Source organism: Ornithodoros turicata, chromosome 4 (genome assembly GCF_037126465.1).
Source record: "Ornithodoros turicata isolate Travis chromosome 4, ASM3712646v1, whole genome shotgun sequence".
Taxonomy (NCBI): Eukaryota; Metazoa; Arthropoda; class Arachnida; order Ixodida; family Argasidae; genus Ornithodoros; species Ornithodoros turicata.
In genome coordinates, this window is record NC_088204.1 from 60,676,198 (window position 1) to 60,911,705 (window position 235,508).

General features: G+C 46.5%; 5 protein-coding genes and 1 long non-coding RNA gene across 10 annotated transcripts in view; 3 read left to right on the top strand and 3 right to left on the bottom strand.

The window, feature by feature from the left end:
* The window catches only part of LOC135392489 (uncharacterized protein K02A2.6-like), a 2,208-nt gene extending 1,188 nt beyond the window's left edge, over positions 1–1,020 (bottom strand). Inside the window, exon 1 of the mRNA XM_064623197.1 lies at positions 1–1,020. This exon is cut by the window's left edge and continues 1,188 nt beyond it. Coding sequence (XP_064479267.1) covers positions 1–1,020 — 1,020 coding nt within the window.
* A 12,094-nt stretch (positions 1,021–13,114) lies between these two features.
* Positions 13,115–49,162, top strand: LOC135393258 (uncharacterized). Of its 3 annotated transcripts, none has more exons than XM_064623739.1 (3): positions 13,115–13,339; positions 45,842–46,171; positions 46,514–49,162. In XM_064623739.1, exons 2-3 carry the CDS (start codon positions 45,955–45,957, stop codon positions 48,499–48,501), a joined length of 2,205 nt encoding a protein of 734 aa, XP_064479809.1. In that variant the 5' UTR covers positions 13,115–13,339; positions 45,842–45,954; the 3' UTR covers positions 48,502–49,162. The 3 variants fall into 3 exon arrangements, with proteins under 3 accessions (XP_064479809.1, XP_064479808.1, XP_064479807.1); XM_064623738.1 differs by lacking the exon at positions 13,115–13,339 and adding an exon at positions 29,065–29,426; XM_064623737.1 differs by lacking the exon at positions 13,115–13,339 and adding an exon at positions 43,281–43,752.
* Positions 49,163–55,249: 6,087 nt separating this feature from the next.
* LOC135391644 (venom metalloproteinase antarease-like TtrivMP_A) lies at positions 55,250–129,669 on the top strand. 2 transcript variants are annotated; one of them, XM_064621970.1, is made up of 14 exons: positions 55,250–55,357; positions 62,265–62,443; positions 64,642–64,731; positions 70,547–70,670; positions 76,271–76,330; positions 76,863–76,978; positions 86,966–87,037; positions 101,460–101,596; positions 113,500–113,546; positions 113,605–113,713; positions 113,781–113,948; positions 114,108–114,255; positions 126,796–126,918; positions 129,589–129,669. In XM_064621970.1, exons 1-14 carry the CDS (start codon positions 55,303–55,305, stop codon positions 129,649–129,651), a joined length of 1,491 nt encoding a protein of 496 aa, XP_064478040.1. In that variant the 5' UTR covers positions 55,250–55,302; the 3' UTR covers positions 129,652–129,669. The 2 variants fall into 2 exon arrangements, with proteins under 2 accessions (XP_064478040.1, XP_064478041.1); XM_064621971.1 differs by having other exon boundaries at positions 55,269–55,357; positions 62,268–62,443.
* On the top strand, positions 84,372–85,551 carry LOC135393259 (uncharacterized). Of its 2 annotated transcripts, XR_010422559.1 has the most exons (6): positions 84,372–84,535; positions 84,668–84,703; positions 84,761–84,851; positions 84,912–84,985; positions 85,067–85,296; positions 85,373–85,549. It is a non-coding gene; the product is annotated as an uncharacterized LOC135393259 (long non-coding RNA). The 2 variants fall into 2 exon arrangements; XR_010422558.1 differs by having other exon boundaries at positions 84,912–85,296; positions 85,373–85,551.
* A 17,850-nt stretch (positions 129,670–147,519) lies between the features above and the next one.
* LOC135393260 (uncharacterized) lies at positions 147,520–154,787 on the bottom strand. Its single transcript, XM_064623740.1, has 3 exons — positions 154,376–154,787; positions 149,934–150,260; positions 147,520–149,599 (listed from the first exon to the last, which is right to left on the bottom strand). The coding sequence occupies exons 1-3, from the start codon at positions 154,785–154,787 to the stop codon at positions 147,609–147,611; spliced, it is 2,730 nt and encodes a 909-aa protein (XP_064479810.1). The 3' UTR covers positions 147,520–147,608.
* Positions 154,788–162,561: 7,774 nt separating this feature from the next.
* LOC135391645 (nidogen-1-like) lies at positions 162,562–224,102 on the bottom strand. The gene is made up of 17 exons (XM_064621972.1): positions 223,836–224,102; positions 196,672–196,950; positions 195,901–196,121; positions 192,439–192,653; positions 185,573–185,815; positions 182,852–183,052; positions 179,522–179,746; positions 175,563–175,712; positions 175,130–175,252; positions 173,944–174,321; positions 170,857–171,237; positions 168,552–168,806; positions 167,402–167,728; positions 166,409–166,736; positions 164,361–164,645; positions 163,792–163,907; positions 162,562–163,219 (listed from the first exon to the last, which is right to left on the bottom strand). Exons 1-17 carry the CDS (start codon positions 224,046–224,048, stop codon positions 163,098–163,100), a joined length of 4,062 nt encoding a protein of 1,353 aa, XP_064478042.1. The 5' UTR covers positions 224,049–224,102; the 3' UTR covers positions 162,562–163,097.
* Between the last annotated feature and the right edge of the window lie 11,406 nt (positions 224,103–235,508).

Genomic DNA, 235,508 nt, shown 5'->3' on the forward strand with positions numbered 1-235,508 from the left:
ATCCACGCGCAGAGTTACAGCGTACCTGGGAACAGTAGAATGCACAGAATGTACTTGGTGCAAGTTGTACAAATCACTGTCTTTCTGCTCTTCCTGTGCCACATGAGTCTTTCCGCCCTTTTGTTTGCGCTTTTGACAGGCTTTCCGCAAGTGTCCAGGCTTGCCACATGAAAAGCAAATTGCTGTTCTGAATGGACAATCCGTGTGCTTGTGAGACCCCAGGCAGCGGTAACAATCGTGCCTCTGAAAGCTGTCCTTAGGCTTCCCGTCGTTCCCTCTGGGTTTCCGAGCCAGTCCAAGGCCAGTATTTGTCTTCGCGTTAGCGTGTACCTCTCCGTTGTGCTCTCGTGCTCTCAACTGAGCTTGGTGGGTTGCAGCTGCATCGGCTGCCTTGGCCATGTCGTACGCAATTCGAAACGTTAGGTGACGTTCACTGAGCAGACGCTGTTGAAGGTGAGTATCCCTTAGTCCACACACGAATCTGTCACGCAACATCACGTTAAGAGGCAAACTGGTGGACTGAGGCTGCAGCACAGTCACGGATGTCCGAGTTGCTGCGGTTGCCGGTGCTGCTGTCGTCACGCTGTCTTCACTTGCGGAAGCCGCCTGGGTCGCCGCGTTGGAACTGGCTGCGTCAGAACGCTGACCCGACACCGCGACTTCACCGAAGTTGCATTCTTTAGCCAAAACCTTCAGCGCCGATACGAAGTCATCAATCGACTCCCCCTCATGTTGATCTCTTCTGTAGAACTGGGAACGTCCCACCAGCTCGGACGGTTTCGCTTCAAAACGATCGTTGAGAAGCTTCAGCAACTCTTGATACGGTACCTGGCGAACCGATTGCGGCAGAACCATGCCACAAACAATACCGTATATTTCTTCATCGCAGAATGACAGGAGAAGGGCTTTCTTCTTCTCCTCGGTGGTCACGTCGTTGGCCTCACAATAAAACTCAAACCGGTCACGCCATGCGGACCAGTTCCCACCATGCCGAAAAGGCGTGATAGTGCCGTGAGCCATGATTTCTTCGACCAGTTGGATTTACCTCGTCGCCAGTGTGGTGTTCCGAGTGATCAGGGATGCGGATGCCAGGTACACGATGAGATTGCAAAGGATTTTACTGAGCATTCAGCCATCGCTACATACACGCCTCACATGTCGCCATAACTCACACCACGACAACGATCCCCCTGGCGGCGATAGTGTAGACCATACAATAGAAGAATGAAACGAAACTGAAACTTAACACATGATAATACATGACAGTGACATTACTTGGTGTGGGAGCTTCCCGGATGGCTTTCAGCTTATCTGAAGTGGGACGAAGGACATCCTTATCTATTTCATGACCCAAGTATGTGACTTTGGACCGAAAAAACTGACACTTGTCACTGTTAACCTTGACTCCGTGATTTCTGAGCCTTTCCAAGACTTTTTCTGTCCGTTCTACGCACTCATGACGATCTCGACCTGCAATCAAAACGTCGTCCAAGTAGCAGGCGACACCCTGTAAGCCTGTTGTGATTTGGTCCATTACAGACTGGAAAATGGACGGCGCGCTTGCAATACCGAATGGTAGTCGGTTCATGCGAAAAAGTCCCAGACTAGTGTTTACCGTTAACAGCTCACGACTGGATTCATCAACTTCCAACTGTAAGTACGCCTTAGATAAATCGAGAACAGTAAAATGTGTTCCACCACTCAACGATGCAAAAACATCCTCAGGTAACGGTAATGGGTAATGTGCAACAGTGATAGCTGGATTAACAGTCACACGATAATCCCCGCAAAAATCCCACACCATTGCCTCCGTTCTTTGGCACTACAACCAACGGTGTAGCCCACTGACTTTGCTGCACAGGACTTATGACACCCTGTTTTTCAAGTTCGCGCAGCTCTTTTTCGACTTTATCACGCAGAGCATACGGCACAGGACGCGCTTTACAGAATACTGGGCGTGCTCCTTCCTTCAATACAATAGATGCGCTGAAATCCTTTATCACACCCATGTTTTTAGTGAACACATCCCTGTAGGATTCAACCATCCCCTTTTCATTGACGGTGTTAACATTCGCTATCTGGGGCCAGTTTAACCCTAGATGCCTCAACCAATCACGTCCAAGAAGCGTTGGCATGCGACTGTTGCCCCTATTCTTAGCAATCAGCAATGGCAATTCATAGGCATTTCCATTGTGCATGACTTTTACATCCACACAGTCTTTAACAGGTACGGTACTACCATTGTAGGTTCGCAACGTTGTTTGCACTTGCCTGTATTGCACGTAACCAAAATGCCTCTTCGCTTCTTTTTCAGACATCAAAGACACGGCTGACCCAGTGTCTACTTGCATTAGAATATTGTTTCCGTTTATCTCTAACTCGACCATAAATGGCTCATTTCGTTGGCCAGTTACATTGTGCAATTCGAGCTCGTGCAAACTGGTCGATTCGACATACTTCATGTCACACTTAGTTCTACACATTGACGCCAAATGTCCTATCTTAGAACAGGAGAAGCATTTTGCCTTACGATGAGGGCACTTGGCTGGCGAATGTTGAAATCCACATCTGTAGCACGACGATGGGTCTTTTTTCCGACCAGAGAGTCTATTTCCACCCTTCATTCCTTTCCGTGGACGATTTCCTCCCTTCGTGTCCTCTTGACCTTGCCACATTGTGTCCACTTCCTGCGGTGTCTTGCCGGATGGCCGTAGAATCATCTCTTTCGACTGCCCTTCGGCAGCTTCCATTGCAGACGCCATGGTGCAGGCTTTTTCCCATGTCAATTCCTTGCCGTTCTCAACAGCTAGCAGCCGACAGCGTACGGCCTCTTTCCGTATTCCACTAACGAGCTGATCTCGCAAAGCGTCGTTCAGGAATGTTCCGAAGTTGCATGTTAGGGCTAACCTCTTCAATTCGACAATGAAGTCTTCCACCGGCTCTTCACTCTGCTGAACACGCTTATGGAAAGCATATCTCTCTGCTACCACAGACCGGCGTGGCTTATAGTGTTTAGTCAACACTTCTTTCATTTCATCGTAGCTCTTGGTTTCCGGCGTCGCAGGAAATAGCAAATTCCTTAACGTGACGTATGCGTCATCACCTAAAACCGTTACGAACATGTCCTTCTTTGTGGATGCCGTCAGACCATTAACTCGCGCAAACGCCTCAAAACGCTCGACGTATATTTCAAAATTTCCCGTCTTCGGGCAGAATTCGGACATTCGTCCGATGAGTGGCTGACCGCTTACTTGGTTGACGTGTTCCATTGCTCTATCCTCGTGACCTTCCATTTCGATACCTCATTCCACGAGCATCTTCATGTCTGGAAAGCCATCTCTCGGCGCTGTAGATCCCATCTTCCGTCGCCAGTGTAATAACTTGAGGCCGTGGTCTTAACCATTTATTCCAATTCCCAGGAACACAGATACAGTCATCCAAGCATTCCAAAAGCCCAACAGACGCTCACGCGCCAGATCACATTGTCGTTGTCTTTCTCGTAACTTCTATAGCATAGACTATCACACATACGAGTACATATTGCCCACGCGCCACTGCGCGCTGCCTTCCCAAGCACCAAGCACGCAGCGGGTTGTCGGCAGAGAAACACAGATCATCAAATCTCTCCTAAAGTCTATGACTGATGACATCCGCAGGACATAATGGCACCAAGCCGACAGTGGTCCGTCACTGCTGCGCGCGCTAGACCCGGAGCTCAATTTTACCATACCTTCAAAAACGCCCAGACACATAGAAACTCTCCTGCATTGTCTACGCCTTAATGTGCCCTATATGGTCGCCCGATTTTTCATAAAGTGGGCTAGGTGGACTCGTCCAACTGTTTACTGTGCGGGACAGTGGAAAACACTGAGCATATCATCATGCATTGTCCAAAACATGCTGCACAAAGAGGCATCTTGAGGCAGACCCTTTGCCATCTCGACAGCAGAGACTTCAGCATAGAGAAAGTCCTATGCGTATGGGACGCTAAGCACAGGGACGCGGCCTTCAATGCTCTTATTAATTTTATTGTGAAATCTGGACTAGAAGCCGTATACTAGACGGTGCGTGGACATTACTATGATCCTTGATGTGAACGGTGCGCTCGGTCCTACGTGGTCGCGGTCGAGACGCTCGCCCCGGTGAACTTTTGCGATGCGCTCGCACCTTCTGTGGTGCGATCGTACCGTTTCTATTTTTTGGGGTAGCAGAATTCGCTTGCGCAAATTCAAACTCCCCTAGTTATTTAACCAGCCAACAACAACAACAACAACAGCCTGTAAAACACCTCCTTACTCCCCACCAATTAGCTGCGTCCTTTTCCTCGCTGCGCTGTGCTCTTTGAATACGCGGATTTGAAGGGAGACCAGAGCAAAGACCAGAACATAGCGCACATCAAAAGTACCCCAGGTGGTTCAAATGACTATCCTTGACTTTGGTGACCAAGAGCGAGAGAGGATCCGCCTCCAAATGGCGCGCCAATAGGAGGGCTCGGGAGGCGGAGCGACCTCTGCTCTTGCCTAATAAATGGCGCATCGGTAGCGCTCGGCTCGGGATATGTGAGCCGCTGTCGTCTGCTTCTTCCAGTAGAGCTACGACCTTGAAGCCTCTGCTGTCACGTAAGAGATGGCGCCACATTGGCGCTCGGGCATGTGTTGTCGCCATAACTTTGAGCCTCGACCTTGAGACTGGCCGGTAACCTAAATTTCGATGACGCGGCGATAGCAAACCATAGTGCGTAGTTTTGACGATTATGCTTTATGGTTGTGTCGTTACATTACCAAATTTGTGGCCAGTTCGACATTTCGCTCCGCTCTTATGCGTGAACATTGTCTCAGTTCATGAAAAAGGAAAGAAATGTTGCTGCTTTTGTTCTACTCCTCGCACTGAAATCAAGCATTTAACGATGCGATGAAACTCCCCACTCTCCAAGGCCGAAAATAAAGTTGTTGTTGTTCCAGTATGCACCCGCCAATGAAAACTTAGGACCTTATTGCGATTTGTTGGCCCGCAACAGCATGGTAAAAAACGGGAAACGAATGTGTGTCGATGGGACGGACAATCATATCAGGCCCCTTTTCTCATTTTGGGATTTTTCGACTTATCCTCTTATTGCATACAGAGGTTCAATTATTTTAAATGATTTATTTCAGTGCGAGGAGTAGAACAAAAGCAGCAACATTTATTTCCTTTTTCATGAGCTGAGACAATGTTCACGCATAAGAGCGGAGCGAAACTTCGAACTGGCCAGAAATTTGTTAATGTAATGGTTTGCTATCGCCGCGTCGTCGGAATTTAGGTTACTGGCCAGTCTCAAGGTCGAGGCTCAAAGTTATGGCGACCACACGTGCCCTTACCGAGCGCCAATGTTGCGCCATCTCTTACGCGAGAGCAGAGGCTTCAAGGTCGTAGCTCTACCGGAAGAAGCAGACGACAACGGCTCACATATCCCGAGCCGAGCGCTACCGATGCGCCATCTATTAGGCAAGAGCAGAGGCCCCATCGCTCCGCCTCCCGAATCCTCCTATTGGCGCGCCATTTGGAGGCGGAGCCTCCATTGCTCTTGGTCAGCAAAGTCAAGGATAGTTGTTCAGACTATCTACATTCCTACCCTGCGGCATGTGCAACATGTCACCACATTGCGCTGACAAACCTTACGTGTAACATCACAGTACGATTTATGCTCTTTAGTAAATTTAAATACGCCTCCAAGCCTCGAGAACACATAGACCAGAGGCGGGCTCGGACCAGGCCTGAGCATGGAAACAGTCGGGTACGGGCTGGGCCCGGGCTGAAAATCTATAGAAGACGTCGGGCCCGGGCCGGGTGCGGGCCGTAGCAGCCGGGCCTGGGCTGGGCACGGGCCTGAAAATTAGGCCCGTGCAGTGCCCTAGTCCAGACCCCCTGTGTGTTTCCAGAAACTTGTGGTCTGCTTACTACTCAAGGCTTGATTAGAGCTGATTTTATGGCGTTTGTTGCAATCCCTATTTTGATTGTCTTAGAGTCATGCACCGAAATGTCCTAGACCTTAGTACGTCCTGGAAGACTGATCCCCATACTTGCTGTTCAGTTACGGATATCGAATTCTAGATAACCGAGACAAAATTCAACGGTAGCAGGTTCGTTCCTAGGAATGTAGTCCGGATGACAAATTTTCCCGATATCTTTCGTCCTTTCCCGATGGACCTTATCCCGATCGACCATTCGCCCGAAAAGTGCGTCGAGCTCCCTTTCACTCACAAGGCTATGAGAAATTTCCCTCTTTGGGTTGGTGCAAAGAAGCTCGAGCCTGTACGTTCCCATCGCTTCCTTGGTGTGGTCCTGGACTCGAACCTGCGCTGTGCTCGCTACATTAAGCACCTTGAAACCAAAGTGCAGTGATGGCTTTCTGCAATTAAACATCTTTCTAGCTTAGGATGGGGCTGTGATCAACGCTCCCTTCCAGCCATTCACGCGACTTTGGTGAAGGCGACACCCTTCCAATCTCACACAGGGTTTCTACAACGTCGTTAAATACGCTTCGAACTCTGTTTGCCCAAAGCCTTAGTCGCTGCATTGGAGTTCCAAGAATGGCTGAAACATGGCAAGTCTAGCTGAAGCTGGAGAACACCCAGTGGAGGTCCTTCGTGTGCATGAAACGGCTCGACACTTCCTGCGTTTGCGTGCACACATTCCCCGTCACCCACTCCTCAGGAAAATTCGATACCGTCCTGAAAGTGATTTCCACTGCGTAGCACAGAGGACACGCCAGGCTCTCACTGGCTTCATACCTAAGGATGTCACACCGCCGAACACCCCCTGGTCTCTGCCTGTGCCACCCACCTTCGCACGTCTTCTGGACCTCCAGGACTGCAGAGATCAGGTTCCCCCTCAAGTCCATCGTGCCAATTTTTACGCTCTGGAAGACGCGAAGTTTTCTACCTCTGCCACAGCATACACCGATGGCGCATCTCGAAATATCAGGTTCGCGTCGGCATTCGTCATTCTATCTGAAGGCGTAGTGGAAGGACGTCACCTTTCGTATCAAACCTCGTCCAAGGCTGCAGAACTCTATGCCATACTTTTCTTTCTGCAGCACATCGTTCACTTTACCCCACGACATTGGGTCGTATTCACTGACTCAACATTGGCGCTGCAAGTAATTGAAAATTCTGCCGTCCGAGGCTCATCCGCATCGTTGGTTATGGATGTGTTAATGGCTGACAAACTTGTCTACGAAACAAGGTACAGGCTGGTTCTCCAATGGGTTCCAGCCCATTGCGGTCTCAAAGGCAATGAGCAGGCCGACAGCGCCACAAAAGCAGCTCTCTCGTCTCTGAGACAGACGCGTATTGCGCTGCTGAGAGGAGATCGTCGGTCCGTACTTCGACGCCTCGTGACTCCTCTGGCTACCCGCCAATGAACCGCTGACATTCTCCTCCAGCCATGCTGAGCAGAGTTGATCCAGCGCTCGGTTTCTGCATGCCTCGCCATACCTTTCGTCAAGATGCCGCATAAGTTCATCGGATGCGCCTCGATGGGACTTTCACAGCACAGTCGTTACCACTGAGGCAAGTTGACTCTCCCCACTGCAGTCACTGTAGTGCTCTAGAAGATCTAGAGCACATTTGCCCACACTAACAACCTTCCCGAACCGTACTCTCCGCATCCCTCAACGCCTCCTCTCTCTCACAAAATTGCTTGGTCCCTAGTCGCATCCAGCACACCAACGCTCTGCCCTCAAAGCTCTCTTCGACTTTCTGGATACCATAGGACTTCGATCCTTAATGTGAAGGGGATCATTATTTCATCCCTCGCATCACCACGAGCAATGGGTAGAGTATAGCCCTGGCGATGAAACTCCCCAGTCATCATTCATACTAAACACGTTGTTGCTGTTCCCGATATCAGAACTCTGGAGAAGCGAGACATGACTGTATACATTTATTTTGGAACGCGGGGGGGGGGGGGGTTAATATGTTTGTTACAATTAAAAAAAGGAGGGAAAGGTTAGCCAACACTACGGCGGCTTGGGAGAAGACACCTCTTAGGGCCAAATTTCATCCACAAAGAAATATCCAAATTTTCGTGCCGAAGCAACTTGGACGCCCGTATTCACCTCTTCTGAAACAGTTACCAATACGTAACAAGTGGTTGATTAGGTTTGGTATAAAAAAATAAAATGAAGGTTGTGACACTCATAAACAGAGCATATTACAGGCCTCTGGTAAATGGTGTAGTGCTCGCTGCATTAATTTCATTAATCGCTACTGCACCGCATCTCATACCCTCACAGTGAAACTGAAGGACTCATAACCGGAGTTGCCCAACTGTACCCACCCAGACTTTATTCATTCAGGGTTTGCTCAGAGCTAACAGTTCTACTGCACCGGTGAGACATCTTACACGAGCCTGTTCACCAATATCTTGTTATGCGGCAATAAAGTGCCGTCGTAGTTGGTTTCCTTTCCTCGAACTTAGGATAGGGGAAGAAATATTCGTTTTTTTTTTAACGCTACAGAGCTTGATCATCCTGACACAGAGCATGCCGTGTGCATGAGAAGGGAACGCGTTACTTATGAGAACACCAGAAGTGACCTTAACGGCGGCAGAGCCGTATCAAGGTATATTTAAACAGGTAGCGCAACTCCCATAGGCCCCTGTGTCTTCAGAATGACGCCATGATTGAGACGGTCAGCGCCATCCATCCGTTGCGCGGACTACTACGATTGTAAATAAATGACGTCAGAGATGACGTCACTAGTATGAATAATAATTAGTGCATAATTAGCCATGCACGTTTACATTGGCCCACTTCACTTGCTCTGTATTCCTTTTTCCGCGCCCAGTCAACAATACCAGACGAGAACACAGAAAAATAAAGCATATCAGGTTTAATGAATCATATCAATTCGAAATACATACGGTTATCACAGACTCCAAACAGAAAGGCATCGTGATGATCATACAGAAATTAGGAAGGCTCACATAAGGCCCATTTCTCACCCAGAGCTATACGTACACCTAGTGATTAGACATTTGCATTTATTCAATGAGTGGCCGTTATAGGTCCATTGCAACAAAACACGACATCGTTGGTGCACAGTTGGTTCCTGCTAACACACTATCATGGCCGCTCGTCCCATGACGAAATCTTTTTTTTCGTGGGCCCAGCAACAGGGGATGCATTGTATTCACCTGTTCACACGTGTTAATCTTGGTCCACAGCACGGAGGTGCGAACGTCGCTTCCTGTTTGACCCAAAGAGTGTACGAACTCCGTATTACAATGCACGGACACACGGTACGGACACAGAGACGCACGGATAAACACCCCCAACTGTGACACATGCGCAAAGGAGCAGGATACGGAAATGTACTGAGTGGTAGATGATCTCGTATATGTGCACGAGCGGGGCAACAGAAAGTTTTTTCTACATTGAAATTATGAATAACCTATTAGTACACACACAAGCGACGCCCATGTTGCAAAGTTTTTCTGTTTACAACCGTACCTCTGTCAACACCCAGGATCGCTCGCGCCTCTTGCTGGTGGCCTTGCCGATGGGTCTGATTTGGTATTTTCGCTAGTTTTCGCTACCAGTTTAGATATACCTTGGCCGTATATTAAAAAGGAGTCTGGCCATTAATGGGTCATGCCTATACCGTCGTTGTACTGCTGCCGGCAGAACCACCTGCTGGGACACATTCTGTTGTCGGTATGATTTTTAAACAAATCTACATTAATAGTTGGAATATAGGAGGCAAGAATGTTTATATCCATGAAATCCAGCAATTAAATATAATATTGTGCAGCACAGGGATGATTTTTATGATTTCGTAGTGATCGCCATGTTCACTAGGCCTAACACTAGCGACAAAAAGTATTATTTTCAGTTAGGTATCGATGGATGACCATTAGTTGAAACTGATTTCCGAGAAACTTATATTAGAATGCACATTTGAAGCGTAAGATCACGTTAGTCTGTGAAATTTGTTTGTCACGAAATCCCCGCTTCACTGTGTTTGTTTTCGTCGCCATTTTGGGTGGGAGTATGGTGTCATGGCGACCCCCTTGGTAAAAAGCAAACCAATCAGAGGAGCGGAACTGTGATTTACAGGTCGAGCCTCTTTTTGTGACTCCTCCCAATGGCTAGACTCCCTTTTCATGTACGGCTCTGAACGGCGGTACACAGAAGCGCCCTCTGGCTGAGCCGAACGGGCCTATTAGTACATCGGAAAGTGTATCATCACATTGGTAAGCTTGGATTTCATAACTTCCTTCATTGTATCGTTGTCGTAGAATTATCCCGATGTGACGTCACTCGCTCCAAAGAAAGAGGATGATTGGCTTATCACGTTTTCGGAACTGTTATCGTGAACACCTTCTGATGTACTAAAACTCCTTAATATCGCATACACAATATTGGCAACCCCGGTAAATAAGGTACTCTTTACATTGAACATTAAATGAATAATGGTGAAAACTAAAGACAGCAAAAGTAATGAAGAGCACGATTATTTCCTTTTCTTTTTTGTATGCCCAGAGTGTTGGCTGAATCAATTACGAACAGGTGAAGTGTAATTCCTTCGCAAAACAACCTACCTTATTTCTATCTTACGTGTGAGTGATCCACACTATTGAGGCGCATGAATCTGTATTTTCGTTTCTTCTTCTTCTTTTCTGTAGGAAAAAGAAAAGTCACATTTTTCGTGGCAAGCATTACAATGGGCACTCCACTTGACGACGACTTCAAATGCAGAAAGCCACAAGCCCAAGGAGACGTTTTATTGGGCTTCAATGCAGAAATGATAACCTATGCAGCACAAAGCAGTTGTGTAAAGGCCGTAGGAACAGATAGTGTACTTTCGATTCAGGTACTGCACGCCATGGTCTGTCCACGTTGAGTTACGCAGCCAGTGCAGTTGCGGTCATTAACGCAGAGAAGTACAAAAAGTTGAAACAAGGAATTCAGGGGTCAAAGTCTGTCACTGAACGTACACCGCAACATCTACCTCAGCTTCTCTATGTCCGTCCAAGATGTCATTACACCGCTTGCCTCGTGTGCTGCGCGAGGTTCACCGCGCGTCCTGGAGTCCACAACCGCTGCACTACCTTCATACTCGCGTGACAGTTTGAATGTGGACTCATGAACCAGCTGTACACCAACGCAAATATACCAAGGTGTGAAAGCACGCAGACGCTCACACCTCCTTCATGTACAGCTCGGAGCAGAGTTAACTGGAACGCCTCTTCGACCGGCGAAGTGGGAAGAGAGCCACCCTAGAGCCGCTTATAGGAGAAATAAAGAGAAAGGGTGTCTCGACTGTCCCACATGTGCTGTGGGGGTGACCGTCTTGCCATGAGCTGTTGACGCAGCGTTAGCCTTAAATGTGGTTATCACCATGACGTTTGGTTGGGTTTGTGGCGATTATGTAAAGGTGTATGCTGGCCGACATCGCGCGGATGCGATGCTGTTCTCTCGTCGATGCACGCGAAGGTAGACAACAAATCCAATAAGTTTGCCACTATAGACATCGTAATCCCTCATTTGTTTTCTCACAATGCTGAAAAAGCCCACTCAGCTAACCCGACCACCTTCGCGTGTATCAATGAGATAACGCCGTACCGTCCGTACGATATCGGCCGACATTCACTTTCACATAATCGCCACAAACCCAAACAAACGTCAGGATGATAACCACAGTAAAGGATAATGCCGCGCCAACAGCTCGTGACAAGGCACAACGCCCCTGTAGCACAAGTGGGACAGTCGAAACACTATATCCCTTTATTTAAACTAAACGCCGCTAGGGTGTGGCTCACTTCCCGCTCCCCGGGTCGAAGCGGCGGTCCAGTTAACTCTGCTGCGAGCTGTACCAATTCACTTAGAAAGCCCCCGAAGAAGAGCAAATAAAGTTTGATAATGAAAAGAGGAGGAGAAGGGGCATACGCAGTGGATGTGCTAGGATACTAGCCCCACGCGCATGTTCGCCAGCAACGCGAAATCTGATTGCACGGCAAAGGATAACTGTTCGTATATCAAGGCGAGCACGCACGCACACCACACACAAAGACAAAAGGACGAAAGGAAAATGATTGAAAGGACGGTGCTTAGCTGGTGTACGTTCATAACGTAGAATAAACCTGAAGCTTAAGGAACACCTATTTCGGCATGAATTCATTGTTGTTCTGGGGGGCATCTATTTATTTCCACAGGAAAGGTTGTTGTTCTGGGGCAGAGGTCACAGCTACTAACAAAACAGAAGGGCAAAAGCCAGTGGGTTGCACTGATATAAGATTTGGGGAGCAAAGAAGAACAGAACAAAACAGGTTCAGGTTCACCTACTGCGAAGGGATATCAAGAACGTGACAACGCATATTCCACTACAATATAAGCAAGTGGGTCGATTGCTTTCCACTGTGTAAACGAGCGCATATGAGCCAGAACTTCTGGTCGTATCCAAGCAGTGCAAAGGCATATAAGTAAGCAGATATATAGTGCATAGTGTTAAAGGGAACAAGCAAGAATAAGGGCCAGGTATACACAAAGTGGTTACAACACCGCAACAAAGTTTTGTAGTAGGCCTTGTGAAGTCCTGGTTGTTATTAAAGATAAGGTTCAAAAAATGTCCAAGGTCTGAGGTCCATGAGATATCACACTATGGGACATCTTTCCTGTGACACCTGAAAGATGCCCTAATGTTATTTAAATCGGATGAGGATCTCTGGACCGCATCTGGACGTCCATGAGATATTCACACGTTTATTGGGCTGGTGACTTTCAATATCGCCGAAGTTGGTAAAATTGTTTTGCGATTATGTCTAAAAGCGTTCCATGTCGTAAGTTACGACTCAGTCTAAAGTGCGCCCTGTCCTGTCAGCAATATTTCAAGCCTTAACTTCGGAGTCCTTTCAGCAGCGCGATTTATTGGATAGCGATGACTTACTTCTGCTTCGTACGGAAGGATAGAATTTGGAGCATTCCGTTCTTTTCGACGGCGCGAATGGATTTGATAATGGCAGCTCCACATAATTCATAATAATTTCATGGTTGAATGCGCTGTAGCAGGTTTATTATTTCAACCAACGTTCGAGAAACTGCGCAGTTTAACCGTCACAGAATGGAAAAAGGCTGACGTATCGTTGCCATTGTTCTCGCAGCCGAAAGTTCTGGAACACCAGAGAGCAGCTTATATAGCCTGCGAGGCGTCTACGAAGCGCAAATTCATAGCAAGAGACGTTGCTTAGCTAGCGAATCATGTCGTACCCCATATCGAACACAGACCAGCTCACCCTCGCACAAAAGCAAACGCTGGCCAAGGCTCGCTCTGATCCCGGAATTCATATTATTCTGACGGTAAGTGTTGGAAGCTTTCTTCAGGCAGTGTACATTATACCGATAAGTAGGGCTTCTCGTTGTCAGCGACGATACGTTTATATGTATGTGAGAATAATTTATCTTACGACCGAATGAACACGAAGCAGTTTAACAGGACCGGATGCACTCATGCAGCGCGTGTACGATATGAAACATGTATACGCGATATATTCGTATACCAAGCAGAATACATAGTTTTAGTACATCGTACGCTATCGCCTTTGCGTACGTAAGGGATAGCGTTGGTGTTTCTGGCGCACTGCGCAAAGCTCTCTTTCTATTATGTCCGTGCGCCGGAACCATCAACGCTGCATGTCCCTTATGATACGGAAAGGCGATAGCGTACGATGTTCTAAAACTCGGTAATGACTCTAAAACTCGGTCGTGACGCTCACTGCGTTTTGTGTCCACTTTTGGGCCGTCTTCGGCTTTACGTGCGCAGCTGACTGACGCGACCATTCGGAACGATTCAAATATATAGTCGGTTTGGAAGAAGCATGGATTCGATCCGAAATTCAAACACAGAATTCAGTATCCGATTCGAAAATCGAATCGAACATGGAATTATTGGCTTCGGTATTCGAAAAGTTCGAGTATTCGCGCGTGCTTAATATTTCCCGACATATTACGAGGCAGGTCGAAGATAGGTGACAAGGTCAAATTATCCTGCTCTATCGTGGTGCTACAAGCCAATGCTATCTTGTATAACCACAATATGGTTTTCTCTGTGTGTGTGTGTGTGTATTTGCCGCGTTCCAAGAGGTTCAAAATAATAGCCGGTCTATGTTAGCCGAAAACGAGGCGCCCTAATTATAATTCGTCCCGTGCCTGGAAAGATTTTTCTTAGGCTGGTGTTAGCGCCACGAAGCAACTGTGGCTATGAGCAGCGTACAGATCTACACATATGGAGACAGGACAACAAGGGTTGAGGAAGGAGTGGGGAACGGGGGATCTGGCATTTTTCATGCCCTGAAAACAGGAGAAAATCCGGGAGGCACAATGACCGTTCTACTACAGGGTTTCTCTACCAAACGCTATACATTTCATTCGCATCGTAAAAATATAAGACGGGGTTCAGCGCATCCAAAACCTTGCAGACTGATAGCCACTTGCCTTAAGTTTTATTGGGACTTTTACGAACGTTATGGTCACGAAGAGGAAAAATTTAAAATCGAGCAATATCGCGCCCATTCATTTTCCATGACCCATACCACGCAAGCATCGCCATTTTTGCTTGTGTCTGCTTAACGCTCACATCACCACAAACAGGTGGCACTGCCCACAGCAACGCGACATGTTGACGTCATGCAGTGATTCTCTTATTTTGTACTCTGGCGCCATCCGTGTATGGTGAGATGCAAATGAAGGCACAAGAAAAAAATGGCGGTGTTTGTGTGACAATAATAATGATAATAATACTCTACAATACTTTATTGAATAAGGTGCCTGCAAACAGCAGTGCCAATGCAGCAGTGCACCAAGTCACGTCTTGAGGCAACAGGAGACCACCTGTCCGAAATGGCTGCAAAATGAATGAAATGTGTCAACATGAGCAGACACACAATTGAAAGACGTGTGGATACATCGCGTGGGAGATTGACGAGATATCCACATAAAACAGGAACATATTTCGGACGATGCGAGTCGGTGCGTGAAAATTTGGCAAGCTGATTACAGATGTCGTATCCAAAATGTTATGGACACATTTGTACAAGCATGTGTAATCGCGGCTGGTTCTGTGATCAGTCAAAAATGATGAAGACAGGCATAATAAACTTTCAGAAGGAAATTGCCATGAAACAATGGCGTGATGAGAGATGATGTGATAGAAAAAAAAGGGGGGATTTAAGTCGCGACAAAGTCAGACTGGCAACCCCAGACCAATTAGCCGTAGTTAGTCCAAATAAATAAAAAGAAAGAAAGAAACAGAAAGACGGAGAAAACCCAGTAGAGGAGTAGTTGGGGGCTGGGAGGCAAACATCGCGAACTAGTGGGAACACTTGACACAGACGAGGGACCAGAGAGTCTCACAGAGTGTCAATCAGATGAGTTTCTTCGAGGAAACGTACGAGCGCTTTCAATGCAGCTGCTTGGTGATTGAATAGCTGAGGACCCAGGAGCTTTACAACGTCAAATGGCCTGGCGTCCATGCGGGCCGGACTTATTTCTAGTGTCCTGCGACTGTCTGCATACTTGGAGCACCTGAGGAGGATGTGCTTTGTCTCCTCGACAACATCGCACTCACTGCAGTTTGTAGATGGTGACTTGGCCAGTTTCTAGAGCAACCGACCGCTGTACGGGACACTCCGCCGGAGCCTGTGCAGGAGACACGCTGCTTGCCGAGGAAACGACGGGGGTACCTGGAAGCGTAGCTCGGGGTCGATCCTGTACAACAGCGAAGATCGAGCAGGTCCTGTCAGCCAAGGAGAGTTGCACATTTGTTGTCTCAGTTCACGTATCATTCTCTTTGCGTCCCCTATGGTGAAATAAATGACCTTTGCTTGTACGTGGCCGTGTTGAAGTGCTCGGCGCGCAGCATCATCCGCAGTATCGCTACCTGCAATGCCGCAGTGACCAGGAATCCACTGGAATATGATATCATGTCCCTGTGATGGCATCATATAGGTGCAGCACATCATGAACAATTAGGGCCAGAGACCCTGTGATAAGCACAGAGGCCAATGATTCTAGGCCACATCTTGAGTCACTGTACACAGACCACTGCGAGCATGTTGATTGAGCAATGATGAAGCTTAGTGCCAGGTGGATCCCATGGAGCTCAGCTGCCGAAGCCGAAGTGGTGTGTGACAGCCGTGCTGATCTTTCGACACCCATTTCAGAAATGACAAACGCACATGACGAGCCAGATGTCGTTGTAGATTCATCGGTGAAAAGTTGAACTCTACCCGACAACCTCTCCATTAGATCTAGACTAAGTTGCCGGAGGATTTGAGTCGATACATCTTTCCGGCATAGTAGAGCCCACGTTGGAACAGCTGAGTACATGTGCTGCTTGTGCTTAGGGAGAAACAACCTTTGTGCCTGGACAGCCTGAGTGAAGGCAGAGCTGGAGTGCCGCAACAAGGCTCGCAGCAGAGGATGGCGATGATGACGTGTTGCCAGTCGAGAGTAGTGGCGAAACGACTCTTGCCTCCTGAGGACAGGTTAAAGGTGGTCATCGTGCCTCTGTCATGGCTGCCTGTTGGAAGTTGCTCGAGGAACGCCAAGACATAGCTTACTACTCTTTGCGAGGACGGTTTGTAGGGCTTGCTCTGTCGTGAAAGGAAGGTTGTGAAGCACCGGTATGTGGTACGCTAATAACTAGTGTATGCATGAGGGAGCACTGAGCACCAAGCATTGCTTTCGTCGAGCCACCCCATAGGGAGCCGCATTGAGTACGGTGACTCTGCTCTCCGCTCTTGTCTTCAGACAATGTACTTCTGCCGCCCACGACAAACTCCGATCCAGAATAGTCCCCAGAAATCTGTGATGCGGCACTCGGCGTATCTGGAAGCTGCCAATATGCAGTTGAAATTTCTTTAGATGCTGCGCGTGAAGGGAAGCATTACAGTCTTCTATGACGAGACGTCCATGCCCCTCTGCAGAAGTAAGGTTCCAACACAGTCTAAGGCACTCTGAAGGCGACGCTACCGGACGACCATATGCAGATGTCGTCCGCATAAAGACTGATGTACATGCCGCGCGACGTAACAGGGAGGGCAGCGCAGCCAAAACGACATTAAAAAGGAGTGGACTAAGGACGCCTCCCTAGGGGGCACACCAGCAGTTAGGTTGTGAGGGTTTGTGTCCCCTTCAGAGGTCCTCAAGAAAACACATCTTCCTTTGAGATAATCACCGATCCAGCGGAAGGCCCGCCCCTCGACGCCCAGAAACAACAGGTCATGAACGACATGGCTGTGGCCCTTTTTATATCTAGCAAGACTGCAACGGTGAGTTCACCATTTGCCCGGGTTTCTTCGACGCTTAAATGTGAGTGACAACGGTTAGAATGCAGTCCATTGAACAGCGCGCCTTTTTGAAATCTACCATTTCCCACAGAAGCAGACGACGAGATTCCAAGAACCAGTCCACACAATTCAGAATAAGTCTCCATGATCTTGCACAGGCAACTCGTGAGGCTGATGGCTGAAATGATGAAAGCTCTCGAGGCGGTTTCCCCGGTTTCAGTACTGGTACAACCTGTGACATCTTCCATGAGTCAGGGACAACGCCGTTTCTCCAAGAATCGTTGATAAGGACAAGGAGTACAGAGCACGACGAGGAATCCAAAGACGCTATAGCCTTTTATGAGACCCCGTCAGGTCCAGGAGCTGATTGTTTCGCGGAAAGGCGGATGGCAGCTTCTAGCTCATGAGCAGTGAAATCGGCGTCTATGTGTGGGTCTTGAGCTCCACTATCAAAGACTATTGCTCCATACAAGTCCTCTGCTGAGTACCTGTGGGTGGCAGTGGAAAACGCCTCCGAGGGCTTGGATAGAAGCCTGCCAAAGTCTTCCCCAATCAATATCTTCGATGTGGCCTGACGAACTGTGAGAGCTCGGAAGGGCTTCAGTTGTTCCACTGGGGAACTTAAACTTTTAAGAACATGCCATATATATCCAGCGTTGGCGTGTACGGCGATAATGATGAACAGAACGACCTCCATTTCTTCAGACCCAGTTGCTGGAGATGTCTCCGGATCAGCGATCGTTTCCTGCAGACTTGGTCATGGTCACTAAAACATCCAGACCTCCGAAACCTTATCTCTGCCCGACGCCGTATAGCCCGTAACCTCTCCAGCTCTCGAGACCCTTTTCCTCGCTACAGTCACGTGCACTGACAGCGCGTTGTTAAAATCTTGTAATGTTGCGGCGTTACGCACGAGTTGCGCTGTCCGTTTTTGGAACTCGGCCCAATCCGTGACTTTTACAGTGCGAGAACATGCCCGCGCACCAGTGAAAGAAATCAGCAAAGCTAGCGGGCACAACACTGTTCAATACTGACACACTGACCTGCAGCCCACGACAGTTTTTTCGAATGTTTCACTGACAACATCCGTCCTTCATGTCCTTCGGGCAGCCACGCCCGTCCGATTCGCAAAGCGAACTACATTTTACACCGGGACTGCTCCATGGCGTGACACGCGCAGCATGGACTAAACCGGGCCTACTAGATCATAGCGACCCTGTCATAATCGGCAAACCCAATGAGGAGTCCGTCCGCACGACCCGCTAGGGGCGCTACTCATCGGCCCGCGATATCTGCATCGTGATTGGACGATGGAAATTTGAATTTTGGACGCGCAGAAGCGGATGCACGATTACCGTAGCACACGACAGCAACAGTTCCTATGAAGACGCGTAGAATTATGATGATGATCAACTTTATAAGGAAGCAGCTGTCAGAACCAGTAGCAGCAAGTACAGAGCCCTGTAGAAATTGCGGAAGCAATAACCGGGCGGATGTGTAGTGCCACCGCCAGCCTCTCAATGCGGCGCTTGGAAGTGGTCTGTATAACATGGTCGCTATAATATGGCAGGTCGTGGACTAAATACACCGATGAGAGCGACGCGAGCTGAAACGACGTTCACTGCTTAGCGCCGAAGCAGGAAAGAGTTCGGTATAATTTTGACTAATAACGTTCTCCTCACCCTTCCTTCTCACCCACTTGAACCTCTTACATGTTTGTGCTGTTAAGTAAACTTTCAGCTGTGTTTGAGACCTTGTCTGTGTTTGTAGTTTTTTGTTCCCTAGTCTCAGGTTTTTAAGTTATGAATTTTTACAGTTTCTTTTCTCGACGCGTTAATTTTGCAAAGTTTATTATTGGTGGTACTTACACGATTCATTCTCAAAAATTTATTTTGGAAGTTGGAAGCGATTTTTTAGTGATTTATTTTTAAATGGTTTATATCGGCGTCACCCCGCGATGGGGTGCAGTTTCGGACCGACGTGCATTCGCGTAACAGCGCGGACTGTTACACGTGGCTGTGACGTGTTGCAGCGTGTGCGCCGCGCAGCTGAGTAATTTGGGTTCCCGGACATTTGATCGAACGTCGTTTGGTCGAAAGCCGTTTGATCGAACGCGGGACATTTGGTCGAAAGCCATTTGATCGAACGCCGCTTGATCGAAACGGTAGCGGTCGTTTGATCGATTTTTTTTATTGGTTCGCTTGTAGCGTTGATGTAACAAAAAACATAAAGAAAAACAAAAGAAAGCGTCAGTCCTAGATGCTGTTATCCTAAGGAATATTTAATTCTGTGTAATACGCTTGCCCATAAACACATTCCTCATCCTAACACACTTCTTCGCATCCAGAAAGCGGTCCAAGGGCCTGGGTTGTTCACCCTCTCCCGTTCGACAACTTGATAGGTTTTTCCTCTCTGACAGATAGCGACTAAAAATGGCCATACATGCCTTCCACCCCTAGTCCCCCAACACTTTGTCAAATAATAAACAACTCTGACAAATAAATAAATAAATGACATTCTTTAATGGTTTATTCGCGTCGAACGTGGACAAATTTTAACAATGTATTATTAATGTTTGTAGTCAATAACTGACATTGTATAGGAGAAAGAAGTTTTAGTTTATTTACTTTGCGCCTATGTGCAAGTGAATCTAAATTTGGTTCTTGCAACATACATGGAACCGAAGAAGTCCCTCGAAACCCAGACAATATAAGCCGGGGAGCTGATCTTTGTACTTTGTCTACCGTTTCCTTCTTCTTCTTTTTCTTTTTTTTTTATTGCGTGCATGTGTAGGGATCCCAGACTGCAGATGCATACTCTAACCAAGGTTGAACTAAGGTTTTATATGGCTGTTAATTTAATATAATTATTTTGTACCATGACGAAACTTCCTTCTTAGCATCCACAGACTTCGAGTGGCTTTCGCGCTCATATGGCTATCCCATTCCAGATGGTTCCCTTTAAATTTGTCGCCAGCATTCCAAAGGGTGCCCAGAAGAGGCACAGACTATCGGCTGCTCGAAACCTGAGGTCATTTGCTTCAGTATGGGTCCTACGGTTCGCCGGATTCTTCCGCATTGTTCTATTCAGCTGTGCTGTTCGTGAATGCAAAATGTCTGCAAATAACCAGAGGTCTTCCCTGTTTAGTTAAAAAAAAAGCAAGAAAAAAAAAAAGAAGCAGAGGACACTGATTGCCTGCTTCCGTATGCTCCAGTCACAAGTTACAGAAAAGAGGTGCTATAAGGACACGCTGCATGCGAGCTTTGAACTCCCTTCGAACAAATGCCTTTCGACCAAACGGCTTTCGACCAAGCGGCGTTCGACCAAACGGCGTTCGAACAAATGGGCGTTAACCTGTAATTTGTGCTCGCTGCCGAGCCGCTTCAATAGGCGCACCGCTGCCAGGGAACGAACTTTTAACATTTCCGTTCGTATTTTTCGTAAAATATTGCGAGAAAACATCAATACACCATCATGATCGGCTTTTAAAAAATATTTCTGTGGCAATATTCCAATCGTTCATTGTTTGTAGTCAACTGTGGCTTTGGAGGGGTGATATACTTATTATACCAGGGAAAAAAGGAGGAAAGGTCAGCCAAACAGCGTGTCAGCCTGCTATTCTGCAAAAATATACGAAATAAAAAATAGACGACAAGAATTACAAAATAAAGGATAAACTAACAAAAGTGAAAGAAGTATGAGGTAGCTCTCATACGTAATTTGTGGCAATGCTGTGATCAGTGCTGAAGACGCAGGCATTACGCTCAAAAGTGGAAGATCAGCGACCACAAGCTGCCTTCGCAAACACTGTGGGAAATGTGGGGGGCTAAAATCGTTGTAACATCTCCTGTCCATATCCCATCGTTGTCAGAAAAACACATTCTGGAATGTTCTACTAGGATACCAATACATGCGAGATTACGTAAACTAAATAATTCAGCTTGGCGTCATTTTCTTCGGTTTACCAATACAGAGGTGGCGTCTTCCAAAAATAACTTATTTTAATTGAGATCAACGATGAAATACATTTCTCAGTAGAAATGTAACTAACCTTGTAGCTCGGTTTCCTTTAATTATGTCTGAGCGCTCCGTAGCTAGGGCAGCTGTAAGATCATTAAATAGCTCTGAAGTCACTGAAAAGTGAAGTTATTTGCTGGGTCTTTTCGAAATGACTCGAAAAGTTTCCACATATCTGACAGAGGCGGACACTGTTTCGGTTTCGCAGCGCCAATTCATTTGCTCTCCAATATGGTACTGCTCGCACTGAAAATACCTTGGTGGTTGAGCATACCCCTTCTTACTAACCCATGCTCCAGTAGATTTGGCAAAATCCTTATAAAAACCGGGAAATCGGGGGAGAAATCGGGTGGTTTTGCTTCACTCAGGTGCCTTGGCAAGAAAGAAAGTCTCTGCGTAAAACGTACGAGGCTTCTTGTGACAATGAGTGCCGAAAAGCACGATAAGTAACCTACCGTCACATAAAAGAAAAAAAAAAAAAATGAATAATGTGACAAAGCCCTATCCCGCGTGTCGCGTCGGGTCGGTCCCAATTGATGGATGAACAACTTTATTACGCGACAACATCTCCATCGGTATTCTTGGGATAGCGGTGCAAGACTAAAGAGAAAAAAAAAAAACAATAGGAAAAACATGTGTCCCCTAAAGGAAAAATAGTTGTTGAACTCTAATACTTATTTCACTTATATGATTTTACGTTACCTCGGGTATTGGCGAGTGGCATACCAAGTTTCTGTCACGTGTTCTAGATACCCTACAGTTCATAGACCCCTGCCACTGAAAATTCGAAAGATTCTCTCCTGTCTGAAAACGATTGTTTGGTGAACGTACTCCATTCAGCTGAGGCAGCTGTTTAGCAAGAATGGGCTATTTTCCGTCAGAGGTATAACAACTGCACAAAATAGACATTGTTGAACGTGATTGAAGAACCTGTCTTGGAAGCTGGATAATGTTCTCTATCAGTTAATACCTGTTGTAAGAATGTACCTTGCATATATTTCTGGGTGTGAAAGTAAAAGAAAGGCTCGGATGGGTACGAATGGACTTACAAATTCATATTTGGTACCGCCGCAACGTGAAAATCATCTGTTATTTCTATCATTGTTCTGTGTTCCGAAGAAACGGTTGTGGAAGTAACGAAATCAAACAAAGAAACAGCCCGCGGATAAAACATCGGTGCAAAAGCACGCCAAACCTTGACCGCGCGAGCCAGACTCTGGCGAGAGCTAGCGGCGCGCGCGTCTTACGAGAGAGGTGGGGGGAAAATGGCGGGTGTTTGCGATTCGTTCGTGACTGTTTCAGAGGAGGGTATTGGTTTTAGGGTAAGGTGGGGCAAGATGGAGACACGGGGCAAGACGGGACACCGGGCCAGACGCGACATTTTTTGCTCGACGCCGCCTGTTTCAGAGACGCGTTGCACTATGCGCTTGATACTTTACTCATAGGTGGCTCTGCATGACCACTTTATTTAGGGAGCCTCCATGTGCGTCCCCTTTTCAGCAGGTGGGTCGGACTCGCTCAAAAGAGCTTGACCATACGGGAGCTGCCATCCGTTGGTCATGGAAGGTGTTGCCTTCCGTTGGCTGCTTCATTCCGCTAAATTTGACGTGCTCTTTTTCCAAAATTCATCACTTGCTATCTAAAATTCCGCGTGCTATGGGCGTATCTCATATGTATTCGTTAAGCAAATAAGCAGTGGATATTTTCCAACTACATCACTTGCTTGTGTGCTGCCGTTCGTTCACCACTTTATTATCACGAAATTCGACAGACCAGAGCGTGGAATGGCGGGTGGTTTCGGTTTTGCCATTTCCGGTTCCCGTTGGTTTGCAGAGCAGCATGAAAATGGCGGTTTACTGTGTGTATTCATCTTTGGAATTCTGTTGCCTTCGGAAATACATGCCTACATTTGTTACGATGGGTAATGATTTATTGGTTTCCCTCGCAAAGCATACAAACGCCACTTCAAAACGTCATAGGCGGTAAACATCTTCATCCGTGTCGGTGGAAAGCAAAGGGTTGGCGGTGTCGCAGGTAATCTCATAGATATGATTCACGTTTGATATGGCAACGTTTACCTTGTGATTCCGATAGCACTACTCAATTCTGTACGTATCCCGAAGATTCGTGCGTTCTCAACGCAATTAAGGTGCTGTCACACTGGACCGACACGACACCGACACTGACACGGCGCCGACGCCCACGGAAGACAGACATTGTCACCATACATTGTATTGCCAAGCACACCTGTCACACTGCGCCGACGGACAGCGGCTGACGCAAGTCGACAAAATGTCGCTTCAGTGTGACAGATTTCGATAACAAAATCGGCAGGCAGACAGTGTCTGACGACATGTCAACAGCAGTTTGATCGTTGCTCAAAAATACGATGACCGACATACGACATCCACTGCGCGAAAAGATATTTTTTTTTAAAAAATCCATGTTGTGGGTGTTGCGATTATTATTTAAACAATCAGCGCCTCTGACGGAGGTGTGTTTGCGAAAAACCGTTGTCTTTTGGAAAGCTTTCGCTGCGCGCGTCGTGTTGCCGCAGCTATGGAGTTCACAACGGAAGATGAGAAAACGTTGATATCTAAAATGGAGACAAAGCATGAGATTCTCGTAGCATCCCATGCTTTTTCGTCGCACGAGCCACTTCCTACTCCACAATGATCGTGGCTTTTTACTAGTTTCATCGTCGTCTTCCGAGTCGAGCGCAAGATAAAACGCCACGTACGGCGCACATTCCCATACGCTTCTGCTGTACAGGACGCCATCTTCGAACAAAGTGGTGGCGGTAGTAGCGATGTTGCTGTCGTTCAGTGTGACAGGCATGTTTGTCAGCGGCGGGTGCCGACAGCGTCCAGATGTGACTGCCGGCAGACAGACAGACGCGTCGCCCGTCTTTGGTCTGTGCAGTGTGACAGGTGCAAGGACACCGTGTCTTTCGATGTCGGCATACAAATTTTGTCGGCATTCGGTCCAGTGTGACAGCACCTTTAGGGTCAGTTCTCACTTGGCGACGTCCGACGCGGCGTCGTAAGCGGGCGGCGGAAATAGACGCGCATTTCCGGAGTCGGGAGAGGAGAGACGTCGAGTTAAAAAAACTGCCATGCCGAACTTCCTTCACGACGTCGGCGAGAGCTGCCGAGAATGACAGCTGGCGACCAATAAGGTGACACAGAAAGGCCACGCCTCCTGATTTGTCGTCTGTTTCGGACGACGGAATGCCACTGTGGTGGGAACATGAAAATCGTGCGCGCGGACAGGGCGGCGGAAAAGCGCCTCTACTTCCGCCGTCCGCTCACGACGCCGCGTCGGGCGTCGCCAAGTGAGAACTGGCCCTTACACGGCGGGCCTCGCCGCCTCGCTTCCTACGGTGGACGCCGTTGCCTCCATCGGCTCGTTCCACAGTTTGTCATCCCACGTGACGGCACAGTGTTGGCAACAAACGGGGCAGCTCCGCTGTAGTTAGGGGGCTAAAATTCGTCCGCTAACACTGTCCATGACCAACGGATGGCTGCGCCCGGGCGGTCACGCTCGGGGATAGGAGAATCCCATTGACGGCGCGCCAAGTACGTTCTCTAGAGTCTTCCTATATTAACTCTATGCTTTTCAGGGAGGCGACAACTCCGTCGTCTGCTACGAGCGCCGGCATCTTGACTCCCACATCGCATTGGGCGTCAGCGGCGGGGTTGCGTTTTTCTCGATTTTTCGCGACAGGAAGGGGATAAAAGCAGAATGAAGGATACTAGCGTAGCAAAACTGTCATATATGCTAGTAGAGCTGGTCATGGGTTGTAAAATATGTTGTTAGTGCTTTGTAACGTTTGTCTAAACTCGTCACTGCACCTGGACACGCGGTCGCGTCTCGACCAGCGAATTACAACAGTAAACATGGGAATGTGTATAGACAACAGAAATATGTTAATTGCAAGCAGATTTTATTATAACATCTCATTCAAGTGCAACACCAGCTGCCGTTGTGCTTGAAAACGACGTTGTTTTACCGACATATGCTCGTGTCGCAACTGCACCCATAATCGCAGTTGTACAAATTTGCCCACGGTTACATGACATAGTTCTTCTTTGTCTTGGTTACAAGTCGGAAGATTATTGCCCACATTATTATCAATAAAAGACGAATGCCTCCTCACATTTGTACGAAGAAACGTGTAGCACATTTCTCACGCTGCCCGAAATATACCGAAGATTCATTGCACCACGTACGTGTTCACGAAGCTCAATGAGCTTGTTGTGGCTTTGGGGGAGATTTAACGCAATTGGCACGCTTGGGCACACAGCACCCTGGCATTTCGCTGCACTACGTATCATGCGAGTAACGCACTCTGCAGATCTCCACGCACGCTTGTCTTCGTCCAGCAACGAATGTATTTGCTCAATCAAGTAGGAACTACTGAAACAAGAGAGAACGCGGGTTCGCGACCTAGCTCTTTAGGCGACAGATCAACGACCCCATGCCAATCATACGGAGATGAACTGAGCCCTAGCAGTGGTTCATAGAAATAGAGAAAAGAAAAAAGGAGCTCTTTCATGTGTAAATTCCGATGCAAAAGAACTGTGACCCGAACGTGGTACACGCAGAAAAAAAACTCTGGAACTCTGGTATTACCCGAGAAAATGACTCGTGGAACGACCGATTTCAGCGGTCATAGAGGAAGTCCTGACACGCTTGTTGCACGCTGGATATAAAATTCCGGAGGGATGAGTTGCGATATTTGTTCCCAAAACGTACAATTACGCTAAGACACCGAAGAAATGCAATCACTTGCGTGTATATGTGCTGGATGGCGCTCGAACGCGCAAAATGCAAAGCCGGCAATGGGCAGCGCGTAGGAAGTTGGGAGTCAAAATGCGCGCTCCGCGTAAGGGCAAGGAGGAAAGGCGGCTCCCTGAAAAGCGGAGAAGCCGCAGCAACCCATGGAGGCTCCCTAACTTCATTGCACGCGAGAATTGTCCGGATTGGTGTTTGCGTTGAAGAGAAAAAAAAAAATTGTTTTGTTCTTCCTGGAACGAAACGACCCGCAAAAAAGGCGCTATTCTCTGTACTCCTTTCCCTTGCCATCTGTGCAGCAGCGTTTCGCAGGCTCATTCGGTCAATGTAAGTCCACATCCTATTTCTTCGTCCATTCACCTGCACCTGGGAGCACCTGCTCCCAGAAATTGGGCAAAATTGCTCTTGGGTAGACGCGATAAGAACGACCGAGGGCGAACTCGCGCACTCCATTCATGGACCAGGTCTTCTTGTTTCGCTTGCTAGTTCTAGCTTTTCCACGACTTGATATTTTCACGCTAGACTGGTTAACGAGAAACTGCCAGGAGAGAACGGCCAGCCCGAGGTGGCGATGGGGGATGATCCTCGTCTCATTATAGGCAGCGGCGTTGTCCTCCTATGACAGGAGCACGTCAGAATGCAGGAATTTGAGCACGGCTACGACGTAAACCTGAGCACCTGCTCCCAGAAATTGGGCAAAATTGCTCTTGGGTAGACGCGATAAGAACGACCGAGGGCGAACTCGCGCACTCCATTCATGGACCAGGTCTTCTTGTTTCGCTTGCTAGTTCTAGCTTTTCCACGACTTGATATTTTCACGCTAGACTGGTTAACGAGAAACTGCCAGGAGAGAACGGCCAGCCCGAGGCGGCGATGGGGGATGATCCTCGTCTCATTATAGGCAGCGGCGTTGCCCTATGACAGGAGCACGTCAGAAGCCAGGAATTTGAGCACGGCTACGACGTAAACCTGAGCACCTGCTCCCAGAAATTGGGCAAAATTGCTCTTGGGTAGACGCGATAAGAACGACCGAGGGCGAACTCGCGCACTCCATTCATGGACCAGGTCTTCTTGTTTCGCTTGCTAGTTCTAGCTTTTCCACGACTTGATATTTTCACGCTAGACTGGTTAACGAGAAACTGCCAGGAGAGAACGGCCAGCCCGAGGCGGCGATGGGGGATGATCCTCGTCTCATTATAGGCAGCGGCGTTGCCCTATGACAGGAGCACGTCAGAAGCCAGGAATTTGAGCACGGCTACGACGTAAACCTGAGCACCTGCTCCCAGAAATTGGGCAAAATTGCTCTTGGGTAGACGCGATAAGAACGACCGAGGGCGAACTCGCGCACTCCATTCATGGACCAGGTCTTCTTGTTTCGCTTGCTAGTTCTAGCTTTTCCACGACTTGATATTTTCACGCTAGACTGGTTAACGAGAAACTGCCAGGAGAGAACGGCCAGCCCGAGGTGGCGATGGGGGATGATCCTCGTCTCATTATAGGCAGCGGCGTTGCCCTATGACAGGAGCACGTCAGAAGCCAGGAATTTGAGCACGGCTACGACGTAAACCTGAGCACCTGCTCCCAGAAATTGGGCAAAATTGCTCTTGGGTAGACGCGATAAGAACGACCGAGGGCGAACTCGCGCACTCCATTCATGGACCAGGTCTTCTTGTTTCGCTTGCTAGTTCTAGCTTTTCCACGACTTGATATTTTCACGCTAGACTGGTTAACGAGAAACTGCCAGGAGAGAACGGCCAGCCCGAGGTGGCGATGGGGGATGATCCTCGTCTCATTATAGGCAGCGGCGTTGCCCCTATGACAGGAGCACGTCAGAAGCCAGGAATTTGAGCACGGCTACGACGTAAACCTGAGCACCTGCTCCCAGAAATTGGGCAAAATTGCTCTTGGGTAGACGCGATAAGAACGACCGAGGGCGAACTCGCGCACTCCATTCATGGACCAGGTCTTCTTGTTTCGCTTGCTAGTTCTAGCTTTTCCACGACTTGATATTTTCACGCTAGACTGGTTAACGAGAAACTGCCAGGAGAGAACGGCCAGCCCGAGGTGGCGATGGGGGATGATCCTCGTCTCATTATAGGCAGCGGCGTTGCCCTATGACAGGAGCACGTCAGAAGCCAGGAATTTGAGCACGGCTACGACGTAAACCTGAGCACCTGCTCCCAGAAATTGGGCAAAATTGCTCTTGGGTAGACGCGATAAGAACGACCGAGGGCGAACTCGCGCACTCCATTCATGGACCAGGTCTTCTTGTTTCGCTTGCTAGTTCTAGCTTTTCCACGACTTGATATTTTCACGCTAGACTGGTTAACGAGAAACTGCCAGGAGAGAACGGCCAGCCCGAGGTGGCGATGGGGGATGATCCTCGTCTCATTATAGGCAGCGGCGTTGCCCTATGACAGGAGCACGTCAGAAGCCAGGAATTTGAGCACGGCTACGACGTAAACCTGAGCACCTGCTCCCAGAAATTGGGCAAAATTGCTCTTGGGTAGACGCGATAAGAACGACCGAGGGCGAACTCGCGCACTCCATTCATGGACCAGGTCTTCTTGTTTCGCTTGCTAGTTCTAGCTTTTCCACGACTTGATATTTTCACGCTAGACTGGTTAACGAGAAACTGCCAGGAGAGAACGGCCAGCCCGAGGTGGCGATGGGGGATGATCCTCGTCTCATTATAGGCAGCGGCGTTGCCCTATGACAGGAGCACGTCAGAAGCCAGGAATTTGAGCACGGCTACGACGTAAACCTGAGCACCTGCTCCCAGAAATTGGGCAAAATTGCTCTTAGTCACCCACGCTGTGGAGCAATAATGAAGTGTTGTACTCAACGCACCTCCGAAGATTTTTAGCGAGCGACCTTCACTGCCGAAGACGAAGAAGACGACACCGTCCGTTCATTCGATTGCGAGATGCCAGGAAAGAAGAACCTTGGAGAAGATGACGCAGAAAAGAAGCGCAAGAGAAAATCTGTCAAATCTCCGTCGAGAGTTCCCAAAGGGTCTGGCAGCAAGAAACACAAGGGCTCCAGAAAACCCGACAGCCAGCAACAACAGGCGGTGGAGACGTCCAGTCAACTCAAGCAAGGGGCTGGTGCTACCACAATGTTAGTACACAAGGTGGTACCGTATGTGTTGCCCAGTACTCAGGAGGAATCTGCACTCGATGTCACACCGCACGAGTCCACAAAATGGGGTCCCGCAAGCACTAACAAAGACAAAGTCGCTTTCAGTCCAGCCGAAGACAAGGTTGCTTTTAGTCCTGTCGAAGGTAAGTTTGGAATTGGTTAGAAGGACATTACCCATATCTCCGATTTAGAAACAGGGTATAGCTCCGTAAACGGAATGGTTGCGAATTAGGCTAGTTGGTAGTGAAACGTGAGTTTGTAGCGGAGTGCGGACAGGGGCAAACAATGAGAACGACGAAGACAGGCGCTAGACTTGGCGACGAAGACTTGCGTGTGTCTGGTCGTTCTGTTTGTCCTTGTCCTCGCTGCGCTACAAATACTGATGTACGTAATCGGGCTTATGGCTTTCAAAAGTATTAAACGTGGTTAAACGCGATTAAACGTGGAACAGTGCGCACCACGTCCCGCGTTGAAGGGTATAATAATAGTAAAAAAAAAAAAGTGGTCTGCAACATTTTTATATGCATGTGTATAACACCCTATTAAGTGTGTCTGCTACAACAGAGCGACGACCGTGCGGTGTCATAGCAGATTCCGCGACGTGTGGTGTAAGAGCAGACCGCGACTTTCCGTCGCGAAGCGCGAGAGTGCCTTTTTAGTAAAACCCAGTTGTACCGATACGTAAAAAGAAAAGATTGCAAAAAAGGTTTTAAACCTGCATGAAAGTTTGCAAGAATGAAGGATTTGCAACAATGAAGGATATGATTACTTAGGACTCTGACATGCCTGGCTGTTTTTGCCTAAGCCACTGCCCGAACCGTCGACGGAGCCTTTTTAATCTAGCAGAAGTAGCACCTTTTGCAGATGAAATCTTTTGACCAGAACAAAAATTAAAAAATGGCTTTCTTCTATAAATCTGTCTTGCCACATTTAATGCAACCATTAAGTTTGTGCTGCTGTAATGCCTATTTCTTTTTCACCTCAGTGTAATCAAGAACGCGAGATGGTCTTTCCTATATGCATTACAAGTTCCACCGTTGGCTTTCTTGACGAGTCATATGTAATAAGCGCATCAGTGGCGCCCATTTTTTCTATTTGCCGCACTAATCAATCTAGAACCATCCACCGTAGCGCTGTCCTCTAGGATTGGTCAGGGCTCCCCCGCGCCGTGAAGCACTTCGGATGCCTCCGCCAGGTTACCTCCCAATCTCTGCGTGGAATGAAAATCGCATCCATTAGGGCACGATATATGGCGAACTCACACCTTCAGACTCAGTCTTCAGACCTTCATTGAGGACAATTTCAGGCCAGAGTGGTGACACCTCAGGGACGAAATCTAGTTTCACTTCATTGTACCGTATTTTTTCTTCCACGTGCTCAGACAGGATAAATGATACGAAACCACAGGCACTCCTGATAACGTCTGTTTTTCCACACATCTTGGTAAAACTTCGGCAACAAAGTCCGGCTGTTCGTTTCTAGTACAATCCATAACGGACAGTGAGCGCAGCGGTTTAAAAAGAAAGCAGAGAGAAATATAAAAGACGCAGAAAATATCTTGTCTGGGGCACTAAGTTCGAAAAACACACTCCGAAAGGTACTAGAATTCTCTTCGGAAGCCAAAACAGATACTATTTATTGCTTATAACACGAACCTCCCTAAATTCGAGAGTCCTGCTCGCCTGCGACACAAAACGAAGGGTGAGCTGTTCATGTCAAAGAAAAAAAAAACTCAAAGCGAGGAATTGATTGAAGTATTAGCTCTGCATCAATGCAATGTCTGTGTTTCTTATTCCTTTTGGTTTGACATTCAGGGAGGACCTTTGAAAGTCAAAAGAAGTGCGACAGAATCGCGCGTTTCTCCATTTGTCGTAGACAGTCATCCTTTTTGGAGGCAGCGAATGTTACGCTGGACCACCCTTATTTCAGAAAATGTCAATGATGTCCCAGGGTCGGCATTAAAAAAACAAAACGAATGTGTTGACGGAGTCTCAGCAGGTAAACTAAACAAAGTAATATTTCTCGTCGCTAGCTACCCACAGGGACGGGCACAGGACGTACCTGAATGACTGTTCACGGACAGTCCGCGAGTGTTATCCTCAGGACGCTTTCGCTTACCTCTACCGCAAGGGAACGGCCCCAACAACACGCTGTCATCCGAGGGATATCCTAAGAGCATCATACCTGGACGGGGATGACATCCCCAGGAGGGTGAATCTGATCCTCAAATCATCCTCAACGTGTCATTTTGGCGCTTTTGACACTATATAGCGTCCCCACGGTATCCTCAGTACATCCACAGACGCTACGTGAGGACAGTTTTAGAACAGTGCTAGAGCACTTCTAGGATGAACCATTCTTTTATATTTATATCCCTTTCTCAGTGTGCACACTTATAAAATAGCCCCCAACTAGTCAGAGTTGACGCATTGAACCCATATCAATGTTTTTTATTGTACAGAAAGCATTTGCATACATCTTGGTGAATTGCCGCAATAAGGTCTGGCTGTTCATTTCTAGTACATTCTATAACGGACAATAAGCGCAGCGGTTTAAAAAGAAAGCAAAGAGAAATATAAAAGACAAAGGCAAAGTCTGAGACATCCACTCCGAAAGGTACTAGAATTCTCTTCCGAAGCGAAGACAGATACTATTTATTGCTTATTACACGGCTCACCGTAAATTCGGTAGTCCTGCTCGCCTGCGACACAAAGCGAAGGGTGAGTTGTTCAGGTTTCTTTCGGTTATGCAAAGAAAAAATACTCAAAGCGAGGGATTGATTGAAGTATTAGCTCTCCATCACTGCAAAGTCTGTTTCTTAGTCCTTTTGGTTTGAGACATTCAGGTAGGACTTTTGAAAGTCAAAAGCAGTGGGACAGGATTGCGCGTTTCTGTCCTTTCCACGAGAAATGCTCCATGTATCAGAGACAGTAATCCTTTTCGGAGGCAGAGAATTTTACGCTGGACCACTTAAGTTTCTACAGGGCTAAACGCACGGAGCGTTTTTCCTACGTTTTCAGGACGCGCGCGCGCTCGGCGTGCGTGTGACCTAGTAAAAACCAGTTTTTCAACGCGCGCGGAGGGCGTACGCCGGAATCTGTCGACTACAGATATTCGCGCGCGTCTCGGCGCGTTTTCCGAGAAGTAGACAGAACCATGGCCGTTGTGCGGCAGACAAGGTGGCTTATGAGCAGCTGGCATAAATTTTTGGGACATTATCCATCACAGTAAATTTACGTGAACATTTTAATGGTACCTGGAATGAAGGAACGCAGGAACAACTGGAAAGAAGAGCATCTGCACGTTCGAACAGATATTTGTGGTCGACGAATATAGCAACAGTGGCGCGCGTCACTCGCTCCGTACGCGTCCCATGCGTTTCGGGGGGTCGCCTCGCTGGCGTTTCTTCGCCGCGTGGGCAAGGCCATGGCGTACGCGCGACGTTTTGGCGCTGAGAAAACGTCCAATGCGTTTCGCCCTTGAGAGCACCCCTCTGCTGTTTGCATTTTACTTTGTTTACAAGAACCCGGTTTACTCGGTCGCCTCTTTCTGGCCAGAGGGTTTTGTGTACCGTGAACGGATGCGGATTATCTCCAAACGTCCGTGTATGAATGGGCATTGTGACGTGCGGAACACTGGCGTTTGTCTTGCCTTGGGGACTCAGACACATGAATTGAGGCCAAACTTGCTAATGTGGGGAACTCGTTTCCTGTGAGCCCTTTCATGTATTTGTATACATTTCGCTTTGAGCCACTAATGGGATTTGGATTTGTAACATTGTTTATTTGTGACAATTATCGAATTCTGGGAACTATTTTTGTAATTTGCTCGCTTCAGGATTGGAGCATTTTGGGGAGCTTTCGTAACGGACCAATCCTGGGGCTGAGAAATTTGCATCTTTGATTTTGTTTGTGAAATTTGTGGACGGCGCGTGATTTTAAACAAAAAGGCCCGTCGCCCATGTGGAGGGGTCTTTGATCCGATCTTTTTCGGACTTTCTTGTCGGAAGTCTTCTTGCTGTATATAGGTGTAAATAAACTTCTTCCGCTGCGACCTGGACTGGCCTGGCTCTCTCCGCGGACCGGACTCGCGTCGTCCCACCACTAGCCTTCACGACAACTCTCGTCCCCGGGACCCGAGGAAGAAGTTGACTACCACGCTTTATTTACGAAAAACGTCATTTGAGTCCAAGGATCAGCCAAAAAAAAAAATGTGTTTAGGGAGTCTGAGCAGGTAAACTAAACAAAGTAATATTTCTCCTCCCGCTAGCTAACCACAGGGACGGGCGCAGGGCGTACCTAAATGACTCTTCACGGACAGTGCGCGAGTGTCATCCTCACGACGTTCTGTGATACACCTCGAAGGACGAGGATACGATGACACTGTGGGGACATCCTGAGGACCGTGTGTGTTCTTGGGGGGCGTTCCAAATATGCACCTTCTCTTCTTCAACACAAGGTGGCGCTGGAGTCGTTCGACTGTACCCGCTTTAAAGACAGATCATTTGTAAACTCCATTATCGCTTTTTCGGCATTTCCGCTTTTCCTCTAAGCGCTTCTTCACTAATTTACTGCAAAGAGGGTGCCGTTGGCCTTCCGGAATTTGACTAACGTTCCACTTGTGCCACGCATCTCATCAGCAAACCACAGGGGTGACACAAACGCGCCATTGTTGTAACTACCCTCAAGCGGGTGCATTTGGCAGAGTTGCAATCTTGTCCTGGTCGCACGTCATAGAAAAGGTCATTTTGAGGTCATGTGACTTTGTTATGTCGTTTTGCCGCTTACCGACGCATCGTCACACGCGACACGTCGTCACAAAAGCAAGAGATGAACGCATTTTGCCAGCATAAACTATGCGGTGTTTCTTCCGCAACATTGTAGCCCATTTCTCCTTAATTTAAGTACGTCGCATCGGCTCAGTGGATCTTGCCTATCGGTCGTCACCAAATCTTTGGAAGTCGTCAACAGTACTTATGTGCAAAACTGCGCGAGATTATCGGATAAAAATAATTACCGTTATCGAAAGACGTCCAAATCGTCGCGCAGAAACTACAACTGTGTTGTTTACAAACTGTTTGGCCGCCGATCACGAGCGCATTTAAGACGGACTCACTACTTAAAGGGACGGTCTCGTACTCCCTGCCCCTTTCATAAAGTGTACCATTCGATTGCCCTTTGTTGAAAATGGAATACTGCTAATCTACCCGACAAAACACGCCACAGTTATTAAATAACCGAATTAAATTGATAAAGATTGCAGAGCACGCCGCGATCTGTGTTGGCAACAATAAGAACGGCCACGTCGCCCTGCGGGTAAGTCCGTGATAGGATACAGAAATCGTCTGCTTTTGCGCCTGCTAGTGCATCGGTGTGAGCAGACGACTTTCAGAAGTTACTGGGCACCGCGGCAACTCTCGTACATTTTCTTTCAGTTCTCAGGTGAAAAACGCGCATTCACTTTAGTGGCAAGCATGGTGGTTCAGAACAACTATGTTACAAGGATGTTACAACAAGGATATTACAAGGATGTTACAAGGATATTACATGGATGTTACAACAAGGATGTTAATCCTCAGAAACAAGTTAAAAGTCGCAGAACAACCCCATCCACAATCACAAATCTGAAGTCGCTGGCCATCGGCGCGCGCGGTCGCATTACAGCTCCGACCAAAAATATATTACGCGCGCTTCCATTACACTCCCCGTTGTACACTGATCATGCTTCGAAATGAAGTGTCGCTGACGACGTACATGGAGAAGGAGAACGTGTTTATTTAAAAACTGCATTAAATACTCGCGGAAAGAAAACACGTGACTTAGCTTCCACGTATCCGATTGTGCGCCACATTATGGGAGACCCCACAGTCAATGCTCGGACTACATTCTTCGCTCGCGGAGGTATATGCCTGAGTGTCCCCATTTCGAGAGCAAAGGGGATTACTCAAACCAAGGTGCTTCTGCAAGTTACAATTACCATGACAACGACGACGCACCCGCGGGCCGACGTCATAGGTGACGTATGCATGAGAGAGGCGCAGCTTTCGTCGTCTGCTCTTACGGCACGTTTCGACAAAGTCCTCGAAAACGACTTGGTTATTCCGAATGAAACTTTGATGGTTGTATGTGTACAGTACTCGTGAAACTAGTTTTGGCTAAGTTTCGGAATCGCCCCGGCTGTACGAGACCGTCCCTTTAAGAAAGTCTATGGGTAACTTTTGTTCGAAGGGATCTCGTAAACCACGCTAACGTTCCACACGAAACAGGTACGGGCGTGTTCCTCTCGAGTTTATCTAGGGAATGACACATATTTGGAGGCCTGAAGCGAACCACTGAATTTTGGCGAATTAAAATTTGTCAAATTTCCTATACATGGCAGTCTATGGGAGAAGCAACTAAATCGCTTCTCACGACACCCACGACAGGGATACCTGGCCCAAAATGTGTCATTCCCTAGAGTAACAGTCTAGGAACCGATTTCAATCAACAAATTCGACAAACTCACAGTAGTTTTCCAGATCCCTCGCATAAAAATAGTGGTTTTGCCGCCTACTAGCATTCTCTGCACTTTGGCGCCATCCCGTGGTTTCTCCAAGATATACCTTGGTTTCTCTCCAAACGAAAGCGCGCTCTTCCGATTACCTCTTTCTTCGTGTTCTGTATCTCGTTTCTCCGTCGCGGATGCGGGGACCGCTGGGGCTCGTAGTACGTGCGGTTTGGGCTGTGCGCATGCGCCTGAGAGCCATTGCTTAGCGTGTTAGCGTGCTTGCTAGCCTCGTAGGCCGCTTGTTGCGCATCGTTTCCCGAACATTTGGTAGGAAGCTCGTTCTCACGCGTCGGCGATTTGCGTCTCATTTTAGGTGTGGTTGAGAAACTGGTTGAGCCCGAATGTTCTGTTAGAATGTCTCAAGTCAGAAGCAAACGGGCTCTACTTCGGGTGTACAAAGGGGAAAATAAATACGCAAGTACTGTGCAGTTCACGGCAAACTTGCATATTCAGTACGTCCACATCCAGGGGCGTCGGCAGTTGGGTACAAGCCCAAGCCTAACCAAACCTTATCTACAGGAGAGCAATACGGTGCATGGTTCTGTTGAAATAAGGCAGCCGTTGGAAAAGCCAGACAGCGGCGGGCTTTATCGACGACTGCCATATTTCAATTGTTCATGTTCCTAGGCGCTTGAGGCTCCTGATTCGTCTGTTTGTTCGATTCTGCCTCAGAACCAGAGCCGTGCCGAGGCGATTTTGTGCTCGGGGCAGGGTAAACTTGAAGCCCCCCCCCCCCCCCCCCCCTCCGTCACTGTCGTCACAAGTTCTGCAAACAAAGGAGAGAAAACGCTCATTTTTTTTATTAATACTTATTCATATTGCATGCGCTGCCAATCGGCGTAGCAGGAAGGGCAGATACAACACACAAATTTCAAATGTGACAAAAAAACGAGATCAAATTCTGTTCATTCCTGCGAGATCGTAAATTCAAATTCTCTTCATTCCTGCTTTATATTGTCCAACAAACAACGTAAGGGCTGCCATTCGGCGCCCACTCTGGCGAGGGCGCCCAGGGCGGCAAACAGTTACTTTTCATCATGGTCATGTGTTGAGAAGTGCGGCGAATACAAATATGGGAGACATCGATGTTTTTATTAGAAAATGGCTCGTCCAAGCAATCCGGTGGAGGTTACACCTCAGATGAGGGAGGGGACCCTGCGTTCTTCATTACCGTGAGGCGAAAAAAAATTGCGTCTGAACAGCACAAACTGAAATATTTGTTGATAGTGTCATTACGTGCGGTAAAACAAATTTATAGAATAGCGAGTATTAGTACATCGGAAGGTGTTTACGATTTCATCTCAATTCAGGCAAGGCTGGCACCTAGGGCTCTCCGATATGCGTCATTGTTTTGTTTTTTTTGTTTTTTTTTTATATATATCAAACCACACCGTGTGTGATGAACAAGTTCAACGGTCCTTGATCCCGATGAGCAGTGGTCGTGAAAGAAAATAATGAAACGTCCTCGCGTGAACAGCAGCGCGTGCCCAAACTGCGCTCTCCTTGCAATTTGAGGGCATCTGACTCGCCCCGCAAAGAAGCCACACGCGGACACACAGCCACAGCCTACGCACAGTGGACTGTTACCGCTTGCAAAAACTTAAAAAAGCTTTTGCGTACTTTGTTTTACAAATCATATCGCCAAAAAGCCACCTAGTGTGATTTGTCTCAATATTTGTAGTCGGTTTACAAATAAAGTATACATCTCGAACATAAAAATTTTGATAGGATAGCATTATTTTTTGCTCTTTCAGGCGATGTATTTTATTTACTTATTAACCCTACTGCAAAGGTGGAATAGGCGTTAGTATAGACCATGATTTGGCAAGATACACTGTATTCGTAAACCTGTTCTTCAAAAACACCACATCCGACCTTGACTAAAAAATATCAGGCATGCAATAACATGTCACCTTTGTAGTGGTATACTACTTTTATGCAGGAAACGACTGTAGAACCGCACATACAAAATGAAAAAAAGAAAAAAACGACTGCCAGAACAGCGGGTAATTGCGTTCCCACTGCTGGGTCGCTCCGGTGCAAAAACACGCAGTGTGCGTTTCGCAACAAAGCATTCCGAGGTATGTCCGAGTGAATACTGTCCCGTGAAATGGGGGGAAACTGTCGAACTACCGCAACGAACAGAAAATGGGAGGCTGTTGCTTCGCGCAAATGCAATGGCGGAAATACAGAAGGCTATAGACACATTTGCCGAGAGATCAGATATGCTGCTTCTGGATGCAACAAGTAATGCTGCAGAAACGTACATGAGCCTTGTTGCCCGCGCATTTGGAGGGAAGCCAGTAGACTCTGCTAAAGGCAGGGGATACGAACATCGATGTGAAACAGCAGCCCTGTGGTACAACATGCGCGGCCCCAAGTGGCACTCCGTTTTTGTGAAGAGGACGGTGGGAAGGAGCCTCGGGTCTGCGATCAAGACGCTCATTCGATGCAAAGAGAAGGAAAACCAGCGACGACGTAGGAGGGCACTCGACTTCGGCAGCTCTACAACGTCCCGAATGATCCCAAGTTCCGAAGCATCGCGGGGGACAAAGAGGCGCATGGTCGGCGAAGCGAGATCTCGACAGAACGATATATATTGCAAACGCAAATGAGTTTCTCTCTGGTATAAGGATAACTACACAGGAAGCTGAGGACCTTGAAGAGTCTACTGTAGAGCAAAGCGAAACAAAACTATGACACGAACAAAGAAGGATTAGGATTCCTTCAATATCTGTGTACAGTATTTGCAGGCCGCATCAAGCATCTTTCAAGTACAGTCGCATAGTGAATGAAATACTGTATCCAGGAAGCTTGAAAAACAATCTTCGCGTGCAATATGAACTAGACCACGAAAATGATGCGGCTGAAGCATTTCGGCTGAAGCATTTCAGCTGAAATACCTGCATCTCAAAGTGAAGAAATGTGGACTGGTTGTCAATCCTGAACTGCCATTTTTATGCACAAGCCCCGACAGGCTGATAAACGATTATGGTATTTTAGAAATTAGTGTCCTTCGTCAGCTGAGAAATATGACACCATAGAGGAAGCTTCGAGACATAATGCAATCGGAGTTAAACTCCACAAAGGAAGCCTGCAACTATACCGAGGTCTCATAAATATTTATCAGGTACAGACGCAGCTGAACATAACTAAGCGACAGTTCTGCAAGCTTGCCGTGTGGTCACCATCAGACCTCAGTCCTCGACATTCATCGGGATGAAGAATTCTGGGCGAAGACTCTTCTGGAGAGAGGGAACACGAAAGGGCAGACACAACACGAAGTCTCAAACACAGCTGAAAAAGCCATTTCTTCATTGTCAATTTTCAATTTTATTCTCCCCCTCCTACAATGCAAGTCTACAGAACTACATAGAAATTCCGCCACCGACCCCATTTTCGCGCTCGGGGATGCGGGGTTCCTGTCAAACTATGCGGGATCCCGGGACGGGATTTCGGGATTGTGACAAGTTTCAGATGGTGCTTTGAAGTAAGTCCTGCGCGGGTCAAAATTATTTGACCCGCATCCAAGCCGTACCCGCGTGTGCAAATCCGCACCCGACACAGAACACGCGTCCCATTACAAATTACACCCGCATCCGCACGCAGTCCGCACTTTTTTTTTTTTTTTCGAAAAGCTCACCCGCACCCAACTGAGAGTACTCCCTGGTCTATGTCTGATGATTAGATATGTCTGTGTGCATGGTTTCTTGTACAACATCAGCGTAGAGCGCAAAAAGGTGCAAATGTGTGTTGGTTTATGATTTGAGGAATGATGATATGAAACGAGACATAAATCGAGAAGAGCACAAAGGAGCTGTTGCACCTTAACGGTTTGAGCGTTTGTTCCGCCCTTGTCAGCGACGTTTTACGTCATATTTCGAGTCACTACAGTACAGACGCGTAAGAAATTGGGCAACCCGGTGTACTTCCTAATAGTTAAAATGGTTAAAGGAGCATTAAAGTGGTATCTAACATGGCCCAAAACTGCTGTCATCTTGTAAAGCAGTATGTGAAAAGCATTCCCACAAAATATTTCTGTCCAAAGTTGTATCACCACGGTGCAATTAATTTGGAAAATTGTTGCCGCGGTGACAGGCCGGAGCGCTCCAACTGCAGACCACACCCACTCTAGTGTGACGTTCGTGGTAGAGAGCCCCTCATTCGTTCGTAGGAAAAACCGTCTGCTACGAACATTGCTAGCTGCTTCTTGTTGACTTCTATTATTTATATGATTTATATCACGTTTTCTTTAAAAGAAGAAGCATATACGCAGCCTGAGAAAATAAGATTACGATCACAAGAGTAATATATCCGTGGCTTGTGCAATCTGAGAATTCACAGCAGCAGAAAGCTATTGCGAAGCGGTATTGTGGAAGCGGTATTGTGGCGCCACCTGTTAGCCACTGAACCAACTGCGCGGTGAAAACTGTCGGACAGGCTGCACACTGTCGAGAAGCACGGGGTTTTTGCTGTACAAACGCAGTTAATTTCGGGCTGCACGACTCGTTCTTCCCGTGGTGCCTGCGGTCCCAAAAAATCGTGGTTGTGTCGTGGACAGCCTTCAAACCCTCCGTTTCGGACATTACGAAGCCGGAAAACGCATGGCGTCTCCGAAGCGGTAGCAGACGCTCCGGCCTGGGCGATGTTGCTCCCCTCGATCATGTGATCCCAAGTCCAATGAGGAGCGTCCTCACCACTTGCGTCACATAGTGACGTGTGTGGTGGCGCTCATCACGTGCCTATAGTGAAGGCGAAGGAGGGTGTTTCGCGCGCGAGAGGTTCGGGGAGCTATTGCAGGCGTCCCAATTTAGCTACGGTTGCACTAATTGTGGGAAAACTGTTTTCGGCCGCCTAACATTCCATACTGACCAAAAACAGAAAAAAAGTTGTGGGCGGTGGCTAAGATCCATGACGAAAACCCGAGACTGGGAAAAAGACGAAAAACAGACGACACAAGACTTGTGTTGAGAATTGTGTTGAGACTTTGTGTTGTGTCGTCTGTTTTTCGTCTTTTTCCCAGTCTCGGGTTTTCGTCATGGTTCCTAATAGTGTTTTGGTAAAATGCGCCGACCGCACCCGACCCGCTGCCCGCTTCGCCGTCAACAATGCCGCCCGCACCCAGCCCGCCACCCGCACGACACCGAAGACCTAGACCCGCCACCCGCAAAAAAAATGCGGGTCACCCACGGACACCGCGGGCCGTGCAGGACTCTACTTCCAAGTCCATCTACCTCAAGTGTCTATATCGGCGTGTTCTGCGCAGTTCATGCACGCTTTGTCAATTCTACCTTTTCCTGAAGGAAAACGCTCAAAAATTCGCAGTGTAATCACATTGGTAAAATAGTGACGACGAAATCGTTACATTTTATTTATTTATTTTGCTATGATATGCCACTTCTTTTTTATTTATCTGCATTTCATTGTTGCGGGTGAAAAGAAGGCAAGTCCCGCTACAATTGAAGTATAACAGGAAACATTACTTTATAATTTCCTCAAACGGTATAATATTCCACTTGAATGAAGAACAGGAACACACTCAAAATAGAAAGAAAGAAACGAAACACTAAACGGTTTGCAACACCGCCGCTGCGTGCGTATCTCCTGTCCAATGATTAACACACGACATGAGTAAGCACGGAGAGTCGAATGTGGTGTCCCCAAGTTGGTAGCGAACTTTTGTGCAAATACTTGCTTCCGAACCGAATGTCCGTTCAGCTTCTACGCAAGAAGAAATGACAGTCAACAAAAATCTGTACGCTTGTGGAGGCAGCGGTTGTCTGCCACCTCTGGTCATAAAAAGTGCCATTTCCTCACGAATGAGTGAGTCTGTGCATGATGACATACAGGTGTTTGATTTTTCTGTCATATTTGTTCTCACGAAATCCCGGGACTTCGGGACTTCAAAAATTGGCCGGGATTCCGGTATTTCGGATATCTCGATTGACGACCCTAGTTATGTGTACACATGAAAGGAAGCATGCAAATGAGTCCGAGAAGCAGATAACGCGGCAGATCCAGGTTTCTCCCTTGCCGTATTCGTCTCCAGGGCTCACAAATTCTAAAATGTGCGTCGTCTCTTGTTTGAAGCGTTTTGCCGCCACTCCGTACATTCGGCCACAGTAGAGATGGTTACAGAATAGTAAGCGCGCTCCGATTCAGACTCCGTTTCGCCGTCAGCCAATCAGACCGCGTGCTCGCTATGTCGGAGGCGGATACGTTTCACGTGCCATCGGTTCCTCATGCGTCAAAGGCAGACCCTTTCAATCCCGTGCAGTCCCGGAGAGATTTTGCCTGTCATTTGTGCCTGAATCAAACTACCGATCCTGCCGATTCGAAAAGCTTATGGGAAGTGAACTATAGAGACTTTTATCAAATCGAATGAATCGTTCATCCTCAAATAGATGGCTCTGGGCAGCAACTGGCTCCTGGTGGATCACTCGCATGTTTTCTTGTTGTAAATGGCACATCGCGCAGCGTACTTTGAGACGTTCACTTTGCAGATGGCTGCAGTTGGGGTGAACTACGTCGGCCACCCTGTTGTCAACGTGCTGTCAAGCAGACGCCGGCACAGTTGGGAGACTCGATCTCACGTTGAGGGATCAGGAGGATATAGGAGGCAGGTTCGCTTTGTTAGAGGGTTAATCACCCGTCTGTGAGCCTGGCCCAAACAGGGAACGACACAAATTTTCTCACACGGAGCCCATGTTCTGGCACCACAACTGGTCGCTGATGCGTGTGAGATGGTCTACGTCGTTACATCCAACGACTTACCGCAGAGGATATACATCGTCGGCAATAGTAAACGTCCGCTACTCTGCTACTGAAAACACCCGCTATCTTGCTTCGCTAATCTCTCTCTCTCTCTATCTTGCTTCGCGATGTGAATTGGTTCCGTCGTGGTCGCCGAAACGACTCAGCGCGAGTGGGTCTTCGTACGAAACCGCGCTACCAACAACTCGCTCACCTATTCGTAATGCGCATGCGCTACACTCGAATCGGTCGTATCGTTCAAGCGAAAAGGACTCGCTAAAAGTGAGTTTTAGAAAATCGTAAGCGACCTCCGATTCCGACTCCGTATCGCTGTCAGCCAATTAGATATCAGCAACGTGATGTGAGCCACTCAGGTTGTCACGTTTTCGGAGACGCTATCATAGAACTTCTATGTTCTCCTAATACTCCGGCTCGACCAAGCGCTTATCGGTGGACGATGATTTCCTCGGCATTCGAGAGCTACTTGATAGACTGAAAGAAAGAGATGGCCGGGTACTCCTAACGAACCCTGAGGGCTCCTTATGTGTGTGCTAGCCCTGAGGGAGGCAAATTTCGTTTCCCAAATCGCCCGTATTTGCAAGGGCCTCGCCAAGGGCGCGCGCCAGCCAAGTGAGCTCGCGCGTTTCCTGTCGTACGCTCAGTTACAGTGGCTAGAAGGAGAACTGTGCCGAGCGCTGTATACACGTCATGCGATAGTTTGGAGGAAGGAAAACTAAGGAGGGAGCACGACCGTTTCTTTCCGAATCACAAAAGTGTAGTGGAAGTGACGACATATAGTACGCATCATGAGGACGTCATATCGATCAGGTGACTGGAGGCAGCCAATCTGCGGTGAGACTTCGCCACAACTGGGACAAACAAACTGGGGCAGCTGTCGGCGTGGATGGCGTTTTGTGGCGCTCGGCGAGATGCTAGAGAGCTGGGAGAGGAGAATTGTTTGTCCCAGTTGCTTCTCCTCACCCAAACTTCCGGAATCGTGCAAAATGACGTCACACTCCCTCCTTATTTTCCTTCCTCCATGTGCGATAGGGAAGGGAAGCGCAAACCGCGATGAGATGACACGTACTGGCCGTACTGGCGCCGCAGAGGGCGCTGCAACCACTAGGCGAGTCGGGTCGCGGGAAGCAGAAGCTTACTTGTCAACTCAACGTGAGTTGTTTCGAGCATTTGTTTGTTCAGTTTGCGTCTCTTTGGGTGCTTTTACGTGTGGTGTGACCTAACGAAGTCTGGGTATCCACTCTTCACGGCAGGGTCCATGCCATCGAGAGGACGAATATTTTTTGTGCCTTGCTCCAAAGGTGGGTACGCATCACGCAAAGAAAACGCTGTTCACGCTGTTCCGACAACCGAACCGAAGGACACTGTCCGCAGAGAAGAGTGGACGCGTAACATAAAGCGCGCAGAAAAAGAACTGACAATTGACTGCGTTGTGTGTGAACGGCACTTCGAGGGAGTGTATATCGTGAGGACTTTTCGGCATGTCATTGGCGATGAAAACGTTGAAATTCCGAGGGACAGGACACTGCTAACGAACGATGCCGTCCCAGCGTTGTTTCCGGACGCGCCGAAGTACTTCACGAAGAAAGTGACGATCAAAAGAAAAGAAAGAAACCTGTATTCTGGTGCGCAAGTGCACGACCTCAACCCGTGATGCATCAACAGTGATGGAAACGATTTTGAAATCTGTCAACGTACGGTGCACCATGAAGGTATGGTGAATATGGCACATTTAAAAAAAAAAATGAAATGAAATTCCTTGTCCAAAATTCCTTTTCTGCTGAATACAGACTTAATCCGGACTGGTTACAAAACGGACAAATTGCCGTATAAAAGCAGCATACAGTGGGCTTGATACAGAATTTGATAAGGCCTGGTTACAAAGTGGTTAAGAATTCCTGTTTAGAAAATGTATACAGTTCGCTCAATAAATCATGTGTCCACCTCTAACCAACTTTCTGTCTGCGAGATTGGGCGCGAATAGGCTGGATAGGTCATGGCTGTAAGAGCTGTATACAACCTAGAAAATCATTTTCATAAGCCGCACAAATCCCCGAAAGTGAGCTCACCTGCTACTTTGACAAGGCAGGCTTACTATATATCCTGGCCATGGTCTGGCCAGGTTCATTTCAGTGCTGGACTGGCAGGACCCCCCTTGAGCGATACGGAGAACGTAAAGGATGCCGTTTATCGAAGTCGTGTGTTTATCCACTCTAACGACTACCGCACGTCAGAAGGAGCATGGAAAATCGTAACTGCCCATCCCCCCCCCCCCCTATCGCCAGCAGTTGTTGCGATCCTTTTTAGTACAAATCATATCCGCAGTACGCAACAGTTGTGCAAATTTTGCTGACCTATTTAGTAGACGGAGGTTCAGATGGGGCATCATCTGCTATGGTGTCTCCGGTATTGGGTCGCATAGGGTCGCAGGAGAAGCTTGCCGCTCCGCCGCCGGTGCCAGGATTGCACATCTGCCACTTTGTACTTCTATGCGTTGGCTTTTATGTTTGCTATGCTTGTTTGTTATGCTTGTTATGTTATGTTTGTTTGCTATGCTTGTTATGTTTATGTTTGCTTACATATGCCCTACAGTCCTCTCAGGGGCTACTCCCTGGGCGTTACACTCCCTACCTAACTGCGCAAAGGCTTTCGCGTTGAGTGATGCGCTGTCATTCTTTGTTTTCAAACAGAACATCTATGCAGACGGTATGTTACAGTGACCCATTCAATTCCTACCACCACTCATACTTGCCGCCACGTCGGCGTAGTCGAAATCGTATCATGGGGAGGCGTAAAATACGTCGAAGAGCACCGCGTCAGCGGCGGCACGATGGGGGTGCGAGGGGTGCGGTCCACACCTTGCGACGCCATAGAAAGGGGTAACGCGCAGCGCCAAGTCTTTCTCTGCAGCGCGATGAACAACATCAGAAGACCTCTTGCTAGCTCGATATTATTTAGGCGTGTGGTCTGATTTTGTCATTAATCTTGTACCGCCTAGTATGGAAAGGGATCCATTAATCGGGGGAGGGGGGGGGCTCAAAGTTTCCTCACGGGGTGTCTCCACTGCGCTCCGAATCCCATTAGCAACACGTATATACGGAGTCGGAGTTAGGGCGCGCTTACGTTTCTCTACACCTCTCTAATAATTAACCGCCATTTCCCGACAAAACTATACATAGTATTGGATAAAGTGTTGAGCGTAAGCATTGACGAGAATCTCAGTCCTTGGGTGTTACTTCAGGTGAGAAGGAAAACGAACAGCCCAAGAAACTGTTCCGCGACGTGTCTTATGTTCCGCCCGAAGAAACCCTGGAAGCTATACGGGAGGGACGTCGTCAATCAGTATGGCAACTCATGAAGAAAGAGGATACAGTACCTTCGCAAGAGGCTCTTCTGGAGTCGGTTCTTAACCGCATAACGCCGAATGTGGAACCGGACGTCAAGGAAAAAGTTCAGCAAAAGAAGACGGTTGTCCAAGGCAGGAGTTCATCATCAGGAGGGTCCCCCGCAATGGCGGCTAGGACAAAAAGTCTCTCGCCTTTCTCCAAGTTCTACGACAGATATCTCTCGAGTAAGGCAGGTTCTTTCACAGGGGTTTTATAGTTACCGCAGCATATAAGGCCTCATGCCAGAAGGCCTCAGAACATATTTCGTCTCTCGTGTCCTTCCGAATTAACAGCAACAATTGTCAAACTTTACGTAAGGCTTATACTGCGCTTTGTCTAGTTTGTCTCATGATTAATGGGCGCTATCGATTTTAAAATATGAAAGTACGATAATTCGCAGGATATTGTGCAGCAATGTGGCTTCTTAAAATTTTACAGAAAGAGAAATATTTTCCGGAATTTCTTCAGGAACAAAACGCAACAAGCTTCAGTGTACTTACCAGAAAACTTTCACTTTTTTCACGCAGGGAAACGTGGTGATGTTTCTGAGTTATCCTCCCGGGAATGGATCACAGTCTGTGGAGGAAGCATCATGCTACTTCCTTTCATGTTTGCTATAGCGATAATAATTCTTAAGATGGGCAGGACTCCCGTAACTCTGGTCGACTGTAACAGCGCAGAGTGCAAGAATCTATTCCAGGAGCTCGTCATGAACGTCAACGACAATGTGGACCCCTGCGATGACTTCTATGCCTTCGTGTGCGGTGCAGACACGAATGACCTTGTAGCGACCGCGCCTACCTCTTTTATCCGACGCCTCAACGCGACACTGATGGCTGCCCCTGAACTGACGTCTTCTGACCAATACGGTTCCCATATAATGATCAAGTTCTACAAGGTGTGCTACGCCTTTATGAGCAACAAAGCAAGCGTTTCCCTCGGTGATATGGCGGTGACTGCGAGTGTTTTCCTCGACGTCCAATTTATGCTAGACAGCAACAACATATCGGACGTCATGATGCACTTGGCGAGCGTTTCTCTTTCCAAAGGGATATCCACAACGTTCAAACTGGAAGTCCTAAGAAATGATACTTACATATACGGTCATTTTCGGACTGAAACTTCTATACGAGTTAAGATGGCGAGAACGTTGGTGGACTTGGATGCGGGTCAGGCGATGCCCCTTATGTCCGACGGTGAGCTTGAGACGTACATGAACCACGTCCTGCATAGCTTGGGATTCAATGACAACGCGTCGGAACTCGTCAAAATGGACAAGGATGTCGAGAAAACGCTGAGTACGCCTATCGCTTCCAGGTACATCGAGTTCCAAGAGCTTGCTCAACTGGTAGCTCCATACTCGCCCGAAACACTCCTCATACTAGCCAATGGGCTTCTTCCGCGTACGCGTCAATTGCGTTCTGTCCATGAAAAGATCTACGCTGAAGGAATTGAGCAAGCACTCGCTTTACGGAACCTTACCGATGATCAGAGTGTGCGAGGATGGTCTTTGTACTATACTCTTCACTTACTCACTGGCGTGCTTCGTTTCTATAGAGTCCCGAGCACTGAGCCGACCACGATAGCCATGGCCTGCCTGGGGATGACCCGAAAGGTCCTGACGCACACATGGCCCTACTTGGTGAGCAGGACTCTACATAGCCCAGCATCCAAAGTCGTTGAGATGGGCAGAAGCATACTGAGCACTATCACTGCCGCCAACTTGAACCAATGGATGGACGGTACAATGCGTTTCCGGGTCGACTCCAAGCTGAAGAAACTATCTCTCATTTCCTACGAAGAATCCAAGCTAAAAATCATGGAAGATGTCAGCTACTTAAGATTTAAAGTAGAAGACGACGGTTTTGTGAAGGTGTTTCTGGCTTTGACCAAGTTTGCAACGGGTCTTCTCCAACAAGTCCCTCCTACAGTGAATACATACACGCTAAGTTTGCATCAGCTCACTTCCAACTTGACGTACGACGACGGCATCAACTCGATCGTGGTGCCTTCGGCTTACCAGGAGCCACCCTTTATGTACGCGAGCGACGACATCGCCTTTTACTTCAACTACGCGACGCTAGGAGCGCTCATTACACGGGAGGTGATACACGCAACGAGTTCGTCGTGGTCCGGTGCCGAAAAGTTTGCTGTCTTCATGGACTGCATCAAGGAGGTGCATCGAAGCCTAGGAATGCACGATGCCGAAGACGAGGCTGCGTGGAACAGGAGCGCTTTCGCCTTAACTTTCGGAGCTCGCCTGACGTATGACGTCGTTCGTCATCTTGTTAAGCAGAGAGGGGAGGACGTATTTACTAATAGCTGGCCTAATGTTGAGAGGGTACTGTTTCTTCGGCTGTGCATGATGTCCTGTGGACAAGAAGGGAAGCCCATCGTGCCCAGAGAACAATGTCTTCTGCCACTTCACGCAAACCCGGAGTTCATGCGACATTACGAGTGCGAGGACAAACCCACTTTCAAAATGACTCCCTGTATATCGTCCATATTTACTTAGAATCCAGACACTGCAATAAGTTGCCCAATCCCACTGACATTGGTCAACGAATTGTCAACATGGAACGAAAAAATCTGAGAGGTCAACCGGACCACCCTGCCTGATTCTGCCTGAAATCACACAGTAGCAGGGGCGCTTTTTGTAATAGTTTGTGTAATTTTTCGTATAAGAATGAAAATAAGTAATAATGCAGTAAAGAAAATAATATAGTGATAATTCAGTCAATACCAGGGAACATGAAGGACTCCTGTCTTGCGCGCACTCCTCAGTGCTGATAGCAAAACCGAACGTTGAAACGTCGACCGTTATGGCGGTCGTTGGAAGCGCACAGCAACAGCCTTAGACAATGGAAGGAAGTAATGACGTCAGGCAGCGCGGTCTTTGGTGGACAAGTGCTTCATTCTTGCAGGGAAAGCTAGGGCAACGGTTGTGGTGTAGGTGCGATCCCCTCTGGATTTCGCTTTAATACAGGATTTTCGTAAACAGTGACGTCATTATTGGTTAATGTATTTAATGAATAGCAGAATGGGATCTTGGGAAGACCTCCTGTCTGGACGACCTTTGGAATGGCTGACGTCACGACGAATGACAGCGCAGAGCTCCTGACGGCGAAATCAACGGGCTGCTACGGAGGACGGGGGCTCCGTGGCTGCAAGATCAAAATTAGTCGAGAGTACAATCACATCGCGAAAGTTGCAATGTGAACAAAAAGAATAAAGGTGGTATTGAATGCGAAAAATAAGAACGATTATGGTAGGGTTGTGAGAGGCTCCCACCTAAGAGGTCTGATGAGTGACCTCAGTGTAAAAAATATCCTTTATTGCGCTACTTCAGAATGATATATTCAGGCCGAATATCCAGAAAGACTTTGCTTTGGAGCTACTTAGAGAACAGCTACTAAGTCAACGTAGGATGAAGCTTGTCGAACGAAATCACCGAGAACCACAGACTTACAGTAGTGTCATACGTCTAGACAGTACTACGTAAGCGTGTACTTAATCACAACATGAAAATGATATTGTTGGACTGAAAGAAATATAATCTGCCATCGCAACTGCAAAGCTACGCAGTCGGCCACAGCTATTCCGGCCCGAATTTACAGTGACTATTGAGGTATACTTATCTTTAATAGTTTGAAACGCGACGGCTTTCAACAAACATAACAAAATACAGTTAACGTTTCGGGTCCCATCCGAGTCCCATCATCAGAATGACGCTGTTCTTCTGGAGATGTAGAGACGTCTGGAGAGAAGAGGAGCCTAGCATTTTCGGAAGGGGCCTGGTTGTCGATTGGTAGCTGCTTTTGTTTTCTCTATGTGCCATGACTCCAGCTGTCTCCTCACCCCCATTTGTCCTCTTTCGCCAGAATGCATGGGTTGTCCAGGTCTAACACGTGCCCTGTTTTGCGCACGTGTTCACACAGTTCTGTTGGGTTTGTTGCTGATTTCTCGATATCTTTCTTGTGTTCCTTCATTCTTGTTCGTGTCTTCCTTCCTGTTCCTCTGATGTACACGGCAGGGCAATCTTGACAAGATACCTTGTATACAACGCCTCGTTCTTCTTCCGGTGGCGTTCTGTCCTTGGGGTGGCTTAGTACGTTCCTCAGTGTCGTCGTGGGCTTATGGGGTACGGTATCGCCCCTGGCGATGAAACTCCCCATTCATCATCTGACAATAAAGTTGTTGTTGTTGTTGTTGAAAGGAGGATTGTAAAAACAATCAGCATCGAAACTATTAACGCAGCGGCGGCTCTCTATGGTCCACCAGGAAGGATATTCAACATGTGGAACAATGGCAAACTCCTTTGAATTTGAGTACCGCACGCCGAGGCAATCGAGCGCAAAGTTTGGTTGATTGTGCGGGTGGCCGACGTACTTATTACTCAACTAGTCTTTAAATAAGCCCGAGCTGAATGTTCATCCATGTACTTCAGTCGTTACCTTCAAGATACCTCGACGTCAGTGTTGGTGACACTGAATAGGGTGGTTCAGTCTGAGTAGAGTGCTACTATTGTAAAGTGTAAAGTGTGAGTATTACTAAATACTTACCTTCAAGACTGCGCTTCCACCATTATGCATTATGGTACTTTCGATTCGCACAAATATAACGTGGCGTTACACAGCCGCCCTATGCACTCGTGGTTTCAATACACTGTCCAGCTTGCTTTTCGATAATTAGAAACGAAATATCCTCCACGCGAGCCCACGACGACACTGAGGAACGTACTAAGTCACCCCAAGGACAGAACGCCACCGGAAGAAGAACGAGGCGTTGTATACAAGGTACCTTGTCAAGATTGCCCTGCCGTGTACATAGGGAGAAACAGGAAGGAAGACACGAGCAAGAATGAAGGAACACAGGAAAGATATCGAGAAATCAGCAACAAACCCAACAGAACTGTGTGAACACGAGCGCAAAACAGGGCACGTGTTAGACCTGGACAACCCATGCATTCTGGCGAAAGAGAACAAATGGGGTGTGAGGAGACAGCTTGAGTCATGGCACATAAAGAAAACAAAAGAAGCTATCAATCGACAACCAGGCCCCCTCCCAGAATGCTTCGCTCCTCTTCTACGTAAATACCGGGTGACGACCAGGACAGCGTCATTCTGATGATGGGACTCGGATGGGACCTGAAACGTTAACTGTTTTTTTTTATGTTTGTTGAAAGCCGGTGCGTTTCAAACTATTAAAGATGTCTACTCCCGGCAATTGGACTATATTCAGAGCTACTTATCCACAAAACACGAAGTGAATGTGGTGTTGTAAGGCACCAAGCAATAACAAATGACTTACCTGCCGACAGTCGTTGACCGGGTATCGGAAGCACGAGGCGTTTGGACTCCAGGGGCGGTCCCACAAAAGTACTTTGGGAGGGGGGAGGGTGGCGACATCTGCGAGCCTTTAGCCAGTCGCTATCCATTTGGGTGCGAGGTGGGGGGGAGGTGTTCTGGACACGGGCTCAACCTTTTCTCGCACGAAATCCTATCACTGGTAATCCATTTTAGGTATAGTGCCCAGCATAAAGCCTGTTGTACTCTACCTGGACCGCATTCATGTCGACCTAGCTAGCATCGAGCCGCATTGGTAGCAGGGTCGCGTCTGTTGTATGTTGCGGTCAGCGGGAATGATTGGTATATATGCTAGACGATGGGAAGTCTTATGAGTAACAAGTTTGGGGGTGCGCCCTCTTCGCTCTCTTTGAGAGTGTCAGAGGGAAAGAGACGGAAACTGGACCCGGCTATGGTTTTTTTTGGGGGGGGGGGGGCGAGCGCCCCCTACGCCCCCCCATCCTCCTCGGGACCGCCACTGTGGGACTCTTGAATCGTTCCTACACCAAGAAGCACAGCAGAAATGTTGCATAGACATCTTCCCTGGCAGCTGTGACTGTTCGAGGACACTGACGTGGTCCAGCCAGCGTTTTTAATAAGAGAAAATCGGAACTCATAGAGCAACCCAACCATGATACACAACATGATCCACCCGAGACGGACGCCGGAGACTCCGTGGACGCCGGTTCAAGTCGGCACAGCCGCCGCGTTGTCGCCTGTTTGAGCGCTCGCGAACAAATTTGAAAATGGCCAATCATCGCTCAGAAAACTAATTCATCCTCATGGGAACCAATCAGTAAGCACTAGCCACCAGATGTCGCCGTGACGTTAAATTTATGATGTTTTTTGACGTCCCATGACGTGAACCTCATGAAGTGCCTCACTTTATCCCGAAAATGAGCTCACGAGTTTTGGGCCCCTGTAGCAGCCATGTGAGTGGAAAAAAAGCACTCTGCGCTTGTTTTTTTTTTTTCGTCTCGTGCGACAGAATCTGTTAGATCAGTGCCATTCTTCTCCTGACCTGCCCAGACCTGTCATCACCCACTTAGACTAACCCTTAGCAATTTGTTGAGACTTCTCTCTGCATGCTTTACTTTGTTGACTCGTCCAGGTCTTGTCGCTATGAGCCCTATGAGAAGCATTAATGCCCGCGATTTGAAGAGGTTAGGCCTTTTACGATGGCAGTGTTCATATCCATGATTAGCAGTAGATGTTTAGAAGTGTACGTTCGCGATTAGCAGTGTGTGAAAATGTTGAAATTCTTGTGCGAGCATGTTTTTCGTTCGCTAGCGCATTTTTTTCTGTATTCCCCCGGAAGCCACCATGATGACAACGATGCTGCCACTTGACGTAATACTTTGCAGCCTGCCCGGTGTGACGCTTTGCTAACGTGATGATGGCGCCCATGGCCTGATGCTGTTACCGAACCTGGACTGACTCATTAATGAATTAAATGTGTATAGTAATGACTTTAATTATTAAATGAGTTTATAAAGTTTATTTCTGTGTTTATGCACTTCTCTTCATGTTCCTTGTTATAGAAAATGGCGAATCTTCATGATAGTTTGATATTTGTCTCCTCTTTTTCTTTGGAATGAATGTTCATTGAATTTTTTTATTGAAAATTGCATTCCACGCTTGATTATTGCATTTTTATTCGTGAATGAGCGATATTAAACGTAAAGTTGAAAATTAAAAATTGGGTGGAGGTGGGGGTTGAAAAATTGGGGGTGAGAGAGGGGGAAAGAATGCAGGAAGTTTCAAATTACTCGTTCAGTCGTATTATTTGCTTACTACATTCATGTAGGTTGTACATCGCCTGATGCAGGTTGTATGATACCCCAGTCTCTTAGAAATGGGTTTTACCGCATAGCACGCTCCTAGCCAACCATCACCCCGAATGACAACGTTCTTTCCCGTGATTTGATGAAAACGGGAGGCGGAGCGTGCTATGTGGTGAACCTCGTTTTTAAGAGTGTACGCATGGCACCATATTGGCTCCATAAATCAAGGCACGGAAGTTCAAAATATTATGCGTGTGCTCCTATACAGGTCATTTTCAATGAGTCAGCTGTTAGACATAAAAAATGAGACGTCTACTGTACGTTCAAAAATTACACATGTATTGTACGTCAAAAATTAGATGCCTACTGTGCAACGTCTGAGTGATGTCTTTGTGTGTGTGTGTGTGTGTGTGTGTGTGTGTGTGTGTGTGTGTTATCGCCGCGAAGCATCTGTGGCTATGAGCGGCGTAGAGACGTGGACAGACGGAGAGAGGACAGCAGAATTAAAGGAGTGGGGGACAGGGGGTTATGCGTCATGGGCCGACTTCAGGGGGAACTGTGCCGACATTCGTCTGGAAAGCTGAGGAACGTCTAGTAGATTACTTTTGTAGACACCTAAATAACTTACAGGGTGCAAGATGTCTATAAGATGTATCTATACGAAGCCTTAGTCCCAATGTTTCATCCTAGACATGTTTAGACGTCTATGATCCCACCATGCGCTGCCTGGGTCATCAAACTATGCAGTGTATCTAAACACGAACAACGGTCCGCGTATATGAGACCGAGTATTTTTATGCGCAGCTCTGAACTCGCAACGACTTCTCTCGATGCAGGTCGCTGGAGTCGATGACGTACGATGACTCTCATACGTTACAAGTCCCAGTCACGGGTCGCGCGAGTTGAACAAACGAACACAATATTCAGTTGTAAGTTGGCCATGTTGGACATGCAGAATAGGCTCAGTAGGGGCACTCCTGATTACTGAGCGGATGGATGGGGTATTGGAGGACTCTCCTTCGAAAAAAAACGCTGTACAAACTCAAGCGTTTTTATTGAGAGAACCTGCGTTCGCTCCCATGCAGATATATTCCTCAACTGTGATTGCAGTATATGCCATACATTCTGAGGTATTCCAAGGTGAAAGGGCTTTCTGTTTTCGGCTAAGGAAGTCTTGTATCACTAAAATGTGACTGTGACTGTTAAGCCTGACTCGCACTGTTGCGTTTACGGTTGCGCTTGCGTGTCACTGATAGCAAACCATTTCAACGGAACATTCTTCTGAATGAAACGAACGTGCACGTAAGACGCTGGTCGCAGCCGTCAACACAGTAATGGGAATCAGCCTTTATTGTGACGTATTTCAACTGGCCTAGCTTATCTATGCTGACAGCGCGTATTTCATGGGTGGTGTCGCGCAAAAAAAAAAAAAAAAGTACCGTTTTGTGTCGAGTCAGGTTTTACCCTACTTTCCTCCATCGCCCTGCTAACTGCTCTTGGGAAATTACGAAGCAAAACAATGGCCGGCTTCATGCCAGCTGTACATAGACTTCAGTTGTGACCTCCTCTCTCTCTCACTCTCAACCTGCAAATCGGAAGCGCCCTTTAGTATGGGTTTTGTAGCTGCTAGCATCAATAAGTAAGCTTCTAAAGCATTAGTTCTGCTGTCTTAGACTTTTTATGGTATTTCTATAATAGATTTCATACAGATATCGCCTCTCTGTGAAGTTGGCCCCTGTAATCACTACGAGCTACGTACAGTCGCCAGAAAAACTGCCCAACTGCTCAGAGCTGAAACACCCGGGCCTGGTTTTCAAAAGGAAACGCAGAGAGCTATTGGAAAAGAAGGTTGTAAAAATTTATACAAACGACCGGGAATTGCTTTAATCGTGGAATGCGTAGCTGGATGAAAGACTGTGATAGCGGAAAACTACGGACAAAACTGATGAACTCCTCTCCTGCACGAAATAATTTGATTTTGTCTATTGTGTTCCACTGAAAGGATATGTTGCTCAGAGAAGCACTTGAAGCACTCATCTTGTCAAGAACTTCCGCTGAAATCGAAAGCATTGTTTCACAACATCCGTTTCACGATTTCTAGCTTCTGATTTATTGAAGTCTGGTTTATATGATAGCAGCGTGTCGTAATAATTGATTTTATATGCTGCTCTATGCTGACAGCAAAAGATGTTCACTTTGTACGGATTGTTTTTGTCGTTTGTCTTATGTCGTGGTTCAACAGGTAAGACTTCTTTTGTGATATGTGTGAAGCTTATGGAAATGTCATTAGTACCTGCTATCTCTGTTTGAACGTTTCGGTGATATCCTTCGTTTTTGTGGAAATTGTGCGCATAATAAATCATCCAATAATTCATTACCAAACTGTATAAGCGGTCACTATTTTGTGCAGGGGTTGATTTCCATCAGCCTGGGAGTTGTTCGCGCTGCAAAACAGGGGGAAGGATGTTTATTCCAAAAAGCACTACGAAACGCTTTTGAATGCTGGTAACGCTATGAACCCCATAGGAGCTATGAACTCTACCAAGCGAGCCCGCCGACTGTGTCGGCCCCAAACGGCGATTTCAACGTGTTGTCTGTGACACCTCTTGTATAGGTGAATTTGATAGGTGCGTATCTTCAGCACATAGCATGTTCCTGGCCGAATGACGACGTTCTCGCACATGATTTGTTGATAACGAGAGGCGAAGTTTATTATGTATCTATTATGCGCGGCTACAAAATGGGCTACGCCTCCCGTTTTCAACAAATCAGAGACAAAAACGTTGTCATTCGGGATGATGGTGTGCTGGGAGCGTGCCATGTAGTGAAGTTCATCGTGAAGAGGGTAAAGTAGAATGCTATGTGTACCTCCGCGTTGGCGTCTGATTGGGTGCTACAATACTTCAGATGACGTAACGATGGATAGAGGTATCTGGACGGCGGTCGTGTACTCGCCCGAATACGACACAGAGTCCGTTTTTGCATTAACGCTGCACAAGTTATGAAGGAGAAGAATTGAACAATAGATTGGTTAATAGAATTACGAAGCGTAGGAGAACAATATTACATCTATTAAACCCGTAGCTAAATACATGCAGATAGGAGTTCTTACCTCCTTAAGTATTATTTGTTTCTTCAGCTGGACCATTGATCGGTCTCTGGTGTTACCAACCCCACCATTTGCATATGTTAGTTGTGCTGACTTATTTCCCAAAACGCATTCCAGTGTAACTAGTTATCGCCTGGTGCTTAAGTAACTGTAAAATGTAACCGTAATGAAGTTACTTGGGTATCGCAATATTTTAAGCGCGTCAGTTCTCTAGGGTCATTTTGTCGAGGCTTCCAATGGCCTACCGCTTTTCCCAATCAGTAATTACACGACTTTCGTCATCTCAGAACGCCCTTAGGCTTGTAGCGGTCTCTCGACGATGAAGATGTTAGGAGCATCTTCCCGGCGCGCGTTACGAGCACGAGCTAATAATAATGTTGCCGTGGTGTTACACGTAAGGTTTACGTGCACACGCAGTATGGCGACATGTTGCACGTGCCGCAGTGTGGGACTGCGGATAATTTCGACCACCTGGGGTTCTCCTGACTTGCGCCGGAAATCTCCGACACACGGTGCTGCACTCTTAAAAATGAGTTTCACCGCATAGCACGCTCCTAGCCAACCATCATCCAAAATGACAGCTTTCCCACCCCTCATTGGTTGAAAACGGGAGGCGGAGCCTATTTTGTGACACTTATGCCGTTCATAATTGTCACAAAAATGGCGTACGCCTCCCGTTTCCAGCAAATCAGAGGAGAGAACGATGTCATTCGAGATGATGGTTGGCTAGGAGCGTGCTATGTGGTGAAGTTCTGTTTTAAGAGTGTGGAAGCAGTGTTTACCTCCCACGCAATGCCGCCGTCCTCGAGCTTGAGATAATTTGCCTCGATTAAATCAGTGTTCCCTGGACAATGTCCAGTGAACAATGCGCCACTTTTGACGAAGAAGAAGAAGCTTGAGCTACGAAGCGTGCCGATTACCATTGCGATTTCAGTTGGCTCATCGGCTCTCGCCGAATAACGACGATTTCTTTTGAGCTCTCTCTCTCTCTCTCTCTCTCTTCGTTCGTTGAGCGACGAACGTCGCGGCGCGTCAAGAAATCAGCCTTCCCCAAGCAACAAACAAAGGTTGGGCTAAGCTTGGCAGTAGTTAGGCTGGCCTACCTGGCCTTGGTTGGTACATAATCCGAGACAGCAAGCTTGTTTCTTGATATGAATCTGTCCCGCTGCCAAGGACTCGCCAAGCACTGGCCAGCCTATATTGTGTCAAGATACAGACCACAGCATTCCTGCGGTATCGCTCATATTCATACTCAATTGTCTCGCGGCGTGTGGTAGCGATTTATGATTCTTTGTTTGTTGCTCGTATTTCCCACAATGGAAAGTGAGCACGGCGTTCTAAAGAACAAAAAACACAACGGACAATGTGCACGTAGTTTCAAAGTGCACAAAAAAAAAAGCATGGGAGAATCATAAAAGCTTGCAAGATGCCCGAGACCACAAGGACCAAATAGCTCACGAAGGAAAGCAATTGTATTTGTGTATTGTCATCAAGCAAGAGGACTACCTATGGAGGTAGCCCCTTTTACACGAATTCTATTTTACGTACCAGATAACAACGCTCCAAAGGGAGATTGCTTTTTGTACATGCCATACCCTGCGAACAGTCCTGAAACTTCGGAAGAGTCGCTACGGGGGGGGGGGGGGGGGCAGTACAGTCCTGGTGGGCTTACTAGAACTTGATATGCCACTCACCTTGATCATGATCAAAGAGCCGAGTCGCTGTAAGCCAGCGGCAACAGCACTCCACTCGGACCCAAATAATGACTGCTCACGGATGAAATGTGCACGCAGCCCTGCTCTCACTGCCTGAAAAATAGCCATGCTCCCACCATCTGAGCCACCAAAGGCAGGCGGCACCGGCGAATCCAAATTTGGAAGTTAATTTCCGAAATCAGCAATGCCAGTTGCTTCCGCTCTGCGCGTACGACCGGCAACGGCTCCAGGCACCTTACGGCGGCCCAATCAACTGCTGGGAGCCCAAATATTTGCGCCACCCTACTCCACAGTAAAAGCGGAATACGGCACCGCAAAAAACAATGTTCCGCTGTCTCCTGAGGAAGAACAGATACTATACGAAGTGTGTTCAAAAAATACACGGACTGTTTGAATTGCACGGCTCCAGTTAGTTCCAGGGGAATACGCTTGGTGTCGCTAGATTTCTATGCATCAGCTGATGAAACGCCATTCTCTGATTGGGGAAATCTTCATTTGTTGGTTAGCTACGCTAGTTAGTGTTTCGTGAAGTCTGTTCTTTCCGTTTGTCGGATTTCAGAATGAATGACCTGAGGGAGCAACGACTTGCTGTGAAATTTTGTGTTAAACTTGGAAAATCTGCGACTGAAACATTTGCTATGCTCAACACGGCTTACGGTGATGTTGCTATGAAGCGTACGGCATGTTTCAAGTGGTATGAACGTTTTAAGGGTGGTCGACAGTCGATTGAAGACGACGAGCGTCCTGGACGTCCTTCCACGTCAACTGACGACCCACACGTCGACGAAATCAACACCCTGGTGCAGGCAAATCGACGTCGAGCCATCAGGGAGCTTGCTGAAGACTGTGGGATATCAGTAGGACCTTGTTAGGAGATTTTGACCGAAAAATTGAGGATGCACCGCGTTGCTGCAAAATTTGTGCCACGACTGATGACAGACGACGAAAAAGCCAATCGCATCCAGGTTTGTCAGGAACTGCTTGATCGTTCAGAAGAAGATGAACACTTTTTGTCAAGGATCATAACAGGTGATGAATCATGGGTCTACGGTTATGACATTGAAACGAAGGTCCAATCGTCCCAATGGGTGGGTGAAATGTCCCCCAGACCCAAAAAAGCTCGCAAAGTTCGATCCAATGCCTAGGTTATGCTGACGGTTTTCTTTGATGCCAAGGGTGTTGTTCACCATGAGTATCTCCCCCAAGGCTCCACAGTGAATCAGACTTACTACATTGAAGTTCTGAAACGTCTGAGGGACGCCATCCATCGCAAAAGGCCATAAATGTGGAGGAGTGGCGATTGGTTTTTCCATCACGACAACGCTCCAGCCCATTCAGCCCTCAGAACTCGGGAGTTCTTGGCAAAACATTCGATCACTGTTCTTCCCCCCCCCCCCTATTCACCTGACTTTGCTCCTTGTGACTTTTTCCTGTTCCCAAAACTCAAAAGACCCTTGAAAGGAAGAAGGTTTGAGACAGTTCCCGAGATTAAAGCAAATGCGACGAAGGAGCTGAAGGACATTACAAAAGAAGCGTACCAGGACCGTTTCAACAAGTGGAAACATCGTTGGGATAAGTGTGCCCGTTCGGGAGGGGAGTACTTTGAAGGGGACCCGGACATGTAACTTGTAAATAAAGTACATTTTGTTTTATGACGTCGGTCCACGTACTTTTTGTACACACCTCGTACATAGGTTGCCTCGCGAGCTTTCACAAATTCGAGGGTCCTGTTTGCCTGTTAGTCAAAATGAAGGGTGAGGGGTCTAAGTTTAATTCGATGTGTGCACACACAACACTGAAATGATGAATTGCTTGCAGTATTGACTCATCATGAAGACATGTAAAGAACGTCTGTGTTTCTTACCGCTTTTGGTTTGAGACATTCACCTGGTTCATCGAAATTCAAACTCATGAACAGCTACACCATTCAGCGTTACCCTCTACCCAAGGCGACACACCAAGATTGAACCAAGCTTGGCAAGTGACATTGTAGATATTATGCAGCAAAAAGACAGGGACACACATAGAGGAAGACACGCACGATGACTGCAACCGTGTTGCAGTCATCGTGTTGTGTCTTCCTCTATGTGTGTCCCTGTCTTTTTGCTGGCTAATATCTACAATTTCACGTTACCAACTACCCCAACTATCAACAGTGCTTGGCCAACGAGCTTGTTTCTTGGTACGGACCTGTCCCCTGACCGACGGCTTGCCAAACATCGCTCTGCCTATCACTATACAACATTGCGCGAACATCGGCTGGCCGAAGGAGTCGTTGGCCAGCTGTCATCCGACTTGTTGCCAACCGTCGGCCATCGGACATGGCTTGCTTGGGTCGTCACCCCCTGACCCCGCCAGATCCTGTTGCCCGGCTGAGAAGACAAGCGATTGTCGTTCTTGTGGGAAGTGCAGAACCTTGAGCTAGTTATATAATACATAACTGAAAATTGCAACGAGGCACCGATCACACGGGGCACCTTAAATAAGTATGCATAATGTAAAAACCCCGAGAAGAGGGAACACGAAGGGACAGACACAACACGAAGTCTCGCTTGCTTCCTAGCCATTTTTTCATCATCATAAGTATGTTGTCCCGTTTCGCCCGTTGTTCGTACACTTCATTGTGAACTTCGCATTTTTGTAGTCGGTCTGGTGCAAAGATGCCTTTATTAAAGTAATTCCCTCCACACTCTTACAAAGCCTCCCTTGACATCCATCGTAGAGGATTGAATGGACCTTTTCTTTCCCCGGGCTGTCGACCCGCAATTCGCATGAACCTTTAACACGTGATCCCTACCCTTTAAATACGGTGTCAATGATGAGGACGGTGCAAAGAAGAAGAATAGTTTCTGTTCGAAATATCGGTGGCTCTCGTCCTGAGGCACTTCCGTTCATACTTTCTTCCCGGTTCGCTGGATTTTCTGCACTGCTATGTATAGATCGGGGCTTTCTTACTTTCTGCAACAACTTTCAAGTATATGAAAACGGCTAAGAAGATTCCATTGGTCTTGGTTGTGAGTAAGCAGGCTGTATAAAATGCTAGAACAGCGTTTGCCATTGCTGGCAGTCATAACCGAGCTAGGATAAGACGACGTTTGAAGCTTGATGAGGATACGACACCAGGTAGCATAGGCAATATGCAATCTGCAGGATGTGAGGCAATGTTACAATAGAGTCACTAAAAAGCGGTACAGAGTATCGAATTCTTTTTCCGCGCCGGTGCCGCCGTTCCGTGTCCGCCATTGGGCCGATCGTGTCACGTGGTTTCTCCTTCCAAGAACGCATCGTCATTTTGAGTCCCCTCCATCCATGGAGGTAAGAAACTAAGGAGAGGGCTAAAAGATCGGAAGGCCGTGGGACCCCTCTAGCGGTCGCTCCTGGCAATACCACGCCCATCTAGTTGCCCGGTCACGTGATCCCCACATGTTTCGGCGTTATGGCGGTCTGCGCGGAGGCTTTCAAGTTTAGCAAACTTCATCTTCAGCAAACGCCTTACCTTCAAGGAGCCCATTCGCACAATACTTTGAAGGTTATGGGTTGTTTCAACATTTGCCGCGTGATAAATCGCAGCAAAATAGCAAAACAGAAGACAAGCCAGGCAATGTCACGATGACGTACGTATATCTTCTAGGGATTTAGTGATCCATTGCTTCCACACTGAGATGATCTATCTTGTGTTTCAACGGGTGTGATAACTTCGAACTCCAAATATGTTATGAAAGCGGAAACAAGTTATTCGGCCGCAGCTCGTCTCTGTATTCAGGTAAGATACGCCGCGGACATGGAGGACGCCATGTTTTATGACGTCTTGCCGTGACGTTTATGGGTCACGTGTGCGGGCAACTAACCACAATGCCATGCGCGGGTCACAGCACGCTCGCTTGCATTGGGAGAGGCGCTTAGGGCATCTCCTTAGTTTCTTACCTCCATGCCTCCATCCAAAACCGGTTTCCTCGGTTGCGAGTTGGCTCGACAGCGCGCAGTTCTCCGGCGGAGAAGGCGGAGATTGGCGTCCCATTGCTGTACGACGCAGCCGCGCCGGACACAAGATGGCGGCCACGCTCGCCGGCGTGGCTCAGTGTCGCTACTCTGCTCCTTATTAAGTGACTCTATCAAACACATGGACTCTATATGGTACGAATGACAACGTGCCCTGAAAAGACGGACGCTCGTCTTTCGGCGAGTAATCTTATGGGTATACATAGTGCTCTGAGGAGTACAAGGCGTGTCATAATTTGCTCGTCAAATAGCCATGCTAGCCTTGTAATGTATCGGGACAGAATACGCCCAATGGATTTTCCTCACGGTATGTTCATTGTCTGCAGCAGTGGAAGAAGGAAGGATAGTGTTCCCTCGCATGTTGGAAGCCCGTGCTGACCGTGGACAAGACAGAGTGCTCAAAATCACGGACGATTTAGTACTGAACCTCCAGAGTGCTAATGCATACTCGGAAAATTTCCTCGTTCGAAGTCACATCGACGAAAATACGGTGCAGGAGGACTACGTAAGTTACTCTTGATTCTTCCGTTGATTAGGGAAGGAAAATGTGTTTGGCTCATGTCGTAACCGTTCCAACGGGAGTTACTTGATGAGAAAGAACGAACTGATAAAAATATTATTGGTTTGCATCCGCGAGCTGCTTTTCGATTCAAACAGCATTCTTCATGTTAGTTGAACGCTCGATATTATTCTGTGTACATATATTGTACATGGTGTCAGGGTGATTTGTCCAAATGGAAAATAAATCACCTCACAATTTGGAATTTTTTGGACGTTTTGCATGTCGTAGTTATCTGAGGTACTGAAATTCCTTGTGTTTCACAACGAGACAGTCAGATGTTGAGATTCGTGAAGGAGATAATGTTTGGAACAACTCTATAAATTCATTAAGGCAAATATGCTTGACGGATACCATATGAGTTCAAACAAATGGGACACGAGAAAGCGAGGTTGGAGCGCTCACCAAGCCGCTCGTGCAACTAAAGCAAAGAAATGCCTCGCCGGCTGTATACGAGCTATTGGTAAAGCATTGTTGTTTATTAATTGCGTTAACAGGTTCAGATGTTGTTCTCTTTCAAAGAATTACGAACCTCGCGTGTGGCAGCACACCGGCACGTTGTTTCAAATATGTGCTGATCTTGTGGCGCAGAAATCTACCGCTGCGAATTTCCTGCAGCGAGAGCAAGCTGTTCACTTCGATCGAATTGATCAGCGCTATCTGATAATATTCGGAAAGGCCATGCCCTATAGAGGATTGTACGCCTTTGAGAACCTGCTAAAAATGCAAGCACCTTAAATAAAACGTCATTGGAGAATGACTGTCTCGATAAGTAATGCAGAAATTGTATATATTTCTTCTTTTCCTTTCTTTCTTCCTAAATTACGTATCAATGTACTAGTGTTACTCGTGTAATACACAGTAGAATTAGTATTATGTATTATAATACATCAGGATCAACGTATTACGTATTAGTATTATAATACCGATTTCTTTAGAGCATTATGTATTGGTATTATAACACAAAATATGAGTATTACTGCCCACCCCTGATTTTTATCATATGCTTTTTGCTTTTATCATTTGCTTTTATCATATGCATCATATGATTTTTATCATCCAACGCTCGCTTTCCGCATGTCACGAAACACCTCTCGTCATGCTGCATTATGCAGATGCTGCATTAATCTACTGAATGCGCCTCGATGTGGCCTTTACAGCTCAGTGGCGTTACCGCTTGAGGCGAGGTGACTCTCCCACCTGCTGCCACTGTAGTGTTATTGAGGATCTGAAGCATATACTTCTTCATTGCTCCCACTACCAACCTTCCCGAACCACACTCTCCGAGTCTCTTCGCCAGCTGGACTCTCGCCCCTTCTCCCTATCGAAATTGCTTGGTCCCTGGCCTAATCCAGCCCAGCAACGCTCTGCGCTTAAAGCTCTTCTGACATTTCTGGACACCATCGGACTTCGATCGTTATTGTGAAGGGGCTCGTTATTTTATTCCCCCCATTCCCACCAGCAATGGGGTAGAGTATCGCCTGTGGTGATGAACCTCCCCACTCTCCAAAGCCAAAAATAAAGTTGTTGTTGTTATCATATGCTATGGCCCTTGTCCACGTTGACGTGTACATAGATGCGAGCCCGTAAGCGAGGAGGATACACGTGCCGAAGAACTCTTGTTGCGGAAATAATAAATTATCCGCTCTGTGGAAAAGACAGAACTGAACTGAAGCTGCAGTACTGTCGCCACTGTGGATTTTCTTTGAGCGGAGGGGGAAAAAGAGACACTCATCAGCTCTCGCATCTGGACCGCACACAGAACAAAGGACGTAAGATGCATAGATACAAAACACTAACAGCTGTGCAGGCCGCCTAATGCCATATTCCCACGCAGCGATCCGGCGCGGCATACAGCCGCTCCGTTTTTGTACATCTCCTTTCTTCCGCACAAACAGCAGCGCTCTTCCCCGCTGGGTTCTGTACTGGCTTGCAGTTTAAGTACGCGTCCCGGGGTCCTGAGATTTGGTGGGAAAAATCATGAAATCTCTGGATTGAGAAAAAAAATCGCCCTGGGTTTATCACACTATTCCTAGCCCATTGTATTTGCTGTAAAAACAGATCGTTCGAGAAATTCTAAAATTATTCTAAAATGTTATTTCCTTACTCATTAGTTACACTCTTGCTTGTTTGTTTGTTTTCAGTTTAGGGCAAAGGATTACGAGCAATACCTGTTTCACGATCCAGGCAACAAGGCGTCGGTGGCGGTGACCGAGCGCGACGGACTTCAAGTGGTGAGTATATTCAAATGGCATTTTTCAAGAAGAAAAAAAACAACCTACCAAAACGCAGTAACGAATATTGTCCCCTGATAAGCTTTAGTCTGAATGCGCCGCTCCATGAGATCGGCTGTTGATTTATAGATAAACAACATAAATATTGATGATGATGAATGGGGAATTTCGCCACATGCGGCGCGGTGGTTTATAGAAAGAGTCTAATTCCAAATAACTTATTTACTGTGTTAGCTCAGGGGTCCAGAGAGTATTACGTGAGGGAGGTATATGGGAACACAAAGAAGAAAAAGTAAACGCGATAGATGTATAGAAAATTGTCCGGGGCAATTCCTGAATACAGTGACCGCGGCCAACGCCTGTGGAAAATAATTCCCATGTATCACAAAGGAGGTAATGCTGGGTTATGATAGGGAGGCGCTTGCAAAGGATAGTAGAACCCGGGAGAAATATGTTTGGCGCAAATCGTCAGCGCGATTGTTAGAATAATGGTAGAGCTTAAAATATAAACAGAGCCCAACCTGCTTTCTATACGTAGCCAAAATATAATCAAACTCAAACTCAAATGTAGAAAATTCAGCGAGGACAAACAAGGGGACGAGAGCCACCGATATTTTGAAAAGAGAGCGTCCTCCTTCTGGGCACCGTCCTTATCATTCGCATAACATTTAAAGGGTGAATGATGACGTGAAAAAACGTGTATGGGCATTATAGGTCAGCAGCACGCGTGGATGGGAAAATCACTTCTACAATTAAGGTGAACAGCCCGCGTACAGCCAACAAAAAGTTTAACATATGAAATGCTACGTAGATCGGTACGAGTAAGTGTTACAATCAACCGGGTAGGTCTATTTTGTGGCGCTTCAAGCATGGAATTTAGGCATTTAATGTGGATCACGGGTACCAGCCGCTAAATCAATTTTTAAATTTCTCTCGAAGCATGCAAGTGAGCGGCTCGCTTCATTAGTAATGGCGTTAAGAAAGACCTGAGGTAAGATGCATATACATATAGTACATATAAGTGCTAGGATGTGCAACAAAAGAGGAACTTAATCGCTGCCTATGACTCAAGTGCTGTTTTGACATTGTGAACGCAACATGCGAGCGTTTGAAGACGTTGAGCGAGGAAGGTACAGCTCGCATCGGAGTTAATTTGAACGGCCTGCGGACCCTGGTGGTGCTTAGTAGAAATAACAGCGGAAGGAATTTTTGGTAATCTATTTACATTTAGAGGGGTGACCCTCGTTATGAAGGCGTTGTCTTCTGCTAGGCGTTGTTGGGGGCGCTAGGGGTTGTTAGGGCCAGTGAAGGCGTTGTCTTCTGCTAGGCGTTACCATGGTGGTTCTCTTGCCGCTTCCCAGGCTGGAGCGGTGTTCAATTTAACTTTGACGCGATCCATACAACGCCGAGTTGATGCTGTCTAGACCACGGTGGAGGGCAAGTGAACAAGTGTTAGAGACGATGAAGTTGTAAATAACACCGTCGTCCAGGTACTGAAACCGAAAAGAATATCCGTTCGGTTACGGTTACGATTCAATGTCAGAACTCTAAAAGCGGTTTCGGTTACGATATTCGCCGTTTAAATATTCGCAGTTACAAGTAACCAAACAGTTCAACCGGTATTTTTTCGGTTTTCTCCCGGATGTATCTGCAGGCTGCGTGGATGTCGCAAAGTGACCTACACAGTGCAAACGGGTAAAAATGAACATATTTTTCTGTTGCTCTCCGAAAGGGTGGTGCTGTGCACCTGCCAGGTCCAAGAAAGGGTGAGCGCTTTCTACGACGCAGTTTGGCCATTTGCGACATTTCGGGTAAAATAATTTGTTCAGGTCTCTATTATCTATTACGTCTATGAGGTCTCTATTAGAAGACCCTAGTGTTTTTTGTTGTTGTTGTTTTTTTTGCTTTTTTCGTTTTTTTTGTGCCCAAACGAAAATAAAGTTGTTATTATTAGTATTATTATTATCTCGTGCACATTCATTTCGCCCGTGTTATAACAAGCTACAAGGCAAGAAAAACTGCGTGTGTTCAGAGGTTAAGCAAACAGACGTAGAAACAAACAACGTACAATGCTTGGTGTGATCACAATTAGTTCATAACTCATAAGGGACGTACACAATACATGTCATCCGATGCGTATGTTATCCGATAATGGTTGCAAGCAGATAAGATGGTATGTTGTCCACACAACTTATCTATTTATTGTGGTACTCCAAGGGCCTTGCGGGATTACATGGAGAACGCATAACAGAAATGAAAATAATTACAGAACAGTAGAAAAAAAGACACACACACACACACACACACACACACACATAAATGGGATGATGATGAGTTGGGTCATTCTCCGCCGTTATGGCGGTACACTGCCCCATTGCGCTTGTGGAAGGGATGAGAAAGTGATGATGATGGAAAGCTGGCCGGTTAGAGTTCGTCCATTAGTCCTGTGCTGGAGAGGAACTCAGCAACAGCTCGTAGGCCTTGCATCAGATGTGAGGGGTCCGACCATGGCCCGAGAATTTTGGCTAAGTCGAACTGGCGTTGATCGACGCGTTGGAGAGCAGTTTCCATGAGGGCGCGCTCGCGATCGTACTCTCCGCAGACCAGGAGGACGTGATGGAGGTCACCACGCGTGGAACACAGGTGTTTGAAGGCCGGTGTAAACGCTACATTAAGTCTCATGCGGTGGATGAGTGTGGCAAAGGAACGCGGCATTCGGCGGGGGAGAGTAAGGGACAAGCTGGGGTCAACGAAGTAAAGTAGAGAGTGGGTGGTGATGTCACGTTGCCATTGAGACTGCATCATGGGGTCAGTGAGGCTTGAGACGAGGTAACGGCGATCCCCCGGAGACAAGATGATGGGGACACGCCGGGTGTACTGGTGCGCGCCTGCGGCTGTTCGATCTGCGTCCTCGTTTCCGCTGATGCCCACATGACCCGGGATCTACTGCAAGACGATAGAGTGGCCCTGTGCGCTTGCTTTGTTGTGTACTTGTAGAATTTCAATGACCACAGCACTGAGGAAGCCGCGAAGTCCCATAGTTGCCACACATTGCAGTGCATATGTGGGATCTGTCAAAACGACTCAGGAGCGAACGGGCTGTCAGTAATTTTCCGCAAGGCGAAAAGAATAGCATAAAGCTCACCGAATGTTGACGATGTTTTATGTGAGAGATGATGGCCATCTGATTTTTTTTAAATTCCGTGTTAGCGCCCGGAAGCAACTGTGGCTATGAGCGGCGTAGAGACATGGATAGATGGAGAGAGGACAGCAGGAAGGAGTGTGGGGTTAGTATGCGTCCTGGGCCGACTTCAATGGGAACTGTGCCGACATTCGTCTGGAAAGTCTTCGGAAAACCCAGAAAAGACCTCAGACAGCACAGCCGGTGATAGGATTCGACCCCGTGTCACCTCCCAGTCTCGGCGTGGAAAGCGATCACTCTAACCACTATGCCACGGGAGCTGGTCATCTGAAATTGATTCGGAGGGAATGACAAAGGCAGACGACGAACTTCCCCTCGTGGTTGAGCCGTCCGTGAAAACTGCGGTGGAAGTATCATAACACGAGCTCATCATATCGAGAGTGAGCTGCTTCGTCACGCATGCAGCGACGTTGCCTTTCTTTCCTGTTAGCCCAGGCACCGACAGAGAAATGCAGGGCATCGGAAAAGTCAAAGGAAGAGTGCTGGGAGCTGTGGGTGCGACCACAAAGTCAGGTATGTTAGCCTTCAGTTGAGACACACATGGGTGTACATGCTGTGCTTGCGTCTCCGAAGCTTCCTAACTTGAAAGATGATGGTCACTGAAAAGGTTAGCTAGCTGTAGCACTCGAACCTGCATCTTCTGGATTGCCGGTCCAGGGCTCTACCAGGGCTTTCATCGTTAATTTCTTAGGCAAATTGAGGCTTTGTTTGTATTTGTCCCTTCTATGTTGTTCCAGCCTCAGAACATCCAGTTCTTTCATGCTCTTTCATCTTCCTAACTTGCGGATGCCGCCGATGGTGAGCTAGAAGGCGGAGGTACTGCCGACACGTCTCCCGAAGCACGTCTAGCGAAGCACTTCAAGCGGGGCGCTCTTAGCCTCAGCAATGACCATATGGGTCTCTGCCGCCCGAGGGACTCCCAAGCACACTCGGAGATTGCGCGCCAGGAGACACTGAAGCTTATGGACTGAGGAAGGTGGAAGACCATTCAACACAGGCAAGGTGTATGCAAGTGACCCGCGAACCAAAGCTCGGTGGACGGCCAAAAGCGACGCCATGGCACTGCCCCAGTTCATGCCTGCCAGATGCCTGATCACCGCAATCCACCCGTGGACCTTGGCTTCCAAGCTCGCTATGTGCTTCACCCAAGACAGTCTGGCGTCTACCGTAACAGCAAGGAAGCGATGAAAAGATGCACTCCTCAGCTGTACACCAGCAACTGAAAGAGGGAAGGGATGCATGTTCCTTCTCGTAAACGGGACTACCACGGACTTTTCAGTCGAGATGTCCATGCCGGCCGTTGTGAGGTAGTGCTCAATAGTGTTCAAAGCGTGTTGCAGGTGCCGCTGGATGGCCGGACGGGATTTGCCGCTGGTCCAAATGCAGATGTCATCCGCGTAGATCGAAATTGACAGTTTCTTTCCAATGCAGCCCCAAATACCAGCCATGGCCACGTTAAACAGAATTGGGCTCAATACGCTCCCCTGTGGAACTCCATGGGTCATCGATACATGCTCTGTATCCCCTTGACGGGTGCGAACAAATAGTTGCCTGCCATGGAGGAAGTCCTTAATCCATGAGAGAGCTCTGGAGGGTAGGCCAGCTTGGGTGAGGGGATGGAGAACGAAAGCGTGACTCACGGTGTCGTAACTGTCTTCTCACGCGCCTTTTCTTCTTGACATTCCTGCATTCCTGACAATCCTGACATTTCCTGCGGGAAGAAGGAGTGCCTCTCGAGCTACCACTCGATTCTGTGGAGGACCATGCGCTCCAACAACTTGCCAAGGCAGCTAGTCAAGCTCACTGGCCTGAAAGGAGATTGCTGAGTGGGCAATTTTCCCGGCTTCAGTAGTGGGACAACGCGCGCATGCTTCCAACTGTCAGGTACTTTCCCGGTTCTCCAGGACGTGTTAAATACCTCGAGCAGGCACTTCTGACATCGCTCATCCAGATTACGGATAGCCCGGTACGTGATATTGTCCGGGCCTGGGGAAGATCGAACACGTGACAGGAGGAGAGCGTTCTTTAACTCCGAAAGCGAAAAGCCACTGTCCATGTCCGGATCAGTGGTGACTGGACTAGTTTCAATCTGTTCTGTCAAATAGGTAATGTGGCTCATGAAAGCCGTGAAAAAAAGACAAGAAATGGCTACAATGTGACAGGTTCTGTAGACAAAACACCGGCACAAACTGTGTCTGACGACCTGTTGTCAGCGGTTTGATCGTTGCTCAAAATACAGGGTGTCTTTTTTTATATATACAGATTTTTCACACACACACACACACAGAAAAAAAAGCTATAAGGGCTATAGACATCCTGTTTTCGCTTCTATCATCTCTGGGCCGGCGGACGTCCTTGGCCATCCGTTGCTCAACCATCGAATGACTAATTACCTAAAAATCTCAAATTCCTCAAATTCTCAAAGCCCTCAAATTCCCTAGTGATTCCTGTCCACGCCGATATTAGCCAGGGAGTATACTCCTTTGACATGCGATTTTGTAATAATAATAATAGTAATTGGGGTTTTATGTAGCGAGAGACGGGATTTTTTGACGCATTTTGTAATCTGCTGTTCCAAGGCATTTTCGCAGAAAAAAAAAACATTTTATGCAGGAAGGAATCCTTGGAGAAGTGCTTCGCATTCGCCCACTACCTGAGAGAGAAAGGTCAGATGAAGGTCACGTGGCTCACCTGCTTTTCCGAATCGATGCTCAGAAGACACGTTATGACGATTACGGTTGGTTGATATTAACGACATATTTAGTAGACAACCTGTCTGTTTTAACGAAGTACACGTCTGTGCTATCACTTTTCACTTGGTCTGTTGTGAATTCACTCGAAACTGTAAAAGGTAGATGCGGGTACATGTCAAGCCACCTGGCAAATTATTAAAAAAATAGCAGTGAATGAAATAAAGCATGTTGAGACAGTATCAAATCAGCTTAAGGAGTGTACGAAACATTACTATAAATTATAGTTAATCATGACCATATATACTATATATTATCAATAATAATGTAGAAATGAAAAACAGAAGCTGCAGGCAAAAATATGTTCATAATTTGATTGCGCCCATCCCAGCAGCGGAGGTTCGTTTGCTTTGCACACTATAGGATGCGACAAGACTCAATGCTTACCACATCGCATTTCAGAAGTCTTACTGCCCTCCAAACGAAAAGCAGGATAGTACGGGACAGCTGTTTGCTTTGCAACTGTTGGACGGGACAGGACGCAATGCTTGCCCACGTCGCATTTCAAAAATATCACTGCGCTCGCGTTACAAACGAAAAGCAGGCTAGCAATGGACAGCTGTTTGCTTCGCACCTGCAGCGTGGGACAAGACGCAATGCTTGCTGCTTGCCCACATCGCATTTCAGAAATATCACTACCCTCGCCCTACAGACGAAATGCAGGATAGCACTCGATTGCTGTGTACCTGTAGGACGGGATAATAGGCATTTCCGACGTTCACAAGACGATAACAGGCACTTCCACGAGCGCAAGTTGTTTCGCTGAACGTCCGGTGTCGACTTTGTCAGCTATATAAATGAAAACCACCGGTGATTCGGCGAAAGATAAAATTATCATCGGGTATGTGGAAAAACTTTACGTTTTCAGAAATTTTTCATGATGAAGGGTGGAGAAAATGCCAATACTAATGATTAAGTTAGGGTGGCAAAAGGTTTGTTTAGGCGTTGTGGGTAGTCCCGCATTTACCTGCAACCCAAAGCTACAGCGAATTTTTACCCGCAAATCGCAAAACGGCGCGCGTATCCTCGCACTCGCGCTTAGCTCTGCTGGTGAATGCCAACTACCCAAGCAGCACACAATATTGGGCCCATATTGGCTGGTCATTGGCGATACAAGTCCAATATGGGGCCCGTTCCACCAAGATTTCCCCCATATTGGCTGAAACTGGGCAATATGGGCCCCATATTTGATCAAAGGGAGGAAGAGGGGGAGTTGGTGATCGTTCATGTCGCTTCAATGCAGCACTGAGACGGGACGAAGGGCGGTTAAAACATGGTTTAAATTGTCTGCGCAAATAAATTCCTGTCAGTTGAGAGTTTGCAGATACGTTTGTCTCCTTGTTTTAACCGCCCTTCGTCCCGTCTCAGTGCTGCATTGAAGCGACATGAGCCCCATATTTCCCAGTTTGAGCCAATACTGGGAATATCCTGGCAATATGGGCCCCATATTGCAAAGTCTGGGCCAATATTGGGAAAATCCTGGGAATATGGGCCCCATATTGCCCGTGTACACCCCATATTGACTGAAAATACAGAAAATGGTACGTACCCGTGTTGCACAAATGCCCAAGCAGCACGGCAAGATTGGGCGTTCAAGCGTGTGAAATGCCCAATTCAGTACGTCGTTACATCCAGCAACTTCCTGCATATGATACACATTGTTCGAAACAGTCAACATACGTGGGAATCCCATTGTAACGTTCACTAGAACTCGACAACTCAACTTTCCACGTTCTCGAAGCAGCCGCCATCTTGCTTCGCGATGCCGATGCCAATCGGTCGAGCCGACTGAGAGCGAGCGTGGTCGTTTGAGAGAAATCACGCGTCCTACAACTAATGCGCATGCGTGACAGTCGGATCAAACGTTTCATACGTGATAAAATGTCGCGGGTTCCTGTAATGATAACGGAATTGCGGCAGGTCAAGTAAAAAACACAATGTTTGATAGGAATGGATGCCTCTTCTGTAAAGTCAGGTGCTTTCGAGTTGCTGCAAGCAGTGTGAGTTGCTCTGGCGTATGTCCGTCACCGTCACTAAAGTGTTTCGCTCCTTTGTACTCCCGGAGCGGGTTGGAAATTTTTGGTTCATAGACTGTTGCAATCCCAACGAAGGCTTCTGAGGGACGTTTGGCATTCAGTGGGACTGCTTGTTTCCTTCAGCAAGACGGGCGTGGCGCCCGTTCTTCATTTTTGGGACGATGCAGTGTTTTTTTTTTTTTTTTTTTTTTGACGTGGATTAATGAGATCTGCAGAAAGGAAAAAGCAAAAAGAAGAAAGAAGTAACATCAGTGGTGGATATTAAACCGGATAATGCTTTATTATTGCAAGGACTCCCCGTTGGCGTTATCACATAAATATTAGCAAAATATTGGAAACATTGGCGCAAAATCGACTTGCCAATATGGGCAGCCCATATTGGTCCAACATGGAGCCAGGTTGCACTCCCCGTATTGGTCCAATATTGGCAGCCCATGTGGGTCCAATATTAAACCAATATTGACGTGATGCTTGGGTACCCGTAGAACGAAACGGCCGTCCGCAGCTGGTGCAAGCACGGTCAAATTATGAACATATTCCTCACGGACAGCCATACTCGTAGAGCTCCGGCTCTTTTTTTTTCTCTCTCTCTCATTGTGCGTGCGCTTTCTGGCGTGCACTGCGACGTCCAGAAGTTTCGCTGACACTATTGAACACTGACGTGTCAACGAGACACCCTGTCTGTGCTGACCCAAGATCTGATGTTTAAGCGCGAGTAGGTAGATTCGCAAACTGACGGTTACTAGTGTACAGGAAGCATCACATTGAAGGCTACCGGGATATACTACATGTTTTCTATGGCGGGTAGTTCCGCGGGACTGTCCGAATCCCAAAGCAAGAGCTTTCTCCTCCCCTTCGTGCACAGAGCCGCGACCCACAGCAGGCTGACCGCACCTTCCCCAGAGCCCTGTATAAAAAAAAGGAGTCTATACCTGGAGTCTATACCTGTCTATACCTGGAGCTCCACCCACTGTTCCAGGTATGTGACCAATGACGGATTGAAATGCAGCTCGGTATTATTAGGCCCATCCAAAGTTATACTTCGCCCGTGTCTACTGAGCGCCATCATGTTGCGGAAACTGGGCTGGTTTGGATTGAAACGGATAACCCTAGCGACATACCAAAACTGTGGAAGTTGCCACTTTATCAACGTCGTCTGCGTGGACAGAGGCATGTCGGGAAGACGCAGAATTGCAGAAACAGTTTCTTCGTACGCAGACGGCTACCGGTATGAACTTTTAACCACGTAATATATGCAGATAGAATCAGTAATGGACAAAGAGGTATATACATATATGGATATACTATCAGTAAAATAATCAGACGTGGTCGACAGATTACAGGAAAGTTAACAAAAATTAGGTTATTTAATGGGTAATCTTACACAAAGATTATAATATGCTATGAAACGTCGTCCACGTCTTATTATTTTACTTTTATTCAACTTCGCAGCCGTCTGATATATCAACTTCTTTAACCTATATACAGGGTGTGTGCAGAAGAACGTGACCCGCATTTAGGCACATAGCTTGTTGCCTACCTTACTAACGAACTTCCGGTGGCGCACGATGGCGCATTTATGCGTGCAAAATCTGCAGAAAAATTGTGGAAGCCATACTCAGCTTAAAAAATAAATGGAACAACGAAAACGTCGGCTTCCGTGCATCAGAATAGGGCAACATGGTGGACGTAGGAGAGTTGTGTTCAAGTACCGCTAGGGGAGCTATCGGTGCATGAATCGAAACGATGTCCCACATGGATGATCATCGGCAGTACCCCTAGCGGTACCTGCACATAACTCTCCTGAGACCGAAATACACTACCATGCACTGTCAAGACCGCCCTATTCTAATCCATGGAAGCCCATGTTTTCGCGCTCTGTTTATTTTTTTACACTGAGTATGGCTTCCAGGATTTTTTTGTAGCTTTCGCACGCATAAATACGCCGTCGTGCGCCACCGGAAGTTCCTCGGCTAAGTAGACAACGAGTTACATGTAAAAATGCGGGTCACGTTTTTCTGCACACACCCTGTATATGTATACCTTATCCGTTACTGATTCCATCTGCATATGTGGTTATATGGCTATATATATGTGGTTATGGTGGCATATATACGTTGTTAAAAGCATATATGTTTGTAAGAAGAAAAAAACAAGGAGAAATTGAACTCGTCTCCCGACTCTTTCTGTTACTCCTAACAAAATGTACTACATATAGTAAAGCATACAGTATAAGTATGTATGTATGTATATATATAGTTGTGGAAGAAAAAAGACGCGGACAACAGATTTTAGGGAAGTTGGGAATACTAGTTTATTTAATAGGCTGAAATTACGAGTTCAATCAAAAAGTTTCGATCGTTTCGATCGAAAAATCAAATCGTTTCGACAGTGGCACTGTCGAAACGTCGATCCTTTTTCATGGCCACGGCCTATCACAAACGTCACAATCGTGTCCAAACTCGTTATTCAGAAATTCCTCCGCAAACACCGCGTTGGCCAGTGCAAACACCGACGGACGCGCACACGTTTCAAGTACACACGGATGACACCGTTTACGTCTCTTGGTCACGGCTGCGTGCTCGCGTAGTTGTTCGTTCACCCGCCTTCGTCTCTTGGCCTCGACTTCTCGTTCCCAAAACTTCGGATCTTCTCGGCGTCGTCTAATCGCCGCTGCCTTGTGTTTCCTCACTTGTGTGGCCAAGTTGTCTTCGTGCAGCCAAAGCACGTTGGGCAGCTTGTTGACTCGATGTGCCAAGCCGTTCGCATGCTGCAGCAGCGCGCCGAGCCCTGAACTTCCTTCTGCGGAGGGCGGATGGACTCTCAGTGGCCTCCCCATAGCGTCTGAGTGACACACTGACGGCGCTCGCAGCCAGCAGGACATTTTTTAAATTTGCTTTTTGGTTTGCTGCTGCGCCATCCAATGGCGCGCGTCGCATAAAATGTTTCCGACTCGACGCAGTGACCTTGGCGAAAGCTCCCTCGTGCGGCTATCATTAAAAAAATTGTCAGGAAATCTCTGGTTCGATGTTCCAAGCAAAACCTCCATGCTGGGGAAGTATTGGTGAAATGCCGGCCCCCCATAGAAAATAGCAAACAATGGAACGCGCTCACGTTTGATTGACGGGTTGAGCCTCCTTTTAGGCTCCTCCTAGTGGTCAGGCCCCCTTTTTTATACGTGGCTATACCTTCACAAAATATCACCCCCAGCCCCCGCCAGTATCATGTCGCCTCCCTGTGGTGTGCCGATGAGCTTCCACGTCTCAAATAGGACGAAAGACCCTCCTGCAGCTGGGATGGGTACGATCAAATTCCATCATAATGGAATAATATGTATATATATATATATGAAATTAAGTATTAAATAATAAAATAATTAATAATCATATTACATTATTTTCATTATATTATCATTATTATTAATACAAATAGGTTTTCCACGATGTCGTTCAAATGGGTCGTTCTAAGGAAGTGCAATACGTGTAATTTAGCGCAAGCAAGACGTGTTCAGAGTAATACATGTAAGATTGCTCTTCTGTTGTATGTTACAGTTATCCCTGAAGAAGCCATCACCAATCTTGAATCGAGCGGCACTGTGGTTGAGCGACAAGGTACAGGTTGTGTAATTATAACCGACTGACTGAATTTAAAGAAGCCGTTCGTAACAAACCACGTCAGTTTTGGTGTCACGCCCTCAGTCGTCGTCCTGGTCATCTTTTAAAGAACGCTAGTCTGGCGGCCTGATGGACACCTGACTACATGTGCTGCGGACACCTTCTTGTGGCGTCTATTTTGCCACCGTAATACTAATGAGCGGGCGAAAATGATAAGTGTATTTCTGCCAAATTGTTTGTTCCGCTTTTTACAAGATTTTATATACCACAAAGAAGAGATGACTAGTCAAAAGTGTCCTTCCTCATCATCCATTCAAGCGACTGCAAAGTGTTCATTGTAGTGCGGTTTTGATGTGTGTTCCTAGCAAAGATTTGCGAATATTAATGGATAATCTTCGAGACGCAACGCTAATGCAGGCACGAAACTTGTTACCAAAGATGCAGCCTTCCCTTCACATGATGTTTGACTGGAACAAATTACTTGCAGTTTCGTTGCAAATTACTACTTAATGTCGTTTCTAATCTGCAGATATACCGAAACGGATTCATCCTGAACTGTTCATCCTGTGCGACAGTGCCTTCGTTCAACACTTCAATAAAGGACTGGAAAGTATCATCTTCTACTTCGGCATCACGATAAATGCGGTAGGTGGATTCATTTTGATTGATCTGTAACAAGGCATTGTTTGGAGAGGTCTGTTATATAACTACCTAGTGTATAGAACTTTCCAGGTTTAACGCAAAGTTATGCTGTTTCCTTTTTGCAGGTCTTATAATTCATCTGAACGCCATTTTCGAGACACAAATATTAAAAAAACTAACAGAAAGTGCTAATACGAGTCTGGTTCAAAAATGGAGGGGGATTTTTTATTTCGTCAGTTTAGTCTCGGGAACAATCTTTTACATGCATCTGGAACAGGAATCATGGAACATCTTTTACATGCATCTGGAACAGGAATCATGGAACATCTTTTACATGCTACTTTTCAATATCGTCACATTCGAGTGAAATTTTATCATGCACAAATGGTGTTTCTTTTGTTGGCTCTCAATCTTCCACGCAGTTGAATATGAAGGTTAATGCTGCGGATGTTGTTGCCAGCACAGCTCGTGGTCGTGGTGAGCTGTGATGCTGACGAGGGAGCACAGAATGATTGCGAAGAGATTGGGAACATATTGGGAGAGAACTTAAGAATAGTCCGTTTCACAGCACTCCTTGCTTAGACATTGCGACTGGAATATGAAAGTTTGGACAACTCTGAACACGTCACAGCATGGAGGCGCAACAGATTTTATGACTTCACGAAAAAGAACAACACAGACACATAAAGGGATGATGATGAGATGTAGCTGATACCGGCTGATTGCACCAGTGCAAATTGTAAGAATGAAAGATGATGATGGAAATTGCAGTTCAGGTGATCAAAATACGGTGCAGGGACCGATTGATGACAGAAACTTCCAAAAGTGATGGAGACCTCGATACATAGGTATGAGCAGAACTAGTCCAGGGGCCCGGCACATTGCTGAGGGAAAAAGGGTTGACTGCATGCATCCTGTACTGCAAGATCTTTCCCGCTGGTAGACGGGGCAATTCATAAGTAGGTGGCATGGGTAAGTGCGCACATTGCATGTAGCACAAAGCACCGACGATGCACGGCGAAGGCGCTGCCTCATAGCTGGGATAAACGCGACGTTGAGCCGCCTGCGGTGAAGAAGGGATGCGCAGTTTCATGGGAAGTCATGAGGGCGCGACAATGAGAGAGACGGATCTACAGCGTGGAGCAGAGATTAGGTACGTTATGCTGTGCAGCCACTGAGATCTCATCTTGTATGCAGAGATAGCACGGAGAAGAGACCGACAGTCGCCTTTGGGCAAGATGATGGAGTGGGCTGATGTAATCTGGTGACCCCGTAAAACAGCCTGGTTTGCCTGTTCATTGCCAGGTATGCACCCATGACTAGGTATCCATTGTAACTCTACTCAATGGTCCATGTCCAACAGCTGTAAGATTGCAGCAAGTCAACAACTATGGACACAAGAGGTCCGCGTATACCCATTGTTGCCCGACACCAGAGGGCCCTCATGGAGTTTGTGTTGGAGATCCATTGTCGAAGCGAGTACTGCTCAATCTTACGCATCGCGAAATCAAAGCACGCAGCTAAGCACACGTTGAAGACGTCGGATGACGGGAACTGCCAGTTACATCATGCCAATGATATCATAACAGAGGCGCATGCGGAGCTTGTTTTAGTGGATGAGACGTCCGTCAAAACAGTGGAGTTCGCGTAGTTTGCACATCATACCCAAAGTGCATGCTCGGGACACACTAGCAGCAACTTTTAATCAGCATCAGCATCTGGGCTTCAGATGCTGAATGCTAGACAAAAACTTTTAAAATACGACAACATTTCTTTAACGCACATTTGGGGCCTCGGTGTCCGCGTCGCGTGACGCTGGATGGAGACGCAGAGAGGCTCTCGCGATGCGCACTCTCCCCCTCGTCTAATTGTTTCTTTATCGCGCCGTCTCTGCTGACAAGAAACGCTTCGGAGGATACCACGGCTCAGCAGGGAGATTTAGCAGATTGGTAGGTCTTTACTGTATTGGTTCCGAAAACATGATAAGCCAAGCACCTCATTCCTTTGAAGTGGAACCTGATGCACGAAAACTCTCTAATGTGTGCTTCATTTTTATTCCGTGTTTGCACCGGAAGTACAATAGGAGAGAGTGGGGGACAGGGGGGTTGGTGTGCGCCCTCCGCAGCACTGTGCCGACATTCTTCTGGAAAGTCTTGGAGGAACACATGGAGAACCTCAGACAGCACAGTCTTTAGCAATCCCCTAGTTACAACAAAGGAGCAGGCGCCTTTACCCACTCGGCCATCCCGCTGGTCGCTCAGTGTCTGCACAGCTTAACTCACGTGATGCCGTCCACATTGTCTGGCAACACGGACGCCGCAGAGTTAATGCTGGTTCACACTTCTGCGTTTACTGTTGAGCTTGCACTTACGGCAAATCGTTTCCATGGCAACAAAGCCTCGCTCTCCGTAAATGGTGTAAATGCAAACAGAAATGGAGGAGTTGAGCCAACTTCAACTTTCTCTACGCAAGCACCACAACCACAAGCCATGTGCACACTTGGAGGAGATTATAGCGCATGTGCACTACGTGCACGGGGAGCTCACGAGCACGCAGCGGGCACACGTAGTATCTGTGGCGTTTCCCTGTTATCCCGAGGGGGTGCGCTGTGTACGACACTCGATCAGGAACGTAATGCTATAACGCTATGATGTGGACGAGGAATACGAGAGCGGCCACGTGAACCCGTGGCGCGATATAAAGCGCACAAACGCAAGCATAAAACACAGCAGTGTGAGCAATCCTTTACAGGTGGTGTGCTGCAGAGCATCCGCGCAACTTGCGCAAATATAAAGTTAGTATATATGATGCCATTGCTGCGGAAGATTCAGACGCGGTGGCCGAAAATGAGGAGCGAAAGCAGCGTGCATAAGTGAGCATGTTTGCAGGGCGACACCTGTGTTTCTAAATGACGTCCATGGCAACCTATATGGTCGGGTTTGCCATTGTACCGCACAAAAATTATGGTCGCCCAGAGTGCAGGGACCACCCTCCTTCAGCTGCAGTAATTTTGGCAACGGTACAGTAATTTTTTTTTATTCCTCCGTGGGAAAGCTTCAGCAAAGAGTGCTGCCGATGATGGGCCAACAAATGGAGATAGTGACAGTATATCTCATTAAAGCGCTGAATGACAAGTGGTGTTTCTCTCGCTTCTGCCATGACTAAGCAAGTGTCTGCTGGACTCGGCATGCCGAGACACATATGGAGGCTATGTGTTAGAAGACACTGAAGCTTGGATTTGGAGAATGACGAAGTTCTGTGCAGTCCTGGCGGCATACAGGAGTGGGGCCGCACACCAGGGCATGAAGAATGGCCACGAGAGAGCGCGTGTCATAGCCCCACCTTAAGCCAGCAATATATCGAACAAGAGTGATCCTGTAACAACTGCTCTGCACACGCTCTGTGGTCCTGAAGGGGCGCGGACAATTGCTCACCGGACATTTGCTCACTGGACATATGCTCACCGTCGAAGTGATGAAGCCAGACATTTGTTGACACCATCGGCCAGGGTCCCCCACATACATTTTTTGTTACCGTTAAAACGCCTAGCCTGCTAATGCGCAAATACACTGCGAGTATTTTGTTGCATCAATGGGGCAATCATCCTCCAAACGAAAGAAAGAGAGAGGGAAGCACTGGGTCCACCATCCCTACCCTCGCAAAGGCGTTTTACTTTACACACGCAATATGCAATCATTTGTATTAAATGGATAAACAAGAAAACTCTTTTGCTTAGATTCATTAATTTTAATAATGAAAGGTAATTACTGATAATTAAAGATGATGATCATTGTGAGAGGCTAGTAGCCAGGAGCAATATCGGGTTGGTAGGCATCTCTTTTATTTAAATCTATTCACACATGAGCAAAAGGCCATACAAGTGATGCACACAGTACTCGCATGTGATAGATGTTTGAGACGTAGAAAATATGATACAGAAGCCATTTTGTGGTGGAATTTTAAAACCTCACACATGGACAGAGCCACAATTTTAGCCTAATGGTGAGATGAACTGATGTTACGGCAGGACATGAAGGCAAAAAGTGATCAGATTCGTTTGGTAATAGTAAGCTTCGGTGCATCATATGCTATCGCCTTTGCATACGTAAGAAATAGCATGGTGGTTCAGCACAATGCGCAATGCTCTCGTTTTGTTTTGCACATGCGCAGAACCACCAACACTGTGCCCTACGTACGCAAATGCGATACCGTATGATCGACGAAAACTTTCTATTGGGCTAAAGCCGTTTTGTGAGCATTAAGAAAAGCCGTATGCTGCCTATTGCCGAAAATACCCCGTTCCGAAGACGCATAGGAGTGCACAGATCCATGTATGTGTGGCTCTTCTTTCTTTTTGCAGTGTTTGGTATGAGCAGTTGTGTTAGAAAAAACCACTGGCATTGTCAATACATAAAAATTGGCTGACAAAGATGGTGAGAAATTGTCTGGCATCTGTGCTTGCATGGTGAGCAACTGTGGGGTGAGCAATTCTCCAGGATTCAGTAGTGAAAGGGGTGCTTTTTCAGCCATATACTCGAAGGGGCTTTGTCAGCTACACAATGTAGCATAATTTTATGCCGTTAGAAGCCACGGGACCCTGTAGAGCTCTCTACATGGTGCGCACAAAGGGGATGTTTCAGCACTGTTCTTCAACTTTGCATGCCGTTTTCTTACAACTTAAGAAGTAACCACGATACATTAGTTGTTATAGTAGACCGTGATAGTAGAATCCCATGGCAAACAACGTAGAGTTTTTTCTAATCCGACACGAGCCAATTGTAATCAAACACAATCCAGTTGCATCCCAGTAAACCACCGATGTCCCATGGACGTCCTGAAAAGATCCCGAAGTCCTGATCCACAAAAAATGTCCCAATGATGTAAATAAGACGTCATTCGAAACGTCCTAGCGTTGTCTAGCCAGGATGCATTTTAATGATATCGCTGGGACTTCGAAATGGCGTCCCGATCGGATGTTGATTTAGAAGTAGAATACAAACATACTTTCGATGCTCATTATATTTTTGTATCCTTATGATAACGTTCAACAGCGTGCAGCAAGAAACTAAAACAGTGACACTATTTTTTATCCGTGTTACCGAAGTGGCAACACACAAAAATTATTCATCTGAATTTACAAAGAAACTCCCGACATGGTCCGAGCTTAGCAGATGTACCACAATATCTAGCTTCTGTTTCCTTTTACTGTAGTGCTAATAAAGGTAGTTGGGAAGGCCGAGAAGACCTCGATATCTCTTGCAATATCTCCATGTAGAACGGAACACACACAACTACATCTCCAGATGTGCTTCCCTGCCGGAACGAGAAGACATAAGATCATTGAATTGTCGCCACAATTCCAACGAGATCCAAAGACAAATCAGACAGTCAATTCGTTCATTATGTAGCCGTCAGGTACAAGTTCCTCACTGACAGAATCAGGGTTTTTGAAGAGAAGCTATACCTTCGCGACATCATGTTCCACTATGTTGTGTGGCGAAGACCGTACCCACGGAATAAAGAAGCAATTCAATGAATTGGCTTAATGGATATAAATGCTAAACGCTGATCTCCACTTGATTTAATGTAATCCAACATGTTTTGTACACACTGCACCAGTTCAAAGAATGCGAAACCAATTGAAGGAATTGGCCTAGAGTATCAATAAAACAACAACTTTATTTCTAAGGTTAATAATGAGGAGTTTCGTCGCTAGTGTGGATACCCGAGCCCACTGGCATAAAATGCGATGAAATGTGCCCCTTCACCATAAGGATCGAAGTCCTGACGTGTCTAAAAAGACCAAAAAAGCTCTCATCACAGAGTGTTGATGGGCTGGATTTCACCAGGGGCCAAGCAATTTTCATAGAGATAGAAAGGGTGAAATTCCAACTGACTAAGGATCTGAGAGAGCGCGGTTCGGGAAGGTTGGTAGCATGGACAAATAAGAAGAATGTGCCCAGGTCCCCTACGGCACCGTAGTGACATCATCGGTCAGAATAGATCAGATATGCATAGAGATTCCAACTGAGCACTGCACATGCCACTTGAGGTGGCGGTTGATACTGCGGCGTCTTTTAGCCATCCAGTGATGGTTTAACACCATCAGAGTGACATCGCGGTGTTTCGCGATGGGTTCCCGCGTCTAATATTTTGGCCTGCAGCGGTGATATCGGGATGCTGTTTCTTGTGACGAATTTCCCTTCCATCCCCCTACGCGTACACCTTGCGGCTTGTGAAAAATGCTGGCGGTTGTCCAGATATTTGAAAATTCTAGACGACCGTCGGTGCTTCTGACACCTTCAAAGTCTTGTAAATCCCGCCCGGACTGTTGGATCGAGACCAAAATTCAGGTCCGAACGGGCCTGGATTAGCTGTGTGATCGCGCAAATCACACAGGAACTGATCTGTAGTGGTTTCGAACTCGTAGGCGGAGACGCGTTAGTAAAATTCGTTTTTCCGAACTTCAGTGCCCTTGTTGGAAAGAAGTTCGCCTCGGACATGGTTCATACTTGGAGAACCCACTGTTCTCGACGCGGAGCACGTGATAAAATTCACCGCGTCTCTCTAAATTTAGCAGTTCTCGAGTTAGAGGATTCCGCGTTCACACTCCTCCCAATACATGGAACCAGCGGCTTCCCCCCACCCCCCCAAAAAAAGCCTTCCCGTTGCTGCCACATGGTCATGTTTGCCTTCGTTAGGAAGGTCTCAATGTGCTCTTTCCAACAGCGTTTGTCCCGCAGGCGCGCGATGTTCCGTTCTCCCGATATCGGCTTAAGAGCATGACGAGCTGCGAGGCTGGCTAGAGCCACCCTGAAACGCTTCCCACTTTTCGGTGTCGTAAGTCGATTACCCGATGTCCGATTTAGTCGAAATTTTGTGTGCGCGTGCTCTGTTCCCTGGTCTACAACTTTCCAATTGAGACCAGCCGTCGATTTCCAGTGGTTAAGACGTCATTGTCGAAATTCCTGACACCGACCACCGTTCACCGATTTTTGTCCCTGTCTTCAGGCTTGAAGCCCACGGCGGATCCGACTTCCTTTTAATGGGCACACGCACTCGACATGGGAAACGCGTAGAAACTTGCCGCATCTTTCTATCCCTCTCGGTTCTCGAGTTAGAACACCGTGGCAACGGCGGTTCTCTGATACATGGGCCTGGGGCATTTTTTTCGATATCGGGTTCTTGCTGGCGTAGGAAGGTGATTGAGATGTGTTTTTGAAGAGGAAAACGTCCTCTTTCCGATAGCGTTGGTCCCGTCTTCGCGCGACTTTCCGTTCCCTTGCTATATCCCGAGGAGCGCCTGGCGCTGGGGCATGGCCTGGCGGGCAGGTGGCCTTCCTGCCGTTTCTGCGCTGCGGGCGGCGTCCATTTCACTTGCAAGCTTCGGTGCGTTCGCACGCCTTTTTCTGGCTCCCGTTGTCTCGCGTTCCGTCGTTGCTCTGGTGCCCTGGACTGCTGTGAATGTGTTTTTATGCCCTACTAGTGTTGCCTGGGGGTGCTTTTATGTGTGCACCCTGGAAGATAGGTCCAGAAGCCTTGCGATTTCTTAGATTAAAGGTTAGTTCTATGTTTGTACGATTCGTGCAACTTTTGTTTGGTATCATTCCTAGCGTGTGGGTTCTATTACTTTATGCTAGCAGTGTGATTATTACCCTTTTGATTCCTATTACCCTATGCTTTATCTTTCAGCTAAGTGTACTCGTGACCCTACCAGCACTTTTCAAGGTGAAGATGCAACATCGTCAGTGGCCCCGTTACTAATGTCTAATCTATGAATTTCAGATACTTTCGACGTATTCATTGCGGTGAACAACGCGCTTGGGACAGCACACTCACGACGTGGGAAGGTCACAGAAATGTTGAAAGACATCAGGTAAGTTACGCTAAAGTGCGTTTCAGAGCTCTTCAGTGACTTGTGTTTACTGCGAAACAGATTGGGCATACGCTTCACCCGTGCAACTTCGTCATGTGCTCCACGGCAGCACAAGCCTTTACGGCTGTGCCACTGTATGTAAAAAATGCTGAGTGATTTTAATAAAGAATTTGCAGGGAAGTACAATGTGTCGCACCTTGTTGACTCTTTTACAGATGTGTGGAAACGTCGTAGCGGATGAATGTGAATTATGGATCTCCAAGTGGCGTCCCCCGCGTCATTTTCAAGATTGTACCCGTTTTGAAGGTACGTAGTGAATGTGCGAGGCATTCACGTTCCTACTACGTGGTTATCCATGCGTTTCCCGTCTTCGCAGGCAATAGGGCTGTTGATAGGGAGAATGCTAGGCTACTGCAGACTGCAACCATAGGCGCTGTGTCTAAAGGTATGCGTATACGTCGATGCGTACTTCACAGTGACATTTTGCTGTAGCAGTGTTTTTGAAATTACATTTCTTGCAGGTTAAGCTCACATGACGCGGCAGGGAAGGGAGTCCGTGGCGAAAAGTGAATATAGCCGAAGTTGGATAGCGTTAATTTTTGCGCACGAAAGGCAAGCTGGACACATCGCAAACCTCCAGTTGTACGAAACACAGTGCAGCATGGTCGTCGGTTATGCCAGTGCTTCAACATATGTTTCAGCGTCGCACTTCAGACATTGCGGGCATATACCTTTAAGTTTTTCCCCTTGTGGACCGATGCTGTGTGTGTTCATGGACATCATGTTTTCAAAGAAATGTAAGTTCTCAATAATAATGCGAAAAAAATGCTGGTCATGTTACGCTGTGATATACCTGGTGAGGTAATACGATGCTATGACGCTCAGTTTCATACGAAATAAAGTGTTTGATCTAATGTTGCTTGTTTGTGCCACTGATACGCACTGCTGTGCGGTGTTGATGTAATGTTCAGAGAACGCCACTAAGCCTGGCTAAGGCACGGGAAAAAGGTCCACCAGAGGTCCGTAAAAGGTCGTCATTGACGTACTATGGACTTCCTTGGGACGTGCGCGGATGTTATTTTGGCAGTTCTGAGTACGTCCCAAGTATGTCAAAATTATGTTTCAGGATGTCTTCATCGTTCTGAGGGTAACATCATGTAGACGTCCTTGGGACATCGGTGGTTTACTGGGATACTCCTCTCCACATATTTTAGACTTCTAGGCCATCTGATTGATCGACCGAAGCTCCGCCACTTCACGTTGTTTGCCACGGGATTATACTACTCGTGATAACGTGGTTCCCATGTTGTCTACCGCATCCAATTGGGTGATAAGATTCTGAGTCGGGAACGCTGTCATTGGTTCTGGTAGGCTCGGTAGCTTCCCGGTGAGATTATCAACGGTCTACTAACACTTGCTACTATCTACGCTAGTGGAGAACGTTAACAAAATTGTACTGTTCACATGCTCAAAACTTTTTCTTTCTGCATGTTTAAAAATTGACAGTGTTGACGTAGCTTCACAAGCCCATTTTCGGTAGGTGTTGGTGCGGATAAAAATATCCACAATATTGCATGTAGATAAAACAGACATTCCACTACACATCCTTTGGGGAAAGGCTAGTCCCATTTTTCGTCATTCTAAAGGCGTCAGAGCCTTTGCTTCTGTCTGCGCTTGCTAGGCAAATATCCAAAACTAGGGCGGGCACATTCAGGACGCTCTGCTTGGTCTTTTTCTGAAAGGTTTGCCTGCTATACTACACACTTTGTATCGATACTCATAGTTCCACTAAAGTTCCTGACCTTCACCCTGTTCTTAACAGAGGATGATATCGTTGCCGAAATGCACGTTTCGTAGTACGATCAAGTCAGAAATTTCGAACGAACCTAGGGGGATGATGACTCTATCTTCATTGTCATTAAAGAAAGATACCGAATGTGCAACAGGGCGTCCATGTAAAAGTTTTTAGACACCTTAGGACTTGGGTCCTCACTGTGAGGCAAAAATTATTCAATTTCACCACATTACCGCCAGCAATGGGGTAGAGTAACCCCCTTGGCAAAGAAACTCCCCTCGTCTCATTATTCACATAAAGTGGTTGTTTTTCGTTAAAGGTAAACATGCGATACCTCAGCGTGAAAGACCCGAATGTTCGTCTCAGGCTTGTGGGTTTCGAACTCCACACGGTAAGCATTTCTAACAAGTTTTTATCATTTCAGTCCATGGTAGCTTGTGTCGCTTATAAACGGCTTTTGAACATTGCTCGGGTTGCAATAGCAGACATAAGTAGTAATGACTGGACTCTCGTAGTTCACAATGCTCAACTGGCCCGAACACGATTAATTTATTAATTAGAGCTAATTGGGACCCCTCTCATTAATCAGCACACTTCAGGGAGTCACCATACTAATTAAGGAGCATCTAACTTGTGCCCAGACCAGCTGAGCGTTGTGGACTACGAGAGTTCGTAAAAAAATTGATAGAGAAAAGGAGTTTAGTTGAAGATCAACGACGCCATCTTGAAGAAAGCGGTACGGACCATAGCGGACCAGCGATACGGCGGTGCTGACCATCGCCGGGCGACGGAGCACATAGGCAGGTTGCAAAGCATCGCAGCTATGACCAAAGTTCCGGACATCCTGTGGCGTCAGCTGTGACGTCATCATGACAAGTCTGGGCAGGTTAGGACAGCTCTGGATATGCGAGGAGAAAAACACTCCTAATACAGAGGCTGGGAAAGCAAGGGTAAATATGCTAACCATCAATAGCTAACAACAAAAACAATTAGTTACACAACAAATGAGCCCACCACAACAGCAGTCATGGGGAGCGCAGAACGATGCAACTGCTCCATCCGACAGCCAGGCAGAGAACTGACTCGTAATGGTTTTTTCTCCTGTATAAAGTCCCACAGCTGCATTCCTAGCCGTTACATTCTCAACTAATCTCACGACAAACTTCTTAAGAATCACGTCAGCGCTACTCTCGTTTCCATGGCAGAAGAAGATAGAAAATGGCGGGGATGCCCGGACAACAGCAACCAACGCCCAACATGAAAATCATAAAAAAAGGGGGACAAAGTTATCACGAGCGAAAGCATTAGTTACACAACAAATCAGCCCACCACAAGAGGAGCGCAGAATGATGCGACTGCTCCATCCGACAGCCAGGCACAGAACTGACCCATAATGCTTTTTTCTCTTCTATAAAGTTACGCATCAGCAGCCTCCCTAGCGGTTACTTTCTCAACTAATTTCATGGCAAAATTATTAAGAATCACGCCAGCACTACTCTCATTCCCATGGCAGAAGAAGATAGAAAATGGCGGCGATGCCCGGACAACAGCAACCAGCGCCCGACATGAAAATCATAAAAAAAAAGGGACAAAGTTATCACGAGCGAAAGCATTAGTTACACAACAAATCAGCCCACCACAAGAGGGGCGCAGAATGATGCGACTGCTCCATCCGACAGCCATGCACAGAACTGACCCATAATGCTTTTTTCTCTTCTATAAAGTTAAGCATCAGCAGCCTCCCTAGCGGTTACTTTCTCAACTAATTTCATGGCAAAATTATTAAAAATCACGCCTGCACTACTCTCGTTCCCATGGCAGAAGAAGATAGAAAATGGCGGGGATGCCCGGACAACAGCAACCAGCGCCCGACATGAAAATCATAAAAAAGGGGGGACAAAGTTATCACGTGCGAAAGCATTAGTTACACAACAAATCAGCCCACCACAAGAGGGGCGCAGAATGATGCGACTGCTCCATCCGACAGCCATGCACAGAACTGACCCATAATGCTTTTTTCTCTTCTATAAAGTTAAGCATCAGCAGCCTCCCTAGCGGTTACTTTCTCAACTAATTTCATGGCAAAATTATTAAAAATCACGCCTGCACTACTCTCGTTCCCATGGCAGAAGAAGATAGAAAATGGCGGGGATGCCCGGACAACAGCAACCAGCGCCCGACATGAAAATAATTTAAAAAGGGCGACAAAGTTATCACGAGCGAAAGCATTAGTTACACAACAAATCAGCCCACCACAACAGGAGCGCAGAATGATGCGACTGCTTCATCCGACAGCCAGGCACAGAACTGACCCATAATGCTTTTTTCTCTTGTATAAAGTTATGCATCAGCAGCCTCCCTAGCGGTTACTTTCTCAACTAATTTCATGGCAAAATTATTAAGAATCACGCCTGCACTACTCTCGTTCCCATGGCAGAAGAAGATAGAAAATGGGGGGGATGCCCGGACAACAGCATCCAGCGCCCGACATGAAAATCATAAAAATGGGGGGACAAAGTTATCACGAGCGAAAGCATTAGTTACACAACAAATCAGCCCACCACAACAGGAGCGCAGAATGATGCGACTGCTCCATCCGACAGCCAGGCACAGAACTGACCCATAATGCTTTTTTCTCTTCTATAAAGTTACGCATCAGCAGCCTCACTAGCGGTTACTTTCTCAACTAATTTCATGGCAAAATTATTAAGAATCACGCCTGCACTACTCTCGTTCCCATGGCAGAAGAAGATAGAAAATGGCGGAGATGCCGGGACAACAGCAACCAGCGCCCGACATGAAAATCATAAAAAAGGGGGGACAAAGTTATCACGAGCGAAAGCATTAGTTACACAACAAATCAGCCCACCACAACAGGAGCGCAGAATGATGCGACTGCTCCATCCGACAGCCAGGCACAGAACTGACCCATAATGCTTTTTTCTCTTCTATAAAGTTACGCATCAGCAGCCTCCCTAGCGGTTACTTTCTCAACTAATTTCATGGCAAAATTATTAAGAATCACGCCTGCACTACTCTCGTTCCCATGGCAGAAGAAGATAGAAAATGGCGGGGATGCCCGGACAACAGCAACCAGCGCCCGACATGAAAATCATAAAAAAGGGGGGACAAAGTTATCACGAGCGAAAGCATTAGTTACACAACAAATCAGTCCACCACAACAGGAGCGCAGAATGATGCGACTGCTCCATCCGACAGCCAGGCACAGAACTGACCCATAATGTTTTTTTCTCTTCTATAAAGTTACGCATCAGCAGCCTCCCTTGCGGTTACTTTCTCAACTAATTTCATGGCAAAATTATTAAGAATCACGCCAGCACTACTCTCGTTCCCATGGCAGAAGAAGATAGAAAATGGTGGGGATGCCCGGACAACAGCAACCAGCGCCCGACAGGAAAATCATTAAAAAAAGTGACAAAGTTATCACGAGCAAAAGCATTAGTTACACAACAAATCAGCCCACCACAACAGGAGCGCAGAACGATGCGACTGCTCCATCCAACAGCCAGGCACAGAACTGGCCCATAATGCTTTTTTCTCTTCTATAAAGTTACGCATCAGCAGCCTCCCTAGCTTTTACTTTCTCAACTAATTTCATGGCAAAATTATTAAGAATCACGCCAGCACTACTCTCGTTCCCTTGGCAGAAGAAGAGAGAAAATGGTGGGAATGCCCGGACAACAGCAACCAGCGCCCGACATGCATGGGCATAAAAATCGCAAACAAAGCGGGGATAAAGTTGGCGAAAGAATTAGTTACACACCGCATCAGTCACGAGGAGCACAGAACGACACGTCCATTCTGTCCGACAGCCAGGCGCAGAACTGAATCGTAATGCTTTTTACTCCTCTATAAAGTCATGCATCTGTCCCTCCGGCGGTTGATTTCTGAACTAATTTAATCGCAAAATTATTAAGAATTGACTATCACTATTCCCATTTAGGGCAGCACTATCGACATCGTCAAGACAAGAATGTTCCTTGTCAAAAAAGAAAAAAAAAGAAGCTAGATGCGTCAACAGAGGGAAGCATGCAAGTCGGGGCATGTCAGGAGCGCTATTACACGAGGACAAATCGCACGACTGCTGGGCAACAGAGGAAAGCAAACACAGAGACACTTGAACAGAGTGAAAAGACACTCACCATCATCGGACAGGTACACTACATTCCCTCATTGTAAATCTGCTCGTCACAAAATCCACCTGCATCGCCGAACGACATTCACCAGTGACAAACCACACATCCGCACCCCATGATGGTCAGACGGAACCCCACTGAAGCTACGCTGTTCCACTAACGGCCAACGGAATTGCTAGGAGCAGAATTAACCACACCCGCCAGTGTCCATGAGAGAAGTTAATCCTTGCGCCCGCTGCAGGCTTTGCTCATTGGTCGTGACGTCACCCTATTGTCTCAGGGCTACACTGTTTTTTTCCACTAATGTTCAACCCGTCGTCTCTGGACAAGGTCCACCTGAAACAATAGAGTCGATGTATAACATCATCATGCAGCTGCATGGCTGAAGGACGCATACGCTCTAGATAGGAAACCTGTTATTTATTGAATCACCATGCCAAGATTATTTCCTTTATTCTACTATAATGATTGCATAGGGAACTATTGCAGAAAACACCATACATGAGAGGATATTGTAGGAATTAAGCATTTCATTCCCAAAGTCTTACTAAATGAGACTTATGAGTACAGGAAAAAAAAAACAATGGTTCAGCAAGACATGTCCATCCCATCCGATAGCCAGGCAGCTAACTGAATAATGACGCTTTGTTCCTTCTGAATAAAGTCACACACCTGTCCCCCTTGCGGTTACTCTCTGAACTAAATGAATCGCAAAATTATTAAGAATCGTTCTAGCTCTACTCCCATTCAGGGCAGCACTATCGTCGAGACAAGAATGTTCCTTGTCAAATAGAAAAAAAACTACATGCAGAAAGAAAGCATGACAGAACAGGTCAGGGCATGTCAGCGGATGTTTGTCAGACAAAAAGGGGGAAAAAAGAAAAGAGAAACACTTGAACAAAGCAGAAAACCAACATCAAACTATTTCCAAACACACACACACACAAATTCCTCTTATTCGAAGAACAGTGCTCATCGTAAATCCCTCCAGGACAATACACACCATTTTGCTATTGCTACACTTTTTTCCAGTAACGGTCAATGCATTGCTACACACTGCGTGACGTCATCATATCCTGTCTGAAGAAGACAGCGGCAAAGATAAACACTCCTATTATTTATTGAATCGCAAGGTTATTTCCTTTGTCCGACTCCTAATGACGTTCACTTTTACAATAAAATTCAACAAAAAAAGCACCGTTTCATATTAGCGATTTTCACCCCAAAGGCTCATCGTGGTCATTAGAATCACAACACCAGTAAACTACCACTGCTCTTTTAAAATAATAAGTGAGACCACTCAACATCATCAACCAGGCTTATGTAATACATGACCCTTTCTATGCTCGTATACTCGTTGTTTGAGGCAACACCTGCGAGCAAAAAGGCACGAAATCCTGGGGGCAAAGTTCCATTCGCACACGACAAAGCACAAGACAGAACGCCTTTACGGGAACATGATTGCATTCCCACTATATAAATGATTATTGCATTGCAGTTTAGAAAAACTACTACAAAACAATAATTTTAGGCGCCTATTAAAATTCTACTTTCTATGGAAACTATAGTTGCCCTGTTACTCGGATCGCTATTAATCAAGCGCTCCAATTTTTTCTCTCTTCCCATTTCAGCCTTGTCATGCAGACTCACATTTCAAAATAATTAATTTACACTGAGGGTGCCGTGCTTTAGGAATTCCTATCCTGTGCTCAGATGCAAGCGTTTCTGCATGAATACCTATAACAGCTGACTTCCTCAACATACCCAGCTCCTAACAACATCTAACAAACAAGCAGAGAAACCCACTTCTCATGAACTCAGCTTTACCATGCGACTATCTTCTGCGCAAAAGCAGTGATTTGAGGAAAGACCAGCAAAAATTGCGCGCAATTGTGCTGGAATTAACTGCCATGGCATCGAAAACTGAAGCATATGCTAACAAACTACGAAAAAGACACTCATGTCTGGCATCAGATAATTCTTGCATAATGCTACATGCACAGCCGCATTGTCCCTTCGTAAAGAAAGCACAAGACGAGGGCACACAAATTCCTTTAAGCGAGAAGGGAAAAGGGAAAAGACGGAGCGCTCAGGAATAATAGCAGAGTCACCGAACATCGCTACGAAACTCAACGGCTAACACAAGGTAACAACAAGATAGCGGCGGGTAAAATTGCAACACTGCTAAACAAGCCCCAACATGCCATGATAACGTCGCAAACCAGGAAAAAAGCGCGTGCACACAGAAGCTCAGGAAGGGAGAGGTGCTTTATTGGAATTTCTCCTCCACGCTCACACACCAGCACTTCTGCACAAATACTCATAACTGAATACAGCTTACTCTATCAACATATCAAGCAATGTGAATACTGACACCCAACAACATATAACAAAAAACAAACAAGTTCAGTTCTTATGAACTCTCCTCTGCCGAGCGGCTTTCTTCTGCTCTACCTGAATGCTGACTTTTGCCCCTCACCTACATTCTGAGTAAAAACAGTGAAAGAAGAAAAGAACCGTGAACAATTACACGCATTTGTGCCCCAATAGCTGCAACTGCAAGAAACCATATAGCGCACGGTAATAAACTGAGAAAAAACACCCATTTCTACCACCAGATAATTCTTGCATAATGCCACATACACAGTCGCATTGCCCTCGCGTAAAGCAAGTACAGGACAGGGATACACAAATTTCCTTAAGTGAGCAGGGAAAAGGCTTAAGTCGAACCGCTCAGTAATAATCGGAGAATCACCGCTTATCGCTACGAAACTCAACGGCTAGCACAACATGACAGCAACAAGATATTAGCGGAGGGTAAAAATTGCAGCAAGAAAGACACTACTGAACAAGTCCAGACATGCGACATCGCATACAAAATACTGCTCATCGGGGAAAAGGCCGAAGCCGGCGACAGAAAATCACAGAGCATACACAACTTCATTCTTCTATTTCGCGTAAACTAAACGCGGTCTGCTTGGAAAGCGACGCACAAATTTTCTTAGGGAGCAGAGAAATATAGGAATTTCTACTCCGTGCTCAGGATACCAGCATTTCTGCTCAAAAACCCATTAATGCAAAATTAGGCACTACTTACTTCATCAAGATATCGAACACCCAACAAAATCAAATAAACAACCCGGCTTCCACTGATAGAACACTATTCAGATTTTACCAGGAGGCTTTCTTCTGCGTAAAAGTACAGAAAATAAGAAAAGAGCAGCGAAAAATACACGCACTTTTGTTTGCATAGCTATAAGAGCAAAAAAATAAAATAACGAGACACACGCTAATATACTGAGACAATGATACACATTTCTGCTATCAGATAATTATTGCATAATGCTACATCCCAGCAAACCATTAATGTCGCTGGGACATCCCTACAAGGTCGCTAACGTCACGAATATCTCGACATTCATAGGATATCTATGGGATATCGCACAATTTCATTGCGTTTTGGGCTTACTCCAGTAAACAACAGATGTCCCTGGTATGTTGGAAGGATATCGCGCTCTGGATGTTTGAATGTCCCATGACAAGCAGCCTGCAGATCCTAGGGATGTCTATGGGAGATCTAGGAAATATTTGTTTGTCCTTATAGAGACGGTAACCTGAATTAAAAACACAGTAGTTGATAGGAAGGGATGTCAGAAATGTTGTTGGGTATACTGTGGGTTGATGCAGAAACACAGGAATTGCGAAGATACATCCTCGTCACCGTTACAAATGGTTTACGCCAAGCTACCCCTAACGAACGTGTGTGTAACGATTTGTATTTCAGTATATGTTCCATCCAGCTCGCAAATAGAGGTTACTGCGGGTTTTCCCAAGTGGTCCAAGTGAGGCGGTCAGAGTTCTGCACTTATGCTGGCGTGTCCCACGGTGTTGCTGTACTGTGATGAATCCTGTTAGGCTAAGGTAATGTTTTTGTTCCCAATAGTATCAAATGGGTTAAAACACACAATAAATATTATTTGCTGGTACACAGTTGCAGTGGTCTCTACGCACTCTACAAACACTAAATATGTGATGCACAAAATTGTTAAAAGCAAAATATGTACGATATTCGTAATCTCCCGTATATATCCAAATATCCGTGACAGACGTCGCAGGGACTTTCAGTGGATCTACAAACATGGCAGAAATGCTAGTCGCTGGGATATTGCATGGATGTAAAACGGATCTGTGCCAAACTCCACTGGATATCCAAACGTCCCGGGTGAGATATCTTACGGATATTTGCTGGATGTATCTGGTTTGCTGGGATGCACAGTCGCTTAAAGAAATCCCTGCTTATCCCTGCTTAAAGAAAGCACAGAACCAGGGTACACATCCTGTAAGCGAGAAGGGAAAGTCACTTCTTCTAGGACAGCTTAATACGGTAAAGTCAGAATTCTTACCAAGAGAACTAGGCTTGAACACAGCTACAAGCGTGACAGACACATACTAACGAACAAACAAAACACTCCTATTCACTTCTACTGATAGAATAGATTACAATGCAAACGCGATAACAATTATTTTTTACGCTACTATTTCACGCAATAGTACATAAATGTATCACTCGTGTCACACGAAAAGGCAAACACATGGCACTTACTTGTCAAGTGGGGTCCCTGGTTCAGAAAAGCGCGCGCGCGCGCACACACACACACAGGTACACACTCACATTTTCACACACACAAACACAAAGTCTATTTTCACAACCACATAAATCCATAATATTCCTCAGGTCAATAATTATCTCACCGTCGTCAAAAGAAGGCACACACATATATGCGAACGCAAAACAATAGGTCTTCGTTCCGGATGTAATAGGATATCGTCACTCGGCCGGCGCGAACCAAAAAAAAAAAAAAGAAAGGAATGCATGTTCGCTATACCCACGAAGAAAACGGTGCCGTGCTTCTGTGCAGCGATCATTATACAGGAGTGACTTCACTTCGTTTTCCTTTTATTTCCTTGCACCCATATATTTTGCGAGAATATTATAGAGCAGAATGGGTAAATGTGAACATCATTCGCTACACACTGTAGCTCTCATCATTTTTAAACCAAACCACTTAACATGTGTTCATAGGTCTTCAATAAATAGGTGAGCCGATAATGACTCAAAATAAAATAAAATAAAATAATCATTCCAGCATCGCTGGCTGCAAGCTTGCGTATCCAACAGAGCAGTGCGCTCCCATCAACACGCCTTGGGCTGACCTTACACACCCGAAGCCTTTTCTGAATACATTCTGCTCTCGCCGAAATAAAATATTTATCGCGAGGGTACTACAATGTCAGCTCTGTTGCTGTTTAAGTAATAAAACAGTGCGCCCGAACCGCGCCCCACGCGAGCGGTGCGCGGGCCCGTTCTCGCGGTTTGGACTCGAGACGCGCGCGACCGATTCCCTGTGCGAGCGCAACGCGGGCCCGTTGTCGCGGTTTGGACGCGCGACGCGCGCGATCTGTTACCGATTCCGCGAGTGAGCGCACTGTTTTATCATAATTTGTGTATCCCTGTCCTGTGCTTGCTTTACGCGAGAGCAATGCGACTGTGTATGTTGCATTATGCAAGAATTATCTGCTTGGCAGGAATGGCTGTCTTTTTCTCAGTTTATTAGCGTGTGCTACGGTTTCTTGCAGTTGCAGCTATTGGGGCACAAATGCATGTAATTCTTCGCGGTTCTTTTCTTCTTTCACTGTTTTTACTCAGAATGTAGGTGAGGGGGAAAAGTCAGCATCCAGGTAGAGCAGAAGAGAGCCGCTCGGCAGAGGAGAGTTCATGAGAATTGAACTTGTTTGTGTTTTGTTATATGTTGTTGAGTGTCAGTATTCACATTGCTTGATATGTTGATGGAGTAAGCTGTATGCAGTTATAAGTACTTGTGCAGAAATGCTGGTATGTGAGCGTGGAGGAGAGATTCCAATAAAGCACCTCTCCCTGTGCATTCCTGAGCTTCTGTGTGCACGCGCTTTTTTCCTGGTTTGCGCCATTATCATGGCATGCAGGGGCTTGTTTAGCAGTGTTGCCATTTCACCCGCCACGTTTATCTTGTTGTTATCTTGTGTTAGCCCTTGAGCTCGCAGCGATGTCCGGTGACTCTGCTATTATTGCTGAGCGCTCCCTCTTAAGCCTTTTCCCTTCTCGCTTAAAGGAATTTGTGTGCCCTCGTCCTGTGCTTTCTTTACGAAGGGACAATGTGGCTGTGTATGTATCATTATACAAGGATTATCTGATACCAGACATGAGTGTCTTTTTCTTAGTTTATTAGCATATGCTTGAGTTTTTGAAGCCATAGCAATTCCAGCACAATTGCGCGCAATTTTTGCTGGTCTTTCCTCAAATCACTGCTTTTGCGCAGAAGATAGTCGCATGGTAAAGCTGAGTTCATGAGAAGTGGGTTTCTCTGCTTCTTTGTTAGATGTTGTTAGGAGCTGGGTATGTTGAGGAAGTCAGCTGTTATAGGTATTCGTGCAGAAACGCTTGCATCTGAGTGCAGGATAGGAATTCCTGAAGCATGGCACCCTCAGTGTAAATTAATTATTTAGATGTTAGTCTGCTTCACTTCATGACAAGGCTGAAATGGGAAAGAGAAAAAATTGAAGCGCTTGAATAATAGCGATCCCAGTAACAGGGCAATTATAGTTTTCATAGAAAGTAGAATTTTAGTAGGCTGCAAAAATTATAGTTTTGTAGTAGTTTTTCTAAACTGCAATACAATAATCATTTATATAGTGGGAATGCAGTCATGTTCACGTAAAGGCGTTCTGTCTTGTGGTTTGTTGTGCGCGAATGGAACTTCGCCCCCAGGCTTTCGCGCCTTTTTGCTTGCAGGTGTTGCCTCAGGCAACGAGTATACAAGCATAGTAAGGGTCATGTCTTATATAAGCCTGGTTGATGATGTTGAGTGGTCTCACTTATTATTTTAAAAGAGCAGTGGTAGTTTACTGGTGTTGTGATTCTAATGACCACGATGAGCCTTTGGGGTGAAAATCGCTAATATGAAACGGTGCATTTTTTGTTGAATTTTATTGTAAAAGTGAACGTCATTAGGAGTCGGACAAAGGAAATAACCTTGCGATTCAATAAATAATAGGAGTGTTTATCTTTGCCGCTGTCTTCTTCAGACAGGATATGATGACGTCACGCAGTCTGTAGCAATGCATTGACCGTTACTCGAAAAAGTGTAGCAATAGAAAAATGGTGTGTATTGTCCTGGAGGGATTTACGATGAGCACTGTTCTTCGAATAAGATGAATTTGTGTGGGTGTGATTAGAAATAGTTTGATGTTGGTTTTCTGCTTTGTTCAAGTGTTTGTCTTTTCTTTATCCCCCTTTTTGTTTGACAAACATGCGCTGACATGCCCTGACCTGTTCTGTCACACTTTCCTTCTGCATGTAGTTTTTTTCTTTTTGACAAGGAACATTCTTGACTCGACGATAGTGCTGCCCTGAATAGGAGTAGAGCTAGAACGATTCTTAATAATTTTGCGATTCATTTAGTTCAGAGAGTAACCGCAAGGGGGACAGGTGTGTGACTTTATTCAGGAGGAACAAAGCGTCATTATTCAGTTAGCTGCCTGGCCCTCGGATGGGATGGACATGTCTTGCTGAACCATTGTTTTGTTTTTTCCTGTACTCATAAGTCTCATTTAGTAAGACTTTGGGAATGAAATGCTTAATTCCTACAATCACCTCTCATGTATGGTGTTTTTCTGCAATAGTTCCCAATGCAATCATTATAGTAGAATAAAGGAAATAATCTTGGGATGGTGATTCAATAAATAACAGGCCCCCTGTTTAGAGCGTACGCGTCCTTGAGCCATGCAGCTGCATGATGATGTCATACCGTGACTCTATTGTTTCAGGTGAACCTTGTCCAGAGGCGATGGGTTGGACATTAGTAGAAAAAAACAGTCTAGCCCTGAGACAATAGGATGACGTCACGACCAATGAGCAAAGCCTGCTGGGGGCGCAAGGATTCACTTCTCTCTTGGACACTGGCGGGCGTGGACACATTAATTCTGCTCCTAGCAATTGCGTTGGCTGTTAGTGGAAGAGCGTAGCTTCGGTGCGGTTCCATCTGCCTCTGATGGGGTGTGGATGTGTGGTTCGTCACTGGTGAATGGCGTTCGACGATGCAGGTGGATTTTGTGACGAGCGGATTTACAATGAGGGAATGTAGTGTACGTGTCCGATGATGTTGAGTGTCTTTTCGCTCTGTTCAAGTGTCTCTGTGTTTGCTTTCCTCTGTTGCCCAGCAGTCGTGCGATTTGTCCTCGTGTAATAGCGCTCCTGACATGCCCTAACATACATGCTTTCCTCTGTTGACGCATCTAGCTTCGTTTTTTTTTTTTTTTTGACAAGGAACATTCTTGGCTAGAACACTTCTTAATAATTTTGCGATTAAATTAGTTCAGAAATCAACCGCAAGAGGGACAGATACATGACTTTATAGAGGAGTAAAAAGCATTAGGATTCAGTTCTGCGCTTGGCTGTCGGACAGAATGGACATATCGTTCTGTGCTCCTTGTGACTGATGTGGTGTGTAACTAATTCTTTCGCCAACTTTATCCCCGCTTTGTTTGCGATTTTCATGCCCATGCATGTCGGGCACTGGTTGCTGTTGTCCGGGCATCCCCGCCATTTTCTATCTTCTTCTGCCTTGGGAACGAGAGTAGCACTGGCGTGATTCTTAATAATTTTGCCATGAAATTTGTTGAGAAAGTAACCGCTAGGGAGGCTGCTGATGTGTAACTTTATAGAAGAGAAAAAAGCATTATGGGTCAGTTCTGTGCCTGGCTGTCGGATGGAGCAGTCGCATCATTCTGCGCTCCTGTTGTGGTGGGCTGATTTGTTGTGTAACTAATGCTTTCGCTCGTGATAACTTTGTCCCCCCTTTTTTATGATTTTCATGTCGGGCGCTGGTTGCTGTTGTCCGGGAATCCTTGCCGTGAGATTAGTTGAGATTATAATGGCTAGGGGGTGCAGCTGCGGGACTTTATACAGGAGAAAAAACCATTACGAGTCAGTTCTCTGCCTGGCTGTCGGATGGAGCAGTCGCATCGTTCTGCGCTCCCCGTGACTCTGTTGTGGTGGGCTCATTTGTTGTGTAACTAATTCTTTTTGTTGTTAGCTTTTGATGGTTAGCATATTTACTTTTGCTTTCCCAGCCTCTGTATTCCGAGTGTTTTTCTCCTCGCATGTCCAGAGCTGTCCTAACCTGCCCAGGCATGTCATGATGACGTCACAGGATGTCCGGAACTTGAGGTCATAGCTGCGATGCTTTGCAACCTGCCTATGTGCTCCGTCGCCCGGCGATGGTCAGCGGCCGTTCCGTACCACTTTCTTCAAGATGGCGTCGTTGATCTTCGACTAAACTCCTTTTCTCCACTCTATCTCTATCTTTTTTTTCTTTTTTATGGACTCTCGTAGTCCACAACGCTCAGCTAGTCTGGACATGAGTTAGATGTTTCCCAATGAGTGTGGTGACTCCCTGGTGTGTGCTGACTAATGAGGGGGGTCCCAAGCTCTAATTAATAAATTAATCGTGTTCAGGCCAGTTGAGCGTTGTGAACTACGAGAGTCCAGTCATTACTACTGACATAATATTGTTACAAGCAAGCATTCATGGGTATTTGTTCTAATCCCCTTCTTCAAAGTGCAGGCCTAAAAATGGCCACGTCAGTACAGAACATATAGATGCACAACACGCATTTCCAGCATCTTTTAAAAAAACCACAAATATTGATAGAATTGTATCGGTTTCTCTCAAAGTAGGGGACGTCATTGTCTTGTTGGACTCATACCAGCAGATGAGAGACCGCCCCTCGCAACTGTGTGTTATTGCGTAATAAGATATAACCCACAACTACACTTCCGTGTAGAATTGAGCCAGATAATGCATGCTTCCATTATCCATGTATGCTCAGATGCAATCCCAACTAGTTAAACTGTTGGTAGGCTCCACTGACAACTGAAATGCGCTTTTCACACAGAGACTTTTATAACATTACAGGAAAAGAGAAACAATGCAAACTGGGCCAACAAAATCTTAGATTTGTGTTTTTGTTAGCATTGAGAAAACACAAGTCTACTTATCAGGCACAATATCAGGAAGTCTAGGAGCGCGTGTCATCCAATGCGGATGCACCTCGATTTTCATGAAAGCCAAGATAGAGGGAGCCTTTCGATCCATGTCAGAAAGTGAAATGTTTGAAGCATTTTTTTTTCCACAGATCAGGAAAACAAAAATGCATAACTGCACCACTGAGGAGCTTCATTATCTGGAAACACATGCTTAGCCTTGCCCTTTTTGTGTGATTTCCTTTTTCTGTAATGTTATAAAAGAATCTCCCGCCCACGTTGAACTCCATTCATCACTTCTGGCCAGACAACGGAAGGCGATTTCAAAGGAATAATACTGCTAGGCGAGGGGAGAGATATTGTGCGCGTCTTTTATTTATTTTAATTAGGTATGAGAGCTATGTTATCAGGAACGAGGTCACCCGACGTTTTGACAAGCAGGGAGGGAAAACAATTTCGTCGCATTCGTGTCTTGTGGAAGTGCGCTATGCCACCAACTTGCTGGTGTTCGGACCTGCAACCCTTGGATTAGTAGACAGCGACCAACTCAGTGGGGACTGGTTGTCCTGTTGCAGAGGACGACTGAGTCTTTCCTACAATACCATTCAGCTGCAAACATCCACGGTACAGCGTCCCTCTCTGCGCTCAGGGAGTATGTCAACTTGCGTCCCCAAAACTACAGTACATATGACATGGTCTACTTGGTGACTGGGTAAGTCCTCTGTTTTATAGCTATATTCGAACGGGATTATCATTCTTCAAGATAACACACTCAGCGATGGTTTAGCTCGCGATGTTTCCTGTGTAAAAGGGGCTTACCTAACATTTCTCTTGGGCTTGAAAAAATTGGATGACAGATCAGGTTTTCTGTTGTGTTAGTACTATGACTACGACGTTTATCAAATGGAAAGGTGTTGACTAAGCGATCTACTGACACCATAGCTGGCGCAACTTCAGTCTGTTTACTTCTGTGTTGTCCGAACATTCTTGGAACAAACACTCCTTCCATTACAACACGAAATAACTTTTTTGTTTCTTACTGCAGTTGGTAGCATACGGCATCATTTTATAGTAAGCAGAGCGTGACAGTTTCTGTGGAAATTTATAACACGTCAGAAATAATTGAGTTTTACCAGCGCACAAGTGTGATGTGGTGAGGTCGCGTCGTGGTTGCGTTAACAGCTGTGAACCAGGTCACCAACTGCGGTCGACGCTGGTCTACAAGGTTATAGCGTAGTGGCCAAACCTGTTGATCAGATGTAGTCAATGGGGGCAGGACATGGGGCAGAGAACTGTTACGATGCTCGGGGCATTATGAACCTGATATGCCCGCATTGCACTTTCAGCACTTGCGTATGCATCAAAGTGCAGGTCAACAATGCGGTTTTCATCATTCAACAACGTCTGCGTGCCGGCTGTTAGTACGACACGCATGTTGGGTACCAGGGGAAGGCCTCTAGTATGGAGTCATGAAGTATACAGGGTGTCTCAGTTAAATCCCCGGGCTAAATAATTCATGAACCGGTGCACCAATCGAAGAACTTTCTGTTTACAAGTATCTGTCCGATAGCGCCTACAACCTGCGCACCGAGTGGATGAGTTGTAGGCGCTCATTACTTAAATAAAAATTTAAATGAGTTTCGTGAAACAACATATAGCTTCTAAAGCAGGGCGCCATCGGCATTAAAATGGGTACTACCCCTTTTGGGGTAACGTGGTAGTGGTGGTAATGTTTCCGGTAACAATTCGTGATTGTATCTTAGCAAGGCTGTGACCTTGTTGCGTAATTTAGCGTGCACATCTTCAAATTGAGACGCATCACGTGACGCAGTTGCTTGCTAAGATTGCATGGGCCTCGTGCGCCGTGAAACAAGCCCTGTTACATTGTACAGTGCTTGCAGACTGGTGGTCCCTTGCCTGGAGTCGATCATTCGCACGTGGTGAAATCTTTTCACGTGTCCCGCGGTCCAACTGCTTTGCGAACCTCCGCTATATATTGACAGCACACAATGAAACGATACTGAAAAAACATTCCGTCCGGTAATTTTGCTGGGTTTTTTCACTGTGAGCTCATTGAAATATCGTAAACGAATAGTTTTGGTCGTCTCTTTCCTCTTTTTTTTTTTTTTTTTTTGCGTTTACATCTCTAGTCCCGACATGACCGCTTGCACAGCCGAACGGGACGCTGAAGCACGCTCCGCGGCAGCGCAATGACTGATCTAATTTCTTCCTCAGTCACGCTGGTCGCGACAGCAGGACGGGTGAGTAGCATACAGGGTGTTTCACGAAAATTCCTCGGCTGAATAATTCGAAAACGGCGCCACCTGTCGAGAAACTTTTTTTTTCGGTTAGCATCCTTGATGCGCCGGCCACAAACTGGCCGCTCAGTTTCCCATTTGCATGCGCTCGTTAATTAAATAAACATCCTGACTATTCTGTTTCACTTCGACGGGCTTTGGTACCTGAGCTGCAGCGATGGTCACCCTGAGAGAGTGCCAAACCAGTAAAAAAATAGGACTTTTAGTGATTTTTGCTTATGATTATGGCAATAAAGGCGCACTGTCTGGCTCATCGAATGACACGACCGCAATCCTGTTTAAGAGTTTAGTAGAAAACGAGAAGCTATATCAAACCCTCGCTCGCGGCTGTTCCTTATCTTGCGGTTCCCCACCCGCCAATGCAAGCGGATGAACACGAATTTGAGCTCAGGATAGATACTGTAGAAGTGGTTTTTTTCGCGCGGAATTATTTTTCGCGTTTTTCGCGCACACCTCCAAAGTCGCGAATTTAAGTTCCCGCGAATAACTCTGGTCATATGAGGGCGAAAAGCGTTCGGCGTTCGACGCTATACCGTGACTACCTGACCCCTCTATTCCATGCAGCGTAGGCAGTTTAAAGGGACGGTCTCGTACAGATCGGGCGATTCCGAAGCTTTGCTGAAATTATATTCAAGAGTGCTACAGAAATACAGTCGCGAAGTTTCAACCAGAACAACGAAGTGGTTTTCGAGAAATTTGAAGGAATATGCCGTGACAGCAGACGACGGAAGTCGCAGCTGGATTCAACTCCCTCTCATGCAACGTCAAATGTGACGTGGTTATGGTATTTATGGTGGCAGGTCGCCCATTGGGCGACCGAAGCGCAATGCACAGTACAGTCGGAGGTGTATGTGCTTTGCGCTTGAAAGTTGTCACGCGCGACGTCGTAATGTCTTATAGCAAATTTAGCGATAGTGACGGGTCCCTGTCACTAAGCGGTGAAGATGAGCTCATCGGCGCCGATCGATTGAAGAACCGGGGACGTCGATGAACCTTTAGCTACTGACCTTTTGCAACATCAAAGTGGTTAGCCAGTGAAAGTAGTGGATGATCGGGAATCGATTGACGCGGGTAAGACTCATCCATAAAAGCGCACTTTTTTGCGTATATATGTTCCGCTTGATCGTGACACCATTCTAAATTGTACAAACATTGCAGGTGTGTGTGTAGACACTGCTCGCCAATACCAGCATGTGCCGGAACCTGTTTCGATCAGTCACGTACACATGGTGTTGTATTCTCCTGAAAGGTGTTGTAAAGTTTGTTTTTGTTGCGGAGGTTTTTATTTGCATATAAAAATGTGTGTTTCATGGTACGTTATGCAAAATTTCAGATTTGGTCATGTATGTATCAGAACTTGGATAGACTGCTGAAGAAAGCTGCTCTCTCTATCCATTCCCGCAAGCGGCAGGAGGTTGTCAACGTGATAAGTGAAGGCTTTCCATTCATGTCATTACACCTGGAGCAAATGACAAAATCAAGGATAAGCTCATCTACTTCAACGTCTTCAATTACCCCTGGCCTATGAAAAAAAAAAGCCCTTTTCAGGACCATCCAACATATCTGCATCAAAGACCATGCTTCTGCATCGAATAAGCTCTTATCATCATGGATGATTATAGTATTTCATATCAAAAATACCTAGACGTGCATTACGAATGTGCAAGATGGATCAGCCGTATTTTTGCTAATGTTATGGCGGTGTGTTCATGAGCCCACGGCTCAGATTTTGATTGTGTCAGGGGTTGCACACTAAGATGTCTAGCACATTGAATATAAAAGATTTGGAAATGTTTAAAAACTTTCAAAAATATCAAAAATACCTGGATGTCCATCACAAATTTGTAAGATGGAACAGCGGTTGGCAACATGTTTACATGTCGTCTAGCTTATTGTTGCTCATGTTACACCGGTGTGTTCGTGAGCCCATACTGGCTCAGATTTTGATTGTGTCAGGGGTTGCACACTAAGATGCCCAGCACGTTGAATATGAAAGATGTGTAAATGTTTAAAAAATATGAAAAATACCTAGACGTGCATGACAAATTTGTAACATGGAATAGTGGTTTGCAACTTGTCGACATGTCGTCAGTCTTATTTTTGCTAATGTTACACCGGTGTATTCATGAGCCCATACTGGCTCACATTTTGATTCGATATCAGGGGTTGCACACTAAGATGTCCAGCACGTTGAATATAAAAGATTTGGAAATGTTTCAAAACTTTCAAAAATATCAAAAATACCTAGATGTCCATCACAAATTTGTAAGATGGAACAGCGGTTTGCAACATGTTTACATGTCGTCTGGCTTATTGTTGCTCATGTTACACCGGTGCGTTCGTGAGCACATACTGGCTCAGATTTTCATTGTGTCAGGGGTTGCACACTAAGATGTCCAGCACGTTGAATATAAAAGATTTGGAAATATTTAAAAACTTTCAAAAATATCAAAAATACCTGGACGTACAGGACAAATTTGTAAGATGGAACAGCGGTTTGCAACATGTTTACATGTCGTCTCACTTATTGTTGCTCATGTTACACCGGTGTGTTCGTGAGCCCATACTGGCTCAGATTTTGATTGTGTCAGGGGTTGCACACTAAGATGTCCAGCACGTTGAATATAAATGATTTGGAAATGTTTAAGAACTTTCAAAAATATCAAAAATACCTGGACGTACATGACAAATTTGTAAGATGGAACAGCGGTTTGCAAGATGTTTACATGTCGTCTGGCTTATTGTTGCCCATACTGGCTCACATTTTGATTCGATATCAGGGGTTGCAGACTAACATGTCCAGCACGTTGAATATAAAGTTTGCGGAAGTTGAGTGTTTATGTAGTCATCTTTTATTGTCCCTTATTGTAATGTACGTCCACAGGACTGACCAATTGTGTTAAAATTGGGTTGTTGGTATCGGGTAGTCATAATGATGTTCAAGCAGCAAGCTCTGAGCAACCTGTCGTCCTGTCCTGTCAACAAGGTTGTCTTGTCTTTTGTTGCTTGAACATCATATAATCACAACACTGATTTGTGGATATAACTTACATATTTATATTATGCAATACTTTTCTCACATCAGCAATGTGCAGGGAAAAATTAAATAGAGCTGTGAAACCTGCGAATTTGAGTTATATTTGTGACCCATTAATAGGTGTTGATTCTGGCACAGGAAGGAGTGCCACTCTCATCAGTTAGTGTCAGCTACTGAAGGGGCACAAGACAACATTATTGAGCATAGTTTGGCGATATACTGCTCCGGTAGGGATAATACCTTAGAGAGGCTATATGCAAAACAAACTTATGTAGCCTGCTGGATCAAGCACTTCCTTCCGAGGTACGCGGGACTGCCGTTGCGTGCGGTGCCGACAATTTCTGTACACATCACTTTTGGCTATTATCAACAAAGTAATACCTACATTTCAATACTGCGCGTATCCAGTTCTTTGGACACCGTTGCCGCTAACAGTTGACTGCGTGACGGCCGACATCTTTTAGTTCGAGCCGCGTCCGGCGCCGTCCCCTACATATCGTGCCCGCAGAACGTCTCTTTACCTCATATGCATCGTGAACGAAACGTGCGGAGTACACGCACGCGCGTGTGACAATCAGACCTTTTGTTGAAGATGTTTCGAGTGTGTGACTCCCAACAGGTGCTTTTCTATATCCACTTTCGTCACATTGTCGTCGACAAAAGAGTTGTTATACACCCGGGTTACGTTTTCACCACTTCCATACGGAATATTCTTTTCGCAGGTAAGACGAACTAGAAGTGCTCAAAATACCGAACGATACGAGACAAGTTAGTAAATAAGCGTCAACTGCCTTTATTAGGTGGAGTCATCCACGTAAACTGCCGCTCGAAATGAAGATGCGAGACGTATTGACATTGTTGTTCGGCCACATTTTACAATACGCATCTTTCGTTTGACCAGACTACATGCAGCAAGTTTATTGCCGTCGCCGTGATCCTCGAACACCTTTTGGAAGTCGTCTGCCGCTGCAAGAAGGCGCGAGAGCAGACGATTTGTTCATCCAATAAGCGGTCTGCTATCGTAGCGGATATCGCTGTTGCCAACAGAAATCGCAATGTGCTGGCGCTGTTCTTATCAACTTAATTCGTTTATTTAATAACCGTGGCGATTCTGGACGAGCGAATTCACAGTATTACGTTTTCAGATATGAGGAATCGAATGGTACGCTTTGTGGATAGGCCAGGGTGTACGAGACCGTCCCTTTAAGCAAGCGCAGAAGATTGTCTTATCCCATCAGGCAAGATGCAAAGAAAAGAAAATTCATCATGCTTTTGTTACTCCTATAAACGCTTTGCACTATACATACAATATACCATACCACGAAGCCGGAACATGCATTTCCCCGCATTATCAAAACCAGATCTTATGATAGTACCACATTTCAACCGAACTGTTCAGTGCCGAAAGTGATAATTAATAAGAACTGCTAAAATGAACTGGCTGACCTGCACACGACCAGTACTATGGCCTCCTACAGGGCCTTTCCTCCCATCGCTGTCAGGAGAAGAAAGGAATAGACCTAGAATGCCGCAATACACGTGAACAACGGATGTCTTAGTACGTGCCAAAATATGCCCGAGTATTGACGGCGGCACGATATGCAAGAGCAAAGCACTCCCGGAAACCTGTGTCGCGAATTTAAGTTCTCGCGAATTAATCCTCAAAGCAGGTCTGGTCGAAAACGCGAAAATATTTTCCACGCGGAAAAAACTACTTCTACAGTAGTTGAGCGAAAGAGCGCAAGAAATTTGTAAACCAAATCCAGTTAATTACTCGTAAAAATCACTAAAAGTCGAAGCTATTTTTTTACTGGTTTGGCACTGTGTCAGAGTGACCATTGCTACGGCACAGGTATACTACACCCCAGCGGAGTAAAACAATAAAGTCAGGATGTTTATTTAATTAACGAGCGCATGCAAATGAGAAACTGAGCGGCCAGTTTGTGACCGGCGCATCAATGATCCTAACTGAAAAAACTTTCCCCGGTAGGTGGCGCCGCTGTCGAATTATCCAGCCGGGGGATTTTCGTGAAACACTCTGCAGAGGTACCCTGGGACAAGCGGCAGTCTTTCTAATCCAATAGAATATAATCTTATCCAACGCGAGCCAATTCTAATCCAGTACAATTCAGCTCTGATCCAACAATCTAGTTCCAATCTAACACAATCTATTCCTAATTCAATACCAGCCAGTTCTAAGCCCTCTGATTGGTCGATCGTACCTTCTTCCCTTCACGCTGATTGGTCCATTCTAAGCAAACTGATCGCTGATTCGCTTGTATAGCTCCACCCTTTCATGCTAATTGTGGCTTGGCTCCGCCCCTTCACACTATTAGTCCATTCCAAGTCTACTGATTGCTGCTTGGCTGGTTGTAGCTCCGCCCCTTTTCACTAGCTCTGGCCCTACACACTGATTGGTCCAAGCCTACTGATCTCTGATTGGCTGGCATTGCCTCCTGCACGCTAACTGGTCCATTCTAATCCCAGTGAACGCTGATTGGCTGGCTTGTCTCCGCCCCCTTCACATCGGTCTTTCTCCGGTTCAAGCCTAGTTGATTGACTCTTCCACGGTTAGCCTTCACATGTATTCACCAGGCTGCTAAGTCTGCTCCCAAATTGCTTACCTGTCCATTGGTCCAGGTGTGCTAATTCCGGTCATTTCAAAGCCTCAGCTAACATAGACAAGGCCCCACCAGCCGCGGCCACTCCCCAAGTGCTTCTTCTTCATCTCTTAACTGGGTGTTTGCTAGAGCTACGTGGTGACTACATATGTCGCCTGCAGCTCCATTTCTTGTAGCTGGTGTAGGTGGTGATATCCACCTAAAAGTCTTTAGCGTGTGTCACTCTTTAATGTATGACACGTGACACTTTTGGTTTTCGGTCTCATATATTTCAGTCCAGGTTTAGAAGCGGTCTACGTTGGTGCCTTCTTTAGGAAAAACGAAGAGGGCTTTCTCCACTTTCCTTTGCGATTTCGAGCAACGGCTTCAGACAGAGAAACACACACAAGAAGTTGATTTTACCCTTTATTCATTACGTTTTTTAGAGCTTTCCCAAAGGTCCAGCCCAGTTGGATATTGGTCCAGCTAGGACAGCAAATCATTAGTCATTTCTACTCGTTTCTAAGCCCGTACATAGACTGGTAGGCTCTAGCTGCTATTGGTCCATGCTTCTAGCTGTAAGCCACTCATTGGTCAATTTCACTCATCTCTGGATCTAGATTTATCCCTCATATGGAGCTTACTGGTCCAGCTATGTTGCTGGGTCGCTTCCGCAAATCTGTGGATTTCTAATCTCTCCGTCAGCTTATTGGTCCGTAATTCTAGAGCCACACGTAACTAGGTTTCTGTGATCCCTCATAGACACATAGGCTAATGAAACACATATAGACACATAGTCACATAGGCTAAGGACGCCCAACTGCTTATTGGCCCATAATTCTGGCTAGTCAGAGACATCCACTCGTGGGTCACTTCCACTCATCTCTAGATCTCTAAGCTCCCTAACACGTATTTTTCCATGCCTCTAGCTCTCTCATTGGTCACTTCCACTCATCACCAAATTTGAGCTACCTCATTGGTTGGTAGACTCCAACAACTATTGGTCCATGCTTCTAACTGGGTCCATCCATGCCAAACGTCCCAGAGTTGATGCTCGACTCCAGTCGATTTTGTTATAAAAATTCGTATGAATTTATTACTTGGAGAGAGCCACTAAAACAAAGCTTTTTATCTGCCACTGCAAAATAGTTGCCCTTAGGAGTCTATTTAGAGTTCAGAACTCACCAGGACATACGCTGTCTTCCTGGACTTCAGGAAAGCTTTCGACTCTGCTTGTCATTCTTTTCCACTGTGCAAGTCGTCTAATCTTAACCGTGATAGCAATGTGCTAGGATGGATTCATACAGGTCTATTTACAAAATCGCTCACATGCAACGCAGGTAAATAGCACGTGCTCTTCTCTCCTTCCAATAGTTTCTGGCGTCCCCAAGGCTCAGTCCTTGGGCCTCTTTTCTTCTTAACATTTATTAATAACTTACCGGACGCTGTTCAGTGGCGTAGCCACGGGGGGGGGGGGGCTAAGGGGGCTCGCCCCCCCCCCCTACCTGCCACGGGCTGAGCCACGCAAACCGTGCAAATCCGAGGAGAAAATGCTGTATGGGCGGGGAGGGGGGGACCAATGGGACGATCGCGAAAGTTCTTATGTTCTTGCAGTTCCTTTCAAAATACTTCCATTCTGGAATCTGGTGACACGGCCTCTAGACAGCCTAAACGTAATCGCATTGTGAACGTTCAAATCAATTATACTATAGAGTTGCATCTCCTATCTTGCGGTATGCCCAAGTATGTGTGTGGTGGCGCAGCCAGTATCAGGGGGGGGGGGTCGGAACTGGGGCTGGTATTCGTATCGAGCCCCCCCCCCCCCCCCCCCCCCATATTGGAGGTCTGGCTACGCCACTGACTCTGTTTCATCGTTACTAATCGTTTTGCTGATGACTGCGTGCTGTATCGATACATAAGGGCTCCGTCAGACTCCGTTTCTCTTCAGCAAAATCTTGACATCATCAGTGCATGGTGCTCTTCATGGATGCTTCCTCTTAAGGTATCAACATGTGTGCATATGCCCTTTTCCCGCTCCAAGCAAGCTTACACTCTTAAAAATGAACTTACCACATAGCATGCTCCTAACCAACCATCATCCCGAATGACCACGTTCTCGCCCTAGATTTGTTGAAAACAGGAGGCGGAGCCTATTTTGTGCCATTATGCACGGCACAGAATAGGCTCCGCCTCCCGTTTCCAACAAATCAGGTGCGAGAACGTTGTCATTCGAGATGATGGTTGGCTAGGAGCGTGCTATATGGTGAAATCCATTTTTAAGAGTGTACAACTGCAGCTGTGAAATCAACGGATCTCTCAGACATACTGCAACTACGTATAAGTACTTAGGACTGCGTCTCACTTCTAACCTCGCGTGGTTCACTCACGTCAATACCATAATAAATGATACTATAATAGAAAACTTGTCTTTTTAAATGAACCCTAACATTAGCACCTCCCAATGTAAAACTACTTGCCTATTCGGCTTTGATACGAACAACGCTGGAATATAGTTGTGGTATTTGGAGCACACGTACAGCCAACCTAACTGACCTCCTTGAAAGTGTCCTGAAACTTCACCGCATAGCACGCGAAAACGAAAACGAAACGGGAGCACACGAAAACGGAGGCGTACGCCTCCCGTTTTCGAACTGCAAATCAGGGCAGATAACGATATCATTCGAGGTGATGGTTGGCCAGTTGCGTGCTATGCGGGGAAGTTCATTTTTACGAGTGCACTCTTAAAAATGAACTTCACCACATAGCACGCTCCTAGCCAACCATTGTCTCGAATGATATCGTTATCTGCCCTGATTTGTTGAAAACACGGGGCGTACGCCTTTTCTGTGACATTTATGAACAGCATAAGTGTCACAGAAATGGCGTACGCCCCCCGTTTTCAACAAATCAGGGCAGATAACGATATCATTCGAGATAATGGTTGGCTAGGAGCGTGCTATGCGGTGAAGTTCATTCTTAAGAGTGTGTAGTTACAAATACCCTTCTAGTATCTCTTCCAATAAGCGTTCCATTGGCCTTCCCGACGTCGACCTCCGCAGAGAAGATACGTCCGCCTTTGCCTGTTTTGATAAGTTCTTGGTTGGCGCTCATATTCGACCTTATTTCCTTTCTCTCGCTTCATAATGTGTAAGCAATGTGTAATTTGTAATGCATAATGTGTTCAGCAAGTAAACATCGCCGTTACAACTCACTCGCAAATTATTCTTTTTTTTTCTCTCTCTCTCTCTACATTCGAGAAGCGTACACTCTAAAAATAAAACTTCACCGCATTGCAGGCTGTCCGCCCACCATTCGCCACGAATGATAGGGTTGTCGCTTCTTTTCTTTTTGTGGCAATTTTCATATATCCAAATTGGCACAAAAATGCGTACGCCCCCTCTCTCTTCGAATCAGAAGCGATAACCCTATCATTCTTGGCAATGTTTGGCGCACAGCGTGCTATGCGGTGAAGTTGTGTTTTTAGAATGTACCGTGAAAACCGCCACCCCAAACAGTCTGCCCGCCCCTTCCCCTCCCCCTGAAAAAATCCTGGTGGCACCCATGACTACAGCCCTGCCGCCAGAACAAACTGCTTTTTTTTTTTAGTACGACGTGGATGCGGTGCCGACGATGTACTTGCTTATATACGACTTACACAACGAGAATTAGCCGATGTAGGACATAAACATGGACGACACAAGCGCATATGCCTCCAACGGGCTTACTGGTTCAAAGCACCCGTAGGTGCGTGTGCTGGGCACGGACACCGCACTTTGATATCCCTATGGTGGGACTAGTCCCACCATACACTCTTAAAAATGAACTTCACCGCATAGCACGCTCCTAGGCAACCATCACCTCGAATGATATCGTTATCTGCCCTGATTTGCTGAAAACGGGAGGCGTACGCCTTTTCTGTGACAATTATGAACAGCATAAGTGTCATAGAAAAGGCGTACGCCTCCCGTTTCCAACAAATCGGGGCAGATAACGATATCATTCGAGGTGATGGTTGGCTAGTTGCGTGCTATGCGGTGAAGTTCATTTTTAAGAGTATAATATCCCTCTTCAATGAACTGTCTCATGCAAACTGTTGCAAATCGAAACTAGCTTTACACTTTTGAGACTCCGGTTAGCCCACACATAGAATCTGCTCTTTGAAGGGCCGTCACAGTCTTGCTTTTGGGGCAAGGCGTTTCGCCATTCCGTTGTCGTTGATGCCATCACAGGTTCCTTTACCGTGAAAAGCTACAAAAAAAAAAAAAAAGTGCCAAGTAGCAGAAATGCAGATATCATCGGCACAGTTGCAAAGGTTGACATCTTCTTTTTGTTTTTCCACTGTGACGCTCTCCCACCGGGGACAAAAAAGTAGTTTGGCGACATCGGGTAGGATTGACATGATCTCACTTATAACGTTATAAGTGAAATCGAGCCAGTCCTGCCTAGTCCACGAACAGCGCAGAAGGGAGGCAGAAGGGAGCCTGTCCTTCATATTTGAAGAAGGGCCCCTTGATAACGCGATCCGCCCCTGGCTGGGACGTGTCTTTGAACGCGCGGCCGATAACAAGGTCGTCGGGGAAGTACTGCTTGCGATGCTGTTCCGGGAAGATCTTTTCTTAGATCTTTCATTCCGTATTCATTTGTTTGTACCCTAATCCAGGTTGAACATCATTGAGCAGCGTGGCGGGTATCTACAGGACTACGCAGGTGAGCGTTCCGAACATTCCGCGGCCACCCAAACAAGTCAACATATGTATATACGCAGGTTTCGCTTACGTCGGAGGCATCTGCACGGACGCTCGTGTTGGTATAGGAGAAGATATTCCAAAGACTTGGTACCACGTTCGAACTGTAGCACACGAAGTTGGTCACCTGTAGGTTGAAGACCCTCACCAGTCGAATTAAGCAAATTCAGCTAACACCGTGTAAATATTTGCACAGACTAGGCTGTCCCCATGATGGTGATCATGCCCCGAGCGTATTGCATCACTATAGTGGATCAACGCGGTGCCCGTGGAGTGACGGATACATCATGAGCTACATCCAGAATTCCCGCAAGGAGTTCAGGTTCTCTTCGTGCTGCAACGACATGATCAGATATCTTATCCAGTATGTATAAAATAGTCTACAAGAAAAACTGCGTCCATATCGAGACAGAAATAAAAGCTTAATACGTGGATGTAGGCGAGGTACTAGGCTTACGATGCTAGGTATCGTAAACATATAGAAGGTACTTTGCTTAGGATAATGTTAGAACTTTTCTCGTAGCTTTCGAGGCCGCACATGCATGTTGACCAATGACGCCCACATCACGTACAACAAAGAGAAATACCTCCCCGGCAAGTATTTGGGTGCCGATGAGCAGTGCCAGAAGTTCCTGGGATACATACTGAAAAAGACCTACAGTTTAAAAGATGTAAGTAATGGGTCAGAGCGCAGTATAAAGACTTGAAAGAAAGAGGTCCTGTCAAGAATAGATAACTGTCCACTAAATATGTTTCACGCTGCAGACAATGTGCCTTCATTGAAGCGCCGGACATATACACAGGCCGTGGCATCGCTGTACAGGGTGCATAATGGCCATACGAATTTTATTTCTTCGTTAATTTTTATCTAAACAAGACACACCATGTTTTGGACATTTTCTGTGGTCAGCTAACTGTACTAATTGAACCATCAGTAACGCGCTAAAGACGTCCATCCGAATCAAAACAGCGTGGAAATCATGCTGCTTTGAAATCGCAGGCTCAGGAAGAACAAACTTAACGCAGGCCACTCGCCCACAATGCCACTCTGAATATCAACGGCTTTCGTTCGAACGGACGGGTGCCGAACCGCATGGTCCGATGCAAACATAAATTGTGGTTTCTCTTGCACACAGGAAACAGTCTTACAGGTCAGCTCCGCGGATACCTGTAACGATATTCTGGAAGTCGATATCGAGCTGTGTCTGAAACCACCCTTTATTTCCAGAAGACGGCCCCATATTTTAAGTAATCGTAAATTAACCATTCCGAAACAAACATGGGGGCCGCCATTTTTATGACGGCAGTCGTTCACGCTGACGTAAGTGATATCAGTGTTCTTTCAAAGATCCCTCCCTCTCTGCGGAGCATACTGGAATGTAGACTGGTGATGGTGGAAAGGGAGCGTCCGCAGGATTGACGTAGCCTTCTTGATTGCAGTGTTTTCTATCATTATTATTATAATTATTTGTGTGATGGTTTGCTCATGCCAGAATACGTTATTGATATCACCTGTGCAGTTACGATTCGTGCAATTATGTTTTCGCGTTGCCGGCCTGCGGCTAACTGGCCAAGAGCACCGTGAATGTCACGGATTGTCAACACAGCTGTGCTGCGCCTATACATACGAAAAAGATATTTTTGTTGGAATTGTAGTTGTCTTGGATAAAGTAAGTTGATTGGTTGCTTAATTGCAAGACGTTACCTTCGTAGTATCGTCAGTCGTGACGTTGCCCACCTCTGTGAGGCCGACAACGGCGAATCGTTTCACCCCCACCACCCCCACCACCGTATAGTATCGTTACGGCTCACCACCGCTGCATCACTTCATCCGTTGCGCACATCTTGGACGTTCCACGAATAGTAATTACGTTTCTTTAAGGGAATTACAAGCGTGTGAACGAGTTGTATTTGGCAACGCCATGGCATCGTATGCACATTGTAGGTACGTACGTAAGAATTAGGCATGGATGACAACTTTAGCGGCAGATTCCTCGTGAACGTATCTGCCGATATTATACACTGTCGAGAGAGCAAGCACCAGACACAAGAACAAGCAAGATACTTACGTGAGGGCATACATAGCTTAGGGGAGCTTAAGAGCAGGACGAAAACAAAGAAAGGATAAAAAATAACGACGTAATAAACTGCACTGTACAATTACACAATGAAAGTGTGATTATCCGAGATATCTTTGCACCTCACTTCCGCTGGTTTACAAGACCAATGCCGCCATGCGACAACACATTATTCAACCACTAAAAAGAAGAATGCACACATGATCTGGCTACAACATTATTACTTCTGAATCTGGATGTTGGTTTCTGCAGCCAGGTTACTTTTAGTATCAATGCACATTTCCACACATTCCCCAGATACTGCAATTTTACACGTAACATTCACCAGACCATAATTTTATTGCATACACTGAACTAACGTAGAAGTACAGAGGCACCATAGAACAGCCTGGCTGACCTGCATAATGCTCACCGCGTGTGAACAAGTATACACTGCAAGATGGACAAAACCCTGAGGTGTTCTGTGGCCAGTCTTACGGACAAAATGAGGTCATTCCCGTCAGTGAGAGTGCCGGGTTGCAACACCATCACCCCACATAAACGTAAAAGAAGTTTCTTTGTACCAATGTGTGTTTTTACAACCAAGAACAGGACTGTAAAAAATGGGCGCCGTGAATACCGAAACTCAAGCAGTTCTGACGTCACTGCCCTTATTGCTACCAATGGGATTGCCTGTGGCTCTGAGGTATGTGATATCTACGCTTTAGTCGAGCATCTGTTCGAGGGCATGTATTTCGCGAAGTATGACATGTAAAAAACTATATATTTTTTCATCAGAATGCTGTGGAATAAGTGCACCCATGATGTAGCGAACCACATCTATGGTAGCGTCCCAGTCCCTTTAATCTTTCCCTGACAGCTCATATAGGTCAAATAGCTAAAGAACCTGGAGTACAGTTTATCTTGTGCACAGAAAACACGTGTTTATTTCCCAATCGCTACGCTTCTACAGAAGCCACCAATCCATGGCGAATGAGACACCGAAAACCGGGAATCCCAGGGATGATACTGTTTGTACACATTCACTGAAGCCTTTCTGTTGTCCACTTGCAGTTAATGCTTTGCAGAGTTGTCAGTGTTTTAGTGACTCATTAACTGTATCTCTTGCGGTGAGCCTATAGTGTAGCCTCTTCCTTCTGCTCAGGGTCTCATGAACAGCCACCATTCACACCCATGTAGCACATGATGAGATAATAGTCGTCTAAACCAGGGATAAGTTCAGATTTTAGGGCTAGGCATAAAGGTAGACGTCTACTAGTCCCCTAGGGGGTCAGATGTTTAGTGAATGTCTGCATCACGATGTTTACTAGACCTCTACTGGGTTAGATGTTTAGTAGACATCTCAATTTTGAAGTCTACTAGACGTCTACAGTTTTAGATGTTATTTGGACACGTACACAAAAAGGTACACGAGACACCACCGAGACGTTCCACGCTAAAAACCTCCTTTTCGCGTCGTATAGCAAGCTAATATGAATTGCAGACCGTACTTAAACACACACAAATAACAAACAATGTCATGATTTTTCTTTTCACTTGTGCAGGGGGGGGGGGGGATATGTAGAGTTACAATACGCAAAGAGGTTGCAAGGTTGGTGGCAGCTACGAGAACCTGCTACTCCGCATTCGTTAGCGGAGTCTGCAGGCAGTACACGCTGAAATACGTGCGTCACTTGGACACTGGAAGTCCCAGTCAAATAGTGACAGTCAACGTCGAGACGCAGTCAAAGCCTAGAAACCCAACCTGTTGTCTGTCAGGAATCGTAGCAGGGCGTCTGCCGCAAAGTGGCTTCACTTGCTGGACTGTTCCAGGGCCCTAGAAGAACTTTCAAATACTTCCGTATACGGGTACCATTTCTTACTTGGAATTAGCCTTGAAATTCGTCTACTCTGTCTGTATAATTTTATCTGCCTCCTACACACTCTTAAAAATGATGGTGGTGGTGGTGGTGGTGATGGCGATAGGGCTTGCCGTTGTCGGCCTCACGTATGTGGGCAACGTCACTTTTAAATGAACTTGAAATGAAAAATGAACTTCACCGCATAGCACGCTCCTAGGCAATCATCACCTCGAATGATATCGTTATCTGCCCTAATTTGTTGAAAACGGGGGGCGTACGCCTTTTTTGTGATAAATTATGAAGAGCATAAGTGTCACAAAAAGGCGTACGCCTCCCGTTTTCAACAAATCAGGACAGATAACGATATCATTCGAGGTGATGGTTGGCTAGGAGCGTGCTATGCGGTGAAGTTCATTTTTAAGAGTGTAGCTACTGCACTGTTCCTACGGGAGAGGGAGTCAGCAGACAAGCTCGATTTCTTGCAGAACTCCCCCCGCCCCTATCCCGTGCTTGGGATCTGAGATAAACCTCTTCCATCACGGAGCTCGGAAAGGTGACGCGTAATAACTGGAGAAGAAACATTACCCTTTTTAAAGAAAGCAAGTGGTTGAGGTAGCATGCATAAGTATACGCATAAGAGTGTGTTTTCACAGAAGCGAAGTACCTGTAACAGAAGTGGAGACGAAGGAGACCTTTTGGGGCAACATAATTAGCTTCTCGTCAGCCGTTTTTGTGCTCTCCCGTTTTTCGACTATAAACAGTGAGTACCAAAGCACAGATGATGATAGCAGAAAAAAGACAGAAAAAAAAACATTTGCTGCGTGTTACTCGGGCACATCCACATCTTTCAATGCACTAGTACCATCTAAAGGTGGCCACAAGACTACGCCATCAATGATAGATAGTAGTGTAGCTTCACTGCAAGTGAAATTACAAACGTCAATGGTTCCTTTCAAATTAGCCACCCACCGCAGCAAACCTTTCTCCTACAGCTAGAGCGATCCGAGCTTCGAGAAAACACAAAGAAAAGGAGGACACATCTCTGGTTTACCCTCTCCCCCTCTCTTTCGACTAGCGCCACGTAACTTCTGACCCATGTGACCTCCTCCTTTTGAATTTGCAATCGTTACACAAGCCATAACACAAGCTTTCCGCGCTGTGTGCCACGTGCCACATCGTCCGTCTTGCAAAATAGTTCGCGTGATTTCAAATGTTTGTGAGCAATTCGTCCATGGTACAGCTGCCGTAACTTTATACTGTAGCTCTTACTTCAAGATATTGTTTTTGCAATCCCTGCAACATTGCACTGCATGTACGTGACAGCGTTTCAGCCAGTCGCCGGCGGCTTAATCTGTCCGTTATGGAACGATGGAACGTCGATGTGTGAGGTTCGTTTGGGTGTGGGTTCCAAATCTGAAGCGGTTCCTGGGTTCGTCTACAGGATTTCAGCCGTCTATGAGGTATGTAGACGATATATCGTATACGCTTTCGTGAGTGCCAGGCATTTCCGTTCTTTTTGTGGTTTTACCTCTACTTGCAGGCATTGTGAGCGCTGATAGGGAAATCGCAAGATGCAATGCAGTGAGTGTGTTACTAACCGCTCTCTGTGCAAGCGGTATGTTACATATTTTGATGACTCCTTCACACTGACATGCAGTTGTAGCAGTGTGTTTTGAATTTATCTTTCTTGCAGGTTTAAGTTCGTACGAAGCGGCAAGCAACGGATCGAGTCGTCGCAAGTTGGTGATGAAGCTCGATCTCGCCGACGTTGAAGCAAGACGGGCAAACTGGACGGGAAATCACGACAGAAGTGCGAGAAAATGCAAAGCGCGTTGGTGGAGTAACATGGTAGCAAACACGAAGAAACACGTATGAACAGAAATCCCTAGTCCCCAAATCTACGAAAAGACAGAAGAACACCATCGCCGAGGAGCTGACTGCTTGAAGAAAATTTTTAGCCGTCGCTGTTCGTTGGTCGGACATTGCGGATACCTGCCCCATGAGTTTAAGCTTTGTTGATTACGGCGTGTGTGTTGATGATGAACGTTACGCATTCAAGGACATGTAAGGTGCAGATTCAAGTTTGTGTTGCTATTCTTTACTGTTCCTTATGGTTTCTTGCGAGCGATCCCCATCTCGATGATGAATGCTCACACTTCTTTAAGCCATGTAAATAACAGTTGTGTAATTTGAGGCTGCTTTAATATTGCTAGTAATTTGAGGGGAGCGCAAGAGGCGCAGTTCAAATGAGTGAAATTGGAACTTGATGTTCCAAGGGTAACAGAGCATATAGGTTCCAAATTACGGACTGATGTTCACATCAGGGTCATTCTACGCCAAATTATCCAAGGCCCTGCTCGACCACCCCTCAGTTCTTAAGAAAAAACATACTCCGGTCTGCCAATAGGCATTTGCCGAAGTTTAACTAAAAATATTGAACCGCTCTGCAGCTACGACGTCTAAAAATTTAGGCACTTGAGCAAAGAAATCGCCTTTGGCACATTGCTCGGGCCACGCCGTGTCATCCTGTACCACGAAACCCTGTCCACGTGGATAACTCCGCCCTCTTGGCTTCTTCCTTCGTACTGTGATTTTCGTCTTTTGTGTAAATTTTAGCACCTCGGAACTGAAGAGCGGTTCAATATATTTCAGCAACTCTTTGGCAAATGCTTATTAGTAGGACGTATTATGTATGGTATCGTTTCTGAAAAAATGAACTGAGAGGTGTCGAGCAGGACCTTTAGATCATTTGGCATGGAATGACCCATCCGGATTCCCTGGTGTCGTTTTTTGACAGGGTTAAGTTACGGCAGTCGAATATTTGTCAGCTGAACATAACAATGTTCAGCTTATATTGAACTGCTGAAATATTGAACTCTGAAACATTGAAATATTGAACTCTGGTGTTATGAACAGCATAGCATTACAATATGGTTCTGTATGTCACTTGTAAAGTATTATACCACGGACATGCTTCGAAAAGGTAGGCTTTCGACAGCTCTTTTGGGCGCTCTGTATATATTGAAATTTGTTTTTTGTTGGTTGAAATTGTTTTCACTGAATATTTTGTGTTTGAGTACTTACAGAATCAGCCTACGGGAGTTGAAAATGTGTCATCAGGGGACGTAAGTTACTGGAGTTCAATATTTCAGTGTTAAATCTAGAAGTTCAACAATATGTGTCGCGATATTACTAGTTCCTATCTAGCCCTTGATAAGCGCCTGTACCATTACACTTGTTGTGACTGACACGGCAAACAGGTCTGGAGAGGAAGTAGCCTTTTAATCAGGTCCCCCAAGGTCGCCATTTTCCCATGTATTTGTTCCTATCCCGATGCGTGCAATGCCGGAGGCCGCCCTTAGATACCCTCATTGTTACCAGACGTTGGCTTGCGTTGGATTGTAGCGCGCTAAAGATCCAGTTGAAGCACAATCCAAGCCAGGCCAAGTCATCGAAGGAGAAATGGACGACTGTGCCTGCGGCGCCTGGTACGACAGGTACGCTATGTGATGCACGCAGCCGTGCACTAGATCCTTCCGATCGCTCAACACGTTTAAAAACGGGACCAAGAAGTGAAACACGACACAGAAAGTTGTTATACGCGTTTTATTTGGACATATAAAGACTAGATTCATTCGCAGAAACAAAAAAACATTTTGCCCCTAAACTTAGCGCGCTGAAGTGATCCGGAACGGCAACAGTGGGGTATCTAGTGGCGGCCTTCTTCGTTGCATGCTTTTCCGAGGTGAGTTTGGGGGACCTGCCGTCATGTTGCCCGCTGTGTCTCCGCTCGGCAGCTCGCCACGGCGTGGCGCCAGCTGTCCTTCCTTCGCCGCTCCGTTTAAATTCGCTCACGAGAATACTCCTCCTACCAATTGAGCTAAGCTATTTTGTTCTTTTCCACCTTGAGCTAAGCTAACACACCTTCCCAGCGACTTCCAGGGTGCGTCATCTGAAGGGACAAACCAGTCACTCTCTCTCACTCATCCTCCTTTCACTCTTACATTTTTGCTCACTCACACACACATTCATACGACAGGGATCGACGCAAGCGGCAACTGTTGAACATAGGCAGCATTGAAGCGGCAACTGTTGAATTTCTTAGGCAATTTGAGGCTTTGTATGTATTTGTCCCTTCTATGTTGTTCCAGCCCCAGAACATCAGTTCTCTCATGTTCAACAGTTGCCGCTTGCGTCGATCCCTGTCATATGAATGTGTGTATGAGTGAGCAAAAATGTAAGAGTGAAAGGAAGATGAGTGAGAGAGAGAGAGACTGGATTGTCCCTTCAGATGACGCACCCTGGAAGTCGCTGGGAAGGTGTGTTAGCTTAGCTCAATTGGTAAAGCCCTGGATCGGTAATCCAGAAGGTGTGGGTTCGAGTCCTACAGCTGGCTAAACTTTTCTGTGACTTTCATCTCTCATCGTTAATTTCTTAGGCAATTTGAAGCTTTGTACACTCTGAGAAAAAAATGAGTTGAAAGGGAGTTTAAGTCAAAGTTACACCCCCTGCACGTTATTGGCTCGCTTCCAAGTCGCCGCGCCGCTGCATTTTTTCTGTTTACATGAATTTCTTCATTCTTTACTCCCGTTACTTAAGTATTACTCCCCAAGGGAGTGTTATAGAGACCCGTCGGAAAAGTCAATATACATTTCCACACTGATGTTTTTTTACCGTTGCTTACAGCAGTATATAATAAAGATATTCCATGTACCATCACTTGAATGTTTCAGTCAATTCTTGCGCTTAAGTATAAAAAATGCATTATTGTTTAATTTGTTTTAAGCAGTAATACTAGTGAAAGGTATTATTAAGTTCCCAATAGAGTAAATCTAACCCTACCAAGTGGTTTACTTCACACCCGTATGCAGGGTGTATGAGGAGACCGGTATGGGTGTAAATTAAACACCTCGACCCTGGGCGTCTATTTTACTCCATGGGCCCTAGGCGTTGCTTTCACTCCCGAAAGGGAGTGGTTGCTTGCAGTGTGGGTGTTTGGGCATTTTACCCCCGAAAAGGAGCTTATTTCACTCCTTTTTTTTTTCTCAGTGTGTATGTACTTGTCCCTTCTATGTTGTTCCAGCCTCAGAACATCAGTTCTCTTACCTGTCTGTAAGTCTATCTGCTCCCATTTGCTGCAAGGGTATGGCTCCGATGACGATATACACCACTCCGGTGTTCCGTAAACTTTTGTCGGGACCTGCACATTCACTACTCCCCTTCAGTTGTTCGAATGTTTGAGTCCCTGCAAGTGAAGAATGCAGGACAATTGCTTAGTAATCCCTGCTAGCTTGCGAGATGAACGACCTCGTAACATACTGATTCAGAATGTTCGAGCACACACTACTGTTGCCTCGATAAGTTCACAGCACTCAACCTCTGATTTCGTGCCACCGAATCATGCACGAAATCAACTGGGAACTTGGTACGAAACATCTTTGTGGTTAGCGTACCTGCTCGTTCGGGCAAGGAGCACGGCATTCTAACAATTCTTTCACACCGCATCTGTGACAAAGTGACACGTTTGACGAAGTTCCGTGTGCTTATACTTATCAGTGGAAGTAAAACGATGATGATCAGATTTAGACGGAGAGGACGGTGTGCGTACGTACGTGCGACTTTCGATTTCACTTTCAGCTTGTCGATTGCTGACGATTGCGAAACTGCGAGCAATTAAACAAGCCAAGAAGAGCGAAATCGAAAGCTGACCGTGACGTCAGTTGTTTTAGCTGACGATCGGACGCCAAACCAAAAAATTAGATTTCTCCCTAAATACAGGGTATTCATCCTAGCTCTATGGAAGAGGTACATTTAGGATGCATCAACCTTGTGCCTGCTCGTTTTTTATTTTTTATTTTTGTGATCAGTGACAGTGAGTTTTTTGCACGGAGCTGACCTTTAAAGAATTAACAGGAGCATGCCACATATCTGGACGTGGGAGTTCCACGTGAAGAGAAAGAAATGAAACTTTCACGAGGAAAGAAATGACACTCGGCCTTGCAAATTGTGCCCGGGTTCCTCATGAACCACCATTTTTAACCAGAGTTTACCATTCAGAATAGCCGCCATTCTGAATTTCCCGCGTACCAGACGTAAAAGCCAGCCCCGGCGCTTACATTAACCTTGGACCACGACCACCTCTACAATTATTAGTTATGATATTATACTAATTATTATACTACATATTATACTAATTATTATTAGTATCATTATTAGTTATTATTAAGTATTATAAGTATTATAGAGATGGTCGTGCCTTGAACACAGAGCTAGAAACACTTCTAATAGTTCGTTTCTTCCCCGGGAATTTTATGACCAGAGAGGGTACAGTGACTAATCCCCAGAGGAGTAGGTGTTCAAAGAGCCGATGAAGTGACACGTGTGGTGTGGTCAGATATAGCATATTATCGCATACGGCGTGAACGAACACGTCAAAATCCCAGAAGTATTACTTGAGTATTATAATACTTGTAATACGAGTTTTTGCGTATTGTACGTAGTATAGATACTTTTCTGACACCTGCATTATAATACGTAATACAAAATGTATTACAGTAATGCCCAGCCCCGCGCGGAACTACGCGTATGTTGATATCGTTTATTGGAGACAAATCTCGTTGAACCTTGTTAAACTAGTAAAATATGAATACTTACATTCCTTACGTTCCCTCCCGACCTGGTTGGTTCATATAGACCCCGGACAGAATGCGGAATACAACTAATATCATATCAGTTGGCAACATTACTTAATGTCCATACGCAGGTTCACCTCCTAAATATAAGCAAACTGAAAAATTGGGCGCCTTCTCTTTGCCGCTGATGAATGACATGTTTTCACTTCTGTTTCTTGTGCAGTGTTTCAATTAGCGTAGCGTCCATATGTTTTTTTTTTTTTTTTAACATAGACATTCTGGTATTGTACCAGAATATGCATTTGGTTGATGTACATAGGCTCTGTGCATAGGCTTTTTTTTTCGCTGTGTTTAGGTTGTGTTTTGTATCGCTTATGTTACTTGTATCGCTTGTACTTAAATTGCTTGTGTGCTCCACTGCTGAAGGACCGGGGCTGGGACTCGTCAAACCATATTGCGTGGCTTTTTTTCCCACTACCCTGGGCTTACTGTTGAAGTAAGCAGAACAAAGATAAATGAAATGAAATGAAATCACGGCGCACAGTACACTGAGTTGTACATGGAAACGTAGGGTAGGGCACGACAAACGTAGGACATGGGTCTAAATTTAGATTTTTGTAAAATCTTAATCTCACAGCAGTGTTTTATCATAATCATTTATATGATTATGATATTATAATATGACAGATAATACATACAAATCACGTATAAATGAAATTATCATTTTATTATATCACTGATCATAATCGGAGCGCACGAGACAAAAGACACAAAAGATTAATATGTACCAACTATCCCAGTTCATAACTGTCCGAATAATGAGTCGCCTCCCACTGCAGTGTCCAAAAACTTTACAGGTGCTCCTAGGGCAGGGCGTTGGTGGGTTGGATTTGGCATTGGCCCAAGCAATTTTGACAGTGAGATGGAAGAGAGTCCAGCTGAATTAGATATTCTGAAATTATGGATCAGAAAGGGGGGAGGATTTATTGGCAGAGAAAAAAGAAAAAAGAAAGGACCCCTTCAGGTCCTTTCGACCGAAAGGTTCGTGGTGCGGGCAATAGAGAAGGATTCCATACCAGACTCTTTTTTTTTGGGGGGGGGGGGGATTTATGTTATAAGTAGCAGAACACGTCGGGAGACGAGTTCAATTTCTCCTTTTTTTTTTCCTGCAAAGAAACAAACCACCGCAGTGACAGCGTCTAGGAGAGCAACTTGTCTCAACCGGTAACGCCACTGATCTGCACAAGTCACATCGAATCGCATTCGACGAATTAATGCAGAATCTTAACGGGAGGTGTTTCGTGGCATGCGGAAAGCGAGCGTTTGATCCTCCCCCCGAGCGGATTCCGCTCGGTCTTCCACTTCACCCTTTCCTCTCCTACTCTCCACCACTTTCCTCTCCTCCTCTCCACCACCTTTCCCTTCCCGAGAAACATGCCGCCTAATCAGGCAGGCAGACCTCTCGGGTTCCTCCCAACGACGCTCCTCCTCCTCCTCCATCAACTCTTCTCAGTATAGATGGAGGGAGAATGTCAGTTGTCCATTGGAGGCAGTATCCGGCCTTGGTGCTTTTTGGGTGTCGGCGGTCTTCACAGGACATATAGAAAATGACGCGTGTAGGCCTGATTTACAAATAACGCACGTTGGCCTTCATCTATTGTTGCAGTCTGATCTTTGGTAATGCCTTGTTTTAAGGGCATATGCCACACCGTGTAGCACCTCGGCAGTTTCGAGCAAGATGGCAAAATCCTTGGCAGTTACAGAACTGCATGAGGCCTACTATGTTCTCGTGGACTATGAGGGTCTGAAATCCGAGGGCAATTCGGCGGGGAAAAACGGATTGTGGGCTGAAAAGTCAGGATGACGCTGCGTAACGGAGTCAACGGAGTGATCACCGCCATCTGCTGCCATGGAATGCCGAACCTGTCGCCTTGCAGATATAACCCCAGCGTCTTTGTGGTAGAGCACGAAATCGTCGTGCGAGTGCTCTTTGAAGACATCATAAATCTTGCCCATATTTCTGGCATGCGATTGAGGAATTGACGGTAGTAAAAAGATTGCGGGCAGCCGCTTCAGACCGTACGGAGACAAAGAGAGAACCATATCGGTGGAAAAGGTGGTGCATAACCTGTTGTTGGGCTAACAGGCGTATCTCGCTAGCGACTGCATTCACCTTCCAGAAGGACTGATCACTAGATGTTGTGCGAAATAGTATGCATAATACCAACGGCTCGGTTCTGTGACAGTGGTGAACGGGCCATCAAGAGTTATAGCAGTGTTTGCATCGTTCATCTAACCTGTCTGGTAGGGAGCGGCCGGTACCGAAGTGTCCATGGCGTTAGCATTCATGTCTTGCGGATTGTCGGCATCACCCGAGTCAGGGCTCTCCACCCGTGGTCGTTTGGCAGGACTGGCAGGGACCTGTTGAGCTGTAGAAAGCGCTATACAGACATCGGACCTCCCATCCATATTACGGCGGGGGGTCCATGAAATGTTACATTCCTCCTTTCAAAAACCTGATGGCTCCAAAGAAGCCTAAGCCTATATAAATTTTGGATCTGTTCCGGAGCAGCACAGGAGAAGCGCGACCTTTCCCTTGAACTACTTTCTCTCATGCAGATATGTTATGTGTGTATATATATTTCTTCTTCCTTTCTCAGGAGTTAGGAATAGCTGCCAACCGGAGATGCAGACTTCTTTGTCATGCCGCAGAAAGTATCTACGGCTACGAGACTCATCTTGGAATGTTCGCCGTCGACGGCACCCGTTGCGCCGATAAAAAAGTAAGTTGAAAAGAGGGATCGAGGATTCGCAAAGTATAGGTTAGTTATGTCGAGTCTGGTCAAGAGACTAAACGTCTTCGGGTACGGACGGGAAATCTTACCGGGATAGCCGGGGAGGGAGGCGGGCTTCAAACGTAGCAAATCGGTTCACGCATGTTGCAAAGGTTTCCTTCCACTGAACTGCGCTCAACAAGTCAATGTTCCTTTGCCAAAGTTCGTCCCTATAGATGTTTTTACGTTAGGAACATTACAATAACTCACGCAGGTAATTGTCTTATAATGCAAATGTACTTGTTCTGGCTTATTTCTTAATCTTAACTAGCTTAACAGTACGACAATTAGAGACAAAAATTATTTCCTTGTGTGTTCTGGCTGTCTTTTACAACTTCGACAACGGCGTTCCTGTCCCACTTGCGCCGAATGTGTTGATAGCTCAAACGCCAAGGACAGAAGAAGAGTTCGATTTACGTTTGGGGTGCAAGTCACCCAGAGCTTCTATTTGTAGATACACACAAGTGGTGAAAACCAGTGGTTCACCATAGTACTAAAAAGAGGCTTGCTTGAAAGACACTTCCCACTCGGAGAATTGATGTATAGGTCGAAGCATCTACAACATGTACCAAATATCACTTGTGTTACCCGATAATATGAATGAGATCTCCTCTAATGAATGATTTTTTAGTGTTCCGTCGTTGGAAACACTGTCGAAAGAACGGCTTGAATACAAAAGTTTCGGGAACAATCCCAAGTAGAATGGCGCACATCAACTCCCAACTGGACAGCACAAATATAGAGCCGTGAAAGTTGAACTTGTTATTGGAGAGAAATACATCGCTGGATCTCATCTCAACGCTCGTTATTGACAATGGCGAGCGAGGTGGTTCAGATCGGGCCAATGTGTTCAATGAACATTGCATTAATATTGAAGATTGCCGTGGCCATAGCGCACCACTTTTTCTAGCCTGCAAACTCCGTCTTTCTTGGACCTACAGACGAAGCGGAAGTTTCTTCCACCATTAGATCTATGAAAAACTCTCGCGCCCTGGATGCCTTCGGATTGGACACGAAGAGCGTCGAATACGTATTCCACATTATTTCCCCACTTCTTGCGCACATTTGTAATCTTTGTATAACGCAATGCACTTTTCCAACAAACATGAAAATTGGCAGAGTAGTACCTGTGTTCAAGAAGGGCGATCATAACGTGCTATCAAGCCATAGACCTATATATATCCTTCCACACGTCTCCAAGATCCTAGAAAAAGTCGTTAATAACAGTTTAGTGGATTATTTTGAAAAGCATAGCATACTATCGTCAAGACAGCACGGGTTTAGACAGAGAAAGTCAACGCAACTAGCGCTTCTACACCAGATATATATTTATCCTTGACAACTTCGAAGAACCACCTCAGGTGTGTACATTGATTTCTCAAAAGCATTCGACACCATAAATCCTTATCTGCTCCTAGCCAATCTGGACCATTACGGGGTTCGCGGACAGAGCATTTCGTTCTTTCGATCCTATACTTATCTGAACGCTGTCAGTAGGTTTCACTTCGCCATGAAAGTAACTCTAGTACTCTTCCTATCATGGCGGGCGTACCCCAAGGCAGTATAATAGGTCCTCTATTATTTTTGCTATATATAAATGACTTCACATTTATTCACCGCAACATTATACTTTCCACGGACGACGTATCTTTACTGGTGACTGGGAGACGCTTAATGGCATAATTCAGGACACTAATGATACATTGAGCTCTATCGCCAATTGGGCGTACCACAACCTCCTGAACATTAATACAGACAATACTATAGCTCCCTTATTTGCAGCACGATGATCAAGTACTGCCTCAACCCGTGACCTGATTGGAAATTCAAAGATAAATTTTACTGATAGTGCCAAGATCCTGAGTGTCATGGTTGATAGTAAATTACTATGGAATAAGTACATTTCATTCATGGCATCCCAGATCAGCAAAGTCCTTGGTCTGCTTCAGAGAGATGAGTACCTTTTATCCACTTGTAGTAAGCGGCTGATATACCAGAGCCTGATCCAGTCCCTAATTAACTACTGCAGCCTTGTATGGGATCCGCATCTAAAACGTCCCTTTTGCGGTTGTTCCTGCGGTTCCTTTTTCCCGGACCGATTACGGTTTAGGAAGATTGCGGGTTGCAGTCCCCCGTCAATTAAACTACTTTCACCAACACTACACTGACCTCATAACGACATCACTTCGAAGCATTACGAAGGAAATCATTAATATTGTTGATATGCCATTTAATATTGCTCAGATTACGTACATACACCAAGTATTTGCGTGTGTAATATAATACAACTTTGTTACAAATGCGGTGCATTTGCGGTATTCCTATCCGCTCTTTCTTTTTTGTCTTTGTCTTTTGTTTTTGTGTGTTCTTTTACTGTACTTGCGTTTCTCTTGTCTTATTCCCCGTGCATTTGTCGCCGTTGTCTGTTGCACGTGGAGCCGCGGCGTCTCTCAAGCTTTTTTAAAGCTTTTTAGCCCGGGTCCACCCGTCATTTTAGATAGAAATAAACGAATTGAATTGAATTGAAATTGGAAGGCATAACAATACACGAGCTGAAAAACTAGTGGCACGATGCAAAGTATAACCGCACTGATATCAATTTCTTGTTCCACTTTCCAGGTATGCTACAACGGCTACTGCAAGAAGATACCTAAGATTAAACCAGAAACATTAGCGGAATAAAATGGTTGTCGTTTTTCAGAGGACGTTGCTGTGATAGATAAATATACTATACATGACTGTAGCAGAGTTGCCAAAGAAGTCGCAGAGGAAAGAGTCGCCAGATTCGTGGCTGGCAACAATAATTACCAGGCTGGATTAGTAAGGGCCCTTTAAAGTCACCTTTGGAGGCCTGTATCGCAGTCGAAAACTAATGCCGTTTTAGGGCAGAAAATTCGCACACTCTCAGCCTTCTCTGAGGGGTTCTGCAGCAGCTAGCATTCAAAAATACAGTTCCCTATACGCTTCCCTGTACGTGTTTAGTAGTCATAGGGAGATATGTCCTAGGCTATAACAGAGGGTTTTTCAACAACAACAACTTTATTACAAGACGATGACTGGGGAATTTCATCGCCAGGGGCGATACTCTACCCCATTGCTGGTGGTAATGTGGCGAATGAAATAATGAGCCCCTTCGCAATAAGGACCAAAATCCTATGCTATCCAGAAAGGTGAAGGGAGCTTTGAGGGCAGAGCGTTGGCAGGCTGGATGTGGCCAGGGAGCAAGCAATTTTGTGAGAGAGAGGGGGCGAGAGTCTAGCTCGTTAAAGGACCTGGAGTGTACGGTTCGGGAAGGTAGGTAGTGTGTGCAATGGAATAGAAGAATGGGCTCTAGATCTTCTACAGCACCGCAGTGACTGCAGTGGGGAGAGTCCCAACCTCAAGCGGTAACGCCACTGTGCGGTGAAAGCCACATCGAGGCGCATTCGACAAACGAATGCGGCGTCTTGACGAGAGTTACGTCGAGGCATGCGGAAACTGAGCGCCGGATCAACTCTATTTAGCAGGGCTGGGGGGAGAATGTCAACGGTTCATTGGTGGGTAGCCTGAGGAGTCACGAGGCGTCGAAGTACGGACCGACGATCTCCCCTCAGCAGCGCAATACGTGCCCATCTCCGAGACGAGAGAGCTGCTTCGGCGGCACTGTTGGCCTGTTTATTGCCTTCGACACCACCATGGGCTGGAACCCATTGGAAAACCAGCCTGTGCCCTGCTTCGTAGACTACTTTCCATACACATTCCATACACATACATTTCCACACATCTCCTTAACCAACGGTGCGGATGAGCCTCCTATGCAGGAATTTTCAATTGCTTGCACCGCAGATGTTGAGTCAGTGAATACGACCCAATCCCGTTGGGTAAGTGCTGCAGAAAGAAAAGTATGGCATAGAGCTCCGCAGCTGTGCATGACGTTTGATGCGAAAGGTGACGTCCTTCCAGTACGCCTTCGGATGGGATGACGAATGCCAATGCGGACTTGCCATTTCGAGACACGCCATTGGTGTATGCGTCGGCAGAGGTAGAAAACTTCAGGAAGGACTTCAGCGGGAACCTGATCTCTGCGGTCCTGGAGGTCCCCAAAGGAAGGGGCCCCCACCAAGCCCTTCCGGGGCTTGGTGAAGCTCTTTATGACTTCCTAAAGTATGCGCACTGTCATCCTCCTCCTCCTCTGGGACCTGCCAATTTGGAACCCAATTCAAAAACAGAACCGGAACTCAGCCAATTCGATTTTAATCTTCTACTCTCGAGCGTTGATAAAGCACGCGCGAAATCTGTATTTAAAAAAAAAACTGAAGAAAGTTTTCACCTGGCAGGCGGATAATGTTCTAGTATATAATGGGAAGTGAATCAGTCGCTCAAACATTGTGGTTCTCGTGAGCTACTTAGCACGTAGCGCGCTCATCAACAAACCCAGTTGGTACAAAAAGTAGTAAAAATTATAAGCGCTCTGAAAATATCCCGAATTGCCCGCTGGAGCAAATATGGGGTCCCTAAAGAAAGATCAATCAAGGAGTAAGGGTTAGAAGGGGTGGCTGAGTACTGACGTTATCACAAGCTCACGCGCAGCGAAGCTGTCGAGCAGCTGAAAAACGAAGATGCTTACACCCTTCACAAGCTGGTAAAGAAATTTAAGTGGCGCATTATCATCGCAACTCACGTGAGTGATTTCTATCAGGCGGATATCCTGGATATGCGTAAATATAAGAAATTTAACAAGGGCTATAAAAGGAGCTATAAGGGATTAAAAAGGGCTATAAATATATCTTAACGGTCACAGATACACTATCGACGTACCTGTACACGGTCCCCATTCGCACAAGGCGCCCGCAAGAAATAAAGAAAGTTTTCCAACGAGTTTTCTTTCATGGAATTCCGAAGAATCTCCACTGATCGTAGAAGCGAATTTTGGGGTTCCCCCATTCGTCAGTCTTTTCAGTCGCTACTAAACCATTATGTAACACAGAGTGGTATGAAAGCGGCCTCGTGTGCACGCGTACAAAGGACAATTAGAGAAAGAATAGCCAGACATTTCACTAGTACGGGAAAGTTTTAAGGAACTGTAAACTGAAATTTGACCCCCCTGTTTCTGTGTAAGACCTGGTAGTGTTTGCCTGTGTGATGCCTCACATAGAGCACAAGCACTCAAAGCGCGTTAATTATTACACAGCATAAATTCGAAAAATAAATCGGACGGTAGGTTCTGCCCCGTAACAGCAAAAAAAGTCATGATGGGAGTACTCCCGTCACGTGATACCTAAGTAATACACAATGAACTTATGACCGGCTACTAATCTCCAACAAACACTACTTTTAGAATCACATGAATTACTGAGACAATTCTTCAATATATCGAAGAAACATTATCCCAAAATACTGTCAGCGCGGTCAGCGCCCTCCTCCCAACTCTCTCCCAACTCTCTCTCCTCTCTCCTCCCAACCATATAACGCACGGCGACGGCGTTTATTGCGGCCTTGCGAGGTTTGTGTACGCTAAAAAGTTCATTTCCTGCCGAAATTGAACAAAGCTTCACCTGACAGCGATGCCAGGTATCTACTGTAATGTTCGGGGATACACTAAGAGTGCTCTTTCGACAAGGGACGTTGTGTACCACAAGATTCCAACGAAAATGCACAGACACGAAAGTTGTTGCAAGCGCATGGTCAAGACATTCGTGAGCCATGTCGTATTTGCTCAACCCATTTCTCTGACGAGTCGTACGAAATGGTAGCAGCGGACGGTCGAAAACTTCTCACACGGATCGCAGTCCCGACACCAGTGCTTTACCTTGTAACGTCTGTCGATGCGAACACCAGTGCACACGAGGTATGTATTTACCGATACACAGGAATGATACATATATGTGGTTCACTTCAAATTCAAATCAATTTTTGTGATGCCTAAGCTGCGTAATGCACCAAACGCACTATGCCCCTTCCCCTGGGGAACCCTCAGCTCTCGCAGAATATAAGTGCCAAATTGATTATGCGCTATAGATACTGACTGTATTCTTCATTCATATCAGCGACACAGGCTTCCATCGTGACTGACAAGAATGTGAGGAAGTAAAAGTGTTTCAACGCATGATTTACCGTCAACACCTCTCAACCTTTATCCAGTGTTTTCCAGTTATCCAGTTTATTCAACACCTCTTGTCTATACACACTCACCACTTGTGGAACCACTTGTGGAACCAGCTGTTGAGTCATTCTTGAAATCTGAAGACAACAGTTTTGAATGGCCTGCTGATACGTGACTTCAAACAAGCTGCTTGAAACAACTTCTGATACAAGAGCAGATACTAAAAGCTCTTCTACTTTGCAGTGTTGTGCCTTCTGCTTCACCAGACCAGAAGTAGTATCTCAAATGTGCATCATATCCAGAACTTCCGGTGCATCTCACAAAGTGGCCACAGGAGTTCGCGTCACGCTTCTCACCACAAAAGCCTAGTGCCCAAGTGAACACAATTTATCTTGGAAACGTCGGCCAGAAGTGAACAAGATGGCTGCAGGGAACATCCTGCTGTCGTGCACAATCCTTTTCAATGGGACCAGTGCAGCCAAGGTGTGAATTCATAGCGGCTTATGTTTTCACAGATTCAAATGACACCTTGTAGTATTTGCTGTTGACCAAGTTCCCTGGTTACTCGAGCTGATTAATATTAAGGTCACCTCAACAGACCTCAACTACAACACCTACCAGCAAGGTCGCAGGCTCCCTTTCGCAACACAGGTAGGATTAGCAGAACTCACGGCCATCAGAGACTGAAACATCCAAATAATCTTACTGAAACACAAGCTTTCGAATAGTGTGTGTCCTTCATTAGGCATGATACAGACACACATGGTACAGATATTTATACTGATGTACATTAGAGAAAGGGAACGAAGAAGGTAGTAAGGAGGAAATCGAAATTCTTGTTAGAAAGTAGTGAGGGCACAAAAAATATAATACAAAACAAGGCATAGGATATAGGAACAATGGCTACCAGTGTCGAAGAGCACCCGAACAAGACTAGTGCCGGTGTTTCCGATGGCGAAAGCTCGAGCAGTTTGCAACAAAACAAACTGAGTTCGTCGGAGGCACGCTGCTGTGGTCACCGGTGAATTGGATGCGCTTGAACTGTCTCGGTGCTCCCGGTTGGGTATCTGGATTTGTGATCCCGGGTCGGGGGTATGGACGGCGTTGACGGCAGCCGGAGAGCGATCAGGACGGCTTGGTTGAATGTCGTGAAGCAGTGAAAGGTGGTGCCCACGACATGTCATGCATGTGAGTGATCTCGACGATCGACATTCCCGCGCTAAATGGTTGCGTTTGCCGCATTTGAAGCAACAGCGATTGGCCGCGAGAAGCCTTCGCTTCTCAGACGGAGGAAGCGTGGCTTGACATTCCGTTATCCCATGGGCAATGCTGTTGCATAACGGGCAACTCCGTGGAGGACTGCTTGTCGGTGTCGATTGTGCTGTTAAGGACAAGGCTGTCGGGGGAGCATCACTGAAGGAGTCTGAAGATTCACGTGCGGGAGGCTTGCAATGGGCGAGGCCGGCAGTCTTCTCGACTTTCTATGTGACTACAAAAAAACTTCATTACGTCTTCGACGGCTTTGATCCGTTCTGCGGTAAGGATGTCGCTCGTAACAGACTGAGGCAGTGGACCCGGTGGTGGGGCCGGTCGACTCAGCGCGCTCGATCTGCCGTTGCCGAAACTCTACGGTCAGCTCCTCAGGAAGGCAGCGCATCACAACGCGATGCAGTATCACCGCGTAAGTTGATTAGGGAACGCCGAGGTTGTTGAGCCAGCCCGTTCTGAACTTGATTGAGTCGTAGAGATACCTCAGCTTCTCGACGTCCTTCTCAGCTGCTACAGGATGAAGACTTAAGAGCTTGTCGATGTGTGCGTCCACGAGTGCTGCCTGTCGTCCGAATCTTTGTTGCAGTGTACTGATGGCCGTATCGAAATTGTAATCAGTAATCCCAATCCATTCGATGGCTCGCCTAGCAGGTCCGGACAGATAAGAGAGAAGATATTTCAACTTCTCCTATCTTTGGCAGGGAAGCACACTCATGAATCGTTGTCCGGTAGTGGTCCCAAAATCCCTGCCAATCATCCACCTTGCCCGAGAATGCAGGCATGTGCAACTTGGGAAGAACGACGGACCGAACCGTGGCTGACTGGTGGCTACCGGCGGCTATTGAAGGTGCAGTTTGCGGGCGTTGATCGGAGAGAGCTGTGGGAGCAACCGCAGAGCTTCGTATGAGGCGTTGGGCCATGGAAACCGCGAGGCAGATGTCGTCCTGATACCGACTGGCCGCTGTGAAATCTTCCTCGAACTGCTCGTCGCTTATTCCTGCTTGAACGGTTGTGTCGAGATCCTTGAGCTCCCTAGACTTCTGCTCAAGGAGGCGCGCCGTATTTTCGACTTCGGGGAGCGAGGGCTCATCACTACTGGGGAGGGCTTCGAGCTGATGAATGAGCCTCGTAACGGCGGCGCGGAGCCCTGCCTCGGGCCTTCTGGTCTCGATTCATGGCTGGATCGACGATGATATCCGGCTCGACGGACCAAAATAATGTAGACAAAGGAGACCAGACCCGATACCAGCAGCTGACTTTACTAGAAGTGCACTGAGCCGTAGCTCAGCCTACAAGCGAATCACCAAAGCGCGAGACCCCCGCGCCCCCATTCTCCTCTTCGTTCTCAATCTTTAACACACAGGCTTTGCGTAGTTGAATTTTCTGTTACAATAATTCTATCTGCAACAATGACATAAAAGGTACATGTAGTAAAAGATAAAAAGAACAAGCTTGTACAATTGCAATATGCAAATACCATGCTCGGGAATGCTTAGTGGCCCTGTGGTCCACAACAGGATCTTGTAACAGAGGGTTAAGAAAAAGCTTGAAGCTGCGGTCAAGTCCCGTGCATGTGCTGAGCTAAACCCGTGGATGCAGCGTACTCCACCTTTACAGGTGTAGTTCCAGTTCTGAGGGAGATGCAGAGCTTCTGCTTAGCATGTGGAGAAGTATGAGCTTACGTATACAAATGAGCTGTCATTCAGGAAATAATGTATACAAGCTTCGAGATAATGTGTCTAGGTTTGACCTGGCACGCTTTCAACATCCATGACAGCAATGAGGGACCATGTTTCGATAAAAAGAGCATAGGGAAGACACTTAGCCATGACCATATCTTCGCAGAGGATGCAGATCACCTCCAGAGTGAAACACCAACAGCTTGCAAAGATATGAGCTACAGTGAAATAGTAGCAGCCTGCAAAAGGCCTGAGCCTTTTGCAGGCCGCTACAACTACACGCTACCAATGGCTACAATCGGACTGGTATAAGGAGAACATGGGAAATTTATAATAAGAAATTGAGAATGTGTTGCAAAGATGGATGTGCACAGAAAAGGTCTAAAATTTTTGTCAACGATAGGGATGCCTCTGAAGCCTCTGTTGATGCCATTGGCATGACCCCACCTGAGGCCTTCGTATAGTGATAAACTCCTGAACTCGAAATGTTTTATTTATTCATTTATTTATTTCTATTTCTCTGGTGCCCATGAATGCCCAGAGGGCCTCCCTAACGGTGCACCACACAAACAGTCAATACAAAGAAATGAATTAAAACACCATAATTACATAAAATAAAACAAAAACATCAATACTACAACAAAGACAAGACCATGTAGATGGCGAGACAACAACTGGTCTAGCTTTGGACACATCATGAAGAAGGCATCGAAGTTGGCGTACGGTGCCAAATAGGTCACCACTGAACAGATAAAGAAAAACGGAATGGGAGTTAAATACATTGTGAAGCCTCAAAGAAGGCGATTTCTCGTAACTGTTACCACATACATAAAATGTTTTGTGGGTTCTATTGTTGCAATGTGGAACATAGAAATTGAGCCTTGATACGATCACAGCTGAATCAATATATATATATATATAGAGAGAGAGAGATACTTATTGAACGATGTGGCAGCACCAGAGGACACGTGTTTCGCCGTGTTTGCGGCTCGTCAGCTCTGGGTAGCTGCGCATCGTTTGGAATTAGCAAACCAGGGGTCGCTCAGCGAGCGATATACACCTGGGAGGGTGACTGAGCACTCCTCAATGCCACAGTGCAAGCCAGTGAATTATAATGAGGGGAAAAAAGCCATTAGAGAAACAACTAAATGACACTAGACGTGTTTGAAATTCAAAAAACAGATTAATATGGCTTCTATGGCTGCACGCAGAGAAACAGATACTCATTGAACGATGCGACAGCACCAGAGGACACGTGTTTCGCCGTGTTTGCGGCTCGTCAGCTCGGGGTAGCTGCGCATCGTTCGGAATTGGCAAACCAGGGGTCGCTCATCGAGCCATATACACCTGGGAGGGTGACTGAGCACTCCTCAATGCCACAGTGCAAGCCAGTGAATTATAATGAGAAAAAAAGCCATTAAAGAAACAAGTAAATGACACTAGACGCGTTTGAAACTAAAAAAAATTAGATTAATATGGCTTCTATGGCTGCACGCAGAGAAACACATACTCATTGAACGCTGCGACAGCACCAGAGGACGCGTGTTTCGCCGTGTTTGCGGGTCGTCAGCTCTGGGTAGCTGCGCATCGTTCGGAATTGGCAAACCAGGGGTCGCTCATCGAGCCATATACACCTGGGAGGGTGACTGAGCACTCCTCAATGCCACAGTGCAAGCCAATGAATTATAATCAGGGGAAAAAGCCACTAAAGAAACAAGTAAATGACACTAGACGTGTTTGAAATTCAAAATTACGGATTAATATGGCTTCTATGGCTGCACGCAGAGAAACAGATACTCATTGAACGATGCGACAGCGCCAGAGGACACGTGTTTCGCCGTGTTTGCGGCTCGTCAGCTCGGGGTAGCTGCCCATCGTTCGGAATTGGCAAACCAGGGGTCGCTCAGCGAGCGATATACACCTGGGAAGGTGACTGAGCACTCCTCAATGCCACAGTGCAAGCCAGTGAATTATAATGAGAAAAAAAGCCATTAAAGAAACAAGTAAATGACACTAGACGCGTTTGAAACTAAAAAAAATTAGATTAATATGGCTTCTATGGCTGCACGCAGAGAAACACATACTCATTGAACGCTGCGACAGCACCAGAGGACACGTGTTTCGCCGTGTTTGCGGGTCGTCAGCTCTGGGTAGCTGCGCATCGTTCGGAATTGGCAAACCAGGGGTCGCTCATCGAGCCATATACACCTGGGAGGGTGACTGAGCACTCCTCAATGCCACAGTGCAAGCCAGTGAATTATAATGAGAAAAAAAGCCATTAAAGAAACAAGTAAATGACACTAGACGTGTTTGAAATTCAAAATTACAGATTAATATGGCTTCTATGGCTGCACGCAGAGAAACACATACTCACTGAACGATGCGACAGCACCAGAGGACACGTATTTCGCCGTGTGTGCGGCTCGTCAGCTCTGGGTAGCTGCGCATCGTTCGGAATTGGCAAACCAGGGGTCGCTCAGCAAGCGAAATACACCTGGGAGGGTGACTGAGCACTCCTCAATGCTACAGTGCAAGCCAATGAATTATAATGAGAAAAAAGCCATTAAAGAATAGATGACACTAGACGTGTCTGAAATTCAAAATTACAGATTAATATGGCTTCTATGGCTGCACGCAGAGAAACAGATACTCATTGAACGATGCGACAGCACCAGAGGACACGTGTTTCGGCGTGTTTGCGGCTCGTCAGCTCTGGGTAGCTGCGCATCGTTCGGAATTGGCAAACCAAGGGTCGCTCAGCGAGCGATATACACCTGAAAGGGTGAGCACTACTCAATGCCACAGTGCAAGTCAGTCAATTATAATGAGAAAAAAGCCATTAAAGAAACAAGTAAATGACACTAGACGTCTTTGAAGTTCAAAATTACAGATTAATATGGCTTCTATGGCTCCACGCAGAGAAACAGATACTCATTGAACGATGCGACAGCACCAGAGGACACGTGTTTCGCCGTGTTTGCGGCTCGTCAGCTCTGGGTAGCTGCGCATCGTTCGGAATTGGCAAACCAGGGGTCGCTCAGCGAGCGATATACACCTGGAAGGGTGACTGAGCACTCCTCAATGCCACAGTGCAAGCCAGTGAATTATAATGAGGGGGAAAAAGCCATTAAAGAAACAAGTAAATGACACTAGACGTGTTTGAAATTCAAAATTGCAGATTAATATGGCTTCTATGGCTCCACGCAGAGAAACAGATACTCATGGAACGATGCGACAGCACCAGAGGACACGTGCTTCTCTGTGTATGCGGCTCGTCAGCTCTGGGTAGCTGCGCATCTTTCGGAATTGGCAAACCAGGGGTCGCTCAGCGAGCAATATGCACCTGGAAGGGTGACTGAGCGCTCCTCAATGCCACAGTGCAAGCCAGTGAATTATAATGAGAAAAAAGCCATTAAAGAAACAAGTAAATGACACTAGACGTGTTTGAAATCCAAAATTACAGATTAATATGGCTTCTATGGCTGCACGCAGAGAAACAGGTACTCATTGAACGATGCGACAGCACCAGAGGACATGTGTTTCGCTGTGTTTGCAGCTCGTCAGCTCTGGGTAGCTGCGCATCGTTCGGAATTGGCAAACCAAGGGTCGCTCAGCGAGCGATATACACCTGGAAGGGTGAGCACTACTCAATGCCACAGTGCAAGTCAGTGAATTATAATGAGAAAAAAGCCATTAAAGAAACAAGTAAATGACACTAGACGTGTTTGAAGTTCAAAATTACAGATTAATATGACTTCTATGGCTGCACGCAGAGAAACAGATACTCATTGAACGATGCGACAGCACCAGAGGACACGTGTTTCCCCGTGTTTGCGGCTCGTCGGCTCTGGGTAGCTGCGCATCGTTCGGAATTGGCAAACCAGGGGTCGCTCAGCGAGCGATATACACCTGGGAGGGTGACTGAGCACTCCTCAATGCCACAGTGCAAGCCAGTGAATTATAATTATGGAAAAAAATGAATTTCAAACTCAAAATTTCAAAAATTATGAATTTCAAACACGTCTAGTGTGATTTACTTGTTTCTTTAATGGCTTTTTTTTCTCTTATTATAATTCACTGGCTTGCACTCTGGTATTTAGGAGTGCTCAGTCACCCTCCCAGGTGTATAGCGCCCGCTTAGCGACCCCTGGTTTGCCAATTCCGAACGATGCGCAGCTACCCAGAGCTGACGAGCCGCAAACACGGCGAAACGCGTGTCCTCTGGTGCTGTCGCATCGTTCAATGAGTATCTGTTTCTCTGCATGCAGCCATAGAAGCCATATTAATCTGTAATTTTGAATTTCAAACACGCTAGTGTCATTTACTTGTTTATTTAATGGCTTTTTCCCCTTCATTATAATTCACTGGCTTGCACTGTGGCATTGAGGAGTGCTCAGTCACCCTCCCAGGTGTATATCGCTCGCTGAGCGACCCCTGGTTTGCCAATTCCGAACGATGCGCAGCTACCCAGAGCTGACGAGCCGCAAACACGGCGAAACCGTGTCCTCTGGTGCTGTCGCGTCGTTCAATGAGTATTTGTTTCTCTGCGTGCAGCCATAGAAGTCATATTAATCTGTAATCTTGAATTTCAAACACGTCTAGTGTCATTTACTTGTTTCTTTAATTTCTTTTTTCCCTCATATATATATCGATTATAGGCAAGGCGATAGCCTATGTTCTCTTAGAGCTTATGGACTGGAACGTGTTTGTGGCAAACACCTGTGCACTGAACAGAAGAGAAAAAAAGCATACATACATTGTGTTACTGGTTGGTGTGAGGTAGCACTTGCAAACTGATATGAACACAGTATGGGGATGTTCTCCTTCATTGTTTGCTTGTTGTTTACTGCTATCACTTGTATGCTCATTCATAAACACAGTGATCAATAAAGCAACATTACAAGCTTTGATGTCTGTAGAATGTATTTTACTGTATAGTGGCTGTCTGCTTATTTCAGAAAGGTATATGGCAGACCTATATTGCTCATGAAAGGAATACTGTTGTGATCAAGCAGTGTTCACGACCAAACCATCCACTGTACTGCTGTCAACATGGGAGGCCTTCAATGCTGCCTACAAGTACCTGAAAGAAAAGTGAGAGCTTCATCTCAGTGAAAGTGGATAAACACATGGTCAGACAGCACCTACTGCATCACACGTCAAAAAGGCAAAAACCTTTGTATGCTTCAGAGGGAAAGTTTTCCCTTATGGCATGTACAGCACACGCTTCGAAGACTTTTATGCAGTGCTTTCTTTCCTAATGGTCCCCAGAGCCACCTGGTAAACTGTTTGTAGGCAACGTACCGAAACTCCCTGCATGTACCATGGACAGCGTAAAATTACGATATGTAACTTTACTAATAGCAAACCGAAGGTACACATGAATTAACTCACTTGTTCACTTTGCTGTTTCTCTTAACAGCGTACTCGTCGCTTTCTCTCACGTAGCAGTAGGATACCTGGAGCAACTCAGTCTTCAGCCACAGTATTTCAAAGTACAGATTTCTTGAAATGCAACCGCTGCGCTGCTTCAGTAACGTCTCATTTCGCGGCAACAAAGGCATTCTTCTGCCGTCGGCATCAGCATGCATTTGCCGCAAGGACACCTGAACCGAAAGAGCAATGCCATATTTCCGCTGTGAGGTTCTCAACATTTTCATTACCCATGAAGACTTATTTCCCACGGCGGCCAGGTGACGGCGATGACGGTAAGGGCCAGTTCTCACTTGGCGACGTCCGACGCGGCGTCGTGAGCGGGCGGCGGAAATAGACGCGCATTTCCGGAGTCGGGAGAGGAGAGACGTCGAGTAAAAAAAACTGCCATGCCGAACTTCTTTCACGACGTCGGCGAGAGCTGCCGAGAACGACAGTTGGCGACCAATTAGGTGACACAGAAAGTCCACGCCCCCTGATTTTTCGTCTGCTTTGGACGACGGAAGGCCACTGAAGTGGGAACATGAAAATCGTGCGCGCTGACGGGGCGGCGGAAATGTGCCTCTACTTCCGCCGGCCGCTCACGACGCCGCGTCGGGCGTCGCCAAGTGAGAACTGGCCCTAATTCATCCTCCGTCGACGATCCCGCGGATGATGCCGTGCCATGCTGCGTCTACCGCGCGCACTCGTAAGAACAAAAGTTTTGCGGGCGTGACTGCTGGACTATCGCAAGCTCGCGGGCATTCAAGTTTGGAAAAATCAACATCACACGACGTGGACCTCAAAACAACATTATGGCTTCGCTGGCTCACTGATCTCTATGTATAAAGGCTGGATCGCGCATGGGAGAGGGGCTCGTGTGGGAGAGGCGTGCCTTCGGGCCGCCATGTTGGTGGGCCCTAAAGTGCTGTGTGCGGCCATAGAAAACAATGGGAGGCAACAGAGATTGTGAGTATTTATTGCGCTGCAAGCATTTGTCGTTGTTTGTCATCACACAATTTTGTAAGGTGCCAGTATACTGATGTATCCTAACAGTGTTTCACAGGTGTCCTGCCGTTCGATTCTTAATTACGTTATGTTTTGCATTCCGAAACTAGACCGTCACTGCAGTGCAGCGCTGGGGATTGTACTACAGCACGTTTCCCAGCCAATATTTCAATAAGAAACGACTTGAGGTTAACAACAACCATGTATATAATATCCCGTACTGCGTTCTGGACAAAAATTGTTCCATAAAGAACGGTCCGGGAAGAGATATACTCGCATGGCAGAAAGAGATCGTTCTGTAGAATCACAGCCGTTGTTTTAGCCGTGTATGCGTTTAGTATGATTTATATCAAGCATCACCTTAGAAAGAGTCTTTTAGTAAACGACAGCGGTGCTCTGCCTCGCAAATATGGACACACCGAAGCAGCCCAAATAATTACTTCACGCAATTAGATCACACTCGTTAGGACAGTTAATCAGGTAGTGATGTAAGCTTAATCAATTAAGTTACTTAGAAAGTGGTAACACCTCCTTGAGACACAGGACTTATCTCTTTTTGAAGTACAGCCCTTCTATGTTTGTTTGCTTCTTCCTTTATTTGTTCTGATTATTTGCAGGCGCGGTTGTGCTAAACTGAATGTCCTTCTCCAGCGCTCATATGCTTTTGTTGGATACAACTGCAGCGTGAGAAAAGTTTGTCATGCTTGTTATGTGGAGCATGTTCGAAAAAATGCAGCTCCACATATGGTCTTCAAATTGCAACAGGACTATTTGGAGCTTGAAACAGTTGTGATTTTGTCATTTTGGCCCTCGTGTACCCAGTCTGTGAAACGCAAACAAAAAAGTCTAACACGATATGCTTTTGTAATGAAGATCACTGATGATGAGTAAAGAGAATATACGAGTTCAAGTTTATTCAATATTTTATATCATTCATTATATTATTCGACGTCTTATGTCAAGTTGATACAACATCAAGTTTATTCAAGTTCAAGATTTATTTCTTGCACTTATGCGTTTCAGGATACAATGAACGTGCAGGGAGGTCGCAAAAGGCTACATTTATTGTTTTGTGACCTTGCTACAATGGCAATATATATTTTAGGAATGACAATGATCAGGTACGCTCTCTAAATTTGTAGCACTCAATTTTAGGTTGGAATGAGCAATGAATAGCAACTTCCATCCTGATATTTTCTCATATATGCTAAATTTTAAATTTAATGTGATCGAATATGTGATAATATAACAATAATATATAAGAATATAATATGTGATAAATGAATGTGATCAACAGTAGATGTAAACAACATGAGTAGCCAGAGAAGCAGGAGGAGCACGTTGCAAAAAATGCAGCTGCACATCTGAAACTCCAATCATTATCATCGTCGTCTAAAAGGGAGTGTGGTAGCACTGCCGTGAAACCAGGCACGATTTCTGAAGATCTTCTATGACACTTTCCGCAGTTTGCACACTTTTCTGCAGCATCAGACTCTCTCATAGGAGTTACTTTTCAGTAACGGTGACTCCCATCTTACATTTTAATGTGCGAGGGCTCTCTTGCACTACACATGTACGGTTTCCAAACTGCAACATGACGATTTGGAGCTTGAAACTCGAGCCCTGGTGTACCGTCTATGAAATGATACCAACTGAATCATGTCTGAAACGTGATATTTAATGGAAGATGGCTTTCTTGGTTGTGCGTTCTGCGTGACAAAGATGTAACACGATATGCTTTTGTAAAGAAGATAAGTGATGTTATGCTCTATGAATGAAGAGAATATACATTTTTCAAGTTCAACATTTATTCTGGCATATACGCATTTCAAGATACAATGAATGTGCAGGGAAGTGACAAAACGATACATTTATTGTTTTGTGACCTCCCTGCAATGACAATATATATCTCAGGAATGACAATGTACACGTACACTATGCAAATTTGTTGCACCCAATTTTCATACATGCTGAATTTTAAATTTTTGTTTTGCTGCCTATGTGTTCAGTGTATTACAAATTGCTTAATGCAAACAACACTTTGTTAATTTCAAGCTTTTTGCTCCCATCTAAGATATTCCTATCCTGGAGGAACTGCCACTTCGACACCATAAAATATTCAGTAGGTTTCACTCTGGCAGGCCCTGCCACTGCAAATTTCCTGAATTGAAACCCTTCAAACTGTGTCATAATCTTAAATACGTCAATATTTCTGCAAGTAGTTGACATGCTCGATGACACTCCTCCTGCAGCTAAGGCAACTAAAAAAAAAGAGTTCCAAGAGGCCGAAGGTAAACCTACAGCTGCACGAGTGTGATCAACAGTAGTGCATTCTCAATAAATAATTTTCTTCTTATAGCGTACATATGCATGCCTATTAACTGGAACAATTATCACAGTTCCCTGACAAGTTTTAATTTCTGAGAGTGTACTGTAGAGGCTGCTTAGATCAACAACAGTTCATACAAGGTATTATATACTGTGAATGCCTTTAAAAATCCCATGTGACACATATGCCTTTACTTTATGGAGGTGCTGTGGTAGTCAAAGTTTGTGGGCATTACGCAGGTTCTGCACCCATTTCTTGAGTATGTTGAGGCAGCTGTGAAGTAACCTGCATTGATGATGACTATTCCAATTTTTATGGTGCATCGACAACAAAAGAAATAATACATCAGAACATTGGTTTGGGTGCAACCAGTTAAAAATGAATATGTTGTTTAATAAATGCATTGGACAAATGTTAAAACATCAGTTTAAAACATGGTTTACAATCCCTGTATCTTCTAAAAATTAAAAAGATTAAAAACTATTCTAAGAAGAAGTACAATCTCTAATTATTTTATTGCTGGGTGAAGGAGCCTAAAGTCTAAGGTGTGTTTCTGATGTGAACATGTAAGAAAATATGCAGAACTGAGAGAGGCTAACCACAGTGCGTGCACTGAGGTTGTTCCTTCCTGTAAAGTAGAAACCAGTGGATGAGGAACGTGATACTTACCTGTACACCCAGCCGTATCACACTGCACAGATAATTCACTGGGTAGCCCTCATGACAAAACCTGTATTGAGAGACCACTTTTGCCTTAAAAACTGCTACAAATAGCACGACACGCTACAAATTATTACTATCGTAACAAGCTGACGATACAGCTCAGACACAAAGGCGTTATTCAAGTCGCGCCACACCACCGTTACGTAGGATTCTTTGTCACAAATCAAACCAAGGCACAAAACAATACCAATACATGAAAAAAGGTGACAATCGTGGTCTCATTATGACGTAATACCGAACTTGTGCGTGAAGGTAATTCAAAGAAATGAATGTGGCACTTGGCCACTTGCTTCCGCAGAGAACACCGTGTACCATGCTAGCAATGCATGCAAAAAAGCGCTCGAGTGCTCGCACATATATTGATGACAACACTACCTGTGTAGTGTAACGTGTTCTTTCAAGCATATTATGCACTCAAACTGTATTTGCCGCCGGGTATAATGCAAGTGTGCTCGATTGAACGTCGGAAGAGCGATCAAGCAACCTGCATCCAGTGCTCGTTTTGGGCAAAAAAACACTTCATAATGGTCAACTAAATATACAGAATGGACGCCTATTTATTCCTCGATAAAGAGTGACTCACCTGTATAAATTTAGGCCCTGTAACCTTGCCAGTACTGTTGGTACGACCGTAATTACAAGAAGTTGCCATGATCGCTGCGGCGAGTGTTGTGGGTACAGTAAGATGGCGGCCGGTTTCTTCACGCTCGCGCTCCCTATCCGCCATCCAGCCTTTTACAATCGAGATCAGTGGCCTGGCTTCGCCACAGACCGGGAGGCGGATTAGAAAGGCGACACTAGCCGTAGCCGACACGAGCCAACCCAGTGTTGTGTCTGAGGGAGGACGAGCTTTGCGCTTGAATGCCAACTTTGAAATTCGATTACTATTCACTATTACTATTACTATTCGATTAATATTTTGTAACTGAGATGTACTCTTCCTAGGCTTCTTTACAGTTCTTTTAACTATATCGACGCGTTACGGAAGGTAGCGGCAGCCTATAAAAACTTGGTTCATTCTGTCACGAGCGAAAAGCCGAAAGACGTGTATGCCAGGAATGAAGTTACCCTATCGAACAGATTGAATCGTAAGACGACTTACCCGCGCGATAGTAAGTAAGTAGGGGACCAGGTAAGGCTCGCGTTAGATCGCGGCGTGTTCGCCAAAGTGTACGATCAAACTTGGACTTCCGAAAAGATTCGATGGGAAAAGAAATACTGAGGATGTTCTACGAGCAGGAATTGCAACCTGTCCACCATCTTTCCTCGTACGATAAGAGACTCATATCCTCGGTGATTAGAAAGAAAAAAATGCACTACTTGGTTCGCTGGTTCGGATACGCGAAAAATCCTTGGGTGCCTGCTAGCGATGTCAGAAAATGAATTCTACATCTATCTGCTCTCGGACGCCAGCATGGACCTGCACCCGTCCAACACGCTGAACGAGAAACACTCTGTCCTCGCGTTGCCGAAAGGAAGTCTGTAACACGCTGTAGCACAGCTAGGAAACACTTCACTAGCATGTACAATTTACCTTGTCGGGAAAATCAGCCTGCGATCGCAAAACAAACTGGAATCGTTGATATAGGTGAAGAAAATCTGGAGGGTGGCAGGGTACTCGAAGCTACAGCAGACATTCGAAGCCCTCGTGACCGTAGTCAATGAGCGTCTGCAACCTGATGCTGCCCTCGCTTCCCTCGCGTACGATGCATGGGCGAGGTGGTGCTCGGTGAACGTGCGAGAAAACAGTCGCTTACAGTATCCGATCACTTTGCATACCTACTGGGTTTCGGTGCGAAAACCATATTTACCGGTTACCGGATGATACGGGAGTCGCATTAACTGTATCATGATATACACGGATCTCGTCACACCCTCCATAGTGGGAAACGGGCGTCATCCGATACTGAAATTAATTGCATTCATTTGCATTCAGTTTTCTGAGTTTCAGCTTTTTGTGGGAGTATAAAAGGATGCTTTTGATGTGCAGGAAAGCGCTCGAGAAGCGAAGTCGAGCAGCGCTACTCAAGGACAGCAAACAATTGTCTTGCTCTATTTATTGCTTGGAACGCCAGCGACGATCCTTTGGTGGGCATTACAAGCAGTGGATTGGGCAACCGATTGCAGTGCCTGGTTTCTACGCAAATATGGACGATGTACAGGGAGTCATTTTGAAATTGGGTTTGTCCACGCACTCGTAATGTCGCATAAACTCCGGGTTTGCGTGAAGCGGCAGAAGACATTGTTCTCTAGGTACGAGGGGTTTCCCTTCTTGTCCACAGGACATCATGCACAGGCGAAGAAAGAGTACCGTTTCAACATTAGGCCAGCTACTAGTAAATATGTCCTCCCCTCTCTCCTTTACAAGATGCCGAACAACGTCATACGTCAGGCGAGCTCCGAAAGTCAAGGCAAAAGCGCTTCTATTCCACGCAGCCTCGTCCTCGGCATCGTGCATTCCTAGGCTTCGATGCACCTCCTTGATGCAGTCCATGAAGACAGCAAACTTTTTGGCACCGGACCACGACGGCCTCGTTGCGTGTATCACCTCCCGTGTAAAGAGCGCTCCTAGCGTCGCGTAGTTGAAGTAAAAGGCGATGTCGTCGCCCGCGTACATAAAGGGTGGCTCCTGGTAAGCCGAAGGCACCACGATCGAGTTGACGCCGTCGTCGTACGTCAAGTTGGAAGTGAGCTGATGCAAACTTAGCGTGTATGTATTCGACGTAGGAGGGACTTGCTGCAGAAGATCCGTTTCAAACTTGGTCAAAGCCAGAAACATCTTCACGAAATCGTCGTCTTTCACGTTAGATCTTAAGTAGCTGACATCTGCTGCTATGATTTTCAGCTTCGATTCTTCGTAGGAAATGAGAGAGAGTTTCTTCAGCTTGGAGTCGACGTGGATACTCATTGCAGTATCCATCCATTGGTTCAAGTTTGCAGCGGTTATAGTGCTTAGTATGCTTCTGCCCATCTCGACGACTTTGGGTGCTGGGCTATGTAGAGTCCTGCTCACCAAATAGGGCCATGTGTGCGTCAGGAGGTTTCGGGTCATTCCCAAGCACGCCATGGCTATGGTCCTCGGCTCAGTGCTCGGGACTCTATAGAAACGAAGTACACTAGTTAGCAAGTGAAGAGCATAGTACAAAGACCATCCCAGCACAGGTTGATCTTCGGTAAGATTCCGTAAAGCGAGCGCTTGCTCAATTCCTTCAGCGTAGATCGTTTCATGGACAGAACGCAATTGACGCGTGCGCGGAAGAAGCTGATTCGCTAGTTTGAGGAGTGCTTCGGGCGAGTATGGAGCTACCAGTTGAGCAAGCTCTTGGAACTCGAGGTACCTGGAAGCGATAGGCGTACTCAGCGTTTTCTCGACATCCTTGTCCATTTTGACGAGTTCCGACGCGTTGTCATCGAATCCCAAGCTATGCAGGACTTGGTTCATGTACGTCTCAAGCTCACCGTCGGACATAAGGGGCATCGCCTGACCCGCATGCAAGTCCTCCAGTGTTCTTGCCATCTTAACTCTTATCGAAGTTTCCGTCTGAAAATGACCGTATATGTAAGTGTCATTTCTTAAGACTTCCAGTTTGAACGTTGTGGATATCCCTTTGGAAAGGGTAACGTTGAACAGGTGCATCATGACGTCGGATATGTTTTTGCTGTCTACCATATATGGGAGGTCAAGGAAAATACTCGCGGTCATCGCCATGTCCCCGAGGGAAACGCTTGCTTTGTTGCTCATAAAGGCGTAGCACACCTGGTAGAACTTGATCATTATATGGGAACCGTATTGGTCAGAAGAAGTCAGTTCAGGGGCAGCCATGAGTGTCGCATTGAGGTGTCGGATAAAAAAGGTAGACGCGGTCGCTACAAAGCCATTCCGGCCTGCACCGCACACGAAAGCATAGAAGTCAGCGCAGGGGTCGACATTGTCGTTGACGTTCATGACGAGCTCTTGGAATAGATTCTTGCACTCGGCGCTGTTGCAGTCGACCAGAGTTACCGGTGTCTTGCGCACCTTAAGCATTATTATCGCTGTGACAGACAGGATAGTAAGTAGCATGATGCTTCCTCCACAGACGGTGATCCATTCCCGTGTGGACAACTCGGAAACATCACCAGGTTTCCCTGCGTGAAAAAAGTGAAACTTTTCTGGTAAGTGCACTGGAGGTGATCGCTTTTTTGGTATCTCAAGACATTCCAGAAAACATTTTCTGTAAATTTTTCAGAAGCCATCGCTGCAGAACAGCCTGCCAGTTCTTGTGCTTTCATGTTCTAAAATTTGTAGCTGTCATTAGTTATGTGACAAACTATTGAAATATGAACTTTGCGTAATAAAGTTTCGGCCAAATATTGCTTTTCTATTCCGAAAGACAAGAGAGACGAAATACGTTCTGAGGCCTTCTGGCATGAGGCCTATGTGCTGCGGCAACTAAGACCCATGTGAAACAACCTGCCTTACTCGAGAGATGTCTGTCGTAGAACTTAGAGAACAGTGATTGTCGTTTTGTCCTGGCAACCATAGCGGGGGACCTTCCTGATGGACTCCTGGCTTGGGCAACCTTCTTATCTTGCTGGCCTTTTTCCTTGAGGTCCGGTTCCTCGTTGGGTGCTATGCGATTAAGAACCGACACCAGATGAGCCTCTTGCGAAGGTACACTATCCTCTTTCTTCGTGCGTTGCCATACTGATTGGCGACGTCCCTCCCGTATAGCTTCCAGGGCTTCTTCGGGCGGGACATAAGAGACGTCACGGAACAGTTTCTTGGGCAGCTCGTTTTCCTCTTCACCTGAAGTAACACCCAAGGACTGATATTCTTAACAAGGCTTACGCTCAAGACTTTATCCAATATTACGTACAGTTTTGTCGGAAAATGGCTGCTAATCGTTAGAGAGGTATTGAGAAACGTAAGCGCTCCGACTCCCCATACGTGTTACGAATGTGATACAGAGCGCGGTGGCGTCTCCCGGTGAGGAAACTTTTTGCGTCCCCCCCCCCTCCGAATAATGGATTCCTTTCCATGCCAGGCGATACACGATTAATGACAAAATCACACTACACCCCGAAAATTATCCCGAGCTGGCAAGAGGTATTCTCATGTTGTTCCTGGTGTCATCGCGCTACAGAGAAATAGCAGTACACTCTTAAAAATGAACTTCACCACATAGCACGCTCCTAGCCAACCATCACCCCGAATGACAACGTTCCCGCCCTCGATTTGTTGAAAACGGGAGGAGCCTATTTTGTGCCGTTCATAATGGGAACAAAATAGGCTCCTCCTCCGATTTTCAACAAATCAGGGGCGAGAACGTTGTCATTCGGGATGATGGTTGGCTAGGAGCGTGCTATCTGGTGAAGTTCATTTTTAAGAGTGTAGTGCTGCGCGTCATCCCTTTCTTTCGCGTCGCAGAGTGGGGACCGCACCCCTCCCACCCTATCGTGACTCCACTGAGGGAACGCCCTTCGAAGTATTTTACGCCTCCCCATGGTACGATTCCGACTACGCCGACGTGGCGGCATGTATGAGCGATAATAGGAATTGCTGTGTAACATTCAGTCTGCATAACTGTTCTGTTCAGCTACTGTTTTTTTTTTTTTTTCGTCCATCAAGAACTTCGCAAATGCCGAATAAATCATCGGTCGCCGTTCAGAACTTGGTCGAGATTCGTCAGGTCACCATATTGATTTCACAAGACGGAAAGGGGCTCCGTTTCACGCATAAGGAGTCGTTCGCCCGCCAAACGGATCAACTTCCGACATTGCGAGAGCGCGCTCTGATTGGCTGACAGCGAAACGTAGTCGCAATCGGAGAGCGCTTACGATTCTTTAAACACCCCTATATTTTGGTCAAATGTACGGAATGGCGGTAAAACTCTTCCAACAAGAGACGATGCACTTTTTCGATACTTGTGAGCCTTGGAGACAAATATGGTGAGGGAGAAACGTGGATCTGCTTCGTTACCGGATACTTTCTCGGACTCATTTGCATGCCTCCATTCATGTGTAGGCATAACAAACTGAGCATAGTTTGACGGAACCCATGGCTCTTGAAAAAGGAGAATGAAATTGAAATTTGGTGTTAAGCGAAAGAAGGAAAAATACGAAGTGAATATCGAAAAGGGAATATCGAATGCCCCAAACTATGACGATGAGCAAATTAGAATGGCACAAGGGAGCTGGTGTATTGTAGTGAGAGGTAACATCTCCTTCAGTTTGAGGAACAGGAAAGATTCGAGTCTTGAGTCTTGGCAACACGGACTTGAGTCTTGTGTTGTCCTATTCGTCTTGTGTGTTCCTCACACTCAAGGAAATGTTTCCTCTTACTTCCCATAGTATATTTAAAAAGAAATACGTTAAGACCGCTTCTTCCAACCCATTCCGCCATGTGTTTGCTGAGGAGCAGACGCGTGGCACCAGTGGAACGTTAGCCAAATTCCGGAAGGCCGATGGCGCCCTCTTTGCAGTCAATTAGCGAAGAAGTCGTCTGAGTAAAAGTGGGAAATTCTGAAAAAGGGATAACGGGGAAGTCGGCGTCGACCCGTTTAGAAATTACCTGCCTTTAAAACTGGTACAAAAGAACGACCTTGTGCTGAAGGTACACCTTTGGACGTTGCCCCCGCAACGTCCCAAAGCAAACACATGTTTTGTCGCCTGAATGTCATGTTGTGTACATGTTGTGTCACCTGAAATGAACACGTGGGTTTGCTGTGTTAAAAGGGGGAGGAGTCGTACACTCTTAAAAATGAACTTCACCGCATAGCACGCTCCTAGCCAACCATCATCTCGAGTGATATCGTTATTTGCGCCGATTTGTTGAAAACGGGAGGCGTACGCCCTTTTTGTGGCACTTATGCTGCTCATAATTGTCACAGAAAAGGCGTACGCCTCCCGTTTTCAACAAATCGGAGCAGATAAGGATATCATTAGAGATTATAGTTGGCTAGGAGGGTGCTATGCGATGAAGTTCATTTTTAAGAGTGTATATGCACAATAGACGACGACAACGAGACTCGCTCGTTGTCGTAGACTAGCGCGAGCAGGTGAATGGTAACGTCGTTAAATGTTCTGCCGTTCTGCGGGCTGGTCGTCTCCTTCACTTCTGCACACGCCGGACTACGACACATTCCGTTTACGGAGCTATACGCCTCGTGCACAGACTAAAGGTGGCGCTTTGCGCGGCCACGTAGTGGCGGGAAAGCGAACTTTTTGTGTGAGTCGTCCGATATCGAAACCAGTCAAAAGTGTATGTGGCGGCGTCATGAACATCGAAATTGTGTGAATCGGTTGTGTAACTTTGTGGATTTCAATCGATTTGAACTCCGAACGACTACTTTCGGTCCTCAGCGGTCATAAGACTATAAGGCATAAGACTATATGCAGAAGCAGGCATCTCAGCGTTTTTACAATTCTTTTAGCTTTTCTTCGTGAGCACCGCACTTGCGTATGTTTTCTTTTATACTTTTTCCAGCACCCTTGAAAAGGTTGCACCTACAGCGGATGCAGAATTCTCATTAGCTGAGTTGGAAAAAGCGACAAGGTTCAAGCTAGTTGGAAGTTCTTGTCTGAATGGAGAACACACATCACAACATCACTCAACACAACACGAACGATATACGGTCTGATTATGGCAACCAATTAGGCTCATTGGCATAAACGAAGACAGATAGAATCCACGGGGGGGGGGGGGATATGTTTATTATATAAAAAAAATAAGAGGGAAAGGTTAGCCACCGGTATGGCGGCTTGCTATTCCCAGGAAAAAAGGGGGAAAATAAAGGCAAACAAAAAGAAAAACAAAGAAAAAGGCAAAAAAAAATATTTTGTGACGCAAACGGTTGATGGCCGACAATCATCATCTCCTCATGTCCACTTCCTGTGGATTTGGCGGGAAACTCTAGAGTGTGGAGTGTAAAAACTATAGTATGTCTCCCGATTGGTTAAAATTGGGAGACGTAGGTTTTTTTTAAATCAACATTGATGTTAATGAACAATAAAAGCTGCACGCCATTCAATGAGGAACATAAAAGCGATTAGATTTGCTGCACCGGTTGTACTGAGCGCAATGCGTCTGTTCCTCCTGTTCCTCTCTCTCTCTTTTTCTGCAGTACAGACAAGGCAATGTCTTGCAGATATGTCGGGAAAATGGTACCCGCATTCCTTAATAACAGGACGGATTACAGAGGAGTAAGCAAAGGGGCACTTCACCTTCTGTACTCGTACCAATAAAATAAAGCACACAAACGCTTTTACCGTGAGCTCACTAGCCTGGCTCCGACCTCACACTTTCTGTACGGGGGTACTTTTTACATTCAAGCACGCGTGTCTGACCACCAGTAGAAAAATACTAGCATCTAGCGAACGATATCGCTAGCGATCTAGTGCAGCGAATGATGTCGCTTTTATGTTGCTCATTGAATGTCATGCAGATTTTATTATCTACTAACAGATGAAAAAGGTCTATGCCTCATTTTTCAACAAATGAGGAGAGCGAATGGTAACACTCGGTCGGCTGTGATGTGTTTCGTCAGTTACCCCATCCGCACCCCTCTATATTTGGGCGCGCAGGAGCCTGGGGGACCATTTTTTTGCCTACACAACCAGGGACCTTTTTTTTTCATACCCCGCTTGGTCATACGTTTTTGTGCACCCAATGACGCAACAGTTTGTGCGGTACGGCATTACCTTTAGCAGCTATCAATTCAGGCGCGGCGTCACCGAAGCAAGGTTACGACTGAACGCGTACGAATAGCCCTGGAAAACGGAGCGGACTCACACAACAAGTTCCTATGGCTGCCGCCAGGATTTTCCGCGGCGCGACGGACGCTTTGCACGAAGCGTATACCCTGTTTTTAAATCAGAGATATCGGTACTGTCCTTGTAAGTTGTAACCAATTCCAAACTTACCTTCGACTGGACTAAAAGCGACCTTGTCTTCGACAGGAATAAAAGCGACCTTGTCTTCGGCAGGAATAAAAGCGACCTTGTCTTCGACTGGACTGAAAGCGACCTTGTCATTGGTGGTGCTTGCGGGACCCAATTTTGTGGACTCGTGCGGTGTGACATCGAGTGCAGATTCCTCCTGAGTACTGGGCAACACATAGGATACCACCTGGTGTACTACCATTGTGGTAGCACCAGCCCCTTCCTTCAGTTGACTGGACGTCTCCATCGCCTGTTGTTGCTGGCTGTCGGGTTTTCTGGAGCCCTTGTGTTTCTTGGTACCAGGCCCTTTGGGAGCTCTATACGGAGATTTGGGAGATTTTCTCTTACGCTTCTTTTCCGCGTCATCTTCTCCAAGGTGGTTCTTTCCTGGCATCTCGCAATCGAATGAACGGACGGTGTCGTCCTCTTCGTCTTTTGCAGTGAAGGTCGCTCGCTAAAGATCTTCGCACGTGCGTTGAGCACAACATTGTATATCTGATCCGCAGCGTGGGTGACTATGCATGAAAGGCCGATGCCCACACTTGTCTGAGTACAATAAGAAAAGAAAGCTCCAGACAGTACGGCAAAGTGACGCGGGTTCGCACGGTTTTAAGGGACACCCGTCGTGAGTGCTCTATAGATGACATATACAGGGTGTCCTAGCTTCCCCATTTGTTCTTTATCACATCACTGTCTCGCATCCTAACTAACTGTGAACACAACTTTTAAAAACGGCCTTCTGTCTAAATAAAATGCTTTTTTTTTTTTCGTTACAGTAAATGGAGATATATTTCTAGGTCAAGCCGGTCGCGTTGTGGTTCCACAAGGAGCTTTCCAGTGCATCGTCCTGGTTATTTTTACTAAAGAACTTGTTAATTATGATGAGAGATAGAAGGTGGTGGAAAGTAACCGTTCTGAGCCTGGAATACACAAACAGACAAACACAGCAGAGATAAACGCAGAGAGATATAGGGGTTTGGAGCAATGGCAACACCTGCTTCATTTCGGAGCGCTGGCGCCGTTGCCGTTTACAGACGATGAGCACCGAGCCGATATAACGCGAGGAGACGGACCCGGAAATATAGACTGATCAGGGGTCGGATTCACAAAGAGCTCGTGCGACGAACTCTGTCGTAACTCCGTCATACGGGAAAGTTACAACGAAGTGTAGATTCACGAAGGGCGCGTGTCGCAAAATCTTCGCAGCTTACGGCGGAATCCTGCAAGAGCTCCCGAGCAGTCTTACGAAGAAAAATGGCGGCGTTATTTGGCAGCGGTGGATTTGGAGACGGCAAACAAAGGCGCCAACGCATTGCACTTTGCCACAGAACCTTCGAGACCACCCCCGTAGTGACATTGAGGCACTTTTTTGCTTGGTAACCTTCAACAAATGCTTCAACTTTCTGCTCCGTAAAATCGGGTCGCAGAGATTTTTCAAGCATCCCCTACACCCCGCTAAGACACCCCCAACACCCCTTCAAATTGTCTGCAAGAAAGGCAAAAGAAGCCAAAAAAGCTGCAAAACTTAGTGCCACACATCGCTTGCAAAACACCCTCACCCACCCCCTCCCCGAGACGAACACTGGGAATATATTTGCTGTGTCAACGCGTTTCGCCTGTGATTGCATGGCATCCATTATGGCTACTGAAAGACCGAGAGCACGTGCCACTGATCTCGATTGTAAAAGACTGGATCGCGGATAGGGAGCGCGAGCGTGAAGAAAGCGGCCGCCATCTTACGGTGCCCACAACAGTCGCCGCAGCGATCATGGCAACTTCTTGCAATTACGGTCGTACCAACCGTACTGGCAAGGTTACAGGGCCTAAATTTATACAGGCGAGTCACTCTTTATCGAGGAATAAATAGGCGTTCATTCTGTATATTTAGTTGACCATTATGAAGTGTTTTTTTGCCCAGAACGAGCACTGGATGCAGGTTGCTTGATCGCTCTTCCGACGTTAAATCGAGCACACTTGCATTTTACCCGGCGGCGAATACAGTTTGAGTGCATAATACGCTTGAAAGAACACGTTACACTACACAGGTAGTGTTGTCATCAATATATGTGCGAGCACTCGAGCGCTTTTTTGCATGCATTGCTAGCATGGTACACGGTGTTCTCTGCGGAAGCAAGTGCCACATTCATTTCTTTCAATTACCTTCGCGCACAAGTTCGGTATTACGTCATAATGAGACCACGATTGTCACCTTTTTTCATGTATTGGTATTGCTTTGTGCCTTGGTTTGATTTGTGACAAAGAATCCTACGTAACGGTGGTGTGGCGCGACTTGAATAACGCCTTTGTCTGAGCTGTATCGTCAGCTTGTTACGATAGTAATAATTTGTAGCGTGTCGTGCTATTTGAAGCAGTTTTTAAGGCAAAAGTGGTCTCTCAATACAGGTTTCGTCATGAGGGCTACCCAGTGAATAATCTGTGTAGTGTGATACGGCTGGGTGTACAGGTAAGTATCACGTTCCTCATCCACTGGTTTCTACTTTACAGGAAGGAACAACCTCAGTGCACGCACTGTGGTTAGCCTCTGTAAGTTTTGCATATTTTCTTACATGTTCACATCAGAAACACACCTTACACTTTAGGCTCCTTCACCCAGCAATATAATAATTAGAGATTCTAATTCTTTTTAGAAGAGTTCCCCATATTCTTTTTAGAATAGTTTTTAATCTTTTTAATTTTTAGAAGATACAGGGATTGTAAACCATGTTTTAAACTGATGTTTTAACATTTGTCCAATGCATTTATTAAACAACATATTCATTTTTAACTGGTTGCACCCAAACCAATGTTCTGATGTATTATTTCCTTTGTTGTCGATGCACCATAAAAATTGGAATAATCATCATCAATGCAGGTTACTTCACAGCTGCCTCGACATACTCAAGAAATGGGTGCAGAACCTGCGTAATGCCCACAAACTTTGATTACCACAGCACCTCCAGAAAGTATGTGTCACATGGGATTTTTAAATGTATTCACAGTATATAATACCTTGTATTAACTGTTGTAGATCTAAGCCGTCTCTACAGTACACTCTCAGAAATTAAAACCGTGAGAACCGTGATAATTGTTTCAGTTAATAGGCATGCACATATATGCTACAAGAAGAAAATTATTTCTTGAGAATGCACTTCTCTGGCTACTGGTGTTGTTTACATCTCCTGTTGATCACATTCATTTATCACATATTATATTCTTATATATATTATTATATTAACACATATTTGATCACATTAAATTCTTAAAATATATATTGTCATTGTAGCAAGGTCATAAAACAATAAATGTAGTCTTTTGTGACCTCCCTGCACGTTCATTGTATCCTGAAACGCATAAGTGCAAGAAATAACTTGAATAAACTTGATGTTGTATAAACTTGATATAAAATGTTGAATAATATAATGTATGATATAAAATGTTGAATAAACTTGAACTTGTATATTCTCTTTACTCACCATCAGTGACCTTCTTTACAAAAGCATATCGTGTTAGATTTTTTTTTTTTTTTTACGTTTCACAGACGGGGTACACGAGGGCCAAAATGACAAAATCACAACTGTTTCAAGCTCCAAATCGTCCTGCTGCAATAATCCTGTTGCAGACCATACGTGTGTAGTGCAAGAAGGCCCTTGCACATCAAAATGTAAGATGGGAGTCACAGTTAATGCAAAGTGGTTCCTATGAGAGACTTCGATGCTGAACAAAATTGTGCAAACTGCGGAAGGTGCCATAGAAGATATTCAGAAAGCGTGTCTGGTCTCACAACGGTGCTACGACGCTCTCTTTTAGATGACGATGATACTCATTGGAGTTTCAGATGTGCAGCTGCATTTTTTCGAACGTGCTCCACATAACAAGCATGACAAAGTCAGCACTGGATAGCAGGCCCCCGTTCCTAAGCAGCTTTGCTCACGCTGCAGTTGTATTCAGCAAAAGCATGTGAGTACTCGAGAAGGACATTCAGTTTGGCACAACCGCGCCTGCAAATAATCAGAACAAATGAAGGAAGAAACAAACAAACATAGAAGGGCTGTACTTCAAAAAGAGGTAAATCTTGTGTCTCAAGGAGGTGTTACCACTTTTAAGTAACTTAATTGATTAAGCTTACATCACTACCTGATTAACTGTCCTAACGAGTGTGTTCTAATTGCGTGAAGCAATTAAATCACGCTCACAACGTATTTGGGCTGCTTCGGTGTGTCCATATTTGCGAGGCAAAGCACCGCAGTCGTTCACTAAAAGACACTTTCTGCGGCGGTGCTTGATATAAACCATACGAAACCGATACACGGCTAAAACAACGGCTGTGATTCTACAGAACGATCTCTTTCTGCCATGCGAGTATATCCTTTCCCGGACCGTTCTTTATGGAACATTTTTTGTCCAGAACGCAGTACGGGATATTACATACATGGTGGTTGTTAACCTCACATCGTTTCTTGTTGAAATATTGGCTGGGAAACGTACTGTAGTACAATCCCCAGCGCTGCACTGCTGTGACGGTCTAGTTTCGGAATGCAAAACATAACGTAATTAAGAATCGAACGGCAGGACACCTGTGAAACACTGTTAGGATACATCAGTATACTGGCACCTTACAAAATTGTGTGATGACAAGCAACGATCAACGCCTGCAGCGCTATAAATACTCACAATCTCCGTTGCCTCCCATTGTTTTCTATGGGCGCACACTGCGCTTTAGGGCCTCCCAACATGGCGGCCCGAATGCACGCCTCTCCCCCGCGAGCCCCTCTCCCATGCGCCATCCAACCTTTATAGATAGAGATCAGTGGCAGTAACAAAACATTTGGGGACGAACAACTTCGTCTTCTTCTAATGGGACGACTCTTATTGGTGCGATTACAAATTTTCATCATCGTTACCATAGCGAAAACATAGTCTTGCACCCTTTGGGTGTTTCCATAGAGATAAGTTTCTCTCCGAGGTACGCGTGACAGGAAGAGAGCAACTTCGTCTTCCCCGTCAAAGGGGGTACCCTCTCCACTACGATATCTTTGTGAATCGCGCTTACGACGCCGTCGTACGCCCGTCGCAGGCTACGACGTCTTAGCGCATATTAGCGTAACTTACGATCGCGTTTGTGAATTCGACCGCTGGTGGTCATCCTGGTTGCTTCGGCAAAAAAACGCTTTCTCTTTTGCTCTTAAATGAATGCGAGGGAGAAAAGATGAGAAAAAAAGAGAGAGTTAGATTAATTATTATTATTAGTTATAGTAGATTAATTAACAGAAAGTGACAGTGACATTAGTATCGTCCACGCGCAACAGTTCGCGGTGTAGCGCGCGCGCGGGCGCCACCTCGGTCCGAAACTACAGCCTATCGCAAACTGCACAAACGCGTCCAAACTTCTCCCAAAACTCCGCATACCTCTTTCCACATTCATTTGTCTTTGTGAGTACAACGTGGAGACAAAAGGGTGGGAAAAGGGCAAACACAAGGAACAGCCAGCGTTCACAAAATGTCTGCAAAGAGACAGATCCGGCGTTTCTTTTGATTAAAGGCACTGCAAAGCAGTAGACATGCAATCTCAGAAAATTTTTCTATTCGACAGGCTGGACCCTCCCCAGTACTCTTACTTCACAATCTTCTTTCTAATCGCACTCATAGTTTTTAGAAAATTAAGACTGAAATCTACGGGCGACACTGTTTTTAAGTTACCACAAACTTGGCATTGCTCCTCAAGTAGGGCGGTGAAACAACATTGTATGCGCACAACACTGGGTCAAAAAGTCGGCTACGCAGTCATCAGGAACAGCCAGGGGTGGCATCCAATGTATTCCTCCGTAGACGAAAGCGTGCTCGGCGAACGCAATGCATCCTGGACAGGTCCTGGTCGCACGTCACAGCGAACGTCAAGGCGCACGTGACCTTAAAGATGGCGGCGCCCGTGATCGCCGGCCAAACCGTTTGTAAACAATGCGGTTGTCGTTTCTGGACGACGTTTTGGATGTTTTTCGATCACGGTAATTATTTTTATCCGATAATCTTGCAGTAAAACGCGCAGTTTTGCACACAAAGCCTCGTATTGTTGACTTCCAAAGGTGTGATGACGACTGCTCGTTAAGACTTACCGAGCCGATGCCATGTACTTAAACTAAGGAGAAATGGGCTACCATGTTGCGGAAGAAGCACCGCATAGTTTACGCTGCCAAAATACGGTAATCTCTTGGTGTTATGACGGCGAAAATATGTCGGTAAGCGGCAAAACGACATATAAACAAAGTCACATGACCTGAAAATGACGTTTTCTATGACGTGCGACCAGGACAAGATGGCAGTTTTGCCAAAAGCACCCGCTTGAGGGTAGTTACAACAATGGCGGACTTGTGTCACCCCTGTGGGAACAGCGAATCATTCTCGGCTACATAAATCATTGTTACTTGACGAGTTGGGGATTATTTCTCAACGGACGTCGCCTCGAGTCCTTTTACCGTACCCCAACAACACAGAATGTCCTCTGGATGTACCAATAATGTCCTGACGAGTTCATACGTCCGATGGACATCTATTGGATATCCATCGGACGTACGAATCCGAGTCGTACATCCAGAGGACATTCGGTGTTGTCAGGGTAAAGTCGCTGGACGTAGCCACATCCAGTTTACGGCATCCATTTTACCGCAGAGCCGTTTATTGGGACAGTTTGGTCATTCTTTGATCTTCACCCGCCCGGAGATGGAGGCTCGGCATGACGTCAGACACGTCATTGCTCCGCCCACTTGGCCGGAGCGAAGGGCGGGCCGCGGTGGCATGGAGGAAGGAAACACAGGAGCGGCCCTTCCAGCCTCTTTCCATTGGGACGAGCGTGCCTGCCACAGGGGTGGCATCCAATGTATTCTTCCGTACACGAAAGCGTGCTGGACGAACGCAATACATCCTGGACAGGTCCTGGTTGCACGTCACAGCAAACGTCAAGGCGCACGTGACCTTAAAGATGGCGGCGCCCGTGATCGGCGGCCAAACCGTTTGTAAACAATGCGGTTGTTGTTTCTGGACGACGTTTTGGATGTTTTTCGATCACGGTAATTATTTTTATCCGATAATCCCGCAGTAAAACGCGCAGTTTTACACATAAAGCCTCGTATTGTTGACAGCTTCCAAAGATGTGATGACGACCGCGCGTTAAGACTTACCGAGCCGATGCGATGTACGTAAACTGAGGTGAAATGAGCTACCATGTTGCGGAAGAAGCACCGCATAGTTTACGCTGGAAAAATATAGTCATCTCTTGGTGTTATGACGGTGAAAATATGTCGGTAAGCGGCAAAACGACACGTAAACAAAGTCACATGACCTCAAAATGACGTTTTCTATGACGTGCGACCAGGACAAGATGGCAGTTTTGCCAAAAGCACCCGTTTGAGGGTAGTTACAACAATGGCGGGTTTGTGTCACCCCTGTGGTGCCTGCCTTCGCATTGCATTCTGGGATACTCCTGTCTACCACGTGACCCCAAGAGCATGCGCATGCCAGCTGCCAAAGCAGACGATGGGAGTCGTGGTTGTCTTATAGTGACATCCTCGTTGTGATGAACGCGCGCGTGCAGTTTTATTACTCTGTGTTAGGAGGGTTATTCTTGATTTACCCTTCTTTTACAAGACCAGTCACGGGCTGCAGGACATGCACGGAGGACTAGAAACGTCAGTCATCAACGTTTGTGTGACGACGTGACCACGTCTTGTGTGTTTGTTGCTGAACTGGTAAATAATGCCATTAATGAAACTTGTACAACAATGGAGCAAATCAAATGAAGCTGTAGCACAGCGTCAGCTCGCAAACGAACGATTCAAGATGACTCTCACACACAGGAGCATGAAACAACCGATCGAGTACGTACTTACGAATGAAACGTTATTCCCGTGAGGGAGCTGCTTTCCGTTGAACGACAGCCACAGCCATGGTAAGAACACGTTGACACAACGTTGTGCTAAAATTTAAGAGCAAATTACTTTGGAAAGGGCATAAAAGTACAGAAAGCAGCGCGATCAACAAAGCGTTGCCGAAACTTCAAAATTCATTACTCAAAATGTATTACTCTGCCTCCTAACATGTCGTCAGGGATACTAGACAGGATGCGAAATGACCATAAAACTACGTGTACTGAAGCGGTCTACATTAAAACACTGACATCGTTTGGAGCACTTTATTTCGCAAAAGTATCACAACAAACTCGTGGACAACTTCATTAACGACTCCCTAGGACAGTAATAATGTACTCTTCTATGGCTATTTGTCTTTCTTTTCCCGAAACGTAACAACGAGACGCGATAGCGCAAAACATTGATGCTGTGTGATGTTTCCGCTGGCAACGAAATAATAAGACGATAAATGAAACTGAATCGATTATCTAACACAATGAAACAATGAATAGTACCTATGTGATAACGCTGACACCTCTAGGAGCCTGTCGGAAGGTACGTTCGTTCGGTCGTGCGTGCCATATACATCGAACATGCTCCCTAACTTGATGAGCTCTCTTAAAATTAGAATAAATCTCGAAGATTATTATCCAAACAAGGGGCGAAGCTGAATATTGCAAACTCTCATCTTCCACAATTTGCAGGGTTGGCCATGCATGAGGTACGGCTCAAATGTGTCACCACTGGCACCACGGGATGGCAGCGTTACCCCACACGATGCATTACATTCGTGTATTCAAAGACACTCATGCAGCCACTAGATTACACTCCGGGTCGTCTTCGTCACAGTGGCAGGTGCGTCCCCACTGACCGCTCGGCAAACAAAGATGGCGGCAGCCGCCATTCTGGTGGCTGCAAGCGTTGGCCACTGGAAAGAAACGTCGGTCAATTAGGGTTTGCGTGCTTTCTCTCGTAACTTGTACAGGTACATTTATGTGCCGATAAACCGCTTTGCATACTCTGACCAATCCATCATAGTCCCGAAAGACACTTTCCGGATAAGTGAGGCTAAAGCGTCACGATCCTACTGGCAAGTGCTTCAACTCGGTGAAGCTACTTATGTAGATATGTCTTTTTAAGTACCCTATGTAGAAATTCACGTAGCATCCAAGTATTTATTAGCACCGTCAAGGCAGCACAGCTAAGACATCTGAAGTGAGAGCGCAAGATACACGGACAAAGAACGGAGAAACAGACAGGACGGGCGCTAACTTCCAACTAAGTTTATTGAAGAAAATGAGACGTTGCGCGCATTCAGCAGTGCAGATTTTTTGCCTGTGCTAAACTAGATGAGCTCGTCGAGGGTTAGAGGGAATATGCCTCACGAGGAACCTTTTCTTTTTTTTTTTCTCACTTACAAGTTACGGAACCCTATTGCACTATGCACTTCAGCTCAGTCGCCTATGTCTTTGGCTCGTGAATGGGTTTCGGAAGACTCACGTGGTGGGCACTGAGCAGGAACAGCGGTGATACCGTACAATTTCCCGTTGCTTCCCAGAGGCAGAGGAAGAGGGTCGGAATTGCCACCGTTACGGTCCACGCGGTGAATGAAGGGTCTGAAAGGAAACATCTCCATTCGATGAGACACCCACAGAAAGAGGCAAGGACACAACCCTGAATTTTGTAACGCGTTACCATTACTCACTGCAGTTTTGAAAAGTAATGCATTGCATTACATATTACTATACTAGCCCTGGACCGGTAGTCCAGATGATGTGGGTTCGAGTCCTACGGCTGGCTAACCTTTCCAGTGACTGCGATCTTTCATCGTTAATTCCTTAGGGAATTTGACGCTTTGTATGTATTTGTCCTTTCTATGTTATTCAAGCCTCAGAACATCAGTTCTCTCACATTACTAATGTCATTACTTTACCACTAGTTTGTCTTGGGTAACCCTGTACACCTAGCTTCGATAATGGGTCAGATGATAAAAAAATATGCATTGAAAGGAGAACAAACGTCCGAAAGTCGGTGCACGTTTCTATGCTGCTTTGGTTTACCATACGTACATGTTCCAGTCTGTCCAGTAGACGTGTCCCTCAGCTAGAGCCAGTCCGAACGGGTATTCGGCCGGCGTGAATACGGTGCGCCGACCGCTGCCACTTAGATTTACGCACTCAACTGTCCTCCTGCCGGCGTCCGTCCAGCAAAGGTCGTTGTGCTCCAGGTCTATGGCTAGCATGTTGGGCAACTCCAGGCCACCGCCTTCCACCAGGACCTGACGACCCGTCCCGTCCATGTAGGCAGACTCAATACGCGGAGAAGCACGGTGCCAGTCAGACCAGTACATCTTCCTGCAGACGACGTTTCCAATTACCAAAAGCATGACAGCATCTAAGTCGTACACTCTTAAATATGGACTTCACCACATAGCACGCTCCTAGCCAACCATCAGCCCGAGTGACATACGTACGCCCCCCCCCCTCCCGTTTTTCGTACGGCAGCCTCTACGAACGAAGACTATCTGATGAACGTGAACGATGTTTGTCTTGGGAATAAAGGTCGCGCTTGTCAACTACATAGCGCTTCCTGTTTAGCGAAAACAACGGAAAACAATTTCATTCTCTTGCCTCTCGGTTCTGTTGAGCAGACGACAGGAGCACGATGATCAAGTAAGCGTTTCATCCTCTTCTTCTTTTCTAGCGTTTAATTCACGTGTTTTAGTCAGGCTCCAACAGCTCCCCATAGAGCCCATAGTTTGAGATAATTCACACGACCAATGAAATTGCGACGTGGTGGATATTATGCACAACCAGTCGGCCAATCAGGAGCCCCCATGTCTGGCTGGCTTTTCGGTCGGTCCTGGCTCGACTTCTACTGGATTTCAAGCCTGCCGCCGTTACTCGGTATTCAAAATAACTAAAGCGATTTTGGGGTAAAATAAAGATTTATTTGATACAAAGCATTAATTCAAAGATCTGATACATGGGTGTCCTGTGCGTACAAAGCCCACTGCGTTGCTGACACACTGGGACAAAGTTCGAACATGAAGCAGAACGAACACACCGTTCAACTCCTAATACCGAGAGCCAGTCTCATGAGTGCGTACCATTTCATGATGAGCATCTTCTTTCGCTGCCTGCGGTGCATCCATTATAGCGAAGCGAAAAGCGCTTCTGTGGCACGTAATCCTGTGTTTGTTGACAGTCCTCGAAATCCAACGGCGCCCGAACTTTTTCTTCACGCTCCAACTCATGAAGCATTCCGGTACCGCGGTTGCCAAATTGTTCGTGGGATAATAGTTGTGTCTAGGAACAGCACAGCACGCGTAGACTCACAATAACGCACGAATAAATCCGCGAACATATTTCTGCAAACTGTTCTGTCGATTGACACCACCGAACACATGAGGACGACATGCCGGCCATGCTATTTCGAAACTATGCTGAAACGGCCGAGACGCTGTACGCACATGCGCGCGTACAAAATGCGATTTCAAAACGTTCTCGACCAATCGGAGCGCGCGCACAGTCTAGGCCAATGGGCTTGCAACATGGTGTATGGGCGCAGTGGTACATACTCTACAGCCGCGTCCGCGGGTACCTGAGGAGGACTGTTTTAGTCACGCCGCCAGACAAGGGACAGTATCACGTGACCGCATGCTTCGGAAATTATGCGTCCTCGTGCAACAGATGGCACTGCGGGCCGGGCCGCGTAGCGCGCGCTCCTCGTACTTTCTCTAGTCGCGGGAGAGAGTGCAGTGCAGTTTCATCTCCTAGTCTTCTTACTCCGTGGTTTTGGGCAATCCCTACCAAACAAAAGCCTGCGTTTGGGCACAAAAAGGAGACGGACGACAATGAAGGGATCTTTTCTTCTTTTTTTTTTTTCCAAACTCAGGCTTTTTCTTTTTTGCAGTATGGAGATCCTCCACCAACTAGCCTGCGTTTAGGCAGTTATCTATTTTTATCAGTTTTGGGCAATCTTATATCTTATATATATATATATATATATATATATATATATATATATATATATATATATATATATATATATGTATATATCTTATATCTTCTATGTCATTCCCTTGCTCGTTAAAAGTGAACAAACATATTCTCACCCTAGCGTTGGATGCAGGGTAATTCCTCTGGGATTCACAAGGCCCGTGTCGATAAGAACGCTGTGGTAGTCGCCAACTATCGACGCTACCTCAATAGTGTCGGCCACAGAGTCCGTCCAGAACACGTTCTTGGAGGCCCAGTCGACGGCCAGGCCTTCGGGAGACTTTAGTCCTGACCTGAATGTCTCGGGCGAGGAGCCATTATACCAGGCACGACGAATGACGCCAGACGCCGCGTCTGTCCAGTAGATGCGACCTTCTGAGCAATCGACAGCGATGCCGACGACGGTTTGCTGTTCCTCCATGAGCAGCAGCTTGCCAGGATTACCTACATTTATGAAATGCAGTGGCAAATAGGAAATCAGTATGACTGTATGCTGTATCACAAAGGTGATTTGTCAGGATCACTTGCAGTGAACTGAGATGGATGAAGATTTCGGCGCACGTTAAAGAAAGCTCAGGTTGGCAAAAATTAATTCACAGTCTAGACCACTGTGGCGTCGCCCATTGTCTCGCGACGTAAAGCCCCGAATTATTAATTAATGAGATGGATGAAAAGATGAGGCACGCGCTCCGCGCATTAGCTGCTGTGTCCTAGACCAGGGGCTTAATCACTTCATCGTCGTTACGGTCGTTACAACCTAACGTGTGGCGGGAAATTCAAAAAGGTGGGCACGTGACACACTGCGCGTGACGTGTACCACGGCCTTCACGTATCGCACAAAGAGCCCCGTGGACGTGTTTTATCACGTGCTCACCTTTTTAAATTTCCCGCCCGCCTTTTGGAATTTCCCGCCACTCGCTATCTTGTAACGACCGTAACGACGATGAAGCGATTACGCCCCCTGTCCCGTTGGATCACAAAGTATATTCGCTGCACCAACGGTAATATAGCTGAAGAAAGGTGTTAGGTGAAATACCCCGCATAATGCTGCAAGTCGAGTGAGTGTGTCTAAATTGGTGAGTGAATGAAGTGGAAAGGAGTGTCCGTACTCTTGGAAGGATTGAAAGGCATCTGGAGAATAGACATCCCTTGTCCGAAGAGCAAGTAGCCACCTTCCACTTTGGGAACGGGGATGCACAAAGTCCCGTCGCCGGTGTACCCAGATTTACATTGACACACAGGTCCGCTTTCCAAGTTGAGACAGGCGGCATTCTGGCCGCACTGATCGCACGTCTTCGCAGGCTGTGTCTTGTGACACGTATGGCCATCTCCTTCCATGCCTGGTTGGCAGACGCAGCGGTGACGTCGTTCATTTGGATCGTACAGGCATCTGGCGTACGGGTCGCAGTTCTGGAGAATGTCGCAGGAGTCCCCCTCTGCAAAAACGGGTCAATGACAAGTCAAAAGGATTGATTGAGAAGAAAAAAAGTCAGAAGGAAGAAGGTACGCTTTCCGTGCATTGCGTTTATGTTTTTGACTGGCAATCGAATTTTGTGCAGAACAGTGCATGGGATGCAAGCGAGGTTATGCAGATGCGAACAAGGTACAGTCTTCCTTGCTACTGCGCGGAAAATTAGACGCAAGACAAAACAGAAAGTACACAGGACACCCAACCTAACCTAACCTGCATTTACTATTCTGCGTCTCTCTTTTCCCTAAGTCTCACGTAAATGTTACTGCACCCAAATGTTATATGACGCTTTTTAAAATATACCTATACTGTTTTAACTGTTTGATTGATTCAACTGGTTCCTGTACGTGGGATGTGATGTGATGTGATGTGAATAAAGAAAAAATGGGGATGTTAGTTGGGACCTGTACGTGGTACCCTATCATTGTTCCACAACAGAGTGAGAAAAATATTTTTCCCGTCACATACTTGCTGCACACCGATATAGGGAAACCTAAATAATTCATGCAATGTATCCTTTGCTTCCACGTCAATGCTAGATATCGCATCCTTGTTTCAGTCCGGATGTGCCGCAAAAGAGGCAATGCTCTATCTGTCAGGCGCACAGGGCCCAAGTATCTCGCGAGCACTCATTAAAAGGAACGCATGGTCGGAACAGTTTGAGGAGCATCGTCGTGCACCTCAATTAACAACCCTTCCCTTCGCCGAAGTGTCATTTTAAAGCACTCACGTGTGCGTCATTCTACAAAGATGGTATTAGGAAAGAAAGCGTGAATGTTGACACCTACCTCGGACGGGCTGACAGAACTGCCCATCCCCTTGGAACCCTGGGTTACATTGACAGTGGTAGCGTCTGCCGTCGTAGAGGCACTGAGCGTGAGGGTGACATTGTTCGATGCTGGAACACTCGTCCACGGGTTCGCACTGTGTTCCATCTCCGTTGTATCCGTCACGACAACGGCACACGTATCTTCCGCGAGAGTCTCGCACGCATTCTCCACCTTCTGGGGCGCACCTGTTCAGTACGTCGCACGTCGTCTCCACTGCGAACAGAATTCCGCCATTCATGTAATGAAATAATGTGGGCCAATTCATGTCTTGGCATGACATCGCTCGCAGGGAGCGCTAATGTCGTTAGCGGGCATGCCGCCATGATGCAGGCGAAAGGGAGAGGGCGCTGACTAACTGGTGCATGTTGATGAAAGAACTAATAACCGAGAGACACGGGACACGCAGGCAAACACAAAGAAATATTTTTCGTGTTTATCTGCGTGTCCCGTCCCGTGTCTCTCGGTTGTTCGAAGGGTATCGCCAGACGTGTGGCAAGAAAATAAGACTCATGGTAGGGGACCGAGAGACACGGAACAAGAAGAACTGACGACAATAAGAGAAAAGAGAACTCTTTTACTTATGCCTAGACTGTTTTCCATGTGTCCCACGTTTTCCATTTCTGGAAAGTATAGCGGTAGCGGAGAAACAGATCCCCGAATTTGTAGCGTACATAAATTTTCAATATAAAATGTGGCGGATGGTGGTGGTGGTGGTGGTGGTGGTGGTGGTGGTGGTGATAGGGCTTGCCGTTGTCGGCCTCACGTATGTGGGCAACGTCACGACTCACGCCCTGGGGGAATGTGCGTCCTGGGCCGACTTCTAAGGGAACTGTGCCGACATACGTCTGAAATGTGGCGGAACCGCTACACTGCCATTGAAAAAACTAGCGAATGGGGTAGCAGCGCTACACTGTAAAAAAAGAAAAAGAAAAAATCTGTAATTTTACACACAAGTGACTGTTGAGTCTGTTGCCGGCATATGTGCCGCAAAGTAGTTATTGCAACAACAAAAATTTGGAGTGCAGACTGTAAAGCGAAAAGGGAGTCACTTACACACTCTTAAAAATGAACTTCACCACATAGCACGTTCCTAGCCAACCATCACCCCGAATGATATCGTTATCTGCCCTGGTTTGTTGAAAACGGTAGGCGTACGCCTTTTCTGTGACAATTATGAACAGCATAAGTGTCACAAAAAAGGCGTACGCCTCCATTTTCAACAAATCAGGGCAGATAACGATGTCATTCGAGATGATGGTTGGCTAGGAGCGTGCTATGCGGGAAAGTTCATTTTTAAGAGTGCACCCTAGTCAGACGGCAAACCTGAGGCAGTTAGCGGAACGGCCGTTACTTCACCTGCAGTCCAACCATAGTTTCGAATGACTACATTCTCTGCCCTGATTTGTTGAAAACAGGAGGCGTACGCCTTTTTTGCGGCAATTATGAACTGCATAATTGTCACAAAGAAGGTGTACGCCTCCCATTTTTAACCAATCAGGGCAGAGAACCATGTCATTCGAAACGATGGTTGGACTGCAGGTGAAGTAACGGCCGTTCCGCTAACGGCCTTTGTTTGCCGCGTGACTAGGGTATTACATTAAAGGGGTATTAAACTGCGAAAATCTAAGTCCGGAACTGTGCAGTGTGCACTCCAAACAGATTTTGTGCAGCATATAGGGTACGGTGCATATGCCGGCAACAAAGTTAGCAGTCACTTGTGCAGTAAAATTACGGATATTTTTCTTACTGTGGAGCGCCGCTATGCACGACACTACACTCTAAAAACAGAACTTCACCGCATAGCACGCTGTGTGCCAATCATTGCCGCGAGTGATAGGGTTATCGCTTTTGATTTGAGGAGAGAGGGAGGCGTACGCCCTTTTGTAGCAATTACCATATATCGAAATTGCCACAAAAAAGGCGTGCGCCCCTCTCTCTCCCCGAATCAGAAGTGATAACCCTATCATTCGTGGCGATGATTGGGGCACGGCGTGCTATGCGGTGAAACTCTCTTTTTAGAGTGTACTGTCCGGTTCTCAGCTCAGGGAGGCGTGGCTTATGTCGCTGTTGCCGGTGCACAGCTTGTGGTAAGCTATGCCGCCGTTATTCATTTAATTACTTAATTTCATAACCACTTAGTAACCAGATACGCACTTCTACATCATCAATGACTGCGAGTAGAATTCTGTGTATAGGTCACGTGTACGAGATAGTCCCTTTGAATTACAGTAACGCAGACATGATTTTTTTGAAGGACACTCACGTTCAGGTCTGCATTCGTATCCATCTCCAGAGAACCCCGGGATACATGCGCAGTAGTAGTCGTCGAGGTGAACGTCGTACAGGCACCGGGCATCAGGATGACAGTTGGCCATGTCTTGGCACGAGTCCTTGGCACAGAAGGAACCATCCCCACGCCAGCCACGACGGCAGCGACAAGAATAACGGGTGGCTCGATGGTCGTATTCGCAGTCGGCGTTTACGTCGCACAAGTGAGGCGATAGGCGGCAATCGTCGTGGGTCGGAAGGCAGGTGTGGCCGTCGCCCGCAAATCCTGGCCGGCATCGGCAGTGGCGTGGACTTTGCTGGCTCGGAGGCACGCATTCGGCGGCCGGGTGGCAGCGGAGCTCCGCACACGCGTCCGCTGCGGGTGGATTGCAAGAAATGAAGGCGATGACGACAAAATGAGGCATTTCATCGCTAGATATGCGGTACCTTATTACCTTATTACGTGTGAAAGGTTAGATGATTAATGAGGTAATGAATGAAATAGTTTTCAAGGGTAACGTCGCTATTTTCTGCGCCCCGGAATATAGATTCAAACTTTAAAGGCTTATAGGCTTATTTGGAGTCATCGATTTCTTGAAAAGAGGAATCTAACGTTTCACAGACCTCCCACCGTATCATGGACGGGAGGTCCGATGCCTATATAAGGTTTCCCACATGTCATCAGGTCCCTGCCAGCCCTGCCACACAACAACGGGTGGACAGCCCTGACTGAGGTGATGCCGACAATCCGAAGGACATGAATCTGAAGAGGCTCATTATTTCATTCTCCACATCGCCACCAGCAATCGAGTAGAGTATCTTCAGGGTTTACGGCTGGTGGCGACCTTGCTTACCCTAATTATCATAAATAAATTACAGGGAACGAAATGCTCAGAGGAAGAAAAAAAAAGATATAATAAAGACTTAAGCGCAAGCGCAGACGTATAGGCGGAAAGACTTAGGTGTAAATACAATATCAGCCGTTGACGAGCAGCACAGTGAAGGCATATGCTCTTAATGTCCACTAGTGCGCCACTGCGACTCAGTGTTGCCAGGTCACTTAGGCAAAAATTCAGAAGGTCGGCGTCAGAAAATTCAGTAGAATCCAGTAGATGTACTAAAAACACAGGCAAACGCTCCACGGCGACCTAACTAGTGGGCCATATGATAAATAAATACGAACTTTCACGATATCTAGGTGACAGAATAGTAAAATATACTTGTAATTTGGTGTACAGAGTAAAGAAGGGCTTGCACACCGTCATTCGATCACGTACTCTCGCTCATGCATATTCGCAGTTAAGTTAAATCAGTTCTTGTCTCCTATCAGTCGCTTTGTGCGCAGCGGTCCATTGATAGTTTCTGTCGAAAGCCGTTCACGAGGTTCACCTAAGAAAATATTCGTTCCACGCACGCTCGAATGCGACAAGCAGAGGAGGTTTACAACGAAACTTCGTAACGACGGAAACATAAACTCGTCGGAACTTGCATGTTTGCTATGTTACCGGGTGTCCTGTGGAATATGCATGATTCTGCGATGTATTTGCTATAAATTGTTTTACTTGGGCTGCTGCTCGCTTTTTTAAAGGTGACTGCTTGCAGATGCCACATAACGCGTAGACCCCTCATTATGTCAAAAGTACATGCTTTTCTCGCTCGTACGCGGACTACGATGCAACCAGACAGTGCCAGCAAACCTGAATTGGAGTTCGCTATGCAAAACCATGCTTCAGGCAAAAAATTCAGTAGATTTAAGAGCGTTTTGTCCTTTTTTCAGTATTTCAGTAGACAGACTCGGAGTCCAGTAGATCTACTGAAATTTCAGTAGACCTGGCAACACTGCGACTGCGTGCGCGACTGCGGTCTTCTTTTTTTCCGCGCAAGCAAGTGGAATACATACGTCGTCCAACTCGCCGTTGCTGTCGGAATCCAGCAGCATTAGAGCCATAACAAACACTTGTTTCAATAACTAAATCGAATAAGTAAAGCGAACGATGCACTATACACACAAACAGTATACATGAAAGTGAGGCAAGCGAGAAGAACATAACAGTGGCCGCGGCGCGGACAGCAGACGACCAGCCTGCACATCCACTCGCTTCTTTGTTTTTGAAGCTACCGCGCAGCCAGGGAAGGGTAACGGTAACGGAAACAGAAACGGTATATTACCGAAACTGAAGATGGTAACGATAACAGAGACGGAAACGCATACCAGGGTCCTCCATTACCGAAAACAGAAACGGAAACGAATTTAGCGTCCGGTAATGAATCCGGGTAATGGCTATTCCTGTTGTGCGATGACATTTGATTGATTTCTCATTTTTTCGTTTTTGTGTTTTGATGACTCCATTCCCTGTAATGCTATAAATACTGCACGAGAGCATGGAAAGAAAGCGCAAAATGGATCTCGAGGGTGCATCCCTCACTTACCTCGCCCCAGTCCTCATCACCATGACATCGACACGTGACTATACTCGACCATAGCACGAGGATAGCAGCCTATGATTTTCAGTTACTTATTTTGTACTTTTTTTCTTTTCACTATGGCTATGGCAGTATTATTTACTATTGAGAGCGTCCGCTTATGAATGCGACATTGGATGAAAGCTACGCCCATCTTGAGTTGCTGGACTCCGAGTGACTGAAGACTGAAAACATGTTCCTACATATATATATATGCAAGATGTGCGCATCCCAACGACGTAAAATTATTTGTGTAGTGTGTATGCGTGACACCGAAGCAGCACTTGGGCAAAACAGGGCGCTGATAGAGCCGGACGGGCTGTCCTCCCGCAGCTCTGTAACAACCGTTCCATTACCGGAAACAGTAACGGAAACGAAACGGAAACGAAATTGAAAGGCTGGTATCAGAAATGGATAACGGAAACTAAAAAATAGCAGTAACGAAAATGGAAACGGTAACCAAAATACGTCCGTTATCCTTCCCTGCGCGCAGCGCTAGTGCTAAACCTACAACTGTCTCACCCGGCGCCGTACTCTCTTGCACCACATCGGCACTCCGCTGAACTAGTACCGGTGGTGCAGGCCAAATCGATGAGACCTAAAGAAACAAAACTCGTACCGATCCTCCTGCAAGATATCACTCCATCGCCTTCGAACCCGTCGTTGCAGACGCAGCGATAATCCCTGTCGCACGTGGCATCCGGATGACATTCCCTGCAGGACCTCCTGCTGCAGGTAGAGCCGTCTCCCTCAAACGGAGCCCTGCATCTACACACGTACTTCCCGCTCCGGGGGTCCAACTGGCAGTCGGCGTTGGTATCGCACAGTTGTGGCGCAAGCCTGCAGTCAGCTATAAGGCCCGCCGACTGGATGCACGTGCGGCCGTCACCCTGGTAGCCGGGCCCACAGCGGCACCGAATCCCGACACCTGGTGCGGCTTCCACGCACTCAGCGAAAATGTGACAGTTGAGATCGGCGCAGGAGGATGTCCTAGATTCTGCGAAAGGATAATTGCTGATCAGAGAAGGCGAGAGAGTGGCACTTGAGCGGGATAAGAATAAACGAAGAGTTTTGTCCAAGAGACACATTTCAACTACGTCTTGACATTGTAGCTGACGTTCGAACTTCGGGATTATTTGTCGCTATACCTATACATATTGTGATTTTAACTTTCTGTATAAGGTGCATTGTGTTCGCGAGTGGTTCACCTTCCCTGGGAAGGGGAACTTCCCTGTATCTTTCGAAGTTTCACGTCTGTTCCTTGCAGGTCTCCACCGATGTGTCCTTCTGGACCCTCTTTTTAGCTACCCTTTTGTAATCATTTGATCCGATACGATATATTCGTCGTTTTAATGTATTCTAGTGCCAGTCCAGTTTTACCGACAGTTACGTTATCCGTTTGTTGCAGGACGGCTCTGCATCGTCTAAGAAGGTTCCACGCCAAGTGTTTCTGGAAATTAGTAGGCGCATCCAATAGTGCTTCGTGGGCCTCGACCGTGACGGTGGAACTGTCGCGCCACACTATACAAGGATTATTTCTTATCATCATCGTGATTCATTCTGTTGCAGCTCATCAGTGGCGTAGCCAGAGGGAGGTTTGGGGGTTCAAACTCTCGGAAACCGCACCTTTAGTAGTGCATTTGGGAGAGGGAAACGAGGTTGAAATCTTCCTCCCTCATGTAATGTTCGCATCGACCCCCCCCCCCCCCAGAAATATTTTACTTGTTACTCTACTACAGCTCATTATATATCAGATTCAAATCAACTCTCCGCATTATTCCCCATCTACTTTCATATCTACTCACTCTGACAATGCAGACCATCTCCCGTGAATCCAGGACGACATCGGCATGCGAAGCTTCCTTCCAGGTTGACGCATTCAGCCATGGCGTGGCAGTTATCTCTTCCCGTCGCACACTCATCCATATCTGCGTTGATGATTGCCATTAGCATGCTGATTATTGACAAATCTAATGAACGTATTTCTTACGAAGGTCATTCAATTGTCACTATAGCAATGCATGAATCCTTGTCGGAAAACTCAGTAAAAACATCAGCACAACCGGATCCAGTCACGTAATTTTGGCGCTGTGCTTTTGTGATGTCACTTGACCTCTTGGAGGTTTGTATTCCAGCGCACGCAGTTCTCGAAATAACGAGCACCGCTTGGATTATGAACGTGGTTACAAGATGCACATCATGGGTACCAATGTGTCCCAAAACAAAGAAGCCTCTTACCTACACAAGCCGTCTGAACAGCGCACGTTGTGCAACTTTCAGCCTGATGCAGCTGCTCGTACCCTCTATCGCACTGGCAGCGGTACTCTGTACCGTCCGGAATACAGCTGCTGTGGGCAGGACATTCGGCAGCGTCGCAGGGACTTACTCCTGCGTCGTAAGTTGTGGATCAACAGGAATAGTAACTCGGTTCGGAATTTGTAAACTTTTCCTTTGTCGCAGTTGTCATATTCGTTTGAAATGCGAAAAGATTGATTGACGCACACATGCGCGCAACAATGACGGAACGCAGTCATCTTGTCGTGCAACATTACCCGTACCAGACAGAAGCAAAGGCGCGTTTGTACGCGATGTCGCGCAGCATACCGGGTGTTTCAGGAAGGTCTCCCGGCTGAATAATTCATAGACAGGTGGCGCCATCGAATAACTTTCTCTTTGGTAAATATCATTGGGACAACGGCTATGAACCGAGAAGTGAGCGGCTCATTTGCGTACGCTCACTAATTAAATAAACATCCTAACTTTTAAATTTTACTTCGTACGCTTTCGGAACCACTGTTTTACGTGTTGGGACCTTCAGCGAGAAATATTCCAAGAAAAAAACTGCGTCGACACTTAGTGATTTTTTCGAGTAATTAATCGGTTTCGGTTTACATATTTCTTGCGCGGAGCAGTGCACCAATGCGCTCTTTGCATTAGCTATCCGGCTGTCAATTTCGTGTTCACCCGCCTGGTTCACGCACGGGGGCGACGGAAGATTATAGGAACAGCCGCAAGAGACGCTTTGGCATTCCACCGTCAAAACGGTTGGCGGTGGTTGTGACGAACAGAACTGGATCGCATAACGCAAACCTGGCCAACAGACGGTTTCAGGAAATCCCCGTGCTCGTTGCGCACGCGTTGCATCCTGGGCCCTTACTGTCATGGGGGAAGGGAGAATGGTCAATCACGTTTCGTTTTCGCTGACCTTGACACGTCGTGGACAACTGCAGAGAGAGGAAAAATCTCAACAGTTTGGAGGCATTCTCCTTTCCGGTAACACGTTCCCAGAGTTCAAAGCGACGCCAAGCTGTGATTTTCTGAAGTCGTCTATTATATCCCGAACGATATCGTTCTCATTTCTGAGATTTGTTAGAAACGTCGTGCGTACGTTTTTTTGTGACAGTTATGTAGTTACGTTAATCGTCACAAGAAGGCGTACGCCCAGCGCTTTCCACAAATCAGGGGTACAGTAATGGTACATGTATCATTGTGCGCAATATGGTTGGCCGCTCAGAAGGCAAACCTCGCCCCGTTTTCCTCTACGACACTCTACACTAGCCTACATTCTTAAAAATGAGTTTCACCACATAGCACGCTCCTAGCCAACCATCATTCCGAATGACAACGTTCTCGTCCTTGATTTGTTGAAAACGTGGGGCGGAGCCATTTTGTGACACTTATGCTATATTCATAATTGTCACAAAAAAGGCGTACGCCTCCCGTTTTCAGCAAATCAGGGAATATAACGATATCATTCGAGATTATGGTTGGCTAGGAGCGTGCTATGCGGTGAAGTCCATTTCTAAGAGTGTAGTCTACTGGCCGTTCAGAGCGTTATGTGGTGAGGTTCCGTTTTAAAGGCGTGGGACGAGAATCTGCCGTTCTTATTGTGAACATTACTTATAGCAGCTCTTTAGGCACTAACTGGGGATGCTCTTGGCCGCATGAGTACGCAATACGCCAATTAGGGTTCGGAATACCGAGCCGTTTTACGATCCCGGGATTTCGGGATTTCTAAATCTGAATCCCGGGACGGGATCGGGATTTTTTTGCAACTATCCCCAGGATCTAACCCTCAAGGATTTAATCCAACCTAGGATTACCCCAGGATTTAACCCAAGTTGTAACCCTCGCAAAATGCAAATAGTCAAAAATACTTCTTCGTCGAATAATTCTGCTATTCATTCGAACCGGTATTCAGTTTCTTATTCGATATGTCACCTGCACTCTTAAAAATGAACTTCACCGCATAGCACGCTCCTAACCAACCATCAGCTCGAATGATATCGTTATCTGCAAGGGTTTGTTGAAAACGGGAGGCGTACGCCTTTTTTGTGACAATTATGAACAGCATAAGTGTCACAAATATTGGATAGATTGTATGCCAGTATTGGCCTAATTGGTACAGTATGGGAAATACAGTGGCCATATCTGAGGCTAAAGCAGGCACGCCGATACTTGGCCCATCTTGGACCACTTTGCAGTCGCAAAGTCGGACCAATAGTGGCATCCCATCTATTCAATACATGCCCACTCTGGGACCCACATGGACCGACTTTCCAAGAGGGACCTGTTTCTCACAATCTCTTGCGCCAGGAGGTGCCTTTTGGTATTTCCGCCTGTCCTTATTTGTGACCCATAAACCAAACGCAATGGTGCCTTGTCAGCCTAGGGTTCCCAACCGTATTTTGGACCCGAGGACTCAACAGGATTTATAACGACATAAAATGGATCTACACTCTTAGAAATGAACTTCACCGCATAGCACGCTCCTAGCCAACCATCATCTCGAATGATATCGTTATCTGCCCTGATTTGTTGAAAACGGGATGCGTACGCCATTTTTGTGACAATTATGCACATCATAAGTGTCACAAAAAAGGCATACGCCTCCCGTTTTCAACAAATCAGGGAAGATAAGAATATCATTCGAGATGATGGTTGACTCTGAGCACGCTATGCGGTGAAGTTCATTTTTAAGAGTGTATGGATGCAAATATTATAATGGATGAAAATGAAATGCACTGAGATGGTTAGTCCCGACGGGGGTGTAGCCAGCGCATCTAAGAAAAAAAAAGGCGTGAAAAGGTGGTAGCTTCTATAGTTACCACCTAGGCCAACATAGCGTCTGATAAAGGGTGTAAAAGAGTGGTAAAAGCAATTATCATATATCCAAATTGCTACAAAAAGGCGTACGACACCGTCGCTCACCGAATCAGAAGCGGTAACCCTATCATTCGTAGGCAGCAAGTAGAACTTTGCAATCTTTTAGGCATAACATATGCGACAACTATTACCTCCTAAAAGGTGTAACTGCTCCACCCTTTTTTTCTAAGAGCGCGGCATAACTACGTTCGTGCTACGACGAACGTACAATGCACTTACGTCGAATACAGTGCGCGAGTTCACGACTTTGTGAAGCCGGCTGACACCGCCGGCCAACAATGACACCCATCGAGACAGCTTACGATATTTTGCTGCGCACAGAGAAACAACGAAAAGAAAAAGCCAATCCCAGTGACTATCGCGACAGTTTACGGTCTGTAGCTGCGCAAGAAAGGTACTGCAAAAACGAAAACAGAAATAAAGAAAGAAGGTCATGCACTCGCGCAGTCTTCCAAGATTGATTGACTTCGAAAACTGCTCGGGTGCGTGCACTGCAGCTGCTCGGTGATGCATAAAATAATACCCCTGTCACACGGGCATTTTCGATCCTGCTCGACCTAACCTGCTTGAACCCAATGCAGATCGGATGGTGCTACACGGCCGCTTCCAAGCAGGATCGAACTTTGATCCTGCTTGACTCAAGACAGTTCCCATAACAGGATTGAGAATTTCAAGACGGCTCGACGGCCGCCATTTGCATCCTCGACCCCGGTGAACTGTCATAACTTAAGACGGACATGCGCGCGAAGCTACAAATGATGCTTACATCGGTATACGATAAATTACCACTAATATGGCTGTTATATAGGAAACGCGAAATTAATGAGTTCCGTTTATTCATTTGCACAGGTCAACCATTCAATGCGCATTGAAAGTGGCCGTGTAGCAGCGTCAAAACTCGAGCGTGCTCGGGAAGTTCGATGCAGATCGGATTCGAGAAGGATCGAAATGCCCGTGTGACAGGGGTATAAAGTTTACGTTGTTTGCTGTAATCTGCCGTATAATATGATGGCTTTGGGAAAGTCTCTTACCACTGAGAGGTGCGATGGTGGCTGCATGGGCGTAACGGACGATGCTGTCCGTCGGATCGAATGTGATATAGTTCCTGTTGACGTGAAGGCGCTGTGTGCTGCTCTGGGCTTCAGGAGAGTGCGGGCATTGCTCGAAAGAGATAGTCTGATCCACCACGTAAGGGATGGGAAGCGAAGAACTGCCTTCCAACTGGAGGCTGTGCGCTAGGTGGGAACGCACCACGCCTGGGAGGAAGCCACGCCATTTCAGGCTTGTACAAGATACTCACAAAAAAGTATTCAACGAAGCAGGTATATATATATTGGGTGAGTCAAGTCCAAGATGGCTGCAGAAAAAGTATTTAAAGGGGCTATGAACTCTTAAAAATGAACTTCACCACATAGCACGCTCCTAGCCACCCATCATCCCGAATGACAACGTTATCGCCCGAGATTTGTTGAAAACGGGAGACGGAGCCTATTTTGTGTTCATTATGCACGGCACAGAATAGGCTCCGCCTCCCGTTTTGAACAAATCAGGGGCGATAACCCTATCATTCTTGGCAACGGTTGGCACACAGCGTGCTATGTGGTGAAGTTCTTTTTTTAAGAGTGTACCAAGCTATCACGCCGACTGTGTCGGCTCCAAACGGCGATTTTAACCTGTTTGCTGTGACACGTTTTGTATAGATGGAACGGATAGGTCTGTATCTTCACCACATAAAGCACGCTGCTAGCCAACTATGTTTGAATGAATGAATGATGTTTGATGAACGAATGATAGTGTTATCGCTGGTGATTGGAAGACAGAGGGGGGCGTACGCCTTTTTGTGGCAATTTGGATATGAAAATTGTCACAAAAAGGCGTGCTCCCCCTCTGTCTTCTAATCACCAGCGATAACACTATCATTAGTGGCAATGGTTGGCGCGCATCATGCTATGCGGTGAAGCTCTGTTTTTAGAGTGTCATTCGTGGCAATGGTTGGCGCACAGCGTGCTATGCGGTGAAATGCTGTTTTTAGAGTGCAGAACCAGAACCAGAGAACTTTGGCTGTGACATGTTTTGTATATGATAAGTCTGTATCTTCACCACATAAAGCACGCTGCTAGCCAACTATCATCCCCAATGACAATGTTCTCTGGTTCTGCACTAATATATAGCATATGTAGAGCACAAAGCGCATTGCAGAGAGGCAAAAGAGAAGATTTCGCTCTACCTCCGGTGTCACGTACAGAGAAGTATCTTCGAAGTAACTTGGGAAATAAGTAGAAGATACTGAAAAAGTACTTATAAGCTAAAGTATAAGTACTGACCATTGAAAGTATTTGCAAGATACCAGGTTATTCGCAAAAGTATTTAAGATAGGTAGCTTAAATTATCTGTTCAAGTTACTGTATACAAGCACGAGGGGTGTTCAAGTCAAACCGGGACTTGTCATTTTGCGCAAAAGTAAAATGAACTTACAGGCGAGAAATTACTTTTATTTTTCAACGTAATCTCCAGCTGCACTAATGCACTTGTCCCAGCGTTTAACGAGGGCTTGGATGCCAGCAGTGTAGAAATCCGTACCGGCGGGTCGCAGCCATGATCGGACCGCATTCTTGACCTCGTCGTCGCAGCTGAAGTGGCGGCCCCGAAGGAACGCCTTCAGTGGCCCGAAGAGATGGAAATGGCTGGGGGGGGGGGGACGTCTGGACTGTAAGGGGGATGTGGCAGCAACTCCCAGCCAAGTTCCTGTAAGGTGCGTGTCGTGAGATGCGCGGTTTGCGGGCATGCATTGTCCTGTAGGAGGACTCCTTTGGTGATGAGGCCCAGCAGCTTTTGCTTCAGCGCCTTATGCACATCCCTGAGAACCTGGCAGTATTATGCACTATTGATGGTGGTACCACTGGGCAGAAAATCAGCATGAACAACGCCAGCCTTGTCCCACAAAACCGTGGCCATGAGCTTACCCGCAGACGACGTGCTTCGGAACTTCTTGGGAGCTGGCGAGCCCGGATGCTTCCACTGTTTTGATGCGCGTTTAGACTCAGGAGTGAAATGGTGCACCCACGTTTCATCGCACGTGATGATCCGATCAAGGAACGGCTGTCCTTCAGCGTCGAAACGATACCTTAGCTCTTGGGAGATTTCCAGTCTTCTCTGCCGGAGAACTGAGAGCTGCCTCGGGACCCAACGGGCACTAATTTTCCGAAACTGGAGGTGTTCATGAATGATAGTGTTCAACATTCCCACAGAAAGGTCCGTCGTTCGAGCCAGTTCGAGATATGTTATCCGTAGGTCCTTGAGGATCAGGCGCTCCACAAGTTGGGTGTTCTCAGGAACTCTGACAATGGGCTTTGAGCCGCCCCAGCCGGGATCATCCTGCACTGATGTACGGCCGTCTCGGAACCGTTTGCACCACTCAAACGCTTTGCTGCGGATAAGTGTATCGTGGCCATACTGAGCCTGAAGTCTTCTGTGAATTTCAGATGACTTTACGCCTTCATTCACGAGGAACTTCATGACAATTAGCTGTTCGATGTGCCCGCTCACCTCTTTGTCGGCCACCTTGTCCAGAACGTGTCTTCTATTTTGCACAAACTTTGGACCACCACGTGGTGAACACGCAGGCCTGTCGCGCGTGAAAATGACGAAAAGGTAGTAGCGCGAGTCATTTGTACACTCAGGAGACAGAAAGTCCCGGTTTGACTTGAACACCCCTCGTATGTATGTCGTTATTGTTGCAATGAACAGCGACATGACGCGCAACACACGCAACTAGCCACCCATCATCTTGAGTGACATCGTTCTCGGGAATACTGACAGACAGACGGACATAGACTAGAAAAGAAAAACAGCTAAAGCTTGCAACGTTCAGCACCCATTAAAGGCGTTGTCTGCTCCGTTGCGAGAGGTACATAAGCGCAGCACACACACCAGTACTAAAAAAAAACTAAAGGAAATTACACTTTAAGATTTCCAACACAGTTACTGCGCACGGAATACTCCCAAAAATCGGTTGACCGTCATTGCTGATAATTCTCTAATTAGTCGAGACTGGTCCAGGAGGGCAACTAGAATAGTGATGGTGTGGTCTTTGATTTGAACACGTTGAAACCTAGCACGGAGAGACCAATAATAACCTATTCAGCGTTAGACCAAAGCTAGAAGAGACTCGATAACAAGAGTGGGGCGCGAACTCGCGGGTGGCCAGGCTTATCTTTCTGCCACAGTTGGAACCGTCACTGGCTTGTGATGGGTCTGTCATGACGTCTTCTAACGCTATCTCAGATCACTAGCTCACAGCTCTCTTAGGAATTCACTTTCTTCGGACGCTCAACTAACGCGAACGCGACTGAGTCTCATACCAAGAAATGGCCTGTGATAGTCCTCCGTGAAGTCTGGGACCGTGATCTTGGAGCCCTGTGCAAGAGATGGTAGCGAGCCACGGACTTCCACAGACATGCGCATCATGTTGAAGGCATCAACACCCATGTACTGCTCCGTGATGGTCACGTGATGTCCTGTCTGCGGGAACGTCACATCCGCCGTTCGGTTGAAGACGCCACCTGCACATTGATTTGTTTTTAATGATGCTGCGATATCGACGAAACAGACATACAAAAAGGGAAGGGAGTGGGTTTTGTAGTTTTGATTTTTATAGCACGAACGCCGACTCTACAACGGTCCAGTTGGTCATTTTTGCAACACACTCTCCTGGTGTGCTGAAGAATGTTGAAAGGACATGGGTACATGCCATTGCTGGACACTTCACATCTAACATGTAATTGCCACATAACGTCGTACACCCCCTATCTTTAAATCACAAGTGATAACGATTTCATTATGTGCAGGAGTTGACCATTGCGTGTTTTTAGAGCGTGTGACAATATAATAAATGAGTGATTATACGGATGTGTGGTATGAGATTAAGCGACATGGTTATTGAAATGAGGTGAAAAGCTACAAGACCTCATGCGGAAATATCGCCGGAAAGCACGTGACGCAATAAGGTTTATTACAACTGTCTATTTACCGAAAAAATCTGGAGCTGTCTACTGATTTTGAGATGAGTCGTATTTGATTGTAAGCTATACGATGCTGCATACAAAATTCCAACTAACACAGTGCCCTGTGCTTTTAGATAAACAAGCAAAAGTTTTCACGATGAAGTGAGCAGGAGCTACCGCACCTTGACCGGAGGTCACAAGAGAGTGTGACCGAGATAAAGATGATCCAGGGTGGTTTTGAGATATGAGAGAAAGTAACTAGCAAATTTTAACTGCTGCACTTCTTTGGTGCAAGCCTCCAGCTGGGGAGTCATTTTTACACTACTGTCACGTGACGACCTCTGGGACGCTGGGGCTTCCAAAAATTACATACATATTAGAAGACCCGGTTGTTGTGTCGATGCAAGGACGAGAAGAACGAGGGACAGGTACGAAAGGGGGTAGCTCCGGCTACTGCTCCGAGGACGAAGAAGAAGAAGGTAGCTCGCGCAGAGCGGACCGGAACATTCGTCCGGACGAGACCGTCCATCACTTCTTCCTTGATTGCCCCTCCTATGTCACCATTCGTCGTCGACTTCTCGTTCCCCCTCTTCTCTCCATCGGTGCTCCGCTCTCCCTGACATCTCTGCTATCCCTCGGAGCCTCCCATAACGGCGTTAGGGACCACACTATTCTCCATTGTATCATCTCGTTCATCTCCAGCTCTAACCGGTTCTAACTCGTTTTTACCATCCTGGTGATTGCACCTCCTTAGTCCTGGCCAATCTCTCTTGCGGATAAGCGCCATCCCGCTCGAAGAGCAACAACAACAACAACATTCGTGGCATTCCGTTATGCCATAATTCTGTTTCGGGCACTAGTCCAGTTGTGTCTGATGTCAATAAAGACGTCAGTTTGACGCAGTCGACAGGATGAACCTGCATCCCCCACCAGTATTTCTGCCTTCCCCTGGAAAACGGGCCGTTCCCTGGGAGGAGTGGATACAGCCCTTCGCCACCTACGTGAAGGTCTGCGGTGGAATGGGATATGCGCCTACACGTAAGAAGTCTTATTCTACTGAGCTGTCTTGGAGTGGAGGGATAACGGGTATTCCGTAGTTTACCTGTTACGACAGTCTCCTCGACCGTCGACGAGAGGGAAGACGTGTATGCTGCCGCGGTGCAGAGCTTATAGCGCTTCTACTTGCCAGCCCTAAATAGAACGGTCGAACGATACCGGTTCCGTGCAAGGGCGCAACATCCAGGTGAATCGATTAATGAATTTGTTACAGCGCTGCGAACCCTTAGTACAAACTGCAACTTTGAGGTCATGGCTGAAGACATGATTTGTGACCAGTTGGTGGAAAAGACATTTGGTCAGGCTGTCAGGGATCGCCTTCTACTACAGCCCTACCTGACCTTGGACACTGCTCTGGCAATTGCATAGCAAGTGGAGCAAGCGAAAAAAGAATCTGCTCTCCTGGCTGGTCAGCAACACCACGCTACCGTGTCACCTGCTCGCCATGAGAAGAAAATGCATGCTATAGATGCATGCTATAGATGTGGGCCGATAAAGCACTTGGTGAACAGTCTCAGTTGTCCTGCTAGGAAAAAAACTTGCCGGTCATGTACGAGGAAAGGACACTTCGAGTCAGTGTGCCGACAGAAGTCCTCAGTACAAGCAAACTCTACTGTCAAGGAGATGGACGTAGACGTCTATGCAACATCGACGTCCAACACAAAGTCAATTTCCTGTCAAATACAGGCTGCGGCCGTTCCTTTACGTCTTCTGGTCGACACTGTCTGATGTCAATAAAGACATAACACTGATGTATCACCTTGAGCAAGAACCGTGAACACAATACACAGCACAGAATTTTAAATCTACTTTACAGGCTCTTCACTGGACGTCCCTCGTATCATGTACGTATAAAAAACAAGACGCATGTTCAAGCCACCTCTTCAAGTCCTCGCAACTACGCAGAAGCTTAAAAGAAACGGAGCTGTAGGTGCTCACCAGGACTACCACATAGCTGCATAAGCAAGTAAGATGTTAATAGTTAGGTAGAGCGGTGAGGAAGAAATAGTCTGAAAGGCCAACCGGTGAGCATGAAGCCGTTGAAAGCTTCGTGTCCCTTGGGCACCGCAAACATCCACCCTACGACTCCTCCCAGAGTCAGCAGTGCTTGGAGGTCGCTGCCCAGAGATGTTGGGACGACACGGCTCAATGACGTGTAAGACCTTCCATCGGTGGGCACCACGTAAGAATGCACATCCACTTCCTTGCTCAGGGGAACATCGTTGAGGATCCCCTTCAGTTTACCGGTAATCCTCTGGGCTGTGCCTGCAACAGCGAGGAATGTGGCTTACATGTAACTCTCGGATGATCAAGTGAAAGTAGATCGAAGCAGAATCCTCAAGCCGGGAGCCACCCACATTTCGAACAGCAACTGTTCTTCTAAAGGCCCAAGTGGCAGAAGTCTCTTGTTCGAAATATGGGCTGCATCCGACCTGAAGCCTCCGCTTCAATATAGGAAATTCCAAAATCCCACGTCGCAAAACAGGTGGAACATCTGATGATCGCGCAAAATCAATTCGTCGGGATCCGACCATATTACGTACCGGAGCCTGTCCTACAGAGTCCATTAGGAGAACAGTCTTGTCTCCAAGACAACGACGGTTCCCAACGATCAGCTTTCTCGATCATTTCACGTTTGTCGCATGCGTTTTATGGGTTCTTAATAAATTGATTATTTCCTTATTTAAAACTAACGAATCCAAAGTGTTTCGCTTGTGCACTCTTAAAAATGAACTTCACCACATAGCACGCTCCTAGCCAACCATCACCCCGAATGACAACGTTCTCGCCCTAGATTTGTTGAAAACGGGAGGAGGAGCCTATTTTGTGCCGTGCATAATGGGGCAAAATATGGTGCTCCTCCCGTTTTCATCAAATCTAGGGCGAGAACGTTGTCATTCGGGGTGATGGTTGGCTAGGAGCGTGCTATGTGGTGAAGTTCATTTTTAAGAGTGTGGGGTGGAGTCAGGTGCACCTTCTCCTTCAACATGTCACAACTACACTGTTAAAACAGAACTTCACCATATAGCACGCTCCTAGCCAACCATCATTCCGAATAATATCATTCTGTGTATTGATTTGTTGAAAATGAGAGGAGGCGCCTATCTGGGACAGATTATCTTGTCCCAGATAGGCGCCTCCCTCCTGTTTTGAACAAATAATGACGCAGAATGATATCATTCGGTATGATGGTTGGTTAGGAGCGTGCTATGTGGTGAAGTTCTGTTTTGACAGTGTACACTCTTAAAAATGAACTTCACCGCATAGCACGCTCTTAGCCAACCATAACCTCGAATGACATCGTTCTCTCCCCTGATTTGCTGGAAACGGGAGGCGTACGCCATTTTTGTGACAATTATGAACTGCATAAGTGTCACAAAAAAGGCGTACACCTCCCGTTTTCAACAAATCACGGGCAAGAACGATGTCATTCGAGACGATGGTTGGCTAGGAGCGTGCTATGTGGTGAAGTTCGTTTTTAAGAGTGTACGCTTTTATAACAGAGCTTCACCACCCAACACGCTCCATGTAGGTCAGCCGTTGCAGAGAGTGATGCCGTTATCACTCGTGATTTGCGGGAAGCGTGGCGCATACGGCTATTTGTGACAATTACCATGACCCCATAATTGTCACAAAAAGGCGTACGCCTACATTTTTCAACAAATCAGGAAAGTGAACGATGTCATTCCGGTTGATGTTGGACTAGCCGCGTACTATGCGATGAAGTTCTGTTTTCCTGTGTTTTCTTCGGGCGCTGTCAGACATACGTCGATCGGCACAGTTGACTTAGAAGTCGGCCCGGGACGCACATTTCCCTCAGAGCGTTAGTCGTGACGTTGCCCCCACCTCTGTGAGGCCGACATCGGCAAGCCATTTCAGCACTACCACCACCACCACTATCTGTTTTAATAGTTTCTGCGTCAATCGCACGCTCTGCTACACTCTTAAAAATGAGGGAAGGGAGGGGGGGGGGGGGGTAATGTCGAAATTGGCTTGCCGTTGTTAGCCACACGCGTATGAGCATCGTCACGACTTAAAAATGAACTCCACCGCGTGGCACGCCCCTCGCCAACCATCATCCCGAATGACATCGTTCTCGTCCCTAATTTGTTAAAAACTGAAGGCGTACGCATTTTTTGTACCACATATGCATAATTGTAAAGAAAAAGGAGTATGCCTTCCGTTTTCAACAAATCAAGGGCGAGAACGATGTATTCGGGACGAACGTTGGCTAGCCAGGAACGTGCTATCTGGTGGAGTTCATTTTTAAGACGTGTAGGGCACGCCCCTGAGGGGGATATTTATTAGAAGACAAAAAATAAAGACGGAAAGGACAGCCAAACGAGTGTACACTCTTAAAAATGAACTTCACCGCATAGCACGCTCTTAGCCAACCATAACCTCGAATGACATCGTTCTCTCCCCTGATTTGCTGGAAACGGGAGGCGTACGCCATTTTTGTGACAATTATGAACTGCATAAGTGTCACAAAAAAGGCGTACACCTCCCGTTTTCAACAAATCACGGGCAAGAACGATGTCATTCGAGACGATGGTTGGCTAGGAGCGTGCTATGTGGTGAAGTTCGTTTTTAAGAGTGTACGCTTTTATAACAGAGCTTCACCACCCAACACGCTCCATGTAGGTCAGCCGTTGCAGAGAGTGATGCCGTTATCACTCGTGATTTGCGGGAAGCGTGGCGCATACGGCTATTTGTGACAATTACCATGACCCCATAATTGTCACAAAAAGGCGTACGCCTACATTTTTCAACAAATCAGGAAAGTGAACGATGTCATTCCGGTTGATGTTGGACTAGCCGCGTACTATGCGATGAAGTTCTGTTTTCCTGTGTTTTCTTCGGGCGCTGTCAGACATACGTCGATCGGCACAGTTGACTTAGAAGTCGGCCCGGGACGCACATTTCCCTCAGAGCGTTAGTCGTGACGTTGCCCCCACCTCTGTGAGGCCGACATCGGCAAGCCATTTCAGCACTACCACCACCACCACTATCTGTTTTAATAGTTTCTGCGTCAATCGCACGCTCTGCTACACTCTTAAAAATGAGGGAACGGAGGGGGGGGGGGGGTAATGTCGAAATTGGCTTGCCGTTGTTAGCCACACGCGTATGAGCATCGTCACGACTTAAAAATGAACTCCACCGCGTGGCACGCCCCTCGCCAACCATCATCCCGAATGACATCGTTCTCGTCCCTAATTTGTTAAAAACTGAAGGCGTACGCATTTTTTGTACCACATATGCATAATTGTAAAGAAAAAGGAGTATGCCTTCCGTTTTCAACAAATCAAGGGCGAGAACGATGTATTCGGGACGAACGTTGGCTAGCCAGGAACGTGCTATCTGGTGGAGTTCATTTTTAAGACGTGTAGGGCACGCCCCTGAGGGGGATATTTATTAGAAGACAAAAAATAAAGACGGAAAGGACAGCCAAACGAGTGTACACTCTTAAAAATGAACTTCACCGCATAGCACGCTCTTAGCCAACCATAACCTCGAATGACATCGTTCTCTCCCCTGATTTGCTGGAAACGGGAGGCGTACGCCATTTTTGTGACAATTATGAACTGCATAAGTGTCACAAAAAAGGCGTACACCTCCCGTTTTCAACAAATCACGGGCAAGAACGATGTCATTCGAGACGATGGTTGGCTAGGAGCGTGCTATGTGGTGAAGTTCGTTTTTAAGAGTGTACGCTTTTATAACAGAGCTTCACCACCCAACACGCTCCATGTAGGTCAGCCGTTGCAGAGAGTGATGCCGTTATCACTCGTGATTTGCGGGAAGCGTGGCGCATACGGCTATTTGTGACAATTACCATGACCCCATAATTGTCACAAAAAGGCGTACGCCTACATTTTTCAACAAATCAGGAAAGTGAACGATGTCATTCCGGTTGATGTTGGACTAGCCGCGTACTATGCGATGAAGTTCTGTTTTCCTGTGTTTTCTTCGGGCGCTGTCAGACATACGTCGATCGGCACAGTTGACTTAGAAGTCGGCCCGGGACGCACATTTCCCTCAGAGCGTTAGTCGTGACGTTGCCCCCACCTCTGTGAGGCCGACATCGGCAAGCCATTTCAGCACTACCACCACCACCACTATCTGTTTTAATAGTTTCTGCGTCAATCGCACGCTCTGCTACACTCTTAAAAATGAGGGAAGGGAGGGGGGGGGGGGTAATGTCGAAATTGGCTTGCCGTTGTTAGCCACACGCGTATGAGCATCGTCACGACTTAAAAATGAACTCCACCGCGTGGCACGCCCCTCGCCAACCATCATCCCGAATGACATCGTTCTCGTCCCTAATTTGTTAAAAACTGAAGGCGTACGCATTTTTTGTACCACATATGCATAATTGTAAAGAAAAAGGAGTATGCCTTCCGTTTTCAACAAATCAAGGGCGAGAACGATGTATTCGGGACGAACGTTGGCTAGCCAGGAACGTGCTATCTGGTGGAGTTCATTTTTAAGACGTGTAGGGCACGCCCCTGAGGGGGATATTTATTAGAAGACAAAAAATAAAGACGGAAAGGACAGCCAAACGAGTGTACACTCTTAAAAATGAACTTCACCGCATAGCACGCTCTTAGCCAACCATAACCTCGAATGACATCGTTCTCTCCCCTGATTTGCTGGAAACGGGAGGCGTACGCCATTTTTGTGACAATTATGAACTGCATAAGTGTCACAAAAAAGGCGTACACCTCCCGTTTTCAACAAATCACGGGCAAGAACGATGTCATTCGAGACGATGGTTGGCTAGGAGCGTGCTATGTGGTGAAGTTCGTTTTTAAGAGTGTACGCTTTTATAACAGAGCTTCACCACCCAACACGCTCCATGTAGGTCAGCCGTTGCAGAGAGTGATGCCGTTATCACTCGTGATTTGCGGGAAGCGTGGCGCATACGGCTATTTGTGACAATTACCATGACCCCATAATTGTCACAAAAAGGCGTACGCCTACATTTTTCAACAAATCAGGAAAGTGAACGATGTCATTCCGGTTGATGTTGGACTAGCCGCGTACTATGCGATGAAGTTCTGTTTTCCTGTGTTTTCTTCGGGCGCTGTCAGACATACGTCGATCGGCACAGTTGACTTAGAAGTCGGCCCGGGACGCACATTTCCCTCAGAGCGTTAGTCGTGACGTTGCCCCCACCTCTGTGAGGCCGACATCGGCAAGCCATTTCAGCACTACCACCACCACCACTATCTGTTTTAATAGTTTCTGCGTCAATCGCACGCTCTGCTACACTCTTAAAAATGAGGGAAGGGAGGGGGGGGGGGGGTAATGTCGAAATTGGCTTGCCGTTGTTAGCCACACGCGTATGAGCATCGTCACGACTTAAAAATGAACTCCACCGCGTGGCACGCCCCTCGCCAACCATCATCCCGAATGACATCGTTCTCGTCCCTAATTTGTTAAAAACTGAAGGCGTACGCATTTTTTGTACCACATATGCATAATTGTAAAGAAAAAGGAGTATGCCTTCCGTTTTCAACAAATCAAGGGCGAGAACGATGTATTCGGGACGAACGTTGGCTAGCCAGGAACGTGCTATCTGGTGGAGTTCATTTTTAAGACGTGTAGGGCACGCCCCTGAGGGGGATATTTATTAGAAGACAAAAAATAAAGACGGAAAGGACAGCCAAACGAGTGTACACTCTTAAAAATGAACTTCACCACATAGCACGCTCCTAGCCAACCATCATCTCGAATGATATCGTTAACTACCCAGACAACGGGAGACGTACGCCTTTTTTGTGACGCTTATGCTGTTCATAATTGTCACAAAAAAGGCGTACGCCTCCCGTTCTCAGCAAATCAGGGCAGATAACGATATCATTCGAGATTATGGTTGGCTACACTATAAAAACAGAGCTTCACCGCATAGCACGCTGTGCGCCAGCCATTGCCACGAGCGATATGGTTATCACTTTTGATTCGACGAGGCAGGGAGGCGTACGCCTTTTTGTGGCAATTACCAAATAGCAAAATTGTCACAAAAAGGCGTACGCCCCGCTCTCTCCTCGAATCAGAAGCGATAACTCTATCATTCGTGGCAATGGTTGGCGTACAGCGTGCTATGCGGTGAAGATCTGTTTTTAGAGTGTAGGAGCGTGTTATGCGGTGGAGTTCATTTTTAACAGCGTAGGCCTGCACGGCCCCGGCTATGGTAAACGCCCATTTGTATTTCGTCCCACACTTACGATTGGTACGTACCTACTCGCCCTAATTTTACTAAGCGAGATCGAAAATTTACCCGATTAACGGAAGGGCATCCCTCTTGTCTGAGGAAGACGGTTGGACAAACCACACTTTCAAAACAGAACTTCACCGCAAAGCACATTCTTAGGCAACCATCGTCCGGAATTGCATCGTTCGCCGCCGATTTCTTGAAAACGAGAAGAGTACGCCTCTTTGTGACACTTATGCAGTGATGTTAACTCTCACAAAAAGGCGTACGCCCTGCACTTTCCACAAATCAACAGTGATAACGGTATCATTCTGTGCGACGCACTCTAAAAACAGAGCTTCACCGCATAGCGCGTTCCTAGTCAACCACCATCCCGAATGACAACGTTCTCTCTTTTGATTTGATGAAAACGAGGGGGGGGGGTACGCCATTTTTGTGGCAATTATGTACTACATAGGTGGTACAAAAATGTGTACGTCTCCCGTTTTCAACAAATCAGGGGGGAACGATGGCATTTGGTTGACCAGGAGCGCGCTATAAGGTAAATAAAAAAATGTGAGTGCACCTGAAAAACCGATTTCTGCATTACTGCTTTCATTTTTTTTTTTCTAAGAAATCTGAAGCACTTGAAAAAAATGCCCTGTCTAGCGGCTATTGTCAAGTGTGTTACCGTTTGCGACGCAGTGTCGTCCATTTCCAAAGAGTCCTTCGTTGCATCGACAGCAGGAGCCGCCTTCGTAGTCGACACAGTTGCTAGATGGGGGACAAGGTTCCCGGGCGCAGCCAGCGACATCCAGGAATTCGCCGTTCCCTATGTCTGGCCCTACCACTTGGGGCCCGGAAACGTGGTACACCCATTGGCCTGGTACACCGGTGTTGCTCATCCTAGCCGATGGGACACAAAAGTTGATCTCATAGCATATGACCGTCTTGCCGTTTGTAAATAAATCAGGGCCTGAAGTTAGTAGAACTTGACATCAACTACTCAAAGTGTGCAACATAACCTTGAGCTCGAAGACGGAAAACAAAGACAAGTAGTAGACGAGCGAGAATCTTTAAAGGGGCACTAACATGCAAAAACAAGTTCACATCAAATTGCGTTACACGTTATGTTAATTTCGTGCTTGTTATCATAATTCAAAACTTTGATTCCGTTATGGAGCTACAATCGAAATTGTACCGGACTCTTTCTTGCTTTGGCTCTAAGCAGTGAACGTCGTTTGAGCTCGTGCATCGGTGTTTTTAGTCCATACTACGCGTTCATGCGCGTGCCACGCCATGCAGCAGTCCCGGAGAGAAACATAGTGCGCGTTGCGAAGCGGGCTGACGTCGCTGTCCGATGGACGTGAACATAAATGTTGTCAGTGGAACATTCGCGAGAACTGTTGTGGGCTACAATTCAGAAAATCCAATGTGTAAATGCATGTCCTCTGGATGCCCAGTAAACCACAAACGTCTAATGGACATCCAGAGGATGGTACACAGTGGATATTTTGGATATCTAGTAGACATCCGGATATGTCCAGCTAACGTGGAATGGATGTACTATGGATCGTCGGAAGCTCATCCATGACTGTATGAACGGATGTCCTCTGGATGTAACAGCTGGACATTTATCACATCCAATGGACGTGCTTGTGAGGCATTGCGACGTCTAATATACGTCCTATCAATGTTCCTACCGGATTAACATACGACAATATATAGACCGGATTGCAAATCTACTTTTTCAGCTATTTTGTGTGCATGAACAGCGCAAATGCCGTAGTCGTGGCCGTACCCCACCCGACACGGCTTGGGCATTTCTCAGTTTCTATTGGCGTACTGGATGGAACATATACTAAAATACCAATAGTTGCAAAACGTTTGTAACGGTGACGAGGATGTGTTTCTGCAATTAATATGTACGTCTGCAATGAGTCAAACTGCACGCTAACATTTCTGATATTCCTTCCTGACAAATATTGTGTTTGTAATTCAGGCTATTGTCTATGATGAGGTTACCTACTGAGTGGAGCTGTCAAACTGACAGGTTTCCTGTGTTGGTGGAAGAGTGCTACCTAGATACTTTGCAGAGAGGAGGACGCGAACAAATGGAAAAACTGGCGTTTACTTGTTCTCCAAATTCTCACGTTCTCGCACGATAGATTCGCTTTCCTCTAGCGCTATACGTAAAAATTACTATTGAATTGATAGTCGAAACAACGTTTCGTAAACGTACGTCTATATATTATCATAGGTTAATCCGGTAGGAACATCCGTTGGACGTATATTATACGTCGCAATGCCTGACAAGCACGTCCACTGGACGTGACACATGTCCGGCTGTTACATCCACAGGACATGCATTTATACAGTTATGGATGAGCTTCCGACGATCCATGGCACATCCATGGAACGTAATGTGGATATATCTGGATATCTATTAGACATCCCAAATGTCTTAGATGTTTGGATCTTTCTGGTGTGTCTAATAGACGTTTGTGGTTTACTGGGCCGTTCCAAAATACACATGCTCACGGTAGGCATGCGCGCGCTTCTCCTTCTGTCTCATGGATGCCGCCAATATTTGTCTCCTGCGGGATACCATTCGTTGTCGCCAAAGACGACTCTCTTTTCATTCCGTTTTTCTGGCCCACATATGTGAGGCCGACAACGGCAAGCCCTATCACCGCCACCACCACCACCGTTTTTCTTCTAAACGGTAGCGCTGTTTCAACTAATTTTGCTTGCATTACACTAATGGGAACACGGACTTTCATTTGAGAGCAAATTGTTTTTGCATTTTAGTGCCCCCTTTAAGACAAATGTCGGCACCAGTTCCCTGTGTAGTCGGCGCACAGTACCCTCTGCAATGGTCGTGGCGTTGCCCGCCTGCGCATGGCCGACCACACTCTTAAAAATGAACTTCACCACATAGCACGCTCCAAGTCAAACATTATCCCGAATGAAAACGTTCTCGCTCCTGATTTGTTGTAAATGGGAGGCGGAGCCTGTTCTGTGCCGTGCATGATGAAAACAAAATAGGCTCCGCCTCCCGTTTTCAACAAATCAGGGGCGAGAACGTTGTCACTCGGGATGATGGTTGGCTAGGAGCGTGCTATGTGGTGAAGTTCATTTTTAAGAGCGTACGACAAGCAGTTCCACCAACACCTCCACCACCCGTTTTTAGATTGTGTAAGGCGCTCTTACCCAACACTCATCCCTGATTTGTTGAAAACGGGAGGCATACCTTTTTGTGACACGTATGCGGTTACGTTAATTGGCACAGAAATGCGTGCGCCACGCGCTTTCCGCGAATCAGGAGTGAGAACGGCATCATTTTGCGGTAAGGCTGCCATAGCGCCACTCACTCGCTCCGTTTTACACAGGGGTGACATAAACTCGCCATTTTTGTAACTATACCCTCAAGCAGGTGCTTTTCGCAAATCCGCTATGTTGTCCTGGTCACACGTCATAGAAAACGTCATTTTGAGGTCATGTGACTTTGTTTAGATGTCGTTTTATGGCCTGCCGACATACTCCCGTTGGCATAAAGTCAAGAGATGAAGCCAGCGTGAACTATACGGTGCTTCTTCCGCGACATGGTAGCCCATTTCTCCTTAAGTACATCACATCGGCTCAGTCCGCGTCTTAACGCGGGGTCGTCATCACCTCTTAGGAAGTGGTCAATAGTACGAGCCCTCGTGTACAAAACTGCGCATTCGACTGCGAGATTATCGGACAAAAACAATTATCGTGGTCGAGAGACGTCTAAAACGGCGCACAGAGACTGCAAACACGTTGTTCACAAACGGTTTGGCCGTCGATCTCGGGCGCGGGCATCTTTAAGGTCACGTGTGCGTTGACGTTTGCTGTGACGTGGGACCAGGACCTGCCCAGAATGCATTGCGTTCGCCCAGCACGCTTTCGTCTACAGAGTAATACATTGGAGGGCATGCCCCTGTGCCGTTTTACGATTGTGCAGGATGGGCATTGTCACGTAAGCTAAGACCACAATGCGAACCATCGAACCAGACACAGAAAGGTCCCCCAAACATAAAACAAAGACAATGTCCAATATATTCCTTCTGTCTAATGTAGCGAAGATCTCTCTGACAACGAATCAATTTTAAGTAAAAGGCTCCCTGACCTGTCCAAGTTGAGCAACTGGTCGGTGCCAGAGCCCCTGATGAGAGTATGGAAGCCTCCTTCTCCTCCGGACATGAAACCCGCCTGGGCCTTGGGATCCGGCAGGGAAGGGTTCTTAGCTTCTGCCTGGATCCATTGCACGCCGCCCTCGGGGTAGTGGACTGCCACGTAGCTGTCACCTCCTCCCACATCGGATCCGACCACGACTTGAAAGGTGTTCACCTGTCACAGGGTAAATAGAAAGCGTATGCTGCTCAGTCATATTGTCTACATGTCTACATATTGTCTAAGGAATGAACGCCAGAAGAGCAAGAAATATTCAAACTCGCACATCGCATTTGTAGCGATGATTATAGAAGAAGGAAATTTTGAATCCCGCGTGTAGTCTTCTCCGGTTTGTCTTGTCTCTTATGCAGGTTTCCCTCAGACTCAGGCCCTGTTTCACCACCACTGGTTAACTTTGAACAGATATCAAGAATTGCTCAGACTTGAAGTTATCACAGTTCTTTTTTTTACAAACGTTAGTTGGTGACGTGGAGAATGTTTTAGTGACAATAACTCCCTTTAATGAAGCAGAGGTAAGCGTTAAATTCAAGTTAAGGGATCGTTGACCTTGGTTCAAATGACGTTGGTGAAACCGGGCCTCAAGGAATTATGCTTCCCTAGCTCATCGGATCATAGGATTTGTAGGTTTCACACATAATCCCAACCGCCGGAGTACTCCATCAAGTACAATATACAATTAAAAAAATTGAGAATAAAGCAATATCACCTTGTCTGCCTTCGTATCGAAGTATCCGACGCCATCCCACGTCGCAATAAACAGGCTTTGTGCCCTAAACCTGGCACCGAGGGCGAAGTTCTCAGATACCAGAGTGTCGAAGCGACGCAGCAAGTCTGGCTCTTGGGTCTCCCGGTAAAAGACACGCCCTGCGGCTCTTGTGTCCACATCACAATAGAGTGGAGCGATGATTGGATAAGAGAGAGGGAACTGGGCGCTGAAGAACCTCGGCACTTCCGTCAGGAAGGACAGGAGTCCGTTGTCATTCACCTGCGTGGAACACCAGGGAATGTGTCAGTCGAGATCATTTTAACCTTAGTCCATGAGTTGTACACGTGCGTCGTCTGTAACAGTGGGTGAAGCCGATTGATTCTACAAATTTTGCTCTGGTCTCCCTTCAAATCCGCGTATTGATCTTTCGCCTTTTGGGGCCAGATATCTTTCGCGGTGGAGGGAGGCGAAAGGGAGCCGGTCCTTCATATATGGAGAAGAGCCCCTTGATAACGCGGTCCGCCCCTGGGTGGGCCGTGTCTTTGACTGGTACGGCCGATAAAAAGGTCGACGGGGCAGTACCACTTGCGGTGCTGTTCCGGGAAAGAATTGTAGTCTTTCTTTTGCGAATTCTGAGGGATGTTTGCCATTGGTAGTTCCTACTCTACGATTTTAGCACGAGGGTAGTACTATTTTTGAAGCGTGATGTGGGCAAGCCTGCGCTTGTCCCATCCTGCAGTTGGCAATTCGATCACTGGAGAAGGGCCCCTAGAATATCAAGGTCGGGTCCCGGGTGGCCGTGTCTTTGAACGCGCGGCCTATAAAACAGTCGTCGGGACAGTATCCTTTTCGGTGTTGTTCCCGAAAAGGTATTTTTCTAAAATCCCTTCAGATCGACGTTCTAATGATCGTCGTGGAGGGAGACAAAGTAGTACATCCCTGCTCTTCGTTTTCAGGGCGAGCGCAGTGCTATTTTTGAGATGTGATGTGGGCAAGCGTTGCTGTTGTCCCATCCTAGAGTTGGCGATACAAACACATACACTGTTGAAACAGATGGTGGTGGTGGTGGGTGGTGATAGGGCTTGCCGTTGTCGGCCTCACGTATGTGGGCAACGTCACGACTGACGCCCTGGGGGAATGTGCGTCCTGGGCCGACTTCTAAGGGAACTGTGCCGACATATGTCTGAAAGCGTCCGAGGAAAACCCAGGAAAAACCCCAGACAGCCCAGCCGGCACCGCGATTCGAACCCGGGTACCTCCCAGTCTCGACGTGACATGCCATGCCATGCTGTTGAAACAGAACTTCACCACATAGCACGCTCCTAGCCAACCATCATTCCGAATGATAGCATTGTGTGTCCTGATTTGTTCAAAACAGGGGGGGAAGCGCCTATCTGGGACAAGCATAATGTGTCTCAGATAGGCGCCTCCACCCATTTTCAACAAATCAATGCGCAGAGTGATACCATTTGGAATGGTGGTTGGCTATTGGAGCGTGCTGTGCAGTGGCGTATCTAGGGTGTGGCAGGTGTGGACAGCTGCCACGGGCGCCAGGTGAACAGGGGCGCCATTATGTGGTCGGGTGTGAATGTGCAAGCTCGGGCACTCAACCTGGCACATTCATAAATGATCTAAAGCACCCGCCATTAGAGAGATTGTAGTGTGAAACCTAGTGCGGAACACACGAAAACGCATCCCCAAGGACATCATGTTAACCATGTTGCCATGGGCGCAGGTAGCTCTAGATACGCCACTGGTGCTGTGTGATGAAATTCTGTTTTAACAATGTAGGTAGACTCTAAAAACTGAACTTCACCTCATAGCACGCCAACCATTGCCACGAATGATAGGGCTGTCGCTTCTGATTCGAAGAGAAAGGGAGGCGCAGAGCCGTAGCGAGGCCAGTTTGCGCCAGGGGCAAGTCAAATCTGAAGAGCCCCGCCCCCCCTCCCTCACTGCTGTCAGAAGCCTTGTAAACAAGGAAAAGAAACCGCCCATTTACACTGCCGAGACTGTAAATTCAAACTGCCTTCATTCCTACTTTATCCTGTCCAACCAACCAGCCAGGGATTGCCGTTCGGCTCCCTCCCTGGCGAGGGCGCCCGGGGCGGCTGCCCCTCTTGCACCACCCTCGCTACGGCTCTGGGGAGGCGTACACCTTTTTGTGTCAATTATCATATATCCAAATTAACACAAAAAGGCGTACGCCTCCCTTTCTCTTCAAATCAGAAGCGATAACCTTATCATTCGTGGCAATGGTTTGCGCAGAGCGTGCTATGCGGTGATGTTCAGTTTTTAGAGTGTAGTTACTGTACGCTCTTAGAAGTGAACTTCACCACATAGTACGCTCCTTTACGTGTTACGTGTTTCCCGTTTACAACAAATCAGGGCAGATAACGATATCATTCGAGATGATGGTTGGCTAGGAGCGTGCTATGTTGTGAAGTTCACTTCTAAAAGTGATTGTAGGACCGCAAACCGAGTGGACACTTGTATGATCTGGTCTCCTTCAAATTCGCGTTGTAAAGTTCGCCGAGGAAGGGGATAACACACTAAGCCTGCTCTTCGTTTTAAGGCGAGAGCGTTTCTGAAACGCGATGTGGTCAAGCATTGCGCATTGCCCATACTCCAGTCTTTAATAAAATAATAGAATAGAACGAATAAAATAATAAAATACTTGTGTGCCAACGGTTGAGGTACCAACCAATGACCTCTCACCCTAGATGCAAAACGCAGGTTCACCGTGTTCTCACCTCCCCGGCGAAAATTACTATTAACAGTAATTTTTTAGCGATGTCATGATGAGAAAACAACGAAGTTGCACACCGGCTTGACGCAACAAATAACAATTTAATGCAGACGCTTCGTCTCCCATCCGGGGGACATCATCACTGAAAGCAGAATGAGAGGCGACCGCAACCAGCGGATTACTTAACCAGGTCGGCGAACGCTTGGGGGAGGGGGCCGCGATTGGTATTACACACTGAAGGTTCTCCTCGCACATGCCATGACTCAAGCAGTTTCCTGGGACCCCACCTTTGTTCCCTCGCTAAGGTCACAGCATTCGCGTAGTCAAAAGAGTGATCTGTTTTCCAACAATGCTCGGTGAGCTCTGTCTTAAATCGCGTTGCGTTTGTTGAGTTGGGAACATCAGGGTGGCAATCATAAGGCCGAAACTCACAAGGCCGAATTATCAAAAGACCAAAACTCAAAAGGCCGAAAGATCAAAACATCGAAAAATCATAAGGCCGAAAACCGGAAGGCCGAGAATTCAAAATACCGAAAAATCACAAGGCCGAAAAGTCACAAAACCGAATTATCGAAACGCCGACAAATGAGGAACCCAGGATACGAGGACTGGTATTCCAACTGCGACAAAAAAAAAAGAAAAAAATTAGCTCTACAGATTAAATAGAATAAACTTGTTGGGAATTAATACAGCAAATAAATCGTTTCGTCGAACATCGCATTAATAAAGTACTTTCGATAACTTAGGGGAAAACAAAAAGGAAAAGTAGAGATATGAACCACTGTGTTATTGTGTGTTTATTGTACACGGTGGAAATCAGGTTCGGGTTATCAAATGTAGAGAAACACCATCTCCTCTACAATTCATTCAGTGCGTGATACATGTCATTCACTGGCATTCACCTACCACACACTTCCTCTTTGTAGTAAACATGTTATAGACTATTGGCAATACGAGGTTATAGTTCATTGCTTTTTTATTTTAATGAAAAGAGCAATTCCCTTTCAGTGGTCATTCACAGGGATGCTTACACTAGGTCTTCTGTTTCAATGGCCGTTTTATTTCGGTGTTCGGTTCGGTGTTCTGATTTTGGCCTTCTCATTGCTTGGCCTTATTATTTTTCGGCCTTTTGGCTTTCCGCCTTCTGACACTTCGGCGTTATGATTTTTCGGCCTTTTGGCTTTCGGCCTTATGATAGTTCGGCGTTCTAATTTTTCGGCCTTTTGACTTTCGGCCTTATCGAATATGGTTTTTTGGCTTAGAAATCAGTGAACGAAGTTTCAGGCAGGGCTTCAATGTACCGTAGTCTTGATTTTTAACGGGAGGAGAGCTCGCCTAATGGTCGCTGATACACCTTTGACGTTTGGGATGGTGACGATGCCGTGTCGGAAATCGTCTTTCCTTCGGGTCCTTGGTTCGTGCATGCGTTTTCGTGCGTTCTCAACGAAACGTAGCGGGTATCCTCGTTTCATGAGTGACTCCTTGATTGTCATCTCCTCGAACGTACGTTGTTCCGGGCAAGAGGCGAAATCTTCACAGCGCTGAAGCAGGGTTCTCACTACACTGCGTTTGTGTTCAATCGGATGGTAGGATTCGAAATTTAGGAAGTTACCAGTATCACAGGGCTTGCGGTAGACGGAAGTTTGAATCAGGCCGGTGGTGAGCCTGCGTACGGACACGTCCAGGAAGGGGATTTACACGGGATTTCACGTCCAACAGGGGCTTATCCTGTTCAAGTACTGAATGGACGGTTCAATGCTGTTCAGGGTCGAATGGAATTCGTCTAGGAGGTTGCGATTTAGGATCACGAAAGTGTCGTCGACATACCGTCGGTAGAACTTGATGTTGCGGGTTTGGAGGGCGTGACGTTGGAGGGCGGATTCTTCAACATATTGCATGACGAGATTAGTCATTGTCACGGACACCGGGCTACATGATCATGCTCCAGTCTTTAATAAAGGGCAGCAACGAATGCAGCAAATACGCCGTAAGTTTCAGCAGGTAATCATGGCACTGTAGAAATTTCGCTGTACCACAGTATCGTAGGACAGACGCCATCGGTTCATGTATACCCCAGAATGTCCATGATCATGGGGATGGGGGCGGGCATGCAAAGTTATTACGCGGAGAGGTTAGTCGAAGTTATGTATGCGATTGCTCCTCCTTCGATGGCACAATTGACTGTGCCCAGAAGTATAATAACATTACTAAATAAATGAGGGCCTGCTACTCCGCATTCATTTTTTTGCTGTGGCTGCAGGCAGTAGCCGCGGCGTTACTGGTGATGTCACAGTCAAAGAAACGCAGTCAATGCAGTCCAAGACGAGAAACCCAGCCCGTGTCCATCGTATATATAAAGGAGTCTACATGACAAAACGTTGGAACGCTGAATTGTTCCAGGGCCCTAGAAAATCTTTCAGATTTAATGGGCCGGTGGTGATCTTGAGCGAAGCTAACCGTAAACAGGATCTCAGTCGTTCGTATGCAGCACAGCGTAGGGTTATGTGCTCAGTGTCCACTACTGCGTCACAGGTACTGTAACAATTCGGGAAGCAACATTTCATCATTCTGTACGTCCTGTGAGGCGTTTCGGCAACATTCAGATGAAGTCGATCATGGAGCTACTAGCGGAGTGTCTTGCTCATAGGCCCTTTACGTTGTGGGAGATAGAGTTCACTGATCTCTATAGTATAGGCTGGATCGCGCATGGGGTGCTCCACAGCGTGGTCACTGGCCGCCATATTGGTGGGCCCAACGCATTCTGTCGTCTGCATTTAGTTCAAGCGGGGCTGCTCGTATTTTTTATGATTTACTTTAAACTAAAAGGCATGTCATGCCAGTTTGTTGCAGCTTTGAGTACACTTCACACGGACAGAGAAAGAGGGATAATTTTTCGCAGGTAAGCTCTTTATTTTGAGGAAGAATCTGTTTATTCGTATCGCATGCATCTGCAACTCGGACTTGTTTGCATTGCTACTTCGCTGGTGCCATTGCGTACTAAGAAAGTATGTGTGGCTGCTCCTACAAATCTCAAGACCATGTATTTTCTATAAACAATGCGCTTGTGCTTGCAGGCTCCGCTCACAGTCGCTCAGCTGTGCCGAAGAATCGGATGCAGAACCTACGCCAATATGCCAATTTGTTCCACTGTTCTCTTAATCTGTGAGGTACGGTGGAAGTAAATAAACTGCTGTGTTAACCTCGTACGTGCAGTCGCTCCTACAGCGTGTGTGATAAGTCATGCATGTGCATGGTCTTCGCGCACAGCGCTTCGAATTTCTCTAATGAAATACGCTGGCAGCTGAACAACTGCAAAACACTCTGACAATAACGTTATTTTAAGATGAGGAATGGGGAGTGCCATCGCCAGGGTCCATTCTCCACCCCATTGCTGGTGGTCATGTGGTGAGTAAAATAATGAGCCCCTTCAGAATAAGGATCGAGGTTGTGTGTTCTGCAATACACACAGAGACACCCGTAGAGCATAATACGATAATGGACATATTAACGAACGAGAACCGCGGAACACCACACGAAAACCGAACAAACGAAAACAAACAAAAAATATAAAAACGGAGGTACCTTACAATAACAGATAGTGTGAAACCTTTCTGAGTAAAAATAATTTACTTTACAGGTTGACATTCACCAAATTCACCTTCATGGGTACGCGCCCTGTGCACGACAGTTACGATCTCCTATTCGGAATACATGCAGCGGAGAAGAAAAAGAAGGCAATTACCATTAAAAACTGGAGGAACACGGCTGAAGCACGTTTGGAATACATCAGCACACTGATTCCTAAGCAAGATGCGTGCTAATCAGCAATGAGGAGCCTTTAAAGCGCAATAAATACTCCAAATCAGATCGCTTCCCATTGTTTCCTATGGGAGCAGCCGGCGCCAGTGGGCCCTCCAACATGGCGGCCGGTTGACGCACCTCTCTCCCGCGCGCCCCTCTCCTATGCGCCATCCAGCCTTTATACATAGAGATCAGTGCTAGAGTTCCTGCAGTCCTGTCGTCATTGTTCTCGCTTATGTAACGGGTACGTAATCCTAGTGGATCTGACGTACAGGTTGGGACAAAAGCTTATGGAACACATGAGCGGCGTATTTTTTCTTCGGTACGACACCCTAGCGGCTGGCGGAAGCGGGTGAGTTCACTGCTTCGGAGGGGTGGAAGCGTGCGATGCTAGAGACACAGCGGTAGTTTCCGTATCGCCTGGTTTTGCTTGGGAAGTGGAAGCTACCGCTGTGTGTCGCTAACAGCGCGCACTTCCACACCTCAGAAACAGTGAACTCACCCGCTTCCGCCAGCGCCGCTAGGGTGTCGCACAGAACAAAAGATACGCCGCTCGCGTGTTCCGTAAATGTTTGTCCCCTAAGGCTGATGTAACGTCAAGTCGTATCTACGGCTCTTTTTTCTTTTTCACAGCCCCATCACAGTTATCTGTTGAAAACAATACATAAATAAAAAATATAAAAACTTTCGTCAGTGAATGTTGGACATTTTCCATACTGATGTCGGTATGGATTGTACCTGTATTGGTTAACATAATCCCCGGTAATGTAAGCAACAGTGTGCGATACGTGGCTCTCAGGTGTGTTTTCGGGACTGACTATTCTGATCTGATGGAAATTGGTGGCCCTTTTGACAGCTTTCGTTTATGTTAATAGTCACAAAAACACGTAGCTCGCATCAGAGTTAACTTGAGCGTCATTTCGGCCTGCGGACCTTGGTGGTGCTTAGTAGAAATAATGGAAGATTGCGTTTTGGGTCATTCTATTTACAGTTAGAGGGGTGACCCTCATCATGAAGGCGTTGTGTTTCGCTATAGGCGCTGCCAGGGTGGCCCTCTTCCCGCTTCGCAGGCTGGAGCGATGTTCAAGTTAAGTTTGACGCGATCCGTACACGAGTACGGGTTCCGCATAAATCACTGGTACCATGGCTCGCACTGGTGAAAGTGTAGATCAGATATAAGTTATTTTTCTAATAAACAAGTTATAAGTTATAACTTATAAATAAGTTATTTTTAAAATAAGTTAAATAAATAAATAAGTTATTTTTCTAAACAGTGAAAATGGGTTGTGTTATATAAGTCCCGCTTTTATGACCCAATTTCTATCGCTGCAGGTAGGTGGGTGGGGACAGTTGAGTGAGCCATGACCTACGAGTCCTTCTCTCAGGAGACATAGTTCCATTATTCTAACTCAACATTTAAAAAACGTCACATCTTCCGATTAACCGATTTGCGTAATACAATAGAATATCATAGAAATAGAAGGGGAAAAAATGGAAACGAAGGTCGCACTGGTGCCACCAGCTGTTCCAGGACGCTTGACGTGTGAAAGCACTGAATGATTTAAAAGATGTGAACACCATGTGGTCTAAAACCATGTGAACAGGCAGCGTCATGAATCACTCGTTCCTCGCGCGAATCGACCCCAACTAGGCCGTTAGAGTCCGTCATCCATCGCCTGCGACTCAACGTCCCGTTCGCAGCAGCATTCCTTCATAAGATAGGTGTCGTTGGATCGCCGAGCTGTTCAACTGGCGGAACTGTGGAGAACACGGAACACGTGCTGGTCACCTGCCGACGCTTCGAATCTAGTCGGCGAACACTGAAGAACTCCCTCGCGAAACTTGACAACCGACCTTTTAGTGTTGAGAAGGTATTGGGGAGCTGGCAAAGGCAGCACCAGCAACCTGCGCTGTGTGCACTGATGACCTACCTAAAGGACATACGTGTTGCGTAATACAGTTTGGTTAGATAGCGCTCGCGCACTACCGTTGACATCCATCTGTCAGCGCCGCGGACGGTGGAGGCAAAGCAAGCATGATCCGCCGCCGACCACAGTGCCGGCGTTCAGCTGCCTCAGGCAACAGGAATCGTTTCCAGTCAAAAGAGTTCCTGGGACACAATCTCACAATGGGTGCCGCCACATGACTGTACACTGTTAAAACAGAACTTCACCACAAAGCACGCTCCTAGCCAACCTCCGTACCGAATGATATCATTCTGTGTCATGATTCGTTCAAAACAGGGGGAGGAGCCTATCTGGGACAAGCATAATGTGTCCCAGATAGGCTCCTCCTCTCATTTTCAGCAAATAAGGACACAGAATGATATCAATCGGAATGACGGTTGGCTAGGAGCGTGCTATGTGGTGAAGTTCTGTTTTAACGGTGTACATTTTCCAAACAACGTGTCGTCCTCTCACAGCGCTCTAGAGCCCAACGTCCTTCTAGAAGTTCTCTGGCACTTGTTGTAAGTGTTCGTTGTTTGGAAAGGAACATCACTCTGAACTCTGCTACGTGGCATTTCACGCTTTTTCTTTTGAGTCAACCGAACTTTTACGATCTTCAAGGATAGCACATATCCCACATTCCACCTGCAATCAGTATTCTCCGGATTAAATTCGGCATCTCGCCTGCAGAACAAAGGTACGCTACCAACGCGCAATGCATCACTGACAGAAACAACATTGTGACAAACAAAGCTGCAGACACCCTCGTCCGTCTATTTGTGGTTCAGCCTCCGGTAGGATTAATGCCTTACACTTTAGCGCACGAGCGGGCCACACACGAAGTGTTAGCACGGTTTCGAGACAACCAGGCTTAGAACTCATCGTGACAGAAACGCAGGAAGTGAGACATCTGCATCGTCTTACGTGTCTCGTAGTACATACCCAGGATGCTTCGCGTTCCTGGAACGCGCTTTCGCGGAGGCACGTACGGGCCAAGCACGGTATCGCGGCCTCTCACACCGAGAACAGGAGCACACGTACTAATACCATGTCTGCGTGACAGTAGCTGAGCTCGCTATGTGCTCGTGTATCTATATCTATAACTTCGTTCCTGCACACGATGGAATGACACTAAAGTTTGCAAACGTACGTTGTAGCCAGTAGTAAAGATGAGTGCGGTGCGGGAATACCCGCGGCAGTTTGTTCTTCGCGGGTACACATTTCCGTGTCATCGCGGGTTGCGGGTAAGGTGCGGGTAGACCCGCACTTCCTTCGCGGATTACGCGGGTATACCCGCATTACCCGCAGGCACAACACCAACCCGTCGGATTTTGGTGTATGACTCGATTCATTGCGAACATTTGACCCAAAATACTTTCCAAGACGTTCCATATCCAATGCGTCATCTCAAAATACGAGGGGTGTTAAAATCAAACCGGGACTTTCTGTCTCCTGAGTGCACAAATGGCTCGCTGCTACTTCTTTTTCGTCATTTTCACACGCGACAGGCCTCCGCGTTCACCACGTGGTGGTCCAAAGTTTGTGCAAAACAGAAGACACGTGCTGGACAAGATGGCCAACAACGAGGTGAGCGCGCACATCGAACAGCGAATGGTCATGAAGTTTCTCGTAAATGAAGGCGTAAAGTCATCTGCAATTCACAGAAGACTTCAGGCTCAGTATGGCCACGATACACTTAGCCGCAGCAAAGCGTTTGAGTGGTGCAAACGGTTCTGAGACGGCCGTACATCAGTGCAGGACGATTGGAAGCATCCGGGTTCGCCAGCTCCCAAGAAGTTCCGAAGCACCCCGTCTGCAGGTAAAGTCATGGCCACGGTTTTCTGGGACAAGGCTGGCGTTGTTCATGTCGATTTTCTGCCCAGTGGTACCACCATCAATAGTGCATATTACTGCCATGTTCTCAGGGATATGCATAAGGCGCTGAAGCAAAAGCGGCCGGGTCTCATCACCAAAGCAGTCCTCCTCCTACAGGACAATGCACGCCCGCATACCGCGCATCTCACGACACGCACCTTACAGGAACTTGGCTGAGAGTTGCTGCCACATCCCCCTTACAGTCCAGACCTCGCACCCTAAGAGATGGAAATCGCACCCAGCGATTTCCATCTCTTCGTGCCACTAGAGGCGTTCCTTGGGGCCTCCACTTCAGCTGCGACGACGAGGTCAAGAGTGCGGTCCGATCATGGCTGCTGCGCGCCAGTCAGGATTTCTACGCTGCTGGCATCCAAGCCCTCGTGAAACGCTGGCACAAGTGCATTAGTGCAGCTGGAGATTACGTTGAAAAATAAAACTAATTTACCTAATAACCTATTAACCTACTAACCTACTAATAACCTTAGCGTGGCCCACTGCGGCAAGCAGCTCCATCGTCACCACCCAAAAGAAGTTTCAAAAAGCTATAAATTTTTGGCGATCGGAGCCCAGGTCCGGAAGTACCTTGTAGCACGGCTTTTGAGTTCAGTAAAAAGGTCCATTTGTGGAGTGGACAAGACCCTACATATTCCAGAGCTTTAACGGTACTATACGCGAATGAAAATATCATCCGAGACATAAACAACAGATGACGAGCGTACTCCATTCATTTCATTCCCATCTCGTTCATACAATCACACAATGTAACGGGGTAGGGTACCGCAATTCCAGCGGTTAAGACCCTCAAGGTTAAGGTCTTTGATGAGCCATCGGCAGTGACAGACACATCAGTAAAGCTTTCTTCCGCGACACGCATATCGCATCCAGGTACTGTAACGTCAGCTGTATAGTGAGCACAAATGTATTCACAGTGGTCTTCCTCCGGAGACCTGGCATCCGCAGGCTTACTATCTACAGTCGGGAGCTCTGTCCAGAAGTGTTCCCTTGCGTCACGTGGGGGCAACTAACTGGGAAGGGCATACTGGAACGGCCAGAAGGCCAGGATCACAGTGAAATATACGTAGAGGAATCTCGGACGTGTAGTGTTCAGTGCGACTCACAAGCCGAAAAGCGGACACGAGGAACGTCAATTGAATGTAGAAGCGGCGCTGGAAGTTCGCCCGCTCCAGCAGCAAGAGTACCAACAACGAGCTTGTCTCCGTCGTCTTCGGGACGCCTAGGCAGATTCTGAGACCACGCGCTTGAATATACTCAACGGCTTTTGACTGGCGTGGCTGATTCCATGGAGTACAGCGTCGCTTGTACAAGGGAGCTGTGAACTAGAGCACTGCACGGGCCTAGTTTTCAGGCCAGTGCCCGGCCCAGGCCCGACTGCAACGGCCCGTACCCGGTCCGGGCCCGACGTCTTCTATATATTTCCAGCCCGGGCCAGCCCGAGCCCAACTCCGCCGGCCCGGGCCCAGCCGGTACACGACTGTTTCCATGCTCAGGCCCGGTCCCAGCCCGCCTCTGCTCTATCTGTTCTCGAGGTTCGGAGGCGTATTTCGATTTACTAAAGAACACAGCGCAGCAAGGAAAAGGACGCAGCTAATTGGTGGAGAGTCAGGAGGTACCCTGGAGCGCAGCAGCGGCTGTGTTTCACTGCCGGCAAGCCGCCCTGTGTTTGGTGCTTGCTTGCTTGGGAACGCAGCGCGCAGCGGCGTGTGGGCGTATGTACATTGCGGCTAAAGAGAGACTCATCGCCGCTCTATTGCACATGCTCCGGTGTTAGTTCCCCTTTTTTAACTCTCACGCGAACGAAATATATGCGGGGATATATCCGCCCCGGCCCGGCCCGTGGGCCGGGCAGGGCTCGGGCTTTCGGGTAAACCCGGGCCCGTGCAGTGCTCTACTGTGAACGTCGCGCAGGTCTTGCGGCTATATGCCGCACACTTTGGCATTATTACTACACAAGGAGCTCAAAAGTCAACAGTGCATGTGCGTAACCGTGTGACAGGTGTAAAGAATAGGGATTTTTAGTGAATCGTGCTTGAGCGCACGTCTTGAACCGTTCGTGCATTTTCGAGATTGACTGACGAATGAAGCAGAGTTTCTGCAATGCTAAATATCACTTCCTTGCTCCTTTGAGGTTGATAAGAGCACGCGTGAGCTCACACGGCCTTGCGTTTATCCTTTTATCGTTAGACCAGAAGTACAGCTTGGATAGAGTGGAATATCTTTTGTGGGCTCCAAGATGTTCTCGTTTCCTGGCGCAGTTTGTTGACGGCTTGAAGTGCTTATAGCATAATATGCTTAAGAGTAGCGGGTCGCCCATGACGCTTTTTGTATTTAGCGTGGACCTCTTAGTATGCAAAGTGGTGTCCTGTCATAATCACACGGTTTTCAGTACCAGGTCCAAGCAAAACGTCAGAATGCGCGGATGTCATGTTTTCTTGTTTGTTTCTTTTTTTGTTCTTGACGGGCGACAAGTGTCTTGTGTAGACATAGCACGATCGACTCCAATTATAACATAGGCGCGATCACTGTGTATACAACTGTCAGTAAGCCAGAATTAGCTACCGGGGGAACCAGTCCGATTGGGGCCACGGGTTGGGAGCCTACAGGTACATCCAGCCCTCCGGGATATTTGATCACGTTTGAGCCACGAAATGTAAAGGAGGTGGTATCCCTCTACAGAGTTCTGATCGACGGCGACGGAATGTCCCGGAAGGCCGGATATGCTGCTGGGAAGCCTCTCAACCCGTTGCTTGATTGTATCAATAGAATTGAGCAGCTTGTGCGATGGCGCGAGGTGATAGCGGGTACGCAGGCCGACACCTCCTTTCCAAAATACAACATCGGTTGTTCGCACCTGATGCACGAGACATTGAAAATTCTTTAAGCAGGAAGACTAAAGCCGGAACGAAAGGGGGCGAGCAGTGTGGAGGTACGTGTGCTCAGGCTGATATCAGCTAGGCATCGCCAACCATGTTTGCAGGAGTTGGCTACTTTGCGTCAAAATTGGCTGGATTGTTGTAGTGCCGAAATTTGGCCAGTGGTGACTTGGCTATTGTTGAAAAAGCTATTTCGCGCGTAAAACCTGTGTACCAGACTGCTGATAAAAAATTTATAACACAGAGTTGAGGCCAAAGTTAAGGACAAGTGTGGTGGGCTAAGGACAAGTGTCGTGGGTCTACACTGGAGCGCGGTTGAACGCCCTTCACCCATTCGGTATTTACATATCACAAATACTCTACACTACAAACACTACACAAATACACAATACACTCAGACCTTTTTCCTCCTACTATTCTATCCCCTTTATCATCTATCTACACTGTTATGTTCTGCATGTCCACTACTTTTTACTTTCTTTATTGCATGCCACGACTGTGTGTTACAAATATACAGGGTGTTTCACCTAACCTGATAAAACTAACTGGCGACGTACTCGCCGGAGCATTATGGGACTTTCGGTAATTACCTTCTGGAAACTTTTGCCACCATTGAGGAAGGCTTTTGACAATTTTTAATTGCGGGAAATGTATCCCGCTTTGACCTTGATGCTGATGACAACCGTCTTACCACAAGGAAAACAAAGCAAACGTCTTATCACAAAGAAGGCAACAAATGAAGGCGGGGACACTTCCTCCTCTAGACGCACATTTGGCACGCGCTTCTTTGCGAAAATCTTGCAGGATGGGCTAAAGCGTCCTTTCTACTTTTTTTAAAAACTATTTCTGTTGTAACACTGGGCATAGTCTTTCTTTCTTCTTTTCTTTTTTTTTTTTTTTTGGCTGCGGTTATCCGTGGAGGACTTCATATTTCTCTAAAAGAAAGTGAGGTTCGCTTGGCAATTTTTTTCAAAGTCCAATTGACAAAAATAAATTTCCCGCAAGTAAAAATCCTCCAAAGCCTTCCTAAATTGTGGCAAGAGTTTCCAGAAGGTAATTGCCGAAAGACCCGCAATCTTCCGGCGAGTATACGTCGCCAGCCCGAATTCTTTATCACTTTAGGTGAAACACCCTGTATACAGGGTGTCCCAGAAAACGCGTCACTAAATTATAATAAAGAAACTACGCCACCTAGAATCATGCGGTCAACGGCATTTGTCCTTACTAGATTATTGCCACCTCTCGATGTGAATGTCATGTAACTGTCATGTCTCTCATGTGAATGTCATGATAATTATGTAATTTTTTGCGAACTTAACCCGGAAATTGCCAAGTAAAGGTCACCTTTTTACCCCAATTCTCAATCCTCGTTTCCTAAAAAAAAATTAGTGGAATTGTGTACGAAAGTTGTGACGTACGAGTACTGATGGCTCAGGCTACCGAACATGCCATATACAGGGTGTTTCACGAAAATCCCCCGGCTGAATAATTCGTGAACAGGTGGCGCCATCGAAGAAATTTCTTTTTGGTAAAGATCCTTGGGACATCGGCCATGATCTGAGTAGTGATCGTCTCACTTGCATACGCTCACTAATGAGGTAAACATCTTGATGAGTGATGAACCGGCGAATTAACTACACCGCATAGCACGCTCCTAACCAACCACCATCCCGAATGACAACGTTCTCGCTCGATTAGTTGAAAACGGGAGACGGAGCCTTTTCTTCTGCTTCTTCTTCTTTTTTTTTTTTTTTTTTTGTCCTTACGTACGGCATCATAGGTACAAAAAAAGGCGTACGCCACCCATCAAGGAAGGGAACGTTGTCATCCGAGATGATGGTTGGCTAGGATGGTGCTGTGTGGTGAAGTCCATTTTTAAGAGTGTAGGAAAGGAGAAGGAACACCAAAGCGTCTCCTTAGGTCTTGCGGCTGCTCCTTATCTTCCGTCACCCCCGTGCGTCAACCAGGCGAATGAACACGAAATTGATAGCTGGATAGCTGATCCAAAGCGCGCATTGGTTTACTGCTCCGCGCAAGAAATATGTAAACCGAAACCAATTAATTACTCGGAAAAATCACTAAGTGTCAACATGTTTTTTTTTCTTCGAATATTGTTTGCTGAAGGTCCCGATACGTAAAACAGAGGTCCCGTAAGTGTGCGAAATAAAATTTAAAAGTTAGGATGTTTACTTAATTAGCGAGCGTATGCAAATGAGCCGCTGAGTACTCAGTTCATGGCCGATGTCCCAAGAATCTTTACCAAAAAGAAATTTCTTCGCTAGCGCCACCTGTTCACGAATTATTCAGCCAGGGGACCTTCGTGAAACACCCGGTATACCGTATCGATGTCATTCGCGACCATGGTTCTCTGGGGCCGTCTTATGCGGTGAACTTCAGCTCCAAGAGTTTAAAAACAGATGCTGATGACAGTCATGAACCAACCGCCGTTCAAAATAGTATCGTTTCCTTGCCCGATTGGTTGAGAAGGGGAGCCGTACGCCTTTCTGCGGACTTTACATTTACATTAATGGTCACAAACACGCGTACATACTCCAAGCTCTCTCTTCAAATCAGAAGCGATTAACTGCATCGCTTTAATAGGTGGAGCATAGCGTGCTACGCGGTTCTGTGTTTGGGGTGCATGCTTTCTGTGCAAACACGTTGTTCTCTTGCTCGGTGACCTTCCACCCGGAGATAACCTTCATTTACATAACTACCATAAATATTGCTAATAAACATGGTGGTGGTGGACTCAGGGAAAGGTAACGGCAATGGTATCGGAAACAGAAACGGTATATTACCGAAATTGGAGGTGGTAACGGCAACGGAACGGAAACGCATACCACGGCCCTCCATTACAGGAAACAGAAACGGAAACGAAAATTATCGTCCGGTATTGAATTCGGGTAATTGGTTATTCCTGCTGTGCGCTGACATTTTAGTGACTTTTCATTTTATTTTTGTATTTTAATGACTCCATTCCCTGTAATGCTCTAAATACTACACGTGAGCTTTGAAACAAAGCGCAATATTGGATCTCGAGTGTGCATTCTTCGATTACCTCGTCCCAATCCTCATAACTTCATGACATCAACACATGACAATACTCCACCATAGCACGAGGATGGCAACCTACGATTTTTGCTTGTGCATTTTTCTTTGCTTTTTTTTTATTTCACCGTGGGTATGGCAGTACTATTTACTATTGAGAGCGTCCGCTTATGAATGCAACATTGGATCAAGGTTACGCCAATCTTGAGTTGCTGGGCTCAGAATGACTGAAGACATGTTCCTACATTTTTAAAAAAATCTTGCAAGATGTGCGCATCCCAACGAAGTAAAATTACTTGTGTAGTGTGTACGCGTGACACCGAAGCAGCACTTGGGCAAAACAAGGTGCTGACAGAGCCGGACAGGCTGTCCTCCCGCAGCTCTATAACAGCCTTTCCATTACCGGAAGCAGTCACGGAAATGTAACGGAAACGAAATTTAAAGGCTGGTATCAGAAACGGATTACGGAAACGAAAATATAGCAGTAACGAAAATGAAAACGGTAACGAAAATACGTCCGTTACCCTTCCCTGGGTGGCGATGGAAATGCTTGCCGTAGTCGGCCATGCTCAGGCGGGCCACGTCACGACTATCGCAACTTGCGATAGTCGTGATATTCGATACGTGCGATAGTCGACGACGAGGTCAAGAATCTTGACCTCGTCGTCGCAGCTGAAGTAGCGGCCCCAAGGAACGCCTTCAGTGGCCCGAAGAGATGGAAATCGCTGGAGGCGAGGTCTGGACTGTAAGGGGGATGTGGCAGCAACTCCCAGCCAAGTTCCTGTAAGGTGCGTGTCGTGAGATGCGCGCTATGCGGGCGTGCATTATCCTGTCCTGTCCTGATGAGGCCCGGCCGCTTTTGCTTCAGCGCCTTATGCACATCCCTGAGAACCTGGCAGTAATATGTACTCTTGATGTTGGTACCGCTGGGCAGAAAATCAACGTGAACAACGCCAGCCTTGTCCCAGAAAACTGTGGCCATGACCTTACCCGCAGATGGGGTGCCTCGGAACTCCTTGGGAGCTGGCAAGCCCGGATGCTTCCACTGTTTTGATGCGCGTTTAGACTCAGGAGTGAAATGGTTCACCCACGTTTCATCGCACGTGATGATCCGATTAAGGAACTGCCCTCCTTCAGTGTCGAAACCGTACCTTAGCTCTTGGGAGATTTCCAGTCTTCTCTGTTAGTCAAACACTGAGAGCTGCCTCGGGACCCAACGGGCACTAACTTTCCGATACTGGAGGTGTTCATGAATGAGAGTGTTCAACGTTCCCACAGAAATGTCCATCTTTCGAGCCAGTTCGAGACACGTTATCCGTCGGTCCTTGAGGATCACGCGCTCCACAAGTTGGATGTTCTAAGGAACTCTGACACTGGGCTCTGAGCCGCCCCGGCCGGGATGGTCCTGCACTGATGTACGGCCGTCTCGGAACCGTTTGCACCACGCAAACGCTTTGTTGCGGCTAAGTGTATCGTGGCCATACTGAGCCTGAAGTCTTCTGTGAATTTCAGATGACTTTACGCCTTCATTTACGGGAAACTTCATGACAATTCGCTGTTCGATGTGCGCGCTCACCTCGTTGTCTGCCATCCTGTCCAGCACGTGTCTTCTGTTTTGCACAAACTTTGGACCACCACGTGGTGAACGCGGAGGCCTGTCGCGTGTGAAAATGACGAACAAGAAGTAGTGCGAGCCATTTGTACACTCAGGAGACAGACAGTCCCGGTTTGACTTGAACACCCCTAGTGGTGGTGGGTGGTGATAGGGCTTGCCGTTGTCGGCCTCACGTATGTGGGCAACGTCACGACTGACGCCCTGGGGGAATGTGCGTCCTGGGCCGACTTCTAAGGGAACTGTGCCGACATATGTCTGAAAGCGTCTGAGGAAAACCCAGGAAAAACCCCAGACAGCACAGCCGGCACCGGGATTCGAACCCGGGTACCTCCCAGTCTCGTGAACTGAACACCCCTCGTATATAACTACCGTCAGCCCTCGATTTATACTGCCTCGACCTATGACAGTGTCCAATATAATGCAATCCTTGCGGCTCTCCAAGACGCCAACGTAGGAGGATTCTCCGTATCATGGATCCGTGACTTCCTCGCAGGTCGTTCCCTCTTTGTCCGAACTGCTGACGGAGATACCGCACTGTATCCCGTTCACCGAGGCGTCCCGCAGGGAAGCGCACCCCGCCCCTCCTATTCAACATTATGGCCTCCCTCCATTCCTGCACAGCAGCCAAGCCACACCCACATCACAATCTATGCAGATGACATTTGTATTTGAACCGCTTCGTCGTGATGCGATCCAACGTCGTCTACAACGCTCCTTGGACACAGTCGCCCACTAGATATCCCGACCGCGGCCTAGCCATCTTACCCGCCATGCCATTTCCTTTTAGCCATGGCCTTTATACGGAGATCATTCCACAAATATCCACCCTTCATCGATGGTTCACCCCTAACTTTTGTCAAAAACTGCCGTTACCTGGGTTTCACAATTGACCGAGGCCTCACGTGGTCCTCCCACGAGAAAACGCTTGTTACGAAAGCCTCCGGCCTGGTCAACGTCCTCAAACGCATTGGAGCTGCGTCCTGGGCCCCTTCCTGCCAGGACCTCCTCCGGGTTAATAAGGCTCTTCTTTTGGGCACACTGCGATACAGTCTCCCGATCCTTCGTGGCCTTTTCTGCACTCAAGAACGAGACCGCCTCAACCTCTACGCTCGCAGTCTCTGTGTCTGTCTTGAAGTCCCTCGAACAACGGAGACATTCCGTACTTGCCGAAGCTAGGGAACAGCCTATCCCCATTCTGCGGGACTCAGCCACCCTCCGCGCTCCCTCTGCCTGATGCAACCTTCTCATCCCCTCCGCGGAATTGCTGTGAGTTGCCCTGCGTCCGCTTTTCCCAATTCAGTAGCCCGCTTACGAGACTATCTCCCGTCGTAGACACCTGTCCCTTCCTTTACGCCAGCAATGTGGACATTTGAACGGCCTAGCATTCATGCTACTATCCCGGACCTTTCCCGAAAACAGACAATCAGCCCTGTGGTGGCCCAACAACTCGTTTTGACCCACCTCACCTCTACTCGTCCCCACTGCTGAGAAACCTTCACTGATGCCTCCGTAAAGGCTGACGCATCGGGCGCAGTCTTTTACGTCACCGATACAGACCACGAACAGGCCTACAAACTGCCCTACCCGATGTCGTCCACGAAGGCTGAACTCTTCGACATCCTGACCGCTCTGGAATACATTGTTGACTTGCCACCTGGTAAATGGGTCGTCCTCACCGACAGCAAGGCGTCGCTCCTGCTCTTGATGTCGCTCCACACGAACCTCATAGAGGGTATACCCAGCCTGATGATACAGTCGTACAATAGATTCCGCTCCAATGGTCATGTTTCGTCCCTCCAGTGGGTGCCCGGTCACGTAGGTCTGACCGGTAACACACGCGCTGCCGCAGCTGCCATTCCTGCCACTGCACGTCTACCCCGGCATTCGGTTTCGGCTTGCCGTCTATATATTCGCCGCCGGTGTGCTGCCCGTGCCCAAGTGTTCAGATCTGAGGCTGTCTCATGCAACAGTCACATGCTGTTCATCGACCCTCGGTTGCCTTCTTCACTGCGTGCCACTGCAGCCGCCGCGAGGAATCACTTCTGCAGCCACTCCGTCTCAACTTTGCTCGTACACCATTGCTGCTATACAAAATGGGCCAATCCAGCTCCCCCTTTTGTCCCAGCTGTGGCGAGGTGGCCGATATCCCTCATTATCTTCCCCACTGCAAGCAGCACCTTCCCCAACGGCAAGACCTCCGTCATCTAAAGCAGATTGGATGTGTATAGGAGGTGAGGTTCCTCTATATGAGTCCTGACCGGCGATGAAGAAATGTCCCAGCGGGCAGTTGTGCGTGGCCTCACGCTAGGACGATGCCGGTAGAACTGGCTACCAGGCGCCAGCAGAGGCACGTCTTCATCGTCGTGGACGGGCCGCCACAGGTCCAGCATGATGTCCATGGCCACTCCCCTTGGTTCAGTCACTCACACACCCCTGTCACCACAGCCCTGCTCCGCTTCCTGCAAAACTGGGGCCTTGCGTCAGCCCCCTGACCGGGCTTTCTCGTGCCATGTCGTGTCTGTGCTGCACTAACTGCTTTTCTTTGTTCTTCCTGTCTTTTTTTAAATGTTTTGATATTTCCTTCTTCTTTTTTTTAATAGCAAGGCGGTGTCAGCCTGACAGATATTTCCTCCTTTAATGCGCTAGCATTAGGAGTGTCAAAATGGAAAAGGCTGTATGTATGTATATGTGTGTGTGTCCGTGTGTGAGATGATGAAGCCTCACCGAGACAGCGGTATAAGTGCACATGCAAAGGGGATATAAGAAGGTAAATGTAAATGGAGGCAAATGATTTGAAATTGAAGTACTGGAAGGTAATTAAGAGTAAAAGGTAAGAGTAACTGAAGTCAATTAGAGGTAATTAAATGCAATTAAAACATGAAAGTTGAGTTTAAAGGTAATGAATGTAAGATATATGCAATTAAGAGAAAGATTAAATGAAATTAAAGAATACCGAAGGTAACCGCAGGTTACACCGGAGGTAATTAAGTGTAATTAAAGGGCAATTGACGTCAATTAAAGAAGAATTGAGAGTAATTCAGGCAAGGAAATGTAATTAAAAGGTAATTAAGGGAATTCAAGATTACCTCATGTAACCTGCCGTTACCTAAGGTAATTAAGGGTAATTACAGGGTAATTGAAAGTAATTGAGTCTAATTGAAGGTTAATTAAATGAACTTAGATATAGTAATTGAAAGTGTCAAACTGGGAATCAAGCATTGACTGGAGGTGGACAACCGGAAGTGGAGAACCGAAAGTCTAGTTGGACTGGAAATGCATACCGGAAGTCAAGTATAGACGGGATGTGGACATCCGGAGTCGGGTTTAGACTGGAAGTGGACTACCGGAAGTTGGGTTTAAACCGGAAGTGGATACCCGGAAGTCAAGTATGGACCGGAAAAGGCGCTAACGCTATTAATGCTTTCTTTTTGTTTGCCTTTATTTTTCCCTTTTTTTCCTGGGAATAGCAAGCCGCCATACCGGTGGCTAACCTTTCCCTCTTATTTTTTTATATATAATAAACATATTCCCCGCCGCTAACACATTTCTCTCCCATTTGCCATTAAATCGCCAGTGAATGTTTCTTTCTATTAAACATATCCCACGCCCTCGATTTATGAACGGCGTGCGTTCCTCGGAAAATCGTTCACACAACGAGGGATTCATAAATCGAGCTTCACAGTGAGCGAAACCCTTAGAACGACAGGAACTGCATTGTGGCGTTGTGTAACATTTATTTACTTTACGGTCAGTGGTATTTATTTCTGAAAATAGTTGAAAATGGCGCTCTGTGTCATTGACTCTCCACTATCAATTTTGCTGAGAAGAGACGTTAGTAGTGTGACGCTACGCTACTCGCACCTATCCTCAAAGTCATCGCATTCTGCAGACGGTTCCACGCCGACCCAGCTGTAACGCGCAGTTCACGAACGTTTTGCCGCTGCCGTCTGCCGCTGAATTCATGAATACATGGCGGTCATGTTCGCCGTGATGAACGTGCTCCTTACGGCAGATATCTCGTTGTCACCTGTGATCAGTGCCGGTCTCTTGCATCGATCTCGCATCCTCGATATTCGCAATGCGTCAATTGCCACGTTAGACTTGAAATGACAGTCGTTGGCACGTCACGCCACAGAGACAAAGTTCATTTTCTTATCTTTCGTTCTCGAGAGTAGGACACTGGGTAATACATGTTTGCACTCTTCACACCAATTCATGTGTTAATGACCTGGACCTGCGCTCCTCCCGTTCATAAATCGAGGTCATAAAAGGTAAACTCTTCTAAGTTGGTGCCCAAAAAAATGCGTTCACAGTTCGGAAATCGAGGTTCATGAACCGAGGGAGATATACATGGGAAGTGTTCCGTCCGGCGACGAACTGTTCGTAAAGCGAGGTGATTCGTAAGTCGAGGTTTGAGTGTATGTATTAGTGGTGGTGGTGGTGGTGGTGAAAGCTCGCCGTTGTCGGTCTCACAGAGGTGGGCAACGTCACTCACGACTAACGCTCTGGGGGGAATGTGCGTCCTGGGCCGACTTCTAGGGGAACTCTGTGATTTCATCATATCACGCATTCGGGACCAACCAGAGTACAGAATGGCAAGGTTAGAACTCCCGATTCACGTAAAGTACCCCAAAAAGGCGGCTTATTTTCAATAAATCAGAAAAGAGAACGGGAAATTTCTCCGCATAACACCGCTTCTCGCGAACTATACAGGGTGTATTTTTTTATTCGTTATATAATTCTTATAAAAAAAAAAACTACAAGAGCAAAATAGATGCCGTTTTTGCAGTTGAGCTATATGGTCAGGCGAACATTCTCTCGAAGAAAGTATGTAACTACAACATCACTAATTACCTAAAATTCATTAATTAACTCTTTAATTAGGGGATTTCGCGGAAAAGCTAGATTACAGAACGGGAGATATTCCTCGTTGAAAGACATTCCATGTTTAAAAACCATTAAACGCGCACGTGTGTTGAAATCGCTGAATCGCTGAATTTCGCTATGCAAATGAGCCGAAACAAGAACTACGCACTCTTGGAGCGCAGAAATGAAGCGTCCTTCGCCTTATCTGGGTCGGAGAGCGGCCTATCTGGTCAACAGATTAGCTCTTACACCAATCAGCTCCATCGCTCCAAAGCACGTGGCCCTCTCACGTGGACTGCCTGTCGCTCTTTCTGCGCTCGAAAAGTGCGTAGTTCTTGTTTCGGCTCGTTTGCATAGCGAGATTCAGCCATGGATATTTCAAGGCACGTGCGCGTTTAAGGATTATTTAAACATGGAATGACTTTCAACGACTAATATCTCCCGTTCTGTTATCTCGCTTTTGAGCGAATTCCTCTAATTAAAGAGTTAATTAATGAATTTTAGGGAATTAGTGATCTTGTAGTTACATACTTTCTTCGGGGGAATGTTCGCCTGGCCATATAACTCAATTGCAAAAACGGCATCTATTTTGCTCTGCTAGTTGTTTTATAAAAATTCTGTAACGAATAAGAAAAAACACCCTGTACGGTTCGCTAGAAGCGGTGTTATGCGGAGAAATTTTATTTATTTTTGTTGCAGCTTTTCTTTTTCTCGCGAGAGTTAAGCGATCATCTGTGAGACGGGAAGTTATATTTCCACGTGCTTCTCTCATTGTTATCCAATAGCCACAATATACAACGACGTTTTTAACCGAAAACGGCGGGGAACGCGCGCTGTGCCTCAATTTGGTGGCAGCAACGAATGGCTTATCGTATAGCTTGAACAAGAAGAACGAACGGTCCTCTTGTGTTTACTTTCATCGAGGTACTTTCACATAGTAAGAGAACTTTCCCCGACCAGGAAGACGGAGAACTTCCGCGGTACTAACATCAGCACCATCGTGCAAGAACACATATAATTTGTCGCGGTGAGAAGTGCTTACGATTTTATCGCTGTGTTCTTTTTATGCGCCGGCGTTTTCAATTCCCTTTCTCTCTCACACACACAGAGTCATGCAGGGCGTTAAGTGTCCTAATTGTTCCAATTGAATGCAACCACGAGACAGTGTTTGAGTTTCTCGTATAAACAGATATGTGACCTAGAAGAGTGTGTTTGTCGTTTAGGAACACCGCTGAAGCACGAAAGTGGTACTGTAGAATCCGTCACCGACCGGTTGGTATGGAATACGGTCAATTTTTAGTTGGTAGGTATGTCAGCTCAATGTGAAATACCAGAGTGTAATCACATCGGGCTAGACGAGAGATGTCTCAAAATTCGAGGCGTAAATATCTTTCCGCATTATTAGATTCTGCAAGAGCTGTTTGCATCTTAGGCCAACTATACAGGGTGTTTCAGTTAAATCCTCGGGCTTAATACTTCGCGAACGGGTGCACCAATCGGAGAACTTTCTTTTCTACAAGTATCAGTTCGATACCACCTACAAGCTGCGCACCGTGTGAATGAGTGGGAGGCGCTCATTATTTAAATAAAAATCCAAATTAGTTTCGTGAGAAAAAAAAAACGTAACTTTACTTTCTTAACTTTGTTACTTTCTTTACAATGGGTGACCTTCTTCGTGTTATGTGGCTAAGTTGTGCTTTAAGGGTAAGGCTTTTGAACTTGTCTGGGGAAGAGGTCTTGCGTCCTGGGTCAACTTCACAGCGAACTGTGCCAACATTTGAATTAGAGCGTCTCGGGAAACACCCAGAAAGCACAGTCGGTCCCGAGATGCGAGTCTGGGTTCGAATCCCGGCATGACAATGAATGAAGTTAATAAACGCACTAAACTTTCACCAGACATGCTATCACGTCACGGGACACGAATTTTGTTAACGTCACTGTTAAAGGTACTGTAAAGCAGCACCGATCAAATGTCATTTAGTGTGGCTATTCGATAGTCCAAGGCACCAAGACAAAAACAAAACTGCGCTGGTTTCATTCCAATCGACTGTGCAATTAATTAGAAAATTACAATTAAAGATTACAGGCAACACTGTACTAGGTATTCGAAATGAATCTGTACCCCTGCCACATACGGCGGCAACCACATTGCATGCGTGTAACACTGGGCCCGACATAACAATTCACCACAATCCACCATAAAATCCGCCCCTGCAATCCACACAACGATCCACATCTGAGGATAAACGAATAAGCGAACTGAAATGAAATGCTGAGCTGTTGAAAAAAATGTGTCAGACGTTCAAGAAGCCAGACAGCGTCGGGACTTGTTTGTTCACAGAGGTTCACAGACAGAGATTGTTCGTTCGAAAGAGGTCGCGAACAGAAGGAGCGCGCAGGCGCAGCAGAGAAGTAGGGAGAGCCTCCACCGCCAGCGTCCAGCACTGGGTTACTTCGCAAAAAACACTGTTAACAGGGGTTTCAGGATGCATAGGCAAACAGGGAAACTAATAATATGGTTACTAAAATAACGAAGTTCCGATGTAATAGTTTGTAATACCAATTTTCAGTGTTGCCCGCTGTACAGGGGGTTGTTTGACACCAGGCGTCGCACCGCTCCACTACGCGGCGTTTTTCATGGCAAATTAAAAATATTTATAGCGCGTTGTCGGTCGTATGGTTCCGCATGTGGTATTTAGAAGCAAAAAAGTCTCTAGTCACATCACCGGCATATCATGCTTGTCTACTGCTTTACAGTACCTTTAAAGCGCACAGGCTAACGTACGTTTTGACATCACAGTTTTGACTGCGATGTCGTAAAAGTGTTTCTGTAGAACACTCTAAGAAAAAAGGGCCTGAAAAGGTGGAAACTTCTATAGTCACCACCTAGGTCCACATAGCGTCTGATAAAGGGTGTAAAAGGGTGGTAAAAGCAATCATCATATATCCAAATTGCTACGAAAAGGCGTCCGCCCCCCCTCGCTCACCGAATCAGAAGTGGTAACCCTGTCATTCGTGGCAGAGAGTGAGGTAGCAGGTAGAACTTTGCAACCTTTTAGGCACAACATATGCGACAACTATTACCTCCAAAAAGGCGTAACTGCTCTACTCTTTTTGCTAAGAGTGAAGGACCGCGGAATTCTGAAGTCCCAGTCCCTTGTCGGTGCTTCCGCAACATCAGTCGATGTTCAGGCTTACATTCAAGAGTTCAGGACAAGTGTGGAATGACGAAATCGTGTAAAAAATCGATGTCCAGTCGTGAAAATGTTGCTGTTGAAAGAGTTCTAAATGTGTACTTATAGATAGTGAAAGTGCTTCAGTAGATTGGGATCAGTAAGTCACTCGGGTTCATGAAATCTGATCTTTGCAAGTTCCAGTGGCTGTACTTTTCCATCTTCTTTACCACTCGTTCGCTGGATTTGATTTAGCGGAATAATATTGTCGCGAAATTTGTGAAATTACTTTTTCACAGTAGGAACGAAGCACTTATACGTACGGATGCCGCGTATTCACGGTCAAAGCTGATACTCAATCATGACCTACGAAATGAATGTACGCCGTTGATAGAGCGAGGTTCATGAAATGGGCCTCTTATGCCCGTTGTCTCGTACTCTTAAAATACTTGCATATACGCCAAAATTTATTTAATTGCGTTTAAAATAAATTTCAAGTTATTTACAAAGTAGTTATAGTAATTAATTTTTCTCACACTGATAAATCTTTTGAGCCCTCGCAATGAAATACCCTGGGAACCCCGTTCAGAGGAATGCTAGCTGGGAGAACACTGCTTCCATGAGATAAGAACATATTTTCCCTTCAAAGGTCTCTGTGTACTTGTCTCTTATCGTTGTCTCTTCTTGGGTCGAGAGGCTCAAGATGCAGAGAGCAAAGGTACATGGGACCGCCGACTAGATGACATGTGATGATGTTGTTCTGCTTGTGCCCTAAATTTACTCTCTAGTGTCGCAGCTTAGCTTCCTCACTAAACCAATCACCTCTCGCGGCAGTTTGTTGTCAGTAAAAATAAACAATACGGTTCCTCCACTTCTCACTTAATCGACGCCGCCAATCGAACGTAATTTTCCTGTATCTGAAAACAGCCTTACATCACTAGTCAAACCAGGCCTAACATAAACAAGAAGTAGAGTGGTTTGTTCTCCTCAAGACCACTTAGCAGCAACGCCATCAATGGCTTCCGTGGGGTTGAAAACACGTGCTCGGGAGTTCGTTGCCGCTTAACCGTCACAGTGCACCTCGCTTAATTGAGATCAATATGAAGCGTTTGTTTACTCCCTATTCTCCTTCAGTTCAGTTAAGCTATAGACGATTAAGCGTTATTAAACAACTCGTAGAAATTGCAAGGTACTCACGTATAGCGTTGAATACTCTCTCCCGTAAAATAAGATTGGAGTACTGAGCTGCAACTCCGAGGAGCTAACATCGTTGTCCGGCGACAAGCTTTGGTCGACGGTTGGTCCAAAAGGAAAAAAGTCATCCTTGGACAGACATTGCACGTGGACTGCGTTGAGAATGATGGCAGCCACCAACCACAGGGAACTCCGTGCTGACGCCGGTATCGCCATCCTTCAACAGGGCCGCTCGCACGCCGGGTCGTCTGCTGCGTCGTCTGCGACACCGATTGCAATTGCACTCCCAGAGGGCGCGTCTGTTGCCGGTGCGCGCCATCTTTGGACCATAACCTCTCGACTTTCCGGAAAAAAAAAAAAACATCGCGGAATATTTACACGTCACTGGGTTGTACTTATTGTTTGAGAAATATTTGCTGGCGTGAGATAAGACATTGAATGTAATTGCACATAAAATGATGCTATATGAGCTTCGAGCGTAAGAAATTCGTAAGCCTTTGTGTGTGTGTGTGTGTGTGTGTGTGTACTTTGCTCAGTGACTCAATATCAGATATTCAGTGCAGTTACTGAATATCTGCATAGATCTGCACTCTTAGAAGATAACTTCACGCCAGAACACACTGCAGGCCAACCGTTGTATAGCAGGACCAACGCCTTTTTGTGACAATTGACATCAATGCTTTAGTGTCACAAGAAGACGGATATCACTGTCAACAAATCGGGACAGAAAACAGTGTCATCCTGAATGATGGTTCGCCGGGAGCGCGTTATGCAGTGAAGCTCTGTAGAACAATTAAGTTTGATTCGCACAATTTCCAGGTTCAACGTCCGTCCTTCGTGACTTCTACATCTGTTCCACATCGCCCTGAAGCTTTTCTAGCTGTCCCTGCGCGGGGCTATAACATACCTGCACGTCTTTTCGCGGAAAGCAAACTTCTGTCGGCAGTGTGCTGATGTTGTTGATGTGGTGGCAAAATAATAACAATAACAATAATAATCAAAATTATGATGATGATGATGATGATAATAATACAGAAAAGTTTAGCTTGCGTCTAACATGATTACGGGCATAGCATACATAAAGACCAATACTTGTAAGAATTCACGACACGCAGTTACCCCTAATACAGTATTCTATACCGGCTACGGTTCCAGCATGACTATTTTCTCCCAGTTATTTATCACAAACTTGAAGATATTCGCAGAAGTGTCGCATAAGTTCTCAAATTTCCCGGCGAAGCGTCCTCAAATGCGGTGCAAGCGGGTGACGACGCGACCCTCTCTATGCCTGCGCATCGCGTGATCATTTTGCCGCGTTATATGAAGCGGGTGCTTTCTATTTTGGTTCCCAGCTGGAAGACCGTGAAGCGTAACCCGCGCTCAAGACTCCGGAAGTGATTCCCGGAATGAACTACGACCCTGGATCTAAAATAGAGGGGAGACCCTTGTGGGCATCAACAGACAGAGAAATGCCCTCGCAGATCAGGGGCAGATCGAAGACCCGAGACCCCCTTTTAGTGGGCCACACTGGGAGCAGGGTGTGGGTTAACGCACTGGCCGTGCGTCGTCACCATTCTCTTCGCAGATGTTGGACACAGTTTCATAAAAGAATATCTTCTCACGGAAGGAGGGAAAGGGTGCAGACAAGCTGGTAACGATAGAGGAAACCGATAGGAAAAAGATAGGGCAACGAGCCGAGGCGAGCTCCATCTCGTGGCAAACAAGATGTCTGGATTCTCGGAGCTGATCGTGCACCTGCAGCAATGTCAAGGGGTTCCATGACATTTCGTCGAACTCGGTTTCATCGAGCGCCATTGGAAATGGACGTTTCATCGAACGCCGATTCTTCGAACGCCGTTTCATCGAATCTGTGGCCGCCGCTTTTTCTTGCGGCAACGTGTGAAAGACGTAAAAGGCTCCCCTGACCTAACCTTGGTCAGGCGTCGATGAAACGGCGTTCGATGAAATGGGCGGACACCATGTCAAGGTTGTAAGCCCCGTTTTCGTGAGATTATACTACGGTATAGTCCTCTGCTGTGAGCGTGAGAAATACCGCACGCTGTTACGAGAATCTGTAGAGATTACCTCCAGAAGAAATGTCGTCAGCAACCCTTCCCTCATTCCCCATGCCCCCCCCCCCCCACCCCTTTCGGCGATTGTTGAACACATAGGTCGGAACTTGTCGAATAAAGTAAGGATTTGTTTTGTTGGCCCTTCCGTCTTCCGTACCCTTTCGGCTTCCTCTAGTATGAATCCCTTCTCACACTGAAACAATAAAAAACTAATCACTTTCTGTGGGTTGCGCAGTCCGCACGGTCGCGAATGAGGTGTCCGCCCAATTCATCAAACGCCGTTTCGTCGACGCCGTTTCATCGAATGCCGTTTCACTCAGCACATCACCATGTGACTTGTACAAGACATGCACATACGTTTCCGGGTCAGCAAGCAGAAAATGTTTGTGTTTCCGCACGATAACTTTGATATTTGACAGCATATTGTCTTGCCTATTCAATTGCACAGTTTCATAACGGTGTTCCTGACCACTGCTACGATCTAGTGTATAGGATAATCGATCAAGTAAATTGTACTGGGTGACTCGTTCCATATGAACGTCCATTTTACTCGTCACTCAAATCGGTTTGCGCCCAAACAAAAATTGAGGAGCGGTCTTGATAGCATAACAGAATGATAGATGGTAATTAGTTCCGATCAAGCTATCTATTGCCAGACTACAAAAATATACAAATACTTTGAAAATAGACTGAAGTCTACGGTGTAAGCTATTGAAGAACGTTGATTATTTAAATATTTGTTTGCGCGTTCTGGATGTGTCTTCGTCGAATATCCTCGTGAAACTTAGTCCCACAATGAAAAATGAAGTGTCGAGGAAAAAATAATTAAACGAAAGCATTAAATAAAGCGCCCACGTGTTTGTGGCAATGAGCAGATACAATGGAGTAAGGCATCACACGCGCTGTAGATGATGACCACTGGACGGATTATTATTTATCAATTTTTACAAACTCCCCATTGAAGTTAATCTGGTTGGAAGGACACCCTTATAGTCGTTTGGTTGCTGTATTTTGCTTCTCAGTTGTTTGTCGTTTCAGAAAGCATATACTGTGAAAAAAAAAGACGTGTCTTTCTCAAGGATGGAAGGTTAAGCGTGGATTTCGTAATGTTTTATCATAAAACATTTATTTCGGCGTACAGCCGATATATCGAAGGCATAAAAACAGATGTGTAGCTGTCGTGGGGCATTACTTAAGTAATTAGGCTGTCCTTTATTAAAGATCCGATAAGTCATACTTTGGGTTAATTCAAACAATCTTGAAATTTTGTGCGGAAAGCCCAATGAAAGGCAAGACGCCGTAGACCGCGTGAGAGAGGAGGAAAGCGGCGATCCTCAAAGGTTCGCACTAGAGTCACTAAATAGTGACTTAGTGACTCTAGTTCGCACTACTTTTTCTAAGTATATGGGCTTTAACGCAACCAGCCCAACCCGCAACCCTCTGCGTTCGCGCCCGCCCTAGCATGGAAATGTGGAGATTCTGTCGTCACGCTTTTTCTGTTGTTTTCTCCCCACATCGGTTCCACCAACGCCGTCGCAAATGTAGTCGCGGTATCGCCAGCCCGGTTTCAATACGCACGCGGAGTTGGCAGTGTGCACATTTTGAAGCATAATCTTTTTACAGCAGAGGGAAGGCCTAACATCCGGCCATGTGCTGGCAAAATATTAAAGAAATCAAAAGGGGCTTTTTTGGTAGATGGACTATAGCTAGGGAGTGACTTTTTCGGGTTAAATGCCTTTCTCAGATTCGGGGGGTAAAAATCGGGCGCTATTTTTAAATCTGTAATTCGTGGAGAAATCGGGCGATAATTGTGCCTTCGGGCGTTATCGGGTGTTTTTGTTTCTCCTCTTCTCTATTAATTCCTTTCCTAATCTCTCTCTCTCTTTTTTTTTTCCTTTTTTTTTGTGTGTGTGTGGGATTGTGATCTACCAGCGGTAGTCCCCAAAGGCATAGACAGTGTTGACACACATGGTGTATTGCTGGGAACGTAAGTAACCCATTCTTACACGTGGCGACCCTTGTTCGTCTTCAGTGGAAACGTCACTTGAGGATTTCACAGTGACAGGAATTCGGAGAGAAATCGGGATTAACCCGAATTGATTGGAGGTCAGTTCGGGGGAAATAACCGGGCGGAATCGGGCTTAACCCGAAAAAGTCACTTGTTTTTTGTCCTTGTTTTTTCGAAAGATGCCCAAATTTTTGCTTGTTTCAACTGACATTTACGGAAGGTACACTCATGATAGACGTATGAAATCAAAGGGCATTAAAATATGATCAAATTGATGCAAGTATAGCAATAAGGGGCAACTACAGCCCAGAGAAATTACGCCTTGAAGTTGGAACAGAATTGCGCTCTAGAGCATGTTCGTACTGTTCTTTCTTTCTTTATTTCTTTTTTTTTGGTATCACAGGGCATTTTAACTGCACGCCAAAACTCAAGCTTTGCCTACTGTCCAGGCATAAAAATTTCGCGTGATTATCCTTTAAAACTCTGGAGACATCAGCGTGCAAAAATGGCAAAAGTGAAACACTCAAATTCGGGGCTACATGTCCTTGATTTTTTATCACAAAAACTATTCGGTGAAAATCATTCGTTTTACCGTCGTTTATAAGATGAGTTTCTCAGTTTACTGAGCGCTCAGTTTACAAGCATTTGCCGGGAAGAATGCACCTCCACCCGATTGGACATTGTGTATGACGTCATGCTCAAACCTCATTGGAGAAAATCGCCGGCAGCGTCGTCTGCTGCATGGTCCGCTGTCTGTTTAGCTCCGTGTCCGCGTTTTTGTGTAATTGGTGTGTGAACTACGTTGTTTCAGGATTGTATCGAAGTTTTCCAGTGTAGGAGCGGGGAAAAGGGTGCTCAAGTCGCAAAAGTCATGCAGGATTGGGAATCACTGCTTCGCTTCGATGTGTGTAACACGAGAGGAAGGAACCGCTGGTGCACGAGTGAAGGTGCGGGAACAGCACACAAGACATAGTGTTGACCCACACTGTTTCAGCTGTCACCCAACGAAAAGCAAGGACTGCAGGTATGGTGTGCTGCAGTGACAGAGTGTATTTCATATTATAAAACAACACGTACATAGGGTCTGACTCTGACCATTCAGCCGATGCCACCCTGTCCATCAACAATTAATTCCTGCGAATAACGATAATCTATTGTGAGACGATGGAGAATAACGTGTGTTTATCCTGTACCCATTTTGAGTGCACACTGTTTAGTTGCATGTGTATATACATACGTGATGTAAACTTCATATCAAAGAAATAGTAAGGTGTGGGAGACTGAAGAATACTTATATCATAGTTTTACACTTTTGATTGCAAGCAACCTGCTGGACAAAGGCCAATGTCAGCTGGACAAAATTACCAACTATGCCCAAACCTGTGAGTAGCGTCCCATTTCACCCCGAATTGTGGGTTTCAAAGATAGCACCGAATCCATGCCCCCCAAATGCAGGAAAATTTTAAATTTCCTGAGGAAAGTTTTAACACCAAATATTTCCAAGGCACGCAAAAAGGGTACAGCAATAAACACACGTCATTGTCCATCGTCTCAGAATAAATTATCGTTATTCGCACGAATTAATTGTTGATGGACGGAGTGGCATCGGGTATAACTTAAATGGTCAGACCATTTTATGATATGAAAAACAGTCTGTCACTGCAGTACACCATACCTGCAATCCTTGCACTTTCGTTGGATGACAGCTGAAAACAGTGTGGGTCAACACTATGTCTTGTGTGCTGTTCCTGCACCTTCACTCGTGCACCAGCGCTTCCTTCCTCTCGTGTTACACCTATCGAAGCGAAGCAGTAACCTCCTATCCTGCATGACTTTTGCGACTCGAGCATCCTTTTCCCCATTCCTACACTCGAAAAATTTGACGCAATCCTGAAACCACGTGGTTCACACAAACAAGCGGGAGAGCTGCAGACCATGCAGCAGACGACGCTGCCGGCGATTTTCTCCAATGAGGTTTGAGCATGACGTCATACTCAATGTCCAATCGGGTGGAGGTGCATTCCTCCCGGCAAACGCTTGTCTCAGTTTAGCCCTAAAGGGACAGTCCGGGAAAACCGGAAGTTCATTTTTTCCAACTGCCACGGAAGCTTACATGCTGGGTGGAAAGTTTCAGCTCACAAAATGGCGTGGTTTTCGAGATATCGAATAAAAAATACTCCTCTGAAGACATCCGGTTTCGTTTTTCTCCCTCGCATATTCCTTGCCCCAAGGATCCTCTATGTATGTCAGCTGTCACGTGAGCATCACGTCCCCAATGGACAAAGTGGAGCGGAGGACTGCGCCGTTGCTGGGAATGCAGAGAGGTGTTTTTGTCTATGAGTGTACTGAACAGAAGGCTACATCGTGATACCTGTGTTTACATTGACGCTACTCTGCATTTTAGTCTACATAAAGCGTGATTGCTACTCAACAACATCATAATGGACAAATGCTAGCACGCAACAATAAACTATCGCGCAAACAGGCATGCGCAAGTCACGTGCGGCATTGCTCTTATGCACGTCACGCGAGAGCTCGCTGCGGCCTTTACTCGGGACCAACTAGAAAAAAGTCATAGAAAAAAGTCGATTATAAATCGTGCGATACGATTTCTTCTGAAATATTTTGCACAGTTGTTGTGAGGAGTATTAGAAATCATAAGGCGGTGTTTCCCAGACCTATGTTTTCGACCGGACTGTCACTTTAAGGGCACGTGTGGTCGCGGTAACCTAAATTCCGATGACGCGGTGACAGCGAACCATACTGCGTAGTTTTGACAATTATTATTTATGGATGTGTCATTACCAAATTTTTGGCCAGTTCGTCGTTTCGCTCCGCTCTTATGCGTGAACATTGCCTCAGCTCATGAAAAAGGAAAGAAATGTTGCTGCTTTTGTTCTACTCCTCGCACTGAAATAAATCATTTAAAATAATTGTACTGTGTGTGTATGTTTCGTTTTTGTAAGGGTTCCGGGACGTTTGGTTGAAAGCCGTTTGATCGAACACCGTTTGATCGAAATGGCAGCGGTCGTTTGACCGATTTTTTTATTCGTTCGCTTGGAGCGTTGATGAAACAAAACAGAAGAAGAAAACAACAAAAGAAAGCTTCAGTTCTAAATGCTGTTATCCTAAGGAATATTTCACTATGTGTAGTCCGCTTGCCCATAAACACATGCCTCACCCTAATCCACTTTTTCGCATCTTGAAGGCGATCCGATGGCGTGGGTTGTTCACCCTATCCTATTCGACAACTTGATAGGTTTCTCCTCTCTGACAGATAGTGACTAAACATGGCATACATGCCTTTCACGCTTAGTCCCCCAACACTTGTCAAATAATAATTGATGTCAATTCTCAAATAATCAACATTTTTGACAAATATATAAATCAAATAAATAAATGATATTTTTGAATGATTTATTCGCGTCGAACGAGGACAAATTTTAACAACGTATTATTAATGTTTGTAGTTAACTGACCATGGTTTGGAGAAACGACAGTTTTAGTTTATTTACTACATCACCATTACCTATTTGTTGTGGTTTAGTTTATTTACTTTCCGCCTATGTGCAAGTGAATCTAAATTTGGTTCATCCAACATACATGTAACCGAAGAATCCCTTCGAAACCTAGACAATATAAGCCGGGGAGCAGATCTTTGTACTTTGTCTTTTTTTTTTTTTTTTCATGGCGTGGATGTGTAGGTATCTCAGACTGCAGATGCATACTCTAAACAAGGTTGAACAAAGGCTTTATATGGCTGTTAATATAATATCTTTCTTTTATACTATGGCGAAAAATCCTTCTTAGCATTCACAGACTTCGAGTGCCTTTCGCGCACATATCACTATCCCATTTCGGATCGTTCCCTTTGAATTTGTCGCCATCAATGAAAAGGGTGCCCAGGAGAAGCAGAGACTATTGGCTGCTCCCAACTTGAGGCCATTTTCTTCAATATGTGTCCTACTGGTTCGCGGGACACTTCAGCATTGTTCTATTCAATTCAATTCAATTTAATTCAATTTTATTTTCCTTTCGGATGGGAGAGAGTAAAAAGCCAGAAGGCTGTGCTGTTCGTGGATGACAAAGGTCTGCAAATAACCAGTGGTCTACCCTCTTTAGCTGAAAAAAAAAAAGAAGCAAGAAACAAAAAAACAGAGGACACTGATTGCCTGCTCCGTATGCTAGACTCAAAAGTTAAAGGTAAAAAAAGTGCTAAGGACACGCTGCAAGCTTTGAACTACCCTTCGAACAAACGTCTTTCGAACAAACGGCGTCGATCAAACGGATTTCGATCAAACGGCTTTCGACCAAGCGGCGTTCGATCAAATGGGCGGACACCTTCCGTAACTACTTTCAAAAAGAAAAAAGAAACGAAACACACAGTACAGTTATTTCAAATGATTTATTTCTGTGCGAGGAGTATAGAACAAGCAGCAACATTTCTTTCCTTTTTACATGCTTTTGTAACTACTTACAAAACAAAACACACACACACACAGTACAATTATTTTATTCCGTGACTACTTACAACAAGAAAGAAAAAGACACACACACAGTGCAATCATTTTAAACGATTTATTTCAGTGCGAGGAGTAGAACAAACGCAGCAACATTTATTTCCTTTTTCATGAGCTGAGGCAATGTTCACGCATAAGAGCGGAGCGAAACCTCGAACTGGCCAAAAAGTTTGCAATGACACATCCATTAAGCATAATCGTCAAAACTACGCAGTATGGTTCGTTGTCGCCGCGTCATCGGTATTTAGGTTACCTCGACCACACGTGCCCTTACCGAGCGCCAATGTTGCGACTTGCGAGAGCAGAGGCTGCGGGTCAGCTTCAAGGTCGTAGCTAAGCAAACGACAGCAGATCACATATCCCGAGCCGAGCTAGGGAGCCTCCATGGGTTGTTGCGGCTTCTCCGCTTTTCAGGGAGGAGACACCCTTTAACCAGGGTTGCCACCGGGCCGGTATTATACCGGCACGGCCGGTTATTTGCTCGCTGTGGCGGTTGCCGGTAGGAAGGTGATACCGGCAGCCTTTTGCCGGTATTTGTGACTCAAGACCTTTCATAGGGGCTTTTGCGGGATTTTCGCTCCGACATTCCAGTACTTGAATAAATCTGGAGCACAGACCCAACTCCGCGCAGTCACCAGTTGTTTCCTTAGTTATTCATTATTATTATCATTATTATTACACGCAGGAACACGTTTCCTCGTATTGTCTTGAGCTCTCTCTCTCTCTCTCTCTCTCTCATTTTCTGTGTGTGCTCTTCCATCCCTCTTCCACTTCCCTTTCCTGCGATCTTTTCCCTTTCCCTCTATTCCACATCCTCTCCCTCAGCCGGTATTTTTCACTACGAAAGGTAGCCTTTCCTCCTCGCCCTCGCGCGGAGCGCGCATTTTGACTCCCAACTTGCTAGCGCTGCCCATTGCCCGCTGTGCATTTGCGCGTTCGAGCGGCCATCCGGAACGTGTACACGCAAGTGATTGCATTTCTTCTGTATCTTAGCGTCATTGCACGTTTTGGGAACAAATATCGCAACTCATCCCCCCGGAATTTAAATCCAGCGTGCAACAAGCGTGTCAGAACTGCCTCTTTTACTGCTTTCACGAGTCATTTGTTTCTCTCGTTGCATCGGTGCTTGCGTCTGGAAGAAGATTATTGCACTCTTTACAAATCTCGGGTAATACCAGTGTTCCATCTCATTTTTTCTGCGTGTACCACGTTCGGGTCACAGTTCTTTTGCATCGGACTTTACGCATGAAAGTGTTCCGTCTCTATTTTTTCTATTTATTTGAGAACCACTGCTACGGCTCAGTTCATCTCCGTATTGTTGGAGAAAGGGATGAAGACAGCGACCTGGAGGATATATTTATCGAAGAGATAACTGGTGCCGAGTGCGATATCCTGTCACATATCGGCGGGTTTGATCTGAAAAGTGCACTGAAGTCGACGAGGTTATGCCAATCATGCAACGTCGGATTATGTGCAGAATCTCCGGAAAGCCACAACAAGTTCACTGCGCTTCGTGAACACGTACGTGGTGCAATGAATCTTCGGTATATTTCGGGCAGCGTAGCACATTTCTTCGTACAATGTGAAGAGGCATTAAGTGCACCTGCGACAGGAGCATGTCGGTAAAACAACGTCGTTTTCAAGCAAAACGGGAGCTGGCGTTGAACATATTTCTGTTGTCTGTACACATTCCCATGTTTACTGTTGTAATTCGTTGGTCGAGACACGACTGCGTGTGCAGCCGCAGTGACGATTAGACAAACGTTACAAAGCATATTAACAACATATTTTACAACCCATGACCAGCTCTACTAGCATATATGACAGTTTTGCTACGCTGGTATATCCTTCATTCCGCTTTTACCCTCTTCCTGTCGCGAAAAATCGAGAAAAACGCAACCCCGCCGCTGACGCCCAATGCGATGTGGGAGTCAAAATGCCGACGCTCGTAACAGACGACGGAGTTGTCGCCTCCCTGAAAAGGGGACGCACATGGAGGCTCCCTAAAGCCGAGCGCTACCGGTGCGCCATCTGTTAGGCAAGAACAAAGGCCGCAGCGCTCCGCCTTCCGAGTCCTCCTATTGGCGCGCATTTTGGAGGCGGAGCCTCCCTCGCTCTTGGTCAGCAAAGTCAAGGATAGTCCTTTCGCCTAATGAGGACCAACATGGCCCCACGAGTCCTCATCCTCACGTGCCCTCACCTCATGAGGGCACTCATGGCCTCACGACCCCTCATCCTCACGAGCCCTCGCCTCGTGAATACCCTCATCGCCTGACGTGTCTTCAAGTCGCTAGGAGGCACATGAGCCTCAAAAGAACTTTCCATCATGTTCACATGAGACGCTTGCGTTGAGCTACTGCGCCTGTAGTTGGTACTAATGATACTGCGCGGCATTAAACTGTTTATAGTTTTTCGTGCTGTGCTTGGATAAATTTGGTAACAGTTGTTACTGTCACAGTGAGGTTTAACGTTAGCGTTTGGCATCAGCAAAGAGGAGCACGAGCCCATCACATCATCTGTGAGGTCCCCCACGAAAGGCCTCACGGCCTCATCCGTGAGGTTCCTCACAAAGGGACTCACGACCTCATCCGTGAGGCTCCTCACGGAATACGTTGTACCCTCACGCATTGATGGCCTCACGACGACTGCCCTCATGAGGGCCCTCAAGGTGGGCCTCATGAGGAACAATGCCTCACGACTGTCCTCGTGAGGAACATTCAGCGTGGTCTGGCCTCACTCACCCACACCTCATGATCGTGAGGTGAGGGTGAGGCGTCTTCATGAGTGAGGACGCCCAGCTATGCTCACAGCTTTTTAAAGAAAAATTTTGTGTCCAGTAAAAAAATTAAAAACAATTTCTTTAAACATTCAATCATCCATTATGAATGCGAATTAATTCCATAGCAATTTTCAATGTGGGCGAAGTTTGCCACACAGCACGCTCCCAGCCAACCATCATCCCGATTGACGACGTTCTCTCCCTTGTTTTGATGAAAACTGGGGACGTACGTCATTTCTGTGGCAATTATGAACTGCCACAAAAATGGCGTACGCCCCCCGTTAAGTTAGTTATTGA

Excerpts from the sequence above, each read along its gene's own strand:
- LOC135391645 (XM_064621972.1), bottom strand. The coding sequence starts at position 224,048 with ATGGCGATACCGGCGTCAGCACGGAGTTCCCTGTGGTTGGTGGCTGCC. Across the intron at positions 183,053-185,572 it reads CAACGGCTTCATGCTCACCG|GTGGCGTCTTCAACCGAACG; the intron begins GTTGGCCTTTCA and ends ATCAATGTGCAG. Across the intron at positions 164,646-166,408 it reads ACCCTGCATCCAACGCTAGG|GAAGATGTACTGGTCTGACT; the intron begins GTGAGAATATGT and ends CGTCGTCTGCAG.
- LOC135391644 (XM_064621970.1), top strand. The coding sequence starts at position 55,303 with ATGTTCACTTTGTACGGATTGTTTTTGTCGTTTGTCTTATGTCGTGGT. Across the intron at positions 55,358-62,264 it reads CTTATGTCGTGGTTCAACAG|CAGTGGAAGAAGGAAGGATA; the intron begins GTAAGACTTCTT and ends CATTGTCTGCAG. Across the intron at positions 113,547-113,604 it reads GTATCTACAGGACTACGCAG|GTTTCGCTTACGTCGGAGGC; the intron begins GTGAGCGTTCCG and ends GTATATACGCAG.
- LOC135393258 (XM_064623737.1), top strand. The coding sequence starts at position 43,389 with ATGAGGACGTCATATCGATCAGGTGACTGGAGGCAGCCAATCTGCGGT. Across the intron at positions 43,753-45,841 it reads AGCTTACTTGTCAACTCAAC|GTGAGAAGGAAAACGAACAG; the intron begins GTGAGTTGTTTC and ends GTGTTACTTCAG. Across the intron at positions 46,172-46,513 it reads CTACGACAGATATCTCTCGA|GGAAACGTGGTGATGTTTCT; the intron begins GTAAGGCAGGTT and ends TTTTTCACGCAG.
- LOC135393260 (XM_064623740.1), bottom strand. The coding sequence starts at position 154,787 with ATGCCAGGAAAGAACCACCTTGGAGAAGATGACGCGGAAAAGAAGCGT. Across the intron at positions 150,261-154,375 it reads CGCTTTTAGTCCAGTCGAAG|GTGAAGAGGAAAACGAGCTG; the intron begins GTAAGTTTGGAA and ends GTGTTACTTCAG. Across the intron at positions 149,600-149,933 it reads CTACGACAGACATCTCTCGA|GGAAACCTGGTGATGTTTCC; the intron begins GTAAGGCAGGTT and ends TTTTTCACGCAG.